This window comes from Channa argus, chromosome 11 (assembly GCF_033026475.1).
Source record: "Channa argus isolate prfri chromosome 11, Channa argus male v1.0, whole genome shotgun sequence".
In the NCBI taxonomy this organism is placed as follows: Eukaryota; Metazoa; Chordata; class Actinopteri; order Anabantiformes; family Channidae; genus Channa; species Channa argus.
The window spans coordinates 7351670-7640027 of NC_090207.1; the positions used below are offsets into that span (position 1 = coordinate 7351670).

Below are 288358 nucleotides of genomic sequence, written 5' to 3' on the forward strand. Positions count from 1 at the left end.
AAGACGCGCACTAAACACAAATGAAAAAGTTTGCCCGTGCCACAAAGAGGCACCGGCAAACAGACTCGGAAAACACACATTTGTCCACACAACGACGCACAAATAGAGACCACAAAGGCAATTCACCGTGTAAGCACACTCTTATCAAAAATGGACAAAGCAAATGAATCACCACACTTGGTGCAAATGTTGCAGGACGACCAGATGACACAGACCTCCTTTGTGTAAATGCCCTGAAAAACTCAATTTTCATCGCTTCTCAACAGCATTAAATCATATCCTCGTATTTACCTCTGCTTAACCCATCTGCCTGATCTATCAAAAGCAGCTGACGCACTGGCAGCTTTTGCTCTTTCCTTAACCATTTCAGTGCATGGTTTTTACACAGGTAAAAGTCCAGGTAATATGAAATACAAACAGACCTTGATACAGGTGTTATTTTTTCAATTTTAAAGATAAATTTAAAATGACATGGGCAAATATACTGTGGCTTAACTTAGTATTTTGTGCCACAACCTTTTGACGAAAGTACAGCCGGGCAACAAAAGTCACACTCAAAGGTTGTCTGTACCAACCAGTTTTTACTCTTTGACTGTCTGGAAAGAAGACAAACATTGTGATTAAATACAGTAGATAACAGACTGAATCATTGGCTAATTGTGGCTGGACAAACCTACCAATTCCTCTGCTCATATTCTTGCATGTTCTTCAAAACCCCCATTGGACAAGGGTGACAATTTGACATGGACTGGTTAGCTGACAGACATGAAGTATTAAACAAGGCTAACTTGAGGTAAAAGATGTTTGCATTATTCATATTTAACAGTTGTTTTTTTTTTTTTTTTTTTTTTGTCTTTCTGAGCTGTGATGGGTTTTTAAAAATCATGTTCTAATAAAGTTTTTTTGCCCCTGATCTGGCTTCTTCATGTGTAAGTTTTTGGCATCCGAAGTCTGACAAGATCCCTAAATTGTGTCAGAAGTGATTTTTCTGATTTACTGTGATACACTGTGATGGGCTATGTGAGATCCACAGAGCTGTTGCAACACCCTGTGTTTGAGAATAAAACTGGAGTATACCCAGCGCGCAGCAAGCTTAAACTGTGACACTGGGCAAACATCTTTTAAATAGTCAACACGCGAATAGCAACAGTCATAATTAGCACTGTAGGCAGTAACTAACTTCACTCAACATCTCCAGTCAAGTTTTAAACGTAGTGTCTTGGTGGCACACAGTGGCTCCAAATGCTCCATAAGATGGTAAAAAAACAAGATGTTTGCGCAAATCAATGTGCGCATTAATTATGGTCAGTTTATGGAATTTCTTTTTGCCATCATCACTTCCAAAGTGAAGGCTCTCTGCTCACTAATGAGAACCCAGCATGAGGAGCATGTATGTTTTGTTTTAATGTGCCTAATCTTATTGGCCTTGATGAAAGTAACTTTTATATTTCTACTCCATGAAATCTTGACATTCGAACATTTTGCTTGTTGCTGCAGGGCTCCCGTAATTTTCAACTTTAAAGCTGGTCCACACGGCCGACTTTCAGCCAGTCGATTTCAGCAAACTTGTTTCTCTTAAAAAGCACTGTGCATCCATTAAAAAGGTACAGTGGTTGTTGAGCTGGTCCAAAGTCTACTTGCTGCTCTAGAAAATGAGCTTTCGGGGCTCTCAGAAACGGCATAATAACAAGCCAGATGGAGAAAATGCCCCTCTCTACACAGCCATCCTTGGTGAAGTATGTGTAAACAGTGGATGAGTCCTGGAAGAGGACATCTGTTTGGTTTGGCTTGTTTCAATGAGCTGAGCAACAGATTTCTACTGTACCTCGTTATTCTGTACTAAATGGCATAAAGCCCATGTGGACTTTTCCCACTTCGGACAGGTGTAATGAATAAAATGAATAATGGCTCTTTTCCATTTAGGTCGAATTGAAAGTCATAGATGCTAACATGTGGTACTAGTGTATTAATATAGTAATAACTTTTCCTGTCAAGTAAAAAAAACAGGTATGTTAATTGCAGGAAAGACAATTGAAAAAGGCTTACAGGGAAAACTGGACCACAAATCCATGTGATACGAAGGAAGGTGGACCTTGGTAGCTGAGCGGCTCTGCCCAATGAGAACCCAGCACCCAACCAATCGCACCTGGTGGGGTGGGATTGGAGCCTAATGCTGGCTCCCAACCCAATGCTCTACCCCTGATCCACCAGGCCCCTTAGTATTATTTTGCCTACTAATAGTTAAAATGTACCTAGAGCAACATCAAGGCCAATATCCATGAACCATGCAGCTACAAATATTAATACACTTGCGCAACATCCAGCAGCCTTCAGTTACATCATAGAACAAAAAAAAGCAAAAGCCAGAATCACATTCACCTCATAGCAGCTTGTATTCCACCACAGATTGTGAGCCACAGGGTGAAAATGAAGAACCGTACCGTTTTGAAGAGGCGGTGAAATAGATTGACAGCACTAGTCAGAAGAAAAACAGATTTTTAATCCTGGCACTGTCTCTTCTCTCTGAAATACCATGAACCTTTATGCTTTCAGTAACCTTTGGTTCACTCACACAGGTGTTCATAGTTAAAGGTAGTTGTAACTCTGCTCAGGCTACAGCTGGGTGGAGCTATTCTGAGCATTTGAAGAGCAGGTCTGCAATTGCATATACTTACTGTAAAAGAACAACAGGAAGCATTCTCTTCTCTCTTTTTCATCCACCATCTTCTACCTCTATCTTGCTATCCCTTCCTCTCCTCTTGCCCTCTCACTGACTCCTCCCTTTCTAATTCCTAAACATGTTTGCAATCTACACAACACATTCCCACATCCCTCCACAGCTCAGCCACTTCCAAGCAGCTTCATTAGCAGAAAACATAATGAGCAGGGTCTTAACAAGCAAAACAAGGGCTTAATGGTTTTGGTTTATTTTTATAATTGAAAAAGTTAATTAAAAAAGTTGAATTACATCAGTTGTTGTTTTTTATTTTGGTAAGATTTAATGTTTATTGTACTGACTGGTTTGGATTTACAGGTAGAGAAACAAACCAATATAAGACAGATTAAAGTATTGTGCAGAGTGGGGCTAGAAATCATTACCGGCTTCAAATAGCAGATGTCATTGTTGAGAGGTGAGGCTAATTTATTGTTTCGAAAGACAAGATTTGTCTCAAGTCAAGTCAATTTTTAGGTCCTAAGAAACAATAACCATTGTTTCCATGTGTTTTGTGGTTGTCTCAACCTGTTTAATCCTTTTCTTTTCGAGTTAGTGATTACTACTGTACATTTGGTATATGACTCAAAAGCCTCAACAATCACCACACGATGTTTCTGTTTGCTGTTTGGAGAAGAGCAGTAACATTTCCAAATGACGAAATTAAGAATTATGTTCCTTCCTTAAACCTAATCATATTGAACCAATTCCTCACAGTGTGAGTGCACTCACACGATCACACTGCTGGTTGTAAACAAGCCCATCTGATCATCTGGCTGAAATGTATTCAAATTGTCCAAACCAATTTAAATGTAAAAATCTAAAGTTGTGAGCCAATACAGTATATGTTATTAAATTTGTGTGTCTCATTTTCCTGCCCACGATTTTATTGCTTGTACTTCGTATACATTTTTTACCAGCCCAATGAAGGGAAGCTTGAATTGCAAGAAAGACCTGGAACAGTTTAAACGAAACTTCACTCTGATGCAAAACTGTCAGTCTAGGAAGATATACTTTACAGGGGACAATAAAAGATTATTTATTAAATAGTTAAATATTTCAAGGGTAGCGTTGTTGTTGATAATATAATGATATTGAATCATGTTTACCCAGAGACTGTGCCCAGGTGGATACTCCTTTAAAAGTAACATCAATACATATAATTTATTATTTTAATGTGAGTTCTAATTCTATCTCCTTTTGGACCAAAGTTGCTTATGGTAACTTTTCTGCTAATACATTGAGGATTTATCTGCCTTTATTATTATAATTTCTTTTCTTTTTTTTTTCTGGATGTTTACAGGACTTAGACAGGCCGTTCTGTCATCTGCCTGCCGTCGCGACGCATTTGCTGCTAACAAGGCCGCTAGCCTGGCTCAGGCTGAGCCAGTAATCCTCCAGTAAGAGCCGTTAAACCGCCACAGCTGCGGCAGGCAAGCTGCCACCTGAAGCCAACTGGACTGTCTCATACTGCACACACACATACACGCTCTGAGATATACATCATATAGAATTACAAACAAAACTTAATTTCACAACCTGATGTCTTTGCATGCACACAAGACATTTCCGTGTGTGTAGATAGCATGTATGCCGAAAGAGAGAGAATTTAAAATAGAGTGTTTTACTTTTTGTTGCAATTTGCATGGAAAAAACACTAATTGTGTGTGTTTATTGTCCAAGAGTTCATGCATGTGTGTGTGTGCACTGTTTTAAGAGACAGAGGGAGCCCACAAGACGAATAAAAGGGTAAATAGGTGAGATTTAGGGAATAAGGCCTTAACAGTTTATTTACCAATTAATGTTACTCACACATACACATGCACACACACACAAACTGAGACACATTTGGAGCAAGACCAGGAGTGCAACAGCTTGCTATGAATATTCAGTGAATAATACTGTTTGTGAGTGCATATTTTGTGTGTGTGTGTGTGTGTGTGTGTGTGTGTGTGTGTGTGTATGTGTGTGTGTGTGTGTGTGTGTGTGTGTGTGTGTTTGTGTGTGTGAGACAGGGAGAGGAAGGGAGAGAAAGAAAGAGATTCATAGGGATGGAGGGATGGTTACTGCTTCATGTAATCCTACTAAAGAGGAAACATGCACTCTTGGGAAAGGATATTTTGTCTGTTGTGTGTGATGATGTGTGTGTTCGTGTGTGTAGGCAGTGAAGTACCTTGGGGACACAAAGGGTACTTGTGTTTCCCAGTTAAGTAGGAAATCAGAACAGCAAAACACAAAAGGTTAGGTTAAACAGTATCCACAATAAACACCTGAACTCAGACCTTTGCTGCTGCTGTAAGCTGTTGTGAACATTTTTGAATTGTGTGTCCTTTTATCGTAATTATGATCTGCGCTGTGTAATTTGCTGCAAGCCAATTTCCTCACTGGGAACAATTAGGTGTTCTGAACCTTGAACACAAACTGGATTGGTCTCCAAACACACAGGAGGTCACAGATGAACAAAAGACTGACTTGGATTTGCAGCTGCATTTCTGTGAATGAAACTGTTCCATTGTAATTTGCAAACAGGGGAAAAAAGCTACTGATCTTGTTGACTTGGCCTAATCTAGTAACTTGTATTTTGTATTACAGTTCGGACTTGAATACCAACCAGAATATGACCCTTGAATTGTTTAAGCCCTTTGCTAAACATGTTGTTTTGTTTCCCATTTTTAAAATTTGTGCTGGGCGCAACTAATATGTTTAAGAAATAGTCACTAGTCACAGACACTTATGCTGTTTATGAACTATATAATTCACATACGGGGGCTGTTTGAACACAAGCGTGCCTTAGGAGACAAGTTATCCATCAGTCTTTGTTAAGAGACTTCAGGTAGCATCAGCATCTTTCATTAAATGTGTGTAGTTTCAAAGCTTGTTTGGAGCAGATAAAAACTGACTGATTAAAGAGCTTATGAAACATGATTGGATTAATTGACAGCAGGCAAATGTGTGATCATGTTGCAAGGAAGCTAGTTAATCAGCTGGTCTGCTATTCAGTCATTTGGAGAGTTCAGGATCTAACTAGCTTGTCAATGAAAATTCCAGTTACTAATCAATCAATTACAGTAATCGATATTTGCTTCTTCCCCACTGAGGTTTACTGAGAGAAGCTGGCGTTAACCGCAGCGATGTATGTTGAAACAAAGCATTCCTCAAAACACATTTATATTGGGGATGCAAGACTTTCAGTCGAATCCTCTTTTTGATACAGTTTGAAGTCCATATTTCCCATTGCAGGATTCAAAATAAGCACTCATGCAGATGAAATTCCAGAAAGAAAGGAGTATCAAGTGCACTTATTCTGGACACGAAGAAGAAAACACAACACGAAACAATCAATCATGGCTTCATCTATTACTTTAATATAATCAATACATCAGACTTCATCACTGACTGTCCTCTTTAGTCATCAGTAACACTGTGGTGCAGAGCATCTGGTCAAGGTGTGTTTTCTGTCACTACTCATTATTTTGAACTCAGCAGAGCATGAGCCACTTGGTATATGGCAACAAGGGCAGGGGAATAGTAAAAGCTACAGTAACGTATTTGGTGACCTTGATAAATAAAATATTCTACTGTACAGTGTGTATTATAATACCACATCCCTAAAACTAATATAATAGTTCACATAATTCATCACACCAGAGGTGCAAACGAGGCAGAGAGCCCACTCCCTGCTTCAGGCATAGAAACATAAGTGTCAAACATTAAAATCCCCAAAAATAACAACAAAAAAGCCCCCCTCCCCTCCATTTCTTGCTCCCCAAGGTTCACCCCAGGCTCCTTGGCTATTTCTGGGCCAATTAAAGCTTTTTCTCTGACCGGTTTTCAGATGGGTGAACGGAGCAGATAGCCTTCAATATAATCCTAGATAGAGGAGGGTAGGGAAAAAGCACAGCAGGAAATCGGGGAAAAGTGGAGACTGGCTGTGTGAGGTCGACTGTATGTGAGAGGAAGGCAGAAACAAAGAAAACAGATAAAAAGAAAGCACTTCCACTGCGTGTACCTCTTCTAAATGTCTTAGTAACAGATATCATAATAAAAGAAACAGTTTAAAAATCCCTAAATCTGTAATGGCAAAGTTATTATCATGAACAGCAGCAACAAAGACATTTGAAGACGAATGGGGGTTTTGGACAAGAATTAGGGAGTTAGTAAAGGGAATCATGCTTCTGAAGCTCTATTAACAAACCTGGTTAGCACATACATATAAACAAAATGAGAACACGCACAGTTTGCAACTTTCCTTTATAGACACTGTGTTCCACACTATTCTCAACGTCGAATTCAGAGCAGCTAAGAGTTGGACTTTCTTCCTTTCAGTCTCCTCCAGCAGAGAACTACAAGATCAAGGTGCATTGCAGCTGTTCTGCTTGCACATGAAGACCCGACACACTTACTAGAACACTTAAGATTAGATAGCTAGCATTTCTGTGGCAACACTGATACTAGAGGTGTCATTACTCAACTACTTGTGAAGCCTTTAATTCGTTTCTGTCAGCAGTACATTTATTAGAATGAGCCAAGATATTAGGGGTCCATAAAGATATCAGTGTTACTGTGGAGAGTGATTAAGTCAGAAAACACTCCTAGGTGATGGTTCTTTAGCTCTCTTTAATATCTGAGATGTAATGCAATCGATCCACATCCCCATTCGGAGTGCTGAAATGAGATCTTCTCACAGTGAGACTACAATGTATTACATAAAGCAGATTAATATGGTTGCCATATTTAGCCTTCCAACGATGAGTTCTCAAACTAATTTACGTCATCAATGCTGCACTAAACATGTTTAGTTACCACGTTAGTGTGTCTGTGTTTTTGTGCACTCTACTCAAGGTGAAGGCAAAGGTGCGTGAGATGATAAGTAGGACAGAAAAGGATGAAATGCATATGCATATGCAGTGTGTGGAAAAAGTCAGCCGTCAACGAATATAAACACATTACTTAAGGCCATTTCATTCAAATATACTGTAAATGTCCTGCAAAACAAGTCAAGTGATGACAAAAAACTGAGAAAAAAAAGACATTTTAGATTAGAAAAGATCCTCACTCGTCCTCTGTCTTGGTTTAGTGCTTGGTATTTCTCGAGCTTTTCGTGTTCTTTCTTCCTGATGTTGCTGTCACTTAGGATTGCTACATCTATCGCTACGGCTTTCTTCTTCTCCTTGTCCACAACTACTGTGTCGGGTTGGTTGGCCATTACCAGTTTGTCGGTCTGTATCTGGAAGTCTCACAGGATCTTAGCGTTATCGTTCTCAACCACCTTTGAAGGTGGGTCACATTTTGACTTTGGGACTTCCAGCCTGTACCCAGCACAGTTGTTTTTGTATCTTGCATCCTGCTGTTATGTGATAGATTGCAAAGGGGCATCTTTGCACAGCCTTTATCTAGAGTCCAGCCTGGTATGTTAGACCTCGACCTCTAGTGACTTTGTACTCACAGCATATGTTGCTATATGTATAGCTACATACGATATATTCAGCTCAGTGTTTATACGTTTTATGTAATATGTGTTTTGGCTTATTGGCATTTTCACATGTGTGAAAAATACTGTTTCTCACTAATGGTTTTTCCACCCCTTCAATGTCTTGTAAATATGCACATAGTGTTCAGTTCAGGATGAGCCTTAATGCGAATACAAACCCTATGATGTAAACCTTCATGCACTCACAGGCAGACTAAAGGATAAACAAGGACACACGCATTTACATGCAACAGATGCTTTTTAATTGTGAAAATGAAAGTTTTTATTGCTAAAGTGCTGCTTCACTGTGGTTAACAGACCGTTGCCTCAAGTTAATTTCATATAATACTCAGAATACAGCAGTAAATGAAAAGAAAAGGCCACAGAAGATGAGCCTAGGCCAGAATGAAATTGAAGTTGCATATGTACCCATGCTGAATTAATAAATTAGTGTGTGTATGTGTGGAATACACACCCAGTTCTGTCTGTCGATATTTGCTCGTGACGTACAGTGTGAGCAAATGTGTGTTTAGTCAGTGGGTCAATATGAGGAGTCAGGTCTTATCCCTGTGTAATCCAGCTACCCTGATAAAGGTGTTTTACTCTCTCTCTCTCTCTCTCTCTCACACACACACACACACACACACACACACACACACACACACACAAACACACACACACACACACACACACACACACACACACACACACACAGTTTATCCCTTGTAATCCAATGACCCTGATAAACAGAAGTGGAAAGTGAAACCTCCAATAGCTTTGTGTGTATTATGAATTCTTGTGTTTAATTTAGTTTCCGCTTACCTTGGGAATGTGAACATGCAATCGAGGACATGGATCGATACAGATGTTGACTAATGGATCAAAGCGTGGGAAAAAATATCAACACGATTCTCCTCGTCAGTCTTAACAATTAACACTTCTGTTCACTACTTGAAAGTCATCAGGGCAGATTCACTTTGTTTTTCCTACATTCATTTTGAAATGTCTTGCTTTTGATTAGATTTTTTAATGTGTGTTAATGGTTGAATGATAGGATAATAGTTTGGACTGTTGTTGGATGTAACATTAGGCCAAAGTTACGTATCCAATATTGGCTGAGAAAACATCAGTTTGTCCAGTGTATTTAATCAACACATGAAGATTTCTTGCACTTGTTGTTGTGTTGTAATTAGGTTGCTTTTGACTTTTTTTCAGATGGTGATGATGATCAGCAATGCATGAAAAACGAGTTCTGATAGAAGTTACTTTGTAAAATCTTGTTTTAGTAGAGATATGCGCTATGATTTCTTTCAATGTCTAGAGGTGCTCTCGTTGCCTCCTGTGCCACAGAATCTTTGAACAGCGCTGGCAGCAGTGCAGAGATTTTCCTTTCTAACCATTAAGAGGATGTCCAACACTGTGCATCAGAAGCAACACAAAAGGATACTCTTCCATATCTATGAGATACCATGGGTTGTGACACAGCATCAATATTTGATGCCCTGGGGCTCATGCTGCAGATGGCTTGATTCCCAAAAGTTGTGCATTACAGCTATAAGTTGAAGATCATTGAAGTCATGCGATTTAATATTTTGTAGCATACAGCTGCAGACTTCACTGATTATTTTTTTAAAAGGACCATGAACTACTTTTTTAGGATAACTTTTGTTAACACAGCTATGCTTCTCTAAAGGGAACTGTAGATTTGCTAGTTCAGCTTCCACTGTGAAGTCAGTGGCAGCTTAGAAAGCTATACTTTCAAAGTTTCTTATTCAACGCTGCCTCCTCTCCTTCCTTGCCTCTCCAGTTTCTGTCGTCTCCCATGCCGTTCACCCATCCATACATCCATCTGCCTGTCTGTTTCCTTCTGTCTCCCTTGTATGGATCCAGCTGTATCAGTCTGTCAGTCATGTGTGAACTCTCATAAGCAACTGATCCAATTTTGACAAAACTCAGGTAGGGTACTGTGCTCTTGTGCAGAAATTCCAGGTGTAAAATACACTCAAAACAGCTGGTGGGGTAGATATGGACACATTTGGCTATATCAAAACTGAATTGTATACACAGATTCTGCTGTAGTCCATACTTAAGAAATTTGTCATATTATCATATCAAATACATTTTTATGTAGCTTACCAAAGTACTTTAAATAAAAATAAAATAATAATAAACAAATAATGGGTAAATTAGGATCCTTATAACAAAATAAAACACGTATGATATAAAACCATAATTAAAAGTATCAGACTCCACTAAGTATTTAAAACAAAGGAAAATTAAACAAATCTTAAGCAATGGTTCAAAATATAACAACCCCAGCATTAGTATGTGGCCCTTTGCACCTCTAAAAGGCACTGACCTGATGATCTAAGGGATTATGCTGGTTTGTTCCACTGCAATAATTCTCTAAGGCTGGGAGGTGTCGGCCTATTTAAAGTCTTAAAAATCAAAAACCTATAATAAATTTGAAAAAGGACTGGAAGCCTGTGAACACAGGCCACAATCAAGGTTATAATGTCAAATGTCGATGTACTTGTCAAGGATGAGCTGCAGCATTTTGAACCATCTGACAAGACAAAAAAATACAAAACGATACTCCTGGGTTTTTACGATAGTATTCAGATATGGAGCCAGGGGGCCGACACCCTGGGCAAAGGAAGTTAGAGTAGCCGAGTCAGTAAACAGCACACACTCCACTTTTCCTTTCATTAAGATGCAAAACATTAGGCGCCAACCATGTTCTCATGTCTCTCAGACAGTTGAACAATGGCTGTGGTGACATATCTCCAATTGCCTTTAAAGTTAATTATATCTGAATGTCTTCTGCGTACCAATGGAAAGAGAAACCATATTTCTTTAAGATGGAGCTCAGTGCAGGCACGCACAATGAAAACAACCTTCAGACATGGTTCAGTGCAAATACCTGTCCAATAAAAGTAAATGAAAAGTTATGCTTCCTCAGCAGTGTGCGTGGTAGCGAGTACATTCATTCATGTTCTTAGAATTTTAAATATGGCAACCATTTTCATATTTTGTCTCCTCTGCCTGTTTGCTTTTGTTGAACATGCTTTCTGCAGTGACCCAAAAGCAAAATGTGCAGAATTTAGCAGCATTGAATTTGTCTCGTCACAAAATTACTTTTAAATAACAATAACTACTGTATGTTTTGGGTGAATATGTATTGGAATCGGAATTTGATACATTTAATTTGGTCGTTAACTGTTCAAAATGCAGTGTGAACACTGAACATATGATGAGATGGATGAAATGTGATGCTGCATGTGGAGGACGATGGTGGACAAAATGCTTTAAGTGACTCTATTGATAACATTTGCTTAGCATCTAGCTTGTATTATGACAGTAGATTCACTTCACACATGAACACACTGCACAAATAAAATGAAGCGAGTGGAGGCGTTTTTCTTTAGCAAGTGAAATAACCAAAATGCCGCCCACTGATTAATTATTTTTCATAGAACTAATCTGAAAAACTGTCTCCAGAACATTTAAACTAATCAGTCTCTCACTCACACTCAGATCCACTGTCACTTATGAGAGCCAGGATATTTTTTTTTTCAAGGAGTTCCATGTAAACTGACGCACTTAGAAAGTCAATGATGTCTTCAAGAGCTGGAGAGGAGAATCATCACAAACACACACGCGCTCACACAGTGCACTCAAAGAACACAAATCAAGCTGTGACAGTGGGAGAGTGAGCGCCCGCTTGTCTCGACAAAGCAGGGAGCCACCTACAGCTGAACAATCCCACAGAAGAAGAGACACTTAGATTGACGGGTGGAATTGGAGAAAAATCAAAATGTTCATGGCGCTCAGCCCGTCTGGCTCATGTTTGTGATTTCAAATATGATTCATCTCTTTCTCTCTCATTTATCCTCCTTTCCTTTACCTTCTCCCTCTGCTTGGTACTTGCTTCGCAGCAACTCCGTCTCGTTTCACGTGTCTCCACTTGATTATTAGGCTGGCTCTCAGTGGCTGTTTGATGAAAGCAAGCCAAGACATGGAGGAGGAGAATTTAGCTGCATTAAGTGATGCTGTATATGTGCTCTTTTTTAGCAACAAAAGGCAAATCATCTGTGTAAAAGAGCGGAATGGTGGCATACAATTTGAACCTAAAGATTCTTCTTTCAATGAACCAAAATAAAAATGTAGTCAGCGCTTGACTCAAAATGACACCTACAGGTAAATAAAAACTCATCTAAAGTATATGAGCTAATTAAACTTTTCTTCACACAGCAGAATATAAATTTGATTATAAAAAACCAGCACATTTGGATAAACCAATTGAACACTGTGTAAATAACTTACCAAGTGTTTTATTTTATGTTGTGTATTCTACGTATTTCTGGTCTCAGGGAGATTTTCATGCAAACATGAAAACCTCCCTGAGGTTGAATTGGAGCATTAGGTATTGGTGATTTGCACAAAACATGAATGAAAAGCTGTGGATGCGAGTGTCAGAAAAAAAAAAACAGACGCAACTACAAACACCCCTGTAACACTGTTCTGAATGGAACTGAAATAACGAAAGTGTTGTGTGTTACCTCCACTCGTCACGACTTTAGGGAGCTGAACAGAAGCTCTTAAAAATTGAAGTGGTTAAAGATAAGCAATGGATGGACGTGAAGTTACAAAGCAGTAGCTAAAGACACACCAAAACCTAATGTGTATCAGTTGAACCTGCTGCCACCAACTGGTTTCCTTCCTCTCTGCTGTCACAATCACACATTGTCGTTTTGCAGGCACGGGAATGTTCCATATCATGCTGAGTTTTCATCAGGATTTGCCATTTCCTGCCTGCCATGCTTCTCATCTACATCTTTTGCCTCTGTTGTCTTCCTAAGCCCTGAGCTCTACATTTGCACACTGACATTCTGAAGGAATGGATGAGGTGGTGACATGAGTGGCCTGTAAAGAAGGTTAAACCCTACTGTAATTAGTATGTGACCCCTCAGTGTAGCATGATATATAATTCTCTGTTTCAACCACCTCATTAGTCATTACTCATGTCTGGGAGCACTCTAGTACTAAATACCTTATAAGAAGATGGCTTTTGAACAGTCTGGGGTCAGACACCACATCGAAGCCACAAAGTCTGAATTCAGAAACAAATAAATACCGACTCCTACTTCAAGCTGCAAGTACGCTGAAAATGTGCAAAAAAACAACGAGAGATTTTGTTGTCTCCACCTTATCATTCATATCTGTTAGTTATGCAGACTTCCTCAGAAGTTCTTTGAAAGCATATTAATCTCACTCAGCACTGGGATAAAAAAAAAACAACTACAACATTATTTTATACTTGTGAAATTATTAAAGACTAAAATATTTCTGATAAGTGTTTGCGGTTTATTTAAGAGGAATGGAAGAAACACATTCACAAAGACAAGAGAATGCAGTGTTTATAATTGTAGAACAATGGACTTTGTTGGACAAAGAATGCTCTTTGAAATAAAGTGTGCGGCAATAACTCCAACAAAATGTTTCTGATATCAGGTTTTTACCCTGAATATCCACCTAAAAGGACTCCACCGTAGCTTCACCTCAGGGACGTTGATTGGCTTCTTTGCAGGAGTCGCGTGCTTCAGGTTCTTCGACAGCATCCCTATAGGATTATGGTCAGGAGTTTGACTTGACATGTCCAAAACAATCACCTTCTGTTTGAATCCGAAACAGATTCATTCACCAAGTTCAAGGAATTAAATGGGGTTTGGTTCAGAAAGAACGAGATAAACATCAGCAACATACAGCAAGAGTAATGATAAAGAAATGAATGTAACAGCAGTGGAATCATTTAGATTCAGAGGGAGTGGACGCATTGACATGATGGGATGATGGGATGATGGGATAAAGTTCTTAACGTATGCTGCAATGCAGTGTTTGGCCATTACCAAACAAAATGCTTCTCATTCATCTCAAAAAGCTCTACTTTGGTCTCATTTGTCCACAGAACATTCTACTAATAACCTTCTGCTATGTCCACATCCTTGGGCAATGTTCTTTTTGGAGAGTAGTAGCTTTCTCCTTGCATTTCCATAATGCACATCATAGTTTCTAATAATGACGGATTGCTACTGCAACACAAATGTTTAAGATCATTGTCCACAGGAAACAATCTTCTTCTTTTCCTTTCGGCTGCTCCCTTTCAGGGGTCGCCACAGCGAATCATGTGCCTCCATCTAACTCTATCCTCTGCATCCTCTTCACTCACACCAACTAACTTCATGTCCTCCCTCACTAAATCCATAAATCTCCTCTTTGGTCTTCCTCTAGACCTCCTGCCTGGCAGCTCCAACCTCAGCATCCTTCTACCGATATATTCACAGTTTCTCCTCTGAACATGTCCAAACCACCTCAATCTGTCCTTTCTGACTTTATCTCCAAAACACCTAACATGAGCTGTCCCTCTGATGTACTCATTCCTGATCCTGTCCATCCTCGTCACTCCCAAAGAGAACCTCAACATCTTAAGCTCTGCTACCTCCAGCTCTGCCTCCTGTCTTTTCTTCAGTGCCACTGTCTCTAAGCCGAACAACATTGCTGGTCTCACCACCGTCTTGAACACCTTTCCTTTCATTCTCGCTGATACTCTTTTATCACACAACACACCTGACACTTTTCTCCACCCGTTCCAACCTGCCTGCACTCGCCTCTTCACCTCTTTTCCACACTCACCGTTGCTCTGAACCGTTGACCCTAAGTACTTAAAGTCCTGCACCTTCTTCACCTCTGCTCCCTGTAACCTCACCATTCCACCTGGGTCCCTCTCATTGACACACATGTATTCTGTCTTGCTGCGGCTAAGCTTCATTCCTCTGTTTTCCAGAACAGACCTCCACCTCTCTAGATTTTCCTCCACCTGCTCCCTGCTCTCACTACAAATAACAATGTCATCTGCAAACATCATAGTCCAGGGAGATTCTTGTCTAACCTCATCTGTCAGTCTGTCCATCACCAGAGCAAACAAGAAGGGGCTCAAAGCCGATCCTTGATGCAGACCCACCTCCACCTTAAACTCCTCTGTCACACCTACAGCACACCTCACCACTGTCTTACAGCTCTCATACATGTCCTGCACCACTCTAACATACTTCTCTGCCACTCCAGACGTCCTCATACAATACCACAGCTCCTCTCTCGGCACCCTGTCATACGCTTTTTCTAAATCTACGAAGACACAATGCAACTCCCTATGACCCTCTCTGTACTTCTCCATCAGCGTCCTCAAAGCAAATACTGCATCTGTTGTACTCTTTCTAGGCATGAAACCATATTGCTGCTCACAAATGTTCACCTCTGCCCTTAGCCGAGCTTCCACTACTCTTTCCCACAACTTCATTGTGTGACTCATCAGCTTTATTCCTCTGTAGTTGCCACAGCTCTGCACATCTCCCTTGTTCTTAAAAATTGGTACCAGTACACTTTTCCTCCAGTCCTCTGGCATCCTCTCACTCTCCAAGATCTTGTTAAACAAACTAGTCAAAAACTCTACTGCCACCTCTCCTAGACACTTCCATACCTCCACAGGTATGTCATCAGGACCAACTGCTTTTCCGCTCTTCATCCTCTTCAATGTCCTCCTCACTTCACTCTTACTAATCTTTGCTACTTCCTGCTCCACACCAGTCACCTCTTCTACTCTTCGTTCCCTTTCATTTTCCTCGTTCATCAACTCTTCAAAGTTCTCCTTCCATCTTCCCATCACACTCCTGGCACCTGTCAATACATTTCCATCCTTATCTTTAATCACCCTAACCTGCTGCACATCCTTTCTATCTCTATCTCTTTGTCTTGCCGACCTGTACAAATCCACCTCTCCCTCTTTAGTGTCCAACCTAGCATACAAGTCCTCATATGCTCTTTGTTTGGCCTTTGCCACCTCTATCTTCACCTTACGCTGTATCTCCCTGTACTCCTGTCTACTCTCTTCAGTCCTCTCAGTGTCCCACTTTTTCTTAGCTAACCTCTTTCTCTGTATACACTCCTGAACTTCCTCGTTCCACCACCAAGTCTCCTTGTCCGCTTTCCTCTTTCCAGATGACACACCGAGTACCCTCCTACCTGTCTCCCTGATCAAATTAGCTGTAGTAGTCCAGTCATCTGGAAGCACCTCCAAACCACCCAGAGTCTGTCTCAGCTCCTCCCTGAAAACTAAACGACATTCTTCCTTTTTCAACTTCCACCACTTCGTCCTCTGCTCTGCCTTAGTCCTCCTTATCTTCCTCACCACCAGCATCATTTTACACACCACCATCCTGTGTTGTCTGGCTACACTCTCCCCTACCAATGCTTTACAGTCACTGATCTCTTTCAGATTACAACGTCTACACAAGATGTAGTCTACCTGAGTGCTTCTCCCTCCGCTCTTGTACGTCACCCTATGTTCCTGCCTCTTCTGAAAGAAAGTGTTTACTACAGCCATTTCCATCCTCTTTGCAAAGTCAACCACCATCTGACCTTCTGCGTTCCTGTCCTGAACACCAAACCTGCCCATAACAGTCTCATCACCTCTGTTCCCTTCACCTACATGCCCATTGAAATCTGCACCAATGACAACTCTCTCACCTCTGGGGATGCTCTGCATCACTTCATCTAACTCACTCCAGAATTTCTCCTTCTCTTCTAACTCACATCCTACCTGTGGGGCATAACCACTCACAACATTGAACATCACCCCTTCAACTTCCAGCTTCAGACTCATCAACCTGTCTGATACTCTTTTCACCTCTAGAACATTCCTCACAAAATCCTCTTTCAATATAACTCCTACTCCATTTCTCTTCCTATCTGACCCATGGTAAAACAACTTAAACCCTGCTCCTAAGCTTCTAGCCTTGCTACCTTTCCACCTGGTCTCCTGGACACACAGTATGTCCACCTTCCTTCTCTGCATCATGTCGATCAACTCCCTAGCCTTCCTTGTCATAGTACCAACATTCAAAGTCCCTACTGTCAGTCCTAGATTCTTAGCTTTCCTCTTCTCTCTCTGCCTACGAACACACCTTCCTCCTCTTCTTCTTCGTCTTCGACCAACAGTAGTCCAATTTCCACCGGTACCCTGTAGGTCAACAGCACCGGTGGCGGTCGTTGTTAACCCGGGCCCCGACCGATCCGGTATGGAAGTCTTTGTCACGATTCGCATGTTTGATTTGGCATGTGTTTTACGTCGGATGCCCTTCCTGCCACAACCCTCTGCATTTATCCAGACTTGGGACTGGCACAAGAAGACACTGGCTTGTGCCCCCTTGCGGTTGCATTGTCCACAGGAAACAATCTAATAATTGAATTTTAGTTTTTTTTTTCTAACTTGGTTAATTGGGTTCCCAACAGTTTAAATCATAATTATGCAGAAACTGAGAAGATTCTCCAGGGTTCACAAACTTTCAAGGTTCACTGTCATGTTGACAACCGGCACCACTTCATTTATCCATTGCAGAAGGCTGCTGTGAAATTAATATTTACAAGCTATCACAATATAATTTTACAGGAGGTCAAAATTGTTCCAAAGGACACAACAAAATTTCTGTCCCTCTGCAGCAATGGAGGAATCTCCAAATGTACGGCATTAATTTGCACATCTGCTCCACTCAATTTGGCCTCCTTACAAAAGGCACAAATCTCAATAGAGATTTCTTTCCATTTAGCTCCTTTGTGTGTCAAACTCAATTGAATGACCGCATAAAACAAAGTGGAATTCATTTGAGTTTCACATTCTCCTCGCTTGAGGGGAATGTGAAAGACTACTTTTAGCGATAGGGAGGAAAACATGAGTGGGTCGTTTCAATCAAACTGTTGCCAGTGAATGTGAAACCACAGCAGATTTGTTGCTAATGACACTTTATTTTTTATCTTAATATCACCTGTCTGTCTCTATCTGGATATTAAGAGATTTTCATTTTGATGCCTATTAGTAACAAATCTACTGTACTTTATTAGTTATTCTATAATATAGAATATCTATCTAGAGATAGATATTCATAAATATTAAATCTTTATTATGTGCAAAATGTGATATGAGCGTAAAGCAATAAATAAAAGACTACGATACCTACAGGGTGATATATGTTGTTCTAGGTGCACATTTACTCGTGGTCGAGGTTTTAATTTGGATGTTATTAGCATGGTAAAATATGCTTTTGGCACAAGTAGTGAGTAGAAAAACACCCTGTTCACCCTGCTACCCCCCAGTCCAACATGTCATCACATCAGGAAAGATCCTCTCCCAACCTGTCAGGAACTGTCCTGCATGGCCTGAATTCCTGCCATAGATTAGACTAAAAGCATGTAGAATAAATACACTCCACCTCTCTCCTCAACCCCCTGTGGTGATCCGGTTTCCTGTGACCTGCCTTAAACAGAGACCTCTTTCCATTCCTTAAATTCACATGTGACATTTCAATTCAGGATCAACCACATCTGTGCTACATTCCTGTCAGCAAGATGTCTGCACAGAAGTAAAACACGTGGAAGCTTTTTATTGATGTGATCAGAGTTTCAGGAGAAAGTCTCTTTGGGAACCAATTTAGATTTAACAAGTCTCCTATGGGTGAGATAGAGGGGTTGAACTTCAGTGAACACATTGTTACCAGCGGATAATTGGGGACATGGAAAATCGGATACAATAGAACACAAAAGACATGTGGGAAGTGGGAAAGTTTCCAGCATCTGAGATTAGATGATAAATGAGAAACAGGACATGAATGTGTGTGTGTGTGTTCGTGCGTGTGTGTAACATGTGCTCTACACTCAACACAATGGGTTCATATAACAACTGGGTGAATAAAACGTTCACGCAAGTAGGAACCGGTGCAATCTCCTAAAGGTGTGTGGTATTTAAAAGGGTGTAACTTTGCAATCCCAAAGCACAGCTGCCTGGTGACGCCATATGCTGATCCTCTAGAGGTTGGCTCGGAGGAAAGAAAAATAAAAGCCAAGTGGTTCCAAAGGTCCTGCAGCAGTTTCCTTTGCCATGTTGTACGGTTTGCTTATTTAAGGTTTTTAATAGTCTCTTTATTCTCTCTGCATTGATAGTATTTCTCTTTTTTGGACCGAAGCCTTTAATCTTTACGTCCCGCTGCCATACACTTGGTTATCAACTGTCAACTTTTCTGGGGTCTCTGCCTCAACAACTGCCCAAAGTTAAAAAAGGCATAATCCAATCACAGGAGATGCAGGAATTACTTAAAGCATTTTGGTAAGACCAAAATCCTCAACAAGACTTCCGAGTGACTTTGACTCAGTGGTTCCATGACCTGGGAAATTTGTTTTCTATCAGTGTGGCCATTGTGTTCATCAAGTCTTATTTGTTGATTCAGGTGTGGAAGGTGAACACCAGCCTGAAGAGTAGTGACATTGAGTATGAAGACAGATGGCTGCTCAGAGACCATTCTTCCTCTGTTTAGGGGAGTCGTGTTTGGGACACTTATCACCAGTTCATGTGCTGAGGTTGTAATGTCTCTATGCTCATCTGAAGTTTTTGAAAAACCAACTTTCATGGATTGTGAACTGACATCCCAAAATCGTCAGCCAGTCTGCAGGGTTTCTGGTTGCCTCCTCCAAACACCTGTTTCAGTGTGCCCTCCAAGTAGCTCAGTAAAATGGCTGGTGGAGCCACAAAACCTGTTCAGGCCTGAGTCAGCACTGCTCTGTCCACCACGCTCATCCAGGTCCCCTTCTCTTGCTCCATCAGAGACGAGATGTTCCTGTCTGTCCAGGAAAAGGTTGGACAGGGATATGCTCAAGACCTCCTGAAGAAGAGTCTTAACTGCAGACATGCTGAACACCATCAATGATGTTGCAGCAAACGAGATCTGTGCGCTCTTCCTGCCTCAGAGATTATTGCTTTTGTTTGAGTGTTGTAAAGTCATTTTACATTACTGATTTAAGCGCAATTTTACATTGACATTACTTGTTTTCAGAGTAATTCTGAAATAAAGACTGGCGACTACATCTGGACGCATCTCATAAAAGAGAACAAATGAAAGCCACGATCGTTTCATTTCATTTTCTTGAATTGTGCTGGTTGAAGTGTTTTACTGTAAAGACCTTCATTGGTGAGGCAAACACTGTTTGCATTTAATATGTAGATATTATATGCAGTATTGTTCTTATCTTTGACCATCAAATTTGATGATACTCAGCTGTGCGAGAACAGCAGTGTTTTGTCAATGATACTATATTTGACAAAAAACATATCATTTTGCATGGCTTTGTGGCCAGCCACCCTTTTTTGGTGTAGACTGATAAAGAGATGCATTAAAGTAGAGACTAAACCATAGTGTAGACTCAAATGGTATGAGAGAGGAGTATGTGAAGCCATTTATGTTCACATGGAGAATCCTCTCAACGGTGAAGATTAAGACCACTTTACACATCCACCAAGAGGGGCCACACCTAACGAACCCCTAGCAGGGTGACTAAGTGTTTCACGGGTGAGCAAAGTTAATCAGTAAACAGTGACTCTGTGCAGTAATAGAGGCCTTAAGCATGGGTCCAAATAGACAGACAGGAAGATTTAGGGGTCAGTAAGCCTGTAGGCAGAAAGCCAAACTAAAGAGACAGAGTGAAAAATATATCAAGCCCATGACACAAACAATGCTCAGTCTTTATCCCCTAGCAATTTGCAGACCTTTTTGTGATTACTGCCCTTCTGTCTTTAGTCCGTGGTTCTGCAGGTGAGTGAGCAGTCAGAGTGAGGTGGAGCCAGGTGGAAGCGGAGGGAAAGCAGAACAAAGGAACTGGGAGGTGTATCACATTGTGCTGTAGCTGCGGAAGTGCTCAGATTGGCCTTGCTTTTTTTTTTTTTTAAATCAGCTTTGTACTAAACATCGGGGACCTTGATTTTTAGCCAAAGTCCAGGGAATTTCCTGCGCATTATATGGAGCTCCTTGAATTTGGAGAGTTCTCCCCTTCCTTTCGTCTTTGCCTTTGTGCGTGCTCTTTACTGTAGAAGGAACAGTGGCTTGGCATTAGAAACCTCTCATAAGAGCCTCTCTCAACAGCTCTGGTGCACAATATGTGGGACATTAAGACAATACAGTGTTTAGGTCAAATTGAACAGAAAAGTTGCAGCGATTGGAAAAAATTTTGTTTGCACAAAGTTTACAACGACTAGTTGAATTTGCACAACATTGCAGATTCCTGGGACGATGGATAAAGGCTCATTACGTTTTTCACATGTTCACTTATTCAATGTCCACAGGAAAAGTCATAAACTAGAAGTTAGTTGGCAGCCATTTAAAGGTGACAACAGGCAGTAGGGCTTTCAGCCATATTCTGTTATCACATGAACAAAAGGGCTCCATTTTTCTAGCTCCATAAATGAAGAAAAACATAAACAAGCTTCAGACACTTCTTCCACGAAATACGGATGATGAAACACACACTGTCTGGATTTCTCAAGCTTGCGTGCAATCTATCCAAACTAACATGTCTGAACTTTTTGCATTGCTTTTAATTGAATATGGAAGTTATTAATAATACTTTCAGATCTGGCCTGACATCCAGTACGCTGACTCCGTCCTGTGGGGAGTTGAAATGTTTAATTTCCTCAGTGTGGAAGGAAGACTTTTACCTAAGGACCACAGGTCAGTCTATAGCAAAATAGGAATAAACAGCCCATCATTAGTCTGTGCAGTATTGATTTACATTTTAAAGTGATTGCACCGAGAGTAAATTAACCGTCAACCCCTCTAAGTACAGAGTGTCCAATCAAGATGTTAACTAAGTAATTTTCCTGTCTGTGATGTGCTTTGTTATGAGACTACTGGGATGAATCACACAACAACAGACAGCCTCTCTGGGGGACTGCATGGCACTTACCATTCATGTTCATCAGATGGTTATTATTTGTGAATTTGGTAAACACTTAAGCTTTCCATTTGTCAACATTGTTATATTCACCCCACACTGCAGCCCCCCCATTCTCTCTACCGATTGACAGGGTGCCAACAAAACATTTTCTCATGTCTGAACGACTGAAGGTGGGAATAAATAAAATACTAGGAACACTAGATTAGCGGCACTTTTTTACACCGAGAAACTGGCCGCTAACCAAGTCTCACTTTTCCCCAAATATTTTTCTTTCTGTTTTGAAGTGTAGCTGACTGGCAGGTTGGAGCGTTCACACTTATAAAGGTTACAGGGAGTTTTAAAACTGCCAAGTTTGTTTGTAAAGTAGACGCCTGTCAAAATAACTGTCTTCTACACGCCCTGCAAACACACACACACACACACACAATTACTCAAACATACACACACCTATTTTTGTTATTCCACTAGTCTGCCTTTTCTTTATTTTTCACCCTGAAGCAGAAATATAAATGCTGCTTCAGGGTTAACACATTATAATCTGTAAGTGGCAGCACAATTGCTGATTTAGCAAAAGTTATTGGCTGTTGATGGTGATGACACATAACAGGTGTAACTATGCACCACAGAAAGAAACAAGAACTGAAAAATGCTTTTGTTTAGTAAAATTAATTAATCAATCATTTTTGACCCACTACTTTTATATTTCTGGTGGTTTTGCATCAGACCTCAGAGTTAAATATTAAAGTAAGTCTGTAAAAAAAACAAAAAACAAAAAAAACCCATTGCAAGTCATGCTTGAAAGTCAATACAGGATGCAGAGTCTCAGAAAATAATCTCGCTGCACATGTTGTAATTCTGCAAGGTGTAATGAAACTATGAAATTTTGCAACGTGTACACGTGGATGCTCCAAGACTGGGTTAACTTTATTAGGATAGGTAAACAATACAAACCAGGAAATGCACCTGTGTTTGAAACACAACGTCCCTCGATTACACACTTAGCGTAAGCGATTTCTAATGGAAATACTTCCCTGAAAAACCAATTGCAGTGTCACTAAAGGTGAGCAAGGAAGAACAAGAAATTTAACCAACCTATTAGAATGTGACATATCCACACTTTACAAGTTGGGCAATATTTGATGCAGAACTGAAGACTGAATAATCTTCATGCGTTGTGCAGAATAGAACAGTAGATCGTCCGTGTTTCACCTAACTTCACCATGAACATTGCTACATATACAGCACTAAGGTGCAAAATGTACACTTCTCTAATTCACCATAGAAAACCTCGCTGAGAATGTAAAGGGTACCCTGTGGAGTTTTATTTTTTAAGTTCTGTTTAAATGTTTTTTTTCCCCAAAATAAAAAAATGTCAGACATAAAACAACAGAAAAGCTCTTTTTGATTTGTTTTTTTAAACCCAGAACACCCATTGTTTCCATCCACATCTGTTTTTCTGCCCTGCATTTAGCTGGTGCATTGCTACATTTCTTGGCACAGTACATCCACCTGGGAATCAGTGGAGCAGTGTCACACCTGCAGGAATGTGTATCCCATCACAAGATAGAAGATGCAGAAAAACAGGGCCTTACTCAACAAAACATTGCTCCGTGGTGCCACTAGAGGTCAAAAGCTCCACAGTGTAACCTTAAAGAGATATTTTAATCTAAACAGTGATTATGACATTAAATATAAGCTGCAGAGATTTCCAGTTGTTTTTTTTTTACATTCATACTTTAAAAACATGTTTAAAATGTTCTTAACAGAAACGTGAATCAAAAGCCAAAGAAAGACAATCCTAAGTAAGTCCAGTAAGTAAAATGCTACCTTAGTACAAAATGCCTTAACCAGCTTAATTTTAATTCAGTGATTATATATCATATATGTCTCCACAATTCACATTCTGAGATGAAATGAATGCCCGTGATTAGTTTTTTGATTTTGCACACATACTTGTGACCAAAATAGATCACACAGTATAAGCAAATGTTGAATTAAAAAAAAAATAAAAAATAAAAAAAAAAATCGGAAATCGGATTTTCCTATATACAAAGCAAAATGAGGTTGTACTGTAGTTATTAAAAGATTACATTTATGAAAACATTCATATGGAAGTAATAAATTTAGGGTGAAGCGAACATTTGTTACCTCAGCTGGCTTGTTTGTAAAATGATGGCCAGTGACATTAAAAACCTTAAAGAGCGTTAAAATCTTGGCTGGATCAACATTACAAAGTCAGATGAGCACAGAAGGTCTGGGCTAAAGTTTAGTGGGTTTTTCTCGTTTCCCTAATGAAACTCTTGACATGTTTGAATCTGTCAGTCACTGTTGCTTAGGTCACTATCTTAAATGTATTTTTAGAATGTTGAAGGAATTTCACAGTTCAAAAATATATATATTCATATACAGTATTTATATACACACACACACAATTATTAAAAGCCACACACACCACATAACAATGATATGAGCCAAAGGTAAGGGGTCAACCCCAGGTATTTGTTGGTGTTTTATGTCAACAGGTTTTCAGCCTGGAATCCACTCAGAACCAATGTGGGGTTAGAGCAGGTGACACAGAGAGATACACTTCTCCACTGGCTAATATTAATTGGACTGTGAAACCAAAGCGCTTAATGCTAAATTTGACTTCTCAATTGTCGATGGCTTCTGAGCATGAGCATATTCACAAGCGCTGCAGTGCACGTCGTATTACATTAATAGCTAAAACCTATTCAACATGTACTTGCACAACATGGTCGATCGGGGGCACCAGCTTGATCCGTTGATTCTAAGTTGCCCTATGGAGCAGTACACTTACTTTTAAAGTCTCATCTGACCACTCACTTGTTATTATATATTTATATATACATAACATTTATTATTTTGAAATACATATTTTACGCCTCGTATAAAGCTCAGGGTACATCTGTAAACTACCCCTTCAATGCACTTTGCACATCTCCCTTTTTCTGTAAATCTCAATAAAGTTAATTTAAAATCTAAGCTGACTTAATTGCCACATTGTTCTCTTCTGCAAGTCCTCTCTTGGGCTCCATGAAGACCCATGTCTAATAGTTTTGTAGTTCGGGAATGTTCTTGTAGAGGTCCAGTGAATCGGGGTTGGAGAAAGCTCCTCTTTGCGCCACCTCCCGCCCTGCAATCACCTGTTTCACCGCCACCTCCACCTTCTTCCCGCTGATGGTGTACTGCAGAGAGATGACGAAAAGGGCTGACAGTCAAGCACTATGATAACCTGATATGATAACTCACATCTAAATTATATTCATACTTCTCTTACCGGAATGTCTCTGGTCTCCAGCAGCAAGGCTGGGACGTGTCGGGCAGACAGAGCTTTTCTAATGGCCCCTCTGATTCTCCCCACCAAGTCTGGACTGAAGGGCTTGCCAGGTGCCATCTTTAAGAACAAAATAACTCTCTCTTCTCCGTCAGAGTTGTACTGGGGAACGCAAAGACTGTCTGACACTTCCTCAAATGCCTCAACTGGAGAAAGGAGGGGAAAGGACAGGGCAGAGCAGAGAACAAGGAGACAAAACAAAAAAGAAGGAGAGGCAAGGAGATATGAGGATGTAAGAGGTGAAGAGAGAAAGAGATAAAAAAAAACAGAGAGAAGAGGAGGAAAAGATGGAGTTTTGGAAGAGTTTGAGTCAAAGAATAAATGTACAACTTCAAAACTGAGCACAGAGACACGGCATTTCTTTCGTTAACAGTGCTGGCAGAACAAAGAACCTCAATTGAACAAATTTAAAAGATGAATAATGGGGAAACAAAATATTTTTTCACCAACATAAAGAGGACCATGATTTAATTTAGGCTCATCTGTCATCATTTCTCTCACAGACCCCCAGCTCCACCTGTAATGTTCAAGGCTCACCAATGTTGTAGATCTCTGAGCTGCCAAATCGAACTCCGTTGGGGTTCAATGTACCATCACTGCAGAGAAAAAAACACAAAAGTTCAACTTTTAAAACTGCAGCGTCTGTCACAGCTGCCACACCTCATCCAATGCTTTGTGTTAGTCTATACACTTGGTTTTGAACATGATTACATTTCTGTACTTTCAATTCACGTCCACATAAATTACTTTGAAAGTAAAGCAGCTGAAGAGTCAGTAAACTATAATTCTGGACAATACAATGAAGTTTTGTGCCAAGTCTTAGGCAAAAAAACCCTCAATTTTATTCTCTTCAAACAGAAAAGATAAATATGATTAGCATTTCAACTTTAATATCTGCAGTATGCATAAATTAAATTTAAGCATGTCCACTTGCATGCTGTGCTAAATAAATTAACCAATTAAAACTAGTGTGATCTGTATTTCAACACTCATTAGCTCCTTGTGTAGTAAAAAAGTTAATGACTGACCTTCTGCCCAGCATGACAACGCCTCCTGTTTTGGGGTTAATTTTACAGTAGTCTCCGTGGGCCCAAACACCTATGGAGGAAAAAATATTCAATGTTTTGCTATGTAATTTTTATTTTGCTTTTTGGTAATAGAAAAACAAAAAATATAAAAGGTTTAAATTGTGAAAACAACTGTTACACATTTAATGTAATTTAATAACAGTAATAATACAATATACGTGGTCCACAGACCACAGGGTCAGTTGAAGTGTCTCTGGGGAAGACAGTGAACCCCTAACAGCCCATTCGCTTCCCCAGCTGTGCAGTGCCGGTCCAAGCCCGGTAGAAATTGGGGAGGGTTGCGTCAGGAAGGAAATCAACATGCGGACTATGATCCGCTGTGGCGACCCTGAACTCATGGGATAAGCCAAAAGGACACACAAAAAAAAAATTCCAATAAACTATAGTAAAAGATTTCACCCGTTTTCTAAATTAATCGTGTTTTCAACAATACCCATAGAGACACCAAAACCACCGAGTTGCCTCTACTCATATTGATGTACGTCTGGTAGCCTGGATACACTTTTTCATCTGTGCTGTAGACCTCTGTTTTCCAAAAATGATAAAATATTTAAATGAAATGTACCACGGTCGGACATAAGCCAGTCAAATGCTTGTGTGGAAATCTCTAATGGAATTACAGGAAGTCACATGTCATCCAGTCTGGTGATGTGTCGGACTGATGTGCTTATAATTGTTTTTGGACAACAATAGAAGTCTACAGAACAGACAAACTGATCTTCTGTAGGTTGCAGACTGACAGACATTGTTGCTTTTAGTGTCTGTATGGGCCCTGTTGTAAAATATTAAAAATAAATAATGACCAGTTAATTTAGTCCTTTAAATACATTGCTGTCAAATGCAAAAAAAAAAAAAAGAGTGTGTTTAAATAAGGTAGGTTTTCACAGGGCTATTTTATGGCACTGCATTATATTAACTAATATATTTAATATAGCAATATATTAAATATTTTCTCTGGTTTCTTTGTGTACATACATACAATCCATTGTATGTATGGATTACTGTATTTATTTATGATGTTTGTCTACATACCGGGATATGTAGAAAAGTATGCTTTGTGGTATTTGCTTCCATTCTCATCATTCCAGAAGTGTGTTGGCTGGCAGGGGATTGGCTTCAAGCAGACAAGCTCACCACTCTCTCCCCATACAGGCTTACCTGCTCACACACACACACACACACACACACACACATAATACAGAAGAACAAAAAATAAAAGTTTGACATGTGCTTTGCCACAACACACATACACTCCTGGGTATACAGCCAATAACACACCTACACAGATACAGTATAAATCATTCTTGATAAATAAAAAAAAAAAAAAAGATCAGGTAATGTATCTCACAGTCTTTACACACACTTTAGTGTGTTTTTACACAGCCCTCACCTCCTCCCTCAGGACAGTGTTATAGGATTAGAGATCGACTAAAATAATCCCAAACTCTTCCTACAATAGTGCCTTTAAATTATCCCTCAATCCACTCTCCTTTGAGGTGGTTCAGACACGTCAGTACAGCCTGCAGCAGGGATCGGGAGCTAGGGAATGAGGGACTGAAATCAATGAAAAAACATAGAGGGCTTTGAAGACTCCCACAAGACAAAACCCACCTTTTATTGTTTGGACTGTTAATGAAAAAAAAAAGTTTCCTTTAACTTTTTACCTATATTTACGCAGGAAAAGTTCACTAATTACTCCCAATTTTTTTCAGCCATGAGTAGCTTCAAATTCATGCCAGCACATGCATGTACATTCACATATGGGGGCAACCAAGTAAAACCAGTCTTTTTCATTTTTCTCCATGAGCAGATGGTAAGTTTGCTCAAGGACATCATTTTCTAAATGTGCATGTGATTACATTTCCTCATTATTCCTCATCAACTTACTTTCTGCAACCATCTCTATGTGACTCCCTTGACCCTGTTCATGATGCACAACCCCCAGTTCCAAAAAACTTGGGACGATGTGTAAAACGTAAATAAAAAACAGAATGCAGTGATTTGCAAATCTCATCAACCCATATTTTATTCACAGTAGAACATAAACAACATACCAGATGTTGAAACTGAGAAAGTTTTCCATTTCATGGAAAATATTAGCTCATTTTTAATTTGATGGCAGCAAAACATCTCAAAAAAGTTGGAAAAGGGGCAACTAAATGATGGAAAAGTAACTGAAGCAAATCAGAAACAAATGGAGGGGCATTTGACAACTAATTACGTTAATTGGCAACAGGTCAGTAACATGACTGGGTATAAAAGGAGTATTTCAGAGAGACAGAGTCTAGAATGTAGAGATGGGCAGAGGTTCACCAATTGGTGAAAAACTAAGTCTAAAAATTGTGGAACAAAAATGGTCCTTAAGGTAAAATTGCAAAGACTTAAAGATCCCACCAACTATAAAAGTATATAAAATCATCAAAATATTCAGTGAATCAGGAGGAATCTCTGTGCACAACGCACATCACTGCATGGGTTCAGAAATCATGGACACCGCGTCCTGCGGACTAAATACGAGAGGGACCATCCAGCTTGTTATTGTTGGACAGCCTTCATCTCTGATGGTATGCGGGTGCATACCAGGAGGATTTAGAGCAACATATGCTCCCATCCAGACAACGTCTCTTTCAGGGAAGACCTTGCAGATTTCAGCAAGACAATGCTAAACCACATACTGCATCCACCACAACAGCATGGCTTCGCAGGAGAATAGTCCAGGTGCTGAACCGATCTGCCTGCAGTCAAGATCTTTGACCAATAGAAAATATTTGGCACATCATAAAACAAAAAATCCAGCAACAAAGGCCCAGGACTGTTGAGCAGCTAGAACCCTGCATCAGACCAGAATGGGACAACAGTCCTCTCCTAAAACTCCAGCAACTGGTCTCCTCCTGGTCTCCTGGTTTCCCAGACATTTAAAGAGGGTTGTTAAAAAAAGAGGGGATGCTACACAATAGTAAACATCACCCTATTCCAACTTTTTTGAGATGTGTTTCTGCCATAAAATTCAAAATGAGCTAATATTTTCCATGAAATGTAAAAATTTCTCAGTTTCAACATCTGATATGTTGTTTATGTTTTATTGTGAAAAAAATATGGGTTGATCAGATTTGCACATTTCTGCATTCAGTTTATATTTATGTTTGGAACAACTTCTTTGGAATTGGGGTTGGCGATTGTACCATAAATCACTTCATAGCTGAGGAATTGTGGTTATGCATGTCTAAGTATTTCACCCACTTTGAACATGCAGACTCACTCATACATGCTCTTACCTTCAAAGCCCCAAGCCTCCACAGCCATTCCAAGGTTTCTTGTTTGGATCTCACCTCGATACACTGGAACCGTTGGGTTCTGACCCATGAAACATGACACAATATCCGTGCCGCCTGGTGAGAGAAGGGAGAGATAAAACAGACAAAGAAGGAGCAATTTAGCAAACCCGTGATGAGAAACTCTTGACATAGGTTTTTTTTTATTAAGTCACTGTTTTGTTTAAATTAAACTATACAATATTTAAATCTTTATTCAGCGATACCTTTTTTATTACACATGAATCAAATACAGACAACTAATGTGAAGGTAGTTGCTCACAGTAATGAAACCACATAAGAATGAGCATCCAGATCTACTTGGCCACTGCAACAAAGAAACTGCTGGCAAATGTCTTCTGAATGACTGACTAATCAAATAATCAACTAACTGTTACAGTGCTAATAACGTGATAACATGTCAGGGCTCTCTGTCTGTCAGCTTGCTCGGGAGTTAATTTGCTCCCCTGTGAACAGAAATAAAAACACAAGCTCAATGCAGTTACGTTATGTTTCAGTTCTAACAATTTGGTTTTCCAGAAAATAGTTTTTTTTGTGTTTGTTTTTTTATTAACATAAATCAGTTCAAATACAAATGTTTGTTGAATTAATATTACAATAGCTGAAATTTGCTGCCTTGTAATGTACAGTAACATACTATGCAAGATAACTACGCACAACATCAGTGTCCATTCTCCTAGATAGTAAACTCTTCACAAACACAAACTAACAGTGCTAGTAGCCTGCTACACCTCTACTGACCTATATAGGAGTTTTGAATATACTTTCTTTCACACTTTCTCTTCTTCTGTTGCACCATCTACTTGTCTCTTTTTACCTTCCAATCATTTACTATTTCTGACATCTTCTATTCATCTCCCTTCCCATTGTTCCAATTCTACCTTCCTGTTTCGTTTCCTCTCTGTATCACAGACTCCATCCATCCATCTTGTTCACTTGCTCTCTAATGCTCCTCCCTTTGCTCTCTTTTATTTTCTCTTCTTTACACTCATTCTCTTGGTCTCTCTTTCTGCCAGGTTCTTTATTGAGCTTTAATTGGCTCCCAGGAGGAAGTGGAAAGTTTGTCTTCTGATTAAACACTCATACTTACAGAGGGAAGACATGCAATTATTTTATTATTACATTCACTTTAATAGCTGGGGTACACACACACACACACACACACACACACACACACACACACACACACACACACACGTGTATTTTAAGCCAAAAGACATGCACTGTTGCTTTCCAGAGCTGCCTTCCATCAGCAGCCATTTAGTGTGTGCACTGTGTGTATACACAGGAGGGTAACTTGTCACACTGATCTGATGTTTCTGACTATTCAGAATAGTGAAGTAAAAGAATTTTTGAACCCCCTAGTCTGCATGTATTTATTTATCTGCAAGTCTGCTTTCATCCGTGTAGGTGTGAGTGCTTTGAACATATTCTAGCACACTTTGGGGTCATGCACAGCCACAATTTGAGACAAAAAGACAACCAGCTGTACTATACATGGATTAACATATTCCAAAATTACTGATAAAATGAATGCAAATGTTAGAAGTCACAAGAAGACTTCAGAAACACAAACTCAACACAGGGTTTTCATCTGTAGACACAGATGTACACACAATTCAATGACACAGAAAATAAAAACAAAAGAGGAAAGAAGGGATGGAGCGAAAAGGGAGTAGAGGAGTGACATATGGGCAGTCAGAATGAGGTATATTAGGATGGATGGATTCCAGCGGTGAAAGTGTTAAAATCCCCATAATGTGGAACAGTGGGGGTCTGAAATCCCTGCTGATGGAATAACACACACTCACACACACACACACAAGTTTGCACTCACAATTACAAAAAGACAAACACACGTGGACACACACAGTTTGAGTGGAATAGGGACCCACCACATGTCACCTTGACCACCACTCAGTCACATATGCTGTGATAAATCCTGAGAACACGCACACACACATGAACACAGTGTTGACCTTGGGGGTCAAGGTTAGGTCGGTTGGCAGCCAACAGGACAGCAGCCTGCTGTTGCCATTGGCGACAAGGAGGAAACTGACTGGGAAAGGACCTTCTGTCCTGAAGAAAACATACAAACGCATCAATTGGGTGGGTTTGATGTTTTTTCAGCAACAGAATACACACTGTATATACTTAACTGTACTGTATATTAAATGTACTTGTAGTATGAGGCTGCCAAGGCACCTGCACACCTGCATTACTGCTGCTTTTTTTCTTACATCAAGGACCATAATGGAAACAAGTCATCCTGCCTTGTCTTTACTGTTTTGTTCAATGTTGGTGTATTTATGTCACAGTCAGTTTGGGGCTGGTTACTCAAACAATCTAATATATTACTCGTTACTCTGTACATAAGTAATATTATTACTTTAATTTTTAAATGGATACAGTGGTGGAAATTGGAAATGGGAAATGTCTTTGTTGTGTGTTGTAGCTTGCTGGCGATGAATAAAATCTAGTTTTCCATGCGTAGCCATTAAAGGGCCACAGCCATCCTCCTTGGCCACATCTCTACAAGCTTTTCATTGCTGTGCTGTTTTCAAAAGGATGTCAAAAGGTTTGAGGTCGTGTTTTTCACAGTGGAAAGAATCTTACCACTACACACACATAATTTAAATTAGAAAATAGAAGTTGTGTTCAGAGGGAGTAACTGTAAAATTATTACTGTATTTATTTATTTGTAACTTTTTAGACTACTCATTATTGAGAAAAGTAATATATTACATTAATGTATTAATTGTAATGCATTTCAGTCCAACACTTGTCGCTGGGACCATTTCTTTGCATGTGTGCACTTGAGGCTATAGGCTAAACCCAATACAGGTGTCATTCACAGTGCTTGGGTGTTCTGATGCTGTCACTGCGCACAAGTGTGATGCTCCAAGCTGCTTTCTAATAGGTGTGTTTATCTGTGCATCTGAAACATGTCAGATACCCTGACTCTGCTAAATGTTACATTTACAGGACTCACAAAGAGAGAGTGAGAGCGATACCATCCTGTGGCCCTGTCCACAATGGGTTGAGCGGCCCATTGTGTTTGTGTGTGAAAGTGTGTGTGGTGGCATTGTGGGTGACGAAGAAAATATACAATTTATTTTCTCGAAACTTTCTATCTGTTATTTCTTTGTTTTTGTTACAGATTCTTTGTTTTGCATTATTATTATTTTTCTGTGTAGCTGTATGTTTTAGATATAATTTTTAGTCCACAATTGACAATTTATATTTATATTGATCTCAAGTATAAATGGCTAAATGTGTCATTCACCTGAGATGGAGCCCAGCAGCACGTTGTTCTTGATGCAGCGGTAGACATAGTCGTAGCTCTGGGGTTTGAGAGGAGATCCAGTAGACAGGATGGTGTGAAGAGACTGGAGGTTGTGCGTTTCCGCTGGAGAAGAAGAGATAAAAGTTATAAATAAACAAAAATTACTCATATATAAATTATATGTCAGTATACGTCTAGTACTCAATGTAAGTGTTGTTAAGCTGATCTAAATTGTGTGTTTATTGTGCATCAAAATAAACTATCATCAACTATTGAAAATAATCAAGCCTATAAATCGCCTTCGACCATTTTTGGTCAGGATCTTACTTTCTAAATAATCCTTGCTAAATTTGTACAGTAGGTAAAACTTAAGCGGTGGTTAATGTTAAGACTCCATTGTCTGTTTCCAGTCAGGTTAAACTCTACAGTACATTTGAAAATTTTGAACTGAATTCTGAACATGATTGCAATTGAAAAGATTGTGATATGATCTTTTAGCCTGATCACCCATCCCTAGCCAGTTATAGTCAACAATAGTTTTGACAAAATTAAGATCCACACGAGCACAAATTCCACCATTATCATGCATTTGTATACAACTGCGGCTCCATGCATTCCTACATGTTGTGTTTGTCCAATTTGCCAGCCTGATGTGAAATGGCATATAAACACACACACACACACGCACACCTTTAGGCATCATTCTCAAGATCCTTCTCAAGATGTGCACACACTCTGTGAGACACACATGCCCAAACCACAAGCCAATAACACACTGCAAACTAATATGCTTCCAGCAACTGACCCACACCACATAAACAGACACACACACACACACACACACAACCACTCAAAACACACACAGTGGGTATTCTCACACCCCCCACCATGCCTCCAGGTGTCCGCTCCAAATGTCAGCCCAGGGAAAAGGGCCTCTCCACTGGGGCAGCCAGTGAAAGAGCTCCCTCTACCCTCCACAGCCCACTGGAGACATGGTTTCATACACACAGACACACAGACACACAGACACACAGACACAGCTGGCTGAGTGATACGGGTGGAGCAGAGAAGAGACACACAGACAGGAACAAGAAGAGTTATTCTTTCCAAGATGTCTTTCTGTTTAGCCACAAAATTGGGAATGTGTTTAGCTAACTTACAAGTGAGAGAGAGAGATAGTCACACACACACACACACACACACACACACACACACACACACACACACACACACACACACACACACACACACGAGCCACAAAATGAAGATTTGTGGTGATTATAACAGCGCACTGGGAACTGAGACACACAGCAGCTGTTTATGCAATGAACATCAGTTATAAGTGGTAATTTAAAATGAGGAGAGGAGAGGAGAGGAGGTTAGGGACAGGAGGTTAGAGGAGAGGAGAAGACAATACGGCAAAGGCCTGCAGAGGAAAGGAGAGGAGAGCAGAGGAGTGTCGAGTAAAAGAGAGGACTGAAGAGCAAAAGAAAGGAAGAGCAAAGAAGAGGTGAGGACAATAAAAGAGAAATTTGAAAGAAATAGAGTGTACGAAAAGGCATGTACAAAACTAACTGAACCTAAATTATTAAGCAAATGTCAGCGTAAATAAACAATTTAACTTGTATTTTCCTTTTCAGTTCGCTACTGAAAATGCGCTGCCATTAGTGCAGACCAGGTAAAAATAAAATGTCTTTAAAATAAGAGCTGCTGGATGGTTTGAATTTGCACCACATTGATAATTGCAGTGTAACAATTTGTGCTTCGTGCTCTGCTCTCTTCCAATAAAGTACATACGTACTTTTACAAAAGCGCACAGCAAAGCAGCAATAATGTTAACATGCATTTCTTAACAGACTTTTCTTTTTTTAAATTGCACAAATAGAAAAGAAAAACAGCATATATGAAGGTTAGCAGAAAGGCTAATAAGCACTGGCAAAACTCTGATTATGTGCAGAGACCTGGCTCTCTCTCTAGAGAGCTGTGACACTAAAAGCAATTAGGTGGACCTATCCTTGCCTCATATGAATTATCATAACAGCACTTTTATCCATTTGATTCAGTGTCAGAATGCAGAACATAGGGCAAACTGTTGATTCACACAGTAAATGGCATTAAGGACATTTAGAGTCAAACAGCATCACTATTATAATCATTATCATGTCCATCTGCTCTTATTGTTCCAGTTTCCATTCTCAGAAAGTAGGTGTGTGTGTGTGTGTGTGTTTGTGTGCGTGCGTGCGTGTGTATATATATGCACTGTATGTATGTGTGTGTGGGTGAAAACATTTCTCTCCCGAGTTTGGCTTGTTATAAGTGTGCGTTGTGTGTCTCTGGATGTCTCTGTGAATGTAGGTGGGTACAGATTTGTGTCTGTGACCACAACTTACAGGGTTTCAGGTTCCTCTCCTGCAGCACTGACAGCCACTTGGCCCCAGTACCAAAGATAGTGATGCTGGAGAAGAGAAAAAGATAGACAAATACAAAAAGTAAGAAGACTGAAATTAGTGTTTTAAAGATATGAAATCCATCTGTGACACATTATTTTCTAACATTTAAAAAAGAAATGTTGAATTTTCCGTAATTCCAAGATACTGCTCATTATTTAGGGAAAAACAGAACTTGCATCAGGGTTTTCAACACTGTCAGCCATTGCGCAAGTCCTCCTACATACATGCATTCTGCATTGTGACAGCAAAACCTTTCAAACAACAGAACCAAATTAGAAAACATTATGAATCATCCTATTTCCAAATTCTTGGGCAATGTGGCCCCAGCATTTTTGAGGCATCTTCCTCGAGAACAAAGTGCAGAACAGATGGATGGATGGGTAGACACACTGACATCTCGATGCTTTACCATTGTCAGCACTGGAAATTCTAGATGGCGTTATTCAAAATCAAACAACTCTGCTCTGCTATATTTATTTAAGTATATTTTGACTATTTGATATGTTTAGGATATTGATGAATGCTATAGCACATTGGAAAAAGGTGGAATGAGGTTTTTAACTTTGTGTGCCTTATGTCTGACACTCACACACATCCCCCCCCTTCTGTGTGTATAAGTTTTGCCTGAAAGGGCTTTATAGTGCAGGGTTTTACAGACAAATTTCCTGGGAAAAATGTCACATGTGACATAAACCACAATCTAATATATTTATATTGTGTGGAATAAATACTAATAAAATAATAGAAAATTGTCTAAAATGTGAATAAAGGGGGCAGGCAAGGCATTTTGCAATATCTTTTGAGTTTTATTACAGAGACGCACTACAATGATAAGTGCAATCAATTACAAGTCGATAAGGCTGATGACACTTGGACGTAGTTTATTGGTGGAGAGAACAGCAACGTGGCTGGATTGGTTGAGGTTTCTCCTTTTAGTGCCCTGAATCTATTATTGTTAAGGCGTAATTCCAAAGTGTCTGTGCTGAATGAAAACATATAAAAAAGGGCAACAGTTCCTGAACAGCCTTTGCCCTTAATCCCATCTGCTCCAGTAGAGCTGCTCTGTATCCTGGTTGTACTGACAAAGTCCCAGGAGAAGAGAGTGTGTCACTGTGTAAATGTAAAGCAAGGTGATGCAGAAAAGCAGCTTCTGTGCTCGGTTAACCATTCACGGATAGATAAGAGAAATTAACAAAATGATTTGAAAAACTCTTTCAGCTAAACAAAAAGGAAAAAAAAAAGAAACATCATAATAGTCAGTCTGGCACGAGAGGGCAAAGTGTGTCCTTTGTAAATATTCCTAAGGAAAATACTTCAAAAGGCAATGTACTGACAGAATATTTGCAAACAATAACCCTGAAAATTAGATGATTTTGGAAGGTGTCTTGCTTCTATTTGAATGTAAGTCACCCTGACAGCTGACAACAGTTGGACAACATGTGGAAGACAAGAAGTGACAAACTGTCACTTCTGTGTTCGCCTGCAGTTTTAATTTTAAAACAAAGGGCCTTTTAAAGTCTGCCTCTGTGCATGGGTGTGTTTGTGTCCTAGTCTGTTTTCTCCCATCTCATCAAGTTATTTTTGGTGACATCAAATCAATCAAATTGCCTCCTATCTCACTGGCAACCATGCTAGTCCAAAATAAATAAATACATAAATAAATAAGAATCTACACAGAAATAGAGAGTCACATCAGGCCCTTGATCGAATTGTAATTGGGAAGAGGATTTACTCTCAGAGATTCAAATTGATCGGTTGGTACAGAGGTTGTTGGTGAGGTGAGGAAAGGGCTAGGAGGTTAGGTTACTGTAGGTGAAAGGGCAAAGGTCCTGAGTCTACTATATGGAAATCTTACATATGGCACTGTAAAAATCACAATCTTATTAATGACAAAATGACTAACCTGTCATTCGTTCTGGTATTCCATATCAATTAGTCATTTAATACATCAGTGAAACATTCAGTCTTTTATATCTACTTCTGAATGTTGCTAGATGTAATTCGCACATATGGCCAAGTCTAATTACATGTCGCCGCAATGCATTTTAATTAAAGGCCTCACGCCCTTATTTTTTTTTCTAATATTAAAAGTCTTGATTTCTAATGCTCAAAGTTTCCTTCACTTCAATCTGTTCCTAAAATACATTACAAATATTTATTATGAATTAAATTAGACTGTACAATACAGAAACCTTATTAATAGGTATTAAAGGATGGATTTCACTCATATTGAACTTAAACCTCCATTTCCCTATATTAAAATATCTCTCTTCTTCTAGCTGAACAATGACTGCAGATGACATCACTTGAAGGATCTTAAGCTTGTCATGTCATCTGTTGCTAACACTCTAGAGTTTGTAAATCATAGTCAACCTGCTTTTCCAGAGTTCCTCTGGATGACATAATCTGAACTCCTAATGATGCAACACTCCTCCTGGTGATGTCACCTGGAAGAGTTCTTCAGAGGAACATTTAAAATCATTAATGTACATGTACACCCTAAACTAAAGCCATAGAAAGCAAGTTGAAAATTGGTGATGTTGCCCTTTAAGAGTGAGTGTGTATATTTTCATGTTTTGGGTAAATAAGGTCTATACCTGTTCCTTACATTCCTTACAGCAACCTGATACCGCAGGCGACACAAATAAACTCGAACACAAAGAGCCCATTTCTCATTTGCAGACAAGCACTCACTCTCCACATCATTTCTGACCCCCATCTGCATCTGGATTTGTTCATTGCTGGGCTACCATGGAAACGGTCACTCAGTTCTGATTGGAGGCAGGTGGCCAGGTGTGGTTGCTAATTGGGTGTTTAGGATGGAGGGTGGAGGAGAAGCTGTGAGTCTGTTTGTGGAGCTGTGTGCCTGCAAGTGTACTGCATCTGTGTGTCTGTTTTGAGTGAGACATGTTGCTGGAAGCTACTAAGTCAATCAGACACACTCCAAGCCAATCAGACACAAGAGCAGCTCAGAGCAGTCATTACTTTAATGTGTCTCTATGCATGTCGTGATGTGGCAATTTAAGCCTCACTTGTTAGTGCATGTTTTCTAAATCTACTGTTCTTCTAAGTAAGAACAGTAACATATAAAATAAAGTACTGCTCTTTACTCTGGTGTCAGAGTCTACAAGAAACAATAAATACAGTTTTACAAGATTGATAATTATTGGTGGTAATTAACTTCAAATATTACAAGTGTAATGGACAATTATTTTGATTAATTAATTAATTTGAAAGGCAATACTGTCGTTTCTAAATTTAAGTTTATTTCCTATAAAGCCTGTTGCCTCCTCTCAGGGACAGGATTCAGATAGTCCAAACGTTCTTCCTGTTTAGTGTGTTACATATTTAGCAAATATTCCACACTAAATTGATAGTTTGTGTTGAACAAATAAGGGTGTTATTTAGTTTGTGAATAAATATTCTTGGAAAAAGATTTGATGAAGCCCAGTTAGATGTGGCATGGAGATGAGGATATTTTAAATGGTTAGGCCCACGTGTCTAAAACTGTAACTGAGCTGGCAAGATGCAGTCTGCTAAAGTGTATCTGTAGTCATCTCCTCCAAAGATGACAACTGAGAATTGTGCTTGGCATTAGCAAAAGGAAAGATTTCCATACAGTAGCTGGTACAAGAGTACAAGAAGAATCTTTTCTGACATATCAGCTCAGCACATAATGGACAGAAGATGGGAAAGAAGACAAGGAGATCCTCAGAGAAAATAGGGTGGCCTCCAAAGTCGCTAACGTCCATGGAAGCCGTCACAAGTATACACGTAACCTTTTTACTTGCTTCACTTAGTAATGCTACTGCTTTTTGTTTCCACTACGGCCCTGGTGGAAAGTCTCAGTAAAGCTTTTCTTACATGGCACAGGCTGCATTTAGAGGTCACAGTCTGTCTACAGACAGCCTGCATGTACTCTCACTGACATCTATTGTCATACACTTTGTGACTGATTTTCTTAGAGGGTTAAATTCTGTTTAGTGAATTCAAGATAAAGGTATATTTATTCATAGTTATGTATTTGTTTGTATTAGTAAAGCATATGAAAATATTGCATTACTATGTCATACTGACAGGTTTGTCTATTATTTTGTTTGTCGCATTTATATTAGTGAGGCTTAGCTAAAATGCAGTATAGCTGAACAACAAGATGAACTGCAACCCTCCAAAAATGATGACAGCTGTCTAAACTGCATTACTTTTAGATATGAATATCTAATAGACTGCAAAATCAGTGTATATATCAATTTGAATTGAATCCCCATCAATGTTTATTCTAACCCAGCTTTAGTGGCTACTCGCCATTCGGTTCTGGACTCTAAGGCAAAATGTGTTTTGTACACAAAGAACTTGCACTGTGACTCACACTTCGATATCCTCCCTTAAGTACATTTTCCATATTTTGTGAAGCACAAATTACTGATGAACTAATACTGATACTGATAAATGCAAAATGGCAATTGTCATTTCCTGAAATGAAACCTTTAAATAAACGTTTTCAAAAAGATTGTGTGAATGTGAGCATGAAAGCCGTCTGTTTCTTTGTTGGCCCTGTGGTAGACTGGCAACCTGTCCAGTTGTGGACTCTCGCCCAATGTCAGCTGGGATCGGCTCCAGCACCACCGTGACCTTTAACAAGATAAGCAGTATAGATAATGAATAGATGGATGGACGGATGAATGGGTATAAGCGATTCAAAATCATAAATGTCACAATAGTTCTATGAGATGAGTCGACAGACTAGCACCAAAGCAGTCATTACAGTTGCACCAAAATAAAACTGAAGACTACAAAGGGAAAACTCTCCAAGACTCTTGACAGATTTTGCCTCTTTTAAAATTTCCAAACTCAATTCACAGGATTAAGGTGTAAAAAAGGTTTGTCAGCCTCTCCCAGTGGGGTTTTCCGCATAGTGCTGTAGCCCAAAAAATGTGTCTGACTTGGCAATATTAGCACTTAATTGGTTCAAAAATGTTTTCATTCTTTAAAATGTTCTATCCCGCTTGCTGTCACGCTGACAATCCTCCACAGAACTCCTTTACGTGGGTAATTATGCTCACTCTATTGTAACCTTGTTCACTCATTTCTCATTTAAGCTCTTTGTGGACAAACAAAAAGCAACCACAAACCAAACAATATGTGAACATTGATATTAACCAACCACAAAGGTTAAGGCATTACTACAGTTCCTACTCTACCAGTTGGGATCACTATTGAAGATTTACACAAACTGTATGCGGTATTTCAAATGACTAGTAAAATTGTGAAAGGAGCTCATTAGCTTTGGCATCTACAAACCGATCCTGTTCAGAGTTTCTGCAGGAGAAGTACTTTTTCTTGGCACTTTCGCTGTATAGTTCCCACTACTGCCCATCTGTGTCAGTTTTTTCTTCCTATTACTCCCTTCTTTGCTGAAGGCAAAATCCCATCTCTGCTACACTGGAAATGTGCCTGTGGCATCACTGCCTTAAACGGTCTAACTTCTGCTGACCACAGTACTTTTTTTTTCCCCCCCTCAAAATTTTGCCACACGTTCACTGAGTGTACTCAGTAATGCACACAGTCTGTTGGCTGTTGCTGCAAGGTTGCTTTAGGAAACATCAGGTGCAGTTTTTTAGTAGGACTTAAGGGGTGATATAATTTTTCATGGAGTTCCTCCACCCATTTATTAAATGATATTATCATTTTAATAATAATAATGGATGGGAGGATGACTTTAATCGAACATTTGTGCAACATCAAATTTGCTGATAGAAGTCTTACAAACCTATTTTTAAGTACATAAAAAATATTTATTTAATAATTTACATAAAAATAAAACCTCTCCAAAATGTTTGCCATCTTTAACAAAACGAATTATACCTCACCTCATCAGTTCTTTCATATGTTGTGAAACCTGCTGTTACATTTTCGGACAAATTCCTGGGAAATGTTTCTTTTTTCTAAAATTGGTATTTAGCTGCAATGCCTAAGTTTCTAACAAAGGGAATTAATATACAGGAGGTGTTCTGCATTTAGGTTTGTTAAAAATAGGTAATAAACTTATATAAGAATATCTATTCATTTTGATACTTCATTACTTTTAACTCGTACAAATTGAAGATCTGCATGGTATTTAAATACATTTTGATTAAAATGATGTTCATGTTACACATTAGTTGAACTGGTACTAGAAATTGTTTAGTTCTGTGCTTCGCACTTGCTGCAAAGGCAGTTTTAGGTGGGTAGAGTAGGTGGGGTACAGCTTAACTATTTATTTGGAGATGTGGAAGAATTTTTTACAGTAATTAGTTTGAAAATATAGCACCTGTGAAATAAAGCATTATTTCTTTTGTTTTTAAAAGAGCTTGTTCCACAAAAAGTTTCTTCTCCCTGCAACATGTCTGTACAATGAATAGGTTAAGTATTTTGTGTTAAAATTGTTTTTGTTTTTACCTAAGTGAATGAATAACTGTATTTAGATGTCATCTTGAATAAGGGCTTTATTTAAAACCAATGAGAACAACAAGCATTTAAACTGGCATGTTATACTGCTACACCACATTCTGAAAGTAATTATCTAAAACAAATTACAGCCCACAAAACTGAAATATTTTAACTGGAAAAGTGTACTGGGGCACAGCACATCCCCAGCTTTTCCTTTGAGAAATGTAAACACTTATACAAAAAGAGATTACTATTAAATTTGAAAACACACGCACGCACACATGCACACACACACACACACTTCTATCACTGACCATTTCATGTTTTTGTTTTCACTCTTCCAGAGGATCAATCAATATTCTGTTTAACATCTACTGCTTATAGTGGTGATGCTGGTGGTGTTGCAAGAATGTATCTGGGCATTTACCAAGACGGGATGTATTATAAATATCCTCTGGGGATGTAGTGTGTGAAAATATTTCTTGTAGTATAAAAAAGAAAAAGATTACAAGCTATGCTCTGTACTGTAGTTATTGTAAGTTGTAGTGGTTTTATAATTGCCGTACCACAGTCCCTTCAAGATAAAATGACATTAAGTGATGTCCACTTTGTCCTACAGTATGTTATAGTGTGAACAATATTTTAGATTGGATGGCAAACTTAAAGTTTTAGCTGCTGTCTTGTAGTTTTTTGACCTTTTCGGGGTTCTTACAAATTTACGATAATCCAAACCACCATCTATCTTGATAACAACGGGCTCGCAGGATGGCTGACCCAGACGACTTAAAACAGCCTGTTCAGCTGAGTAGAACACATCACTGCACATCCACTGCACTGCAGCTGTGAGGCAGCTCATTTGTGGTAATCAATAAGCAAGTCTGAGCTGTCTTCTGTACCTATGAACTCTGCCACTGATTTCTTCTAAAGTTATCCTACGAACCTCACAAATAACATTTTCTGCAAATTCCAACATACTGTATGTACCAAATTCAGTATACAGTTACACTCTGATGTAGCCGCAGCCTGGTGGCTTGTTTAAAACAATACACCAAAACACAGCATTGACACATTATGGCATGTATAAGAAGAAATTATTATCTCTATTTCTTAATATTTTTCTTTCGGCGTCCTATGCAAATAAAATGAGCTAAGGTAAAGTAGTAATAAATATTACTTGTATTATTAGTTGTTGGTGTTCTCTGCTCTCAATGCAATGATTGGTTTGCTTACATATGCACGTTGGTAATTACAACAAATGAACAGTTGTGCGTTTAAAACCAAGATGTCCAAGGAAAATGTTTCACTTTGTTTAGGCTCTTTTTCTGAAATTGTATGTAGGCATCGCCCTTTTTTCCCCTTTTATTGTCTTTATATTTATTGAATTTCTAAGAGCCAATACAACCCCAATTCCAAAAAAGTTGAAATTATGTGTAAAACTGATAATAAAAACAGAATGCAATGATTTCCAAATCTCATCAACCCATATTTTACATAAACAACATATCTGAAACTGAACATTTTTAGCTCATTTTTAATTTGATGGCAGTAAAACATCTTTAAAAGGTTTGAACAGGGGCAATACAAGGCTGGAAAAGTAATTGCTGCAAATCCCAAAAACGGAGGAGCATTTGACAACAAATTAGGTTAATTGGCAACAGGTCAGTAACCTGACTGGGTTTAAAAAGGAGCATTTCAGAGAGGTTCACCAAACTGTCTAAAAATTGTGCAGCATTTTCAGAAAAATACTTTTTTGAAGAGCCCACCATCTACTGTATATAATATCATCAAAAGATTCAGAGAATCAGAAGAAATCTCTGTGCGTAAGAGACAAGGCCAAAGGCCGGAACAGGATGCGTGTGATCTTCGGGCCCTCTGGCAGCACTGCATTAAAAACAGGCATGATTCTCTACTGGACATCACTGCGTGGGCTCAGGAAAACCAGAAATCACTGTCTGTGAACACAGTTTGCTGTACAATCCACAAATGTAAGTTAGAGCTGTATCATACAAAGAAGAAGCCTTATGTGAACACGATCCAGAAACGCCAATGTGTTCTCTGGGCCAAAGCTCATTTATAATGGTCTGACATAAAATGGAAAACTGTTCTATGGTCAGATGAATCAAAATTTGAAATTAGTTTTGCCGTGTCCTGCGGACTAAATAGGAGAGGGAACATCCAGCTTGTTATTAGTGGACAGCCTGCATCTCTGATGGTATGCGGGTGCATTAGTGCCTATTATGTGGGCAGGTTACAGATCTGGAAAGACACCATCAATGCTGAAAAGTACATAGACACACACATCCAGACAACTTCTCTTTCAGGGAAGACCTTGCAGATTTCAGCAAGACAATGCTAAACCACGTACTGCATCCACCACAACAGCATGGCTTCGCATGAGAAGAGGCCAGATGCTGAACCGACCTGCCTGCAGTCCAGACTTTTCACCAATAGAAAACATTTGGTGCATCATAAAACAAAAAAAATCCAGCAACAAAGGCCCAGGACTGTTGAGCAGCTAGAATCCTGCATCAGACCAGAATGGGACAACAGTCCTCTCCTAAAACTCCAGCAACCGGTCTCCTCGTTTCCCAGACAGTAGTTAAAAGAAGATGGGATGCTACACAATGGTAAACATCACCCTGTGCCAACATTTTTGAGATGTGTTGCTGCCATTAAATTCAAAATGAGTTAATATTTACCATGAAATGTACATTTTTCTCAGTTTCAACATCTAATTTGTTGTTTATGTTATATTGTGAATAAAGTATGGGTTGATGAGATTTGCAAATCAAAATTGTATTCTGTTTTTATTATCAGTTTTACACATCATTTCAACTTTTTTGAAATTGGGGACTTTTTACTTGTTATTGCTGTCTTATGTAAGTTGCACCCATTACTGGAAATGACTATTTGACTTTAGTCACTTTAGTCAGTGTCTGTGTGGATTTGTGCACGTGTGTGGCTAACTCACCCCAGCTGGTCTGTCAGGTTCCAGAGTACATTAGGTGTGGGCATTAGAGGTGAACCGTCATATAAAACCACTGAGGCTCCCACCGCCAGTGCAGACACCAGCCAGTTCCACATCATCCAGCCGGTCTACCAACACCACACACAAACACATACGCAGATACAAACACAGTGGTCAGTCTATCTATAAACACATCTTTCAGTGACATAATTATGACAGTGTTTTCAGCTCTACTGGAGGAAATTGTCTGCAGTGCTAACACCTGATATATTCTTTGCAGGGGCATTTATACACACCAACGCACCAAGTAGTGGTAAAATGTTTTGTCAATGAATCGATTAAGTAGCAGAACCTGATTCAACAGGTTTAAGCAACTCTATCTATTGGGGCAGAATGAATCACCTTATAAATCAAGAAGCTGTCATCCAACATAATTGTTTTCAACTGCATCCATGTGTCACAAACCCCACAAAGATTTTAAAGAAAAAAATGCACTCATTATATGTAAACATACAAATACATTGGCTCTAATCAACAGATGTTAAAAGAAAGTGCGATAACCATCAAAAATCAGATCTGAAATCTACTAGGAAATCAATAATATGCACAGCTTTCACATTCAGCACTAATGCAGCTTATCAGACAAGAACAATTTCTGCGTAATGTTACATGTTGTTCTCTGTAACCACATTCATGATTAATAATATCCCTCAATCTTCTAAAATGTACTGGTGCTGATGAGACAACAAGAGAGCGGTGGAAAGCTCTTAGAGCATCTTAAAATATTTTGTTCCACGAGTGTGTCATTTACTGAGAATGGGTTGTGGGCTTACCGTAGTGTAGTAAATGATGACATCACTGGTGGTCATATTACCATGGAGAATGTGCTCTTTCAAGTGCTGGATGAGCGTGCCCTAAAGAAACAAAGAGAGAGTGTGTGAGCGAGAGAGAGAGAGCGAGCGAGAGAGCGAGAGAGAGCAAGAAATGCTGTTAGTACCCTTTTCCTTTTTAATATCCAGTTACTATATTATCTGTATTACTGTATAAATCTGCTAACAAACTTCAATCAAGCTGACATGAAACAAATTGAAATACTATCAGAGACACTTAGTTTATGACAACTAATGATGCAACTGATAATTACGTTTTCTTTCTTATTTTGGTTACTTTCATGATTAATCAAATAGTTGCTTAGATCATTAAAGTCAAGTGTCAAATAAATGCCCATCTCAATTCCCTAAGGCCTAAGGTGACAGTCCAAAACACACCAACATATTAACTTTATAGTTGTGAAAGAGTAAGAAACCCAGAAAGCATTCACATTTAGTAACATACTGAAACCCAAATGGCTAATCAGAATCAACAAATGATCAATATAATTGCTAGTTGTAACTCATTTACTAATTTGACTGATAATTCCAGCTCTAATTATACTTAGAATGCAAAAAGAACATACAATGATCCTTGTTCCTTGCAGTGAAAACGCTTCTGACCAAGGCTGCTACACACAACCACTTCTACAATCCTTTTTACAAAAAGCACAATTTGTGCATTTTCCCACAGTCACCAACCCATAACAGTCGGATAAGTTATTACTGCTGGTGGAAAATATGAACCGATTGTGGGTGTGTGGACTTCGCTGTTGCATACACAGGTGCTTTCTGTATGTATGAGTGCATGCGTGCATATTATAATCTTTGGAAGGCCTCAGCTGCCATACCCGCCCTTTGGTGCATGCCATCTTGCTACTGACAGCATGTTAACAGAGCCGTAACAAAGCAGGAAGCACAACGGTGCTGGGGCTAATTGGTAGAGCCAGAGACAACTGCCAGTGTCAATAAACGAAATGTTTTCACCAACGCATTACTGTCCAATTATATGTGGCATGGGGAGAAGTAGGGGGCAAAAATGTAACAAACAGACAGAAGAAGACAGTAAGAGAAAGTAAGAAGAAGGAGGAGCTGGGGCAGTAAAAAAGGCTAATGAGAGCCTAAAAATGGAGGACTAAGAGGTAAAAATGAGAAAACCAATGTGACGGAAGGACAGGCAGTAAGAAGGCAAAGAATGAAACTGAAAAATAATTTGGAAAAAAAATACGTGTAAAGGAGAGAAAGGGAGAATGACTTTTTGTGAAAACGTGTGAATGGAGCTGGAGCATGTTAACCCATTTTCAGTGTTGAGTGTTTCAGCCTTCAAAGTGCAGTGGCCCTTTTGAAATCACACATCCATCTGACACACTCCCTCACTCAGATGTTGTATGTAGCAGGAAATAAATTTCATGTCTATACTTTCAACAGCAAGTAACCTGTTCACAGATATGCTGATGGAGGTCTGCTGCCATCATGTGGTGGAAAAGAAATTCAATTGACAATGATGCTGCTGCTCTGATGTCATATTGAGAAAGGTTTTCATTTACCAGTCAATAATTACCAGTTAACACAATTGTACTGAACAGACATTGCAGAGACAGACATTGGTTTCACAACTGGTGTTTCCAAAATAAAATGACTTTAAACATTTGATCTTTTGCCAAATTGAGAAAATTAGAAATATTTAAAAATTATTAATATTTAAAAATTGAAGATGAGATGAAAATTCTATCTTCAAATTTGTTATGACAGGTCAAACTCCACTGAAAATCATATGCTGTGACTGAAAGCTCATAAACAGATTCTAAATGGATGTTGTGCCGAGCCAGTTTTCTAAAACTTTAGAATTCAGATTTTAATAATTTTTCTTAATAAAATAATAATAACAATAATATTAATAATTTTCTCCCTTTCTTGTCTTATCTTTCTTATTGCAAACTGGCTTTTTGAGAGCATAGCCTTCTTTTCACTTCCTTCACATGAGTATTAATATAAACTAGAACAACGGCTTTCGGCTTGCCCCTTCAGGGGTCGCCACAGCAAAATGTGTTCCGTACATTTATTTGACATGTGTTTTTACACCAGATGCCACAACCCTCCCCTCCTATCCAGGCTCGGGACTGGCACCAAGGTGGACCTTGTAGCTGGATGGTCCCACACCTGGTGGGGTAGGATTCGAACCCATGGCCTTCTGTTTCCCAACCCAATGATCTACCACTGACCCCTAGTATTAATATAAACTCTGTGCACAAAAAAAGAAAACTTTACATGTTAATACAACTATATAGCTACAACTACTGAGAATAATGCATGATGGTTAATTTAGGGATAATGGAAGCTAATGTGTTCCTTACCCCAGCAGAGTGGACCATACACTTAGGAGCTCCTGTGGTTCCAGAGGAGTACATGATGAACAGAGGATGACTAAATGGAAGCTGCTCAAACTCCAGCTGAGGGAACTGGTCAGCCTCACCGCGGCCAGTTCCCAAGAAATCCTCTATAAACACACTTGGATTTTTCAAAAAAGATAGGGTCAAATTAGAAGTGAAAGAAAACACTGATAAAATATAAATTATATCTGTATACGTTTCTCAGTTTCGACACCTGATTGTAGGTATATCCATAGAAACACACCTGTTGGGGATTTTGGAGAGGTCAATTTCATGTTTGGAGCGCGCATATGGAATCACAACTACTTTCTGCAGGTCAGGCAAACCTAGGGCCCAAACAGAGAGTGAGAAAGGCTCATGCTTGTGTCTTCTTTTCTCACAAAAACCTTACAGTAAGCAAAGAAGTTTCCCAGAGAAATACAACACCACTGTTATTTTGATGAATGCGTCTTGGTTCCTGATGGAATTCACCAAGAGAGCATGAGGCCTAGTCAAATGTATTTATAAAAATCCTGTGAAAGCAAAGAAACAAATCCTACTTGCACCTGTACAATGGTCCTGCATCTGTCCTCCATGAATTCTTCATTTAATTTTTTTAAATCTTGTAAAACAGAGAGGAGTGAAATTCACAAACAGATGTGGTCACCTTTGACAACGTTGGTCAGCTTTTCCATGTGGTCATGCGTTTTGCCGTTGTAAACCACAGCAGCAACAGAAAAGATCAATTTGGGCTGAATTTGAGAAAACCTGTCAAGGACACCCTGAGACAAAGAGAGAGCATCGATTAAAACCAATAAAAATTAAAAGCAAAAAAAAAGAAAAAGAAAAGTCTAGAAAAACTTTCCAGGAAATTTGAGAAAAAGGTGAATTCAACTGAAATTTATTCAATGGTCATTTTTAATTAAAAGACATGGAAAAAATGGGAGATTAATAGATAGGAAATGTACATTAGATTGTAACTGATCATTTTGATATCATGATTGTAGCAGTAGTTCTATAATCTGCCAGAAGGGGCGGTAGCACACCAGAAACAAAAAGGAGAGAACGTTAGTATAATATTTTTAAGGTGAAGAATCCATTTCGACCCCATGTAGGTCAGTAGAATGAGGAAGACATGACCTCTTAACCATTACCACTGTTAACACTACTAATCAAATGCATATTCTACAGTGACAGGTGCAAAGAAAAAGATATGGTTAACCAGCAATTGAACGGGTTTGGTGTATTTAATTTGTATTCCCTGGATTTGGATTTATTGAAGAGTACTAAAATACACTGTTGCTAACGCACTCCCAGATATGACAGATAAAAATACACAAATTAAAAATATGCATAAACAAAAATACAAACCACAAACAATATAGAACAATGCTTACATTTATTCCAAAGTCGACAGACGTAGAGCTCCAAATTGCTCCAATGCTGGCTGCTGCTAACATGGCCTCCACTGCATGAATGCCATTGGGTAGGTAGCCTACAGAAGGAAAGGGGAGAGAGGAGGTCAACATTAATTTTCAGTGAAAATCCATGATTCTATTTAAGGAAAGTTACTATTGACAAAATGTAAAGTTAAACGTAGAGATTTGGATGAGTGTCAGGATGAATTTTGTATGAATTTTCCTATAATAGTTGTGTAATGTTGTACAGATGTACAGAAACTACAGGCAATACCAGAAAAAAATTTAAAAAGTCTGTATTAGTTTTATAGTCACCTGACTGAATAGTGGCGAATAGTGGAACAACTCAAAGAGGAGGAGGAGGAGAGACACATACACAAGATTGTGAGATCTGGATAAAAGTCAGAGCAAAAGAAGATGGAACTATACAACTGAGGGAGGTGCAGTGGAATACAATATTTCATTCTTAACAAGCAGAGCTGAGATCATAACTGCTGTCTTGCTGTGATATATTCCTCGATCAATATCGGAAATGGTGCCCAAGGACACTGCAAGTCTTTTCACTGGACAGACACAGACCATCAGCGAGAAAGAGAGAGAGGGAGGGAGACAAAGGTAAAAAATACCATATATGGATGGACAATATTGACATTTATACCCTTATCTAACAATCATTCATTCCCATATTAATAAAGGTCAACATCAATAACAGCTGTTTACATTTCAAAGCAAGATGAATGACTCCAGTCTCCAGCAGTAAAGGATTTTAATTTCAAGACATCAGTAAAGTTAAACATTTAGTCTATTCAGTCAAAATCGGTTAATAGAATTATATTCCAAAATCAAAATATAAGCTATTTCCATGCGATATGCGGCCATTAAACCTAACCTAACCTAAACTAAAACTACAATCTGTAGCAGGGAGAAAACAAATGGCCTCTGCATACAGTAAATGACAGAAAGGAACTGCCAAGCTCTACACAGGAGCTCTCATGCTACCTTTAAACATACAGCTATTACTTTTCTATCATTTACCTTATCTAACATGATAAAAGTATGATAAAATTATACAGATGGCAGTTCCAGTCAAGTAACCTAACTGCTCAAAGGCAAACGTCCACCCCGTCACTTCCAGTGACTAATCGGGCTTTATTGGTTGCCTCGCTGGCCCCTGCTGCAGCTACGAAGCTGGTCTGGGCCGAATGACATCTCAGCGTGACAGATAACCACCCGGCAACACAGATTCTACAGCCGCTGTCATAATATATTATCTTCTTACACTAGACCAGGACAAATAGCGTCATGGATCACAATCTTTCAGCACCACCCTGCTTGACTGCTCCTGTGGCTACTGTTATGAATCACCATCTTCCTGTGCTGTAACAACAGTGGTTCACCAGTGCCCTCATTGTCTGTTTATGTACGAATACTGCTATAAAACTAGTCAGGTCTACATGCTTTATTATAACCAGTTAATGAAAGTCAACTTGTCCTTCAGGTTGGAAATGGATAAACAAGTGTGACATCATTACACCTTCACCTACTGTTCTAACAATTAGCTACAGTTTCCTCATTGTACTACTTTATTATACAGACACTGAATTCAATGACTTAAAAAGTGCAACAAGAGACAATAAAAATGGATTTGCTGGATTTTTGGGGGATTAAGGTTCTAGCCCTATGGTTGAGATTTTTCAGTATTGTGTACATTTCCAAAGTTTTACCCAAAACCCTGGTTTGTCTCGGTTGAATGGATACTTGTGAAAAAGAATGACCTTTTCCAATTTCAAATAATTCTTGTAGTGGGGTTTGTCATTATAAGAGCACTTTGTAAAAGCACTTTTGATTCATACCAAAGAAAAACATGAGCTAAATGAAAGTTGCTTTCATGATTTGTCCCAGCCAGCACATTACCAACCAGCTAGCAAGGCCATACCAAACAGGTTTTGTGTCACATATTCCACGTTGTGCATGTGTGTCAGTAGTATCCTATTCCACACCCATTCAGAACAAGGAAGTGTGTGCAACAGGATAATGTGCAGCTCTCGATGTTCAAAGGTACGAGCTGCACCTTGTTGACATTTCCCTGATGTCATTTAAACATGTTTTTAGTGACTAATTATTTTAAATAACTATGCTGTTACATTTTTCTCTTAGATTGTTGACTACACATTTGTATTACTAAACAGTCTGCCTTTGGTTTCACAGTGTGTGCGTTTTCCATGACTCACAATTAAAAAAATATGCATTCCCAGGTGGATGTACAGTGGGAGTGAAGGCTACCAGCTTCATAACAGGGTGGAGGGTGATTGGACCAAGGAAATGTGCAATGGAAATGAAAAGTGAACAACAGGGAAAATATGTGTGCCAGTTCGTGTGTGTGTGTGCCAGTTCGTGTGTGTGTGTGTGTGTGTGTGTGTGTATGTGTGTTTGGTTGGCTTCATCAGCTAAGTGCTTATATATATCCTGAACTACAGTCACTGACAAGACATTTTAGTTCCAAACTGTGGACAAGGACATCTCTGTCTCCAACACACACAAGTGAGTACACCAAATTCACATATATGTGTTTAGACATGTGAGAAAAGTAATGGAAAAAGTGGAGATTGTGGAGATTAGCTAATTTCATACATCCTTTCATACATCCTGTCTCTTCTACTCCTTGTTTTTCTTTAGCTCCCTCTGCCGTTCTGTTTCTCCCTCCTCCCTACATCCCTACGGTCTTTCTAATGAGATTCCCACTGAGCTTAAGTCATTTAACTAATGGATTCCCCTACCGCAATATCCATCTTTCTTCTGAACACACACACACCACACAAACACACACAGCAGCTCAATATGTGCTCATGAAGAGTAGCCTTGGATGACAGTGGTGCTGGTGCTTTATCAACAGGCCTGTTTAGGACAACTTCAGAAATCTGAGATGCTAGTTTTACTTCTCCAGTGTAACTGAAGCCTGGAATACTGACACAGCACAAATGTGGCACAGAGCAGTGACTAAAACAGAGATGGGGTTAGACAGGGCACAGTCCTGCTCAGTGGCAGATTATGCAGCAGTATAAGTTCCTAGATGTGAACTAGTGGACCTGAATGAATGTGCTGTACAGTGGGCGTACCAGCAAAACATGCCATTCCTCCCTGTACAAATATGACCATAAAATAAATAGTGACATTCAGAAAGAGCTGTAGCTTATGCCAAGAAAGCCACTCTCCTTGGCGGTACATTCTAAAACACACAGTTATTAGCCTATGTCCAACAAATTTTGCAACAAGCTACAAATAAAAAGAATGTAAAGGAAAAGTGGAAATAATTATGTGAGGAGAGGAGCTTGTTATTCTACTATCACTGAAGAAATGCCGGGCCTCCAACATTGGAATCTACCAATTAATGTGGCCAGTAGTTACGGGTGCAACCGATCACAAAAGTCACAAATCAGATCAAATAATGATTCTTCGATCATCATCATTGGGCAAAACTATTTAATTCTAAAACCTTTTCTTTTATGATTTACAAACTTAAAGACTTATACGAATACAGCATTCAAGATGACCAAGGTTTAAATAAGATATAAAAGTTCCATTTATATTTTGTATGCTTTTCTAAATTAAACAAATGGAAAAATGTAACTTATAACATGAAATATTTTTTGACAAAAATGACGATGTCTGCATGTATGTTTGGGAAGAGGGTAAACCTCTTTGCAGTTACTGTGAAGAACACTGTCTCTGAACTGAAGTGTCAGGAACAGCAATGTAGCATCTTATTGCAATGTAAAGGTGACTATGTTGTTTAGCATTCTTATTATTTTAACTTGATAACAATGCATATATAAAACACTAATATCACCACTGGTTTCCATAGATTGTTCTTTGCTTGAATTGGGCAATTAATTAAACTCACCAACGACTCTGTCTCCTATCTGGACTCCCATCTTCCTCATGGCTGCAGCAAACAACGCCACATCACGCCTTAGCTGTCCAAACGTCACCTTCGCGATCTCCTCATTTGCCTCCGCTGGCAGAAATAGACACACAAGACAAATGCATTACCTGCACACAAAAATGATTATTTAAACTTCAAACTCCCACATACAGTTTGGCTTGGATTGGATATTTAAAGTTTTGTGTACCACTTTGTAAATATTCTATTTCTTTGCGGGTCCCTGTAAATGCCTATGTAGCCCATTAAAAGGAAAGCCTAAGTGAAGCAAATTATAAATAAGAAGATATAAATAGAGACAGATAGAGCAGCAGGACAGAGCCACAGACAAGATCTGTCCTCCTATCTCTCTAAGTAATAGTTTACTGACATCCAGAGAGGCTCCTGAGCATCGTGACCAATGGGCCTTCTCTCAATTACATTACATTTCCTGAGGGAGGGTGCTTTCGTGTGTGTGTGTGTGTGTGTGTGAGTGTGCGCGCGCGAGACTCCACTCTTTCTCATACTAACACACACAGCAATAAAGAAGGGCCTATCCATTAGTATGTGACAGTCCTGTGAGGTAGAGCAGGGAGCAGCAGTTAATCTAATAAGTGACGTAAGTAGGGTTACGCTCACAAGGCATTGATTCTGTACTCAAATGCACCCCCCAGCAGAGTTTTTTCATGTTCTGCTCATTCATTAGTAAACACATTGGCGTACATATGCGTTTATAACATATAATATATAAGTATGTGATGTAATACAATGTGTGTACAATGTGTTAAGATGTGCATAGTTTGCCCAGTGCAAGGAACTAATGCCATGATTGGTGATTTGATCATTTCTGGGGATCAATAAATTCAACACCAAGTGATGTGCAACACCATCACATGCATTGTCGTATATCACATATTGCAGTTATTAATAAGCACCACCCATTTTATATACTTACTTGCAGCATAGAGAGCCACTTTATCTTGGTCTGGATGTTTGAGCAGGTTCTCAGCGTAGTTGAGCCGAGCCCCTTTAAACCACTCAGGAACATCTGAGATCCGTTTAGATACATCCACCACCTTGTATATGCCCAACAAACACACACCAAGAACACACACAAAAAGAGACACAACACTGTCATTGACCAAGACTGGAAATTTTAAAGCTCTAATGTACTTGCTAGAATAACATTTTAATTGGTTTTTGCGTTCATTTTCTTATTTGTGTTATTTTTCGCACTTATCAGACATGTAGGCAGGCATCTACTATGACACTTCTTGTCTGTAACTAATAGATTAATGACTTTATTGCATACAAACATAACAAATTAACATGTTTTGTCAAATGCAGGTCATTCATTGGTTTTTCATGACAAGTCTCTCCTCTCAACCTACTGTTAAATCAGAATCTAAAGACTTTTACACTATTTTAGTCAAATAATTATTTTTTTATTTGCTTATTTATTTGGTTTTGCTTTGTATATTATTGAAGAATGATATTAAATTTGCGGTTGAGATCATAACTAATCCAATTCAAGGAAAGGTTGGACTCACCTCATCATATGGTTTGGAGCTGAGTACTCCACAGAAGCGCCACACTTCTCCCCAGAACTCTGGGTAGTTGTCCACTGACCACTGGTAAAGGTCATTGTAGTTGACTAGAGCACAAAAAAAAAAAAAAAACATCAGCCATGACTACAAGTTCATAATAAAAAAATATGTTTAATATTAAGTTGTTGAATTACCTAAATGCAGGAAAGCATTCAACATTAGTATAGGTATTACTACTAGGGAGTAGTACTAGGTAAACCCATCACTTGAAAAATCATAGGCTGACAGCATCCATGGCTTTAATAAAACATGATGCTTGGACAATATTTGTTTTGCAAATCTGGCACAAAATTCATTTGATAATCTGCACACATCTAATGATTACTGCACAAGGTGAACTTTAGCTCAATTCTGTCTATGTTTAAAAATGGCCCTCTATACTGACTGGATGTATGCCAAGGTGCCAACTGCATTGACATACAGTTGGCAACAGAAGAAAAAGCACATGTCAGAGTGACCCAGTAAGAGCATGCAGATCTCCAATCATAGTTTAAACTAGTGGTTTCCAGTCTTTTTGGCTTATGGCCCTCTGAAATACTTACTGTCAAATCACTTATCAACTTGCTCAAGTCCTGTGTTGTTAGAACATCCACCAAAGACTGATGTTCCCTTTTATTTTAATAGTTCTTACAGGTGGATTGATTTAAATTACAATTTAAAAAAAAAAAAGCATGACTTCCAAAAACTAAAAACATAACTATAATTTTAGAAGATGGAGTTTTCATGTTCACAAATCTGCCATAGCTGCATTCTTCACTCCTGTCTCCATCTCTGCTCCCTTGCATTGCATTACCTCTTCCCCCCTATTCACACAATACCCTGCCGACCATGTTTTTCTGCATTCTTTCACAACTCAGCTGGTTTGACTTGACCTAGTATCAAACAGAAAATTAGAACAGGTCACTGTCTTCTATTGCCTCCAGTCTTCAATTGGGAGCTGGAAGGTCAGTCTTTTTAATACCTCCTTTAAATGGTTCAACACAACCTATCCCTGAAACGTTGCTTTGCAAAGCGGCTTTAGACTATTCAGGAGTAATACAGCGTCTGTTACCAACACATATAGTGGGGGAGGACTGTCTATTTGGGTGTCTTTTCAGCTCAGACATCCAGCTTTGTCTTGTATTCAATCCAGCACGCCTACTCTCTCCCTCCCCTCCACTCACCCAGATTAAGACCGTAGTCCCCGTTGACCTGTATCCTAAACTTGTCCATATGTGTGTTCCTCTTGGAGTCCGGGTACCACAGCACCTTGCTCTCCATATCCATAATTTTCTCGCTCTTCCTTTTTGTGTCTTTAGACATATTTGTAGCGTCCCTTTTGTCGAATACCACACAGCGTTTGACGCGAGTTGTGAGCACCTTGCTAAAGCTAGCTGTGCCTGAGGAGCGAGCTTGTGTTAAATGAAATTGCCGAGCAGCTACTCAACTTGATTGGCCTTGGAATTACGTAAATACGAGACAGCTAGCAACTGTCAAAGAGAAGCGTGGAGCTGCAGGGAAAACTGGTTAAAAAACGCCCAGCGTCATGACGTGGGACGTCGAGCTGCATTCAAGAACGGTCTCTGTTCCATTACTGTTACACCTACCATAAACAACACTACACTGTAGCGTCTTTCGTTTGCGGCATTGCTTAATTTGCTTATGTCATGAATTCTACCATCTGGTCTACTTCAAATGTGATAAATGAAAGTTCCGCTGACTGTTCAAAATATAGATATATAAATATAAAGCATACATAGTGCCTCATGTTTAATAAATACGTCATTAATAAATGTAAAATATAGGTGAGTATCAAAGGTATTCCATGTTTGTATATGTCTGTTTAACTGACGATTTTTTTTATATATTTTAGAATTCTTAGGCCCATATACAAAAGCTGTAATCGCAGAAGTCTTGAACGTCTACCATACGTGAACGCGCACTAGAGACACACAGTCGTGTTTGACGCTCACGCAGAATCTTGCCTGTGAAAATGGAGCCTTTGGATTGGTCCTCATCACACTGGTTCCACATCAGCCGACGCATCGGTCTATTCGGGGGGCGTATCATCGCCACTGGATTGGCGTCTTGTTTGATCAATGGCAAGCTGGCTTTCAGTGCTTCAAAGAGGCACATTGGCCAATTAGGGAGCAGGAATATAGGAGCGTTTTAAGGGTGTGCCCAATCAGTGAGAGGAAACTATGACCCTCCTCACTGTCTGGATGGAGTCAACTCAACTTGGTTATTACCCTGCTGTAAAATTTCTTCAGTTCAGTCATGTCCTGTCAAGTCTACTCAAATTTACATTACTAAATGCCCATAATTGTTTCATCAATGGCAGTTTTACAATAATTACCAATGATCAATTGTTAGAAATTTTTTTCATTATGGTTTTATAAATGCACTCTGTAAATCCTCCACTGTAAATCCAAATGAAATAATCCATCAAACAATAGCCGGAAAGTAATTTAAAACACAAACATAGCCTACAAACTGAGAGAGAATGGAGTCAGAACCTCTAATTCACCTCAGGGAACTGACACTGAATATATCTACAATATTATACAAAATGCAGCAGAAAGTGAGCATGGTTTGGAGACTTTCTTTGTGTGGCACCTGTCTTTGACTGCTGTGTGTGTTTTTTGTTTTTTTTTGTTTTGGTGTGTTCACCTACATATTGGTTAGCTTGGCTTGAGTGGTCCATTTCTTCATAGAGGCTTTTGATTTTTATTTCTGCCCTTTGTTGGGAACTGAGTGGCTCCTTTCTGACTAACTTCTCTTCTTTCAGTCCACCTTGCATAGCTGGACCAGTATGCAATTTTTTTTTTTTTTTACAAAATTAGAGCCAATAATAAAACTCCTTGTACCAGCACTTGAAATGGATGCTGCAGTCTAACTGAGATAACATTCAAATACCTGAAGTTGACCTAAAATGGACCCTTTTTTCCATTCTGCACAAAGTGTCTCTTTTATCTGTTTGTCCTAGCCCTGTCTCTACATCAGCTCATGCAGTCCAGCCAAAATTCACATTTGGTAACATGCAGCACCCATTAATAAGTTTCATCGAGGAATTATTTCCCAATATCTGTTCTTTGGATGTAAAATCCACAAGTGACAACGAATGTTAACTGTCATTTTGCATTTTGCAATGCATTTCATTTACCTGGTAATTTTATCCAAAATGACCTACAATGATCCTAACATGACAGAAAGACAGAAAGTGTTTAGTCAACAGTCAAATACCTGAAGTTGACCTAAAATGGACCCTTTTTTCCATTCTGCACACAGTGTCTCTTTTATCTGTTTGTCCAAGCTGTGCCTCTACATCAGCTCATGCATTCCAGCCAAAATTCACATTTGGTAACATGCAGCACCCATTATTTCGTTTCATCGAGGAATTATTTCCCAATATCTGCTCTTTGGATCCTGTGATGTAAAATCCACAAGGGATAACACATGTTGACTGTCATTTTACATTTTGCAATGCATTTCATTTAGCTGGTAATTTTATCCAAAATGACCTACAATGATCCTAACATGACAGAAAGACAGAAAGTGTTTAGTCAACCAAGTTTTGCAGCATGGTATTCTGTCAGAAATGTTAAATACAGAGTGACTGAGAAACTATTGCTGCTGCTGGAGCTCAATTTTGGATAAGGTTTCAAGTCGTGACCAAACAAATCTTTCTTCCATGTTCTCCATTTAGTCACTTTTTTTTTTCAGACTGATTCATGAACATTGAATTAGACACCTGACTCGATCTATAACAGCAGGAAAGAGGGAGGGGAACCCTCATATTACTGAAATATACAGTTTATTATGTTTTATGAACGCATTCTGATGATGTAAGTACCTACAGTACTTGGCCATGTTTGTAGTTCTATTTCACGGGAGCTGTAGTTTTACAGATGATCAAATCAGCGATCAAATATGTTAAAATCATGATTACTTCAGTATCTAATTATCAAAGGTGTAGTGGTTGGTGATTTATCGTGAAATACAGAAAATATAGAAACATGCTCTGGTTTTTACAAAGGCAGATAGAAAATGCTACATTAGACCGTGAACAAAGCTCCTGAAGCTAATGGGATGAAGGCTAACCCAGACATGATATTATGAAACTGGTCGTGAATTCAGCCACTTATGCTGTAGAGAAGGATAATGGTAAATGGTAAATGGTCTGCACTTATATAGCGCTTTTCTACCTATTGGCACTCAAAGCGCTTTACACTGCTTCTTATTTACCCATTCACACTCACAATCACACACACACTCATACACCGATGGGGGAGCTGCTATGCAGCTGGCCAACACTCACCGGGAGCAACTAAGTTGGGGTTCAGTGTCTTGCTCAAGGACACTTCGACATGTGACCGGAGGAGCCGGGGATTGAACCAACAACTGTGAGATTGGTAGACATGTTGTTGTTGTTTTCATCCTGTTATAGCCTCATGGTTTGAGGCTATCTCTCCTGAACCACGGCACCACGACAGTGGAATTTATATGTCATCATGTACAAATGACATCACATTTTTGACATATTTATCTATTTTTTTGTGAGATGGTGATGGTACGGGATCATCTGAAAAGGCACCGACGCTATGATTACGTCAGATGGAGGCTGCCAGTCCACTGTGTAAAGGATAGTGGTTCCTCTGCAACCTGTGGAGCACTTTGTTATTAATTCATGATTTTATCTTCTCCTTTACAGGCTTCTTAACCTTTCCGAGCTAGTTGTTGAACTCCTAGCTCCTTTATCAGCTTGTGAAGCTCTAAAATTTGTGCATTAATTATTGGAGATGGGAAACCTTCTGGTCTTGTTTAGGAGTCATTTGTTGTCTCTGTTTCCTTGTTTAATCCTTCCAGCTTCCTCTGTATCCTTTCACCACAATGTGCCTTTATAGTAACACAGTCAACCTGAAGTTGAAAGACTGTCTTAGTGTCGGCATCCACAGCATCATTGTCTGTGTAGGGAGCTCTGAAGCAGATGAGTTGTCTTCTTAATGCTTTATGGTCAACAATAAGAGATAACGTTACTTTTTTTACGTACTTTTCTTAAGAAGGGGAATGATGTGACTCCAGTGATTTAATCTCAGCCCTCAGCTTTAGCTTGGGCTCATTGGCCTTCAGTTTTAATCAGGTTGCTATTTCCTCATATGATCTTATTCAGCTTGTCAATTTTTTTTTGTAAATTGTGCCACAGTTTCAGCCACATCGCCTCTTCAGATTTTTAATTATCTGATCCAGTTTTCTATGAGTGTGAACATATCTGTACTTTCAGTCTCAGTTACTTTCATTTGTCCCTCAATTAAGTTTTCTACAGAGCAGACAGTTACACATAGACAGAAAACATGTTTTTTTTGGTACAGTATCACTCCACTTGTAGTTTGTTTGGTGTAATGAGCTATGTAACATTTATAATCATTAAAAACCTAAAGACAGGTGGCAAATATAAGAAAGAACATAATAAACTATACTATAGACTATAAGACTCCATGTTACCTGCACTGCTAGTTTTAACTCTCTTGTGTTTCCCAAGGAATCAAAGTCTGTGCCAGGTGCTACTGATGCCTTAAGGCCGATAGTAGCTTTGTGAACGGATGTTCCAGGCGATTGGTCTATATATTGTTTATGCCCAGCCCTAATGCACTGTATGCCTATTTTAGGATTTGAAGACTTTCCAGCCTAGAGAAATCATTTATGTACTGAAGTTAATACCAGCCATTTCTAAATATGAATAAGAAAAAGATTCAAAATGTAATTCAAATGTTTTGTTTTTAATGTCACAATGACGGGACATCAGCTGCACAGCGTTTTACCGGAGAAGATGTCCTGCTGCCCTGTGCCTACAACCAGAGAGGTTCTGTCCCTGAGACGTTTTTGGGAAATTATACGAATTGTCCCACATACCAGCAACAGAAATTCAGAGGTCGATTCTCTGATGTCTATAAGAAGGGAAACTTCTCCATCATCCCACAGAACATGCAGCAGTCAGTAACTACTGTAAGTGTTTAGTACTACAGCTTAGCCAGATAATAAGAATGAATTTCTCAGGTTTGTATCTTTACAACTTCCTGACTCAGCTAATCATCCACTTATTAAATGTCTTTAATCGTATAGCAAATTATCAGAAATCTGATTGTTGTGTTTCACATGTAGCTCATGCTTCAGTTTAACCTGAGCAGGTGTTTAGGAGCTAAACAGTGTTCACACTACAGACAAAAAGCCTCCGCAAATGTTGAACTTTATGATACTTTGTGTACTTTCTACATTTTTCAAAGTTCTACACTGTATTTGTGTGTAATCTGTAGAACATGCTGACGAGGGGGGATAGAAAGAACAAGGAAAGGAACAAAATCCCATTAAGGAAGCACTCAAAACCTGCAGGTACCCAAACTGGGTCTTTGTCAAATCCACAAAAAGAGCCAATAGAAGCACTTCCATAACAGAGATGAAAGACAATGACAACAATCTGAACAATACCGTCATTCCATACATTGCTGGGGTATCCAAAGAACTCAGAAGAATTTGGGTAACAAACAGTGATTACATTTTTTAAAATGTCCATAGGTATCAATGAAGTGGTATCTCACCTTATTCTGATTGTTTGTGTGTGCACTTTAGATATTAAATATAGTTATTTCTGTTATTTCTTTGATCTTCTTAGTGTACCTCCATAGCATTAGAAATGAAAGTGAATGGTTTATATGTCCAGGAATAATACTAATAATGTCGTTATTATTCAATGGGGGCAGAGTCATAATAAAAAAATATTCGCTTATTTTATATAAGGTAACACATTAGTTGTATAAAAAAACAAATATGCCATTGAAAAAGACCTGACACTGGTATACACAAATTTTCTAACATTGTGATTCCGTCTATGCAAGAGCAGATCTAATAAACTTGACAGATAGCCTGTTTGTCCAGTAGAGGGCGTACAAATACATGACATTGTGTGCAACGAGCCTCTTGTAAATATTAAAATGGTATTATTATTCCTCTGTTTTGCAAAGTAGCATCAGGGTGTTTGCTCAAAACAGATACATTGTCTATAAACTTTGATTAAAAAGGGGCAAACCAATTGTTAAATAGCTCTTTTAAAGTAGCTTAAATTTTAACAAAAGTTTTTGTGGATTTATTTAGGATTAATTTTTAAAACAGCAGCTCATCCGCATTGGAAATGTCAGTGTTGTTAGAGTGTACATTCAAAAACAGGGTCATTCCTATGTGTGAGAGAGTGCACAGGCTCAGCCACATTAGAACAGAAATTATAGTAAATTTATAGTATAAATACATTTCTAATAATCTTAACAGCGATGAAAATTAGGTTTGTTCTGTCTAAATCGCTTTTTATTAATTGTAGAAAACTATACCCTCAGCACATTCCCATCCCCAGCTGTGCAGTGCCGGTCCCAGGCCCGGTAGAAATTGGGGAGAGTTGCGTCAGGAAGGGCATCCGGCGTAAAAAGTGTGCCAAATCAACATGCGGACAAACGATCCTCTGTGGCGACAGTGAAAAAACACTTTCCTACAATTGCAGGAGTTTGGAGATTATCAACACGCCTCGGGAATCCTTAATAGCGTTTTTTCTGCTACGTCACCTGACTATATCGTGTCCCGACGTCATCACCCCTCACGGAAGTCAGCTGCGCTGGTGATGATGGCGGCCTCGTCAGCCTAGCAGCAGGAAGAAGATGTTTGCTTCCAGTGAAAGAATATTATCGCCTTTGTAACAGATTTAACTACTGTATAGTTTTTTGCTTACACTCTTAGTATTTAGACGACCGTATTCTCTCTCCCGGAGACTTACAGCAGGGCGCTCCTGGATACGATGTCACTCTTCCAGTCGGCACTGGATTTCCTCGCCGGGCCCGGCTCGTCCGGAGCTGCCAGCCGGGACCAAAATGACTTCGTCGGACAACTCGTAGAGCTTGGTGACATGAAGCTGAGAATCAAGCGGGTGATCGCAGAAGGTGAGATGTTGTACCAAAACCAGAATTGTTGATTACGGTTTACTGGGTTAGGCATGCTAGTTAGCTGACCTGGCTAACTGGCTAGTTTCAGTGACACAACGCTAACTTACGTCTAACTATTGGTGATCAATACCAGCAGCGTTAGCAAGTGCAGAGCTATGAGTCACCCAGTTGTAAAACACCAGTTGATAATTCAAAATCAGGCTCCATATCGTGATATATTGTGTCTATGCATCAATAGTGATGCATATAGATTGGTAAGTAATGTTACACATTCTTGTTGGGGTGGAAACCACAGTGAGGTTAAGTTATGAATGTACTTATCGCCCAGCTGACGACTCATAGCTATACATAACTAAGACCTTATCATCTTCTTTGGCAGGAAGACGCATGTCACTCGTAATGGAGCAGTAGGCATGGCATAGTTGAATAAACGTACCTGTGATGACAACCGTTGTAACCAAACCTCCGAGTTTACAATTTACAGTTAATTTACAGTTAAAGCTTCTGTGTTTTAATGTTATTGACACTAACAGCTCTAGAAATGCTGGTTGAATGCTAGTGTTTCTTTCCTGTATGTATTCGGCTGAAGCTGGAAAAAGGAACAAACGAACATCAAAGTTAAAAATGTGCTGATGAAACCTGATTTTAAAATTTCTCATTTGGTCGTCTGAAGCTCGGCCTCCAGACAGTTGTTTAAATACATGACATAAAAAAAAATAATTCTTTTTTTTTTTTTAACAACCAGCCCGCATTCAACAATTTAGCAACTTTTGTTTATAATTTTTTTGGTAATAATATATACATGATTGAATCTGTAATAGCAGCATGAATTTGTATGTAGCAATTCTGGCTACAGGACATCGAATCATAGCTCAGGTTTCTTGTCTGTGACGAGACAGTCTTGCTTAACTTTTATATATGCTTGGTTACTGTCATAGTGACTGGTAAAGCAGACAGAAAATGTTTAATGTAGAGCTAAACTGCTGCATGAATCAGGTGTAAAAGCACTTGCTACGATATGAGTAAATTTATGTTTGGAAATAAGATTTTTAAGAATGATGTAACCAGATGGTTACTTTTTTAGAGCACATTTCTCTGCACATTGTATCAACCACATTGGGAGATAAGCCACATAATGTTGATTGAAAAATAAAAAATAAAAGCACACTCTTCTCTGTAAGGAAAATTGGTTATTCATCATGGTAGTAATAAGTCTCAGTTTCACAACCACAAACTCTGTCCTCAGGTTCAATAGGCAGATTGGTATCTTCACATAACAAAGCAGATTCTTAGGCACAGTGACGGGTATCACTAGCCTTTCTTTTGGCTTTTATGTCCCATTCTGAACTGGTGAAACAGTTCTTTATTCGGAGCTTAAGTGGATAAGTTATGCTTCATTTACTTTTTATTGAATTTATTTAATACAGGAACAAACAATGTACCCTGGCCAGATTTAATAATTTGGGGAATGATACAGAGGGATTTTTAGTCCCCTTTTCCATTTTTTTCTCGGAATGTCGTGGTAATTGGAGCAAAGGAAATGGAGCTTTTCAGGTTTTGGTCCCTCCCTTTGCCAGGAGAAAAACAGAGGAAGACATGTGATCTCCACAGGGATTGTTGTACATTATCAAAGCAACCTCAGCAGCATTGCACATAAATGTTGGCATAATGGACAATAAATGTTGTCCAGGTTTAATCGTCGGCTGGGATGCTTTGGATGTATATTTATGCATGGTAAGGTCTAGGCTTAAAAAGACAATAAAATGTTACAATAAAATGTGCTTCAGGTTAAAGACAAAAGTGTGTGTGTGTGTGACCACAGATTGTTTGAATCCTAGACAAGGGAGTAAAAACATCAGAACTAGCAAATAAGAGCCACCAAACACATCCAGGACCAGGCAGTTGCTGAATTAAGTAAAGCTTTAAAGACTAAAAAAGTGACAACTGTTGGCAGTTTATTCACTCATCACTATGGTAACCTTGCCCTTGTCTTCTTTGGATTATGTGTTGAGTACATTTACCTTTGAGCGCATGTAATAGAGGAAAAAGTTAAGCTATTCATCAGTGGAGTCACAAGTCGCTGTGGTTGATGGACAAGAAACTGTAGTGGCCTTTTCTGTGAAAGTCTGATTAATACAATGCAAAGGTGACGAAATATTTATTGGCTGATAAATACAGCAGCACTGGTCAAATAATAAGCAGTTCAGGTTTCAGCCACGCCTTAAGTGAAAAGGTGGATATTTAGTGGTGGCCTGAAAGTTAAAGAAGTATTTGTGTTCACTGTTCTTGAGCAAGTGGCAAAAAACTCCAGCTTCTGCTGTGGCTACCCAGTGGTGACAGATAAGACTATGACTGTACAGCATTTAGGTTTATGTGTTTTTGGATAAGCAGGTTGTTGCTGTTTTTTTTTAGGGGTGTCCTCAGCGGTCATAAGATATAATTAAATGCATTTAGAATGTACTACAGGACTCCACCCTGTTGCTGTCAGTGAACAGTGACACATAAAAAATGTCAGTTTTCTGTACTTAGTAGAACTCTACAACCACATAGCATTTTCTTCTTTGTCAGTTATAATTTTTAACTAACAAATTTTTTATTTACACAAAAGAAAACATTCATTCAACAAAGTAGCTACATTCAGTAATACAACTCATCCAACTCTGTGTAATACTGACACACTGAGTTACATTGAAGGTCTGAGATGAATGATTATGTCTTTTAGGAGCTTAAGAGTGCATTTAACGTACAATCTAAATTACATCCTTGTCTCTTTTTTTTCTCAGGTGGATTTGCTTTTGTGTATGAAGCCCAGGACATGAGCGGTGGTAAAGACTATGCCCTCAAGGTAATATAAAGGTTTACCTCTGGGTAAATTTTACATGTTGCCGCCGCTCTTGTACTTTTGCTGTACAACTCGACTTCTAAAATGTTAACCTACAGTATGTTGCTGTAAATGAGGTACAGTCTGCGTCAGGTGTGAGTTCTACAGCACAATGTTACTGCACATGACTTGGACTTTAACATCCACGTGGACAGGACCCTTCACAGCATAGGACAGAGAGAACGTTGCTATTTTTCTTATTAATACACTGCTATGCTTCCCTCACATTATGAAACCAAACGTTTGGAATGTAGAATTGTGCTACTTGTTTTGCTGTGCATTTATATGCAATATGCGCATCATATTGCCCAGCAATCATTCCTGGAGTGTGTTGTTTTTTTATCGTGACAGCACTGTTTTTATTATGTGGGAACCATTGACTCTATACTTTCTGTTTCTGTCATTGTTGTCTGCATTTGTCAACTAAGTTTAACACTGCTGACGCTGAGATTTGTAATTTTGGTTTTAGCATGGCAACCTTGGACAAATAGATTCAGTGATCTCCTCTATGTCACTTTGTATGTAGCGCACTGTATTTTATAGACTAAAAGTACAGCAATCAAGTGATTACACTTGATCACTGAAAAATGGACAAGTTAGAAAAAGGTGCTACACAATACTGTATATGCTAAGCTAATATTTAACAGGAAAAGTTAACATAATGATTTCTTATCCCGTTTGTCATACAGTCAAATCGTGATTATTATTTTAATTTTCAAAGTAAATGCCACCACATAGACTGTTTATTGATAAAATATGTTTGTTCAGTCGCTTTAGTTATGTCTCATAAAAAGATGTGTCATCTGAAGCCAGTGCTCTTTTTGTTTCAGAGGCTCCTGTCCAATGAAGAAGAGAAGAACAAGGAAATTATACAGGAAGTCTGTTTCATGGTATCCTTAACAATTTCCAGATGACAACGAGAACATGCTTGTTTTTTTTTCTTAGTTATTATTATCAAGTATTTTGGTTTTATCACACATAAGTAATTTATTTTGTAGAGCATAGCACACAAGATGCACTGTACAGCAAAAAAACCTATTTATAGTGTTAAACTTTATAATAGCAGTGATGTTCTACAAACACAGACTGCTATGTATTGTTCTCATTTGGTAATGTTTATTAAAGGGCCATGGTGGGATATAAAATGTCAAGCTATAGTGCTCAGTGCTTTATGGCTGTAAAACATATGCCTTAAAATTGATATGGGGTCCCAGTTCGAAACTGGCCAGCTGCAGAGTTTTCATGTTCTCCCTGTGTTTGCACAGGTACTCCAGTTTCCTCCTATAGATCAAAGAAACGCATGTTAGGTTAATTGCTGACTCTAATTTGCCCATAGGTGTGAATGGTTGTCTGTCTGTGTATGTCTCTCTGTGTTGGAGGCACAGCACTGGCTGTTGGTAAATTACGCACCATATTCCTGGATCCATTGCAACATTCTGCTTTAAGGGGTCAATTATTTGCATAACAGTTGATGATTTCACTGCTGATGAGGCAGAAAAATAAAGTTTAAACTCCCCTTCTATTCTAACAAACCAGTCATAATCTATTCAGGCTTTACCATTTGAGTAGCAAGCTGCAGAACAAAATTGCAGATCTGTAGCCACTATGACCACAAAACCCTTATGTTTGGCTGGTAGTTACAACAAACCACACATGAATGCGACCCACTCTGTCAGCCGAAACGACTGATCTGAGGCCAGGGTTGACACCATAGGCGTGTTAATACTGTATGCTCCTTGACCTGCTGGTTCCATAGAAAAAGCTGTCAGGACATCCCAACATGGTCCAGTTCTGCTCTGCTGCCTCTATCAGCAAGGAAGAATCAGACACCGGACAGGCCGAGTTCCTGATCCTCACTGAGCTTTGTAAAGGTAAACACACGGCACCCTTACAGTTGTGCTTCTATTGTGACATCTCTTTTGCTGTCGTCTTCCTCATTATTGAGTCAGTGCTTACTCATTTATTAAACGTAATGTGTAGTACAATGTCCGTCCCATTTTCCAAGTAACTTTTACTGAAAGGCCTTTGTGAAGAAACAGTTCCTGTTTGTGGTATTTCTACTTCTTGCTGCACTTCCTTTCTGCTCATTTACAACTGACTTGGTTTTCATTGAGTATTTTTCCAGCTTTAAAATGAAAGTTTTCTTTACTTTCCATTAAAATAGTGTATTAATACTATTCAAACAGTAATCTGATTTGTGTGAGGCAGCTAATAATTTCATCATTAAATTAAGTAATTTACTGCATCCTTGGCAGCAGCAGGTGTTTTAGGTGGTTTCGCGAAGATCATTTTTCATTTAACTGTTTTCTTTTGCCTTAGGTCAGCTGGTGGACTTTATAAAGCGGGTAGAGCAGAGGGCGCCTCTGTCATGTGACACAGTGCTGAAAATCTTCTACCAGGCGTGCCGCGCTGTGCAGCACATGCACAAACAGAAACCTCCCATCATACACAGAGACCTCAAGGTTGGTCTGCCAATTATAGCTGCTTGAGGGAATGATTAATCAAAGACCTTGTAAATGATGAAGTGAAAGGAATGAATTAAAGGAAATTACATTTGGTATTATAGGAAGAAGAAAAGGCAAAGTGTATGCACATTAAATAATTATTTTTATATGTAGGGGATAGTGATTGGTATTTGAAAAATGCAATTATTGACATTCTAACTCACTGTTTCCTTGATGTGCTGCAGATTGAGAACCTCTTGATTAGTAACCAGGGCACCATCAAGCTGTGTGACTTTGGCAGCTCCACCACAGTGTCACATTACCCCGACTACAGCTGGTCAGCTCAGAAGAGGTCCATGGTTGAGGATGAGGTACACACGCACTCACTCAAACACCCATCAAGTAAATCTCAACAGGGCTATCCTTAGACAATACATGAATTTGTATTCAAAATGTGTATGTTTAATAAAGACATAAAAGATCATGACTGATCAGCTTAGATATATTGGGTTTGTTGATATCATATCACATTTCATAACCAATTTATGCAGAAAACCAGGAAACTGCAACCACTACTAGACATGTCCCGATACCCCTTTTTAATAGATGCAGTACAAGAACAAGTACTTACATTAGTTTATTTGCCAATACACAGCACCTATACAAGCCCTAAACTGTTGTGGTTCTAGTATGAGTTGCTGGACAGTAGAGTCCTCATCAATCCATTGCATTTTGACAAATCCCGCAAGAACAGAAAGTCTTGTGCGTTCTTTTGCCCAAAAAAATATGGCGGCGACCAGTGTTTAATAAACAGAGCAACTTTTGCTGAAAAGAAAAGGAAAAAAGACAAACAAAGCACAGAATGAATGTGAGAGAAGTGCGGAGGTCCACAGAGGAATATGGGGGTAAAATAACAAAGGTAACATTCTAGTTACTATGTTTAACCCTTGTGTCACAAATATGAAAAGTTTTTACCTTTTATAACTACTTCTTAAGATTTTAGCACAGCAGAGCTTGGATTTGGCTTCACTTTTGTCGTCATCCATTATCAGCTCTAAACCACAGAAATGATTCCACCTCTGACTACCAGCTGAGGCTAACGGTGGCTAACGTTGGCTGCAGTATCGGAGAAGGGACATCCCCAGACGCAACCACTACTTTTTCTCGCTATTGTATGGTGAAACCCCTCAAACGAATTAGGCCACAAATAAGAGAAGACAGAGAGCCCATGTTATATTTGTTCATTTTTATTATGAGAGTCATTTGTTCTACGAGGAAGAAAAAACATTCAGAAGTCACAGTGGGTTAGTGGCATAGTGTTCGACAGGAACCAGAAACCTCAAATTGAGTTAAGCAGCTGGGTGTCCAGGAAGTTCTGATCAATCAGGTTAATTGTATTTATGCTATAACCACACAGACACACGCATACACAGGAGCTATGCCAGAGATGACCTCAGTATGCACCACCCCAGAGATTCTGGTTTCTAAATTAAATTACCCGTGTGTCTATTCAGCACCTGTTTTCAGGCCAGTAGCAAGAGATTCTTGCAGAAATTCTGAATTGGACGCTGTTCATTTAAAATTTGTTTGTTTCTTTGTTAAAGGCTTTCGTTTTTTTTTTTTTCAAGATTTACCGAGTTTTGGTAACTGAGACAATTTAACAGGTCACTCTTGCTGCTGCAGCGCCACACAGTGATATGATTGTTTGGTTAAAATATTTTCTGCTTGTTTTGTTTGGTGTTTGTCCTGTTTGAGTGCAGATCACAAGGAACACCACCCCAGCATACCGAACACCAGAGATGATCGATCTATACTCCAACTTCCCCATTAATGAGAAACAGGACATCTGGGTCAGATTTCTTATTATTCTTTTTTTTTTTTTTTTGTCACTGATGTCATCTACCATGAAGACAACTGAATTAATCCAGATCCAGTCATGTTAGAAACTTCTTATTATTTTTTTATGCTCATAGACAACAATGATGTCTATAAGAGTGTTTCTTTGTGAGATAATAAAGACAACACATTTGTGTAGGGGTGGTAAATTATTTCATTTGGCCTAAAAAAAATAAATTAAAAAGGACCCGAAGCAGAAAAGCAACAACACCTTGGGCTCAATCAATAACAGAAAATAGTTTATCTGGTCTGTGTGAACAATTGGGCAGAACAAGTTGACTTCTGATACCATATACACAGTGATAGTTGCACTCCTGTTGATAAAGAAAGACCGTTTAAGAGCTTCTATTGTCTTATTTGTCTTGTCCACTCTCCCATGCAGGCCCTTGGGTGTATCCTCTACCTGTTGTGTTTCAAGCAGCATCCATTTGAGGATGGTGCCAAACTGCAAATCGTGAATGGGAAATATTCCATTCCTCCAAATGATACCAAGTACACTGTGTATCACGACCTTATACGTATGTACTTTTCCGTCCATGTAGAGCATGTGTCTTCTTGTCACTCCATGCTTCAGCCCTTCCTTCCTCGAATCACTCACTACCTTCTTCTTCTCCTCTCCAGGTTCCATGTTGAAGGTGAACCCAGAGGAGCGTCTGTCTATTACAGAGTTAGTCAACCAGCTCCAGGAGATAGCAGCAGCACGCAACGTCAACCCCAAGTCTCCCATTACAGAGGTAGGAGTTCAGGGCTGTTGACACAGAATGGCTCCAGGTTTAAAGTTTAAAGAAGTAACTTTCAAAACTGCTATCTTGATTTCACAGTTATTTTGGCTGTCATTTAAAACATTTCTGCTTTGTTTATAACCTGTGAGTAAGTGACAACTTTCAGTGTGTTTTGGAGTAAACAAGTTGATCCAGTGGCTGTTGGGGGGGTTATTCTTCCCCTGTGTGTGTAAACGTGCATGCACACTTGTACAAATTGCCGATGTGGTTACACTTTCTAAGCCCCACACACACACGGTGGCAGGCACAAAGGAGTCTCTATTCTCTTTCCCAGGCTCGTCTCTTCCCAGCTGGCATGATCCTAATGAGCCCAAAGAGACAGGCAGACACAGAGGTGCACAATGGATGAACTAAAATTCCAAACAAACATGAAGTGATACCAAAATATTCTTCATAATCAGATTTAAGATTTTGACCAAGCCTTTAGAACAGAAAAGTAAGAAACAACTTAGCAGCTTCTTGTGATTCTTACTAGAAATCCTGATACTCATCACCAAATCCTCAGTCCCAGTTGGGATTTATATAAAGCGGATTTAGATGTCAGATTTTCAAGTTTACAGCAACTGTTCTTTATTTCAGCCCCATTCTTGTCTGTGCTGTGTACAGACAGAATGATTTTTTTTAATGTATCCTGAATTTAATTTCCATTACAGTTAAAAATAATATTTGTATTTTTTCTTTTTGCCCCGAAGCAAATTTTTTAATTAAGTCATACACTGTAGATTGTATCAACAATCCCACTAGCAAAGTTGCGTATTGCTATAACCAACTAGTTTCTTACTAAACCGAGTCCTGATAACCCTGTAAATGTGTTCAGAGTGAAGGCAGATTTGTCGACCGCTAATCCGATGAGAGTTAAGAAGGGGTTTCCCTGCTAACCATAAGGAGATTATAATTCTCCTACTTCTCCCACTTCTACTCCTCCTTGTTCTCCTCCTCTCTCGGCTGCTTCTCAGCACAGACATATGGAGAGGCAGACTGCGAGATGCAGCAGAGCGGGGCAGACCTGTCAAGCTGGGGAATAAAAATGGATGTGAAAATCTGAGGGGGAAATGCAGTAGACCTCCCAGAGAGGAAGAGAGATGCAGAGACTATCTGGCTGCCTTTAAACTTTCACCTCCATCAGGATATTATTTTATCTAGCACCTCTGAGACAAGCGTTTACAATGTGTGCAGTCTTCTCTTTGGAATGGTTTTGAGCTGATTTTGTTTTTAGGGACAGACGGAAAGCGCTATTTCCTAACACTGAAATTGATTGAAGCTATTTTTCTGATTGTCTATTTATGGACCTTGGGCCTTTTATTTCTTTAAATCAAGTCATAATTTTATTATTTGATGGAATGTAATTTGGATGTTTTTGTTTTTAAATTCTTTGTTATAACTTTTTTTAAGGTCAAACCCTTTGGCATTTCTAAGAAATACTACATTTTTTCTCTGTAAACCTACTTGCTGCTGTTGCTACAAATTATTTAAACCCCGAGCAAAATCTCAACTTCAGGTGTCTCTTAAAATTATTTTCACCTTATTTTTTATTTTTATTTTTTTGCCAAACCCGTTACAATGTTGAGTGCGTATTACTATTGGCGTCCAGTGTATGATGGCTATGAATGTCTGCAGCTTCTGGAGCAAAACGGAGGTTTTGGGAACAATGGAGCGCAGCCCATGCAGATCCACAATGTCCACAACAGTGCAGGTAAATGTTTGTTTGCCTCATAGTGTATGTTCCATGTGGGTTTGGAACAGTGTTTGCTTGAGAACACAGGTCTGTCTGTGTTTTTGCAGTGTTCCGTAATTTTAAGTGTTCAGACTTGAAGGTTTGAAACTTAATCGAATGTCAGAATAGCAGTAATGTTTTAAAAGTGACATTTAAAGATTGTGTTAGTTGCTAATTTGCTTAGCTCACCTGTGATTATCTGACTGCTGACAGACACAACACATATACAAAAAAAGCACAACCTTCCTTTGTATCACGGCACCATGGAAGCCCACCCTATAGATTGTCTGAAGCAGAATGCTGCAAAATGTGCTCTAGGTTTAATGGTAGCTTTCTTCACTCTTTAGGATATTTAATAGGCCATTAAAATAGGCTGATCATTTTCCTTTCAATATAGACAAACACATATACATGTGCAGGCTGCGTACTGTGCATTAAGAGGATTTCTGCACGGCCTGTCAACCATCTGTTGGAAGGCTGAATATGGTTGCTCTTTGTCTTGAGGAGTGACTCTAGTTGTCTTAGCAATTCACACTGACCTGGACAAAAAATTATGTAGAGTCAGTTGGAGTCATCTGTCTGTTATTGCATTTCATGCAGCCCTCAACTCAGCTGAAAAGCAATTGAGTATATGCTTTTACAAAGTAAAACAAACAAACCATATTTTAACTAACTGTCATCTATTTCTCCCCCTCTCCCACGATGCCTACAGGCATCTATGATCCTGATCAGTCAGGTAGCGGTCTCCTGGATATCTTACGGGGAGGGACAGAGCGCTTCCTGACCAACATAAAGGACACCTCCTCTAAAGTCATCCAGTCTGTAGCCAGGTAAGATGCTCCTTGTTGTAGTTATTCCTATTGCATTTGAACTTTTTCAGTTTATCTTTGTCATATTTATTCATAGAACTTTAGAGGTTTACGTCTTTCGACGTACATTGATCCCATAATTCAGAATATATTTATTTTTGAAGTATGTAGCCATTGTCCTGTAGTGCAAGGATCCACTAGTTCAATATTTCTGTAAGCCGTTCGTACATCATGGTTTCATTAACTTGAGTTATATGTAGATTATTATACATTTGCATATTGTATGTGTAACCGCTGCCTCTTGGCTGACTGAAATGTGGATCTCCACTCTAAGCTTTTGCAGTTGTCTTTGTAGCTGGGGAAGTTATCACTCTTTGCTGATATATGAATGTGTCAGGGGATGAGTAATCTAGTCTGCTACACTTTAAAACAGCAATTAGGGACACTGCGGAAGTCATTGACAAAGCTTGTAGTTGTTACAGACAGGTGGCCTCGCTATTATGTAAAAAATAAATTAAAATAAAAAAAGATTGAAAATATGCAAAGATTTTCTTTAATAGCCACGCTTTTCGTATCCATTAAAGTTTGATGTTTCATTTGACTATTCTGTCATCATTTTTTTCCCCGTTTGTTTGGTCATTTTGTTTATTTTGTTGTTGTATTTTTTTTTTCTCTGTCCCAAACCCTCATGATCCTACTGTGTCCATCACCTAGCAACCCAAGGTAAATACGGGTTGGTGAATCAACTCATGCATTGCTGTGTGTGTGCGCTCCACACTTTGTGTTTGATTTATACGAGAAAAGCCTACTAAGCATTTTCTGTAATCACAAATCCTAACAACACACGTTTAGTAATTCGTTTGAATGAATTTAGAGCGTGATGTGCATAGATGGGTGGATGAGGACCGTGTTGTAAGAGTGAAGTCAAGTAATTGAAAAATGACATCAGCAGCCAACAGAAAAAAGTAAAAACATATTCACTGTGCATAGTACAGGAATTGATTAGGTCAAATAGTAACACTGTGATTATGAATGAATAAGTGAAATTAGAGCTGGTTTGTTTTACAAAGATGTTATACGTATTAGACAGGTGCTAAAGTAAAATAGAACTACTTTCTGATTTGGCATGCATTTTTACGTCTGATTCCCTTCCTGCCACAACTCTCCCATTTTTATCCGGGCTCAGGATTGGCACCAAGGTGGCCCTCGGTGGCTGGATGGGGCCAGACTTGTTGTGGTGGTATTCAACCCCGTGGCGTTCTGCATCCAAAACCAATGCTGTACCACCTAATTTGAAATGGTGAAAAGAGTAAAACAAAGACTTTTGACTGATGACTTTTCTTTATAAGATCCAGTTCACATTGAGCTACTATGAATGTTCCTTCATCACAAATTAATTAAAGGCATTTTTTAATTAAAGGCAACTTTATATAATAAACTCCTTGACCATTCTTGTTTCTTCTAAAAATAAAACATTTGTAGAAGCTGAATGTGCCTAATTATTATGTTGAATCATGGTTAAATTGGTACCTATTTATTCAATACTTTATTTCCGTTACTATAAGCTGAACATGTGGCTTTTTACTGTCTTCTCATTTCAACATTATCTACTACTTTATACCTGTTGTATCTATATTGTATATCAGTTTTAGCAGTGTATGTCACGTAAATTTAACAGTTTATCAATACTTCTAAGAACCATTTTCTGTCACTTTGAATATACTTGTTTGCTCGCTAACTTCTCATACACAATATTTAGCTATTTCTATTTGTCTGAATTATAATTTCAGTTTTTTCCCTTTATTGGTTGAGCTAGATATTTTACACTTGCACTCAAGCAACTTTAGAATTTATAAAAGTTTGGATTTAGGAATCCTTGGCCTACAATGAATGAATGAATACATGAATGAATGGTAGTAAAATGTTTTTAGTATGGCTCTGTTGCTTAATAAGTCACCATTTCAGCAACATCTGTGTCTTACTAGCATGACCTGTGCATTCTAACGTAATTCACATAAAACTGTCATCAGCATAAATAGATGAATGTCTTTGCTTGGCCTATAGTTTGTCTGTGCTAAATGCTCTGTGTAATACATTTTGGAATTTACTAATATTGTAAATTTGTTTCTGCCTGTATGAGTCCAGATGATATCTGCTATCAATTGTTACCGTTAATGATAATTAATAACAGAGCTTTGGAAAGTAATGTATCTTTTGCATGTATGACAAGAGTATGACCAGATTCCTCAGCAAAGATAAACTTTTAAATTCACTTAGTTTACTGTGTATATTTTGTGGAGATAAACTTAATTAAAAGGGTGAAACTCTGTATTGTGTTGGTTGCACAGTTTTCTAGTCAGGCATCAGGGACCTCTTTGTCATTGTTTTGGGATTTGTGTTTTACCTTCCCTGCTGCGTTGTGTACTTACTAATTTTTATATGTGCACTTGTGATTTCTCTCACAGCTATGCTAAAGGGGACCTAGATATTTCATACATCACCTCCAGAATAGCAGGTAGGATAAAAAAAAATGAAAATAAAAAAACTGCATTAATCTAATTCAAACATGACCTAAGTGAAGTTATTGTTGAATATTTTTAAAAAGACAATCATTTGATGTAATAGTTAAACACTTCTCAGTATTTGTGTTTGTGTGTGTGTTTGTAGTCATGTCATTTCCTGCAGAAGGGGTGGAGTCAGCGATAAAAAACAACATTGAAGATGTCCGTCTGTTTTTGGACTCACGTCATGCTGGCCACTATGCTGTCTACAACCTTTCCAAACGATCATACAGGCCTTCTCGATTCCACAACCGGGTATGTGTGTTTGCATGTGAGCAGCTTTTGGGTGTCAGATAGGGGCATAACAAAACTCCTGATCTCCTGCGGAGATGATTTTAAAACAGTTGCAGTGTCTCTATTGGTATTACGTATTACTGCCACTGTAGCAATGATCAAAGTAGGGTTATATTATTAGGCTAAATGAGATTATTTTTATATTCAAATGTATCTTTCTGTAGGTTTCGGAGTGTAACTGGCAACTGCGCCGTGCCCCCAACCTCCGTAGCCTCTACAGCGTTTGTAAGAACATGCATCAATGGCTCAAACAAGACCAGAGGAACATTTGTATAGTACACTGTCTGGTAAGTAACCTCCTGCTCCCCCTCAATCCATCGTGCATGCTCAGATGTGAAGAGGGGGACAACGGAAATCGAGAATTGGAATGTACTTTTTTTAAATTACCTTTTCTATCTGTAGGATGGCAGGGCAGCATCGGCAGTGGCCGTGTGCTCTTTCCTATGTTTTTGTCGCCTTTTCACCACAGCTGAGGCTGCTGTTTACATGTTCTCAATGAAACGCTGCCCACCTGGCATAGCACCCTCACACAAGAGGTATGAACACACAAAAGTTAGGATACAGCAGTTTTAATTTGTATGTCAAATTTGTCATTTGACCTTTGAGCTGTGCAGTAGACCCTTGATATTTATTAATTTCCTTTTTCGAGCTGTTACTACATCCAACAGTGATACTACAGCAAAGTGTTTACAATTACAAAAAAACATGTATCTATTATGTGATTTCAATCTTGCTTTATATTGTCAGGTATATCGAGTATATGTGTGACATGATGGCAGAGGAGCCCATCATCCCACACAGCAAGCCCCTAATTATTCGTTCCATCGTCATGACACCTGTGCCACTGTTCAACAAGCAGCGTAATGGTTGCAGGCCATTCTGCGAAGTTTATGTTGGGGATGAGAGAGTCCTCACTACATCACAGGAGTATGACAAGATGAAGTAAGCTCTAAGCACAAAAAATGCCTCTCGCCTTTCCCTTACTTTTATTTTTTTTTACCATTCTCACTCACCATTTTGTTTTTTCTAGGGATTTTAAGATGGAAGATGGGAGAGCAGAGATTCCCCTCAATGTAACAGTCCAAGGAGACGTACTAGTGGTGATCTATCATGCAAGATCTACACTGGGAGGACGTCTACAGGCCAAGGTATACACATTCAGGTCAAGTCAAGTGGCTTTTATTCTCATTTCTACTATACACAGTGGTACACAGTGGAAACGAGATAGCGTTCCTCCAGAACCAAGGTGCTACAAAACAACACAAGCTATGTAAAGTGCATCGAGTGAAACCTAGTGCAAACAGTGCAGACGAAAAACAGTACAGACAGTGTAGACGGATAACACAGGACAGGACACAAAAACTGAGACAGTGCCGACCAGTAAACCTATTGTATACTTTGATTTTACAGTACAATACAGTCAAGTGGGCTAAAGGTGCAAAAAGCAGCATATAAACAGTATAGTGCAATTAAATTTCCAGCATGTATACAGTGCAATTGCAGTTGAATGGGCAAAAAACAGCAGGTAAACAGTGTAGTGCGATTAAGTGTAGAATAATAAATAAATAAATAAATAAATGATGGTGGAATGAATTGAGATGAGTGATGAGTGTGTGTTGAGTTCGGGTTGTAGTGTGTGTAAGTTCCATTTCAGTTCTGTGTATTGAGCAGCCTGATGGCTTGCGGGAAAAAACTGTTGCACAGTCTGGATGTGGCGGCCCGAATGCTTCGGAACCTCTTTCCTGATGGCAGGAGTGTGAAGAGTGTGTGTGACGGGTGTGTGGGGTCGTCCACAATGCTCTTAGCTTTGCAGATGTAGCGTGTGTAAATGTGCATTCAAGCCTGAGTGCATCTAGTCCTACAGAAATACCAGATCTCTTTGGACTTATTGCTAATGTGACGGTGCCTTCATCAAAACTGTGTGTAAGTTTGATTCTGTTCTGTTTCAGATGGCATCCATGAAAATGTTTCAGATACAGTTCCACACAGGCTTTGTGCCCAGAAATGCCACCACAGTCAAGTTTGCCAAGTATGTGACCTTGAACTATGAATAGTTTTAAATGAATTTTCTATTTGCTGATGCACAGTTCAGAATTTCTGTGAGCTTCAGCTCTTCTAATCTAAAACACTGACAACCTCCTCTTCTCCCAGAGGCCTTAAATTGTTCCACAATCTTGTCAGTAGTTAGAAGTACTTTAATCTAGTACTTATAGTATGTATAGCACTTTATAGAACGTAATACTTAATTTTAGCACTTAATTTTAGTCAGAACTTTTGTATCGTATTGGTTTCTTTATAACTTTATAACCACCTTTCTGTTCTTCTGTCAGGTATGACTTGGATGCCTGTGACATCCAAGAGAAGTACCCTGACCTGTTCCAGGTAAACTTGAACATTGAGGTGGAACCAAGGGATAGACCCACCGCCAAGACCCCCCCATGGGAGGGCTTCCAAACTAAGGGTCTTAACCCCAAAATTCTTTTCTCCTCTCGTGATGAGCAGCAAGAGATCCTTAGCAAATTTGGTAGGTGGCTTTACTTTAAAAATGCTGTTCTCATCCCTTGTTAAAGCATATTTAGTTTAGTTCATATACATAGGAACTGCATATTAAAATAAATATTAAAAAATATTAACCATTGCATCGCTTGCATCGCTACAGGTAAGCCTGAGTTGCCTCGTCAACCAGGTTCCTCGGCTTTCTATGACTCAGAGTCGTCCCAGCCGGCTCAGGCCTCAGAAAGCCCCAACGTAACTGAACCAGAATCTCCTGTGACCACTGATACTAACTCCAACAACTTCTTCCAGACATTAGACTGGGAAGGTAACTTTTCCAAAGAGAATTTAAAATTCTCAAACAGTCTCTCTAACTTTTTCATTTACCTGCTCAGCCCATCCTCACTGACCAATTGCCTCAAAGTGCCTCAGAATTCCTATTGACAACCTTTTTGTATTTGTAGACGTGGGCAGCCCTCAGGATGCTTCAGACAGTCAGGGAGGGGGATCTATGAATGACCATGAGGACTTGAGTGACCAATCAGAGGGAGAGTCCGTCTCTTATTCTGCCCCCAGTGGAGAGCCACTGTCACGTGACCCCAGTGAACCACTGTTTGATGCTGATTTCCAGGTGAGGAAAATCTCAGATGGCTGATTATTTAATGCTCTGCCATGTACACAGTGTGACTTCTTTATCATGACTTTTACAAACTCAGCTGAAATACTGTATTTATTCATGTTTTCTTCTGGGCTCTGTATCTCTTATCCCCAGACCTATCCTCCTGCAACTCAGGAACCTCCTCCTAATGACACAGCTGATCTTTTGGGGTTGAACTCTGATCCTGAACCTCCATCTATGAACACAACCTCCTCTGCTCATCAAGGAGTCCAGGGAGGACTTAAAGCTGCATCCAGCAATAGCGACCTCCTCAATGACCTGTTTGCACCCCCTGCTGGTCAAACAGGAGAAGTTCAGGATGACTTGTTCTTCAGTGCACCTACCACTGGCACCACCACTGGTACCACACCAGATTCAAAGCGTAAGTTTTAAAGCTTGTTGTGCACTGACTGCATAATCATGCAAATAATTCTGCATAACCCCAATTTTTTTTTTTTTCAACCTATTTCTGTCTGTGCAGCCATGGGTGATTTATTTGATCCCTTTGGGATGGGGTCTGGCTCCGGTGTTGGCTCCAGTGTAGGTTCATCTCGGCAGGCCTCTGGACCAGATCTTTTTGGAGACTTGTTAGGTTCTGATAGTTCAGCGACCAGCGGCTTCAGTTCAGCTCACAGTAATGCCACTCCTGCTTCAAACACCAGCCTCTTCAACCTCAGTAAGAAAAAACATTTTTTCTAACGATATGATTTGCCTAAATTGGGTTTTGCTGTAAGTTAATAATAGTGCTTAATGACACTGTCGGTTTTTGACATAACAGATAAGCTAGTGAATGATGCCCCTAAGATGACCTCATCAGCCAGCCAACCTGATTTGCTTGGTGGGTGGGACAGCTGGGCAACTAGCTCCACTGCTGGCATGAATGCCACCAGCAGCAAACCCAGCTACACTAACACAGGTAAAGGGAGGATCATTATTTAAGGGTTTGTGTCTGACTGATTTTCAGTTTTTCAAATTTCTGAGACCCATGACAACCTTGAACCTTGTAACTCTAAAAAGCCACTTGAATGTCGCTGTGTCTGTAGCTTCTGGTGTTTCATCAATGTCAAAGGCCAAGTCCCAGACCTTTGATCCTTTTGCTGACCTAGGAAACCTTGGCTCCAATTTACCAGGTAAGAGGTGCTACTGTGCTGATGGTGAGCAGTGATGCCTTTTGGAAGAAATAAAACGTGGCTTAGAAATGTCACTTGTAACTAAATAACTAACTGAATAATTATTTAATTTTTTTGCAGGTTCATCCAGCAGTAATTCGTCTGGGCCTTCTTTTAGCACAAAGGCTCTTTCCTCCTCTGCTAAGCCTCAAGCCCAGCCATGGCAGTCTGGAAGACCCACTTCAGCCAAGAGCAAATCTTGGATGCCTGCATCAGGATCTGGGTCCACTCCCAAAGCATCCTCAGCATCTCAACCTGCAGGTGCACAGCCCACTAAACCCAACTACAACCTCAACTTTACAAGTGTCATTGGCGGAAGAGAAGAGAGAGGAGTTCGAGGGCCTGGATTTGGTAAGAGACACTGGAGATATGGAAAAGGATTTGTTACCAATTTGGAGATAACTGTTCATTTGTAGTTTCCACAATAAGCACTCTAAAGTAACTCAGCTCACACAAATATACAAATCCATATCTGAACTTAATTTGGGTGTGTTGTATTGTAACACAGGTCCCAAGCCCAAGGTAAAGGAGGATGATTTTGAGGACCTGCTGTCAACTCAGGGTTTTGCCTCAAGGCTTGATAAGAAGGGACCAAGGACCATAGCTGAAATGAGAAGACAGGAGATCACAAAGGATATTGATCCACTTAAGTTACAGGTAACAAACTATACACATATAGAAAGTGTATGTCTAACAGTAAAAAAAAACATCATTATAATTTCTAAACAAATGAAAGCCTAGGATGGCAGGAGAACTGCCATCTGTCAGAGAAGAGTGAAAGATCTGTTTGTTATTGTCACATTATGAACTTTGTGTTCAGAAAATTAGCTTGTTCACAGGTTTGTCAAGGCATTAGACAATGTTAATACACACAATAGATCAGCATGTCTTGTAGTTTAGTCCTTCTCAATCTAGAAGATGCCATCTTAGATTGGGGTAGTATGGGGAAGACACAATGATTTGGTATCTTCTGACTGAAAACAGTTGATCAGAATTTATTATGAAATTGCATATTGTAACTTCGGGGTGCTAATGAGTGTGTATGCCAGTAAAGGTTTGTGTTCTTGCTGCAGATCTTGGACTGGATCGAGGGGAAGGAGCGAAACATCAGAGCCCTGATGTCAACTCTGCACACTGTGTTGTGGGAAGGTGAAACCCGCTGGAAGCCGGTGGGCATGGCTGACCTGGTGACACCTGAACAGGTGAAGAAGTATTACAGGAAGGCTGTGCTTGTTGTCCATCCAGATAAGGTACGGTATAACATGCTGCTGGTGCATATAATAAGCAAATGCATAACAAGACAAAATGTGATGCTGTTTATCCTGAAAGCCATTTTTAACAAGATTTACAAATATTACAACTCCGCTAACTGATCTTTATGCTGAAATGTATTCTTCCTCTCCCTGCAGGCGACAGGCCAGCCCTATGAACAGTATGCTAAGATGATCTTTATGGAACTGAATGATGCCTGGTCAGAGTTCGAGAACCAGGGATCCAAAGCACTCTTCTGAAAACCTAGTTTGGATCCCAGCTGCACCCGAACAGGCAAGACCATACTGGACTGGCTTTAGCCTAACTAAACAAGGGTTGGAATGATCCAGACGGGACAGGACTGAGCCCACATTGGGCCTTAGGGAGCACAGAGCCTCTGAGAGGTGTCTTCTCTATCATTCCCTTCACTCCCATCTTCCTACTTCTTTTTTCTGTTTCTACAGTCATGGAAAAAATACTTTTTGCCTCATGTCCGGCTGTGGTAAAAAACCTCCTCAAGGTTAATGAGTAGCCAGTTCAAAAAAAAATCATGATCATTCTTAAACTCACTGCCTACCTGTACGACTGCCTGAGTGGTGCTGCAACCATGAAGAGGAAACAACGGGTGACAATCACATGACAAAGTCAAAGTGGGGGGAAGCAAATCAAATGATAAAAGGCCTTGAAATTACCAAGATGATTAACAGGACAATGGTATTTAGATGAAAAGATTCAACAACCCTACACTAATAAAATTGCTGGTAAATTCAGGTTATGGTTGGTAGATTTGTTCATTGAGCCTGACACCTGTCATTTAGCTAACTGGTTAAAAAAAACTCAAAAAGGCTGTACATTCTCAGCATGCCAGCTAACAAGGAAGTTTCTAAAGCTTACACATCTCAAAAAATAGCAAAGAACGTCCATGAATCTTGAGATTTGGAAACAAACTGCTGGTAATGCCTCTAAATACGTTGTAGTGCTGCTGCTGCACCTTTTGCAGTCAACACTTGGTTGGGTTTCTTCTTGAGCCGTTTCCTCTCCAGAAAGACTATTGCCTATTGAACACTACTTGTGCTGCTTCTTCCATCACAATTACTGCTACATGTACTACAGCGTGATGTTAAAACCTGCACCCCGCTCTTCTGACTTCGGACAATGAAGCTGAACTTGTTTTGGAGGCTCATATAATCCTGAATGGGCAGTCTGGTGTTCTTGAAGTGCTCTTTGAATTCCACCCACTTAGGCTACAGTGTGTAGCTAACTGCATGTTCACCCACATCAGACCTCTATGGAACAGGAGGTAAGGTGTGTTTGATGTAAAACCAGGGTAGTCCAAAGGGGCAGCAACTCTTTTATTGAAGTGCTCTTTTTTTTGTAGCAGAAACGAAAAGTGTACCTTCCTGACGATGCTGACGGTATTTGCTCTTACCAGTGCTCATTGATGTTGAGCATCTCTACAACCACTGTCATTATTAACCCTCCTCTTTGTCTCTGTGAGCCCCCCTCCCACCCTACAGCGTATAGTTCAGTGGATATTTTATTTGTTAGTGCACAGGAGGACAGGAAGAAGTAAAGAAATAAAAAGACAATATGATTTAGTTTAGCTGTATAGGTTTTATCCTTGTTGGGTTTTTTTTTTTTTCGGGGGGGGGGTCTGTTTGTTTTAAACATTTTGTCTGCTAATCATCACTTAGATGTAAATATAAAAATATCATTAAGTTGCTTCGTTGAACTTCATGTTAAAACGAGGTGAATGATTGTGTGATGGAGCACATGCAAGTCTGTGTGTGTGTGTGTGTGAGTGAGTGACTGAGAGTGTGGGTTTTCTTTATTAGTTATAGTCACAATGTTTTCTTTATTAGTTTAATATTTTCCGCCTTTCCCACACTTTTAATTTTGTAGCTCTTTTCAAAAATCATTCCAACATTATTTTTTTTCACGTTTTACCTCATGGACCAATCAAATCACGCTTTTCTTATTTATTGTGTTTTTTTGGAGTGTTCCAATGACATATTCCAATGACATGTATGGATACAAGTAAAATATTCAGATAATATATTAGAGGAATGTGTGGAATGCAAGGGGGGCAGATGATCCTTTATTGTTGCTGTTTTCATTCCAAAGCTATTATTAATACGAATGTGCTTTTACAATTATATCCTCTATGTTGTTATGTGGTGTTTATTGTTTGACTTTTCAGTTTTTTTAAAATGCATTTTTGTTTTCTTTTTTTCTCTTCAGCCCTAACTGAAGTTGTTTCTCTTTTTGCTTTCAACATGTTTTTTTTTTTTTTTTTCTACAATTCCAACACCCGGGGCCAGTCAACATAGGGAAGAAAAATCATACAAATGCTTGAAATTAAGTGGAAAATAATCACAGTATGAGGGAGGATTGCAAAACCACATATTAGCAGTGTTAACTGTACCAAATGACATCATACTAATATGAATGTAGATTTCAATGCAAAAACAAATTAAAAAATTCAGTCCGAGGCAAATATGTTTGTTTCATTGTCTTCATTTTGAAGATTCTCTCTCTCATGTGAGCACACTTTTTTTTTAACAGTGGTTTAAAAAGTAGGGGAGTTTTAGCACTGAGTATTTAATGTGTCATTTCACTTTTTTCATCATAATGAAACAGTTTTTGAATAAATCATTATTTAGCAACTAAAAAAAAAAAAAAATTAAGTTGTACCTAAAGAGTATTTAAGCTACTTCACTTACTCCATAGCAGTAGGTTATGAGGTTTTGAGTAACTGTCCAATTCTATGCACTTGTTACTTGAGTAGTAATATAAAAGTTTGCCTGACAATGCTTACACCTGACTCAAGCTTCATTACTATGTGATCTTCTGCATTTTTTTTATCCTCTACATGTTCCCTCAGATAAAATTTAAAACATTATGCAGTTTATTCCTTGGGCAGCCTGTTGGGTCAGTGGTAGAGCACTGGATTAGGATGCAGAAGGCCACAGGCTCTAATCCCACCCCACCAGGTGTGGCCCCACCCAGTCAGCAAAGGTCGTCCGGTGCCAGTCCTGAGGCCGAAGAAAATGGAAGGGTTGCGGCAGGAAGGGCATCCGGCATAAAAACTCATGTCAACTGCTGTGGCGACCCCTGAAGGGACAAGCTGAAAGCTGTAGATTTGACTTTATTCCTTTATTGTCTAGATTAGATTAAACAATTTTGAAGTTCAGTTATTACACATTTGGAATTTGGGGGTTTCATTCCAGGGGGGCAGTGGCTCAGTTGGTAGAGTGGCCGCCTACCGACCCTAGGGTCAGAGATTCGCCCCTCTTCCGAACCACGTCGAAGTGTCCCTGGACAAGATACGTAACCCCCAACAGCCCATGATCATCCCCATCCCCAGCCGTGTAGCGTCATTCCAAAGCCCGGCAGAAAATGGGGAGGGTTCCGTCAGGAAGGCCACCCGGTGTAAAAACTGTCCAAAATATGCAGATACTGAACTTACAGGTTAAGCCGAAAGGACAAAAAAGAAAACAAATTAATATTAGTCATAATAACACGTATAAGATGCCTTCACTTTCACAACCTGAAATAAATAAAAAGATAATTTTTCTCTTTCCAGTGGTTTTGAAAGCAACCAAAATGTTTTATTACTGCCACAACAGAACTGACATGGAAGATGAAGCCAAATATACATATTGAACTTTACATTTAAACTGTGGCATAAGTGATTTTCTGTTTTTATCTGTTGTTTTGAAAGTGTATCAAAAGTAAGACACACATGCCAGAATTACAATGAGTTACAGCTTTATTTCAAAATTGGATTAGGTCACATGGCCAAACAGCCCACTGATGATCCTTATTATCAGATCATCACATGTCCCCGATAGAATGCAGACTTTGAACAAAGACTGTAGCACATCATATGGTCTATAAAATAAGAACTTTAAAAAGGCGAATGTGAAAAAAAAAAGACTTCTCAGTTTAATCCCCTAAAAATCTCCCATCTCTCCAGTGGCCACTTGTGCACTAAAACCTACAAGTCTGTTTTTTGCGGTGTATCTTAGCATCAGACTAATGTGAGCACTGGCACTTAGTGGAGGCAAAGATGAGAACAGGAGGAAAGACACTGTACAAGGACATAAACAGAGGAGAGAATGAAGTATGAAAGATCTGACTCTTAAGAGTATTTTTTTAGATATGAATTTAAAAATATAACAGAAAAACCTTGTAACTCCAGTGTTGTGCTTGAACATACCACCAAGTACAAACTATAGCCACACTTGTTGATGCTACAGAATTCACATACGTATAGTGAATGTACACAGTGTGGAGGAAGATGTAACAAATACCAGGCACTGCTTTTTATCTACTTCTAGGAATCTCCATCTCTCCATATCATCTTCTTCCACCGCTAAAACAAATTTACTGTACATGCTTTCAGGGTTGAAATACAAATTAAAAGGAGCCACTATCTGTTTTCTGTTTAAATTCGGTACACTGACATGACAACAGTCCATCCTGCTGCCATGATGGCAGCAGATATGAAGATTTTTGGCATCTTCATATCTGGTGTAGTGTTTCGACAGGAACCAGGGCAGGAAAGGCACTTCTAAGTGTGGATGTCCCTTCAATTTCCTGGCGAGTCTGTCATAAGCCCTACAAAAAAATCAAAAACAGTCAGCTGGTTGACTCCATGCAAAGTTTTGAGTCCGTCAAATGACCAAAGGGGTATCTGAAAGACACACAGAAGAAGACATATCGGTTAGTGGCATTTGGGTGTAGTGTAAAGTTATTTAAATATTAGGTGTAAGGTCAAAGGGTCAAACAGCGACTAAAAGATTCCCAGTGTATGTAATAAAGTATTTGATATGAGATATGAGAAACTTACAAAAAAAGAAGTTCTTCCTGTGTTGTGTGTCTCTAACCCTCAATGGAGACCTCTGGAACAACGTGTCCATTCAGTGCTGTCTCCAGTGCAGTCTCCTGAAACACGAACAATACGTTAGATCAAATGTGGGCATGGTAAATCAGAACTTTTAAGAATATACAACTTGATTAATTTGACACAAAAATATTTTCAGCATCAAATCGACAAACCCCTCCAGTCATTACTTGGCATCTCTAAGGCACCAGGACAGAAAAGCCAAAAAGGAAATACAAAGTGTGTTTGTAATATACTCCGCTAAACCCTGGCTATGCCTCTAAGCGATCCCTCTTGTCTTAAATTAAATTCCTTTACCGCTGAGCTGAGCTGAGGAGACTCCACAATGAGCTGTGTCTGACATGGCATATCGCACATTTCTGGCTTGAGCTCCTCTGACAGCACATCCAGGCATGTCTGCTCAGTGTCCTGGAAAGGAAAAGAGAGGCAGTAAGGAGACAGAGGGCAGCTGGTCTGCAGAACCACAGTAAAGAAAATGAAAGATCCATGGACTCTTTACGTAAGCAGAAATAACACAGAAAGGCTCATTTAATCTTTTATGTGGTTGTTGAAATGATGTGCTGTAGACCTGTACCATACAAAGATAGCATATACAGTACGAGTGATACGACAGCGACTTACAATGAGCATTTCCTCTGCAGCTGCAGCAAGCTGAGGCTCAGCATGGCTCTTATCCACTGATTCTGTTTGGGTGTCATTTGTGGCCACGGTTTCCTAAATGCAGCAGTGGGAGAAATTGGGAAAGTCGGGCTGAGAACGATGAATGAGATTTGACACAATGACAAAGGAAAAACATGCCACCTGGTGGCCACAGCTCCTGCTGTAACAGCTCATGTTTGCTTTCAGCCGGGAATGGTTTTAATAACAGAAGCACAGAGCTGATTAAATATTAGTTTCTGTGAAAAAGACGTAACTTGTCAGATGTGACCTAGCAATTGTAAAGTAAGAAATTCCTGAATGGGTAGTTCTGATGCTGTAGGTGAACCACAACAGGCTCAACAGTAGCTACATTAGCTGCTGAGATCGATTCTGTGTCAACAAAGTCGTCATCTGGTGTGTCAACAACATCCTGGATGGCATGAGTCTGCAGAGGACATGATAAGATAGTAAAGCTGATTTTAAATCAGGTGAACCACTGAGAGCATAAGAGTAACTAGTGAAGGGACTTTCACAAACGACTTGGTTCTTTTGAACGATGAATGGGTGGAAACGATGCGATGCAAGTCCTACATGAGAGCCGTTCTTTTGGATGCTGTGGCCGAATTTCACTGCCTGCATCCTCCCCACTTATGTAAACAGTGAGAACCAGCCATTTAAAAAGTTGTTAAATTAGTTTGTTCAAAGGCCATACGATTTGTCCACTGCTGTACCTAAACGCACCATTCAGTTGCTTCGGCCTCCCTGGTTCAGCATAGGAGAGTGAGAGTAGCAGTGATCAGTTGACGTAGTGATTGAATGACGAGAGGAGCGAGACGAGTGCATCAGAGAAATAAAACCTTACAGTACTTTCTGATTGTTTCACAGAAGTTACACAAACAAACACAGTCGTACTAAGGAGTTTGTGTGAATGTAACATTTCTCCTGTCTGCTTTGCTCTTTGCTCTGTAGGTGTGTGTGTATAGTCCACGTTCAGAGACACACAGACCTGAAACTGGATGCATGTGATGTGTACAATGCAGAGCAGTGACATTAGGTTTGGCAACATGAGTAATTTAGTGCTTTTAAACAACCATTTGCAGAAATAAATTGTACTGATGGAACGTTTAAGTTTGAATCTGATATAAATCTTAATCTAACATTAATTGTCTTAGTGATTATTTAGATAAACACATCTCGGCCCTCTTATAAAAACAACTAAAAAAGTCCCACCTCTTATAGTACAGGTCTCAATTCTAGATGAACTATTTGACTATAAAAGTACACCCATCAAATTTTCACAGAAACTTCAGGTTGTACCTCTTTGACTTCAGTTAGGAGGGTTTCAGTCTTTTCCACTGGAGTCTCAGCGACAGTGTCTGCTACCTGGTGAGATGGCATTGGCACAATGTAATTTTAATTGGGGAAAATAATTAACCACATTATGTATTTTAATGGGGGAAAATAAATACACAACTCACCGCTGGGATTTCCACAGATTGGGCAGGAACATCCTGGTTTAAAAACAGAAATAAAAGTTCACAATGTGTCTTTATCCTACTCTGTTAAATCAAATTATGAAATGAATTATGTAAATAGCAAAACAGATATAGCCACTTAGAAATGTCAGCTTCTGATCTACTCATGTCAAAGGTTTCCACAGTAACTAAGCTGTTAGTTAGGAAGTTCAATAATGCATTGAAGACAAAAATGGACTGTATCACTTTGTATTTTTGGAAAATGAAAAAACATAGAAATTCCATAACAGGCACCTTTGCAATTGTAACTGGTTCAGTCGAAGCTTCAGATACATCAGCCAACACATCTACTTCAGTTTCATGCTTCTTGTCATCAGCTGGAGCTGCTGCACTGACAACTGCTTCTGTCACAACGTCAGGCTCAGGGATCTCTGTCACCACTGATTCAACAACCCTTTCTGTATCCGCCATGTCTGCAGCAGGTTCTGCTTCAGCAGAAACGTGGTCAGTATTAGGCACTTCTACCACCGGTTCCTCTGTGGCTTCAGTTGTAACCTGCAACACGGAGGTATCTTCAGGGACTGACACTTCCACTTCCACCTCAGGAAATCGGTCTTCCTCTGCTGAGGCCTCTGCTTCCACCCCAGTCTCTGCTTTGCAGACCTGAAGCATCGGCACATGCTAAATCAACATGACATATTAAAATGCCAAATATGCAAAAAATGGTTGAACTGTAGGTCAAACTACAACCCTTCTGTTCACACAGTCATAATGTCAAGACAAGCTGTCATTACAAAAGATCAGTCTTACTGTACCTGTTCAGTCTCTGTGGCTGTGATTGTAGAGTCAACTGTCTGAACCTGAAGGGTGAGAAATACAGAAATGCAGAAATGTTTATGACAGAATGGCTTAACTGCCGCCATTTATGTCACATTAAATATGATTTTCTGTCATTTTATTCGATTATGTTATTTTGGTCTGATATTTTTCTGCAATTGAAAAACAATGTTCTTCTTCAGGGTTTTCCTTAAAAAAAGTATTTCCCTGCATGTTGGGAGTAGGTGTGGTGAGTACTCAAAATCTGATCTGGTATGAAAAAGGAGACTTGAAGCCAAGTCTAGCTGTTATTCATAAGATGTGGAAACTTATGTCGCAAAAACCTTAAATACTTTTCCACTGAAAGTGTTTTGTCTTACCAAGTTACTGCTGCTATAAAATTATAAAACAAATGGAAACTCGGAATCACTCTAGTCTTAAAATATGTTGTCACTTGTAGGTGTGACATATGAGAGCAAAGCCACCACATGCATGCACCAATAAATTCAGTCTAATGAGCTTTATTAGAGGGAAAATGTAAAAGCAACTAATTCAAGGGATAAATGATTACTGTTTGTATATATTTATGAGTCTAATGGAGCAGACAAAGATTCTGTTTCACTTCACGGGTAAAATCTCCAAGATTCAACAGCCAACATTTGCCCATTGCTTCTTCCTGATGCCTGAAACCATATTGTTTTTATCCACACAGAACCCATGTTCTGTGTAGAACTCCATGCATTAAGTTGTCACTGCTATTCAGAATCAAATTGGGCCTCAATTGAAAAATGTCACGTTGATTTATTTCCACTCATTCACACCTGTGTAAAGTGCTTCTGGCCTATACCACTAGGATATTCTGCCTGAGAAAGTTTGTGTGGATATGCAGGTTTGTTTTACCTCAGTCTCAGCAGGAGCCACTAGTGGAGCCTCAGCTGTGGGTTTCATCTATGCAGGAAAGAGTGGGTGAATTTTTATTCAGGCGTTGGCAGAACAATCATAAAAGGTGATTAAAAACATTTGGTTCGTGTTATACTTCTGGCATTATTATCTTTTCTTACTTTTGAAAGGTTTAGCATTGGGAGGGGCACAAACACACGCACATGCATGCACACACACAAACACACACACACACACACACACACACACACACACACACACACACACAAAGCAGTCTGAAAACAATGTGCCTGGAGCAAACAATCTTCTACACAGCCAAACTTTCCCGTGATGCCTTGAGGTATCTAACTGTAAAAACCCTGTTAGGGTCTTAACAGGTTCCAAATGTAGCTAAAATTAGTTTTCAGAGTATGAGTATGCTGTGTGTGAGAGAGCGGCTGTAGCTGGGGAGAAGGGGAGGGCCATTATACATCCTACAGGAAAATTACAACCAATTATATAATGGGAAGCTCTTACGCCCTCTTCTCTCCTCCTTTACCATCTCAGGTTCGGAAAACTGGAGCTGAAACGTCCTTAAGTAAGACATGCCTATCAGAACATGAAGCAATGTGCTGTACTTTACACTTACAGTTTTGACTGTTCAGATAAAAATATTAGTTTTACTGAAGCAATTGATATTGTTTAAATACATATTCCCTAACGTTTTGCATTTAGCAGGTTTGCCATCCATTTGCTGAAACATTTAAAAGCAGCCTAAATAGCCACTGGCAGCGATGACACTCAGTGTGTTCAGTAATGGCATTCACATGGAGCAACTCATAAATATTGTATCATCATAGTCCAACAGTAAATTATTTAGACTGTCGCGTACCAGCTCTTCCTAAAAGTAGGACAAGAGTGTGCAGGATGCTACAGCTAGTCAGAATTGATCCAATCATCCATTAGTCAATCACATTTTTCTACAGTAGTTTGAACAGAGCAACTCTTTCACAGAAGCTTAGATTCTGAAGAGAAGGAATCCAGTCCTTTGGGAAAACCCATGTGGGTGAAGATGCACATATTTAGTGAGTTTACATTGGTTAAAAAAAAATCTAACTATGGCAGTGATGGCATGGAAAGGCGGAAAGGAAGTTCATCCTCTGTCTGACAGTCAAACACACACAAAGAGCTACATAATGCACACTAATGATCTACGCAAAGATCCCACCCAGCCAGTCCTCCTATAAAGACTTGAAACGGAATATTTACCTCACAAAGAAGAACACAGTGTACTTAACTGCAATCAACTCTGCGCCCCAACTAACTTTACGCTCACAAACAGAACAATTCCTGATCAGCTTATATCAGGATTGCTGACACCTAATTCACAGTTCAGTTCCTCCAAGAACAAATCTGTGCTTATTTCCTTATTTTTCCTTAAATAAAAATCCAAAAAATAAGGGGACATTTTTTTTCCTGGTCATGATCGTGCTGACACAAGACAAACCAATAAAAAGTGAAATGTGGGGAGGGCTGCTTATGTGTGTGTACATGTTTGTGGAGGGGGGCCAATCAGTAGAAGGAGGAAGATGGTTTGGGGGTCCTCACGTATTTTGCCACAAGGTGATAATTTTTCCACCCAGGTCTGAAATTTGCACATCTTGTGCGACATTTTATCTTTCTGGCTAATTTCAAATATGATAAAAGAAAAAATGCTCAGCAATTTGCAAGAATGCTTTCATTTGCCTTTTTTTTTGGGCCCATACTGAAAGCATGAAGTGTCTCTTCACTGCCACAGACTTTTAAAGCATTGTGACAGCCACAAATACCAAAGGCTAAACTACATAGATATGCAGACACGCACATCAACTGGCAGACTGGTCCCTCACGTCCCAAAATAGAACTCAATATACCATTTCACCAAGTGATGTCTCCTCCAAGCACACGTACAATGCACAGAACCATTAAATAAAGAAGGACACACAGATTAGCCTGTGCGTGTGCTGATTAGTCAACTTAATCATGTGTGGCCATAGGAGAGGAAAGGGAAAGGATGAGGGACAGAGACATAAAGCAACAATTAGTGGGAGGGACAGAAGAGTCACAAGCTACTGCAAGTTTACACAGGAAAAGGTGGTGAGAGATGGAATGGTGGCAGATTCGGGGGGCTGCAGAGAAAGCAAGCTGGGACATGTACAGTGCCAGCAGGAGCTGCACCCACTGAAAAATTAAACCTATCCAGCCTGGTTTGTAGATTGGGTGATGGATGGTGATGGACACGAGGATACGCACAAATACAAATAAAAGTTTAGCATATACAAACTACTACTGTATGTGTTTGCAGTTGCAGTCACACTAACTAAGTTTCACTTCTTGTGTATTTGTGCATATGAGCTGAAATTGGCACATCTGTAATGAAGGATCAGAGAAAAAGTAAGGGAAGATGAGAAGAAAAAAGAGAAAGGTGGTGTCATGAGAGGGAGGAAAACAAGAGATAAAAGGACAGAGAGGGCGAATATCGACGGTTTAGTTTATCTCCTGCAAGAAAGTCTTTGTTGGTCCTTTATACAGTAGATCAGTGGGTAAATCGTCACAGACTGAGGCCGGGCAACACTGTGCACAGACATGAGCACATATGTGTGCACCATACACTGTATGCGATATAGTTATTGAAAGATAATGAATAGTGCTCGTACACGTGTGTGTTCATTTAAAGGCGCACTGATTCCAGGCAAACAGATGTGGCCATATGTGCAGTGTGCAGCCCGTGTGCGTTTCTCCTCATAGCCTCCAGTCTACTGGCTCAAAGAAAATATTCTCTTCCTAAAGTGTGTACGTGGCTCCATGAAACAACAAAGACCATGTGGCCATATAGATTTAGGCAACGGAGTCAGCCTGAGGAAACATTGCTGATTTATCATTTACAATAAGCGTCTGCTGACGCGAAACGTGGCTGACATGAGATGTGTCAGGACACAGTTTGACAAACTGAAGATGAAGATCAGAGCATATTTTATGCTCCAAAACTTACGTCATTATATACTGACCCAGTCTCTCACGTCTATAGCCTATAATGTCTTTCCACTTTCCACGCCTTGGCTTAATGCAACATGTTTCCCCTCCATCCCTCCACAGGTTCCAACTCTCTTCTCCCACAAAGACCCAAACAGTACGTAATATTTGACCAAATAGCACCTAATGCTGTCTCCAAAAAACCAACCACTCTAAATCAGTGGACCCCTTTCATTTGAAACCTCATTCAACCTTTATTTGGATTTTGCTCCAACGATGGAATTGTTATTGCTCAGATTGTAGAAATACTATACTTACCTCAGTTACTGGAATGATAGCTTCAACCTCCTGTACTACAGCAGCTTCAGCTACAGAAGGTGCCACTGGTGTCATCTCGATGACTGGTGCTTCTTCAGTGACCAGTGCTGGGACTTGAGCCTCAGCTTCTGCCGGAGTCGGTTCCAACAGCACAGGCTCAAGCTCTAGTGCCTTAACTGGAACTGGCTCTGCAACAGATTCTTTCACAACTGGTTTTGATTCTACAGTTGGGGCAGCAATGGGAACAGCCTCTGGGAACTTAGCTGGAGCTGGTGCTGGAGTTTTTAACACTTTCTTTGGGGCTGCTGCAGGAGGAGTACTTACTGCAATCCCAGGGCTCGCTTTGACCGGTGGATGGGTCGCGTGCTGCTCCTCAAGAGCTCTCCTCTGGGCCTGCTGCAAAGGGGGACGGAAAAACATCTGCGTTAATGTTTTTGTTTTAGCGTTAAATAGAAGAGACCACTATTCTCATGTTGTTTCATTCATTTATTCTGAAGGAAAGGGCTTTTTGACATGATGATTATCACAACTAAGTCTGTTGAGGCTGACTTGAGTTGATATTTCCTCTCAAACAACTTAACAGCACATGCACATGTTAACCCATGTGCCCTTCACTCAGCAATCACGTTTGAATGGCAAAAAGACAATTCACACGGTTCCTCTTGATTACACATGGCTCACATAAACCTAAGGGTTACTTACAGTGACTTCAAATATGTGTTGAGTATGTAAAGCATACTTCTAATGGATGAAGATGAAATACAACCAAACAGAGGCAGAGCTTTATTTGTCCAATGCTTAAGTAGCCATCATGTTCAGATACCAGCGCTGTCATTCTGCAGTTCATTCTAGCATATTTCTGTCTGCAGGAATACCACGCATGCCATCCCCGCCAGGTCCAACATGTTTTTTAGCTCTGGACAAAAAAAATCCCTCAGGCTTTAAAGGAGATTTTGGGAGGGCACACCACTGGAGGGAGGGGCTGTAACTGGGAGTGGGCCCAGTAAAGCTAGTTAGATAATGGGAGCTAATTAGCTGAAACAGAACGGTCCTGACAGGTCTGGTGAAGCGGGAATGAAAACCGTGTGAGTCAGCATCACTGGTGGATGCCCCAGAGGCCAGACAGTGGGCCTAATCACATCATAATCGGGTTATAATCAGGTTACAATCACTCCCCCAAAACGCCTTTGTTAGGCTGACAGCCAGTTCGACGTTCACAGTGACAGACTGATGCTGTAAGCTAACACAGCATGTGTGTGATTTCGTACGTCTCCGCCTGTCCAGCTTGCCACTGGCCAAACAACCCCTCCCTTTTCTTTTCCCACCAATAGGTTCCTGCCTAAAAAAAAAACCTACATACATGTAGTAGTATGTAAATTTCAGTTAAACAAAGGTTTAAACTATGTTGTGGCTCTATTAAGGAGGCACAGCCACCACTTGTAAGGTGGCACTCAGAGCACACAGACTGATGTCTTTAAGTGTCCAGTAGCTCCTTTCCTTCCTTTGCTCTGATATCTCTGAGGGAAATGGTGATAACACTGAGCTGTGAGTGACTTCAGGGGCCATTTTTATCCGAGTGTCAGTGACGGACTGAGAGAATCGGGGAGATTGTGCAGACTCCAATCTGGCAAAACTAATGCAAGACATTCCTCCAGTCAACACACTACCAAATACAGCTGTGTGATGCCGGGAGTCACAGACTGAGTGGCCAGCCAGAGGCTTAAGGGGGGGGGGGGGCGGGAGCTAAGGAAGAATGCCAAAAGCACCATACTAAGAAGTTTTACCAAACCTGGAGGACTGGGGTTCAAGTGAGTGAGTAGTGGTGACGCAAGTGGTCGGATTTAGGTTCAAATGAGATAATAGAGCATTGTTTCGATTGGAAAAGAAGAGATAGAGAACAGTGTTCAGTGATGGGAGTAATGGCACCTCAGCGTTACTTTCTCATTCATTATACAAGCCTCCCCTCTGTGCCACACCCACTGCTTCTCTGTGGGCACTAAATGTAAAACAATTTCCCTGTTACCTAAGAGAAGTGGGAAGGGGCCAGGAATCACAGATCATGTCAATTATCATGTCAGTGGTGCTGCTGACTCGGCACAGTGAATAATAATAAAAGTGGGAAAACAGTGGGTGCTGTGTTGCAATTGCATGTGCACAAGTTTTCTTCTGCTTTACTTGCGAGCAGAAAAATGAATTGTAATATACTTTTGAATGAATCCGCACCTGGTGCTCGAAAGGTGCCAAGTAGCGAACAATTTTAATGAGTCTTGTACAACAGAGACGACATCATCTCGGGTGTCGCGCTACTATAAATATCACAACACATTTAAAATGTCGACATTATCACTTTGCGGGATTTGACGTTTCACGCACGAAGCTGCTGTGCAACAAGAAGCATGAATGCGTGCAGTCAGACCCATTAACTGGATTAACAAATTCTAATATCGCAGCCAAATAAAAAACGAACACACAAACAACTCGTTCCTTTCAGCACACACACATTTCGCAGCAAACATCTTCGCATAATTGGACGCAGTATTTGTTTTACCGCGAGTCAAGTGAAGACAAAGGTTTGCGGTGGAAACACGCGCTCAAAACTACAAACATCACAAAGTGTCAAAAAAGGTTATTTCGTCAGCAATAACGACGGGGGAGCGCCACCACACTTCGGATGTGCCCGTGAAAAGAAGAAGTAGAAGAAGAAGAACCTTGCGGGGAAAAGTGCGCCTGTCGCCACTTACCACCCTCCGCATGCGACGCTTGTTCTTCTTTCTCTTGCTGGGCATTTTGGTGCGTACTGCTGAAAGCAATATAGAAATGAAGAGAAATGAAACGAGTAGGCAGAGTGAACAAAGTGGAGGTTTATAACCCCCCACCCCTGTTTCTGTTACCTTGACACCGAACCTATGGTAGGACTGGGATAAAAGATGAGGGGCGTGGAGAGAGAGAGAGAGAGAGAGAGAAAGAGAGAGAGAGAGAGAGAGAGAGACCCATCCAGACCCAACTGGATGGTGGATTATGTTATGTAACCATCCCATCAAAGCAAAGACAAAGAGAGAGAGAGAGAGGGGTCTGAATGCAATACCCCATTTTCTGTACCAATTAGGACTCCATCACATGGCAACAATCCCATAACTGCTATTAAACTGTTTTCTTTTATGTCATTGTGTCTCATTGCTCAGACACAGAGACTCACCTATGTGCATTGTACTGCAGACTCAGCAGGTAATTTAACTTGTACTAGACTGTGAGAGGAAACCCACAGGGGCAGCAGAAGATTATGTAAACTCCAACACAAAAGTCCACAGTGCCCAGAGCCTATTTGCTGTGAACCCCACCACTGTACACACACAACCATAACACTGGCAAGAGGAAAGCACACACAACCACTATACAAAAGAGTGCGTGGCTGTCAACTTTTTGTGGAGTTCGTTAAAATCATGAAACAAGAGAATAGTTTTCATTGTTTGTATGTCTCATCCAGAGAATAAAGAGAGAGAAAGCATGTACATGTGTCTACGCCCACCGCCCCCCTACACTGCACCACTTGTGAGCATCCATTGTCTCCAATTTCTTGTATACAGCTGCACCCCTGCATAATTAGATAAAAGAAGAAATATATGCTTTGTCGTCATTTGTTGTGGAACACATTTTAGTCAAGCCTGTTTTCAAATGGTTTCATTAAGCTAAGGCTCAAACTATTTTGTGGAATAGTAAAAGAATTGAAATATAGAGGAAATTCTGAAGCTGCTGTGCTCAGCTCGGATCAAGCTCTGATTCATTTATTGGCAGATTTTTCTTTACTTCAACTAAGCGAAGAACTTGCTAGTGCGGAGTTAGTCAAGCAGGTTTGCCAGGTCATGCACTTTGGATCACACTGAAGGTGTCACTATTTAAGGAGTCCAAGAAAGATTTAAGCCACATGACAAGCAACTGTGGCTTTACCACTATATATATGTATATATATATAAAGCCAAGTGCTGTCCCTCCAGGCCTAAGTGCAACTGAGCTCATTGTGTTTAAATATGTGTTACACATGTATCAGAGTTAAATACAACCAACACTCACGTTTTATCTTTGGGTTGATGACGGAAGCACAGTCCAGTGGACAAACGTCCCACCGGGAAGCGCTGCAACAGTTTGGCTATCAGCTGCTTAGAGGAGAATGAATGTCTTTAAATAGATGCAGTGTGATGCCTACCTGTGCTAAACTGGCTTCACACACACACACACACATGCACAGAGATCTTTTCAGCACACACTAGAATGTTGCAACAACAGTGTGTGTCTGTCCAAATAATGGACAGACACACACTTCCTAAATTCCTACTTTTAGGTGTGAGGGTTTTGACACTTCCACTTGTAGGCAGACCACACCACAATACTGAAATATTTACTGTATTGATATTGATATTTTTAGAAATAGAATTTCGCTTCAAGCTGCACATTTATCTAACTACACAGTTTTAAAACAGAGCTTTTTGTATTTACAGCACACACTGAAGAAAAGGGGGTCTAATGTGGACTGATGGTCACTTTGATTTGGTTTTCTTGCTAAATAAAAAAAAAGTCAATTTTATTGGTAAATGGTGATTTTCTTTGTGGCCTGTTGTTGGGTATTTTAGGTAATGATAAAAATAGCATTCTGAAGATGCGATGAGATAATTTTTTAGGTTGTAGCCAACTTAGCTGTGTGGTGAACAAGTTTTTCCAGCTATATACATAATAACTTGACCAGCATGACACTACCTTCATCTTAAGAGCAATACAAGCTAACAGCAACTGCCAACCTGAGCAACCTGGCTCAAAAGTTTGCTGCTTCCTAAAAATATTATGACACAATTTGCACTTAAATAATAAATAAATCTTTTAAAGTCCTTTTTTGAAGACAGCGTCTCTCATCTTATGCACAAAAATGTCAAATCACCAGATTCCGTTAACATATTGTAAAAGAAAAAGTTAAAACAACTGCACAGCAAAAGAATATGGCAGCGTACACAAAATGATCAAAAACGAAAACAGATCTTTAGCATACGAGCTAATAATCTGAGATTTCTATTAGGAAGCTGCTAAATGAAGACATTTATTCAAGATGTGCATTAAACAAATGATAGTCACACACACCCAAACACACACACACACTTGAAGCAGTGTATCATAAAGAGCCGCAACACCCATGATGACTAGACAAAGAAAGCAGCACAGGGAAGACTCATGGAGAATGTCATTCCAAAGTTTAATGCCAGGGACTCTCCAGTGTGGATTCATATTACAGAGCAGCAGGGGGGGAAAGTAAGATAAAGAGAATGGAAGGAAAGAGAGAGGTGGGTCATCCTGGTAATAAAAGCAGCTGTGCTCAACCATCACTCAACAAAGGACAGATTTACACACACGCAGATCCTTTCTCTTCCCCTGTTTTTGACCGACATGCCATCATACATGTCCAACCTATTCCTTTTAATATTATCTCCTGTCCTCTGCTTCTGACAGCCTCGGCAGGGTGAGGGGGTCTTCAGCTCAGTCTAGTCCAGGACCCCCTTGTTTAATAATCTCAATGCAGTTAATTAACTTTCAGGCATGATCTGCTTGAATGTTCTCTGTGTGTGTTTATGCTGCTGGCTTGTCTGTCTGCAAGCAGGATTTCTTAAACAGTAATGAGCAGATGTCTTTGTAGTTTAATGGGCAGACTGACCCATTAAACTGTCCACATGTGGGTTGTTAATACAAAGGCACGTAGAGAGGCCAGAAACAAACCCACAATGTTTTAAATCATTGTCCAGTCAAAGATTCTGACCTTGGGATTCACAGCTATATTACAGAGGAGAAAGTAAAAAAAAAAAACCTACACCCTGTTTACCTCAAACAGAATGTGGTTAAAAGGAGCCACATGGAGAAAAAAGCATTTCCAGGTAGAGTTTTAGGGAATTTTGTATTATCAGCCGTTTTATAAAATCCAAAGGGACAGGATAGCAATTTGGCTTCTTAAAAAACACTTTATTACAATAACACATTTAAGAGAATTGTCTCCTTCAGCAAGGTGCACAAAGATAAGCCTTAACTCACAACCAGATCCAACTGTTTTACCCATAAATGTCTAGGGAGTTGAAACTATTGCTTCTTTATGCACTGCACCCATGTAGATATGCACAGGTCTGTGTGTGCTCTGTGGAATTGCTAATATAAAGCAATAGAAATGATGGAGTGTGCCGACATATAAAAGGAAAATGTGTGCGTTACATGCATAAATGGTGGCCTGTGGGTTCAGTACAGGGCCTGGGCTGGGATGCAGATATCTCAAAGCCCATGTACCAGGTGTGTCCTTGGGCGAATAAATCAGCACTACCTCCCCCCCTTTTCAATTTTCTAATGCTAAAAAACCTCAACAGCATGCAATACACAAATGCCACTCTACATGCACTTCACTGCAAACATACATGGAAGAACCAGTGCTGCCAACAAAGTACAAGTACAAACACAAGAGAAGCACATACCTTTGAAGGGGGACAGGGAGGAGAAAGGATGGGCATGTAAAGAGTGGGTAAAAAAATAAGGAAAAGCTTTACAGTGTGTAAATGTAAGAGAGTAGAATTGAACAGAAGTGAGGAGTAGAGTTTACATACCGTCATCTTTGAACTTTGCTGAGGCAAAAAAAAAAAAAGATAGAACAACAGATTTTAATAAACCTCAAGCCCAAGAATTTGTTTCACAGAATTTAACTTTATTTACATTTTTTTGTAATCAAAATGTTCAAATTAACTGATTTAGTGGCAGCAAAATCTGCCATCTTTTTCCTCAGAACTGCACTGAGCTCCTTGGACTTTCCCGTTGCACTATGTGTTGCTCAATCCAATCAGTGCTGTCAAACAAACCCACTGTATGTTGGCACAGAGAAGCCACCAGCTGTAGCTGTAATCATCACTAACAGGAAGTGAAGAGCCTCAAACTGAGAGGACTTATGGTGTAAAATTTGACCCTGTTGCTCCCCCCCAATAAAAAAAAGTAGTTTTCTTATTTCTTTTATTAGTTTGAGACAGGAATTAATTTATTGTATCATTTGTATTTTTTTTATATCCCCACAATGACTCAACAAAAGGTACACACTTGATATTTTTGTCTATATGTTTTCTTTGGTGCGTACTGTGAATGTACTGTGAATGTATTCAGGACAATGGCTAAAAAACAGTCGTAAGTTATTCAGCACATTTTAGAAAAGGGTTTCGCCAACAGGTGAAAGATTAGCAGGTCTTCTTCCTCTGCCTTGAACGTTGAACTTCCTCCAGGTAATTAAGCCTTGATGACTAACTTTTGCAATCAACTTTTCCGATTCATAGGTTTCCAATGGCATCCACTGATTGCATCTTACAAGATCAATACGCAAGTGATTCAAATCTCCATACAAGGTTTGTTGACCTGCGCATGTGCTAAATTACGGAAACCACTAAGCTTTTGCGTTGCAGCAGTAAAATCAACACAATTGGAAATTATATCTCTGCAATGTAAAAAAAGCTGGAGGAGGAATAACAAAAACCTTCAGCACATCTAATGACAATAATATCAGTGGTTAAGATCCCGGACATGAGTGTCTTTACACTCTATTTACATGTTGTAAAACAGCACCACCACATGTTCCACATTCCAACCACTATTCACGCAGCCATTTCTCTCCATGAGCAAAATTGACACAGTGTGTGTCTGCAGCACAAGTTTTCCATTTATGGTGTTACTGAAGCTGCCAAAGCCACACGTTGCCTCTGACTAAACTAATATGTTTGTGTTGTACTCAGTGACTTGCAGAAAACACTCTGAACAGACTCTGGAGGCCTGAAAAAAAAAAAAAAAATCAAATATAGAGAACAGAATCTTTCTGTGTAGGAGTAACAATTCTTACACTGGCAGCATTTGAATGCAAAACAACTGCAATCATAAAGCCATTACTGGTGATTTCTGGTGAAATACTAAACTAGGAAGTCACAGGATAAGGACGTGATCAGATATCAACACTGCATTTTGCAAAACAGAACTTTTATTCCAGTCCTGGTAAAATACATTATAAATTATAAATCATAATCAATTATAAAATACATGTTTTTTAAATGTAATTTTTAATTCATATACAGAACAGAAAGTTCAATTACAATTTGTTGTTTGCTGAAAAATGCATACAATATGCGCATGTACTATGGACATATTAAATTTACATAGAGATATGCTATACAATTATATAAATAGACCAAAAGGTAGATTTGTATATTTAGTTTATATCTTTTAATAGATAGCTATATTATTTATGGGCTCAACATTTGATGACATTATAGTGGTATTGTTGGAGTGGGGGCCTGGTGGCTTAGTGGTAGAGCATTGAGTTGGGATGCAGGGATGCAAATCCCACTCAACCAGGTGTGGTGCCACCCTGGTGCCGGTCTGAGCCTGGACAAAAATGGGAAGGTTGCGACAGGCACCCGGCATAAGAATACATGCCAAATTCAACGTGCGGAACATGTTCCCCTGTGGCGCCCCCTATGGGAAAAGCCGAAAGCCGTTCTATAGATCTATACTGTAGTGAATCTTATATTTAGACCAGCTACTATCTACAGTATACTGAGATTTAAAGCTATGTTTTAAGCTATTTGCTCACTTCTGTGTGTGTTTACACTCATACACAGTTCAGTTACTGTTTTATTAAAGTTTTAAATCAAGTCTTCAGAAATCTTCCATAATTTAGCAGTGGGTTGGTCCAGAGCCAAGATAATAGAAACCACCAAAAGAAAAAAAATATATATTCCAGTTACCTGAGAACACATGAAAAACTTGTAGTCAAAGTTGTTCCTAAATAATTTCAACATTAATGCAACAGTAATTAACATTTTTTTAAAACAAAACACATGTTTTTTACACATAATTTGTGTCTCTGACTCATTTCAGTGCTGGTAAGTTCAGATCTAGCTTTACAACAAAACACACACTTTTCCAAGGCTGAACCGTCCTCCAAATTTGTGTTTTGATATATTTTTAAATTCACCAGCATATGTATAAAAATCTGCAAACAAACAAAACAAAACTCATTTCTGGAAAAGGTCTATATCCTGGGTTTTGAACCCTTGCGCCAAATATCAAGACAACCAGACTCACGAACACTGAGCTATATTTGGGCCATCAGTTTGGATTCAACTGCACAACGTTTTTAATTCATTGTTTTTAGTCAAAGCCATTTCGTCATATTAAGTCACGATTTGAGGTACTTTCATATGTACCAGGAAAAATTGGAAAGTTTAAGGATTCAGAGACATAAGAAGTTTTGACATGTACAGCGACAGTGGGAAACATGGAAGAGTCAAGTAAAAGTGAAGTGAAATTGGTGTATTACACTTTCTTTGTATCCAATCATAGCTAGACTGCATTATTGGGCGGAACAAACGTAATCACAATATCAGAAGACATTGTTTATTGAGAGACAGAAATGCCATTTCATCATTTCCCAAATAAAGGATGTACAAGCCTAAATATTAGTGGTGTCAAGAGGGTAAAAAGATTAATTCATAACTTCTCAAACTTTCTGAGTATTTCCTCTCCTATGTAAAAATATCACACTGTGTAAAAAAAAACTTATGTGGTCTCAGCCCTTTGGACCCCTCTCATAATATACACTCACTGGTCACTTTGTTAGGTACACCTGTACAATCTAATGCAATCTAATTTTACAAGGTTATAATTCCTCAGTTTTTAAGTTGAGTCTGTTGGAAAGGTGGGTAATTCTACTTTCTGTTTCTTATTGAGGTTGAGGTGGTTAGTGGAGTCGTTACAAGCATTATAAGAATTATAATTTTAAATAGGGTGACCAAAACATCTCTTCTTATAATGCACACCAGTATGACTCCACTACTTACTTTGACCTCAATAATAAACGCATAGTAGAATTATCACCTTTCCAACAGTTTTAACTTAAAACTGAGAAATTCTAACCTTGTAAAAGTAGAATTAATGGCAGAACTGCTGTATTGGATTGCATTAGATTGTACAGATGTACCTAATAAAGTGGCCAGTGAGTGTATAATGTACCAGATTGGCTCCCACTCCTCATGATTCAGGGGATATGAGCCAAAACAAAGTGCTTTATAAATGGCCACATGGTGGCACCACTGCAATTTGATCTACACCTGAATTTGATCTTATTTTCATTCAGTGTTGGTTTTCAGATATTTAGTTGATGAAAAAAAGAATTAAAAAAAAGACAACAGACCCAAAACCACCCCCTAACTGGTAACAACACCAGTTAGCTGAATATTGCACACAGATTTCCTCAACAAACATTGCACATAGGGGATAGTGTCTATTTTTGCCTTAGAGAATCTGCTGTACACCAGTGGTGCAGTTTTTGACTTGATGGGTTCTCTAAAGCATTCGTCCTCTCCGTGCCATCATCACATTCATCAGCACTATAAAAAAAAAAAAACGAGCTCACAATAAAAAGAATCGTGAGAGCATAATAAAACGCAGTCATCAGTTCATTCACATCCACCAGGCAGTGCAATAATCAGGTCGGTCCATAACTGCAGCACAGGCACAGTGTAAAGGTCCTGGTTTAAGGCTGTGACTGTGCTTGAGCCTATACCATGTCTGGGTGGGGTGGGGGTGCAATGTTGTGTTCTGTGTAGGGAGGGGGGAGGTCATCGGGCTTAAATTCCAGCTGAAATACACAGAAAGAGACACAAAGTGAACTTCAACTACTGGCAAATACACATCGAGGTAAACCATACTTGCAGTGGATTTGCAGTTTGGGAGACAGGCAGAACTGAAGGCAAAATAGAACTATGACACAATCTGATGGACCCTGGCCTAGCTAGTAAAGGCATCATTTTGTATCTGTGACTGAGTGGTTTGGTTGAAGAATCACCTCATTGTATGGAGGTGGAGGCCCACAGTAGACATCAGTGCTGTATCGTGGGGGTGTGCGGCGCTCCTGGCCGGATTGTGTTACCCGAAGGTGGTCTTCACCATCCTGCTGTGACATGCCTCGTGGGAAAGGGATGACAAATATCGAAGGTGGGCGGCCGTCCTGCTCTCTGCGGTTCCACATCTCCCTTTCCATCTGCTGCTCCCGAAACCGACTGCATGCCCTGCAGATGTGGGTGCAGAACATGATCGAGAGCCCAAAGCCCAGGACGCCCAGGAATATCCTTTGAGAGGAGGATGAGATGGTTGAAGATGGGTTCAAAACAGAGGAAAACAGAGAGATGGTGTGGGAAATGGTTTGAGGGTGAGAGTTAGGGAAGGGTTGTGGAGAAATGAAGAGGCGATGAAGGTGATTACTAAGCTGTTGGGTCTGTTAGAATGCAAAGTGAGGGAGGAATGTACATGGCTTTTCTTACTCTAGAAGAGGAAGGTCAAATTGCATTCTCAGAGCTCTGTGGATTTCCTCTGGAGGCACCAAACTGCATGTGGAGTCAGGAAACGCAGCAGAAACCTGAATGGGAAAAAAAATCACAGCACAGCATATAGATTTTTTCATTAATGCTTTATATGTCTATAAACAAGCCTGGTTCTCTTTGTTTCTCCCAGAAACAGCAAATACACTTTGAAGTCAAGACCCATAAATGTTTTTTTTTTCCAGCCCTGGTGTCCAAGGATATTTTATTTTCTCTCTCTACATGCTGCTAGCAAGATAAAATACCAAGTTATGTAATATACTTATATAAATAAATGATAGTCATTTTAATTAGTTTTTATTTTTTAAAAACTGTTGAATAGATTAATCATTAAGATTTACTTTTACAAAAAAGCATCAAGAAGGTATTGGGAAATGAAAGCATTCCTTTTCTTTTTGCTAAGATTTTGTCAATATTCATCAGCTTATTACTTCCCAGTGAAGGTCATATACTGAGCCTGTAATTGTTAAAATTCTTACTCATAACCCACTCGAAACCTAGATGGGTAATTCGAAAGAGCCATTGCCACAAAGCTTAGAAAAAAGGGAGATGGGTCACAGGACAGCAACATTCTCATATTGATCAGGTTTGTAATCAGCGACAGACACTATACTGCACTTCCACTATGTTGTCAAATGCTATTAGTCGGCAGATTGTAGCATAAAAACATCCTTGAATCACAACCAAGTCTGTTGATGTAATTTGGATCAAATCCTCAGACTGACACATGTTCCAGGAGTGTTTGTTTCTGTGGTCAGAGTTCATAACAAGCTTGATCAGTTATATTTGCAGCCTAGATAAATGTGGATCAAGCCCCAATCATAATGTTAAATCTGTGGAAACAAATCCTTTTGAATTTCTAAGCTACGCAAACAAAACCACAAAATAAACACACAGAGAGGTCAAATTTCACTACACACAACACGCTCACTGACCACATGGAGCAGGGGCCAAGTCTATAAATACCGACTAAACAAAAAAACACGTCTCAATTTAATTCTAGCTACTGATTGAGATTGGATTTGCTCAGTTTTTAGCAACTAAACATTAGGTTATTTTAGACATAAAGCGGAAAAAACAACTTCAGACACTTACCTACAATCCAGAAACAGCTCTCCTGAGGTTTACTGTAGGACTGGGAGGGCAAACTGACTGGAGCAGAGTACAGTTTTAATTGTGGGCATGCTGATAAAAGGGTGGTGATGTGTATGTGAGTGTGTACGTGTAAAGCCCAGAAATTATATATTAGGTGCACTGCCAACAAATTTGGAGACTGAAGTATACTTTGATGTATAAGCAATGTTTAGGCTTGTGCTTAGCTTACAGTATATACAGTATGCGTTTTGTGTTCAGTATGATTTTATGCTTCCATGTACATATGATTGTATGCTTGTGTATTATCAGTTGGACTGTATTTTATTAGTTTGTGCTTAAGGTCATCAGATGATTTTTATTGCAGCATTTGAAGTTTTAAAGTGACAGCTGCCTGTCTCCAGCGGAAACTGTTTTACTTTTAGGTCAAGATAAATAAAATCGGATGTAACTTCAACTTCTTGTGTGGTTGGAGTTGATTCCCACGCTCCAGAGTCAAAGCAACAGGTGACAACAGTAACCTTCCATCTTGTGTGTTCTCCTCAAATTATGTGGAGGTAACAGATATTAAAAGTGGTGGAAGTGCTGAAGCAAAAGCTTTGATTAGTCCACAGTATGAGTTAAACACCAGATTTCCCTTCATATACCTTTATCGCAGTCCTCTTTACCTTTCAAACTTCACACCCAGTCACATAAAACACAGGCTTTCTGTTAAATATTTGCAGTCTTTATATGCAAGCTGAGATCCCCTGATGACACACCTATGACATGTTTCCACAGATTTGACAAATCCCTTTCTGAGCCCCAGAAAAATTATGCAACAGGTCAAGTAGTTCTCTCCTTATCAGTATAGTGACTATTGTGTATAAAAGTTTCCATGCAAACGCAATTACCCCTCATGTACTTTAGCCAGTTGCTCAAGTTGAGTTTTACACTAAAGTGTGTAAAATAAAAAGAACTTTTACAAACCTGGAAATGTAACAGTTACTACTTACACTAAAACAATACGACCTACTGATCAGGGAAGTGAGTAGGGGACAAAGGTTAAGTCTACTTAACACCCAGGACAAAAGTTAAGTGTAACACCTCTTATTAGAAAAAAAATAGAATACATTGTAACAATAGAACTGAAGAGAATAGAAAATAAGGAAATATTCCTTTATTAGTTTATTATTGAATTTCATCAGTGAAAAATACAGCTGCTACGAATCTCAAAAGAGAGACGTCACAGTAGCATGAACATACCACATACATTCCAGTGCATACTGTGTTAAATTGATAAAGGATTTTAATGAAAAGCTCTTACTGTGCATTTTAAAACGATCCCTGCTCACAAAACCCCAACAGTTCAAAATCCATATCTAATTTTACAGCAGTGTGAGGATTTTATTCTAAACATACTCACTTATTATTTACAGTTTAACACCACTTGAAAACTACAAATCAATAACAAGTGACAAGATATTTCTTGAGTTTCAAAATGCATTTAATTTCTGCCACTGAAGACACATTCTACATTATGAATCATTTGCTTGTGTTTTTAATGTCTCCAGGCCGAATATCAAATCTTTTTTTGAACTGTTTTTCATATTAGATGAGGAGTGGTAGTACACAGGTATTTATAGTATGTAGCAGAAATACACCAAATTGGCTGTACATTATTTTATGTCATGTCCTATTTGCACAACACTGAATAATAATCTTGAAGCAATTGATTCACACACACACACACACACACACACACACACACACACACACGCCAAACACCATATACAAACATACACAGACACCTCTCAGCACACATTTCAAGTGCTTACCCCTTGGAAAACTACACTCAAATAAAATCTTTTAAAAAACGTTACCATTTGTTTGTATGATAACTATGAGGAAGAACGCTTTCTTCACAGTATTATGGTGCCATCTCTAATATATTGTGGAGGTTTTAGCAGTTACCTGATCAAACCTCATATTAGGGTTCTTTCCATTTCCTAATGATAAATTTACTGTACGGCAAGAGATATTCCGTGACTAGGAAATGTTTTTGTCTCGACCCCTTAGATTCTGTCATCAAATTTGTGACTTAAAAATGCTTTAGGTCAACACTAGAGGTTTCTGCGTTTGACAACGTAACAACATTAAACTACTTTGACCTCCAGAGCTATAAATCCTCACGCACCACACTGCGGTTGCGTTTGTCCAGCCAGGCCTGCAGCAGAGGAATGTTGGTGTCCATCCAGCGGATGTTGTCCTCAATGGTTTCATAGGACTGCTGGATACACCTCATCTCTGAGCCTGTTTCTTCGGTCAGGGAGCTGAAGAAGCTCCTTACCTGAGCACAAAAAGAGGACAATGCACATATTAGTCTAGACACAAGTTCCAAAAATACATATTCATCCTCCAAACAAGCATGAAAGAAAACAATTGAGCACTACAAATTAAACGATGGTATTGAGGCCGTCAGCAGATTATAACTGATTACAGATTTTACAGAAAGCAACAGAAGCCAATGCCGTGTAGTGGACAGAGCCTTGCTCACTTCATCTAGCATCTCCCTGGTAGAATACTGGTTGGTCACTCCAGTCACCATGTATGATATAGAGTGGGACCCAAGGTCAAACCTGTGGAAAACCAGACAGAATTTAATTACTGTTCAATATAATAGCACAAATATGACGCTCTCATTCCCTGAATAAAAACACTGCACATTAAGTATAAACTATTGTCTATAATTATTTAAACCAGGGGTCACCAACGTGGTGCCTGTGGGCACCAGGTAGCCCGCAAGGACCACATGAGTAGCCCGCGGGCCTGTTCTAAAAATAGCTCACCATAGCGTCACTTACCCATGAGTTGCATTTAATTTTTTTGTTGCTATTCTTTTTTAAATCACATTTGAAAGTTATTGTAAGAAATCATTAACCGTGATTGATTAACCGTCATTGATCCGTGTCTTCACATAGATGAATATCATTAATTTAATTAATTATTAATAATAACATATAATTAACGGTAAATTGAGCAAACTTGTTATTTCAAAAGTGCTTATTAAACTCGTAGCCCTTCGCATTAATCGGTACCCAAGAAGTAGCTCTCAGTTTCAAAAAGGTTGGTGACCCCTGATTTAAACCATTTCATGCTTTAGGCTGATAAGAGTTTATGGATCCAAAGAGAAATGACGCATCCCTTAAAGAAATGAGAGAGAAGGGAACGAGATATGGCCTGACTCACTTCTTGATCAGGGTGTGCCAGTTAGCTCGGAGGAAGTCCCAGCCCAATTTGTAGCCACGGGGGTTCTTGCTGATAGTGACGACCACATCCGGGAGGTCCTGAGTCTTCATCACCTCACCATGGAGGCTCTGCTCCATCATCCTGCAGACAAGACAGATCAAGCTGTATGGAGGGCAATGGAAAATGAATTTACCACTGAGTACAACTTTACATGGTGTACACACCACTTGAGCTTATCCTGCATCGGGCTGATGGCCATAGCAGACTTCAAGCGGCTCCTGAGAGACATTTGCATGGAACTGCGGTACTTCTCAAACAAAAAGTCCCACCCCTCCGGCGTTCGGGCTCCAATCATAAACACAGCCATTGTGACATCGACCGGGGGGCTAAAAATAGAGAAACCATACAGTCTAGAAATCACTATTTAGACATTTGATTTTTACTTACAAGCTCTTGTAAATATAACTCCAGGTAAAAGTTGGTGAATTGCTCGTCAGCATTTCAAGACTATGACACTCAACCTCATCTTGCCATCAGAGTCCTTCCACTCTTTAAAGAGTTGTGTGGCTTTGGTCACACAGGGAGCATAGTTTCTGAAGCAGGCGAACAGCACCAGGTAACTCCTTAGCACACGCTCAGACACTGATCCAGAGTCAGACCACTCCTGCCGATCAATCAGCCCCCGGAACAGGTTGACAATATAATCCTGAAAAACACAGAAAGCCATTGTTTCAAAAAGATTATGAATAATAATTCCAATCACAGAAAAAAATCCCATTGTTTTTAAGTAATTAATTGTTTAATCTTTGTACTGTATAAACAACAACAAATAATATAAAAATTTGAACAGTAATTATATTATAAAATGAATTCAGTCAATTAATCAAATACAAGACGAAATAAAATCTGTACTGATATACTGTAAATTGTCCTTTTCTGTGCACAAATAGAAATTGTGAATATAAACTTTAGTCAAAACATCATCAGTTAGCAAAACAATTGGTAAAGTATTTCAATTAATGAGTAAAGAAAATTTAAAAAAAGAAAGTCATCAAATGAGAGACTGAGAATAATGTTTCAATCAATCTCCACTGTTTGTTCTTGTTTTGCTAAGATTCTGTGTGTGACAGCAACTCTTTTTGAAGAGCTACAGGTTCCAAGGAACATGTTAATGCAGAGACACATTGCTGATTATGCCATCAACTTGGATTTTTATTCATTTTTAGTGAGTGTACATAGGATGCAGTCTGTTTCGTGATAATCAGTGTTCACTAACCTTCATCTGGTTCTCCAGTACAGCCATGTCTCTCTTCTCCATTAGTTTATACAGAGGTACAAGCTCTCCAAGGCCCTGAGTCACGGGCATAATCTCGGTTTCTTTGGACAAATATAGAGACAGCTCCATAGCTGTGTCCAGCCTCACTTTCCCTACGCTGCAAAACACAAGCTTAAAATCAACATCATGTTGCAGCTTCTGGCCATTTTGACCATCATTTTTTTTTTTTTAGGGGCCTCACTGCATTTTAAAATTCACAAGCTTCACTCAGCAAGAAACTCCACTTTTAGCATAAAGTTAGTGTTTGACAGAAAGTACTTTAGGGGAGCTGTCAAGTGTGATTAAACTTACCTTAGATATAATCGGAGGCAACGAAATTTCTAACTTACAGATCAAGTCATAACAGTTTTATTGGGAAAAAGCTATTATAGATGCAAATATCCTTAGTCAATGTTCTCCTCATAAATTAATTTCGGCTAAATGCAGGTTCCTGTCCTTAGAACAGAGCAGCTACTACAAACATTGTAGGTAAATTGTCATGCAACTTAACTGAGGTGTAAAAATTAAATATTTGGCTGCTTCTAAAATACAGTTTCCAAAAGATGAGAAATTAAAATTTTAAATAAATGTTTATAACATATGTTGGATTGAATATTTCCTAAGCTGAGATCAGACAGGATGAAGTAGGATAAGATAGAACTCTTCCATAATACCAAATTGGGAAAAATCTGATCTTACACACGTCCTATCTTAGGACTTAGATGAGAAGTTTCTGTAATACAGCCCCTGGTTGCCTCACTAGATATTGTGTGATGCAGGATGAACAGCAGGTTGAGTTGAAATGATTCGATGTTTACACAGACCTGACCAGCTGGAAGACATTATGGATGAGGCTGGCGCGATCGTTGCTGCTCAGAGCTGTGTGGTTGTGTTGCAGCACTTTGATAATGGAGTTCCACCCCTCGCCTGCGTAGTGGACCATGTAGTAGCCACTCATGTCCACGTTGAACTTCACCCAGTCCACCTCCTTTGGCAAATACAGGACGTCTGCATGAAGAAGGAGCAAGGAAGGTTTTGAACTGAAGAAACCATATATTGAAATTGTGACGTAGATAAAGGATAAATATTTTAAACTAAATATCAGACTCATCACACAGAGTAAAACACTTACCACTCTTTGTCTTAAGCAGGAATCGGTGGATAGTGGTGGAGGTGCTGGTCATGTAGGTCAGTGGAATTTGCCAGAGGAATCTGTTCACACATGATTTGAAAAATAAGCCACGGAATACCTCAAATACCGCAACACTTCTTCAAAATAATCATCCTCAAATGAAGTGTCAGAGAAAGCAGCTGGTTTGCTTTTAAAGAAATAAGAAGTTGCGATAAATGAATGCATTTTTCCACTGAGGGGAAGAAAAAAATTCTGCAATAACTGACACTTTAAATCTGACATTTTACCCTTCAGTGAGGGAGGGGTCATCTGTCTTCAGGTATCGCTCCTGACTGAGTTTGACCTCCCGACCTCTGATCTCCACGGTGACCAGTGGGAATCCCTCCTGCAGGGTCCACGTGTCCATGATGGCCTTGACATCCAGCTCATCACCTGAGTACCATTTCTGTGTAGGCACGCAGACATCACATTTACATACAGAATAGAGGATTTAACGTTATCAACAGTGATAGACTGCGACAGCTATATTGTGCCATGGACATAGAATAAAATATTTGGGAAATGCAGAAATACTGTATTGGGGAATTTCTGCTGGGAAACAATTTAACATGCACAAAATTAACAGTGCTTGCTGAGCTTAATGTAATTCTGATTACTTGAGTCTTTTTGCTCAGACAGAGTGCTTTGTCCAACCACAAACACTTACAGAGGCTGCAGGTGGGAGGTTACGTTTGGAACAGAATTCTCGGTGTTCCATTCGCCCTTCATCCAGATCATCAGAGCTGCAGATCTGAGGGGGAAAAAAACAAACAGAATATATCTTAAATACTCAAAATCACTTTGTCCCAAATTATGTATTTATAATGGCACTACTGATACTCCAAAGTCACACAAGGAGGGAAATGAACTATAGCAAATTTCTCCACACAAAAGCTTTTATGGCAAACTAGAAGACAGGCAGCCACACTAATGAAATGATGACATAAAATAAGAACAGACCAAAGTAGAACACATCAAATATTGACAACAGACAATGGCTAAAAATCAACATCAACATCAATCAAAGTAATCGATTATCCACAGTTCAGCCATTCACATTCAATTTCTGGTCATTCAAGACTGTCTATACAGGTATGTTTTAAGACGTTTTTAAAAAATATCCACTTAAGCAGGAGTCTTTAACTCTTGTTAAAGAGCATTCCACAATCTTGGTGCAACAGTAGCAAAAGCCTGGTCACCCTTGGTTTGAAGCACAGACAACAGATTCTGGTTGGCAGACCTGGGTGCTCTGCAAGGAGCATGGGCATGAAGCAAGTCAGAAAGGTACTCAGGTGCCTGACTGTGAAGGAATCTATATGTATATATAATAACCAGAACCCTAAAGTTAATTCTAAAACTAAAATGGGGGTAATGTAATGTTTGTGGGATTTTTGTCAGCAGCCTGGCAGCAGCGTTCTGCACCAGCTATAGATGCTCTATTTACACATGTGATATGGACATGATTGGACATACACCTTTAAACTTGCTGATGATTTCTCCCAGGTGGTTTTATATAAAGTGCAAACAAAGTAGGTCCTTAACTGACCCCTGAGGCACCCCACAAGATATGGGGGCAAATGTTGACATGGAAAAAACAATATCTACAGAAAAGGATCTACCTGTGAGGAATGAAGGGAACCAGTCAAGGTCACTACCTGAGATGCCTACATGGCTGCTAAGCCAAAGGGCAGTCAAGGCTGCGCTAAGGTCAATCAGGACCAGAATAGACCATTTTACACTGTCAGAAGCCATCAGGATGTCACTGGATACTCTGAGGAGAGCAGTTTCAGTCGAGTATTTCTGACGGTAAGCTGATTGAAATTTATCAAAATTATTATATCGAAAATAATATCTCTTTAAAACAGGGACGAGTTGAGTTGCTCCATCTTTTTCAAAAATGTTTTAAATAAAAGGAAGCTTTGAAATAGGTCTAAAATTGTTTTGAACAGACGGGTCCAGATTAAAGCCTCTGTGACCACAACAGATTTATATTAAACACTAAATAAACTCTAATGTCAATGTGACTAAGAAGGTGTTTCTTCATACACACACACTCACATTACTCAGGCTCTCCCACAGGTGGCTGTTGACAGTGTTTTGGTAGCTGTAGCGTTTGAGGTATCGGATGATGCCGATCTCAAAGGCCTCTGGAGTCAGGAAGTCCCTCAGCATGTTCAAAATACACGCTCCCTGAAAGAAAAAGAAAAAAATTCTTTCTGTTGTGTGATTACTTAAAATTTTAAATTACTTGCACAATGCTCGATTAGTCTACTTTTAACATACTGCTCAGATAATTGCTCAGGGCCGGCATCAAAGTTAGGCAGAAAGAGGCTGACCTTGTCATATGAAACATCGTCAAACATCTCCTGGATCTGGGTGGGGTTTTCCACAGGGGTGGAAACTGGGTGGGAGGAACTGAGGGAGTCTACCTCCATGGCCTCAAAACATTTTCCCAAGAAGAAGTCATCCTGGGAAAAAGAAATCAGAGGGAGAAGATGTGAAAGAGGGAGATATGTTATGCCAAAAATCTTTTCCGAATTTAACAAAGAGACAGACACACGGAAGAGAATATGAAGAAGGAAAATGTAAGCTGTACTGTACGGAAATTACAGAATCACAATACCATTTGTTCACATGCTAAAATACTAAGTAAAGTACTAGTCTGTTCCCTGCAGTCAGTTCTCACCACGTGCAGCTCAGGGTAGGTGATATCAAGGGAAATAAACTCCATGAACTTGGCGAAACCCTCATTGAGCCACAGGTCGTTCCACCACTCCATCGTCACCAGGTTCCCAAACCACTGAACAAGCAGGAGAACACGTAATAATTCACAATTAACAAATGCTCCTGCAGATTTGAACAGGATACTTTTTTTTTAAATGTTATAACAACTTCATAATTTCATAACAGTGGCAACATTGTACAGAATTGAGAAATGTGGCAACACACTGCACTATTAGTTCTCTACTGCTGTAAATAAAACACATGCAGGCAGCCTACCTGGTGTGCAAGCTCATGGGCAATGACCTTGGTGATACCCAGTTTGTCTGAAGCCGAGGACTTCTCAGGGTCAAAAAGGAGGCCTGTCTCTCTGTAGGTGGTCAGCCCCCAGTTCTCCATTGCACCGGACTGGAAGTCAGGGATGGCAGCTAGGTCTTCAAGGAGAAACATAAATACAGCGATACGTGACACGTTTAAATCACCTTCTGTAACAACTATTGTGTATATCACACAAAATGCAGTTAACATGCTATTTATATTTTAAACTGGCTGTTTAAAACGCAGCAAGTTTCCTCTGAGTTTGATTCCAAGGTTACTTAAATAGGTTTACTTTAAATTTGAAGAAACCTTTGGTCACAGATCACAAACATACACATGTAGTGCAACACAAATCTCTTAGTACTTCAGAACAGCTTGAAAGACCCTCCCAATGTACAAAAGGAATACTGCATCTATAGATATTTAGGCAGAATGACATGGTAACAATATTTCTTTCTACTGACCCTGTTTAGGCAGTGGGTAAGGAATATCAAAGTAGTCATCATAGAAGTCCAACAGCTTGACAGCAGCTTCCAGCGCAAAGGCCGTCTGGTCAATCTTTTCAGGCACAGCATAGATGGAAATCTGAAGCAAACCACAATAACAAAAGCTTAATATTACGGAAATTCGTAGTCAGCAATGCCTTTTCTAACAGCTTCTGACAAAGACAACTAAATGATGGCATGGCAGCATCACCTTCACACCGTGCTGGCTGGTCTTGCTCACAGACAGGAAGTCAGATACAATGTAGGCCACCAGGTAAGTGCTCATTTTCAAAGTGGTGTCAAAGTGATCCTCAAGCAAACCGCCTGGCAACTCCACTGTTTTAATCTAAGAAACAAAAGTGCGTGGTGAAAGAAAAAGGGAAAGAAGATGGTAACAATTTATTTTTTATTGTAAATTTCAACCAGTGCTTAATTTTACTAACCCCCCATTTAACACCCAAAGTTTAAAACAGTGCAGTGTGATATTTCTGTATTCGTGTGTACCTTAGGCATGTTGGATATGGCTATGTGGCGCGGCTCTCGAATAATCCGTATGGTGAAGTTAGCTTTAAAGGCGGGTTCATCAAAGCAGGGGAAGGCTCCTCGAGCAAAGGTCGCTTCAAATTGTGTGGACGCCAGGACCCTAATGATGTAAATAAATATTAGTGAGGTACAATCATGTTCAACATAGCATGATGTAGGATGACTCAATAATTCTGGATGCTACTCTATTTGCCATTTTAAACAATGAAGCCACAGCCCACAGCTGTCCCACGTTCGACTCATTTAAATTTTTCCTACTTTGGGAGTTTTGTTTTTTATTGATTCTTTTCAAATTGATTGTTTTCAATATGTGTTTATCTGGAACAGCATCACCAGATTAAATGGATTCTCTAATACCCATTTAATGTATCTATTTGCTACATATGCCCCCTAAAAATTTACTAATGGCTTCATGGTCTTACCGGACCTCCCCACTGCTGGTGCGGTAGCTGCTCTTGTAGAAACCATGGAAGCTGTCAGACAAATTGGCAGCAAACTCCAGCTGAACTTCATACTTCCTCCCTTTGGTCAGCACAGACTCTGACAGCAGCGCAAGCTGATGGAAGCGAGGATACTCATACACCTGAAGAGGCTTCACACCTTCAGGTGCCAGGAGCACGACGTTGGAAACCTGCATATTCTTGGCATGGAGAATGATGGTGCTGGTGTCTTCGTGCACATCCAGCTGAATACGAACAACGCCAGTGAAGTCGAGGGAGGTCAGATTGGGGTGGATGGTCAGGTCATAGTGGAGGGGGGAAATGGTTTTGGGAAGTCGCATGCGGTCCCAGGGGAAGGGCTGCCCATTGGTGGCTCTGTGGAGGTTGTCTTGATTAGGTAACTGTGCTGCTGATGTTAAAGGGAAAGCAGCAGACAGCAGCAGCAGGACAGGAACTAACATGGCGCCAGTGGAAGCAGGAATGTAATACACCTGTAATACAAATACCACACATAGGCACGGTTATGTTGCACGGTTATGTTCAGTGTAGAGGGCATATTCAAAACGTCAAATCTTTGTTAGACATGTATTGCCAGCTTCATATTCACAACAGCAGTGCAGCTAAAACAACAACCGCACAAAATGAGAGGTGAGCTGGGAACTTATACTTTCGATCTCAGTTACATTAGCATTCAGTCATGGCTTTTAAGTCTTATAGAAAACTTGTAAGGCGCCAAAACTCAGACGTTATGTTGCTTTTTATTTCTCAACATCAGCCATTACATTATTTCGTCACATTTTGAACTTACCGTGTTGTCTAGTGCACGAAAGTTGCGTTCAAATTATTCAACAATGAAAGTGAAACAGCAGCAGGAGGAGGAAGTGCATGCTGGGAAAAAACGGAGGAAAACACCATGTGTTTTACTGTGACTCAGACTGAAGATCGCTTCATTTCAGGACGTGTCTGCAGCCAGACAGACAAGGAAGTACAAGTACTTTTATTTTTGAACAAAAAAACAGTGACCAGTAACATTGCCGCATCCATCGCTCCATCATGATTACAAAGAGGTGGCAGCAGCAAAAATGAGCTACTGTATCAAACTAACAACATCCACAGCAAACAGGAAGTGTCGTGCTGTTATGAGCTGCAATTATATATTTAACCACTAGAGGCAGTCATTGCTGTAACTCACAGAAAGAGCTGTTTGGCTCCTTTCTAGTTTTATGGATGCTCTTATGTGATCATGGAAAGTTCCACTTTTTTTTTAAATTGTTGGCTTGTTATATTTAAATGAATACATTATTGTAAGTAACTACTCCTTGGAAACAGTATTTTTCTGAGATACATTTAATATTGTAAAACACCAAGATAACCAAATATCTCATATGATGATTTGGTCTAAAGTTTTTCTTTTACTGCTAATGGAGTGAATGATTTCATCCTTACTACAAAAGCTTTGCTCAACACGTGGCTTTGGGATTTTATTTATTTTTTTAATCAATCTGCTAATCTGATCTGGTCCAGGTAAACAGAGAGGTTTACTGTCTAACTGCATGGATTATTATCTTCGTCCTCAGACATAACAGCAATAATGTGATCAACAGAATAATCAACAGAAATAATGTGATGCTGAAGACAGAGACAAGAGGAGTGGACAGACAGGAGGCCAGTTATGTGAGACCTGATTCTGATACTGTTACTGCCCAGTGACTTTTAAAGCTATTTGCTCCCAAACATCTTGGAAAGTACATATGTAAATCAGAGAAATCAAATTCTCTTTCCACAACCACATATTTTGGACCTTCCTATTTCTAAAACATTTTGTACAGCAATGCTGTGGAAGCTACTTTGGCCATTGCTTTGCAACCTTTAGGGGGTTTTGAGGGCCTGTTGGGGGTTTCAAGGAATGTGCACTTTAGATTTGTACACAGCGTTCATTAGTCAGACATCTGCTATCGAGAAACAATGCATGATTACAGTCAAATCCGACTTCCTGAAATACATCAAATAAATATTTCAAAAAACATGTTTTGTTTTATGGCTCAAAAAAAAGAGTTAAATAAATAATAAATGTAAATCTCTTATAAATGTAATTCAAAATATTTTCAAATAAAATAAGTCCATCTTAATGGCAAAATGTTGCTTTTTAGTTTTCAATTAAGTTTGTTTATATCCAGTAGTGGCACATGAGTGTTTGGTACAACATGTTATTATCCTGCTCTTCACGCTTTCTATAGGTCCTTATTTGCATAAAGCCTCCTTTTTTTAAATCGCTTTCAAATTTATACTGTCACATTAGAAATGACTGGTCTCTTCCTTGTCTATTGAAGTTTAAACAAAATACATGAGGCTTCACCGATATCCAAAAAGACATTAAAATAAATGGGTTTTACAGCCCCTGTTACATAAACAGGGCTAAAGTCTATCCCATCTACAAACATTAATGAGTAAACTTTACAATGAGCGTGTATTTATCTTAAGGGAGGTCACTTTAGCAGCTGTAGTGAGAACAGGACCACAAGGACGGCAAACTATTTTACCAAGTGGCTCATCTGAGGCAAGAGGATGATAAAACAGGTGTTAGTTGGTGTTATATGTGGTGCTGCTGTACTCACTGTTGGTATCCTAATTGGCCACTTTGGTATCACTAAGACCGGCAGCTCGGCTCCATCCTGGGTGACAGATGTGACGAAAGATGTGGACGAAAGCCTCATTGACAAGTTCCTGTCCGAGGTGGACAACATCCAGATTCAAGAAAACCTAAGGTGAGTTAACCAGTAAGAAATCAACACAAAATGCTGTCAAACGTTTAATCACAATATGTCTTCCTATGAGGTCCAATGAGAAAAAATGTGTCAGTGTCAGTGAAGTTTCAGAATGTTTTACAATCTTTCTGTGGTGTCTTCATAGAACAGTACCATAGCTGAACCATAAGGTAATCAAACTTTTCCTTGGCCTCATCCGCAGGGAGTTGACTAAAGTGCCCCATATGGCCACCACAGCTGGAGATGAGCAGACAGTGCAGTTTATGTTGAAAAGATGGCAGGACCCTGAAACTGGTCTCGATAAGGCCTGGAGGGAGGAGTACTTGGTCTACCTATCGTTCCCTGATCCTACGAACCCCAATAAGGTCACTGTAGGTGAGTCCACAGCTTGTTGTATTGGATTAGGAACGAGGAAGGGAAACCATTCTAGGTATTCAGCATGTTAGGCTGCAAAACCTGCAGTAAAACAGGTCAAACGGGCGGTAAGACGTTCGTCCACGTTATTACAGTTCTTCTTTTATGTTTCTTCAAATGCATCAAGTTTAGCGGAGGATGCTTACTTTGTTTGCTTGTCTGTGAAACAACATTGCATTTTATACCAACTTGCTAAAATTTCAGTGAGCCCATCTGACACTGTGTTGCACCAAGTCCGAGAAAAAGAGAAGAATTACACTTCAGACCAAAACGATCCCGAGGTGGTTCAGCCGTATGCTGCATACTCCCCTGCTGGACACCCAAAGGTAAAGAGCTCCAACCCTATGTAGATTACTAAATTAAATTGAATACTATTTTAAGTCTAATTTGGGACATTTACAGAAAGCATATGATCAAGTATAAACTGTAAAAATTCCCCCCACTATGTCTAAAACAGCTGCATTAATAACCAGGTTCCGCTTAACAGAAAGGGGAGCTGTGCACAGCACCACTGAAAGAAAAAAGTAGAATTCACTTTCAAATACGCCACAGAATATCTACAATGACGTATTCTAACGCCAGATTGTAAAAGAGATGAAGCCCTAAATATGGGACTTTAAACCTACATGTCCAGATGTGAACCGCATTTCTTCCCCGGTGTATGAAGTTTTACACCAAATACTGATTTCCACTCTTTTTTTAAGTAAAGTATTATTTTAAAAAGGTAATGAATTTGCATCTAATACGTTACAGTCTTTTTGTATGTATGCACCATATATGCACAGATTTGTGACATAAAGCTGTAGGTTCTGTTTATGGAGCTTTCTGGTTAAAAGAATGAATTTATGAGCAGCAATTTACTGTAACTATAGAAATCATTAAGACACATTTGTGGCACATACCCATCTGTCATAAACATAAACTTTGAGGCTTTAACACACAGAGATCATCAAATGGCACCTTTGGTAAACAGAGTTTATTTTTGGTGCAACATAAAAATCTGAACAGTGAATGGAAGGAAACAATAATTTGGGTTAAAATACAGTATATGTATTTTTTAATACTCACATACTCATTACCTTTTTGGTCAAAGCCAGATAGATACACCTAGTGTGTTTCATAACCATTTGAAGGTCTTAGATAAAATTATCTGCAAGTTATGAAGTAGACAGTTAATAAACCAACAAGTCCATCAAGACTATCTGATATGTGATATTGTTATCTGTGACCATCTCTTTCAAGGAAGGAGGGGAGATGATAAGAGTAGCAGTGAAAGAGGAGGCTGTGGTCACAAGTAAAGATGCACTTTTTTTATCTGCATTATGTGTGTGTGAACTGACAGAAAAGCACATTGGTCTATTCTGAGATGTGTGATGATTTTGGAAGGAAGTGTTAGAGGTCCCTAAAAATCCACTAAAGCGCCTTTTTTATTCTCATTCATAAAGTTTAGTAAAAGTGTTAAAAAGGGCAGCTGTGTTTGAGGCCATTATGTCCTGATTGTATGTGAATATCTGTCTGCTGTTAACATTATGTTGACTTTTCTGATGGTTTTAGGGGAAACTGGTTTACGCCAACCAGGGGAAACCAAGTGACTATCATTTACTGAACCAGACAGTGGATCTCAGGGGAACTATTGCCATTACCAGATATGGTGGAGCAGGAAGAGGAGCTAAAGTGAGTTGCACACTGCATTAATTAGTGACTGACCTCTCCACTATAATAAAACTGCTGTGCCAAAAGCCTCAGTTGTTAGTGTTCTGGCAATTGTTATTACAAGACTTGTATTATTATTGAGACAGCAAATGATCTGAAGGACTAACAACGTAACAGATGTAACAATCTCATGAGTTTACAGTCAAATAAGCATCTAGATCACACAGCTACCAGGGTGGAAATAACTGTAACACTCTAACACAAATTTGACAAATATAATTGTTAACAAATGACCTGTGTGTCTCACCCAGGCTATCAATGCAGCACCCTACGGTGTGATTGGTGTGCTTGTCTACACAGACCCTTTGGACATCAATGATGGTCTCATGTCAGACACCAGTGAGACATATCCTCACTCTTGGTATCTGCCACCCTCAGGTGTGGAGAGAGGTTCCTTTAACGGTCAATATGGAGACATGCTCACGCCCTACCTGGCTGCGAAAGGTAACTTATGTGAAATGAGTACACAAGGTAGCCATACAGTAAGACTTTTTTAATTGCATGTTTAGTACGTTGCTGCACTTTGGCCCCAGTACTGTCACAAAGGGAAGTTTTACAGCTGCTACAAAAATTTACACAAAGAAAAAAGGTAATTATACTAGGATGTTTATCTTTTCTAGAAAATCCTCAGACACAGAAACAATTTTACTAATTTACTAATGTTTCAATGTTTTGCAGAGGGCACCTACAGAATCCCAGTGGAGAACATTACAGGGATTCCTCCCATTCCCATTCAACCAATTGGATTTGAAGATGCTTATATATTAATCTGGTCTGTAATTAGATAAATTTGCTTATGGAATAAACAAAGCCCCAAATAGTCAGTGATGAACTACTTCTGACATTTTTTTCCTTTGGTCATATCAGTGCACTGGGTGGAGAAGCAGCTCCTGCTTCTTGGCAGGGAGCATTCAACTGCACATACAACTTTGGTGGTCCAGGGTTCAAATCTACATCTGCTTTCAATGACAGGTAGTCAACTGCCAGGCAAATTCCTGCATAAGCTACACTGAATTAAATACACAGAATTAAGAGCATTTATTTTATCAAATGAACCGGGTTCACAACAGAGAGAGGAGGAGCACCAATCTCTTCCACATTAGATGATAACATGGATTCAAACTACCGGATAGGTACCAGGAAGTCCCAAAACAACAAGCATACTCTGTGTGGAGGGAGAACGGGACCAGTGAACCATTTGCATTTCAGTCCTACTATCAAAACATTTGCTTTACATTTTATTTACTTTTTGTTAGATGTTAGTAGGCTTGTTTCACACTTCAGAATCACTGCTTTTTTCAGATAAAAAAAAAAAATTAATAAATTATAGAGTGAGTTTCAAAGTAGGGTCTATACTAAGCCATTGTGTATCTCTTCCTGGTTGCTTCATACTTATGTGGAATATCTGTTCCAGTGATGTGAAAATGGACATCTTCAACCAGGAAAAGATTAAGAACTCCTCCAATGTGATGGGAGTTATCCGAGGAAGTGTCGAGCCAGGTGAGACTGATTCCCAAAGTCAAACCAAAGGATCAGCTGATGGGATGTGAATAATCTGTGGCAACGCTGTGTTCATGCTGTGTGTGTGTGCACAGATAGGTATGTGATCTATGGGAACCACAGGGACAGTTGGGTTCACGGTGCCATCGACCCGAGCAGTGGGACAGCCGTCATGTTGGAACTGACCAGGGTGCTGGGACGGATGGTCAAGCAGGGTGAGGAGAGTCATGGCTAACAGACTCTGTGACTATGTAGCTAGTTGGAAAATGTAATAAAATATCTTTTCACTTAAGTTAAAATGTATCTCAAAGTCTTAAGAATGCAAGAATGTAACTTTATGTTGTTATTTGCATATCTGTACAAAGATTAGTTTCCAGAGGGCTGGCATCATGAAGTAAAAAATATTATTTTGGCACTTATAATAATCACTATGATGTGAGTGGATGCCACATGGAAGCATGCAGTTGCTATTTACAATTGCATCATGCTATTTACTGCATAGGCTGGATAAAAGTTATTCTGTTCATCTTTGTGGCAGGCAAATGGAGGCCTCGCAGGTCGATTGTTTTTGGGAGCTGGGGAGCAGAGGAATTTGGCCTAATAGGATCCGCAGAATACACAGAGGTGATTTTATTTAATCCAGACACATTAGATATAACACCAAGCAAATTATTTCAGAATTGTCACTACATTTGCCGCGGATTTAAGTGTCACTTGTTTACTTAAAGTAACAAATGTGACCTTGATCTTGTATTTTTTGCAGCAATACTTTGCCAAGCTCAGCGAACGCACTGTTGCATACATCAATGTGGATATAGCTGTTTTTGGTAAGAAGCTCCACCTGCCAGAGTGAATGTGTATTATATGCTATAATTTCAGTTCTTTAGCTCCACCGAGACAGATGCAGCCTTTATACAAATAATCTCAGAAATTCCTACATGGTTAAAGTCTTGTAGATCTTGGATATTAACAAGCTTAAAAATCATCTTGTATCTTTCAGCCAATGCCACCCTCAGAGCTTCTGGGATGCCATCAGTACAGAACGTCATCTTCACAGCTGCAAAACAGGTGATGTCATGTTCAGGTGTTCTAATGCACCATTTTAAGTTCAACAAAACTGTTACGAGGAACCTTTCACATAAAAGTGTTTATTGTTAAGGTTGCTGCACCTGGACTGGACTCCACATCTGTGTATGACAACTGGATACGATACTCCAACAGGACAAGCCCGAATCATGGAACCATTCCCAGGTAATCAGCGACTGTTACACCTCTCCCAGGTCTCCCACATCATCCAACATCATTACGTCTGAGGAGAAGATTTATCATGAGCTATCAGTTTCTGTCTATTTGCAGAAAGTTGGCTAAATGTATTGCTGCTCTTGACCAAAAAGCTGTGATCAACATTCTGAATTAGATTTTGTTTCTGATTGAACATTTGTAACACACGGGTTAGGTGTTCAACTGTCCTGGAGTGAATGAGACAGCCAATGCAGGCAAAGTCACTAAGAATTGTGAACCCACCTTAACCTTAACTGATAAAATGCTTGTTGGTAGAAAGACTAATCAGAGGATCCTGATTGGACAACAAAGGAAGAATTAAACTGAATGGCTGCAAATGGGTAGATGTACCGTTTACTTTGTGTATCTGTGTGCAGATGAAAACATACCGTACACTCATTCTTAGTTAAAATAGTGAAGATGGCAAAGTTAGTTGATAGGCATTTTTCACAGCAGACATTTTGACATCTCATTATGAGAAAAGCATAGATGAATGAAATTTCAGCAATGATGCCTTAGTTTCATCATGTGTACACAATATCAGCAACTTGAGTTGATTATTCCTGTGGCTTTCCTGCTATGAAATGTCAAAATGTGTGCTGCGGAATAAGTCTATCATGTTACAGGTTAAAGCCAGACACAAAAGGATTTCTGAGATAGGATGTACGACATCTGTCCATTTTTGTTTTTTAGAATATGTCTATAATGATTTGCCTTTATTTAAGCAGTGCTTAAAGTAGCTGGAAAACATCGAAACATCATATTAAAAGAGGCAGGAGGTGGGTTTTAGGAATGCACCAGTCAAGTTGAGTGTGTAACAGTGTGAAAGTGTAGCAGTTTATTATCAGTGCCTCATTGTTGGTTCATTATTAGTTTATATTTCTCTTTATCTCTTGACAGGATGGGATTTCTGACAGGGGCTGGGAGTGATTACGCTGCCTTTGTACATTACCTGGGAATCACTTCCATGGATATTTCCTACACATATGACAGGGTATGAATGACTGTCTCCTTGAACTAACTATGTGACATGCAGGGAGTCATCTGAAAAAAACAAATCTTGCAGTTTTGCATACTATAAAACATACTGCACCCAAATATTCAGGCCACTAAAGACAGGAGCACGGGTTAATCTTAAATTTCTATGTCACCTTACTGCACTGTTTTAAATTAATCATATGAATACATTTCCTCAAACAGAGCAAAACAAATGCTAGGATTTATCCTGCATACCACACAGCGTATGATACCTTTAACTACGCCTCGGAGTTCATTGATCCCGGTGAGCAATGCTGTCTCTCCTGTTATCACACACAGGATCTGATATCAAATCTGACAGTTGAAGACACAGTTGTGGATAACATCTCATTCTGCATCCTCCATCTCTCAGGGTTCTTAAGTCACCAGGCCATTGCCAGGACAGCAGGAAATGTCCTGATCCGACTGGCTGACAGCCTGGTGTTGCCCTTAAACTGCAGTGACTATTCTGAGAGCCTGGATGATTACCTCAACACAGCAGTATCTCTGTATGAACATAAACTGAAGGCTTGGAAAATATCCATGGGTAAGACCATGGTTAAACATGTTGAGATGATAATTGTAGGGACTAAAATTAACAATGTGTCTGGATTTTGCATTAACCAAAATGCTTTTTAGAGCAGAAACCAAAACATACTAAAAGTGATAATAAAGCATCTTTTGGATCCCATCTTTTGACAGCACTAGCAGTCACAGGGGTTAGAGAACTTGAGGTCTTTGCTGAGAGACTACAATGATCTGTGTCCCATTTCAGAACCACTAAAACATGCAGTGGCCAGCTTTCGCAGTGCAGCTGCCCATTTGGACCATGTCATCCGTACTTCAGATTTGGCAAAGGAAACGTAAGTGCACACACATACTTGCATATTATCCCTTTTACCATCCATTTACGAATCGACTTTAGTCAACCCCCCCGTACACATTATGTCTTCTCTTAGGCCCCTGAAGGTCAGAAAGATCAATGACCAGCTCATGCTACTGGACCGAGCATTCTTGGACCCTCTGGCCTTCCCGGATAAATATGCATACAGGTAAACCTTTTTTGGCCCATGTCTGTATCTTACATGCAAAATTCAACCTCGTACCTGTAGTTTGTTGTATATTTGACAGCCAAAGGTAAATGCTTGTCTCTAAGCCCACTGCCTAATTTTTGTGCCTACAGTTTTTTTCCCAAATATTTAAAAACTGTTGAATGGATTACATTCACAGTGCTTAGATGTATCTTTCTTCCCATCTCTCCAAATAAATGGGCTTATTTGGCACTGGAAAACTTAAAAAGAAGGGATGTTCTCAGAAGCAGCTCAGCAGGCTGGAGTATGTGTAAAAAAGGTGGTATTTATGAACAAAATATAAAAAAGCGAAAACAAACTCCCACCTTCTTTCTCCTCCACACAACCACCAAGCATTTTGGTCTTCTTACCCGTACAGGTAACCATAGGGTGAGGTTACTCACAAATAAGAGGCAAAATATAAAGGCTAGATATTTTATCTACAGCAAACATCACAAAGTGACTATGAGTGTGTGTACACGTCTCTAAATACACTCTCTTTATTAGAATATAATTGTCTTCAGCTTCATGCTACGGATCCTTCTTAAACTTGGTAGCACCCAGCCTCACAGTGCTGAGCACACCTGTCTCCACTCTCCTTCATTAAACTGCTGATCCTACTCTACCTTCACTTTGTGGAGAAACAACACCCAAAAAAAATTACCTTTAGCCCTGTATGCAAACATATAAGTTATTATATTATACAAAACTAGTATCTCAACAATTATATTAATATTGTTTGTAATTTTTTTTTTCTTGTCCTTTTGGCTTATCTCGTGAGTTCAGATTCGCCACAGCGGATCATTGTCCGCATGTTAATTTGGCACAGTTTTAACATCAGGCGCCCTTCATGACAGAATCCTCCCCAATTTCTACCAGGCTTGGACTGGCACTGCACAGCTGGGTGATCAAGAGTGTGATCTTGTCACAGTATCTAGCTCACATTGGTGTCACCATGGGGTTGCTTTTGGATGATGACTTTTGAATCAAAATGAGAAAGATTTTTCTTTCTGGCAATTATAATCTTGTTTTATCGTCAGAAATGTATTTTTGTTTTTGTCTCATTTCCTATTATAACATCATTTGTCTCTTCCCCTGACTTTCTTTCACACTCATCTTCTCATTGTTCGTGGGTCACATTGTAGCAAACTGTATCTTTATTAACTACTCGGCTGCCCACAGTTAAATCACTCTTTATTTCCCTGCAGACATGTTATCTGGGCCTCAAGTAGCGCCGGCAAGCCAACCTTTCCAGGTCTGGCAGATGCCTTCGCCAGTGCCGAGTCATCGGGTCATTCCCGCGACTGGGATAAAGTCCACTTTCACCTGTCAGTCCTGAGCCAGGCCATCGAAGGGGCTGCCCAGACACTTTTAGATGTCATATAGATAAAAAGAAGAGGAAGGAAGCAGTGAGAGCGGTACATGCTCACCATGATGCAACTATTTATTGTTAAATTAAATAAGGGATCACCAAAGCTCACAACTAAACAGTGATACGATTGATGTCTTCTATCTTTGTCGCAATTCATTAAAGATGAATCAACAGTGGGTGTTGAAGTTATGACTACAGTTGCAGACTGTAAGACTTTATCTTTTCTTGGTATGTAGGTAAAAAAGACAAAGCTGTCTGTTTTCTTTAGAACATCAATATCCAGCTCTTTGATTGTGGTTATGTTAAACTTCATTGAGATAATATCTTATCAGCAGTATGAACCTCCTCACTAAAACAGATGGGAGTGCGCACATCTCATCAATTTCATTAACATTTTGGGTTTGTATTTTTTTTTTGTACTTGAGAAACAATGACAGAGGCTTCTATTTAAGACATAACTAGATGTTTCTTAGTGTGTGCTAAATAAGCAGTGGTACCGTAAAGCCACTCGTATGAGTGAGGAAAGCACAGTGACTGCAGAGACGCCAAGATCTTTAGTTGAAAGCATTTGCCAACCACTAAATATGCATCAATTGCAAGCAGGGGGTTTGCAAACTGATGCAAGAGAAGATGGATGTCCTGCTGCTCCTTAGGATTTGGAGCTGCAGTACTAGCACATGTCACCAGGGGTCAGAAAGTGTTTTCAAACAAGCCTATAAAGAAAAGCAAAGCAGCACTGGGGATTAGAAAAGCTGCTGTCCTGAAAGTGGAGTGACAACAGAGCCCCACAATCCAGTCAAATCAGCCATCTGTAAAGGTAATTCCACAGATCTATCTTAGGACAATGCCAGCAATAATATTCTTGACCCTGGATAAAAGTAATTTAATTGGTAGGAATGATTTTTAAAAGCTAAGGGGAGAGGTGGGAAGGAAAGAAGCATGAAAACCGGTCCTCTCTGGAACCATGGGTTCTACTCCATAACTTTCTTTGTTACTCAGGCTCTTCTGTAAACACAGCCCTCTTGGGTACTGCTGGATTTATCCAGCCCCTTCCCCTCTAGTTACATTTTAGAGCGTTAGTCACACCCATCTGAGCCCTTGGAGCCACTGTAGAAACCCAACTTAGAAGTAGCACTAGTGTGAAAATAAATAACTGTGTGTTTGTATGGGTTGGTGGATGAGAGAGTTGGGTAGGTTCATTTATTTTTATCTGTTATTATTAACCATTAATGTTAACTAAAATGGAGGCTCCTTAGGATTTGAATTATACATGGAATTAAACATGGAGTGAGCAGCGCTTGTTGAGTTAAAAGTATATTGAACGCAACACAAGACACCAAACAGACGTCTAAAAAAGGCAGACTGCAGGTGTACGTCAGAAAAAACTGCAAGATTTATATTTATCATGTCATTCATTAACACTTAGAGATGGAATAAAACAGCATATGACCTACACATATCTGGCAGCGGTATCATTGTCACCCACAGTGGCTATACAGTATGTATCACTATATATCTATCTATATATAGATATCAGGGTATCAGTTGACAATATAAATCCCCCGCAAACAATATTTGTGTTAGTATTTGCTCTATGTTACATAAGCTGTACAATAATGTCATTAGAAGATAGATTACATATTAGCATCAAGTAATAGTCCAAATTTATGTATTGCAGGACTGACTAACAGTTTATTTTGACAGTTTTGTGGGTGAGATATTCTGTAGTTGCGTGCAGAAATCTTCCTCAGTATTTTTAGCTAGTGTATATTTACAGCGCATGCATTATCTTTTCAGCAACACCCTACTTGAGATTCACAAAAGTTTCTGAACTGCCAGTCTGTTCTTAGCCATTGAGCAGTCTCAGTGGTGCACAAGACCCCACTGGTAGAAGCACCTTATAGCTCAAAAGGCCCAGGCTTCATTTGATTTGTGTCCATAGTACAACAAAGGAAAATATTTGAATCTAATTTCTCACAGTTCTTTTTGTGAATGTTAGTCAGCCTCTGTTTTATCATGTTCTATTTCAGATGGTCTCTTTCCAGTGTGACATTTTGCATCAAATATGTATTTTTGAAATATGATGCACTCTCAACTAGAAAACCTGACAAAAGCAATGAATGTAAGGTGTGTGGGTTATTGGAAAATTATATGTGAACTGATCTTGTTACTGATGTTCTTTCATTCATTTCAGATAAATCCCACGCTACATAATGGAATTTTCCATTTTATAAGATGCTAAACATTAGTCTTGAAGGGAGGCTATTCACTCTGCAACACTGAATAGCATCTTGCTCCAGAGATGCTTTGACAAGTTGGAAATTGCTTCCATTTCAAAGGGCTTCCTCAATGACAAATGACAATGCTGACATAAAAGTGACTGAAATGCAACCTTAATCCTGATCGGAACAGGAAAGATGAAACTCAAATTCAGACTGCTCTAATTTAATGATGGCGTTTTACAAAAGTAGCTATGTAACACACTTTACCAAAATTGCACTTCAACGAACAACACACAATGAAAACTTGGACTTATACAATCAGAAACAACAAATGCAGATGCCAATCGCAGAGTTTATTCTTTTAATTATACATAGACTTTTTCCCCATATTAAATACCCCACCACCCCTCCCTCCCCCCTCCCACTTTCCCCTCACTCTCAGTTCTCTGCTTTCACTGTACCCCCTCCAAAGAGAAAGCTCGTCTGGCAGAAAAACACACTCTACTTTGTGCAGCATATTGCTTATTAAGACATTTGCGAAAACTTAAATTAAAAAATACTACATCTTTGTCTTTTTTTCACTTTCTGCTCCAACATCACAATGTTCTGAACAGAATCTAGGAAAAATATATATATATAAAAAAAAAAAAAAAGAAAGATAACACCAGTGTCCCTCAGCCTGGCTACATACAATGAACTGGATTCCCCTGTTTTTGTTTGACATGGTATGCTCTATGGTCTGTACCATTTTAAGTGAAGGGGTAAGAATTTGTTCTTCAAAAGATGTCCTGAGTTTGGTCAAATCACATTAATATGTGTTAAATGAGAGGGCATCCAATCAACAAGACTGATTCTGTTTTAACCTTCTCTTTCACTGGTGTTTGTGTCTTTGCTCATGATTGTGTGAAGCATCAGGAGGATAATTATTTATCGATCTGCTCCAAAATCAGACATGTGCTTACGGTTTCTAGTTTTTTTTTTGTCAAATCCAAAGTTGGTTGAATGTGGTAGGTGGAGCTGCAGGCAGAGTGAAGGACAGTGTGATACGGCACTAGAGGAAAATTCAGGTGTTTAAGTCACAAGGCATGCATGTTAACACTGAACTCAAATTTGCCAGGAGAAGTGTTGGAGCTGTGACGTGTGTCCTGTGTGTGTCGACTTTGTCTGTTTTGGTGTATGTCGGCGTTCGTGTGCATATCTTGCTTTGTACAGATGAAGGTGTTGGATAAAGCCCTGCTTTTAATTTCATGCATGCTAGACTGCTACTACACAAATATTTAGTTTATATTTAATATCTTCACTTCATGGGAGATACAAGGAATGCCATCTTAGCCTGAATTTTTAATGGACTAATGCATAAAAAAAAAGGGAGACTTTTCCAACGACCACCACTGTATCATGTGTGCAACTGTGTCGTGTGCATGTGGCGTGTCTCATCAAGTTTTGTGTTCATCATTCAAGCAGTCTGTTTGCTTTCCTCCCTCCTCCTTAGGAAGCACAGGAGGGGCTGCGCTGGGTAGGGTCATAGGGTCAAGCTGGGGTCACACGCGGGGGGAGTATTTAGGGTTTCTTGGCACCTCGGTGAAAGATTTCAGCTCATAAGGGATCCCTGTGTCCACTTCGATGGATTTGCGGGAGAATAGCAGCCGGATATCGTTGTGCAAGTAGATCTTCCCAGATTTGGAGCTCTGGAATCTGAGAGGGCAAGAACCAAAAACACTGTTAGCAAAACACAAGGCTTTCAACAACAAAAGTTAAGCTATGAAGGAATTGAGTTAGGAATATTCTCTTGTGTCCCTGTTCCCTTGTCTCATTCTTCTGTGTTCAAAACATTAGCATATGACATAATTTGTCATCCTGTGTGCCCAAATGTAAATCTACTATGTTGCTTTTCTCAGTACACATACCATCTATTGAATGACTGTTAATCTAGAGAAAGGCAACCCTTCTGTTGTTTTTCCTGAGGTTTCTTCCATTATTTTTAAGGTTTGTTTGAGGAGTTTAGGGGCTAACTACATGGGATTTGTACGTTATACAAACCGTAAAGGCCTTGGGCAAATTTGTGATATCTGATATTGGAAATTTGGCAGGGGAAAAAAAAAGACTTGACTGAACTCTTTACAGTCATCAAGCCAGGCTAAACGTACTGACTACTGGCGGTACTTTTGTGTATACTGTACACATACATACACATCACTCTTCTCATCAGAGGTTTGGCACATTTTCCCAAATACTGACTTATTTCCATAACTGTGGAAAATTACTGTCAATGTACATACTGTGTATAGCTTCTTAGAATTTACTTAAAATCTCATCATATATATTTGAAATGGTGTGGAACTACATACTTTGAATAAAATATCCTTTTGTACAGACTTTATGTACTTGTGTTTTGTTTCCTTTATTTCTTAGCCAAGATTATGTTGCTTATGTCATATGTTAATAAAATATGTGGTGTGACAAACAATGCAGATAGCTGAAACCTCAGCTGTACCTAAGATGTATCAGGTAACAGAGAATCTTCTTCCTGTCTAGCACTCCACTCCCTGGAGATGCCTCGCCTTTCCCTTCGACCCCCTCCTCCACAGGCACCAGGAAGATACGGTGGCGCAGAAATGTTATGTGATTGACGGGCATGTCGCCAAAGTTGTAGGTCGCCAAGAACATCTTCACCACAGTTTTGTTGGGATTAAATAAGGTCTGGGGAGATATGTCAGACTAAAGTCAGCACTGCAATTTTACCTGACTGGATTCACCTAATATTTGCACTTTTACAAATTCTAATTACAAATACTTTAACATAAAATGTTAAACATTTTCATTATTTAAATGTTGTGCAACACATTGAGATATAGTGTTGAAAGTTTTTATTTTTACAGGCAAACGTACTCTGCAAAGAGTTAACTCACCACTTGAATGGTCCCTGCTTTGGGTATGCTGTATCCTTTCTTTCCAAGAGGCTCAAGGGATATCACACCCTATAAAGAAGAGAAACAGTCATGTCAGCAAACATCCTCTATTAATCCTATGAAGAAATAAATCCTGTTTTGTTTTTTTTATATACACATTTCAACAGATGTGTACAGCGGAATAACAGTCATTTATTTTTCTGGTTTGATCCATTGCTGAGATAAATCACCCTGAAGTTAGAAAGACTCTAGCACAAACAAAAAATTACACTGGGAGTCGTGTTAGGTGTGATTAATCGTTTAAAGAATTGAATCGAAAAAAAAAAAAGACACTCACCACTATTACACACGATTCAACATGAGGCATGAAGCTAAAATTTAAAAACAACTGCTTTTCTAAACATTCCAGTGCAACAGCAGAAACAACTTTCTGTAAGTCGTACTAAATATATTCACACATGAATGCTGGGACCCTATTGAAAACTTGGCGAACTTTTATATGAGGTTATATGATCATATAAGTGAGAAATGTATAGTATTCCGATGTGTCAGTTTGATTACTAGTGTGTGGCTGAGCACAAAACTACACACACACACACACACACACACACACACACACACACACAGAGACTGACCAGGAAGGGCGAGGGTGCACTGTGCTCTGAGATGTCATAGTATGTAACCTGCACAGGCAGGGTAACGTGCTGTGGGCAATAGGAGCCGCTGGCACCAATCTCAGCTGTGAAGCCTTCGATCTGGCCAGACGGGGAGAATCGCCCCTTCAGTATGGATTCCTGAAACACGCAAGACGAAGACAAGAGCAGATATACTGATTTCAGGAGTTTTTAACATCCATTTAATCTGCTTAAGTTATTAAAACTTCAGAAATGTGGAATACTGCTGCACTTTAGACTCGAATTAAGCCACAGAGTCAGAGAAACTATGTGAATTCTGTAATTCATGTAGTTATTTTTATTAAAACCAAAGCAGCACAGAACACATCACTAAAGTATCATCCTCTTGCTGACAAGGCAAGAGGATTTGAAAGCTTTGTTACTTGCTGCACCTCATTTCATGTGAATCATCTTTGAATTAGCTAGACAATAAAATAAAATGTAAATAATATTTTAGACTTTGCATTTAGACTTTGCAAATTGATTTTAGACTTTGCAAATTACTTTCCATTATTATTTGAATGTAGTTTCATGATATCACCATGCAGATAAATGTACACTTGGTCATTTGGCAAACACTTTTATACAAAGCAACTTACAAGTGAGGGACACAAACAGGAGCAAAAGAATCAGAAAAATTCAGAATCAGAAAATTGGACATCCACAAAAAAGTGGTATAGGCACAACACTGAGCACTGTAACCATCCCAGAAATGTCACAATAACAAGCCTGAATCAAAGATTTACATTTCACAAAAACCTAAAATTGGTCCTTATGAAATACATCTCCAGACCAACACCAATGATGTCAGGATTTACACTGCTCAAGGTTTGGTTGAAAATCCTGTTGAGATGGTTGGAGTGCTTTAACTTTTTCATGATGACTTTTTGTGTTTCTTTTGATCGAGTTTGGTTTAGAAGTTTGGGGGGTCCGTTGTTTAAGCCTCCAGCTTATCGAACTTCCCACAAACCTTTGTTCTGCATCTTTGGGCTTTTTTTGTTTTTTGTTTTTCACTTTTAGGAGTAAATTGATATCCTAATCACATACTGGTATATAGTGAACTTATAGACACAGGCAAAGACAAAGTGGGTCTGGTTAAGGAAGCCAATCTAAAAAAAGATAGCAGAACAGAACATTTATACAGTTAATTAAGATTTGGACAAAGAGAGTGATGAAATCTAAAAATACCTATGCCCAGACAACACTTGATTATCACCACACGATCTATATCAGTGTTATCAATGAGGTGTATTTTCTCTCTCTGTTGGCTTCTACATCTTTTTACCTCTGTCTCTCACAGTTTTTACCTCAAAGTTGCCGAGCAGCGATCTGCTGATGGAAGATGTGGAGCAGCCGGATCGGGTAGAGCGGCCAGCGTCTGCGTGTTTGCTGCTACGCAGCTGCCGACTGAGAACAAGCCTGTGGTTAGTGGTTATGATTACACTACTTTTGTCTTTCCCAATATGTCACATGCCTCTGAATGTATCTGAACCAGGAGTCCAGACGCAAGACCCTTTAATTTGGAATAACATACAACCTACCCTAATTACCCACCTCCTTTCCCTCTGTTTACGTTGCGTCAGTAAATCTGACATTACACTGATCTCATGCACTGAGACTTGCTTAGATTTACCTAATGAATCTGCTGAAGTTCTTCTCTTAATACCTTTTCGTAGTGTTGCCTTTAGTATTTGTATGTATATGTATTATTTACATAACATAAACACGACTCACCTTTTTAATCTCAGTCCACTTTTTAGTCTTCTCCCTGATCTTGTGCAATCTGTGGATGTCTGAACAAATAGTGAACAAAAGGAAAATGATGAAGTTCAAAACTGCTTGAACTGTTGCTCGCTTGAACAAACCAAAACAAAGAGAAACAAATACATTCAAATAAACACTGTGTGGGTTTGTTGTGTCTCTGTGTACCATTGAGAGAATGTCGTATGCGTAACTGTCCATTTCCTCTTACTTACTGAGCATGCACGAATATTCCCCATTTCCAGGCTGCCGTTCATCGTATAGACCACCCAACTGTCAGAAGTCTTGTCACTAGCCAACCCTAAGCTACCTGCCAGCCATTTGCTAACAGCAAACGTTTCACTCATAGTTACGTTATTTATATTAGCTCTACCTGCTCTCTTAGTCAGCTTGTCACCTCATTATCACACTTGATCAGAACCACACATGGCTTTCTTCTGGCTCTTTGCTGTTTCTTCTCCTGCCGTCTTCCAATTTGAGTCCTTCAGTCTTACATCTATCCTCTTCTGCCTGTACTAGTCTGACACATGCACTCAACACCACTGGTAACAATGACCCCACTACTGTATGAAGCTGTTACCAACTAGTGAACTGTATTGTCTCCATTAGCAAACTGCCCATGCCACAAACCCTCACACACAAAGCTCTTTCTGGGCTCCCAATGTTCCAAAGTACCAAATTCAGTTCCAGAAACATTTTAAAGCATGATATATGTATGTGTGTGTGCATGTGTGTATGTGTGTGGTTATGTGTGTACTTGTGTGTGAGAGACACAGCATACTCGTGTTGGGAACAAAGGACCCTCCCTCAATGGGCTTTATTCTGGAGCTACTCAGCCTGTTCCAGCGTAGTGGAACTCTAACACTTTTACTCTTCTCTTACTTTCTCTTTTTTTGTTTTTTAGGCTTCGGCCTCTTTTCCAGGCTCGCCAAGGTTAACAGCTGTCCTGCCACACAGGACTGACTTTCAACAGCTATTCCTTTTTCAGTATCTGAGGTTTTTGATATGGAGGTTCAAGTGTTTTTGGGGTCTGAAACCAATGTACCAACCAATTCAAGCAAATGTCCAAATGCTGTTATTGTGTTCTGCAATACAATCACCTGCAGTTTCTTTCTATTTGGAACTAAACAGGTTTAGAAAATGTCCTACTTAAAAAGGAAACATGTGCTTCTTTGCGTAATATGAGTAATATTTGAATTCTCTTGTGCTTTTTCAGTGCAAACAACTGCATTTCTATTACAGACTGTACTGAGTATAGTTATTCTGTATTCTACATATCACACTAGATGTTAATCTAACTTGTAAGGCAGCCACCTGTGCACTATGGGTGACTTGTTAGGATGCTGCAGTCGTTATGTTCAAAGTGCGCGTGTATGCATGTGAAAGAGCTGACCTTAGGCTGATCCCATGCTGGGGGCAGCAGGTGGTTCCAGTAAGGGGCAGCTTTAGCGTCAGTGCTGCGACAAGAGGCTGGACCAAGTCCTGGAGCCAGTACTGACAGCCTGCTCCTCTTTGATGTGGAGGGTCCCTCATCTTCTGAACACGACTCCCCTGTGTCACCTGGGGACAGCAGCCTTTTTTTGGCTTTATTGGATAGACGATGACCATTGGTGCTAGGGGTTTTCTCCCAGGAAGCCAGGCCATTAGAGGAGGAGGCCGCCTGGGTGGCACTTCGCTCTGGTGGGGAGGATTCCAGTCCAACTTCCCATTCTGTTGCCTCCCCTGGTTCCTGCAACTCTGTGTGGTGTGGAGGTGAGAAAGGTCCTGGTGGGCTTGTCGGGCTGGCAGGGTTCGGTATCTCATACATGGGCATTTCATATAACTGCAGAATGGGCTGCCCACCAGATGAACCATTACTACAGCTTTCATGTCCAGGGCTACTTAATGAATAAGTTGGTGTACGACCCCCATTAGGTGTTTCACTTCTGGCTGAACTTCCAAGGGAGTGGCCCTGGTCAGAGATTGGGGGAGATTTGGGTGACAGTGGAGCAAATACATCAGGAACGGGCCTATCGTGATTGTGCTGTGCTGGACGTCGAGAGGGGTTGTGGCTTGGGGAGAGGGGTGGAGACCTGGGTGACACTCCCCCCTCAGAGTCTCTGTGCTCCATCTGTGTGCAAGAGTATACAGCACCAGGCCCACCCTCCAATGCCTCCCTGTCTGAGGTGTCCCCCAGGTGAGGGCACTTATGAGTCATTTGGGGCTCCTCCAGCCCTCTTTTTACACCTCTGTTAGGCCTCTGCTGGGCATCAGTGTGGGATTCTGTGGAGGTAGAATATTCCCCCAACTGGGAGAAAATTGACAGCTGGTAAATCTTTTGGAGCCGTAACTCCTCCTGGCCAAAGTGTCTGGGTGCCCCTGGTCTGACCACAGGGTCTATGCCCTGTGTTGGAGCTGTAGGTGGAGGCAGGTCCCCCTCCTGGGCTGGAAGCTCTAATGGGGTCTTTTTGTGGGCTAACTCCACGTGAATGTGCCGCATGGTTTCTAAGTTGCAGGATAAGAGTCTTGACTAACTTTTGTGCAACAGGGTCCAGTAGGTCCACACAAGTGCCTGCAGGCAGAGCAAGATGTCCCACAGGATTAGGAAGTCCTATAGTTCCTGCTGTAATGTCAAACGTGAAACAGGAAGCTGCGCTGCACAGCACCTGAGAGGAACAAAATGCAGCATTACTATTTTAATGGAGCAATAATGATGATTGCATGAGTGATGGAAAACAATGAATAGCTTGAAAAACATTAATTGACAAGCAGGTGTTGAGCCTTTCTAAGCTGTTCTAAGCGTGTCTTCTCTAAGAACAATGTTGTCATAATATGTATTGGTATGTGTAATGTGTAGGGTCTTTGGCTTCTAAAGCAGTGACTTGAGCATGCAGGTATTCCTGTCTTGTACAGATATCCACACAGCAAAGTACGAACTGGCGACCAAAGACAAACAACATGTATCACACAAAGCTGTAAATCATATCATATCATATCCCTACTGAAATGCACAATATGATAAAGAAGATCCACAGGATTTTTCAAGGTGGTCTTATTAGTAAAAATACTCTTAAAAGTGCTGTAACTTTGAAGAATTCAGAATGGATGCAGCATAGGTGTCTCAGGTAAACTCTGAATTGCAATTTTAAATGGAAAAAGGGCTGTAAATTCTGGCCCTCATTTCATACAGTGTAGTTGTGTTCCAGGTGAAAACGTTCATAGACGCTGTCGAAAGCAGAAAAACTTTTAACCACCAACAGCCTGTTTCATATACATAAATTGCACACAGGTTTCTATGAAGACCAGCTTGAAAGATCCCGAACTAGTCCTTTAAAGCTGGTTCACCAAATTCATTTGCTGCTTTGTTTACTGTGACAGCGAGGGAATGGTATGCCTCTTGCTGTTGGTTTTGACACACTGCCTTGACACTAAATAAAGGACTATGATTCCATGGCTTTACTACGTTGTGGTGTTGTCGTAACAACATGAAGGTAGTAAACCCTTCTGCCATAACAAATGCAGATACATATTTATAGATAAAGTTTGACTGAGCATAAAATCTTAACACATACTGGTTTTAAAACACTATGGATATACAGCTTTTTAATCTCATTAATGGGACGATATACTATAATTTTTTTTGTCCTTTCAGCTTATCCTGTGAGTTCAGGGTCGCCACAGCAGATCATTTGTCCGCATGTTGATTTGGCAGTTTTTTATGCCTGATGCCCTTCCTGATGCAACCCTCCCCAATTTATACCAGGCTTGGGACTGGCACTGTGCGGCTGGGGATGGGAATGGGCTATTGGGGGTTCAGTGTCTTGCCCAGGGACATGTGGTTGGGGAGAGCGGGGCGTGAACCTCTGACCCTATGATTGGTAGGTGGCCACGCCCCTAATGGAACAATATACAATGATATATAATAAAATGTAGGTAAGGCATGAACCTGATTTGTGTCATGATTAATTGAGAAACACATTGAAGACAATGTACAAAATCAACGTCTCACCTCTGTGGCAGTCCTTGTCTAAACCTCAGCGTGTGGACAAGCTGCATCTGGCACAGCATTTGGAAGTTGCGTCTAAAATGGACTGCTAAAGGAACCTGTCTATCTCCATGGCAGCTGCCACAAAATGCTGACAACATCCCAAGACAGATAATCAGAAAAGAGTAAAGACTCCAGAGGAAGCAGGGGCTATGACCTGTGGAGAAATAACAGGATGGTGGTATTGTAAGTGTATGCTTATTGAACATGGATATACTTTTAGGAACAAGAATAAAAAAGGATTTGTTTTAACCATCAGATGTTATAGGCAACGTGGTCACATTACCTGCATTATGTTTATTTGTCCCTTAAGACAATTAATATATATTATTTTTTTCTATAAGTGACTTGTATTCAATTATCCTTGAGGCTGAAAAACTTACTTTTGAGGGGTGGGATGTCAGTATTGCAGGAGGCCCTTGAGTGGAAATGTCTCTGAACAAGAATTGTAATTAACTCTACTGGGACTCCCTCTGTGATTGGCTGATAGCCAGACACGTCCTCTTTGGTTTTCTAGTCGTGGGGTGTGGCACAGTAGTGGCATCATGACAGGATCATTCCTTCCAGAGTCCCTGAAGAGACAGAAACACATGCCAGTCAGTTGTTTGAAACTAATAATCATTAGGATATGACTATTTATCCTAAAAACACACAAACACGTACAGATTATGACATAATATATACTGATATTTGTACAATGAAAATTACCCTAATCCAAAAAGCCAGAGAAACGCACATGCGTCCAAACACCTGTCAATATTTGAACAGACATACAGCACGCTGCAGACAAAGACATGAAAACATGACAAGTCAGGAAGTCAATATTTAAGCTTACAGGACTTAGAAGGGAAAAAAAAACCCACAAACGGTATATCGATTGAAATATTTAAATTCGCATTATTTACTCAACATGTCAACAGCTGGTGAAATATTACCCTAATTTGCCTTTTCGTTAATGAAATACCCAATTTTGGTCAAATATGCATGGAGCATAAAATTTTTATTTTATTTCTAACGGTAACTTGGCATTAAATGGTGCTAGGCGAAGAGAAGCGGGCTGCTTCCTGACATACTTGGACCAGAACTTGGCAATTTGGGCTGGGGGGGGGGTTGTGGGGCCTTGAGTCATAGTGAGTGGTCGCTATGGTGACCAGTAGCCCAAGGATAACGGCTCTTTTGTGCTTGGCCACAAAGGGATAGGAGGGGGTGGTGGAGGGGGAGGGAAGGGTGGATGGTGCTCAGGGGGGGGGAGCAGGGGGAGACTGGCTAAGATAATCCTCCAAGAAAATAACTACAGAATGGTTGCCCATCATGAAGTGTGTACAACCAGCTATACATTTCAACACACTGTGCTAAAGGGCATGTGCCCTGTTAAACAGGAAGCTAATCTGGCTACCATGGTGATGTCACAAATACAAAAGCAGTATATAGGAAAACAGAGTTGGTTCCGTACATTACGACAACTGGTTACTTCACTTCCCTCTGAATCATCACACTGAAACACTGATGACACATGAAAGGCTTCATTACAGAATTGATGACACAGCCCAGAGGATCAAGCAAGATATTAGACAAAAACAAAAACAAAACAAAATGAACTAGAAAAATAATTTCCAAAAAGAAAATGCACTGTGAATGCTTTGGCACTTAAAGGATTTTCCAAAGAAAAGAGCTGAACTGTTTTTGCTATGATAGCTGAAATAGCTTAAATGAAATGTTGCTTCCTCATATACTAGTTAGGCAAATTTCAAAGCCTTCAAAGGCTATTATGTGACGTCATTACCAACATTATCATGACATCACCGACTGTTTAAAATTATAAAAATCCTAAAACGTATGAAAGATATTTAAAACACAGTATATAAGAAATAATGTCCTTTAAAAGCTGAACATTTTGAAGTTTGAACAGTGTTTCCAGCTGAAAGTATCTCAAAGTAGTTAGGCGCAAAAAAAAAAAAAAAGTACTACTACTACTACTACTACTACTACTACTACTACTACTACTACTTAAAATATCATTATTCTGAATGCTCCAGCATTTGTGGGTATTTTCCACTCAACTGAAACATAGCTGGAAATCTATCCACTGGCGAAACTGTAAGGAAAGTTGAATGAATCTCCAAATCGAAGATCACATTTCCTACTTGGTAAAATTACTCGACAGATGTGTTCACATGAGATTGTGTTGCAAGTTGCATGTGGGCAAACGTCCTTCACTTAACAAATCACAGTCTTCCACTTCAAGAAAAAGGAGGTATGGTCTATCAGAGATGACACATGAGTGCTCCAAACAAAGGGACAATAAAGAGGAAATACAGACAGCCTGATTATATACAATTGCAGTATGACGGTACATCATCAGGTATTTACATTTTCCTAACACTGCCCACAAACAATCACATTCAGATGATGTCTGAAGTAAAGCGTTAGTCACTTTTAAAAATCCACATATCAAATGGTCCAAATGCATTTGCATAACTTCACAATCAGGTAGGTTTATAGATTTTTTAATTAATTTTACACTACAAAGTAAACACAAACAAAACAGTTTCAACATTAAAATTCACATAACAACTGCTACCAAGCCTCAACAAGACTTGTTGTTGGTTTATCAATGTTCCCCAATGTGGGGAACAACTTTCAAACAAACCTGTACCCTCCCAGTCAAACAGGGATATCTGGTTAATTTCATTACCAAGTCAAATGACAATTGTCATGCAGCAAGACTTACATACAGTAGGTGAGTTAAATCAACACAACCCCTAGAATTCGCTCTTGTTTTTTTTCCTCCCCTGGGGACAGGTAGGGTCTCAACAGCAAGTACCCAGAGGCAGACACAGGGAGTGGGGGATGGGTGAAGAATGGAAGAGGAGTCAGCAATGTATATTTATAGTCTTTCCCTGTGTCAGATCTCACTGGGAGCACCTAAAGGCACTGGGCTAGGTCCCACTGGATTTCTGACCTTATTTTGAACTAGTTAGGCAGGAGATTTGCAGAGAGTGCCCAACCCTTTTCAGGCTAGATCCAGAGCCTGAGCCAGCAGAGGAGGGGAACACTCGGGCTTCACCGCAAGAAAGGTTTCAGGTTGCTGGGTGTGTGTGTGCCAGCTCAGACTTGAGAACTCAATAAATGCACTGCTGCATGTTGTAGTGGTTTTAATTTACTCAGTCACCCCTGCTATCATATTTCCCACATTCACCTCAAATCTACATGTCAAATCTGATGTATGTTAGATATGCATGACATGTGTACACTTACTGTACACTGTTCACACAGTCATGGATGTGAAAAAACTGCCCCAGTATTGGAAAATGTAATCCTATCTACATAAATGATTGCATTTTTTCATTGAAATGCTCTTATTAATACTTATCACTATTTATTGAAATTCAGTACACATTTCCTTAACTGACTGCTTCAGACATGAAGCATGAGGACTTTCCACATCATTGGCAGACCAGGTGCAATGTAACATCTGCAACATATCTGGAAGTGAACCAACAAGTAGTGATTCAGAAAGAAACAGACCGAGAGTAGAAATGGTGAAATAACAGACAGAGGAAAGAGAAACACCTGACAAGAATGAAAGAGGCAGAAAGACACAGAAAGATGGATTCTGAGACATGATAACCCATAGCATAAGGTGGTCTGGTGACTCAGTGGTAGAGCATTGGGTTGGGATGCAGAAGGTAGCAGGTTTGAATCCCACCCCACCAGGCGTGGCCCTGCCTAACCTGACAAGCCTGGGTAAAACAAAATGAGAGGGTTGTGACAGGAAGGGCATCCGGCATAAAAATACATGCCAAATCATTGTGTGGAACACGTTCGGCTGCGTTGACCCCTGAAGGAACTATCCAAAAGCCATTGATCTTTGTAGCTCATAGCCCAAAATTGAAAATAATCTACATTGGTGAGAAGCTCAAACATTTAGTTCATAAGCTGTGTCCTAGCCATATTTCTTTATTGGGGACATTTAGCTGCTGAGGTTATGTTATAATAATGCACACAAGTCAGCACATATGCACTGTTGGGTGTCAGCATGAATGTGTGAGCAGCCTTAAAGCCAAGGAAGCCTGTGGTCATGAGGTTAAAAGCCAACAATCTCAGATCAGATGACTTATAGCACATCAGGAGGCCCAGAGGCATTTCATTTCATCAACATGGCAGAGACAAAAAAGGATCTATAAATGTAGCAAAGAACTTACACTGGGTTAGTTCCACTGAGCTTCCTATGGATGTTTAAGTTAAGTGAGTTTGTATCAATATATGAACATAAGTCCACGTTCTTTTGCTTATTTTGCAGATGTTTTTTGGGTTAAGGTCATTTGTCTTTTTGCAATCTTTGAATAACTCCAAATGGATAAAAAAAAAAAAAAAAACAAACACTGAGAAACACACATTTTATAGAATGCATATATTTAGTCTCTATTATATAACTAATTTACATATCTTGTTGTTTTTTTCCATTAAATGTCCTCCTCCTCCTTTGCCATGACTGCTCTCTCACAAGACAGACGCAGAAAGTTTCAGCCAGTGACACAAGCTATCATCTTGAATGGGCCTATTGTAAAGCTTTCATCTGTAGCTGCTCAGCTGCACATCCTTGATTCTTCAGTCCGCTATTTACACTCAGCCTATAACAGAGTGTGATACCATCAGCAGAAAGTAATCAGCCTTCCAAATGCCTTGATTGTCCCATCAACTTTTAGCAGAACCCCACCCAAGCTACTCCCCTGGCCTGTACTGAGCCTGGAGACTGATAAACTCTCACAGTCAGACTCAATGTATACATTCTCAAACACAAGGAGCCACTAAACCCTTGGCAAACAATCACCTGTTGATTAGATTACAGTAACCATCTACAGTTTGGAAAACTGATGTCACTGCACACAAGGGGTTTTAATGACAGCCAACCACACCTGGCTGCAAGTGTGTTTCAGTGTTAGGCAAAAACAGAAGACAGGAAGCGGCAAAGACAGACAGAAAGTGACAGAAGGAGAGAGGCAAGACAATGTTGCATAGTGTTTCACCACACACACACACACACACACACACACACATATAGTCCTCACACAGGGGAGTCATGGCAGTAGAAACTAAGCTGGCTCAGTGACATAGTTGCTGAGAAGGCTGTTTGACATGGGGTCCCGTTCTGTCTGTGCGTCCCTCTGTCTGTATGTCTATCTAAATATCTGTCTGTCTGCCATTCATACAGCCATTTTAGGAAACATTGAGTCACCCAAGTACAGCTGACAATATGACAGCAATCATCAGAAGCAACAAGACTGAACTTGACAGCAATGACAACTTGTGACACTTACCCTTTTAAAAAGATGTAGTTTAGTCTCTCTCCTTCCTTCCTCTATTTCATCTGGTGGCTGGATGGGTGACTCTCTCTTCTTCTCTTCTGTGTGTCTATTTGCACTTGGTCTGGCTGCTCTCTCTCTCTCTGTCTCTGTGTCTCTCTGCTTCCTTCCTCCTGAATAGGTTGTGTTGTGAAAAACAGACCAGTCAAACTGTTCTGCCTCCCACCTTATTTAGTGAGGATTCCCAATAACCTGGATAATATCTTTGTCCGTCTCTCCCTATATTTTGTTTTCTTAGAGCATACCTCTCTATAATCTCATTCAAACACAATACACAAATCAAAAACTCATCTGCAACTCCTGCCTCTCTTCCGTCTCGGTCTTTGCCTGCCTCTCCTTTTATTTTTCAAGCCCCCCTCGTCCTTTTTCTTCCTTTCTCTCATTCACGCCTCTCCAGACAGTCTTGAGTACAAAAGCCTCTTCATACACTAGCATGTCCCCTATCCTCTCCTCTCAAACCTCATCTTCTTTACCTCTCCACTCTTCCTCATACTACTCTCAGGCCCCTCCTTTCAACGCTTTCTTGCTCTTCAACCCTCTCTGTCTCTCTTTTCGTATGTTTGTGTTTTCTTTCTGTCGTTTCCTCTCAGCTGAGCAAGGTGTGCTTTGCTCACTCAGCAGTGAAGGCATACAGGGGAACTGGGGGGTGGGGGGTGGGGTGTTGCCAGCTGATTGGCTAGAGAAAAGGGGGGTCAGCTATGAGTTCCTGATTGGTTAGGGGGAGGGAGAAATAGGAGGAAACCACACCCACCTGCTCCTGCTTGGCCTGTTCTGCAGAAGTAAAGAAGGAGTCCAAAGAGCACTTTCACCAAATAGTGTATGTGCATGTGTACTGCTAAATGTGCGTCCTTGACAGCTTCAAAACATGTTTTGTGTACAGTGTTGAATTCCTAATCTCTTCCCATTGTGTGCCAGCAACATGTGAGTTTGTGAGTCTAAAAGGTTTCAGAACAACAGTAAAACAAAACAAAAAAAACACAAAAATAGAGTTAATACCTCAAATTGGATGCAACATATATGTAGTTCACCCTCCCCCTTATTTTTTTATCTCTCTCACACACACACACACACACACACACACACACACACACACACACACACACACACACACACACACACACACACACACACACACACACACACACACACACACACACTAAAACTTGAAATGTACACAGTGCCAGTAGCCAACACAAGCACAAAAGCAGAAGTCTTATATTGCTGCTGGAGTCCAGATAGAGAATGCAGAGCATGTGAAAAACTTTATCGGCCGAGTACCAGGAGCAGCCTCATCTGTGTGTGTGTGTGTGTGTGTGTGTGTGTGTGTGTGTGTGTGTGTGTGTGTGTGTGTGTGTGTGTTTTGCCATCTGTTAGCTAATAAGGAACAGCACATTGACTTAGGCCAGAACTGCTTCGAACAGAGTGGTGTGGTTAAAGTACACACACTGAAAGCAGGTGGATTCTAACACCTTCCATTCATACAGACACGCAGACACACACACGCACACACACAGTGGTTGGAGACTATGCAAGTTCAAGAAACTGTGCACAAAATATAAAAGCTGTTAGGAACACATATTTAGTAGAAACCTTTTACCAGGCCCTCTGACACATACACACCTACTTGGATATGTTTTATCCGGGAAACAGGGTTGATTTGTTATCTTATCTGATTTGTGCTGGTTGAGACATGGAGAGAGTGTCATCTGTCATACAGATGTTAGGGCTCATAGAGCTCAATGTATCATTTAACTTGAGTTAAAGATAAATAAAGATGTCATTTGTGACTTCAATATAGGCTTCTTTTTCACTCTAGCAGACTAATTGGTTAATAAAAACTTTACTGTGTGTCAATTGATCATTTTGCCTGGTAAACATGCCCTTTAGCCTGCTATTCAGCCAATAGCCTAAAAATACAAGAATTTCAGCTTAGCATCACAAAAGACAAATGTGAATATCAGATCATAACAGAAAGAGCTAATCATTTATCAACAGATTTGCTGATTAATTATTTGCTGATAAACTATGTATCAACTAACTGCTTTAGCTCTACGTGCATCTACTCATAAATGCATACAGTGTGCATGGATCTGTGGAAAGATGTCACACATGATTTGTTTGACTGCATGTGCTGAGGGTGTGTGAACTGTAAAAGTCAGCAGAGACTAGGCTGGAAAAACAAGACACGTCTTCAACTGCGTACCTCCAAATATAGTGATGAAGGGATGGGGGAGAGTGAGGAGGGGGTAGAAGGCGTAGAGAATGGTGATAGTAACAACACTGACAGAGAAAGACACAAACGTGGCTAAGTCATCAAACAGGCTCAGCTGCTGCATTTGACACCCGGGGAAAAAAATAATAATGGGAACTTTAGGCTCATAAACGGCACTTTATTTATAACCTTGTGCTTCAGCATAACCAGGGACACTCACACATCTCTGTCTCTTTAAGAGACCATGTTGCTTTCCATATTTGCCAAAAAGGGTGTGTCCTGTCTATGAAGACCCTCCCCCATTCAAGGGCACTCTGCTTCCAGCAAAGGAGAGAGCAGCATTGAAAACACACTTACTCACATTCCCTCAAACACATGCACTGGTGCAATCCTGACTTACAGCATGGCAGTGATCGTTTTGATATCCACATGACTACAGCAGGGTTGGATTTTTAGTCTACCTTTTAGTTAGTATGTTTGTGTGCATCACACACACCTTATTTTTCTAGGCCTCTCAAAGTGACAGCAGCTTTGTTGTTTTGGTCAGGATGGTTGTGGGGGCATGAGGGTGGGAGTGACCCTTCAGAAAGGATAGAGTCATGCCAGTTCAAAACTTCCAAATAACAGTTAGTCACAGTTTTAAATGCCCAGTTGTGAAAAACAAGGTCCAGTTCACCCTCCTTCTTCTTTTAAGCTGTGAGAGAACAAAAGGGAGGTGGAGGAAGGGTGGGAAAGGAAAACTTGTGTATGCGTGTGTTTAGAGGGGATGTACCACTGCCACACTCTTGTTTTGGCAAGTACGAAATGTATTAGCAAAACACAAATGGAGACAAACAGTGTGTGTTTGTAGAAGTTGCCTGAAGCGAGTAGTGAGGCCAAACTGCGGCCATCAGGAAATCTCTAATATTGCAAAACAACTTACGATTACATAAAAATGACATGCAAAGATGTGGTGACTTGATGATTCCACTCCATTTAAATTATGTGGTGTAGTATGTTTGGCTTTACTAAATGAATCTGAAAGTAACCTCTCACCTCTCAAAAGATATCTTACCTGAAGAGACTATGATTTCTGTATTAGGCTAAGTCTTTTTTATTTTCCTATTTTAATACCCATGGTTATAATGTGTTCCCACATGGTAATACAACATTAGCTGCTTTCTATTTTTAGCATTTCAGCCTCTGTATCTCTGCAGGCCAGCGTCCTGCACAATATGTCCTACTTTCTTTATTCAGACAAGTGGATTTTACAGTAGAACAGAATCTCTAAGAAAGATCAAGTTTACCTGACGGTTTGACTGCTATAACCCCACCCTAACCACCATAGGCAAACTTTATCATTACCAGATAACCAGTTCCTGCAGGTTGTTCCCACCCGGAAGGGCTTCTTTATATTTACATCTTTGGAGCACTGTAAATATCTGGTGAGATGAACTCTTTATCGAAGGGCATGTTTGACCAGCTGCGAGCTCACAAGCTGAAAAGATATATGTCTGTTTAAGTGTAAGCATTTATCTCCACTGCACAGATTAAAATGTGCATGTGTGCATTCTCTTTGTGTGTACTTTTATTATTTCAAGCTACCATATGTATGTAACTTCTTTGAAATATTGTTTCAGTAAAGATATGCTTCATTAGGGTAGCTGATTGATTTCAAGTGTCATGCTACAGGTAGCTACATTCCAAAAACATTGCGTATTATAACTTTAGGCAAACTAGCCAGCAACATGTGAGCCACAATGGTAGAGGTTAAATTTAGGAATTGAGGTCAGGTTTAAATTGGGCAGTTGCAGAAAATAGACATTGCTGCACTAATTTTAAACACTGAACTACTCTATTAAAAGAGTCCCAAGATAACCTGTTTGTTTCTCCATTACAAAAAGTCTGCTCTATTTTTGCTTTAATATCCATCCCTTTATTTAAATTGTTAGTTCTGGAACATAGTTCTACCTCCGAAAAGAAGTTCCTGGTGAGGGGTTTGTATTGTTTGACAGTTGAGGAATCTCTGTGGCAATTATAAGAACAATTTATGAAGCCACTGTACAGCAGCAATGTGAGACAACCACATTCTGCAGACATGGAAAGTTGTAATTAAATTTCCTCAGAAAGATAATAAAAATTCTCTGTGATCCAATTTGCCTTTCAACACCTATAATACATTCAACCATTATTGTCCATCATGTACAGTATATTAAGCTGTTTCACGCATGATTTTGTCTTTTTTAATCATAAATTTAATTCTACAAGTCACAGGACAATATACTTTTCAGTTTCTTTATCAGAAAAGGTTTGGACAAGACATTGAGGATGGGAAAACAATGGAAGAAAAGTACAAAAATCCACCAAAGAACAAAAACTCAAATACTTATTGATATGTATCAGGAGAAAGGAAAAGTAGTTGGGAAGAATGGTAAGAAACACAGAGATAGGGAGAAGTGTGCCAGCCTGAGTCTTGGTGACAGGATGGACCAGCTCAGTGGATGGAATGTTCTAAAGAAATATGTTGCCTATTCATGGAGGACAGGAAATAAAGCTCTCTCCCCCTCACAGTCATCCTTTCTCTACCCTGCATTCGGCTGTCTTTTCTGTCTTTTCTCCTCGCTCACTCTGTCTCTTCACCTCCATTTCTGTGTGTGTGTGTGTGTGTGTGTGTGTGTGTGTGTGTGTGTGTGTGTGTGTGTGTGTGTGTGTGCGCGTGTCTTCCTCTACCTACTTCTGGTCTTTCAGTTAAAATCAAATCCTTTATTCCCATTCAAGCTTGGGGAACTCACACAGTGAGTTAGCGTTGCACCATTCAGCTTGATGATGAGCAAATTTAGTCTAACCTGCCATCTAAGCAGTGAGATAAAAAGAAAATTAAATAAAAAAATATTTGGTATGTAGCATCAATACCTAACCAGGTCATACAGTCACTATTTAACCAGGCAAACTGCCTAATGATTGGTTGCTAGGCAAAGACGAAAAAACCTCATTTATACCCACATTTCTTGTTCATCTGTGCCACAGTTCATCTATAACCCAGGACTAGTAGACATTCTATGTGAGCAGAGGGGATTCAGTTTGATTTCTTGTTGTGTTTGCATGAAAAGTGTATATAATTAGAGAATAATTATAGGAAATTACTAAAGTTAGTCTTGCATATAAAAGTTAGATGCATTTACAAGAGTTAAACAAAAAGACCAAAGAAGCTTGCACAAGTGCATGCATATAAACATATAAATATATAAACATATATACACAGAAAGCACTGACAGAGCTGCTCCATTTCTATCCATTTTGGCTTGGGGGCACTACAGGGTAAAGGGGTAGGTGCCTGGTTAATCCTGATCCTGTCCAATACAAACATACACACAAACAAGCAGCAGTTCATTATGATACCACAAGAGTTGTTACTGTGTTTGAGCCCTAAGGCAGAGCAGTATACACTAGATTTGCAGCTACTAACATGGCTCAGAATCCAAGTGGGCGACTATATGCTCTTTCAATTACTCAGTTCCCACACAACAGACTGAGATTCTGTACTGACACACAGGAAAAGAGTTCAGTTTAAGATTGACATTCCCTGCCTGCTGGTTCTTTCTACTAATCTGAGACTCACCTGGTGGAACAGTTTGTAACCAACACATACAATGTGCAGAGTAAATCTTTTCATTGTGTAAAATGTAACACAATGAAAAGAAACATATTTAGATATAACACACACACACACACAAACTGTACACCTCTTGTACTGCTAAAAAGTACTGCTATGCTTTGTACTGCTATGTACCACAACTCTAAACTCTTCATTATGTACTGTTTCAACTTAACTCATCATAGTCAGGTACACACGTTTCCACTGTAAAACAAAATGCTATCTATTTTTTACAACAAAATTCAGTTTTGATCACCATTTTAAAGTTTTTTTTTAACCCAACATAATATTATTATTTTAGTAAAAAAGTTCTGAATGTGTCTGGCACAATGTTTGAAGGGGGAACATTATTTCATTGTGTATAAAAATCTATTATAGTGACAAATGATGCATGCAAATGAACAGGCTTGTCATACATACTCTGTCTCCACAAGATGGAGGTAGCACAGGGAGATGGAGGGCTTTGATGCTAGGCAAGGGAAACGAGACAAATGACGACATTCTGGAGAGTAATGGACGGTGGGAAAAAGACAAGGACGAGAGGGAGAAGGACAGAAAATGAGCAGGTCTTAACCTCTATGTTGACCTACATACTGCACAGAGTAGAACGCACGGAGAAACACCTGCCTTTCAAAGACATTAAGTCTGGGGCTTGTGGAACCCATTTCAACAGACGAAGTGGCTCATAGGCACACATAAAATGATATGTGTATCTCATCCATTAAGTGTGAAATTTAACCCACTTATGAGGCTCCCAGCACTGGATTGAGTGGTGAAACAACATACTTAATTATGAGCACAAAAGGTCCTGCAACCACTTATTACTAGCAAAATACACAAACCGCACATTCTAAATAGCACATTTTAAACCCGTTTTTATCAAACACATTTTTACAAACAACACCAACGCAAAAAATTCCTTCAATCCATAACCGATGTAGCAAACCAATGTGTTGAACCAATAGTGGTATGTTGTCTTGGTGCAGTCTACACACAGTATAATCTTCCACTTTCCAACTAGATATCTTAGTTTACATATTTATACATTGTGGCACTGCCCCAACTACAGCTGCAAGTAACGATCATTTTGATAATTGGTCTTTCAAATGTCTGAAAGCTTAGAAAAAAGAAAAAAAACACTGCCCATTAGAAGTTCCCAGAGACCTAAATGTCATTTTCAAATGGTTAGTTTTACCCAACAAACAGTCATGAATCCAAAGATATTCAGTTTAAGATTATATTACATGGAGAATAAAAAAGTCTTCTAATTTCAGAAGTTAGAACGTATGAATTCAGTCAGCTATTCAGACAACATTAATTTGATAATCACTTAAATAACTAGTTTACTGTTTCATTTATAAAATGTTACAAAAACTTGAACTCTTTCCCAGCGACTAAGGTTAAGGAACTAGGTAAAAGTCCCTCCGGCATTGTGATTTGCATTTCCATAGCACGGACAATGCACCGAGATGATGAAATAAGTTAGCCCCCCACTGTCCCAACTCCCTCCACTCCTCTCCCGCTCACTCCCTACTATCTTCATTCATATTCAAATGTCCATTACAGCTATAATCTAAAATAGGCAATTACTGCTTTATTGTAGCAAGCAAAACAAAACAACCTATTTTCTGAGCTTGTTTTTAAGAATGCAGCAAGTGTGAAATCTCAGGTACTAGCCAATCATTGACATTTAGCACGGCAGGCCTTGCCACAGAGATTCCTCAACTGTCAAACAATACAAACCCCTCAACAGGAACTTCTTTTCGGGGGTAGAACTATGTTCCAGAAATAATTTTGCAGCCTGCTTCTGGCAGTGGAAACACAGGTAGAGGAAAGTTAACAAGAAAGAAAAAAAGCCACTTTGGTGAAAGGGGGCTTTATTAGAAATTCTTACATTAATGACAAACAATTGATTGACTAAGCTGATTATTTTTTAGGTATGTTACTCATGGTTTCAGCTGATGCATGACTTCAACCTGTATACACAAATGTCTATGTTAAAGATAGCAGAGACATAACTCTCACATACCCACAGTGTACAGAATAAGATATTAAAGTGCTTTGTCTCCAAGCGTGTAATGTGAAACCATGTTAATTTATTCAGCAGGTGGAACTGTCGCCTTGCCATCCTCCTCTCTCTCTCTGGAACTCTGTTTTCAGATGTGTTAAAATAAAGGTTGCTTCTTTAGCCACCAAGCACTAAACAAAGATGGACTATTAGCCAGATTATCTCTCAAAAGGTGTTATGTTGGTTTTCTGCCATTAATAATAAATGAAGTTGGATAAATGAAATGAAGGACGTATGCCAGCTTTTGCATTTAGATTTTTCAATCTTCAGATGGATAAAATTCAGCTGGGGTATCATGTTAAAATGACATTCAAGCATGAAGTGGCACGATTAAAGGTAGTGTTGCATCTATGAACTCAATCATCATTTTGGGTCTTAAATAGAGTATCCACTCGTGTAACTGCATCAGTGCTCCGAGCCTGTTAGAGGACTAACAGTTTACTCTTATTTCAAGACTGTTAAGTGGACTAACTGATGTTCAGTAGTAAGGCTGAAGCTAAGTTTAGTTTACACGTGTGTACAGACTAAAGGTAACAGAATAAGGGTTTCAGGGTGAAAGTGGCACCAGTCAAAGCTGCACAAGTGCTATTTTAGGAGCTCAGGAATACGCTGTTATTAAGTGTGAAATATCTTTTCTCCAGAAAGTTACTCTCCATTATATGTCTGTTATAAGTGTGAGGATATTTGCTTTGATAAAAATCTGTACATTTTTTTAGCCACTGGGCTTCCACAAACAATGGATCAAATAAAATACTGACAAAAATATTCACTTGCGATTAGTACTGCACTTAAGGTGTTATGTGAATAAGAGGACATTCATTTTTAAGAATAACTTTGCAAATAGACACACTGAAATATAGAAAAGGTGGTAGTATTTCTGCATTTTAAGATGTACTCACAGTGAAACCATATTCCCTTCCCTTACCCTTTAAGGATGCCTTCACTGATATTTAACTAATAAAATATCTCTGTACTTCTAGCTAAAAAAGTTCAGATAATGTCATCTTGTTACTCATACTGTGAACTCTTTAATCATGGTCAACCGGCTTTTTCAGAGTGCCTCCAGATGATGTCATCTGAACTTCTAATGATTAAAAACTCCTCAGGGTGAATATAGGAATATAGGGAATATAGGGAAGTCAGAAGGGAAGTTTAAAGGTGTGAATGTACATTTCCACCCTAAACTAAAGCTACACAAAGCAAGTTGAAAATTGGTGAAGTCGCCATTCAAACCTAACCCTTAACAGTTAAGAAGGTCTTTATTTAAGAGAGGTAATTTTGCTCTTATAAGGATACAATATGTGCATGTACACTCAGTCACTCCTGCACACAACAGAGATCAATATAGCCCCGGAGCAGTGTTGAGTACTAGATCTAACCTACATAATCATCTGTAATCTCTTGACATCAAATCCTGCAGACATTGGAGGGCTGACAGCAATCCTTCATCAGCTCAAAGCATTTAATAGCCACCCCCACTTTCTGCACACAGAGTGCTGCCAGGTACAGACACTAAAAAGGAGAATTGCAACCATGAACCATAACCACGCAGTGAGATAGCCTTAAGAGGTATGGAAGGTATTACTAGTTCAGACATTGGTTGAAAGCACAGGGGGACACAGGATCAATGCCCCCCTTAAATTAAAATACATTAACCATGAATGTACACTGTAGCTAAACTGCAGTCAAGACAAGAAGAGTGTATTGAAAGCCAATGTTTGACATAGGCTGTCTCAGCATGGTATATTTATACACAAATCCAATGAAACTGGATTCTTACACAAGTCAGCATCATGTACTCTTCTTCTTATCAGCCTAACATGTGGCTATATATATATATATATATATATATATATACAGACACACCAACATGAGAAATTACATGTATTCTCATAAACACAGTATTGCCTAACTTCATGTATTTGGCTTGGCAGTAAACATACTCGATGAATAATAAAGTTGTCAGGTCAAATATTGGCAGTAATACATGAAGTGAGAAAACAGAACAGTCATCATTTGGGTTTCCTGATGTTGTTGTCTATGCTATAAATGTCCCACTCTAATGCTTAGTGAGCTTTTTATCCCTCTGTCCCTCCCTTTCTTTTGATGTGAAAGGATTTTCTCAGTTTCTTTCTCTCACCTAAACAGACACAGTTAATATCACCCCTTTCATTTTCCCAGCATATTGTAGCATTAAAGAACTTAGATCAAACGACTGACTGTGCTTAGGACAAGCCCAGACCCAGGACTGCTGAACAACATGCACCTCGCCTTTAGGTTTGGCTAAAGTGAAAAGCTGCATGACGTCACACTCAGCTGAGGACAAAGCCAACTGGTTTCTCCTAGACAGAGAGGTGGGTAGGGGTGGTGGTGGTGGATGGCCGTCAGAGCAACACAAGGACAAGCAAGAGAGAGAAAAATGTAGACATGCAGATGGATTTGTTGCAGCAATGTATGTACATGCAGAAATCTTCTTTAGATGTGAGTGAGAGAGGTGGTGGAATCCCAAGTGCATCTGTACTGCAAAGAGTAAGTGTGTGCATACACGTGTGCCTAATGTCTATGTCAATGCCACCATGCTGTGCTTGTCAGGACAATGGGAGCCATGCATTGCAGCTGGAAACTATAACACTGGAATAACTAATTCTAACACCTATTAGATTTATATAGCCTATTGTACAAACAGTTAATTGCCAGCGTCAATGTTCTCTGCACTATGATGCAACTCATAAGTGCATTCCAAGGGAACGACACATCCCCTGCACTCAGTGCTATCCTCTCTCTGGTAAGCTTTACAGTGATCACATCATCACTCCACCCGCATGCTGAGCTACAGGCATAACCTCACAGATATATGCCAGTGCTGGTTGCTCCCTCCTTCTGCCACAGTCCATGTATGCACAATACCAGGAGGACATATTAGTATGAAGTTGAAACCAAATTAAATATTTACACATGCATTTTGATGAGACATGGACCCATGGCAGTGATCACTACCTTGGTTTTTCGTACCACTTTGTCCCTAAGCACTGCAGACTGCACACACACACACACTGATACAAACACATAAATAAAGAAAGAGTGAAGAGGAAAGACAAAGCAAGGGAACGCCCCCTACATCATAAAGCTGCTGTCAGATCATCAGCTGGCTTAGGGTGGATTCCAGTCATTCCTCACTTAGATTTAAAGATTAATTAAAATTTTAAAAGATGTTTGTAAGGTATTAGCGCAAACCTTTAACCGCAACTGCCCAGAAAGGACGAAATAACCTGAACCTTTGTGCGATTTTCACAACCTACAGAGTTACCTTTAAAGTTCACACAGTGCTGCCGATTAACGTTAAGACGCTAGCTAAATCTAAAGGTCCTGACGTTTTCTTACCTGATAAAAAAACAGATGGAGTCAAGAGGTGGAAACACAGCCTGGCAGGCTGAAATCAGGCGTCCTTGTCGTCTGGGAGTTCGGCCTTTTTGTTATCTCTCTGTCGTGTTGACTGCTGCCTGGTCGGATTTCAGGTAGCTAGCTTAACGTTCTGGGACGAAAATCGAAGCAAAAAGCCGATAGCTAGTGGCTTCGGTCGGAAGTCCGATGGCTAAAAGTTTCAGTGTCGTCGTCCCACTATGTCTTGCCACATAGCTTGCTCGTTGGCTGACTACGTCCCTTCCTCCCTGTCTTTTTTTGTGCTCGCAGCTGTTTTCGTTGTTTCAACCTTTGCCTGAAATTCCTTCTCTGTCCCTTTAAACGCCGTTTCCGGGGTTTGCTGGTCTTTATATAGAGGGCGGGGATTTACGGCCAGCTGAGCGCCTGTCATTTAAGCGATTGGACGCTTCTGTTCTGCTTAACCAATAAGCGCCTAGGGATAATTCCCTTATTAAAACATGCAGATTTATTCAAAGATCACAACCGGTCATTGGGCTTTGGATTTCCTAAAGAAACGCCCATACACGTGCTTTTTCTCCCCTCCCATTCTGTACTGCCAAGGATTGCTGTTGTGCAGAAGCTCAGGCTGTCAGTGGATTCTTTAATACTTAACAAAGGACTACAATAAATAAATAAATAAATAAAATCACACACTAATGAACTTATCAGAAACTTTATATAGTTTTACAGCAATTACATCAACGTGTGGTAACGGTTTTTACAGCCGCGAGTAAAGCAATCAAATGTACACATAGTAACTCCCTTCGTTTCGTTTATGCCGAATCCTCCATAGCCTTGTTATCATAGAGCTAAGAATAGATCAGCTACACGTTGTATCCCCATATACACTCGCAGCTGCCCCACGCCCATTTACCCCGAGCACATGAGCCTGATTATACTCAGCTGTGGATAAGAAAAGGCTTGTAGAGATAAAAGATGGGCCTATAGGCCCAGTGAGATGAATATACGTATGTGCCTCTCTGCTGATGCTCCACTTTGGTAAAGAAAACACTGCATATTTTACTCACACTTTTTGCATTTGCTTTTACTTGTTATGCTGCATTATATAGACATATTGAAACAGGTTCTCCGTCTCTCAATATTTATATACACACACACACGTTTACACCTCTTGAAGCTTTACGCATTTCAAAATGTACAATTTTTTTGTGCTATTAAGGATTAGGAAGTAAGTTGAATCTAATGGTGTGTGAGCACTGTATGCAAAAATGCTGATTCTGTTGAGACAAATAATATACAATAAATGTTCTTAAACACTGGTTTAATAATATATCATCTTAAAATAAGAATGCTTTGCATATGCAGGCTTTAAGGCATTTCCCCGTAATTTATCATGTAATGTGACCTGAAAAGGGAAATGAAAGCTTGTTGGTTGGTGCACTGGTTAACTGCAAAAAGACTTAACATAAATGCTGTTCTCATAAATGGTCGTGCTGTTTTGGGTTGTTAAAGTAAATAACAGATTAAAAAAAAACAAAAAAAACAACGCATACTGAGATGAACTTTTTTTTTTTTTTTTTCAGTCACTTACATTCTTTTTGCCACTGACCAAAAATGATACCCATAGTGTCTTAGTGGACAATACTATTTAAGCTTTAGCCATATTATCTAAATGCTGGCTGCAACAGACTTTATTCATGCCGACTCTTATTTGTGTGATCACTGCCCCCTGCTGTTTACTTCCCAGAACAGTCACAAGAGCTGAACCAGTAACTTGCTGATCAGAATCTGGGAGTGGCAGATTAGCGGCAGCACCATTCGATTCATAGATAAAGATGCACTCATCAAAGTTCACTTCATAAATTTAACATATAATGTGAATATCTTTACTGCAACATTTCCATAAATTAATATCACATACAGTTTCTCAGCTACACATTAAGCATTTCAACGAAATACAACTCCTTTTACTTCTTAGAAAGATGGTATAACACTTTGTTCACCTTTTGCAAGCTACAATACATCCTTTTACCCGTGTATTCTCACACAGCATCATGAATTTACGTGTCATCAGAATTTCTCTGCCTTTCGCTTGTTTTTACTTTCTTTGACCTGTCTGTGCTCTGCTCCTTCTTCCTCTTTTGTCTGTTCTTCTGCCCTTCCTCTTGTCTGAACTGGTGCCTGTTGGAGAAAAAAAGTCACATTTGCATGCAGGGACAAATGAGAATAATCTACAGATCTGAAAATTAATGATTTTATTTCTAGACAGGACATGAGCCAAAAACTGGGCAAACTGGGGCTCACATAATGATTAAATGCAATTATACTTTAAGGGGTGTGAATGGTTTTACAATTCCCTCTGCCTTCACTATATTAAAACATCTTTTTGAAGTCTTCTAGAGAATGTTACTTGGAGGAGGTCAACTAAGGCTGCAACCTATGTATTATGAGCAACAACTAGAGATTATCTAAATTGAAGAAATGTTTCTTGGCTTTTAAACTCTGGTAGCTTTGACTTGTCTGAGGGATAACAGAAGGTCATCTTAAGTAGATAAAATACCGGTTGCAGTGTGTGCAGTCACATTTGTGTACCATCTACTTTAACCATTTTGTTCGTACATAAGGATGTTACTCAGCTGACAACCAGGAGGAAAGAATGTATCCTGTAGCTAATTTATATCCATATTTAATGTGGTATTGAATGTGTATTCAAACACATTCATGTTATAAAAGTAGGGAAAACATGTGGTGTTTTCTTCAGGAATGCAACTGAACATGGCACTTAAAATATTATAAATTATATTATATTTAATATATAAAATATCTTAAACGGGCCTTATGTAAAATGTACAGATTTATACGACAGGTTTCCACCCACACACACACACACACACACACACACACACACACACACACACACACACACACACACACACACACACACACACACACACACACACACACACACACACACACACACACACACACACACACACACACACACACACACACACACACACACACACACACACACACACACACACACACACACAGAAGATGCTAAACCAAAATAGTAGCACGGACACATTTACCAGACACAGCAATCCGAATCAGTCCTTCTGTTCAGGCACACAAACTTTAATTGCTGTGTGTTTAAAAAAACTGTAATATAGATGGACAAGTAACATGGTTTATAATAATTCTATATCAGTGCCTGGTGTAGTGTTGAGTGTTGTGATCCCACCTAGACTGCCAGCGTCGGCCACTGTTCCAAACTCTTCCAAAGGAGGGAAGCCAATTGGCGTCTGTCTGCGAGCTGTGATCAAAGTTAGCCCCCACTCTGTTCGGAGGAAGCTTCCTCAGCTTCTTTTGCTCTTCTGACAAAAAGATGAGGTCCTTTTAATTATACTTAAATCTTTATAAGAGTTTTTCCCCTAAGCCTGTTTAAATATAATCTTTTTATCACACACAAGAAATCTGTGCGATGCCTACTCTGTTTGAGGAACCCCTGAAGTGAGGGGCCTATTTCTGGATGTGCTGCAGCTGCGGAGGTCCCTTCCAGTGGATCGTGCTGGAGCCAAGGAGGGACGGCACCTATAGTACAATCCAAAGAGATTACACATTTATTCTTCACACCCAAGATGTTACCTAAGGTCATTAATGTTTGAGACACTGAAAACATGACAAAAACTAATAAATTTTTTATCAACTCAAAGGAAGCCAGTGTTTGTTTCTTAACATTAAAACTTTACTATTATATAAATTTAAATGTCATAGTACCTGTATGAACATTTCCACCGTTTGATGAATCCTGCAGAAGAGATTGAATAAGGTGACTGTTTGTAAAAAAAAAAAAAGAAAAAAAAAAATAGATAAAAAAAATTTTTCTTAATGAAAGCCATCTGTCTACCTGATAACCTATGAAAGTCAAGGCATGTCCTGTTGAAGCCCACGGTACTTCAGCCACTGAGTCAACAAAGCTGCTCCCCACATGTTGGTCGTCTGATCCATGCGATGTAAATTGAGAGCTGTTCCCAAGACCATAAGATAAGCCCCAGCCAAACAAAAAAGGTCATTCCAACTGCAGCTGATTATAGTGCAAAAATAAATAAATAAATGGCTCGGGTTAAAATAGTGTTACCTGACAATATCTTGCGCAGACATGTCGATGCCGTTGGGTCCAGTAAACAACTCTGGCTCTGCATCACGCTGATATTGATTCAGGAAAAGCCAACAGGGGTTCACAGAGGAAAACTGACCACTGATCATGCTTCATCACAGCCTTGCTCATCACTATCCTCACAAATGATCCAAACGTTAACCTAAACCTATAGTGTTTTACTATGCATATGTGGATTTAAGTCAAGATCATTCCAAATTATTTAGAGTAACCTCATAAAAGGAAATTACTTTGTCCTTAAAATAACTACTTTCCCCAGGCACTGTATTGTTTAGAGTTAAACAGGATTTCCAATGGTTACAATCGCAGGTAAAAAAATAAAAATAAAAAATAAAAAATAAAAAAGCAAGTCAAGGCCACAGCGATGGATACTGCCACTGCATCTTTGGAAAACAAACCTCTGAAAGAGACTGAAGGACCTCCTGACGATGTTTCTCCTGTCCCCGGATATGATCGGCTTGCTAGACACATGACAAGAAAAACATGAAGGGGGGTTAAAAAAAAAAACTTTTAGCTGAAGCATTACTGGAAAATCGTTGTTTATAAAAAAACAAAACAAACAAAAGAAAACACACAATACCTGTTTAATTATCTCATCCTCTTTCTCTACAAATGACTCCAACGCATTTGCCACCTCAGCTTTAAACCTAAACAAAAACAAATCAATGATTAATGCAGAGAACCATATTTTACTAAAACATTCTCTTGGCTCACTTGACGTACCGTTCAATTTCGTCCTCTTTGATGATGATTTTGTCTCTAAGCTTTGGATCAGCCTTGTTGTCCCACCAGAACTTGTGTGTTTTCTTCCTGTGTTCTGGGCTAAAACCAAATACATTTGAAATGTTCAACCAGTAAACAGAACACTAAATTTTATCAAAAATGTTTTACAAACGTATAACTCTGGAACATGTGCTGGATCTACATTTGTCATGTAGATGCAGCTTACAGTCCCTGGGCTGATAAATTCTTTGATTCTTTAAAGCCTGCGCTAATAATTTCCACGGTGCATTTGTCAAAGCAACTGAATATCTGAAAATGAAGTTAATCGATGCCTACAAAAGCAGGAGAACACAACTAAATTAAGGTACATTTCATTAAATAAAACTCACGTGGCCATATGCTCCAACAAGCCTCCATGCAGGACAGTCATGTTTTCGTCCGTGATATGTCTTTGAATTTCAAGCTCACAGCAGTAGCACCAGAATGTCTGCTTGTGCTGGATGCAATCAAACTTTTCTACTTGGGGTTTTTTAAGTGTTCGCCGAGCTTCCTTCACCTGGGAGATGATGGATGAAAAAAAGTCAATTTTAACAAACACTGGACATTATCCATTATCTGGTAGTGGACATTATCCCATTGAGTATTTAATAATAAAAAAAACTACTTTTTGCGGAGATAGCTGAAACGAAATGTCGCTTCCTAATATACTGGGTAGGAAAACTTCAGAGCCATTTAGCCTTAAAAACTCTAAAGGCTGTTGTGTGACGACACCAAATCAATAATTCTTAAACGTATACAAATCTTAAAAGGCATAAAAGACAAGCAATACTGTCCTTTATAAGAGGAACGTTTTGAAGTTCGAGCAGTGTTTCTAGCTGAAAATGTGCCCCGGTAGTTAGGCGCCAAATAAATCCTAAATTCTGGTGGGACATTAACTTGTAATGAACTCACCTTTTCTAAGGATTTAAGAAGGACCACTCTCAGTCTGCTTTGGTGCGTTTTACCAAAGATGTGTTTCTTCCCGGTGAATGTCGTTTGCCTACATATGGCGCAGTAATACGCTCCCATTTATACGGCGTGTAACAACTAAAGCGGAGTTGAAAGAAGAACAAGACTAAAACCAAACGTCTCTCTTACGTGACTTTATTTTTTGTATTTTCCATTGTCTTTACTAATCCATATACTCAGCTAAAACCAAGGTTAACATTTCCTAGCATGACTATCACCTACCGGAAACAATTCCATCTCATTTCATCTCCCCCTGGAAACATAGGGTAATGTGGAACTGTTCTACTACCTCGTCGTTGTCGCCCATACTCTGGGGCGTTTGTCTTGATATTTTCCTATTAGCGCCCTCTTCTGTGCATTTGGCAGCTCTTACATGGGCCAATTTCTGTTCATCAGTGGTAATGTTACATACATCCTGTCGGATAGTTCTGTTCTCGCATAGTCTACAGTAATGTCGGCTACTTCCTTTTGTGGTTGAATATGATTTATTTTCTTCTCATGTTTTTTTTTGATAATTATAAAATTAAATCTTTTATTCATTCTCTGTTTCAAGACACAGCTGTCAGATGGATGCTTTCCCACTAATTTCAATGTAATGTTTATTGTGGTACGTCTAAGTAGGCTAATTATTCTCTCCTGCCTTTTATGCATTTCAAATATGTTTTGCTTTTACCGCCGGCTGTTTACAGTCCATGACCGTTTGGCTCTTGCCTCATTCAGTGATATTTCCACAGTTTACTACGTTTTTTTCCTGTAGAGAAATTCCAATTTGTCCGTTTTTATGGAGTGTGCATAAAGTTCAGCACTATGTCGGTTCAAGTTTGTCATAAGCCTGCTGTAATACATTTTGGTACTGGAATCTGTTCATTGATCATAGGCATATTATATCAGTATATTGTAAGGAAAAATATTTTATACCATTTGTCTTCAATAGTTACATCAGTGTATCAATTGGAAATACTGTTTTTTAGATTTTACATCAGGTCTTTTAGAATTAGTTTAATATTCCAAAGAGGTGTTTTGAGATCTTTACGTTAATAACAAAGCAATTTCTGTCCATTAACAAATTAAAGTAAAACTAAGGGAAATTGTGGCCAAGTTAATAATCACAAGAAAGTTTTAGTGTTGTGAAATGTCTTCATAGCAGCTCCCATACTATTGTGTGTGTGAATGGGTGAATAAGAAGCAGTGTAAAGTGCTTTAAGTGCAGACAATTTAATATAGTATTCTTTTCTAATCTGTAAGAACTATTTAGGATTCTTCCAAGTTTTTTTATTGTTGATTCTTTGCTGGTGAGCACCTGATATTTGTAATTGACTTGTCAAATTGATTACACATTAACAGCAGTGCAGTAGACATGCAGTGGGCATGTGGTGCTAAACATTCAATACTGTTTTGAATTTAGTCATAGTTAATTGTATCAGGAATGCATCATATTAGGCCCAGCTTCATTCTGCAGCATGATAAAAACACTAAACAAGTAGCCAGAATCAGCTATAATTATTTTCAAATACAAAAGGAACAAAGAATTCTGCACCCAGGTGGTGTAGCTCCCACAAAGCCCGTTTGGAAAGTCACTGGATTGTGAATATTGAAAAAAACAAACAAATTATTTGGAGGGGACCCTAAAACAAGATATTCTTTACAGATTTACACAACTCCTGTGATGCTTAAACACAATTCCCACAAGTAAAACACTGTTGTTGAACTAAACCACAGTTGCACGCCTTCAATGTCACCACCACTAAACTTCCAATTGGTATTTTAACATTTTTTTTTTCATGGATTATCACACAGCAGGAATTTTCTGGATGGTAAATGTTATTTAGAAAAAAAGTTTTATTTTTTTCTTTAGTCTTTATTTCTAACAGTCAGTAGCAGCAGCAGCAAGTTGTAAAAATATGAGCAAAAGCGGGAAAAAAGACTCGACAGAAGGCTACAAGGAATAAAGGGTTGGTCACGTGACACAGAAACGAACTCAGCCGAAGCTTGTGGTCAGCTGTGAGGTCAGTGCTCCATCACGTGATCGTCGAAAGCGGCCGAAGGGGTTTGGTCAGCCACGGTCCCTGTAAGGTCAGTGTTAAATCCCAAAACCCGGAGTTAGGTAAAGCTAGCTTGATCGGGCTGGACATCGGGCGTTAGGCCTGAGTGAAAGTTGGCTCAGATATCAGAAATCCGAAATACATTAAAGTGGAACACGTGTTTGTGGAGAAAGCGGATTTTACTCCCCCCGGAATCTGCCCCCGAGCCTTGGGATGTAACGTTAGCCGTTTACGGAGCGGAGGTCAGTCGAGGTGAACACCTGGCTCGGGAAATCTGGATTAAAAACTAGTCCTCCGCGTGTCAAGCAACGATGACTTCTGTCCAGGGTTTGAGAAAGTTTATCAACGAGCGACTTACGACTGCTGCCGAAGAAATTGTTGGTATTTTGGAACAAACTCTATCGGTGTATGAGGAGGAGATCAGCCGCCAGCGCAGACTGCTCGATGTTATTTTGAAGCCTGAAATAAAGCTGCACAGAACAGGTGTGCGTGGATGTTATATTTATATATTTTACTATCTAAACATTTTCTGAGTCTGTGTGGTTTTAAATAAATAAAGATTAGATTAAGCTTTTAGGCCAGCTATCGATTATCTTAATTGTTTGCCTGTTTACTATAACCACTATTTAAAACAGATGTCCTTGAGTTACTAAAAGGTTACAGTTTGATCTAACTGAAAATTATAATTAGTGGTAGTAGATATTTTATTGATGACGTATTTGAAAGATTAACCATTAAAAAAATCTTCACATTGTAATGGCTCCTTATTTTTTTTGCTTTTTGAGAAATATTTTGTTACATGTGACAAATGTTTCCTTATTTGTCCTTGCCCATAGATCTCCCACCGCCGTCTGACCATAAGGAAGAAGAGGAGTTTCACCTTGAGCAGCAACTTTGCAACCAGGAGAGTCACACAAGTCTGGCCCAAAAGGACCCAGAAGCTCCACAGATTAAAGAAGAACAAAACACACTCCCCACCAGCCCAGAGCGAGAGCAGTTTGTACTTAAGCAGGAGGACAACTTCAAGCGGACTCTTACATGTGAGGAAAGCAGCCACAGTCAGTCTCGGCCTTTGGATTCTGAACAACCTCATGGCGTAGCAGAGAAAGAGCCTCTAGGCACCGTTTCTTATACTTGGATAAAAGTTGAGTCTGACCTGGAAGACGAAGCAAACAATGACAGACATGGAGGTACAACATCAGCTAGAAGAACTGATCCAAAAGCATACTGTGAACCGTACAAGTGCCTCTATTGCAGCAAAGAATATAATTTCCTTACAAAGTTAAAAGCTCACATGAAACTAAAACACCGGTGTGATCGGCCGTTCAAATGTGATTCCTGTGGGAAAATGTTCAAGGTTAGAACTGCTTTGAAATTCCACATCAGGACCCACACTGGCGAGAAGCCTTTCAAATGCAGACTTTGCGGGACTGGGTTCAGCAGGAACTTTGGCCTTAAAATGCACTTAAGAATTCACACAGGTGAGAGACCGTACACCTGCGATGACTGCGGGAAGACGTTTTCTGACCGCTCATGTCTGAGGAGACATGTCAGAGTGCACACTCACGAGAAGCCATATAAGTGTTCCTGGTGTGGCAAAGGACTCGCTGACAAGGTGACTTTGAAAAGGCACACCACATCCCACACAGGAGAGAAGCCGTGTAAGTGCGACCTTTGCGGGAAAGGGTTTCCTGACCCACAGTGTCTGAAAATGCACAAAAAGACCCACATATGGCAGAAACAAATTGTGTCTTTGGAAAAAAGTTAATTGATAGTTTTCTGGTCTATTGGTTGCTTTGCTGCCAGGCTATTCAAGAAGCCTGAGTCCACAAAGCCTTTCTCTGGAATGCTGCAAATAAGTATATGTTATAAAGCATATAAACTAAAATATTGGAAAATAAAGTTACATACTGTCAAATTAAAATGACCAATACTAAATACTAAACCACATTTTTTACAGATTACCTTGCTGGGCTTTGTATATTAAACTGTTTTTAGTCCTTTATGTTTGGGTGGGTTGGTTTGAAAATTACACAATTACACCCATAAATGGTCTAGTGGTCTTAAGGTCAGTTTATCTGTGCCAGACACAGGAATTTGTTTAACTCCGTAAAGGATTTTGATTTTATTTTTAATTACGTTTTATGATTATCAGAGCTGAGATGTGTTGAAGATGAATGTTAATTTTGGTTTGTGGAGATCCAATTAATAATGGCAAAAGGGGTTTTTCTGCTTTATACATTTCAATAAAGTGCCTTGGTTATCATCGTAGACATTACTTTATACTGGGTAGCTGCTAGATCAGCTTGGCCTGTCTGTCTGCCTGTCTAATTATCTAATTATCGGGCCCCAAACAAAACTGAGGACTTGTGATTTTTTTTTTCAGAATCAGCCATGACCTTATGATGATTCCTTTTTCAACCATAGATTGGTGTAAACAGTGTAAAAAAGGTGCACATAATGGTCTTGTAATGATCTTAGATTTTGTTGATCGCTGCATGAATAACCATTTTAAAAAAAATGACTTTGAGGAATAAAAGTTGTAATATTACAGAGTTATAATTTGAGGAGGAAAACAATATTACATAGTTATAATTTTAAGAGAAATAATGTTTTTTTTGAGTAAAAAAGCTTTTATTATTCTAACATTTTATATACTTTCCAATATGCCTTTTTTCTGGAAAAGTTACTTTATTTTGGTAATATTGTGTTGTTAATATTGTATCATAAATGTAGGGCTTTATTTTTAGATTATCATCCTTTGTTTTGTTTTGTTTTTCCAAAATTGTTTTTTTTTGTCTTCACTATTGCCCATATTTAAAAAGTAAATTATATATCAATATCTAATTGGGAAAATGAAATCTCTTCAGCAAAAACAGTAAAAACAATCAGTTTTATAAATCACTGTGTACTCTGGAGCCTGCACACTCCAGGACAGTAGGGGGCAGTAATATGCTGTTAATATGTCGGTAATAACTTATCATCTCATGCGGAAGTAAACAGAAAACTGTTGCTGCGTAAGCTTTAAGCTTTGATGAAGTTTTAGCGAGAAAGACTATCCCCGTCTCCATCTTTTTATTTAAAGATGTGTTCAGTCCTAAGTATGCGACAGTTTGTCTGTGATCGACTTACTGCTGCAGCCCAGGAAATACTTGGAGCCTTCGAAAAGAGACTTGAGGACTACGAGAAAGAGCTCACGCGTCAGCGGAGACTGCTGGAGTCAATTCTGTCGCCTGAGACAAAGTTACAGCAGACAGGTTGGTAAAGTCACAAAGCTTCTTCCTGATCAAGGCAGTGTTGTGTTAAACGTTGCAGGTGAAGGTTTTGGGTCATTCGCATTAGATTTTAGCTGTGGTGAGCCTCAGTTTCCTACCATACCAGTTTGACAGCTGTGACGAACACTTGGCCTGGACAGGACATTGACGAGCTTACAGGAATTAAATGAGTGTAAAACCTATAAATATACATATTATACCCACAATGTCATTCAGTAAAGTCAACGACTCTGCTAAAATTTCCCCTACCTTTTTAGAGCATCTTCCATTTATGCTTCTTTATAACTTCACCTCAAACCCAATGTTGGTTGTAAACATCTATTTTAGTGGAAAGAAAGAAACACTTTGCAAAGAGAGAAAATAAGATTGTCAGACATGTTTTTATATAGTAGTTATGCTTTAAAAATATCTGGAAAATTATTTTCCACAATAAAAAAAAAAATGCAAAACTGAGAGTTTGCAATCAACAGGCTTTCTTTAGTATGTTTATTGCACATACCTGTAAGAAAATTATCTCAAAGCACAAGTTTTATTAAAAGACCACCTGATCTAAACACCATTTATGCATTGAGGTCTACAATACCTCTTAATTGCTAAACTACCTCAGCTGAGGAAGTACAAAATGAGGAAGAACAAGCCCAATCATGACGTGATCGACAGGTTCAGTCAACCTGCGAGCCCGTACAGAAAACTGCAATGCTTTTTGTCTCCATCATGCTGGCATCTGTTTATCACAACAAACCACCAGGTGGATTTATTGTTTACCGCAACCCCATATTTATCTTTTAATCTCTGATAGGTGTAGTTATATCCCTGAAACACTAGGTATAATAATTTTGGCTATTGTTAAATCTTGGATTTTCAATCTTTGGGGAATGGCTTTGTTTTGCTTTTGTACTGTTGTTTATAGATATTTTTAGAATCACAAATGTTACATTTGTGGAATATATATATACACACACACACACACACACACATACATATATACATACATATATATATATATATATATATATATATATATATATATATATATATATGTATATATGTATATATATGTATATGTATATGTATATATGTATATGTATATATATAAATATGGCATGTTCCATCTTTGTTTCATTCTTTTGTCCTGTCATTTAGATCTCCCACAAACTTCTCTCCACAAAGAGGGGGGGCTTGTCTCGAACCAGCAGCAGCAATCTAACCAGGACTCAAGGTCATCTTTGCTCCAGGCAGATTTTTCACAGGTTAAGCAGGAAGATGAGGAAATGTCAGTTAGTCAGAGACAGCAACAGGTTGCACAGTGCCAGGTTGCTGATGCCTCTAAGTCGACTTCAGCTTGTGAAAGAACTATTCAGTATGATCAGTGTCAGCCTTTGGATTCTGACAAAACCCAGAGTGCCACAAATAAAGATAATGAGTCAAGGCTTATTAACAATGATAGATTATCTGGGTCTGAAAACCAGCAGCTTCTCTCCCACAGCTTACTTATAGCTGAGAACCAGGATGCCGTAACTTCTAACGATGGAAAGCCAACGCCAAATAGACAAAATGACTTGATATCAGCTACAACAACGGAGCAAGCATCAGAAAATAATGACAGTGTGAACACATCACCCAGTAGTGCAGTACTGACACCAGCAGCAAAACCTAACCATGAGACCAGTCCAAACAAGGAACCAGATGATGCTAAAACTCCAGCCGCAAATAGTGATAGTGATAGTGAAACACCAATATTTCAATTAAATGAGGAGGATTCTACAGCAACTAAAAGATATGAAACATCAGATGAAAATGTTGAGCCAACACCAAATAAGACATCAGGCAGAAGTCGTGAGCTAACACCTAATGAGAAAACTGAAGGTGAGAATACACAAAAAACACCCCCAGCCGGATATGTCAAGCCAACACCAAATGAGACCTCTAACAAGCAAACCACAACATTACCAACAAATACTGAAACGATACCAAAACAAAACTGTGATGATGGAAAGACAACTTCATCTAGAGACATTCAGCAGACACAGAATGAGAAACCCCATGATCAGAACCAAACATTAAAAGAACATTGTGGGATAATACCAAATAAAAATAGCCAAGATCTCTCCTCTGAAAGTGTTGAGCCAACAGCAAATGAGACATCACACAATAAGAACACAGTATCAACCAGAAATGTAGAGTTAGCACCAAATGAGGAATGTAACAAGATCACAACATCAGCTACAGACACCGAGCAGAGACCACAGGATAAACCCAGTGATAAGACACCAACACCAAAAAGAAACAGTCTGCCAAAAGTAGATAAGACCAACCAAGATGAGCGACCAACTCCAACTAGATTTTTCGAGCCAATTCAAAATGAGAACTGTAACAAGGAGACCGCAACATTAACCAAAAGTATGCAGATTAAAGCAAAAAAGAAGGATGAGCAAACAGCTAAAAGGTCTGACAAAACACCAAATAAACCTGATGATAAAAACATAATATCATCCACATTTACAGAGGCAACACAACACAGAGATCCCAGTGGAAAAGAACAAAAGAAACAAAAGAAATCCAAAAATGGTAAAGCAACATCTACTTCAAGTCCTGAACTAAGTAAGAAACGTAACAATGAGACAACAGCAACTGATAGAAGCAAAAAGCCAACGCCAGACAACAGTAAGAACACATCGCCAATTGAAAGTACGAAGTGGTTACCTAAAGAGAAATGCAGTGACGTGAAAACATCAGCCAAATCTACCAAACCAACACCAGCAACTACCAAACCGAAACAGAACATGAAACATAAAAATGGAGACACAGTGTCTACAAGAAATAAGAGACAAAAAGATGAAGAAACATCTAGTGAAAGTACAAGTCCAACACCACAGAAGAGACGTAGGGGCAAGAGCTCAATATCAACGACAAGTGCAGAGGTAACCCAAAGTGAGAAGTGTAACAACGGGAGGACAACATCAGATAAACATGGGAATACATCAAGTGGTTCCACTTTGCGTGATGTAAACCCTTTCAAGTGTGAACGGTGTGAAAAGGTTATGACTAATTTCAAAAACTACAAATTTCATATGAAATCGCACACTGTTGAAAAGACTTTCAAATGCGACACTTGTGGGAAAATGTTCAGGGAGAGTTGGGATTTGAATAAACATATGGTAGTTCACTCTGTTGACAAGCCTTTCAAATGCGACGTTTGTGGAAAGGGCTTCAACCGTCGGTATAATCTCGACCTGCACCATCGTGTTCACACTGGGGAAAAGCCGTACAAATGCACCTACTGTGACAGAAGCTTCAGCTCATGTGTGAATATGAAGAAGCATATGAGAATTCACACGGGCGAGAAGCCTTACACATGCGGCGAGTGTGGGAAGGAGTTTGCGGATTCGTCCTCATTCAAAAACCATCAGCGAGTTCACACTGGGGAGAAGCCCTTTAAGTGCTCCTATTGCAAGAGCACATTTGCCACAGGGACAACTTTGAAAAGACACACCAGAATACACACGGGTGAAAAGCCATATAAGTGCAACGTGTGTGACAAAGTGTTTGGTCACAAAACCGACCTAAAAGGACACATGCGGATACATACTGGGGAGAAGCCGTACAAATGTAAAACCTGTGGAGAAAGGTTCACTAACTGGTCCAAACTTAACAAACATAAGAGTGTCCACACAAGTGATGCAGAGAGCTCCACTTCTTAAAAGCATTTACATTTCATATGTCTATCTCTCACATATATATATATATATATATATATATATATATATATATATATATATATATATATACACGTGTATATATATATATATATATATATATATATATATATATATATATATATATATATATATATATATATATATACACGTGTATATATATACGTATATACGTATATATATACGTATATACGTATATATATATATATATATATATATATATATATATATATATATATATATATATATATGTGTGTATATGTGTATATATATATATGTGTATATATATATATATATATATATATATATATATATATATATATATATATATATATATACGTATATATATATATATACGTATATATATATATATATACGTATATATATATATATATACGTATATATATATATATACGTATATATATATATATACGTATATATATATATATATACGTATATATATATATATATACGTATATATATATATACGTATATATATATATATACGTATATATATATATATATACGTATATATATATATACGTATATATATATATATATACGTATATATATATATATATATATACGTATATATATATATATATATATATATATATATATACGTATATATATATATATATATACGTATATATATATATATATATATATATATATATATATATATATATACGTATATATATATATATAGAGAGAGAGAGAGAGATTTTAAAGCTGTTGCAAAATTAGGCGTTTTGGGCCACAACAATCACACATCCTCCAAAACAATCACAAGTCAGCAAAATCTTGGAGATAACAGTTAATGCAGCAGAGCCAGAAACAACATCCTTCTTTTATGTTGAAATCATACATTTCCTTTATTTAATGATGTCTCTTAAAAGTTACATTCCTGCATATGTGACAAGATTTTTGGGTGGAACATAATCGCTGGATGATTGTGTTCTGATGCAATATATGTTTTTCAAATAGACGAAGCACTGCATATTGTAATGAAGAGCAAGTTGCAAAGAGGTGCTTTGCAAGCTCAGCCCTGTGACCACAGACCAACGTTTGATTCTAGAATCCTGTGCTTGTGGTTTTGTTTTTACTTAGATTGTGGATTCTGTTAAGTGAGTATAATTCGTTCTTTGTGAAGGCAGACCACAGTCTTTTTCTAACTATAACCACGTGCTCTGAGTGCCTAAAGACAATGTTTACATAAACTTTATGTTGTATCACAAGATCAGATATTTTTGTAAAAAATGTTATGTATGAATGTACTTGGAGGTTTGCTGTTTACGTTACATTTCAACATATGCTCTTTATGTTAAAACAATGTGAATGCTTTTACCTCCCCATAAAAGGTATTTTCATTTGCAGTTCACTTGTATTTTACAACAGTTTGGTCAATTGATTTGGGGTCTCTTAATAATGCGCCTCGAGCTGGGACCCTTCAGCAGAGATGGGTAGTGGCCCACAGACACTATACAAGATCACATCTTTCTAAATCCACCCAAGCAGATAAAAACAAACAAAATCAGGTTTGCAGTTTTCTGTCCTATCTAAGCTGACTAAGGTGACATCACACGAGGCAGAAATGCTGCTCCGTTCCCCTCTAAACTGATTGTAAATAAAATAATTACAATCACTTGTTTATGCTGCACGGACTAGTTTCAATGTATCAGATACAGGTGAAAACATGAACAACAGTCCAGGAAATTTCTCATTACAAAATGGTTTACTGTCAAAGACAGATTTTCTGCAGTGCTGCAGCAAAAGATGATCCGTTTTTTTTGTTTGTTTGTTCTAGTTTGGTTTCTTTTAAATGAATGATTGATTGGGTGGTGCTTTTGCTAATGTTTGTCTGAGCACAGTATTATCCTTGGCTTTGGGTCTTGTGATGGTAACTTAAAATGAATGTATATCACCATGGAGGATTAAATAAAAAAAAATCTGAGTTGTTAGTAAATGTATTTTATTTTTTTGGGTTTTTACCCGAAGTGTCATAAAAGGTAATCAGGACCTTGGATCTATTTTTCTAAAGGACTTTATCTTTCTATTCAAGGAATTTGTGAAAAGCGTGTACAGTTTTACAGACAATCCCAGTTTTGTGCCTTGTGAAGTTTTATGAACATGTTTAAATACATAGTAGCCACTTTAAATGTTGATTGAGTTTATTTTAGTCAGCGTTTATTCTATTGATTTTATTGTATAAACTGTACTAGGTGTAGAATGAAGAAAAATGCTGTCTTCCTTTGATTGTAAGGCTTATTTAGTGCAGCCTGTAAGTTGATGTGCACATACTTGTGATACATTTGTTTTTAATGTTTTGCTTCGTGAATTTATAATAAATTTGTTATTCTTTTTTTTTGGTGTGTTATTTAACGATGCTTGCAGAAATTTATAGTGAGACACATAAGTGAGAAAACTGTGGATGGAGTTGACTATTATGTATGAGGTTATTCGCCAACATGTAACATAAATGGTCAAGTAGTTTATAAACATTTATAGTAATATAATGACAATTATATCAGTTCAGAAGTTTGCATCCCCCTGATAAATGACTTAAAATTTCATTTATCCTAGCTGAGTGTGCATTAAATATTATGATGATGATGATAGTATTTTTACCATGTCAGTGTTCACCAGAGGGAAATCCTTAATCCAAAATTGTATTTGCTATTTTTAAAAAATTCTAGCAACATTGAACTTCTGAATAACTGCTGTGATAATATTGTTCTTTGTATTATTTCCCTTTTCCATTTTTATAATTGCAAGTAGGTGATTACATGCAAATTAGGCACTAAATGCTTCTTATTATGCTGCTGGGAGATACACTTGTTTAATATTTTAATTTGTATTTATAGGTAATTAATTTGTTGGATGTGCTCAACTCTTTAAGATAAACCCTCATTTACAAAACTGTTAAATAATCTTCCCCCCTTAAAATAACTTAAGCTGATAATGTCTCATTCATCAGCCGGGGGTCAATTTTAATCTATTGTAGCCATCTAGTGGTATTTTATGTAAGTGCACAATCAGATTGTTATATTAGTATAGGCTGCATATGCTTTTATTCACACAATTATATAATTAATTTTTTTTACTTTTGGTTTTTCCTATATGTCTGCAGTCATCTAAATTCAAATGCAAGCGTTCTGACAATGATCTCAATCTGTAACTTTAAGCTGTTAATGTTAGGAGGAAAATTTTACTAGATATTAATAGATTTTACTAGATTTAATAAATGATTAAATCAGAAGGAAATTACAGAACCTGTCTCTACTGTATGACCACATTGTAGCAGGTCTAACAAAGTACAAATAGTCAGTCTGTGGCTCATGGTTTGCAGGGCTGCAGTGGCTCCAGTGTCATCTAGATCCATCTAGATCTAATCCTCTAGATTGTGTTTGCACAGCTGGTTGCACACCCTTCGCTCCCCTGGCACCAACATGAGCCACCGTTTCAGTTTCAACCCGACAAGTATTTGTTATCATCTTGAAAGACTTGAGTCCCTTTAGTAAAGTTTCATTATGGGATTCATACCAATGCATTCTGGGCCAAGAGAGAAAAAAGGCACTGGAACACTCCAATTTATTTTTCTCTGCACTGTAACTTGTACAGTTTATCTTGAAATCAATAAAATGACCTTAATGGACAAAGGACATAGAGCATGTAGCATCCTAAAGGACTCTGTCCAACTGTAAACCCCCTTATACAAGATACAACTACATCAAGTCCCACACTGCGAGAAACAGCAACAATTCCCCAAAGTAGACAGGTTCCTGAGCTACTTCACATAACATTTAATATAATCTAATATTATTGTAAAATTGACCACGTGGCTGTACAGCATGTGTGTATTTTGCCTTTATTCAAGTTATAACGTTTAATGCACTCAGGCTTGCAGATGCATGTTTTATATCCATTTTCCATCCATGTTTGTTTTTTAATTTAATTTGCTTGTATTGTTATGGTTGAAAAAGTTGGGATTAAATTAAAGCACAGCTCGGCGCTCCACCCACACATGACAAACGCCTGTCTGTGAAGTTGAAATGGAACGCACCCCTTCACACCTGCGTGCCGCGCGCTAATTGAATTCCCCGTGCGTCCATGTTGCTGTTACGATGCACGTTTGCAAACTTTATTGAGCAACAACTCAGCGTGTCAACGTGTGAAAAAAAGCCTGAGTTTATTGGTTATGGAGGGATTTGTGGAGAAACGGGGCACGTGCACCACGTTCCGGAAGCCACACGGGTGCCATGGACCTGCTGCAGCTTTGGACAACTTTCCCTTCCTGTGGAGATGCTAAAGATCAGCGGTTATTCTTCTCCGAGGTAAGAATTTGCTGCTTGTGTGTTAATTATGCATATTGGATGTGTATATAGCTTATGTCTTTGCTGTGTTTGGTTTTTCTGAGCTGGAGGCTCCGTGCAGCTTTTTGTGGTCTGTTGATGTTTGTCAGTAGCCTTAACGTGATAACATTTTTCGTGGTTGACGTTTTGTCACGTGCATGTGATGCTGTCATGCTGTCATGCTGTTTTTTAGGCACTATACATTTTGAATGAGTTTGTTTTTGTAACATATTTTCTCAGGTTTGGCTTTGGCTTTTGGCTTTGTGTTGTAATTTTGGAAAGTTCTACTGATGCTCACCTGATGGCTAGAAGACATTCAATCACAGGTTAATACCTCAAAAAATAAAAACCCATTATATGTCATTTTAAATTGTGGTTCTGCTGCCGCAAACTCCCGTGTAACACTGTAAAAAGAACAACATAGACAAGTTTTTTTTTTTTTTTTTTGGAGCCAGGGTTTTGATTTTGGTCAAAGTGCCTACCACATTACATGGCAAGCTTTTTTTTTCTTTTCTATATTTAAATATTATTCCATATTTGTTCACTTTTTTTGTTGCTGTGACTGGCAAAGCTTAATACCAAGTTATGGAATAATGTTCCTATTTCTGTCCCACTAACCACCATCCCAGATGGAGAACAAAGTAGGAACCTCATCAGCCATTTAAAAATATGCCATATTTTATCTGCTGGCTATTCTTAACTTGTTGAGTCTTGACAGCAGCTCAGTGGCAGAACTTTTCTGGCACAGTGGATGCAAACAACTTTATCTGTTACTTGGAAATGGTCACTCACATACACACTGTCTTTGCTCATAAAGCCCATCCCAAACCCACGTTTTAAGGAACTGAAATAACTTTTCTTTCAATCTTTTGATTTTAACTTTTTCTTTATCTTTTTTTTTTTTTTTTTTCCATTTTCCTTTCCCTGTAAATGGCTGACTGTGGCCTTTCTGTGCGGAGTTTGCATGTTCTCCTCGTGCTATTGTGGGTTTCCTCCCGCTGTCCAAAGACATGCATGTTAGGTTAATTGGTGACTCTAAATGCCCGTAGGTGTGAATGTGAAAATGCGCTAAATTGCCTAGTTTTTAGTCAGCAATTACAGTAACCATAATACATTACAGAAAAGGTGACTTGTTAGCCTCATTAATATCTTTCTCTCTATTGTCTTTCTTATTAATTACAACATCCTCTCACTGCGTATATTGTCTGTGTGGCACTTTGTTTTTAGAAAATGTTTTTATGTAGGTACAACAGTGGAAATGAGTTTGGACAGTGGTCAGTACCGGAAGTTCTTTCACAATGGTGTAGAGCTCCTTAGACATTGTCTGGCTTTACCTTCTGTCAGTTAGTATCGCCCTCATTCTTCGAGGGTGATACACTCAACGTTTAAGTTTCACAGAACAAATCTGTTCCAATGAGAGGTTTTTTTTTTATTATGTTCTTTCCAACAAGGCTAGTGGATCAAAAATGGACACATAAAAAGATAAAAACGATCCTGTATATTTAACCAAATTGCATAAAAAGCTTAAATGGATTTGCGATGAAACCCCAAGCTCAAAAACCCATGTCTGAGAAATCCATCATGGTTTTCACGAGCTTTTCTTGGCGATTAGCATTGGCTTGAGCGTTGGTGTACACTGCAAATCGAAACCATATTCATTCTGGACCGACATGCTTGTGTGCTCACAGAAAGTGTTTCGGTTGCTAACCCCATTATTTCTAAACGTTTCATCTCACCACAGTGGCCGAATCAAAGGCCTTAGAAGAGGGAACAAATTAACAGGAAGGTATTTAGCTTTTGTAAGAGACCTAATTTTGTAAACTGCTGTATTCATAAAGCCACAGTGCACAATTATATTTTTATAGCTATATAAACTATAATGTTACCTTGTAATTTCATGGTTACAAACGTAGCAATTTTGCGACCCCAGTTTTGCTTTGGCTTTGTTTGTTTGTGTTTTTGTGTAAGAGTTTTTTTTTTTTTTTTTTTTTTAAATGACCTCCAACTTTCATGGGATTTTTATAAGTGTGTGACTCTAGAGTGACAGGTTTGGAGTGGATGTTGGCTGAAGGTTGGACTCGTATGAACCTCAAACCTTTGGTTTTACAGTGTTGTTTTACTCACACTGTCATAGCAAATGACACTTATATTTGGTTAAACGTTTGCACTGACTTCATCAAGTCAGCGATTCTGTAACATCTGTGGTTTCTGCTTTTGATATACTTTTCCCAGCTTTTACTGTAGCCTACTTCAGCTGTTGTTTGTCTTGTTTGTCAGGTGAATTGGATGTTAATTAGGGTAAAAGTCTAGTGATTGACTTGGCCAGTGTAAAACCTACCACTTTCCTTTCAGATAATGTCCTTTGTTGCGTCGATAGCATGTTTTTAATCATGTTGTTTTTCAATCATTTCTTTCCAAATAGTTGTAAGACAAATTGAAAATGGCTTGTTTTCAATATACCCACGATTCTTGTTGCAGCTTCACAAAATGATGTATTTAAATTGTTTTGTCCACTGCCTACCAGAAACTCAAAAGAAACTTAAAGCTGCAGTATAAAGCTATTTTTTTTTTTTGTCTGACATAGCAGTTGTTTTCTAGGTTCAGGTTTATTTTCTATACAGTATATAAGAGGAAATATGAAGGCCACATAATGTTGGTTTTATCAACATCAAAGGCAGTGTACATCTATGTTACTCTGGGAAACGCTTACAGACTTTTGAGCGATGTTTATAGCTTTAGTAGTCAAGCTGATACTTCACAATTGGTATTCCCATGACCCCAGTATAAATGTATGAAAATAAAATGAAATCTATTGGAAGAAATCAGTCTTATGCAAACTGTTGAGAGAGAGAGAGAGAGAGAGAGAAGCAGAGGGAGATGAGATTGTTTCCTGGTGACTTGGAAAATGTATATATTCAATTAAGAAAGTGACTGCAATTCTGATCACAGCTGGGCAGTTACTTCACCATTACGGGGTCAAGAAGGGGCTGACACATTAGAGCTGTGTAATGGTGGCATTAGTTCTATAGAATGAGGCTTCACCAGTTCCCTGTTGGCCAGGAAGACAGCTGCTGCTTGGGCTTCTATGTTACTGCCACAAATGATGACCTCCAGTGCAACTCAATTTTTTTTTTATTGTTTAAATGTATGTTTGTATTTATTTTTAAACAGAAATAGTAGTGGAACCCCAAAGAACCTTAAAATTTGGGTAGGCGGTGTAGCTATGGGAACAGCAGTAGAGAATAAGAATTTATCGTCCAGCTGTTAAACTGAAGTAGGGTGATACAGCAGCAGAATTATTTATTTATTTTTCCGATAATCTCAGTTTGAGAGAAATGTTAATACTTTTGGGTCAAGTGCTGAAATTCTCTGATTCCTGAATATGAAAATTTGTTGGTTGACTTCATCTACTAGTGTGATATGAATATCTATGACGTTAAATCGAAATGTACCACCCATCTCTTACTGGTCTACATGTACTTCCTACATTCAATTTCCAGTCTACATACACTAACAATAACAATCAACAACGTCTAACTATAATTTCAATCAACCAGCTACAGTCCAGTAACCTAACTGATTATACTGTGAACAAAAAGGACAAGATAGGAAACATGAGGCAGGGAACAAAAATAACAAGGGTTTATTGTTTATTTAGCTACAGATTATGGGTTATATTGTCCAGTCAGTCCAGTGAGCAAATACTAAAATCTCTAGCTGGTGCTCATGGCCACCAGGGGGCGCTAGTTAACTGGTTGATTGGGCTAAAACAACTTCACCCTGGAGCTAAACCTCAAGTTTCCCTCTACTGCAGAATGAAAGGTACATTAATATGTCGGCAGGACAGAATTTAAATCCAGACATGGATGAAATCCATGTTATTGAAACTTGTTATTGTAGTCTCACTATGTGGAGGTAGTCAAAGCTTCAGGTGCATCATTTTTAAACACCTGTATAATGCCTCACTAAACTCAAAAAACCCACATTCAGGTTAGGAGGTGGTGGTGGTGGGTGTTGTTGTTTTTGTTAGAGACTTTATCATTCCTCTGCTTGGACTGTCACCAGCACAGAGTGTTAAAGCAGCTGTGGGAGAGCAAAGGTGAAGCATAGAGGTCGTAAATCTTCCTCAGCTCACAATAGTGTTGGCTCACTGATCAAGTGACACGACTTCAAAGAGAACCCGTGTCTTCAAATTATTTTTTGGCTTCACTGATGCAGGTGTGTGTGTGTGTGTGTGTGTGTGTGTGTGTATATATACACTTTTTTCGATTAAACTGTGGGGCATGTCCTTTTAAAATTAAGAGTCCATTATCCCAGTTTTTTTAATGACAGTACTTAGGCATATAGATAATTTGGCACAAGGTCACCAACAATGTAAAGTCAATGGGTTAAACAGGCACAATGCTGCCTGAATCTTACAGTTCTCAGACAGAAACCAAGTTTAGACTCCCATTACACAACAGAAAAGTAATATCTATAAAATATGTAATAACATGTGGGCATTGAGTACATTTTTAAACCATTTTGTTTCCAACCCAGTCACACCCATTGGAGAAAAAGATCTCTAAAAAAGGCTGCAGCATGATGTCTGTGAATGTCTGCTGGAAAGATGTTTTTACCTGTAAAATATGCAGGTTTTTGTCTGGTTCTAGTATCTAAGTTCAGTCATTCTATTTAAAAGGTGAACATGTCACTTGAGAATTAAAAAGCTTGGTGACTTTTTTTTTTTGAAACATTAGAAATATGGAGTTTTCCATTTTTAAAATACACAGTATTGCGGTTTTGTGGACGGGGCTGTGCTCTGTTTTGCATTATTTTAAGAAACGAATAAACCATTGATATTACAAAAAAGAGGCCCAAAGCCTCATGTGGCAATAAATGCAGCTGATGATTTTATTTTTCCTTCTTCCGTTGTGTCGTCCGTTCCGATGTGCCTGTTGTTTTAAAGGCACGTCACTTTAACAAGTGCAGTCTCACATTAACTTGTTGTGAAAGTTCAAACTGATCATGTGTTGAGGGGCCTGCAGGGTGTTGGAGCATTCCAGTAACCGCATTGTTCCTCCAATATCTTCCTGATTTTCCTCTTTTCCTAAAGGAACTGTCTTTTTGCTAAACTTGATCTCTTTTCTTTACCATTAATCTTTCACCCAACCCTATCCTGTCTCACCAATCTTATTCTTTTTCTTTCCTTCTTCTTTGCCTCTGCCCATCTCTTGTAGTTGGTTGTCTTTCCGTGTCAGAGACTAAGCAAACAGAGTCGTGTGTAAGCAGTCTAATAACTCTGCATTCCTCTGAGACCTGGAGCTCTCAGTTGAGTACAGCTGTGTCTTCATTTGTCGGCCATGTTCGCTATCCACCAGTTGTCTCCAGGAGGCTCCTGGGCTTTTTTCTGTGCCCTGTTTTGACCGTGTGTGAAATGCAGTGAAAAAGGCAAGTGTCAGTTCAAAACTAAATGATATCTACATTAATTTTATACAGGAAGCTAAGAAAATCAACACACCTTCATGTATGTGAACATTAATCTGATGCATCTTTCATATTTTGCTTGTAAAAAAAATAACCTGCAGTCAAAGGTACTGATTAGAGGTTTTAGATGCAAACAGAATTATTGCTGAACTGTAGGGCTATGTTTGCAGCGCAAATGGCATCAGAGGGAGAAATAACAAGGACCATTTTTAGAAGCATACAAATTAAGGAGGAAAGTGAGCAGACCTACAGTATTCTGGCTGATCGGCAGGAGGCCAACATGTGTTTTCTTCAGCTTGGCTAAAGGATGTTTAGCCCCCCCTTCTTCCCACCCCCCTCCCTTACTAGCTGTCCACTTTACCCCTTAAGTCCTTCATGTTGCAGGTGTAAAGTATTGGGCACACACACATCTTTATTCACACTTCACTCTCTGCTCACCCCTCTCCTCCTTTTCTATCTCACCATCTTCCAGTCACACCCCCCCCCTCCCATCTGTTTCTTGGTGTATCTGGCCAACATGAGCTGTGGAAGGACAACAGACTTGTAGTGGGAGAAGTGTGTGGGTGAGTGTGTGTTTGCAGCGTGGGGGCGATCTGTCCACATTTGCATGTGCATGCATATGCACAGATGACAAAGGCAACTGCACATCTTTGTCTGCATTAACTAGTCACATCTGAAAGTATTTTCATGAGAGAGTTTGGTTCTCTACTGACACCCACAAAACCACTGACACTTGAGTTGCTAAGCTGTCCTACATGGACTATGGAAATCTCTATGTATTAAGTTGTCTCAATATCATGAACACAAGGAAAAGCTGGCAAAGAAGCCTGGTAGTTGGAGAGTATGTTCTGATTTGAGCCCCTTAAAAGCAAGTTTATCCATCTGTCTTAGTCTTGACAACAGCAGAGATTCAGACTGGAAATAAGTACAGGTTGACGTGTCAGAGGACTGACAACTTCTATAGACACAAAACATTATTGAAAGATTATTGTTGAAATTTGCAGATTAATTTTTGTTGATTGTGTCATGGACTTCATTTTTTTCTCCCCCTAAATTATGCTTGGCTTTACTGGCTCATTGTCAGTGTTTGGGCATATCTTTTACATTTGAAACCTCAGGTACCATCATTCCCACACTAAATTATCAAGATGTGGAGGTAGATTATCTAACAAGCTGTTACAAGTTTAAACAGCTGAGACCATGATTTGGGTTAGAATTGGGTCAGCCCCAAACTTACCTTCTGGTAAGAGCGAGCTGTGGGATGTTATTACCAGAGTGCAATAAACAATCTTTTTCTTCATTTATTTGTTCAACGGCTCTCCTTTGCATAGCAACCTTCCGCAGCGATGTGCTGCTAATGAATGGTGGATTTGTGGTTCAGACCAGCCATATGCCAGAGTCTGAATGCTGAGTGCCTGCCAGTGACCGTTGGTTACACTAAAGGTAACATGACAACGTGGTGGCATAATTTCTTAAGAAGTAACATGTGTCAAGCAAAAACATAGACTGGAGTGTAAACAGATGAATGTTATATTGGTTTATTTTGGAGGCAGACTGGTGGTTTTGTACTTTCAGCACACCTACAAAACGGCACACGCCACCAACCACATCGCTTCCATATCTGGCCCTGCTTTGCCTGAGGTTTCCACTTGAAGTACCTTTTTGCTCACACCTTGCAACCCGCAAAACACTAACTGACTTGGGGAAGTGACAAATTGAGGGGTTTTGGCAGTCTGCTGGCGGTAAAACAGGCCTGTTTACATGGGAGGATCCCACAGAACCACAGACATGTCTCTGACAGCCAATAAGGAAGCAATGAAGGGAGAGCTGCAGGAAAGTAAAAAAAAAAGGTAAAATAAATAGGAGGATAGGGGAAGTTTATTTCTGTATTGTTGTATTTGTATTCTGTATTTCTCCGAAGATATTAGTTCATAGGAATTGTGGGCAGGTCAAAGCCAGAAGCACACCCTTAAATGTGCACATGCCTTTCACAAAAAACGCTTTGTGTAGGGTTCTAGCGCACATTCATTCTCATTTTTAGCTTTGCTAGTTATGTTCCTGTTGTTTGACAAAAATGTCTGGAAAAACTGATGGACGGTTTGCTGCAAGTCTAATATGGCAAACATAGCTGCTAAACCTCGGCGAAGTGAACAATAGCATGATGTTACCTGCACACTCTGTTATTGTGAGCTGATGATAGAACCAAGCTCAAAGCACCACTGCACCTACTGTATCCTCACAGAGCCGTTCTTATGGCTGTAGACTGTTAGACTTGTTAATTTGGCCGACTGACTGAATCCATCTCGGATACTGTTGGCACCACAGGCATGCCAAATCCTAAAATCAAATGCAACTGTTCCTCTTCTGTCAGGCCTCAACGTTTTAACTTGAAACCCATAAATTACTGCCATTGTCTTCAGGCAGTGTACGGTGCTGACTGTGGAGCAGGGCTCGGGTTTCCTGTCCAAGACAAAACTTTAAGACACTCTGACAGAAATGTATGAGAGAGGAGAAACCCTATCCTGCACATGTCATGGTAATTCAGGAATATTATATGATTTAGAGGGTGGAGAGCACAGGGCTATGGAAACACAGAACTCAGTGGCAGGGTACACAAAGGACGTCTGTTCTTTCACAATGGAAACCTTGTTGGCATTTTCGTAGTGCCTCGGAGAAAAGGAAAGAATAAACAACAGTTTGCTGTCCCCCTTCGTCTCTGATGTGATTGTATCTCTGACTCTGACAGCCATTCCCACATAGAAACAGGGTGGATTTAAATGAATTTGAGGTAAATCTCAGCATGATGCTTTGTTGAATTTATTCAGTCAACAAAATTGTGAGACTCGCTGCCAAGTGTTGACTGAAGCTGCATTGCAGCTATAAAAGACAACAGTGTGGTTCAAGCCTAAATCTGTTAATGTGACAGAGCCACTGCTCTGCTCTGTCTGCACTTCTTCATCCCCTTTTTGCTGTTTGAGTCAGTGAGGAGCATAATAGACCCTTTGTTTCTCTTCAGAGTTACAGCCAAGTTAAGGAGCTGGACTGTCCATTGTGGCCACACAATGAATTGGAAACTTTCATATTAACAACTGCTCAGTTTATTTGGTTAAAGATTTACTGATCAATGTTTTAATATTTCCCTTATGAGTTTCTTATTGTAAGACAGTAAAGTTTGAATCTAGCAACAGTTTCTAGCAATTGAAGCAGTTTTGAGTGGTAAACATTCACTGCTCCATATTATTACATTCATTCAGTTTCATTTGAGAAAAGCCCCCTAGGAAATGAATTGGATGAGATGGGAAGTAGGAAAGCTGCTCATGACATACTCCAGCCGAATTTTTCTACGGATCAGGTCTGTTTCAGGAATTGATACTGATACTGTATCCACTGGTTCTCCAGCCCATTTATCATCATCTAAACAGTTCAAAAGAAGACAAGGCTAACACACTCACAGTGAAGCGTTTAAACAGCTGAACAAGCCAAATGTGTGTTCGTGACGAACACAAATCCATCTGAAGACAAAGAAGGTTTTTCTTTGAAGAAGTGTCGCTATAAAAACAACTAGTAAGCCTAGGAGGATTTATGACCTCTGCCTTTGCACATTTAATAATTACTCCGTGAGAGGTTACTCATTTTGTTGTCAGCCATTTTTCAAACCCTGCTCCCAGTTTGACCAGCAGTATGAGGGGAAAACTGGGTGTTGTGAATACCCGTTTCTGTTACATGTAGCAGCAGTCTTGCAGCGGCTGAGGCCATAATCTTCAGCTCATTTATGGTCCACATAATCAAACTTGAGCTCTGGTCCTGGATAAAAGGATAAAATTCTCTTTTCCATTGTGCATTTCAGAAGGCTTGTAGAATTACTTCCTACACAAGGGAAAAAAAGGATAAGTTTTTCTAATAATGTTCATAATGCCCTTTAGTAATGTGAGCTATATCTGGAAGAATAAACCTGAGTAGTTTATTTTAGCATTTATGTGCTAATCCAGTCCAGGACCAGTGATTTTACTCAATTCCTTGCAAATTATATACAGTAGGTGTATTATAGTTTCTTATTGATCAAAACCATATTTTAAATATATTAATTGTATTTACTAAGTAACGCAGCAACACTCATTGCCATAAAACAATATTTAGCATCAAAGAAGATGATTTTGTAATCCCAGCAGCCATTTACATATATTGTGCTATTTCACAGCTGTATCTTCTATATGTCACAAACCAAGTCCAAAAGCTGTCATGTATATCAACATGAATCACATTTCTCTCGAAGCACTCGTGCTTGTTTCCTGATTGCTGATCGTTTTCTAGGATGGAGTCATTTATGTTAGGGGTGGGGGCAGACTGTTATTCAAAGGACTGGCTAGGGTTTAATCATTTTGCTTCCATCTTGATAGGCCCACGATTCAACAATTTGCCCTGCAATTAGCCTGGTTTAGAATAAAATCTCCTCCTCAACCTCCTATGTGCACTTTGTCCAATTTATCAGTCTGGTCTGTGCACCAATGGCAGAGACTTGTTCGAGTTCCTGTGATTACCTTTGGCGTCATCTGAGCTGCTATCTCCTCTCCTGTGTAGTGAGGCCAAAAATGATCAGGCATGGAAGGCGGACTAATGGGCCAAATTGTGAATGCTCCAGATGGCTGCAGAAGAAATTGGTCTAGGCTGACAGTTTATCCAGGCATCTGACAATTACAGCCTACTACTGAAATAAAAGGCAACATTTAGATAGTTCATTTAGAGCTTAACAATAGCCAGGAAATGTCAAAACACATTCCCACACGTAAATGGAACCATATTGAAACCATCTTACCTGGGTCTGTTTCAAAACCTGCTATTCAGAATCTATAAAAAAAAAAAAAAGCATAGCATTCACAGTCAGGGCCTTTTTATTATTATTTTTTAAAAATGGGCAAGGGGGTGGGGTTGGGGGGGGAATTCCATTATTAAATGCTTCACATATGTGGGATTTGTATCCTCTTGTGGGTGGATACTGCTTGTAAACCTAATCTTATCTCACATTGCATTTTGTCGTTCTCCTGCAACTCTAGGAATTCTCTGAAGCCATGCTGCCATCGTCTTGTTCTGCATCCCCTCTTTTGTTTACATCCACGTACTTTACAAATGTAATGAGATGCTCCTATAACTTTTCTTTGGGCTCATCTAGCTCTAAAACAACAAATCGTTTTCTTCATTTTCTGCATAAATTGGTCATGAATGTGATCTGGTCTACACGAAAGTCGCAAATATCGTCAAACACTATAAGCCAACTAAAGCCAAACAGTCATGATCTTTTATGTTTTATTGAACTCGCCCACTAAAAATACAAGATTGTGGAAAATGTAATGGCAACACAGGCCTCTGATGTCACTAAAGGTCTTACAAACCTGGAGTCCAGGTTCATGCACATAATCCAATCTTTGGGGCTCACAGGATAAACTCCGGGTAATCACCAAACCATCTCTCTCACATATTTACGTTCTGACATACACTGCCTTGGGGTAATGTCCGGAGAAGACCATGATTCCAGTGCAGGCTATATTGTCTGTAAATGGAGACAGTTTGGTACTGTGGCAACTCTCCGTAGAAGTAGGCTCCCAGCCAAAAAAACTCCAAAGGTACAATGCAGAATGCTCAATGAGTTAAAAAAGGAAGCTGAAGCTCAGAAACAAAACTGGGCGATCCAGCAGAACAGTGAACGTAAACACTGAGATAAATCTATTACAGAATGGCTTTAAAGACTTTTTTGGGGATTTTGGAGTGGACTAATCAAAGCACAGACCTCAACCCAATAGAGATGCTGTAGAAAGACATCAACGCCCATTTAAACCAGACACACTGAGAATATTGGCTGAGCTAAAGCAGTTCTTTAAGGAAGAATGGTCTAAAAATTCTTCCTAAACAGTGTAAAGATCTAATCCACATACACATTACTGTGCTTGTTGAGTTTAGTGCTGCCAGAGGTGGTTCAACCAGTTATTAAAACGCTGCTTCTATTACTTTTCCTACCATCACTTCATATGCTTAAGTAAATGAAAAATCACAAATGTTTGTTTTATTAGCTTAGAAATGTTGTTTATCTATATATGGTGGAGATCAGAGCACATTTCAGGACCAATTCATGCAGAAAACTAGGCAACTGCAAACAGTGTCATTATTTTTCTTCCGACTGTAGGCTACAAAAGGATATGGTCAAAGGCTTTAGTCTCTGAAACACAAAGCTTAGCAGGCAGCTTTTATGTCCCTCGTTAGTTTTGTCCACTGGCAAATGATAAAAAGATTGTGAGAATTCATTTTGAGTGTATTCAATTCATAGAAAACAAAACAGAGTGAATGTATACCAGATGGTTTGGTGAATAATACAGAATCGATTCCCAAACATCTGCTACAAATAAGCCAGGGAGACAGTGAAAAAGTGATGCGTGAAAGTGAAATATTAACAGGACTACAGATTGATCAAAGCCTTGCTTTTCTTCAGCCACATATTGATATAATAATGTATTCAATTGTTTTGTGAATAGGACATAAAAACAACACAAAACACATTACTTCTAATGATCATAAAATGCCATATTTCAATATAATGCAGGAAGTGGTTGTCTGGGACAAGGGCTGGTGTTGAAAAAACAAACAAACAAACAAACACACACACACACACACACACACACACACACATATATATATATATATATATATATATATATATATATATATATATATATATATATATATATATATATATATATATATATATATATATATATATATATATATATATATATATATATATATATATATATATATATATATATATATATATATATATATATATATATATATATATAAAAAAAAAAGAGATGCATTACACAATTTATGGGTTATGGTAATTTGTTCCTGCAGACATATCGGAGCATGTGTTCAGATTATTCAGAATGAACACCTTTTTGGGATATAATGGTGGGACCCGCTAGAAGACTTTTTTTCCAACTAGGAAGCTGAATGAGTCACCACTGAAAAATGCATTTTTGCTGATCAATCAAAATGAGAATGCAGTTGTGAAACAGAATAATCCTTGGAACCAAACATATATAATGAAATTTGTGGACCATTTGAATCTAAGTACATGCATATCCATAGCAAAATGTTGTTTTGTTTTTTTCCACCCTCCTCCTCACCTTGCATGAACAATACAACTGCATGAGAGAATCTCCTCCCAAAGTGATCCCTCTATCTACCCCGAGAGCTCTTCAAATCCCGGTGAGCCCAAAGATAGCATGGCAGATTTACTGCACCCCAGATGGGCCTGATTTACAACCATTGTTTAATCTCCAAATTCCAGCCACATGAAGGTCTTTATATTTGGATTCGTAATTTATAGAGCTCCGAAAATGCAGAGTTAACATTTTCTCTCTCCATCGAGAAAGAGCCAGCACTGTGACACAGGCAGATATGCAGATGCTTGGTTTTATATTGATCTTATAAACAGATGTCTTGAAGGTTGTCTCCTAAACAGGCTACAATAGTTTTGTAAAATGCAGAACAGGATCTAAATGACACTAAATCTAATATGAAAAGTTTTTACTTGGTTGTTGGCTATTAAAAGAACAAAATATAACTGCAATGCACAGTATAATTTTAAACTGTCACTTCATCTTCAAAGGTTGCTTCTATCCTGAGTTGAGTTTTTAAGTTAAATTCTATTTTAGGAAGTTTAGGATTCCGATGGGAGCCCAAGCCAATACTTTCACTCCAAAGGCTGATTTTAGAGCTGGTAGGAGGCAGGGCTGTCTTACAAGTAATTATACATCATAATAGGTCTCCCATTTTCTTATTCCCACCCCTTGGTGTCACTGGCAAGTTCTCATTACCAGATCGGATGAGCCGAGAGCCCCAGGCACTGGTTTTTCCCAGCAAGCCGGGGTTCCTGTGTTGTGGTGGGAGGGTCGGCAGAGGCGACACGGGCAAATGTTGCTGTTTATTTCCATGCTGTCATGTGTGTGAATCTGATTACAGGTCACTAAGTCAATATTTAGCTTCTGCGGACGGCATCATTGTCGGCCAGTTTATTTTTTCTTGGCCCTGCTACATCTGCTGTCAATGTAATGCGCGGCAGCCGACGTGTGCCGCTACCAGGGAGGAAGACAAACAGTGAGTCTGCAGTCCTGGTGGAGTGAGTCAGGCAAAAGGGTGGCGAGCATGAAACCATGATTTGCAGCTAGATGTCAGACGGGTTATAGGATGGTGTTATTTGGAGTAGTTTGAGGCAAGCCTTAATGGATTTGATGCGGGGTCAGGCAAGTTCATGGCGAAATACTAACAAACTTTTTACATCTCTAAAAGTAAAAACTAACAGATTTCATTTTTAAATTGTCACACACACAGGGACAGTGTACACAGGACTTTTCTTCTAGATCTTTTATACAGTTCAGAAACTGCAGGGACAATGATACATATTTGTATATATTTATTTATTTTTTTACAATTTGATTTCCCCCATCTGTGAGCCTTGCAGGGTGGCTGCCACTTTATTGTGAGCCTAGAGGAGGACTAGGTCAAGCCTTCTTTTCATTTGCCCCTTAGGCAAGAAGGATTTGATATTTATAACAAATAGAGAGCAGTCTATTTTTTCCAGTCGTGATTTCATTACCTCTGGTTATTCCAGTGAAGCGGACCACACACAGTCCCAGATCTGAAACACCTCCTCTGCTTGTTTACCTTACCTACTATTTGAATTAGAGAGTTTACAGAATTGTGGACTGTGTGGCAAAGATGTGCAAGTCAAGACTTCACTAGACTTGGGATAGTTTCTATGCTGGCTGTTACTATGATTACCACCTCAATTCAAGTATGTGTGAACTGTTTTAACTGTTGTAGATTCTTTATATGCATTTATTATAGTAAATGTAAATCATCTCACAGTTTTTAAGGTCTGATTGTGAGTTTCGCTGCTTGTGTTAGACAAAATGGCTACACACAACCTTGGAGACTTGTCATGTGCAAGGGACCTAGTGCTTTTGAGGAAGGATACACACATTATACATACTGTGGAGAAAATGAACAACTCCCCCAAACTGCCAGCAACCCTCCACCCCTTAAAATTCACTTTCGTCTGCAAAACATCTGGAATTCATTGAGAGGAGGAGGTTAAGGGGAAATGAACTCCGACAAGAGTCTGTAGATTTGGATACAGCTCCCTGCTTTAGGTTCCCTCAGATGGTTAAGATATAGGACTGCAGACAAAAACCTACTGGTCTGTCACAGGCTTTTACCTGTTCCACCCTCAAAACAACATATTACTTGTTTCAAAAGAGTATAGCGGGCTTGGTGTCTCAGTCGTAGAGCATTGGGTTGGGATGCAGAAGGCCACGGGTACGAATCCCACCCCACCCAGCCACCAAGGGCTACCATGGTGCCGGTCCCGAGCCCGGACAAAAAAGTGAGGGTTGCAGCAGGAAGGGCATCCGGCGTAAAAAATCGTGCGGAACATGTTCCGTTGTGGCGACCCCTGAAGAGACAAGCTAAAAGCTGTTTATCTACTTGTTTTTCACAAGAGTGGGACTGCGTTGAGAATAAATGTGCTTGTATGCTACCAAACTATCAACAAAATGCACAGACTTCCTTTTTGTTCTACCCCTAGAGTATAGAAGTAGTCTAATACATAATCTTACTGTTTCAAATGAAATCCCCTTTTTGCATGCAATAACTTCATAAAAAAAAAACTGTCAACAGCAGAGAGACCTGTTGCATTTCCTCGTTTAAAAGGTGATTCATTATGTTAGTCAGTGACCAAAAACAGAAACTGGAAAACTGGCGGCTGACACTACTGCAAATGGTAATGCTCACCGTAACAGGACAGCAACGAGAAATCTGTCTGGAAAAACAGCATTAGTTAGAATCAACAATATAATGTGGATAATAAAAAACAGCTAAGACAAATTACATGAGTTTGTGTGTGTGATAACAGAACACATTCATGCATCATTATTATAATTTAGTGTATTACAGTAATTTGAAAAATGTGAATCAACTTTTTGGTTAAATGCAGGCTGTTAAGTACAACTAATAACACACTCATACAAGTGTACTACAGTTTTAACAGTGAAATGTGTTTTAATGAGATGAAAATGAAATCACTCAACTGCTTCTATAAACAAAAGCCCAAACTCCCTAACTGGAGACTAATTCCCGCCACCAGTTGCTTTATACTGTGTTGTCACTCTGGTTCTCCAGTTTTCACAAAGAAGTCTTTTAGTGGTGGTCAAATGAAACACTTGGCTGTCTGGGATATGAGTGACCTTATACATGTGCCAAACGTTTGTGCTCTCCATTACCGTATGCAGCACTGTTTCTTTTGTTTTTCCAAAGAAACGTGCCAGCTTCAGCTGCAGCAAAATGACATTGTTAATAAGGTCTGATCTACTAGTGAACATCAGACTCCCAGTATTAGAGTAAATATCACCTTTTAAGCATCACTGATCAAGTTTTTCCTTTTTGTGATTTACTACTTGAATATTATGAGTTTAAAAATCCTTGTTAAAAGAAATATGCATGCAGCAGTGCCTGCAGCAAATAGTTTCTCAGTAATACATGGGTACAGGCTCCTTGGCGGCCTCTTTATGAACAGAATTACATCTGTTTTCTGTTGGTCTGAGACATTAATTCTATCCTTCTGGATTTGGATACACGGTGTGGTGGCGTAATTGATATAAAGACAAAACATTGCACACAATGCCCACCTATTCTTGAAGATTTGAGTTGTCTTTCTGTGTGGTTCTCATCTCATGGTTGAATATTAAAATCAAACATCAACAACTTGAGATTGGCCATCACGAGACAATGTAACTTTTTGAGAAGAACAGCTGTTGTGGCCACACTACAATGTTAAAGCATAATATTACAATTATTTATTTTTTCCCCCTTTCATTTCCTGGTTGCCTTGAGTTAGTTGCTTTAAACCAGCAATAATTGAAATTTTGGCAACTTGGGGAAACGTCAGATGCTCAGCCAGAATCTCTGACCTCTCTGCTTACACCGTATGAGTTAGTTGGACTAGTAGAATTTGTGCAATGACAATTCCAAGAAAGTTGGTTTAGAGATTTATTCAAGATGGCTGCCTTAGTGTTGGAAAAACACCAATAACGGGCAACTTTCTTCTCACGCTGCACATCCATGGCACAGGACGCTACTAGTGGACGCTACAGGAGCGACTTTATATTGCGCTAGGGTTAGGAAAAACAACTTCAGCGTATTATGTAAGAGACAACATCAGTTAGGGTTGGACACAAAAACTTCAGGTTAAGATCAAGTTACAAGATAAACTACATTAAAATCACCATACAAACCTGTCAACATCACACATGTACTTGCTTACTATAGTAACCACTTGCTTCACATTGTTATAGTCATCATTAAACCGCACAAGGTCTCACACTGGAGTCAAACCTTGGTCTGCTGTGGAAAAGTCCTGTGTCTTGATGATGATCTCACACATGAAATAACAACTGCTTAGGCCAAAATTAGGCTTGATTTCTAAAATCAGTCGGGCCAAACCAAACTTTGTCTCCCTGGCCAAATGTGAGCAGTGAGATTGAACCAAAACATTACAGCTATATGCCAGAAGATGCAACAGTGAGCTGAAAGCTGAGTTACAATTATCTGTGCTTTGATCACAATGAGAGATCCCCTTCAGAAACGATGACAATCCGTTGTCAGTGTTATAACACAGATTGTAGAAATTTTAAAGACTTCATCACTGGGTTCATTGTCTCAGAATAAGTGGAATGAGATCTTGAGCAGAAAACAACAAACTGTAGAGGCAGCACATTACATTGACTTATCAATGGTTTTATTGCAAAATGACAACAAGACGGTAAGTTGTTTTTTCTTTTTTTTTTTTTGTGATAGGCTTCGGAGTCGCTTTAAAGTTTTAAAAAATCCAAACACAAACATCCAAAAACCCAACATTTTAAAAGTGAGCTGATTGAAATGGCACAATGAGATATAATTTTAGCTTTTATTGCTGTATGTTACACCACATGTATTAACCATAAGCCCTGACCCGCCTGATCTGTTTTACCTTACAGTTTTTGAGGGACTTCATAAAATTACTTTCCTTTGGCAGGCAAAACGCAATGGAATGGACAAAAAAAGGCTTTGGTTTTAACTGTTCCCAGCTGGTCTTTTCTTTTTACTTTAGTCCTCTTTCTGCAGGTCAGATGCAGTAATAAGGGTGCTGGCATGCCATCCTGGGTCCCAAAACTTTATCATACACAAAACTACAGATCACTTTGCCAGCACAGGCCATGAAGTGCAGAATTCAATAACTTAAAGGTGTCAGTTCATATGCATGCAATTCACCCTTTCTCTGATTGAAAGCTACACTCTAATATAGGAAGAAAACATGCAGAGTAGGCAAAACTCTGCACTGATTTAAGATTTGTTCCTGCTCAGCAGTGGTGAGCTGCTCAAGACAGGCTACCCTCATTTAAAAGGGTCTTTCAGAGGAGATTAAAAAGGTCATTTTCAAAATAAATCAAACTGTGCAGTGCTGCCACTCATTTAATTTATTACATAAAACAAGTGAAGGTTTAACGACTGAAAGGAATGCTTCCTCAGCACAGTTTAACAGGGTTGGGAGAGCCCAGGTGAGACCCTCCAGGCCAAAATTCACACAAACTTTCATCTATGATGCTAAGATATAAATGCCTTGCCAGACATTCCTCTTCTCCTTTCATTTCATCGCTCATGTGCCATTTCCTCTTGTCCCTTTCATTAGTAGACAGCAAATGGGATCTAGAAAGGAATGGAGCGAATTAGTGACAGGTTTTGGGACATACTCCATTTCAAGACTCTAACTTCTGCTCCCAAAATGACAGAAACATGCTTTGCAGGCTGAAGAAGCATCTTTCCTTGTGTTGTTTAATTAGTTTTCAGTTTTGTTCCAGCCAGGTTGTAACTCTTCAACAATTTTCTGTGTTTGCTTCTGTTCCTTAAAGCAGCTGTTGTAAGGAGTTGTGGAGCGTGTTGAGCGCTCGTCAGTGTTCAGTAGCTCTCCGGATTATCATCTAAGCCCTCGAACAAAGCCAATAGCTGTGTAAACAAACTTGCCTTTTTCACACTTGTTCTGTCTATTTGCTCAACTTTTTGGCCACTATACTAAAAATAAACATTTCAGCAACCGCAGTCACTCTGTTAAGGATTTGGGATTTATCTGTCCATAAACTTTTGGCCTTACTCGAACATAGTAAACAAGCAGCAATTTTAGTCTGGTAGTCAGCCAAGGCAAATGGTTATATTATGATAACAGGCCTATTTCCTGCAGTTAAGATTTTTGTTTAACATTAGGCCCCATTCTCAGCCTGCAACTGGCAAGGAGCGGTGGCCCAGTTTCGACACTCTTAACCTCTGCCTCAGCCATCCGACCAGATGTGGGTTCCCTTAAGCAAATTATTAGCGGTTCCTAGTACACACAGGTTCCCTACTAAGTGTTTCCAGCTCAGATTTGGCAGGACACAGAGGAGACATTCCAATGGAGCAACATCATATTTTCCCTTCAGCACAGCCATAGCAACTAATTATTTATTGTACAAAGAAATCTATTTCTAAACCAAACTTATACATTATGTTATTTTCTGCATTGACATTTTAAGTGTGTTTTTTGTTTTTGTTTTTACACAAAAACTGTTTGAGAGGATAAATAGTTAGAAGTCTTGAGATGTGTGGGGAAAAGACAAACGACAAGTTGGGCTTCCCTGTGATTACTAATGATTGCGTTTGCTTGGTGAAATAAAACTATCTACAAGAAGCATCTGATTTTGGAGGCTCCAACCAGCTCCAAACCCCTTAAAATGCCTATGTACACAAAGTTTAAACTGGTCAAAAAGTTGCCTGTGAGCTGAAAATTTTGTAAATTAGAACAATATATTTAAGTTTTAGACTTTTCCTTTTGTAGGCCCATGTGCGTGTCCCCTTAACCTGTCTAGAAAAGTTGTGTCCTCCATTTAGTATTACTTAAACAATGCTATTTGATGGCGTGCAAATAACGAAACCTTTTTATTATAAACTCACATACAGAGGCAGCAGCCTCACTGGTTAAATATGTACTAATGACAGATCCTTTAGACCTTTGAAAAAGCCTGCGCTTTTAACATAACGTTAACCAAACCACTGTAAATGAGGCCATGAGACAAACTATTCTGTAAGCATATCGTAGCTGGAGCATGTAAAAATTGCATCACTTCAACTAATGATTATTTACACTGTTAATTAAGGTCTAGGTTATTGTACATGTCAGCAAATGGCCAAATTGTCCTGTGTTTTTCATATCACATAAAGGTTTGGTAATCGTTTTCACTCCTGCTGTTGGCTTATTGTTAACTTCTTCAGATGACAGGAATACTGATCTTATTTAATGACTGATGAGCATAAATAATGATGGCAAAGACCATTGCCAGATTATTGACACTTCCTATCAGTCAAAAAGCTAAACGTGAAGTGGTAGTTGATCCTTTGCTGTGTGCTTTGCCTCCTTAAAGTCAACTCAGGAATAGTTTTAAAAGAATAGAGTGAATGTTTCACAGTGTCCTTCCCAATTTTCAGGCTTGGATACCAATGATAAACTGTGGATAGATTTCAAGAAGGCTGTAAATGGCAGACAACCAAGCAATTTGGAATAAACCTTGAGCCATTATGCCATGAAGAATGGGATAAGATTACACCTGAAATGATACGAATGCTGCTCAGAGGGCACCCAAAGAGGTTGGAGGAAGTTATAAAACCAAACGAAAGAGGTAAAAAGTATGGGGGAAAAAAAAAATATTACATTTAATGACCTATAAAGAGGAATGGAAACATTATTTTGCCACGTTTCCTTTTAGAATTCTGACAAAGAACACCTATACTTGCTGAATATGCAATAAATATTATGTTGATGGGGGGGAAAAAAATGTGGAAAATTCAAGAAATCAAAACGGCAAAAAGAATAACAGCAAGAGGAGGCAAAGTGTTGCAGTCAACTGCATTTTAAAGAGCACTTACTCTATAACTGACAAGTAATCTTCAACAGTCCTAAGGTACTGGAGGACATGAACCATGAATGTCTAAATCTGTCTAAGCCCACACCTTTTAAAAATGCGAGTGCTGGCAGGGAGGGCAGCCGACAAATGCACAGCTAAGGAAATATTTACAGTACGATAAAACCCGAGCATGGTGGTGGTGTCTCTCTTGCCTGAATTGATGTCAGTCGAAGGTGGTTGGTCTCCAGAATGAACATAAACAATCAGTTGGAGCAGGAGCCCGCCCGCCGCTAATGCCAAACTCTTCAACACGAAAACGCACATCATTCACCTTTGTGAATACACTAAACATGCAAGTCATCACAACTGAGGACATGAGCAGGCAGAGATTAAGGAAGTTATGTTTTAAAGTTTCAATCTGTTTCAGAAAAAGGACAAATGAGCCGATGCGATTAAAACGTTCTTTGCCGCCTTCACTTGCTTCAGTCTGTTTACTTTATATCTGGGAACAGTACAGAAATGTATTTAGTTTGCTTGCCATATAACGTGTATTATCCCTCAGATTGGAAGTTTTAGGGGTAGCTACTGGTGTAAAAATGTATATTATATAAACATGTCAAGTACTGTTAATGATATAACCCTTTTATTCCTCTTCTTAGAAAAGGATTTCATATGCTAGTTTTGTATAGTTGAGAAATTTTTTGTTTAGTAGCTTTCTAGATGCGTTTCCAGTGAAGCAAGGGTGTATTTTGTACTGTAGTTGTAGGATAAAGTTACCAGCCAAGTTTAATCCAAGCTGATATTGTACAAATTTGCATACCTTCTACAAAATAAACAATTTTTCTGGCCTCAACAATTATGCGAGACTTGGGGTGTGGGACCTTGCAATAAACAGTTGTTGGTGATAATTATCCAGTTACTGTAGGTGCTATGAATCACAGCAAAATAAATACAAGGAACAAGATGAGTTACTTGCTGTATCATGCCATTGAGTGGTGAATTATCATAATCTGATCACAGTCACAGTTGAGCAGCATTTTTACCTGTGAGCTGTGTGGAAAAAGGGCAGCATCTTGCAGCTGTAGTAAATGTGACACGTGCAAGACAGGCAGTGTGTGATGTAATTTAAAAACACCTATTTATAGGGAGGAGTGTCATGACATGGGACATTAAAATGACACATACCACTTCATTCCCTACGTCAGTTTCCTTAATTAGCGTTATTTGTGTGCTTTAAACCATGCACCAACATAGTGACCCATATAATTCCATTTAATTTCAGGACATGAAATGCAACATGCCTTTTATGCCAACTTGTGCTGACAAAACATATGGACTCTTAATACAATGGCAAACGGAAATTAGTTAATATTGTGTCTATGTTGTAGGCTATATAGTCTGGCGAAACTGAATCCAAATGTTAGGTATTAGAAAGTTAATTACAATTCAGTGACATTTAATTTGGTGACCACTGTGTAAATTATGTGGGACTCAAATGAAATAGGTAGTTAATCAGTCATCCATGAACCGCAGTGTCAGTGGTGCTGCTTCTAGTACTTTCTGTCCACATAAATGTCCTCAGACAAGAAAACCCCAAGCGCCTTAAATGTAGCAGCCAGCCCACAACAATTTTTCAATGTGGATTATGGATTAATACATTTTATTGAAAAAACAAAAACAAATAACATCACATTTGATGGTGTGGCCTAGCTTTGCTCGCTGACTATTCAATTAAAAAAAGAATGTATTCCCTTTGTGCAACTCCAGTTTTCTTTTATCATTTCTCAGCTAATAAAAATGGTTAAAGATGGCCAAATGGAACGCAGCTATTACTACTGCCAGTCAAACCTCAAACAAAATGCATCATGTAATAATTTGATGAACATTAGTTTCCCCAATGTGCAACCGATCCAAAGTTTTTGTGTCATATGCAGATATGCAGGTTCTTGTCAATATTGTGCTACTGCTATCTTTTAGGCAGTAAGATTTAAAAACTGGAGCCTCCTTTCTCTAATTGCACTCTTAGCAATGACTTCCTGTGGGGACTCCACTTGGGACGCTTGGTCTTGACTCTTCAGATGACCCCAAACCAGAAACCTCAGCGCTCATACTTTTGGCTCATGAAATATGTTCTGGACTCAAACCACTCCCCAGTGGATTATTACTACAGCAGTGTGTCTGTGCTGCCAGCATTTGCTTTCAGACCTCGTCTCCTACAGAGAGAAGAAGCTGGGGTTAATAGAATATAATCACAGCAGAAGAGGATTTGTTCAGCTTGTTCTGATTAGACTCCACGTCAGACCAAATGTTTTCTCGATTTTCATGTTTTTTTTTTAAATTACTCAATCAAGCTACATGCTTATGTTTAAGTAAAAGTGCTTCAAACCAAGGAAATGCTCGTTTTTGTAGGTTTGTAGCCCATGTTTTCAGGCTGCAGGAAGACTCCCTGTGCAGTCCATCATTTGCCTTCTGCTTCCCTGTCCTCGTTTGCTCTGGGAACGCAGTGAAGCCCCAAAGCTCAAAGATAGCTTTTCAAAGTCAGGTTGTATTTACATTTGAAATTGTTTAGACCGCAGCTTGTCTCTGAGGCCGCCAGGAGTGTACACTGTTTAATCTAGACACCAGATAAATCAGACACTGGACATCCACGCAGAGCTATTACATCTGAAAGAAAAGTTAAATGATTAATAGACCAAATAAGTGCCAAGACAAGCCAACTTAATAAAAAGAGTTTTGCTGTTTATGAAGTTGGCATAATGTCAGTGGTTTTTATGGAACTCAGAACCACATAAAACTTTATTATTAGTCAGATGCATAGGAGTTAGGTGCAGGTAAAATGATCTAAATTGATTTTAATGAAAAAATGTTTCCATACTTGCACCAAGAGATGTGAAATAGGTGTGTGTAGTTCTGGCTTTAATAGTCCTGTTTTTCCCTGAGTCACTATGCTTTCATCATTCTGACAATACTAGTCTAGTTTTCTTTATTTATTAAATGCCATCCTACATCCCTCTGTCATTTGCAGTCAAAAAGAAAGCTCAAGTGAATATCATTATAAAGATTTTCCTTTTAATAAAGGGAAGGCTCTACAGCAGTGACCATTTGGACCAACAGATGGGACCACCTCTTAGTGTTCAGGATAAGCTGGACCACAAATGGCCGCAACACAAGTGCTCTTCAGCACTGCCGCAATTCCTACAACAGAACAACAGAGCTTTATTTTGACCGTTGCAGGGTGGATTTGATAAACAAGGTTTCTAAATCTAGTGTGGTGTTTGGTTTCTGCAGAGATAAGTGGTCTTCTGTGATGGTTAGAGGTCCGTTTGTGAAGTAGCTTCCAAGTCCAATGCCTGCATAAAGTATACTTATGATGCTATGCTTGTCTGTATCAATGCTGTGTGAGAACTTACAGAACGTTAAAGTGTTCACGGTGTTACTTTACATCTTTCGAAGACTGACAAATGCATGGACTTTTCCTTATTTCTTTAGTTTGTTTCTGCCACAAGTAGCTGGGCACCTTAAATGTCATGTAGGCTTCTTATGGAACAGCTATTGCGTTTCTGCAGACTGAAGCAAAGCATTTAAAACACAGAATCATTAAGCAAGACTTGACAAGGGGAAAGATGCATGTGATGAATGCAAACAACAGAACACAGTTTTACTGACAAAGAAAACATTCATTTTAAACAAAAAATATTAACCAGGCAGACATGAGCTGAAACAAGAGCAAACCATTAGCTGTAAGGAGCAATGCCCTAAATTTAATCTGTGACTAAAATTATTGCTTGACTTTTCCCATTTCCCGATGTTTCATCAGTGTCATCATCATCAAAGAACACAGTTAAAGTCCCATATTTTCCATGACCACATCATCTCCAAGGATTTATATATTTATAAATAAATGATTTTTCATGTGCTCCCATGACCTCTGAGGATAGGAATCACATTAGCTGTTGTATTAAATTTATTTATTTATTTATTTATTTATTTATTTAAATGATTTAATACAGAATACAGGCTGAAGTTTATTCTCTGTACATGTCAAAGTATTGAAATCATAAAAGACTTCTTAATTACCTAACCTCTTTTTCCTGGCCTGATTATTATTGTTTGTTTTTTGTTATTTTTCCCCCCCTCTCTTCTGATGTTATGATGTTGGAGATACTGAAAAACCCAGGACCACCCGAGTGTTAACTCCCACTCACAGGTGGGAATCTAGTATTTCAGCTTAAGTCAAAAGTGATTATTGTGTCTCGAAACAACCCTGTCTACACACTAGCATGTCAAATAAAGCTCTGAAGAGGGTGAAAATAGCCAGTGATGTAGCAGTGCAACGGATCCTGAGGCCACAGCCGCCTGGTTGCCCGCCTGCCTCTTGATGTTTAACAAGCCGGTCATTTAAACATCGCTAATAAAAACCTCTCCTGCTGGGGGGATTGGCTCTTCATAAACCCTCACTTCACAACGTGGAGTGTACGTTTCTCTCTGCTGCCCTCCTCTGCCCCTCTCTGTCCCCCCGACCAGTGAAAATTCAAACAGGCACTTGCAGGCGTCATGTTTTTAACTATAATTGAAGTGATAAAAGTGAAACAGCCACCACATTATAGCTGCTGTAACTCATGTCTGGCCTTGGGTAACATATAAGAGGATTTACCTGCTGCTACACAAGAGAACTACAGTCTGTTGTACAATGGTAAAGGGGCGGGAAAAGCATTTATTATTCAATTTTTTTTCATCTTGAATGAAAGCTTACAGGATGAGATCTTTTAATATTTGCTTCAAAGTAACAGTTGTAGAAATGTGCTTTATTCGTGTGTGTTTGATAAGACGATTGACAATGTTTTATTTACGCTCACCTGGCAGTTTATTAGCAGCACAAAGCTAAAACTAATGTACTGTAGTTTGATCCAACAGTCAAGCAATAAATCCTCCCTTCATAAAGCTGATAATGTTTTGATCAAACTGTTTAGTGAGGCGTGGATTGAGCTGTGCTGTATGTTCATTTTGCATCATGTAGTTTGTGCTGCTGATAAACTGTTCTGCATTAAACAGAAACATGTTTCTGACTTTTTAAAAGCAGTGTAAATAGAATAAAGGCTTTCTTTTAAGGTTTGTGGTAGTTATTGACATTTTATGACCATTGGAAAACTGTAACCCAGTAACATAAATCCACAATATCCATATTATAAGTAAACAGAAATCAATATAATAAGGATAATAAAGAAATTCTAATTTTGCTTTGAATATTAAGTTGCTTAGAAGGTTTGTTAATTTATAAAAAATTGGTAACAAAATCTTATTTTATAATTGAGTATTATGAATAGCATTTCTTGCCTCTCAGTGTGGTGTAGGTAACTGAATGTACAGTAACTGTTGTGACAGGCTGAGTGCATACTGTACCTCTCAAGATAGTGCCCTCATTTCCCAGCCGTTAACATGAACATGATGCAATTTCACATTCACTGTAAGCACAACAGTATATGAAAAGGTAGAGCCAAGTAGTTTCTGAAAATGACTCATTTCAGATGCCTATGGATGGCAAACAGAAAATGGACACTGACAGTTTTGTTCAGACAGTACTTGCAGTCATGGAGTCTGTTAGTACAAACGATGGACAAAAAAAGTTTACGCTGTGTTCAAAAACCATTTTGAATGATTTCCAACATTCAAAATGAAACAAATGTAAAGGACATAACACTGACAGGTTCTAAAGTTTTTGCCACCTCATTCATTTTAAATAGTGTGGCCAAAACATAAGAACCGCATGTTCTGTCAATGCATTTCAGTACTCCACTTACCACTTTGACCTCAATAATAAACAGTAGAGTAGACTTATCACCTTTCTGACAGTTTCAACTTAAAATGCTAAGAAATTTTAACATTGTGAAAGTAGAAATAATGGTGCAGCTGCTGTATTGGATTGCATTAGATGGTGCAGGTGGTCCTAATAAAGTGGCCAGTGAGTGTAGTCGTCTGCTTTATATACAACTTGACCTTTGTAGGTGACTTAGGCCTATTTGTTTAGACGGGTTTGGAGGCTGAAAAGCCCATGAAACCTGACAGTATTTGTGTCACTGTGTGTCTCTACTAGCGTTGAGGCCAAACTTGTGCCTTGCTGTTACTTGATGGTGTAAGAACTTTGTCTACGTAAGACCAGAGGGCAGAGATAGGGGGGCAGTCTTTGCAGTAGAGGCTTGTACATAAACCCTGGACCCTCAGATTAAATGCTTGATGCTCTACCGACTAAGCTTTCCAAATAATATTGCCTTAATCAAGGGCAGACAGAATGATAAATTGTTCTTCCGAATAGCAATTTATTGACACATCAAATGCTTTGCATTAAAACAGGCTGTGCTGAAGTAATTGTTTTGGTGTGTTGGCATTGGTTAGAAATTAAACTAATATCCAAACAAAACACTTAGAAAGTCTAAAAGGGACTTATAATGCAGCTATTATTTCAGGGAACAACTTTACACAATGTTCAGTAATCACAAGCTGGTTAATCTTCATAGACATTCTTAACATCACATTAAGGACCAACTGAATAAATTCAAAATATTATTTCTTTTTATCCCAAATTTCTGTTTTTCTTAGATTGAGGCCTCAGGAGCCCGGCTTAGTTGCTTTGTAGTAGGACATTTGATATATTGGTTCCCTTCAGTTCACATGCCAAAGTTCTTGAGTCATTTGAAACTTTGGACAAATGCTTGATTCCAGTTTTGTGCTGCACTCCATAATCAGCTGATGCGAACGGACATGGTAAAGTTTTATTCAAGTACATCTACAGTCTACAAAATGGGAGTAAGACGGTCCATATTTTCATGTAGAAATATGTAATAAATTGTTTGCAGTTTAAGGGGCGAGTTGATGTCATTTGGTTCTCATGAGCTTAAAAACATGAGATAAAACCATCAGATTTTTCTTTGGTTATGTGAATCTGGCAACAGAAAATCATTTTATTTGTTTATTTTTAAAAAAACATGCGGGTATTTCAAAATGGATATCGTATTGCAGTTCAGTCTGAGGCCCCCATCTGCTTCTGGACCCCTACCATCATATAGCCAGCCTGCAGCTGCATCCTCTCTCAGTAAGACACACACACACACACACACACACACACTCTCCCCCTTTTCTTTCTCTCTCCGACCAGCTGTCACCACCAGAAGCAATGGTATCCCATTTCCCTTCAGGTATTTGGCTCCTACTTGGAGAATATGAATGTTAATAGATAACGTTTGCAACAAATTCTTCAACCACCACAATCCCGTGAAGACATACCAGCACAAGGTACAGATAAAGTGAACTTTAAGATGGCAAATCACATTGAAATCCTCTTAAATGATAAGGTTGCCAGTCTATATTTTCTCATTGTCCACAAATCTTATTAAAAGTTCAAGAGGTAGTGCATCCAACTGTTTAGCTGATGTTTTTAGAACATAAATCAAATGATGATGCTTCACTCAATCGTAATGAAAACTATAACCTGACTGGGCAGATTTCTTTGGGTTTTCTACTTTAAAACTGTTAAAATGCTTGACCAAACATTTAACTCTTTAACTCTAATATCATGTGGTTTGACAGTGGTATGCAAAACTCCAAAACCCCATTTTACACAATGCACCAAAAAGCCGACAAAGTTAGCGAGTAACTGCAATAGCTAAATTGATATTTATAGACATGAACACATGATTATACACATGAACCTCGGGCAATGTTGGGAGAATGCTGGATACTATATTCTTAAACTTTAAAAATGGAGTATTGTGTGACTTTGGGAAAATTTGGGACTCAGTACCTGTTAGTAACCCTGTATCTCCTCTGATCAATATGTGATTGTGAAACCTAAGCTTTGGAGCCTGCCAGCAGCTTGCACTGCATCCTCAGTCTCTCTCTGTGTGTCTGATGGATGCATGCATGCAGGCAGTGGATCTCTCATGAAGGCAGCTCCATGCGGGCGTGCAGCTGCTGGTGCACTGAGCTTACAGGTTGAAAGAGTCATAGGTCGCAGGACAAGAAGCAATAGCCTAAGTACTTTTCAAAGCGAAGGCTTTGTTTGTGGTTCATTAAAATTGCGTGAAGGGGAAAGAAAAAAAAAATAAAAAGGCAAAAGCTTCATGCAGATGCTTTGATTTGAATCTGTCAAATTCGGCTGAGGTTGAAAAAAATCCAAGCAGGCTTTACCACTGTCCTTCTGTCTCCAACTACTGAAACCACTTAAACACATTCTCATATTTCTTACTCTAAAGCCATTTAATCCACTTGCATTTGCTATAATTTTCCTCATTCTACCAAAATTCCTCATTCTAATAACATGATAAATGACTGGGGTTATTAGTTTTGCTAAACATTAATTTTGCTAAACTATTTAGATAGATGACATCCAGTCCTTGTTCTGTTTTAGTATCATATATGAAGCTACTGTAAAGGTTCGGAAATCTCAAAAAGTCAATCACATCATACTTTCAGTAGTTAGTTATTTTACTATATCATTCCAATATAGACAGGAGGAATGTCCACAGCATGCAAAACCTTGGAATATGACTTTAGTTTACGGTAAAGGTTAATGTGTCAGAAAAACACACAAGATTGAACTGCTTGCTACTGTAAGTCGCGAAGGTTCACTCCTTCTGCCAGGAAACCACTTAAGCCTAAAGGCAGATGTGGCCTGCTGGGAAGCCTGGACTGGTCAGAGCTTCTGCTGTTCCTTTTGGCTTACAAAGACCAAGAAGTGGGCCAGTGGAATTCAAGATATACTTAATCTAGTTTTCCTCTCTGGTGTCCCACACCCTTTTTGGTGTAGGTACAGTACTTTCAGTACTTACAGTGTGCACTTTCAGGAGTGCTGGAGGTGTATGAGCTGTATAAGAGTGCTACAGTTGGCATATTGGTGCCACAATGTCTGCATGTTAATACATTATATGCTTTTGCTTTGTTTGTCTTGTAATTTCCCACAAATCCAACGCAAATAGCGTTTTCATAGCTGCTCAGATTGCAATCACAGCATGGCTAATGTCATGAGGGTATTACCGCGAATCACCCATGTTTCAAAGGCAACACGCCAGACTGCAAGAACCCATATATGTTGTGTTGTTATGAAAGAGACACATTGCATGAATGTAATCTGTCAGTTTCATGTGTTTTAGGTGGCACTTTTTGCTTTTGTGTGCATTAGTGCATCTGTGGGAGTTTTACTGGTCAACCACCAGTTTTGGCTACTTGACAACACGCTTGTTGTTATGTTTTTATCTTGGGGGGGGGAGGGGGAATTCTCCTTTTTATAAAATCAGTCCAAAAAAAACCCAACCAATGCTAGTAACAAAATATCTTTTACACATTAGTTTATTTTTCAAACATTACAAGCTTGGAGTTAATCTCAGATGTGTAGAGAAAAACATTGAAAACACGCTGTGAGTCTAAATGTTCTTTTAGCTTTTTGTGTAAGAGGTCAGTGGTTCATTCAGCCAGTCGTCATGAGGGTTCTTATTGCTGGGAGCGTTTAACAGCCTTTTAAGTAACAATTTTTTTCTCTTTTTTAAGATTTGATGTAACTGCAGGAGAAACCGATGCAACAAAAGAGTTTTGGTGTTGAACCTTTTGTTGGTCCCTGCTGTAACCTAAGTTCTCCCCACACAGGCCCCTCAACTAATATGATCCAAGCATGAGAGAGAAAGCAGACACGATTCTGCCTGTTAAAGCTGAGCTGAGGAACTTTTACTGTAACTTTAGACACAATAGTTTTCACACTTTTTAAAAATGAACTCTAATTACTGGAATATCTTGCCACAAAAACTACATGCTCAAGTTTATAGCCAAAAATGTGTTTTCAATTGACCTGGTGTGAAATGATTAAAAAAAATAAATATATATAATGGGACAAGCTCCCTACACTTGATGATACTAAAGTAATTTTTATTTTTGCATGGTTTAGGTATGGATCTTTTTTTCACTACTACAGTTAAATCGACACATTGATCTTAGAAAAACTTTTGGATTGACTGAAATCTGTACTGTGCCTATCAGAACATCAAAACCAGGCCCTGGAGTCGATGCCAGAAGTTCCCTCACAAATGAGTCCCATATGGTTTCAACCAAAACAACTCCCTGGCCTTGTCTGAATTTACACACAACTGCTGTATCTTTGTGGACTACACAGTAGTTTGACTACATGCTTGTTTAAATGTGTTTGTCTTAGAGTTAACACTCCTTAACAAAGTCATCTTTCACTAAATATCGTTATATGCTAAATGCTTTCCTCAGTATGTTGTATTCTCTGATTCTGGCAGTGTTACAATAAAAAGCTTGTCTGCCTTAATTCTTCTCACCAAAGTTCCTGATTGTTCAGTGTTATCACATGAATAGAAAAATGGCCAGCAACATTCATATCGCTGCTGTTTAAATAATGGCCAAATCAATCATGAACCAAAGACCGTTCTTCTCTTTTAAGCAACGTTTTCCATGTTTCTCAAAAAATTATAATTGACTCCGTTGTGTTAACTTTCTCAGGCTCATGTTTTATGCATCATTGCTTGCTGCCTGTCTGCTTTTGCCATTGATACTGAGCACGGCCTGCTGTGTTCTGCCTGGAATGGCAACAAGGCTTAAGTTTCCTTCCAGCACATCCCCAGGTCATTACCCAAGGGGCTTTGCAGCTCATTCCAAGGGCTTAAGACCTTGGAGGACCTGCATCGATCTTTGTAGGCCATGTTGGAATTTTTTCTGGTAATTTAAATTTCACCTATCTGTGTATTCTTTTTATGATAGGTGTATGCATGTAATACTTAAAGAAGGAAAATACTTTAATGTACCATAGAAACACCCCATTACATCTACAGTTTATGCATTCAAAAATCTAAGTAAATCTGTTTATCTTCGGTAAAACATGGAAGCTTGTGGAAGATGCATATATTTGGATTAGTTTATATTAACATGAAAGCAGCATTTTATGTTGTAGCTGGTGAGGTGGAGATAAATTTCTTTTTTTTTTTTTTTTTTTGATACTATAGATATTAGTAAGTTTAACTTTCAGATAAACGCAAAGAAGCTGTCGAACCATAAAATGGCTGCAAATATTAATAATAATATGACCACAAAGTACAAATACTTTAATTATGCTCCAGTACAATACTTCTTTATGTTCCACCCGTGGTACATGTTGCCAAAGAGCACACATATATATTGAGCATATACAAATGCCCAGTGTCTATGGACATGCCAGCCTTGGTAAAATTAGAACGTCATATTGAGTGTTGACAGAAATGCTGAGAGCAGAGCAGCACTGCAGGAATTTTGAAGATGACATAGCCTATCCGTCATGAGGTGCAGCTGCTCCTGTCAGATAGGGGAGAGGGATTGGTAGGAGAAGTGGAGGATGTGTAAATCAGGTCTTGCTTGTCCCCAAACTTGGACCAGAGACTTGATGGAAAAGTCAGGCCCCTTAAAAGGACTCCTTTACGCTCCCAGTTCTTTACTAAGGAGAGTTTGTCCTCTCCATGCCCCAAACATGTATGCTTAGAAAAACAAACATGAAATTGGAATGAATTTGGGTTGAGAAGTGCAGTATAATCAAGAGTAAATGACATTGCGAGGCAAAATGGATAATGTTTTCTTAGATTTTTATATGTTAGCGTGCAGATGTTTAACATCTGTAGCTGAACAAATTTAAATTGCTCAATTGTTTGATTTCCGAGGTGCCTGCATGCGAGAAACATTTCAGAAAGTGTACACGGCAGATTCTAAATGCCAAATATTCCTTTGGACTATTTTTACTTTGACTTGAAAATGCAAATGCGCACACACACACGCACCAAAACATTTCCTTAACACACACCATGTGGAGACCATGTTATCTCAAGTTCAAAGCATAGCCCGGGTGTCTGTCTTCCTCTGTTAGGAGGCTTACTCAACCTTAGAAAATGCTTTTATGATAAGACATGAGTGTGCCGAATGGTTTGATATCAAAGATTCAAGGACCAGATGTGCTGACCCCTTCTGTATGAGAGACATCTGTACCGTTTAGCCAAAGTATAGTGCTTGGCTTGTAGAACATCTAACGTGGACCAATCTTCAAAACCATATTTACAGACAAACATGTTTAATATGAATTTTGAAGGAGCTGTTTTGCCCTTTTGCAAGCTGGTGAACCATTAATTCACAGAATCAAAGTCAAACACAGAGAACTCTGTCTAAATATGGCTCTGTCTGCTGTCCACGAGGACGCATTTGTCACAACTTCAGCAGGTGAGAACGACACAAACAAGAGTAGTGGCTCAATAGTTATGGATAAAAATCACTGGCTGTGATTTTCTGTCAGCTAGGAAAGCATTTTAACTCATTTAACTGATTCTAAGATTGTGTCTTGATTTTATCCTCTTTGATACTGTTGTACTGTAGATACTGTTCTACTTGGACTAGTACATGCCTAAAGGTCCAGTGTCCCCACTAAATCTGTTTATTGTACTTCATAATTTGACAAATGTATCTAAATGGAGGTGCACACATGAGATGCATTATGCATTAACTCTGTTAAAACCAGTTAAAATTGCATTGTGACTAGGCACAACACTTAATAACTGAAGGTGTAGTATCTCCTAACTTTTAAGGAAGAATAGACTAACCCTACTGTGACAGCTATGACACACAAAGCTGATGGACGGTTGGCCCATCGATGGGTTTTTCACTAATCGGACCCATGTCTGCAGCCTTTCAATCACTGTTTTGTTTATGGCTTGCAAATCTGCAGTGCTCAGTCTTCCTTTTTCCTTTTCTCTAACACAGGTGCTAAACATGCTTGCCTGGTGGCTATTGGCAGTAACCTGTGTGTGTGTGTGTGTGTGTGTGTGTGTGTGAGACACGTACAGCTTGTTAGCCCAGACCAAAGGGATTGATGCCTCTGATTCTTTGTCAGCTTAATGTGTGTCTGTCCTAAATCTGTCTTATTTGTAAGCAATTTTCTACATTGTTCGAAGCTGCATTAATCAAAACATTATTGGATTGAGGAATGTGAAAATCTAACTTTTTATCCAACTCTGGAGTAGCATCAGATCTGTGGAGCTTTTTAGAATCGGCTTGTTGTCTGGTTTTGGTGCCCGAATCTTTGTTTTAAAACTGTCATCATCAAACTTGCTCCAGCAACAGCAGGTAGCTGTTTTCAGGGGTTTTCAGTGGCAAACCCACTGTTTAATACTGACTAGCTGATGAACATAGTGGAGTATTGAGCAGCTGAAGAGCTCTTTATAGTTTGGAGAAACTAAAATAGAGTTAAAAGGAGATTGAATAATGTACTTGTTTTTACAAGCTGCCAAAAATTAATACTGAAGTAAAAACCAGATTTGTGACGTAATCAACTAATACAGCTTGAAATTTAAACTTGAATTGTCATCAAAGACACCAAGTCACAAAACCCATAAATGACACACGAGGCTTTATTCGTAGTTTCTATAATTGTGAACCTTCACTAATTTAACAGAGGTGGTACTTCAAGCATCAAAATCCTGTTCATGGTGTCTTTCTTGTTATCCTTCAACCACAGTGACGGGGCCAGATTTGCTTGTAACACTGGAAACAACTTTATTAGGGGAAGCTGAGTAAGCAACTGCCCTTTGTGCCTGACATATTCTACATCAAAAGTAACCTCGGGCATTTAATAAGAGACAACTGTCAACCATTTCTTTAGTTGTGAAAACTTCTTCTGCTGTCATCTACATGTGGACGGTAAGGCTTGTAACTGAGAGTCAGAGACCCACTTCTTTTTTTTTTAAATACTTGAGTTGTGCCTTTGAAACCCCAAGCTTATCATTAGTGCTCTTGACTCTTCTCAGCAATATGTCTGGGGGAGGTAGATAAAAGAAATCAGCAAGGGGAGAGAGAGAGAGAGAGAGGTCTTCCAGTTGACATTATCCAGCCATCTGCGCTAGGGGACTTTCTGATACTTCAGTGTTGACTGATAAAACTGGCTCTGCTGTTCCCCTTTATCTTCATTTGGGGTGGACAGATTGAGACATACTTTATGTCTGGACGGGAAAGGCTAGAAGAAGGAGCAGATTGTTTGTATGCTGTTGCAGATGGATCAGAGGTCTGCAGTTTGCTGGATGGATGAGTGTGTTCACTGTGCACTTGCACCATCTACGTAGGCCCAGACTCCCAGACTCCATACATGGAGACAGCCAGGGTGCACGCCTGGGTCCAGGAAATGATTGCGATTATGCTAAAAGTCCCCTTTGCCTCAGTGTCCCTTGTGGTGATGGATATGGTATGTAATAGGGTAGAGATGTGGCCCCACTGTTGTTCTGCTCCAAAACACCAGCCGCTACTGTCCCATGAGTCTGTAGCTTAAAATCTGTGATTTTGGATTTTTGATATTGGAGTTTTCTTTTTGTGTGTCACAAAGACTTGTATAAACGAGTGAACATCCTCCTACAAATATTTCAAGTTGTCTTAGTGAGAAGGCACCTGGCTGTCATAAAAAGGACCTCCAGCAAATCACATGCATCCACAGTAAAATTCCTCCGAGCTCAGAGGACGACTAGAGGCTAAAGGTTTGATGTAACACACAAGGTTGTTAACCTTCGGTTCCCACCGGGGGACACACCTGACCTTTCACACACAGGGACATAGAGAGAAACCATAAACATAAATGCACGACTGGACTGGAAACATGTTTGCAGCAACAAACCCAAGCAGCCAAATGGGTTAATGTGTAAGTGAATTTATGTTGATTGTAACATTAGGTCGGGTATTTGTTTGAGTAACTAAGAGACTTAAATTACCTAAATTAGTCATTGTTTTATTCAGTAAAACAAGTCTTGTACCCACTAATGATCTGTCATCCTCACCCTCTTTTTCTGTTTCACTAAAGAGTCTAGAGGAGCTTTTTAGTGTCTCCCATTTTCTAAGGAAGACTAAACACATTCCACTGGACCAAATTACTCTTAATGTGGTATTTGGTGTTTGTACTTTTTTTATTAGTTTCAAATGGGGATTTTAAAAGTTTCTTGACTTTTTTTTGGTGCATTTTACCTGACGGACATGGGAAACGGTTCAAGATTTGTACGTTAGAGTTTTAAGGTGTCCCTAATCAAACAAGCCAGAATTACGCTGAGACTAAATAATCAAATCATTAGCTACATATGAAGTAACTAGCAAAACACGCAAAGAAGGTATGCATTAACTGCACCGGGAGCATCGCAATACACACAGATTTAGGTTTGCTTCATAGTAGCCATCCAACAAATCTGTGTCCACACTCTGGGTGCCTGCATGTTTTTACTCTACGATTACAACACAATTGGGAATACAGACACATTAGCAGCAGTGCGAAGACTGTTTGTCTAAATACCATGAAAAACTTAAAGAAATATGATGTTTGTGTCATAAAATCTAAAATAAAACTGCAAAATGTGTTGGTGCTTTAGCAATTTATTTGAAATATGCCTAAAAGTAATTAAAATCTGATGTGTAGTTCTTGTGTCATCCTGGCAACAAAAAAATTACAGTTTTCTTAGCATAAATCATTTTGGATGCCTGGTTCAATAAATATTTGTAGTAGCTAAGCTGTAAGCATCACTTTGCCAAGCTTCTCATTTCTGCAGATGAATGTCAAATTGACCATGGATTCTGTGTACTTGTCTATACAACATAAACACACGAAACCACTGTAGCAACAATTCTAATGAGAATCTTGGAGCGATCCAATATGGGATATGAAGTCATTCATGTTCTTGGCCTGCAGATACTTTATGGAAAATGCATACGGAACCACAAGCTATGTTTATATTAACATTACACAATTGTACGCATTTATTTTTTTTTTAACCAGGACACTTCCTTAAGAAAATGCATCCTTTCAACAGTTTTTGGAGATATTGCTAAAGATGTAAAAATCTAAACCATTACGTTTGAGACACTGACAAATGACCTCTTGCATTCTCAAGTCCTCAGAAGCTGCCAAAACACCTGCAAACTTAGAGGATATACTCAAAGAAGTGTGCATATGATCAGAACGGCACGTCCAATTTTGATTCTACTCGTAAAAGTCAGTGCTTGCTCTTTGTCAAAGATTCACCCACATTCATAATGGCGCTTAACAATTTAGTCTATGCTCTTCCACACCCTTTGTCTTTAGTATACTTCCATACAGAGTGGGACTCATCCTCCCTGTGTGCAGCCATGTTAGGCCCAGAGTGCTGAATATTAAGGCAACTGTCTGGTTTACTTTTGTCAGCTGCTCCAGTAGTTGAAGTTGAACATCCCACGCATCACATGGATTGAGGGCTTATGAGGAGAATAAGAGGAGCCTTCTTATCTTGTGTTTAAACTCCTTTTGCTGACACACTCTTGCCCACAAACATAATGTATCTTCAACTGAAGGAGTTCACACACTAGATAGAAGCCACAAACTGTTCCAGTGGCATCATAACCTCAGCCTGCACAAAGCATGGGGGGAAAAAATCAGGCTGACTTCTTTTGCTTCTTCCTGACCCTGCGGAATTGGCTCAGGGCCTTGATGGATTACCTGTGACTGACCCGGGGTGTTGTGATGAATCTGTCCAAAGATATGTGAGGGCCCCTCTAGAGTTATTGCCTGGCTGTTGTCGGCTGAAGGCAGACAGTGATGGGGTACGTTGCAGCAACACATCAGACAGCTTTTGTTCAAAATATGCAAGTTACGATTCTTACTCAAGACAAAATGTTGGAAAGTCTGTGCTCCTGTAGTGAAAGATAAAACTGAGTGAGTCCAGAGAGAATGTCATTGTAATGTACAGGTCTTGAATCTGGCTTATCTTATACAACTTTGTTTGCCAAACAGTTACAGTGAACTTGATTTAATGAGATGATTTTAGACAGTGGAAATTCCAGACTATGACACGCACATGACTGAACCAAATGCATCTGTTCGCCAAAGACATTACATTTTGTGGAAAGAATTTACATGATGTCCTCTTTTTTTTTTTTTAAATGAAAAGCAACAGTTGAGGTGTTGCTTCCTTTTTTTTTTTTTTCAAAGCTACAGACTACTACTGTTCGTCTGTCTCTTACAAGTCAGGAGCTGGTAAATGTACATATACTTTCCTCTGCAATCAGATAAGATGAAATACACCTCTGGCCTTCTCTATACTGCTCCCATGCTTTAGCTGCTTACCGATCCTGCTTAAAATGATACTAATTCATTATCTTCTCACAGCCATGTATGTCACACAGCTGGGAGGCATCATGTTGACCTTGAGAAATTATTTGAAAAAATGCTTTTGTGCTGACCAAATGTAATTTGGCACATAAAAAAAACAAAACCACCATCAACATCAGTGCTCTGCTTTGCCTGTCTCAGTCACATTTAGACTGCAGATGTGTCTGATGTTTTTGCAGTTTTATTGCTGAAACGTACCCCCAGGGTTTGTGAACACAGTCTTTTATTGGAGATTTTGGCTGAGATGAAGGTTTCGTCTTTGGGTTGAGTGAATTAGACCCTCAGTTCAGCTCTTGTCATCCCAAACACTCATCTTGATGAGCTATGTACATTGAAATGCAATTTAGCCTGACACCAAGGTGACTGGTGATCCTGATGTAGTTGTGTTGTTCAGGAGGTTTTATTTATTTTTTAGCTACAAGATGGCATCTTTCTTCAAAGTACACAACATTGGTCACATTATCCTTATCCCCAGTAACCCCACCGGAGTTGAGAGTTCACAGCGGATTGATGCATCTCTGATGCTATGTCAGACTATGCTTTTTATTTGCTCACCAGGCAACCGAGCTGCCTTATCAGCATAGCAGCACCAGCTGGGAATTCACTTCTGCCCTTTGTTGCAGACAGTGGGATGTAGAAATGTCCTGCTTTTTAAAACACATTTGCTGTTTCATAAATGTATTACTAGATTGATGATAATTTCAGTAGCTCCATGGCTCACACATTTTGACAAAGAAAAAAAAAAAACGGCCTCAGAAAGAGTTGGCTTTTCTGTGTGAAGTCTTGGTTCATATTCCCAGACAATGGCCTAACAACCGAGCCAGTAATTTTCAACAAACCATAAAGTACTAATACAGTCTTAGTTTTACTGGACATTGCTCATTCTTATGATCTGCTTCAATATTTGTGAATCTAAAACTGTGAATACACATTCAGTTTTTAAATGTTGGAAACCAGCTAATTAAACACAGCGACTTATAACAATATAAAATAGCATGCAGTCAATTTATTTTTTGGAACTCCAGCCTCTATACTAAGACAGATTTAGATGAAGGGAAGTTTCAAGGTAAAAATATGAATCAATACAATATAACTTTTATTATTATTTGTAGTTATTATGCTGAATGTCTGATATTACGAACATGAGACTGCTTTAGCTGGGCTTTTTTACTGTGGAAATCTTTCTGAGGTTTTTAATTCTTTGTAGGCTATTCAGTTTCAACAGTTTTCCCCTTGCAATACATGACAATCAAAATACTTTAACTGTTTAGTTACAAACAAACAAATTTCTTTCTTGCACAGGATCATTTTACACCCCTTTAAGTCAACAAATCTAGAAAATCTTTAAGCTTCAGTGGAGCGAGAAGTGAAAAATCCATTATAATATTACTCTAAATGTGAGATAAGCTGCTTTTCATTATTGTATCAACAGATTATATTGACCAGCATTGTTTAAACTGGCCTTTCTAAAATACCACACTAATTTTTCAGTGAGTATTAAATTTGAAAGCAGTCCAGTACCAGCAGGGCTGTGGTGAGTTCATTTCCTCCCTGTGCAGAATTAAGGAGGGTGTGGATACCTTGGAAAGCGGGGGTGCAGAGGCACAGTACACTTGAAGGAGTAAAGAATGACACGCAATTAATCAGTAGGAGCAGACGACCGTATCACTTTAGTGTGAAAGCTGGAATAGAGGCTTGTCTGTACTAAACAGCTGCAGGAGGAAACAAGCCATTTGACTTTCTTACATGAGGACCAAGGGAGGAAGAGAGAGTGAAGGTGTGTGTGTGTGTGTGTGTGTGTGTGTGTGTGTGTGTGTGTGTGTGTGTGTGTGTGTGTGTGTGTGTGTGTGTGTGTGTGTGTGTGTGTGTGTGTGTGTGTGTGTGTGTGTGTGTGTGTGTGTGTGTGTGTGTGTGTGTGTGTGTGTGTGTGTGTGTGTGTGTGTGTGTGTGTGTGTGTGTGTGTGTGTGTGTGTGTGAGAGGGGGAGAGAGAGAGAGGGAAAGAGAGGGAGACCACTGACTGCTGGGATGGGGGGGAAGGGAAAGCAGAGATGAGAAAGGACAAGGGGAAAAAAAGGTTTTAACAGCCTACCCACATCTGTTTATTTAGAAAAGAAACCGTTGTGTCATTCAGTTATTCTAACAACCTACACCAGGGCCAATGTTAGTCCCACAATGATGGCTTTTTAAATACACAGTTTACACTCCTATGAAGTGGCCTCATAACTGTGTTGGAGCCTCAGGAACGTGCCAAATGGGGGAACATGCTAGGGTTTCACATTCCCTCCCGCACTACTTGACGTCTCTATAGCAGACTGTGATGCCAGAGGTTGGCCTGGGAGATCTGGTGGGGACCATTTGTCTTGGTCTTGTGTGCTTTTTCTGGGTCTAATCTCCTAAATTGGTACTTTAGGTTTGAAGTCCTGCCAAAAAAGCTGCAGGGGAATCTGTAACATGAGTTTGATGTCCACGCAAGATGGTGAGGTGGTATTGTGTTGTGTGCTCTGTTTAAAATATCTTATACGAAGCAGTTTTATACTGTGCAAAGGCTGGTTAGCATAAGAGCACAGAGACTAATATAGTGTACTATCTAGTATGCTGAAATACAAAAATAGGATCAAGCAGACAGATTGCCAGGCAAGAATATTGATTTTGGACAATTTGCTAATACCCCAGTCAAACTTTCACTTTCTTCAAGATGAGATTTTCACTAGATCGAACTATCACAGGCCCTGTCACTACTCTCTGTTGCTCTTTTAAGACAGAGACCCCTTCGTATTGCCTTTAGTTCGACTTTTTCTTTTTTCTTTTTAAGTACAGCTGTGTCAGTTTGGTTAGGGTTGGGCGCAAAAACACAGGACTTCACACAGGAGACCAGAGTTCAAGTCCAGTGAGAAACAACTCTTGTTGTTGCTGTTGTTGCATTAATCACTTGACTCACATGAGAGTTTAAGGAAGTACTGATTTTTAAGGCAACAACTTAATAAGTAAACTCAATATATTGATTTAGTGCATGACCCTAACCTAACCTACCCCTGATGTTTTTGGACTCAAATCTTTCTCTAGATAAACTTCCGAAGGTCTAAATACTACATACTAAATACTACTACTATATGCTGGTCAAATATACATTGGAGTTGCTGGACGTTGCCAAGCTGTATTACAAATTATTTGGTTGTTTTTGGCTGTGCAAACACCTACTGTGTCATATTTTACAGTGGGACAGTTTCGATGCCTAACGCGAAAACCAGGGTGATACACAGCACAACAATTTTTTTTTTTTTAAACCTTAACAGTGGATGGACAGAGTTACAAAGGAACTTTTGCTGACATATTGACATGACGTGATTCAGAGTCAACTAATTTTACTAACTCTAGTCCTGGCATCATAGAGGATCAACAATGACTCCCTGATGACAGGTTCATACATTTATGCATAACAGCGTGGTGGCCAAATGCTGTAATAATCTCACTTTTAACAGGCAGTGTAAAACGGGCTTGTAATGAAGCTGAGCCTTTCATCAACAGCAGATCAGGAATTTTTAGCACTTGTGGTCAAAGTGATTATGTGTATGTGTGCTTTGTTGTGTTGTTTTATTGTTGCATTCTTTCTTGCTATACTCCATGCTTGAGGGATTAAGGTCACATGTCTGTGCTGGGAGTTGGATCTTTACTGGTTGGTCCATATGTGCTGGTGTTTTTCTGCAATGATATGAAAGGCCTTCAGGGCTGTACAAACAGCCACTCATACAGGCTGATGGCTGAGCAGCATGTGTTGAAACAGCTGCTTGTGTGCCCTCAAGGTGTAGATCTGGAGCCACTAAAAGTAGGGACTGTTATAAGGCAGAACATGCACAAAATGGAACTTAATTAGAAATTACAACTGACTGTACATGTACAGTTTGCACTCTTATTTGATGCAGACAGTAAAGAGAACACAGGAAGTTAGTGGGGAGGAAAAGTCTGAGGTCAGACACAAACTGGAGATCACTCCAAATGTCTCCTTAAAAATGTATTTTAATTTTTAATAATGACTCCTGGCTTTTTTCCTCATACATATCTGACTATCCACTGTGTGTTCTGACACCCGTCCAACATGACCAGCATTTAAGTTTGATTCAAGATGAATGGTGTAATTAAGTTACATTCAATTCAACTTTATTTATATAGCGCCAATTCACAACAAAGTCATCTCAAGGCACTTTACAGAATAAAGTCAAGACTATAAAGATGTATAGAGAGAACCTAACAATTCCCCCTGGGGAACAGTGGAGAGGAAAAACTCCCTTTAACGAAAGAAACCTCCAGCAGAACTAGGCTCAGGGTTGGCAGCCATCTGCCTTGTCCGGTTGGGGTGAGTGGAAAGTAAGCAGAGAAAAGAAAAGGGCAACAAAAGCAACAAGAAGACATCTGGCAGGTTGGTCGGACCAGTAGCTGCACACTAGAAAACACACAGCTTCTCAAAGCCAGGGACACCTGCAGAAAGGGACAGAGAGAGGGAGACAGAGAAGGAGAAAGACATCTACGGGAGAAAACACACAAAGTTAATGTCATAAACGGTGCACTGTGTTAAAAAAGTCAGGGACATCAGTGCTTATTCGATATGATGCATGAATTTATCTTACTAATTAAAGAACCGTCCACCCATAATACTGCATTTAACATTTTGCCCATTGAGCAGAATTTAGGAGAAGGAATCCGCCCCCTCCCAACAGAAAAAGAAGTCGTCCCACAAATTTGGATCTGTATTGCTTATTTCATTTTAGGAAAGTTTCCATGAAAATTGTAATGTATCAGTGTTTTTCATTTTTAGGCCTTTATGCATTTTTGCAGCCAAAGCACTCAAGACTTAGTTTTTTTTTAATGGCATTCTGCCATTGTCTGCAAAGTAGTAATGGTTGTAATCACTTGTGTGTTGCTGTACAGTTCCAAAGCGAACAAATCAACACAAATCCCCAGAAGAGAACAAAAGACGGGTAAATTAATAGGCAGACACATGGAAGGAAATGAGTCCTTAATCTTGTTTGGTTCTGTTCCAAATAACTTATCACTTGCTATTATCGCTTCTCTAAAATCCCAAAGAGGAAGCAATTTGAAAGGATAGTTCCTGCCAACTCATTTCCTGTATTCTGACATTTCCTTTTGCCGACACCACTGTGCAGCCCCACTACTCCTGACCTGCTCTGCTGGGGTGACTGATGAAATCTTCACAACACAACTCTCTATAGCGCCTCAACAACACCAGTTCTGCCAGCGGTAATTATTTAAAAAATAAAGAATCTGGCAGCAAAAATATCTCATAATATTTAAAACATATCATCACAAATGTCTTTTAATGTGATTTATTGGAGTGTTTTTTTTCAGCACCTCTCAGCCCAAGTAGAATCGGTTTATTTTTCAAACTCTTATCGGTGTCAAGAAAGTTCTCTTCACAAAGTCTTAAAGACAGATGTGTTTGGTTATATATGCCACAGATAGAAAAAAAAATCCTTCCTACTGTCATTCACCTAACAAAACTTTATTTATGCTTTTTTTTTGTCCTCCCACTTTCATCAGTGAATATGCCCAAACATTCACATGTACTGCAACAGATTGCAGTACATGTGAATACAAGTGACAGGGTGCTGCATTTACAGACACATTTTTTTTAAGGTTCGTCATTGAGTTTCATCCAATAATAAAGGAAATGTAATGTACGGAAATGTAAAAATTTGTTAAAAATACAAACTGACTTCATTGTAATTTAGATATTACCTGTTGGCAATGCTGAAGTCCTACTTTATATACAATAGAATTATGATTTTTATTTCAGTCAAACATAGCTGTCAGTGTTTGCAACATCAGCTGGAGATGGTTTTAATATAATTATGTTTCTCCCTTAATTGGACTGCTGCAGCAAGAACTGGGGCCCTCATTTAAACAGGGCCCAGCTCTCGGTGCAGCACATCTGGTTCAAGTGTGCAGCTGTTGGCTAAGACAAATGTGTTGGATGATTCAATCAGCTTTTTTTTTTCTCCTCCTGTAAGTGTTGTGGATGAAAGATTTTGCATGCGGGTAATGGGTTTCTAAAGAGACCATTTCTCTTGGAAGACTTGATTTGATCTGTATTCAAAAATGTTTATCATTTTAGAATATATTTCCACAAATACAATAAACTGACTTTGCTTGAATGGTGTTGCCTCTGCATCATGTTAGAGTTGCTCTAAAACACTTGTGTTTACGATGATTTGTGCTTGAGGGATAGGTAGGACAGGGACTCCTCAGGTATTGGGTTCCCTGTATCCATCATTTTCGACAAGTTGGGACCTTGGAGTAGCGCCAGCAGTGTCTGTGCTAGCCAGCCGTAACTGACATTGAGTGCATTGTTTGCAGTGGGAAGCTCACGGCTGTAGCCTAAAGGTACATTCCTGAGATCAGAATTCTGTTTGAAACACAAACAGCCTTTGTGCCCTTGCTGCTCTTATTCCCTGACTCCTTCATCCACATCAAGTCTTAAGAACTAAACTGCCTCCCCCCTGCTCATGTGTCAACATGTGCGCTATCATTTTACACTCACAGACACGTTGTAATTTTGATGATGACATCCCAGCAGATATATGGAACATATTAAGACGACTGTCTTAAGTTTGAACTATGAAAACATAATACGAAGTGATTTGTATTTTGTGATGATTGCAATAGCAAAAGTCAAAATATAATAATATATAGACAGCTTAAAACACATTGATTTTTATACTATAATATTTGAAGCCATTTCTGTTGTAGCAGATTAATGTTGGCAGGAGCAGCATTGGTTTGAATCAGCAAATGTCTGCAACCCTTACAATAAATGAAAATATGATTATTTCTATTACTGACATTTTTAGGAGAAAAGGGGCTTTCTTCCTTGACTTAGTATTTTAATATAGTACACTTAATACACTTTTTGGGTGACATTCATTGTCCCTGCTGTCAGTGAGAGAAACCACTCTGAATGTAATTGCATTGTTAATACCGTAGACAAACAATTATCAGACATACCTGATTACAAGACACTGGCTGAGGTGAATAAAAGGAAAAAGAAGTCCTAGGCTTTTTTTTTCTGTCCTTTACTCTCATGCAGGCACCAAATGTATGTGATATTTGGCTGCTAACTTCAATTCTTCTGGATGTTTTCAAATGCCAGTTTTTGGCACAGGTGAAGCTGATGTGAGGCAGTGCAGCTGTTGGTTTTTGTCACTGTTAGTTCCTTGATGTCGGATTGGTGTGTCACGGCACTTTAAGCATAGACGGTTGTGGGTTTAAAACCTGCAGGCCGGATGCTGCCTTAATGTGCAGGAATGGCTGTTTGTCTCTGTGTCCCGTGATAGACTGGTAACTTGTCTAAATGCACCCTGCTTCCTGGCTAATCTCAGTTGGGATCCAGCCCCCTCTGAACCTTGCAGATAAGCTAAGGGATAGACATCAAAGACTGAGCAAGACAGGTTTTAATGATTAGTTTGACTACACAGTTCAAGTTTAAAGTAAAATCAAATGTTAAGGCTGCAACATTTGACATGATATGAGAATGATTTAGTGCAATAGTTTGAAACTAGTTAATCTGAATGATTAATTGTTTTAAATTATGTTCACTGAGAACCTTGTTATAGCAGAATAATTTGTACTCAGCTGCTCTGCGGAATAATATGTGGATGATTGAATTATCAGTTAGGTTGCTGTACAGATCATTAGCACTGCAGGCAGGACGTTGTGTGTATTTTATAATTATTTGTATTATTGTACAGCCTTATGCCATTATTAATCATCAGGATATCGTTTAAAAAAAGTTGTTCCTATAAGTTTTGTGTTGACCTGTTGCTTCAATCCCATACTGTGATTACATGTTGCCACGTTCAAATAAACTGTGAATTAAGGGCATCGCATGTCAGACTTTTAGTAGATGTACAGATTTAATTGTTATCATATAATGCAGAACACTGTTAAATAAACATTTTAAGATGTACATTACATAGTCATAAAAGCCATTTATTAGATAATAGATTTTTTAATAAACTATTGTTTTCAATCTTTCGTGTATTAATCTCATTATCATAATATGGAAAATTTTGAATTAAAACGCGCATTATTTTCTTTGTAACTCCTATGATCTGAACCCTTTTAGCATGTTAATAAAATATAGACTTTAAGAGGATACGACGGGGTTAAAGTAAATGTCTCAATCTCTAAACAGGGAGAGCGGCTCTCTCCAGTAAATTTCCCCTCAAACGCATTTATCCCTCTTCACCTTGTATTTCTCAAGACCATCTTCCTCCCACCCTGAACTCCCGCCCCATCACTACGTAGAAACCCGCAACAAGTGGCCAACCAATGAGAGGCACCTCGTTAATGTGTGAAAGGGGGGGAAGAAACACAGAAAGACAAATGCTCAAAGAGGAGAGAGTAGATGACCACCGTGCGACCCACAAGGGTTGTTTTTCCGCCCATGCGTTATTTGTTTCCACTCCCGCGTGCACACGGACTGCTGAGTGATCCAGCGCAGTCCGCCAAGGGACTCCGAGGACTTGTCCGGCGTCGCTTTTTTTTTTTTTTTTTTTTGGTGGAGATCCGCTAGGAGAGAGATCGCAACAGGGAGTCGCTGAGCTGGAGGCAGTTTGCTGCGTGAACTCAGAGTCTCCCGCGATGGAATGAGGCGCTGTGGAAACTCTCCTGAACTTGTGGAGAACTTTTCTTTCGGCGTCTCCTGTACTCGTGTGAGCTTCTGTGTGAGTTTGCAGCTCAGCCATGTACGGGTAACGGGGGGGCTCGCTCAAGAATCAACCGGAGCAGCGCTGACGGGTTTATGGAGCTCACAGTCCTCTGAACGTACCACATCAGGGCCTGTCACCAGCTGCCTCGGCACAAGCAACAGTCTCCAATGAGAACGTCGTCCGTGGAGAAGTAGCGTAGACGTTTCCCATATGACACTGCTGTGAGTTTTACCCGTCCTTGCAGCCGGAACGATGGCGAGCCCTGGCGCTTTGGCACAGAGCGTCAGTAGAACAGTTTGGCCTCTCGGTTGTGTGCTTTTGCTTTTTGGGTACCTCTCCGTGGCCTCGCCGTCCCACGGTCGGCGGCTGATTTGCTGGCAAGCCATCATGAACTGCCAAGCCGAGCCCGAGTGCAATTACGCGTACGATCACTACTCGCGCGCCTGTGGCCCCGTGCTGAGCGGGGAGAGGAAGAAGTGTCCCAGCCACTGCATCGCCTCGCTTGTTCAGCTCAATCAGACCAAGAACGGACCGGCTCTGGAAGACTGCAACTGCGCACACGATGCGATGTGCACGAGCACCAAACGGGCCATCGAACCGTGTCTGCCCAGGACTACCAGCACGGGCTGCACAGAAGCACGGCGCCAGTGCGAGAGGGACCAGCAGTGCAGCTCGACAATGCACGACTATTTGAACCACTGTGGGAAACTTTTCAGCGGGGCGATCTGCACTAACGCCTGCAGAAATGTGATCGCGAATATGCGTAAGATCCCCAAGGGTCAGCAGCTGGACACTTGCATGTGTGACGGGACGGAGAGGGCCATCTGCGAGTTCGTCAAGAACAGCATGAAAATGCTGTGCTTCGACTCGCCAGCGAGGGATCCGGGCAGCGGCGACGACGACCGAGATCCAGACTACGAGGTTGATTCCTCTGAAACGGACTATCCAGAAGAGCTGGAGAGCGGAGCCCCTCTCCCTGCGACTCACTGTGGTTTGACCCTGCTGGCATCCATTTTGGTTCTATTGGCCCTCGTTTAATCTCTGGGTTCGTAATCTGCCCCCACTATTGTCCGGATAAAAGGCAACGTAAACTTTTGTCACTCATTGACACGCTACTATTGTGAAAGGTCTCGGGCTAAAGGAAAGGGTGCTTTGGCACAAGCCTTGTTTGATTAAGGGTTTTAGACGCTGAAGAATATCAAATCAGGATATTTTCTATGCAAATGAGGCCAGAAGTGTCTAAGCTCCAGCTCCAGGTCTTATCAAACCACCCCACTTCACGGCTTTCCAGAGGCTCTGTTTGTGTGATAAGATCAACAGGATTGCCCCTTTTCTCCCAGTCACAGACTCTGGTGGTAAACTTGTCATGATAGAGACACAGTTGGTTTGTTTTGGTAACGTTTAATCTGTACATGCTGTGCACTGCCAATCTTTCTTTGAAGATATGAACTATTTTTATATGACACACTGTTGCCACTTGGCACCAGGCTACGTGATTGACAAGTATTTAATGCTGGAATGGACAACCTTGTAAATAGATTAGGAGTTAAAGTGAAACGGTAATTTATTACATGCCACACCTAGTTACATCCAAATGTTCATCATGTGAATAAAAGACTGAGAATTCCAGCTTTAAAGGGAAATTAGTTTGTATTTCTTCAGATATAATGTACATTGTATATATGTTTATAGCCTATATAGATATTTTCAGAGAATCCTCTATGGTTTAGGCTAGGAAATGATTTATTCACTGTGTATAGCCCAGAGAAAGAACTGTCTAAATCTACTGTACCATTGCCTTAATGATATACTTTTATAAAAGGCTTTAATGAAAATTGAAGATATCATTCTTGACTGAGTTATTTATTGAATTTGCCACATTACTTCCTTGATAGAGTTGTGCCTTAATTCAGATATGAAAGTATTTTACTTTTTTCCCAGTTTAAAACTACCATAACACAATTTGTTGTTCAGGTAATAATGTTTATTTCTAAATATTACGCTGTTTGCCTGTCCAAATGTCAGATCGGTTATCACTTGGCAGGACACATGCACTTCAGTTATAGATCCCAAAACTGTGTAAATAAATGATGCATGTGTGACATGATGGTCATCTACAGAATGTCTTTTAAAAATCAATTTAAACTGTGCCTGGTCAGCTATACATGAAATGGGCCACTTTAGGATGAAAGCAACTGGTTTGGATCCATATTAGACTGACTTCCTCAGTTTGCTTTTGCAGCACTGATAAGTTCATATATCCCTGTTGCCTTAGAGATACAACTGAGACAATATTGCCATATTGGAATGTGTGAGAAATGTAGGTATTTTCATCAGCCGTTGGTTTGTAACATTATCAACACATCAACTTTTACTCTTCTGTTTCTCTGACTACAGTGTGACTGACTCCAGTGGCTCATTTTAAGTACACGGCAACTTCCAGTGTTGATAGACCAAAGACCTGCTATGTCTTGATTTAGCTGGCAGTTGTCAGAAGCAACTGTCAATATAAATCAACAAAACCCTCCCCTCCTCCATGTCCCCACCCCCTCCGCTCTGTCTTTTCCTGTTAAAAACAATGCATTGTTTATTTTTTAATCATATGCTTTACACAAGTAATGAGTGTGAGGCAGTAGATGGGAAAATGTTTCTCATTTAAGAACACTGAATCATTTGTGTTGCTCGAGTGTTTACACACACTAGTGATGTATTCTCTGACAGAACTAGACACATTGGCTTTCATTTAGTTGTTGGTCCTTGCATTTATTTAGGGACCTGACATTTGTTGTGTGAATAATAATATATTTAAATGTCACAGGTTTAAATGATGGATTATTCTTTCAATTAGCTGAAATTAAATGCAGCATGGAAGTTGTATTTATTTAGCTTTTTATCTAACATTTGAAGTAACAATTAAGTGCATATTCTTAGTTTTCTCTTTTTATCATTAGCACTTTGATAAGAGACTGCAGATCATGCTAACCCTCTCTTTGGTCAGCTTCGGGGGCTTTAAATCAATTATTTGCTGCCAAATGTTTTATTAGAGGGGGGAACAAGGGCCCTCCAGCTGAATGGATGGAGAAGAAGTCGAGTGGCATCTTTGTCATGGAAATGTTAAGCACATAATAGTTGGGTAGCACAATAGTCAGGCACTTCATTCTTTCAGGCTGGCTTGACACCTCTGGAGAGCCGAGCGGCAGGGAAGCATGTGGGAACGATCTGCTGCCGCTCAGGTCTTAACCCTTCTCTGCAAAAAAAGAAGAAGAAAGGTCGGCCAAGGGAAGTTTTGTCAGGAATCCAAACTTTACACTTATCTTTTCCACAGGCATCTGTTTGTTTTGGTTTTGCTTCAAAACTTATAAAAAAGAAACGACTTTGATATAAAGACGTGTTGTCATGTTTTTACATCTAAACCAATAAAAAGTAAACTATACTAAACTATATGGTGTATAAATGCTAATTTAAAAAGTTCCCCAAACCCTCTTTATACAGTGTCTCCTAAATGAAATGCCTTGGAAGATTCTTGTAGTGTCGGCATGCAGCCTGCCGTGCACGAAGCTTTCCAGAAGCAGAATAGCTCGGTAGCCCAGCCTCTCCTCCTCCTCCTGCCCCCCCCTCCTCCTTGTCTTTCTTCCACCTCTTGCATTTGTTCAGCCAGTTTCAACACTTAGAAAAAGCGCAGCGTGCGTTGATTAGGCCATAATAATGCACTGTGTGTGAATGGATGAATAAGGTGCAAAAAATCCCACAAAACTGGCCTGCCTGTCATAAAATGGAACCGGCAGAATATGAGCGTTTGAATACGTTTGATGGTGCTGAGCAGGGCGGGTTCTAGAAATGTTTGCGCGTGTGTTTAAATGCTGCATATAATATTTTAGTTTCATATAATAAATGATGCAGCTTTAGAAATGTGACGTTCTCACAGAAATAAACGTGTGTGTGTTTGTGTGTCGTGTGGGCTGGTTCTGGGTTGAATTTACTAACTGGGGCTGTTTGTGTTCCAGCTCTTTGAGCGTGTGTAACGTATCTCTGCCATCGACTTTGCTTCAGTGAGCTCAGTTCACTTCCAAGCTGTGCTTCTTTGGCCTCATGAACAAAACGGCCCACACTTCACCCCATGCAGATCACTTCACCCCTTCACCCCATGCATATCACAGCACAGTGTTTACAAAGGTGCAGCCCTCTCTTCGCCACTGAAGCTGGAGGCTCTGAAACCTAGTGGCTGCTTGTAAAATCTGTAATATTCTCCTTCTGTTAATGTAAGGTGCCAAATTTAAGCTGCTACATCTAGTTGCATACCCTCTTTATCACTCTTCCAACATGGAATATTTGACCTTAGCCCTACTTTTTCTAGCTGTGTTTTCAGTTAGGTCTTGGCATCAGTTGGAGGTTTTTTTTCATAGAGAGGTAACTGGAAAACGTATATGGAACCCATTTAGCTGGAACTTGTTTTGCCTAAAAAAAAAAAATCCCAATCAAAACAAAAGATCTAAAATGGTCGACTGTTCTTGGTCCCTGATACATTATTGTGACTTCAGTCTTTATCAACAAGAGGAATTAAGATATATTTTCAAAGTCTGACTGTTCCAACAGTTAATGTTGTGAAATGACAGTCACAAGAACATGCAAAATAACATACAAATAAGCTTCTTGTGTCTGACTTTCACTGTGATAAAACCAAATTGTGTCCCTAAAATCTGACCTTCCTAACATTCGACCTTTTCTGGCCGAACCCCTGATGTGCGCTGACCATTTTTCTCACGGGCATTTGTTTTGGCCTCGGCTCCATGCGCCGCTTTGTAGAAAGTGATGTAGAAACGCTTGGACAGTTGGAATGACTGAGACGGAGGAGGAGGCACTGAGATGGAAAGTCCATTTGAAAGGATTTGGAAATAATCCCCTAACGTTACCACAGGGTATTCGATTGAATGGGCTCCACCTTGACTTCCTTCTGTGCTCCCGCTGTAGCTTTGGTGCACAAGGAGTTAGAAAAGCAGTGCTTTTAGTAGATGGAGTTTCATTTGGAGTGTGTTTGGCTTTTTTCGTTTTTTTCAGTGCTCCAGGTGAGGATATCCTCCTCACCCTCGCTTGCGCGCTCTGAATTCATGCTATTTCAAGGAGGTGCTGGTTAAATGGTGAAGCAAAGATCAATGATTTTGCATCTCTCTCATTAGCTGCTCGGCCAATGCCAGGAGACTTTCGAAAAAACTCTTGTTGTTTTTCTCCCTTCTATTTCAGCTGCCACTTTGATTCCATCATGCAAGACCTCTGCTGAGTTCACAGCCCTTTGAAATGAGGAAAAAGGCCTGTAATCCAGTTACTCAAGCTGCAGCCCGACTCCTCGGGTCCTGAGAGAAAACCTGCACCACTAATCCCACTGTAACCAAGAGAACGCTTTGCTACCTGACTGTTTGTGGCAGCCATTTGATATGTTCGCTGTTTAAAATGTTGCTGTTTGAGTATTGCACAAAAGGGGTCACAAAGTGTTGAACACTGGTTTTGTTAGTTGTACTGCAGTGCTTTATAGCTGGAGTAATGTTTGGAAAATCAAAAAGACGATGGAAAAACGATCTAAACCCATAATAGTTTATCTGGAGAAGCATAAAAAAAAGGCACTAGTTTGCTTATAAATAAGTTTAAATAAAGGTTTCTAAAATAAAGAGCTTTTCTTTTCCATGAACATTTTATTAATCTATACTTACATTATTATAGATGGGTACTATAATGCAGTAAATAGACTTTCATTCTTTTTTCAAGTTATTGTTCCAACCTAAAAGTGTGTGTGTGTTTGTGTCTTTGTGGTTTGGCTCGAACCATGCAGAGCAGTGCTTGTTCTGTTTGACGTCCTTAAATGTCTGAGGAGAAACATTTGATTGTGATCAAGCTCTCGTTATTCCTGCAGGGAATCTGGCTTGATTTGGCAGTAATTGAAAGCAGTGGCGTACCGAAGCTTGGTTTCATGGTCAGAATAATAAACGTGTAGTAATAGATCAGGTTTTGGTTTGGTTAGATTTAGGCACCAAGACAACTTGATTAACTTAGGGTTAAGGCTAAGAGAAATACTTAATTGAGGCTAAGGGAAAGTCATAGTCACATAAAAGCACATAGAGTAAATGTTACCTGTCACGGCGAAAAAACACATTGACTGTACTGTCTTGAAAAATGTCAAACACCTGTGCACTCATCCAACCACTCGGTCTAACTCCTCCTCGCTTTATATGCCATGGAAACTGTATTTCCTGTTACCTTAAAACTTTATTCTATTGGTAGAAGTTGTGAAACTATATTTTCAGCAAAATCCCCTCAGTGACATTTGTTTACTTTAATGTGACAAAGATTTCTAATGGCTGCAGTATTTCTGTCTTAGGTAAAGGAGGAAGTAAGGTGATATAATTAAAAAGTGTCAAAGTCTGTGTAGTGAGGCGGTCTGGGTGGATGGATTTGTCAACACAATGTAAGATTTCTGGAGTGGTTGACCCGAGAGCATCCATGTTTACTGAAGGTATCTCCAAGTGTTGATGGACAGAAAGAGCAGACATCCGAGGTTCAGACACGCCATGAGCCAAATATCTCTGTGGTAACTTTTCTGACTCCGCCTGCTTTTCATGGTTTGCATTCATACTGAAATTGAGGTCAAGTGAACTTTTGCCCTACTATTCTATGGGAAGGTTTCTGGAAACCTGCATTAGCCTTTGACAGGTGAACACCCCAGTATATCTACCCACTATCTGCCACTGTCCCTGGAGCGGGTCAAGGACAGCAGGGCTAGGTACAAAGAAAGCCCCCTCGGTGCTTTCCTCCCAGCCTCATCGTGGAAGTGAAAAAATGATTGAGTAATGGTTTTTCTTCTGCGACTGAAGCCTCCCACCTATTCTACACCTCATGTCTTTTCACAATGTCAGACTTGAGTCAAGCTCAGGGGTCTTGTTTCTCTGCCGATTATCCCAGATCTGTTCCCTTGGATTCACTAGAGGGCGGATAGGAACACAGGTGGTTTATTGGCTTGTTCTGATGGCAGGGATTTAATACAATATACAACTTTTGAGGTACTGATACTTAGTCTATGTATTATAAAACCGTGTGAGAGTAAGAAGTATGTGATACGCACTCCCTCGCCACTTTATTAGGTACACCTGTACAATCTAAAGCAATCCAAAACAGTGGCTCTGCCATAAATTTTATTTTTACAGTGTTGACATATCTCAGTTTTTAACTTTAAACTGTCAGAAAGGTGATAATTCTACTCTGTTTATTATTAAGGTCACAGTGGTTAGTGGAGTCATGCATTATAAGAAGAGGTGGTTCAAATGAAATATATATTTTGTCAATATCATACATGCTTAACTGAGAAAGTGTGCATTTTGCAATATGTAAGTAATAGGCATTGATCAGCTCGATTAACTCCCCCACATACATGCTTTGACTGCTAAGTAAATTCTACTTTACAAGCCTTTAATTGAGGTGTAAAGAGTTTATTATGCCCTGGCTGCAGTGGCCGTTCTTCCAGCTGTTTTGCGTGCTCCCAGAGACTTTCTCATCATGTTCACACATCCTTGCAAAAGCTGAAGTGTTTGCCTTTTACTTTGACCACAACACAAACAGCTTCAGCCACAAATAAACAAGACACAAGACAGGGGCCACGAGTGCAGCAGGACACAGTCCAACAGGCACTGGGACAACAAGTCTGAGCTGCCTCCATTTTTATGCTCGTGTTTACATGTGTGAAGGCGCATATATACAAATGCTTTTTATTTTGCAACTGAAAGTGAGTGTCTTTTTTTTTCTTAAGTGTTCAGAGCTTTTCTGCTTTTTTCTTAGATAAAGATGAACCGAAAGTTGTTTGCATCTTATCTCCTTTTCTTAGCATGAATTTTTTTAAACCTACCTCCACCTCCCAAACCCTCCTCTGGCTGTGTGAATTTGAGAGACCTCCACAATTCATGGAATAAGAGGAGAGAGGCAGAGGAAAGGGGGAGGGGCATGGACAAGAGACACAGAAAGAGACAGGGAGAGGAAAACACAAAACTTGCTGACATGGGGCATAACTTAATTTCCACGGTAGGGGGACAGCTGTGCAGTGTAATCTGCCATGGCAGCCCATTCAGACTTCAATGGCAGGCTTGACCCACCAAGAAAAACTCAAACTCCTTCTCAGTAAAGGAGGTGGTGACTGGGACACCATTTATGGGCTTGTCTTAAAGAAACATACTCTTTTTCGCTTGTTATTGATAACACCCCTAGCCTACACACACCCACACACAGTTTTTCAGGAGGCCATTTTTAGTCTTATTGTAGTCTTCCTCATGCAAAGTCTCCCAGTTATTACCATTTTTGGAAGAAAATGTTCTGTGTATTTTGTGTCTTTTACAGTTTGGCTTTACATATTTATCATAGCATCTTGGTGCAAACTGCTAGGCAGCATTTAAGTTTAACAAAACCTTCACTTCTTCAGGTTTTTGCTTTTATTTTTTAAAAACTACCATATGTAGTTGTTAAGGAGCAATGCTGGCATGGGCAGTTTATTTACAGGATTCTCTTATAAAAGCAGCTTGTAGTGCAACAAAGTTTGATGTCATGCTGCAGCAAATTGCATTGTTCAACCAAATATGTGCAAATGAAAATCTCTGGAAGGTAACCCTGAAGCACAAACTGGGTCATGTTATCAAAACCACAACAGGAAGTGCAACAATGTCAGCCCCCCTCCAGCAACGTACAAACTATGCAGAGTCGTGATCACCTTCTTCTGTCTCAGTCTCAACGTACAAACTATGTTTTGCTGCCTGCTTATTCCTTCAAACACACATCTTAGTGGGTGCCACGTGGTGTTTTTCCTGTTAACAAAAGTTAGCTGAGAAACACTGAATGCAAACCTGTCATCCTCCTTACCAGCTTTCTGAGCACATTTCTGTTTTTCTTATTTAACAAATTACTGCTACCACTTGTTGATTAGTGGATTAGCATGGAACAACAAAGAAGAGCATGTGCTGTGTCACAAACAATGCTCAGTGAGCTCAACCCAGCAGGGAATTTTTTTGAAGTAGACTTCATGGAATGTATTTGTTCATGCAATTGGCCAACCAAATATGTTTAACTTTCTGCAGTAATTAAATGTTTTTAATATTGACACACACCTGCAGATCTGTCATTACAGATGCTCATGCTCTTAATTCAAGTGCATTATAAACTTTAGTAAAGTAGAAGTTGTCTACCAACAAAAATAAGCTAAAATCACAAACTATATACGAGAAATGTGCTTTAAACCTGAAATGAATGAATGGTGGGTGAGTTTGAGTAAGTTAATAGTCTGGCAGGGGAAGTCAATACGTTCTGGGGTCTTACCCCATTAAGCTGACCCCCAGGGCCACGTATTCATTCCTCACACGTTATTTCCTCTTTTATGCCTTCTCTCTTTTCACAGCGAAGGGCAGGCAGCAGTGCAGATTCATGTAGAACAGCCCTCTGTACAGACTGTAGGTCATAAATATGTACGGTTGGTGTGTGAGTTGATGTGGCTTTGTGAACCTAAACACGAGTCCGAGCCTTCAAAGTACTCAATTAAAATGCAGGCGTGAGACAGAGGAAGGTGTGAAAAGTGGCGATCACGACACTGTTGCTCCCAGTTTTATCTGTCAGCAGACACAAACACTGAGTGTGATGCTGTGGTTTTTGAACTACTATCTCATACAGCTTAACGTACTCAAAGGTTCAATATTCATATTGAACAAAAATTAAACCCCTACATGCTACAACTTTCTTTAACAGTCTTAGCTAATGAGGTTAGACTTCATGGCTACAGTTCTTCATTATTGGTCTGTATATGCAGGTTTTTCAGTAATAAGGCAACAGATAAGTAAATGATCCACATAAGCTCAGTGTGTCATTCAAAACACTGTTTTAGATCTGTCTTTCCTTCTGTTGTGCTCCCTGCAGTGGCATTTGTAAACATCTTTAAGTAAAATCCCAAGAGCAAATACATCTGAAAAGCTTCAGCGGGCTGCACTTCACCCCTCGCTGAGAGAGGGTCAGAGCAGAGGACATCTGTTTGAAGTCCAACAAGTTGTAGTAAAAGAAGTCCTGAGTTCAACTTGGAACAGGAAGCAATTACTTTATTTAAAGCCACATAGCCAATGTAAACAGAAGTGGATTTTATTTAATATTTTTTACTTGTTTGTTTTTTGTGTTTATTTTAAACCATGTATCTCCTATTGCATCACAATCTGAAATGTAAGACCAGACAATGAGGAATTCACCACTGATTTTTGCACAGTACAAAAGTTTGTAATTGCAACATTTTTTTTTTTTAAGCAGAATGAAAATTACCTTATATGTTTTTGACATAACCTGTTGCTGAATGCAAAGAAACTTTGGACTCTGCAACCACTAAAGTGTTAGTAGGTTTGCAGTGATTTTGGACACTTGGACAAGACTTTGGTCAATATCAGCCTATGCTGTTTAAGTGGAACAGAGCAAATGGGGAGCTCATTTTGGATTTTCTGATCTATGGACTTTACATACTTTGTATTCTACTTTTGGACACCATATATGTGGTGATTTATATTAATAATTTGTGTTGTGGTTGTTAAGTTTGCCCCTCTCCCTCACTTGCTGGATTTGAAATGCAATGACAGTGACTGTTGTGAGTGGCTGTTATTGCAGCTCTCCCTCACTCCACCTGCTCATAATGCATTGCCCCGTTAATAATATATATTTCACCTCTGTTTGTGCCTGGCTGCTTCCTCTGTGTCAGAGCTGTTGGTCATAAACATTGTAAAAAGATAGTTGGACACACTCATAGTGCTTTCACCTAGTATGATGGCGGTGGGCGTATAGATGCTCTGCGTTTCATGAAAATATCGTGTTGTAGATAATGGATAAAACAAAAATAAAACTTGAGCTTATTGATTAAAAACCCATATTTATTTATTTGTATACATATATGTAGTGCACTGTATTTATTTATATTTATTCACCTCAACATCATGTCTCTTATTTTCAGAATAATATTGACTGAAAGGTTAATTATTTTCAATTTTTAAAGTAATTACAGTTGTCAGATAAATGTATTGGGTCCTTCCTTTTTAAAAAGTGCAATCCTTAGTACTGGAAACTGAGCTTGCTTTTTTCCTGTGGCACACAAACAAAATCAAGCTTTCTCATAGTAATTGAAACGATTAAGTCTATTAAGTGTTCCCTAAATTGAGTCATAAAAGGCAAAGAACAGGGAAAATCTGTAATCCAATGAGCTAAACGCACAAAGAATAATGCCATTTGTAAAGGGGCACACAGTGGTCCAGTTTACCAAACCAACTGAGAGCACCACTGGTGATTCAGGGTCATTAATAAAGCCCTCTTTGTGCTGCAGTTCATGATGGAGCACGAAGGTTTTCACACGTCTCTGCATTGTTTTTGGATGACAGATTACATCCCTGCAATGCTGCAGGCAAATTCAGTTGCAACTATTTGGAGCTGGGAAGTTTGTTAGCTGCTTTGGTAACAAAGGTAACAATACAAGGAAATGATATTATAACATGAAAGGCATCAAATTCTTTGGGTTGCAGACGTGGAGAGTAATATAAACCTGAAGCTATGCTCTAATTTCCCACCACTCTGTTGTGCTGTGTCAACATGCAGGCTTGACATTTAAAGTATGCAAACCAAATTAGATAATTGGTGAAAATTGTGAACAGGAGGAATATAATGACTATTATAGCAAAATATCCCACACAGTACCAGAAATGTTCCTGCATCAATATTGGGTCATTTTAACCTGCTCACATTAAGCCGCTCTCTGGTAGAGACAGAAAGCTGAGCCAAACTCTTCCTGAACTTCTCCTATGTCATTTTAAAGACATGAGGGAGTAAGTAATGTCTGGTGCAGGAAACAGAGAAGGTGTGTGTGTGTCGGTGTGGGTGTGTGGGTGTGAGAAAGAGAGTAGGTGCTAGGGGGGAAGGGTACTGAAGGAGCAGCAACATGAGTGAAAGTGAACAGGCCAAACTTCTGGCATGGAAGTGGGAATGTTTGTGTCAGCAAAACGGAGACGACAACGCAGGAAAAATGGGGGATGTGAGTGAAACCAAGGTGAATGTCTGCTAACACATGCTGCACTATGGTATTAAGCTTCACTGGTCACCACCACCAAATCGCGCTTTATTAGTTGTAGTTAGACATATTTTTTAACAAATACACTTTCTCCTGCTGGCGGATAGTCAATTCCACTGTAATTAAGCTGGAGGCCAAACTGTGGCTCCCGTAAACTCAAGTAAGTCGCTGTGGCTGAGAAAGAAATGCCCTCAAATGTTCTGTGGCTTATTGTAAAACGCAGTAAATTGATGAGCTTCATTTTTAGTACAACACTGTCAACAAAAACAAGACTTATGTAAATGATGTGCTTTTACTTTTAGAGCCTTTGGAGTTTTAGAGCAATATTGCAATTGCAATTTCACATACATTTTCATTTCTCAGTTCCAGCATTACACAGAACTCTATTCAGAAATCTAAAATACTAATATGTTGGCCGTGCATATACAAGTACTTGCACAGCAAGTCAAAAACTTTGCCCGGGCAAACGTATTCAACCATCCGGTTATGTCTTTACTTTTACAATTTTCTTCTAGCAGCTCTCCATTTCTCTCCCTCCCAGTCTCCCCCCACTACTCCCCACTCTCTCCTCCGTGTCCTGCACACAAAACTGGAAATAACAACCAACAACAACATATAAACATGCCAAGGTTCCAGCTGAGTACTGTAGTATAGTGTAGCTCCTCTCTCACACTGAAAGTGTGTTCTCCAGGACACAGATGCTAAGTTTCACAATAAAATGCACAAAAATAGTGTCTTGAAATGACTTTGGCCACAGATGCCTGTCAGTTGACACATGGCTAAACTGACCCAAGTAGTGTTTGGAGGTTCGTGTACTCATTCATTTATCAAACACAGCGCATCTTTTTTTTATATTTTTTATTTTTTTTATTTATATGCTAGAGGACATTTGTGTTGTTACCTTGCATGGTCACTTCAGCACAACTTTGGTCTCTTGCCCATTGACATCAGGATTTCTTCTGCCGAGGCTATTTTCACTTCAGTTGGCAAAGCCACACTTAAACACATATGTGTCGATGCCCAAGTAAAGGACTTGCAGGTGATTCCTTTTAGCTTTTAGGCCAGAGATATATTAGCTCTTAACTACACATTCACATGCACATCATGGTGACCTCACATGCTCTTTGTTGATTTGGATCAGTGACTGGGCACATCTTCAGAAATGTCGCTACACTTTTCATGCAATCCCACGCTAACTGCAGTATCGAACGATCTTGGCAGCAGCTTTTAGATCAATGTTTTGGACAAACAGTGGAGCTTCACTTGCTATGTACGTCGTTAGTTCGATCATGATCTCAACATTAACCTCTTTGGCTTTGCAAAGAAGAAAATGTGTTTCTGAGTCAGGAATGATTATGTTGGAGTCTCCCCTATAGTGAGTAACATTTCAAATCCTCCAGACATGGCTATATGTGAGAAGTTGTGTGGCTGTAATCCACACGAATGCATTGTTAAAAAAACAAGTGTCTCAGACAGAGCCACGCTGTTTCCCTGTGCCTCTAGTCTATATGCAGAGCCGTCTGTCTCTTTTCTGTCTTGGCTGCATATTAAATGCACAGATGTGAGAATGGTATTTAGCTTCTCAGAAATGGGTGACCGTGTTTCCCAAAATGTTAAACCACTCTTTCAAAACACATAATCTAACAATAGACATAAACATGTTTTTAGCTAATCAGGTTGGCATAAAGTGATTAAGTGTCATCTGTGTTGTCATGTACTCGTGTTTGAAAAATAGCCTGTTTTAGTTAAGATGTCCCTGAAGTGCTCCAGAAAACCATTTTTATTTATTTTTTTCTGTCCTTTCCTCTCATACTCACAAGAAATACATGCTGTTTCTGCGGTTCTCACAGCGCAAGCTGAAGTGTTTTCTGCATTGGTCTGTTCTTCGAGAGTCTGTGGTCATTTCCATCAAACATAACTGTTGCAACACTTTGTGGTCGGCTCCAGAAATTAATTTAGCTGGTGTGGTCCAAGATGGCAACACAGCAGAGAATTATGTACTTCTGTCTTTGACTTTGAGCCATGTAATTATTTACTGAGACAGTCGAACATAAAAGTCTGAATCTGGATTTGTAGAGAGAACATAAATATTTAGATTAGTATCTGACCTACAGCTGCACCTCAGACAGCAGGCAGCAGGGTAACATTCATGCTGTGAAGCTACTTTTTCACTTTTGAATGATCAGTATAAAGCAAGGACAGTATTGTGGTACATGTTGTTTATGACAGGGTCTACAGTGGGATTTATGAACCAGCCAGTCAGCTCCAGATTTGCAAAACCAAACACTTGAAATAATGTTGTTTTTTTGTTTTTTTTAGTGTCTGGTTTGAAGATCTACGACTCCCCTCCCTTCAAATTATTAGCTGTGAAGTTTGAGCAAAACACAAGTTGACTAAGTTGTTGTTTGTATGTCTTTCTTTCTGTGCGTTCTTCACTTATTTGTTTGGCACCTCCCACTGGCAGCTGAGCTGAATAAATTAATCATTCCCAGCCTGAATATACCCACAGTGTTTTGTTTTTTTTTCCCTCCCTGCTTTTTAGTTAAAACTTAAAAAGGTTGCCATTCGATATCTCTTCTCGTTGGACTATTTTTGCCTGGGGTGACATGTTTTCATGGCTTAGAGGAGAAGCGAATCATTCCTCCGTGCCCGTTTCATTTTACAGCCGCCCCTGAATGGCATATCGGCTTCCAGTGGGTCGTTGGCCTTTGTTTGGAGAAAAGGAAACAACAGCTGTTGCTTTCACAGGATTTTCTAGACCGAGGTCCTCAGAAAGAAAAAAGAAAATCAGTGTTTTTTTTTTTTTTTTTTCGATTAAAAAAAGAAAAGTCCTCATGTCAAGGAAACGGCTCCAAATTGACACCACCAGTAGACCTTTCTGTTCACTTTTTGACACCTACACACTTTCCTTTTCTCTCTGGCTGTGTCACCCAAAGTTTGTTTTTTCTCTTTGTGTAGGACATGAGCATTGGACAGGGAGAAAAAAAAAAGATAGAAACTCAAAGGTTCAGATTCTTCTTTCACCTGTCTCATTATTAGTGGCGATGAAGGACACAGTCAGAATTCCCTCCAATTATTCTGTCTGTGAGCTGCCCGTGTCCCTCCGTCCACCTGTTGACTGAGCTGCTAAATGAGTTCGGGGTAGGAATGTTAATCAAAGAATCTGACATGTTGCTGGAGATTTGGCCTTCAGCGTTCTGTTGGGCCCCTCGAACAGGTGGCTTTGTCTCTGTGAAGCAGATCTAATATCAGGACTGTCAGAACACCAGAAAACTTGGTTTTGAAAGTTTTCTTTCTTGTGATTGAATATATAAATATAAAAAGTGTGTCTTTATCTATCACATAGTTATGGATGCATAAGCAACATTCATCTTTAAAGAAAGTTATTTATTACTGAAAACTTTTTTAACACAAGCAAAGAGCACAGTTGACACTGATGTATTTACTAACCATGCAGACATGCAAATTTCTCTTTTAAATTTACAATAAAATATAATCAGTTGTAAAATATGTAGAACACAGTGTCAGATCTGACACCATTTCTAGAAAAGTTGGGAATTTTCTAAGATGCTAATTTTCTACGTTTGTCAATTTGCTTAAAGCTTTATCTGGCAAAAATAAGTAGAGAAATTTTTCAGTGTTTTTATTTGACCAATCTCATAGTTTTTTGTAAATATTAGCAAATTTAGAGTTTGGTCTCGACAAAACTTGAGACAGAGGGAAGCCCATGTTACTGCCATATAGCCCCATGTACTCAGGAGCACTGTGAAAAACCGTTGTCACTTAGCACCGTCTGCCACTGCATCCAGAAATGCAACCTGAAACTCTGTTACGCACAGAGGAAGGCAAACATCAGTTCCGTGCAGAAACGCTGCAGTGTTCTCTGGGCTGGAGCTCGTGGGAATGAGAAAGTTGAGCAGCTGCAGTCTTTGATCCAGGAGGACTACAAAAAATTTGTTACCTTAGATACCACTGGAAACACTTAATAAGTATAATTAAAAAGAAAGTTGACGTAACGGCGGTAAACGTGCCTCTGTTTTTGTTTTTGAATGTGTTCTCGGCATTAAACTGTTGCTTATATTTAAGAAATACATTTGGGTAGTTCAGTGAAAAAACTGAATCTTTTCGTTTTACTTTTGTCAGGTAAAGGTTCGAGCAAATCAATAATCACAGATTTGAGCTTCCAACTCTTCTGTAAATAGGGAGATTGTATGTCAGACTTGAAATTATGTTGTCTTATTCTTTTCCACAATAGCTGAGGCATATCTATGGCTCTGTAAAACCACAACTGAGGGTATTTCTAGGAGGAATGAAAGATGTGTCTACAAGTTTGTCATCCACACTGTAATTTTGGTCTTTAACTTAAGCTTTGTCTGGTGTATGGTTTTAACACCTCTGAGATCTTTTGTTTTTTTTACGTGTAATGTGCATCCAAGACAGAGTTGGCACCGTCAGTCTGTCATTCCTTTTCATTTCCATAAAAAGCTGAATCTGTCAGACAACAAAACATTTTCCGTTGACGGCTTACAAAGAGAAGATGGCTCCCAACCTCATTAAATGTTCTTATTTAATCATCAATTTTTACTTAATTTACTGTAATGTGTGTGTCCAGGAAATATAATCATCTGCTTCATTTGTTTGTTGAACTATTAAGTTGTAGTAGAGCAGATTTTAACACCGTATCTAAAAACCTGAATAACAAGTATAAATTTTTTTTTTCTGTGCCAGGTAATAAGACATTATTGTGGCATGAGGTGATGAAAGCTGCAGCTGCAGGATGGGACTGTATGATGAGGTTAGTTGGACAAATTCATCTTGTAAGTGAAGGAGCCTCGGGGCTAAAAAGATCATCATCAAACAAAACCCATACTAATGGCAGAGCATAGCAGCTGAGGTGTGTGTGTGTGTGTGTGTGTGTGTGTGTGTGTGCGCGCGCATGTACTCTAGCCTCATTTTGAGGGGGAAACCACAATGTTTAATCTTGACATTAGTACTACTTAATAGGTGCGAAGCCAAGCTTTGTATTTGGTGGTGGTTAACCAAGCAAGGAAAAGATCTTAATGAGACACCTGATACCTGTGTGCACCCATTGGCTGAGCTTCGCCTGAGGTACAAAGCATGATTTCACTGCATTTTATTGCTGTGTCTGATAATATTTGCAGAGAATTCCGCCTTGAAATGTGAGTGGCAATTTTCCTGGAATAAAGCCCCACATTGATTGAGGCCAAATTTATTTTTAAGTGATTTTTCAAGTTAAATTGGCAACATCTTTTTTAAAATTTCAATTTCAGTCTCTTCTGTTCTACTTTTGCTTTGCTATTTTTTTGTCTTTTGCACAGTCACAGTTCCCTTTTCATTAAAGAAAAGTGTAACAATTACAAGATTAAACTATTTCGTTTATTTTTGAACTCATTTCGAGCAGCAGATTGAAAGATTCTTTGGCTCCAGATTGTCAGATGTGAGGATTTGCAGCCTACTTTTCTTTAACTACTGTTATTAAATTGATTACCTTTTTATATTTTGGGGCTGTTGGGCGAATCAACCAAGCAATTTGAAGACACTAATTTGTTAAGTGGAAAATTGTGACGTGATTAGGTGGTTATTCGAGAAACAAACTGGAAGATAAATGAATGAGTAAAATATCAAGCGCAGCTGCGCGTTGATCTTCTAGTTGCCTGCTGCTTATAGTGGAATAAAGTACAGGAGTTGTTCATACATCTTGGAAAGTGACTGGATCCAGACTATTTAGCAGCAGATGATGCTAAACCTGAGCTAATGAGGACAATATTTCTCTCTAATCTAGTGTGTCTTCAGTTTAATAGTTCTGAGACATTCCTGGGGCATTTCTGAATTCTCTGTTGCTCTGTGTGTAAATGGGCCAGCTGGCTGTTCTCAGCTGTTGTGCTCGGTTCCTCTGTCTGTCGTTTGCTGTAAAGCGGGGGACATGCTGCGTTTGCTGAGAGATGAGGTGCGCAGCCACCATTTGGCGACAGGAAAACTCTCGTCAGTGTTGATCTTTGTCCGTCAGGTCTCAGTTTGTTTTATGAGAAGGAGAAATAAGTGGAAGAGCTGCCGTCATTGTAGACCTCCTGCTTTGTAAACCCCGTTTTAACTACCACTGACTGTGTTTACAAAAAGTGACATTACCAAGCTCATTTGCCAAGTTTGTCACGTTGTCATCACAGCTTCCCTTAGACCACTTCAAAACCAAACTCTGCATAGACGTGTGTTATGATAAGCTGGGTCACTGTTATGCGGAAAGAAACTTTAGTGTTGTCTGGGTGTCTTGATACTATTAGTAATTATAATGCACACACGTATTTTATGCTGAGTGAATGTGTTTTTTGAAAACATTTACATTTAGTCACTTGGCAGACGCGTTTATCCAAAGCGACTTACAAGTGAGGTACAAGGCAAAAATCTAAGTCGAGGAGAAAACATCAAAGCAAGGTTCTATCAGAAAAGTGCATTTCCTGAGAGATTTCTTCCATAGCACTCCGCGACTTAGATTTTTGCCTTCTACCTCACTTGTAAGTCTCTTTGTATTAAAGCATGCGTCTGCGGCTAAATGTGAATTAATTGATTAGTCAATTTCTTTCTTAAAATGACTGTTAATTTATTTTTAATGACCATGACATTTAGTGACCCCACCCCCAGACCTTTTATCTAGTGCCAGTAAATAAGCCTGTGCTTATTAGCACTTTGAATGGCACCACTGTAGATCAAAGCCTCACATGTGTTTTAAATTGCTTGTTTTATCCAACCAATATTTCAAAACCCAAAGATATTCAATTTACTGTTATGTAAAAGAGAGGGGCTACAAATCCTCACATTACAGAAGCTTGCACTGGTGAATGTTTCTGTGACATGTTAACTTGATAAATTACTGAAATAATTAGCTGATTATGAAAGTTCCCAACATTCATTTCCAGCTAGATGAAACTCCGTCTTCAACCTCCTATGTGTTGGGAACTGAAGCCCACATTAAAGCGCTCTGGCTTTAGTAACACCAAGCCTGCCTTCCCTACCTGTTTAGCACCTCCAAGAGCTCCCAGGATTTAATGCTGGGAGCAAACAAAAACTCAAGAAGAAGCTACATTAAACGCTTTGCTCGCATAATCCCAGCCTTGGCCCTTTGTTTCTTTATTTATCTTTTCACTCATGCAGTAATTGTTTTGTGTGTTTTGGTTTTGCGTCCATTCAGAAAGTGGTTATAATTTGCAACACATGTGTTTTAGTAATGCCTTATTCTGAAGCCAGGGCATGTAAAATATTATCTATCTAATCATTATGTAATTAGCAGCTTCTGTGTGCTTTCTACCACGCACAGTTAATCGACAAAGGAAAGGGTGTTAGTGGCATTAAGTCTCATTAAACAAAGTGACCACAATATGAAACCACCTGATCTTCTTTCAAATCCCTGCTTTACTGAGCGCTGCCAAGGTAAACTACCTCTCTTCATGCACCTTGGCCGTGAGCAGCACTGAAAAGATGTAGCAGGCCTCCAGATCTCTGTAAAGCTCACAGTTTGGGAAGCACTTTACAACTGGAAAATGTACTGTAAACAATACATAATTTAAAAGCTTCGCTTCAGGTCCCCTTGGTGGTTTGACTGCTCACAAAGGCTGTAGACAATTTCTAACCAAGTACCATTAACCATTAAGATACCTACAGTTTATCAACGAAACAAATGTTTCCTCACAGCATGTGTTAGTTAATGAGACCTTTTCGCATTGCTTTTCCAAGGTAGAAATATGGTCCCGTTTTGCAGTGTGCATCTCGAGATTTGGCAGAAGTACCTGGTTAAGTGTGGACTAGGTAGAGGCTGCCAAAATGTAGCTGAACATCATCTTAAATGGCCTTCATCCAAATCCCTGCGTGGTGTATAATTCTTTTATATTTCTCGAGTCTCCCTCTCTGTCCTCCAACTTGTGTCTTTTTGTATAAACTTGTCACATTCAGGAAATAAAATCTGTTACTATAGCAACAGATTTGATTGAGTTTGAGTCATGTAAATGGGCAAGAATTGCAAAAACACCTCATGATTTTAGTTTGTCCTCACCTCTGTGAAAAACTTTAACTTGGTTGCTTAAGGGCAAAAATTGGACTTTGGCTGTTTTAGCTTGTAATGTAGATGGCTGGTGCCTTCAACTGTTGGTCAGAAACACAGCTAGGTCACATTTTTTCTTAGAATTGTGTCACTACATAAGTAGAGCAGAAACATGCTTTCTTGTGCTTGGGTTGGATTTCATTTTTGGTCTCAGAACTTTGCCTGTCTTTATATTTGTTTTTATAAATGGACCTTGCTGTGGTCAGGTCTTCCCACATAAGTAACACTGGTCACAGAAATGATAAACCGCTGATTAACCACAGCTTCAAATCCACTTAAAGTTCAAGTTATGAAGCAGAAACATTTATGTGGAAGTAGAAGACACGAAGTGTGAGGTGAAACTGCACAGAGAACGGAGCAGATTTAGGTGAAGACATGAGACAAGTCTGCATATGAAGCCTGACTCTCATAGTTCAGTCCCTGGATGACCAATCCCATCGTGCAGAACCGCACCACAGGAAATAGCTGGGGCCGTTAGTCTAACTGCCGTTATGACTCTATATTATGTTCCATCTCTGTGTGGGCCCGAGGCCTCGCCACTGACAGAGACGGGAAACATCGAAGCGATTGTGCACCACAGAGTCATTAGGGGAGAAAAAAAAAACATGCTGGCACAGAGCGATGCTTAGGGCTATACACAGATTCGCAGCACACCAGGCCAAAAAAGATTTACACACCCACTGACGAGAGAGACTGTAACGTGTTGTAGCCAAGGCAAACCCACACCCTTGTTTGTAGAGATTTTTTTCTCTCGCTGACCACAGGTTTTCCAGCAGTGGCTTTGGATGGGTCCACGTGTGTGTGTGTGTGTGTGTGTGTGTGTGTGTGTGTGTGTGTGTGTGTGTGTTTCTGTGATTTGCAACATGAATCAAATCACAATTTTAATTATAAATGTATGTTTAGGTGTTTTTGGGTGCATTGATGTTTTACTGTGGCACTAGGAAAACAAACTAAATATACTATTACCAATTAGTGGTGCATTTTAAAACCTTACCTGTAGTGTCATACTATGGTACAAACATCTACCTATTCTCAAATCCCTAAATGCAGCAATTGCTCATATTGCTACATTAAACATTGTTAATGTAATGGCTTCTTTTGCATGAGGCAATTTTGAATGTAAGTTTGAACATTTTAAAATACTTATTTTTTTTTTCCCTATTCTCCTCTTACCAGAAGTAATTTTCTTATATTTGTACTTTGAGGAACTTGTGTAATTTGAACTACAGTGATCAGCATGTAGTTGCAGCAGCAAACACAGCATTTGGATGTGGAACAGAGGCAAAAAAGAATTTGAACAGATGTGCTTAATGGTACATTTTTCTGTAGAGCTCTGTAAAAAGAGCAAGTATTTATCTGGAAAGACATAATTTGACATTATTTTTCCAAATAAAGACATGAGGTAGTGTCTGAAGTGTTTTGGCTCAATCTGAAATTTTAATTCAGACCACAACGGAGATCGTGTGACAAATCGTTTTGTGCAGCCCAAAGGCATCATTTTAAAACTACAACGGGAAAAGTTAAACCTGTGGGTCTGAGCCTGATCATGGCCCCTGCTTGTTGGGAATATCATGTTTTTGTGCTTTGTAGTGTTTTTGCAGATGGCCAGCTGCTAGTGGTTTGGCCAGCCATGGGAAATCTCCCTCCCATTAGCTTGTCTCCTGCCCTTAGTCATCTCTCTTATCTTCTGGCTTAGCCCACTGAGAGAACAGTCCTCTGCCAAATGGCCAGAAATATTTCCCCATGAATGGAACTATAGATAAAATCTTCCCCCAAGATACCCTAGAGCATTGTCTCCTCCCTGGGTTCTACCCTGAACTATCAGAGCTGGGTTCAGAACTTCCAGCTACTCAACTATTTTAATGAATACACAATTAGAGCAGCCTTGGGTCAACTCAGGCCTAAGGGTCCAGATGCCATCCATGTAAGGCATGTACTTGTTTAGATAGTTAACATCAATTCAGTCTTCTGTCACAATTAGCTGCAGGAAACAGTTTCAGAGCACATAAAATCTGGAGAGAACTCAAAGTCTAAAAGGCAGGTGTTAGATTAGTCAGACTGGCTGCATAGGAACATAAGCTTGTTACAAGCAGAATATACAGAACCTGTACTGCTGCACAGTAAGTTAAGTAGTTAACATAAAACAGAATAAAGTTTTGACCTAGTAAAATTATGGAACAATATTATTTAAGTTTGACTGTGTCTTGCACATACAAACAGGCACATTTAATTAATTATTTAATTGTCTTGGACTTTTATTTTTATCTATTTCACTTAATCTCAGAGGGAAACTACTCCATTACAGTTATTTAACAACTAGTCACTTTACGAATTGAGATTTTAGAGCTAATAAAAACATGATGGTTGTTTTCAAGATTAAACTACCCAAAAATGTATCCCCTTATTTTACTGTTTACAGCTCATTTTTGCCAGGTCTCTCTTCGAAGAATATTATAATATATAAAGTATGAGATAACTACTAAAGATTGTGTAATTTTCATGTTCAGAAATAAAAACTTGATTTATAAAACTGTTTTGATATAAAGACACAGATGGCTTCTAGTCATATCTCCAGTAACAAAACCTTATCTTAAATTAGCTGCCTTTTCATTGGCAAACCCATGATTAATGTGACCTCAGGCGGTTAGAAGTCATCTCTGTTTTATGTCAGCTCATTTTTCTGCTTGTTTGCTCACTCATGCAGCCTCCTACTGCACCACCCTCACACAGCAGCAGACATTCTTTGCCAGAAGTGGAAGAAGATAACACTAGCCAAAGATGGAAAGATAAGAAGAGATTGTCGTGACATGCATGTTGTGATTTGAGTGAAAATTAGAGGCAAAAAACGACCGAAGGAATTCCTAGGCTGTGCATTTACAAAGCTAATTTTGGAACTTCCCCCGTGGTGTTTGAGGGAGAACCTTTTTTATGCATTTAGAAATGTGGTGCTCTTTGTCCAGCATGGAAGTCACATACACATACACTATAAAGGGAGGAAAACGGAGCATGTCGAGACACCAAAATGTGTTTTATCAAAAGAAAAAAAAAGTCACAGAGGTGGAGACAGTTGTTGTGGTCCATTTCAAACGTGTTTTGCCTCAGGGGCTGTTTGCCAGCTGCTCTTCATAAGCAGTCTTCTGACCAAAGACGCAGGTTAATAAAAAAAAAAAAAAAAAAAAGTCCAAACTTCTTCAGCTTTTCAGTCTGGGCCTCCAAACCCTCGACTTCATTATTTTAATATCCGCTGCCTCAACTCCTATGAGTAAGTTTTCAATTTCCTACTCTGAACATTCCTGTGCACTCTGCAGACTGCAGGGGACATGGTATGTTGCTGAGGTTATCAGTATGGGATAACTTTCATAACCTAAAAAAACAATTGTGGTTATGTATTTATAACAGTTGGTAATTTAAAAAACGAAAACAAATGTTGGGATACATAAAAGGAAAGGAGAACAGAATTTCATACATAAACAAAACCTGCACCGACGGGTGTAAAGTGCAATGCAAAACCTATGGCAACGAGCATTTGACTTCAAGCATTTAAGTCATTGGACTTGATTCATACAATTTGGCTTTAAAAACATTGAAGAAATGTAAAAATTTACAGATTACATGTAGATATGGACTTGATGAGAAACTTATTTAATATAATTTTCAAAATGAATATGTCTGATATATTCATTATTGACTGTATGTGTTTGTTTTTTTTTGCCCTGTAGTATTCAGTGCCTTTTAGGATTTCATTTTTGTGAGTGCTGTGGCCTAAAATGCCTAATTTTGCGACAGCTTTACTTAAAAAAAAAAAAACAAGGAATGTAGGAGTTTTTAGGTTGCACAGAATTCACGGGGGTCTGGTGAAATTAATTGTTGGTATCATCGTTATCGCAAAAGTCCTGAAGGGGCCGAATAACCATTTAGCATGGGTATCTACGAGGATGTGTGAGTACATTTTGAGAGATTTATTGCTATAACAATGACTAACTTCTGCTGTTTGAATTGATGCAATGAGAGTTAACTGAAATATTTAGTTGATAATAGGTGATAATTCTCTATAAATTAACACTACAAATGATCCTTCTCACAATGTTACATTGCTTTGGCATCGATGGGTCATCTGTAAGGGCCCATCGTGTGTTTGTCTCTTCTCATTGTTGCCAAGGCCACACCACGGTTGAGAGAATGGAAAAGTTGTTTTAAGGACACATATAAGAGCCATTGTACTATATGTGCTTTCCTTGCAGTGACGTCACGTAGATTCCTCTGGCGGTGTATCATTTACTAGTGTCAGCTCTTTTATTTCAGAAGATGCAGCCCACCTGATATCACAAGTGACAACCTGTTGATGTGTTTTTGCTGCACAGCGAGGGAGTTGCTAGGCACTTCTTTTAGTCAGCAATTAATTTCAGCGCTGGCCAAGGGTGGGTGTGACGGTCCAAATGGCTCGGAGGCTTTGACAGCAAGCCAAGGTAGTGTGTGTGTGTGTGTGAGAGAGAGAGAGAGAGAGAGAGAGAGAGAGAGAGAGAGAATGGAAAAAATAAAATAAAAAAACACAGAAGGAACGCGAGCAAGAGAGGTTCCTTCAGCTGACTTTATTTTTATGACCGGCAAACCACAGTAAACAAACAAAAAAGCACATAAATTGTTCGTGGACTTCCCTCTAAAGCCTAAACCCTAGAAGCAGTTCGGCAGCAAGGAATAAGTCTGTTGCTTGACAAACGACTGTTTTTAGTTTAATCTTTTTTTTTTTTTTTTTTTTTTTTTTAATTAAACCAGTGGAGTTTTGTAGATTATGCAATGGGAGATTTTATAAACTCTGACTTTATATGGTGACAAGCTTTCTCTGTAAGTGAGTTGTTTTAAGAGCTTTAAAGTCACACAAACTGAATTTAAACAAATTATACATAACCCTGAGTTCATCTCCTGCATGTGCCTTGACTATATCCAGACTCCCTGACGTAGTCATTACACAACCTACTACTTAACTGTGAAATATGTTACCGTGTGCCTTTCCACATGATGACTAAATGTCATCTTTACAACCTTGAATTAATGGGTCTGCAGCTGTGTCACCTTTTTAACATTACAATATACAAATTTGTGTAGACAGTAATAAGACAAAATGTTGGATTTTCTCATTTGTCCTCCAGCTAAGATGGAAAGAAGATGTCCTGACACTCCCACCAAGCTCTTGCAACACCAGCACAGACACCCATACACACGTACAGTAGGAATTTAAACTAAGACCTGTCATGTGTTTGTTAGTCAGACAGTCTGGGTTCTTCTTCGTTGATGTTCAGAACGAAAATGAAAAAGTAAAATTTAGCCCTGAGAGAATGCAATTATTTTAAAGCTGTGTTTATACGTGGATAATAAAATATCAAATCACTGTTTTCCTTTTATGGCACAAAAACCCATTTCATTCACTACCTACTCAAATCCTACTTCTAAAAACACTCTGTTGGCCTACATCGCCTGCCTGTTACCGACCTGTCAGGGCTTAACTGTTGAACACATCCTTATAAACACTCAAAGTTGTTTAATTAAGTTGTGGACAGTCTAAATCTGCATGGACATGTGGTTTGAAATGTGTGTTGGAAAAGGAGTTGTTGTTTCCTCCCTGACCTCTCTTCTCCTTGTGCCATTAGCAAACACACTGGGGTGATGTTTTCAGAAAAAGTCACTGTTTCTTCCACCACTTTTTCCCATCGTTGTCAGGTAACACTGACTCTGTAGCTCTGCCATACAGCAGACCGGACCTGCCATTTTAAACACTGAGTGACTGGTGCACTGAGCACTTGGATATAGTTCCAACGCATGGGGCTTTTCTTTGTGCATGTTATATGTTTTTAATGGTACACACATGCTCCAAACCGTAAACAAAAAATTTTCACTTTTGTTACTTGAACTGTCCCACCCCTAGTTTACTGCAACTCCTTCAGGACCCTCACTGAATCTATAACATTTTGCACTAAAAGTCTTTAGCAAAAGAAGTGATTTCTCACTATGTGAGGCAATTTCTTTCCTCAGCTTTTACACCCTTACTGTACTAGAAAGGAAAGGCTATATGCAGTGAGCACAGAGAATTCATCAGAAACCTTAAAGATAGCTGGAAACCGTACAAACTTATGCTTATAACATAGTTACTTTTAAGCGGCAGCAGTCAATAAATTATAAAAATACTTACCAAGGCCAACTCTCAATAACATTCGTTTAATAAACTCTTGTGTAATTTAAAATGCCATAATATTCAATTTCACATCAAGAAACCCATTTAAACACAGTAGATGAAACGCATTTAGACATTCTTTTCCTTGTTTTCAAGTTTTAGCCTGTTCCATTTTGTTGATTACCCTGTATGGGCAGCAACATTTACTAATGGGAGCCAACAACATCTGGACTCACTAAAGCACCATTAGCAGCCTGCTTATAATTGGCCTTGACCCCTTATTGTGACAGGTCATTGCTCAGAAAAGGTTGGGTAGTTCAGGAACAGGAGAATTAACTTCCTGTTATTCGATGGTAATGACCATATTATGTGCAAAGTTAACAAAGGGTCGCTAGAAAAAGCAACAGCAGCGGCTTTCTTGTTGAGTAACGCTGCTCAAATTGAAAAGACTGAAACAGAAGCTCAAGTTTAGTCAAACTAAAGTCAGTGTAGTGTATGTGTAAGGAAATAGTTTGACACAGGGTGTGATGTGTAGAAATGCAGTTTTCTTTTTTTTTTTTTTTTGTATAAATGTCCATACTTCCCTTATAATACACCAAATAATAGTACAAACCTCCATTATGCATTAATGTGTGATAATGCATGATCCTTTTACCATCATTAAATTACAGGTTTTAGTTAAAAAACAAACTTTGACCATAATCTCTAACATGTAAGCTTCCTCACTGTGATTACTGGTGCTGTACAGACATGGAAAGGATTTAGGTTCCCTGCTCGGCTTCTAAATAACTCCACATGTTACTGGTGTGGACATCCAACTGATTTCTAAGACTGTTTTAGTGCAAAGTTAGCATCACCTCTGAGCGGGGACCATGGGCAAGCCCCCTCCCAGGCCTTAAGGAGAAGCATCTGTCCTTCATTGCTTTTTGTCAAAAGCTCTGACAACTGGGTGGCTTACATTTAAAATGATGGGTGACGTAAACAATTCAGTTTTCATAGGTCAGATAATTCCAAAGAATCACAAAGGCCACAGGTTTTAATAATACTTGAAGAGTTAAAACAAGCAGCACAGAGAGGCTTCTTTTGGCAAGTTTTTGTCAGGTCTAAAACACTTGGACCTCTCTTTCTTGAGAATTTTTCTTGAGAACTCTTCAGTGAATGAGACAGTGAAAGGGACTGCTGGCACTGAGATGGGATTGGTGAATGAGCAGGGTAAGAAAGAGTACAACAGGTAACAAGGACCTACTGCTGAGAGACAGATGGCTGAGCTGCACAAAAAGAGGCCCTTGCACTAACGGGAAGCTCTGCCTCCGTGTGTGTCCGTTGATGTGTGCGTGTAAGGCCCTCTCTTATTTGCTGTATATCAATTTGTCCAGTGAGCAATCGGAGAATGTGTCCTGAATGAATGTTTCACAGAGCAGCTACTGACATTTCTACGGGGGTTATTCACTCTCTGCTCTCTAATGAGCAATGTGAATGGAAAGAAAACACACAACTATGGCTGCAAGATTTCCCACAATGCCTAAACAGTAGAAATGGGATTTTACATTTTTAATATATCTATCTCTCTATAGATATCTATCTATATATCTATATCTATTATATTTCAATTGGCAAACTGTCACTGTTCTAGTTTCCAGGCATATTGTCCTCCAATTGAACACTGAGGATTTTAGCAGGTGTTTCACTGGTCTATTCCACCATCAACAGCAAATGCTGATGCTTCATCTGTAAAGAGCTGTAATCTCTTCAGAAACTTCAGGTGTGATTTTGGACCCAGTACTTATACAGAAATACAGAGGGAAATTGTGCTGTGAGATAAGAATATGAGAGACATTATTAAATGAAGATGAACAGAGGAAATTAAATGATGGTGTAGTGTAGTAATGTCGTTTAATTTCATTGGGGGGATGATGGATCCACCTACCATTAGTCTGCCTTGTTATCTTCATTTAGTCATTTTCTATGTCCCCAGAATTAAGAAACGTACTCACACGTACACAACGTATTAATTTATATGGGTATACATGACATAACTTTCATCTATTTCTTTAGCTGCTCATGTTTCAGTTCAACTGCATATTGAGTGTGTTGCTGTTTTAATTGGTGTGTGTGTGTGTGTGTGTGTGTGTGTGTGTGGCGTCAAAGACCCCATCAGCTTGCAGTACAGTTGGGCTGTAACATTGTCCACCTTCTTCACATAAGGTGAGAAGCAGAGATTTGTTTTTGTTTGGCCTTTTCTTGCCGTATGCCTCAATATCACTGCAAAATAGTGTCCAAAAACCCAATTTTGTTGAGGTTTTTTTTTTTTTTTTGGAGGACAAACCCAAGGCTCAATGCAGATGTTGTAAATCATGAAAAAATACCCTCGATTCAAACTTCGTCAAAGTGGCACTGGAAAAACCGAATGTTTGCATATCATGCCATCTGACTTATCTGTGAGAAAAGTAAACTTGGTTTGCTCAGAGAAAGCAAAGTACATTACAAACAGCTGTATTTAAACTGTTGCAGAGCAAAACTAACATCTACAGTATGTAAGAAACTGGCCATGATTGTGTTTAAGTGCTCTGCTCTTGATATTGTAAATTCTCAACATTTTTGTACGGTCATGGATACGATCAACAATATGGAGCAGCTGAAAACAGCCAACAAAATAACACACATTAAGTGTTTTATTTTTAATTCATTATTTATTTATTTCATTTGTAGGGTGATTATTGCAAGAGAGCGTGAATACCAGTCAAGCATGGATGAATCACAGAGGATCTCAGATTGCAGGGCTCCAGCCACTGTAATTGATAGTCAAACCACCATCCCCCCTCTGGGAGTAACTTTACAGCAAAGAGTCAAACCACATCCAGTTTGAATCTGTGCCAGGGAATTATTCATTGCTTCAGCTATCTGGGCCAATGCAGACTATGTATTACAGTCTCTCTCTCCTTCTCTGTCACACACACACGCACACACACGCGCACACACACACACACACACACTCACTCTGGTGCCCCATGAGGGGCAGACTGAACTATTTTCTGGAAGCAAACTTGTTGGCTGCGGTGAGTCTCCACACTAAATAGCGAGGCTAACCAGTGTTTGCTTTGTGGAAATCCCTTTAGCGTTTGCAGAGTGAGATGGGGTGGATGGCTCGCATAAGCCACTTGCCCTCCTCCCTGCATTCATGTGTTGCATGTCATGTGGCTGTGTGTTTTTAGTCAAATATGTAGAAACTGTGTTGATACAAACAAATACAATTACTCGACAGAATTGAACAAATTAGCCAACTGGCTGGGGAAAATGGGCTGAGTAATGTAAGAAATAATCTCAATACAAATGTGATCTTATTTTTGAGCTGCCTATTAAAGCGATTGTGATGGTTTTAGCTCATGTCTAGTGTAAGTAAGTTGTCACCAGATGTGCTGCTTGCACAGTGCTAAATTTAAAAGCATGCACCCCCCCAGTGAGCATGCATGTGTATGTTTTCCCCTCTGGCTGTGGAGTTTTGTTTTCCTAAAAGCCACACTTTTGGAGAAACCGTTGCCATGGTTAGCTAAGAGTAGTTAATAGTTGAGGCAATTACGTAAAGCAATGCATCACCAACTCGCATCACCCAACCCAAATTGATAACTACATGATTACATCCATCATTTGACATGAACACACTTTGAAGATTAGGGCGGTGTTGTAGAAGGCGGGGATGTGAGCTCATATGATGGGGATGAGAAGTAAGTCAGACCAAAACAGTTGGGAACCACTGACCTAGAAAGTTTTTTCCTTCCCCCTCTGATCCAGGGATGATGGGGTTCTCCCCTGTGAGGATTCGACCTGGCAACCTGCAGGCCTGAAGTGTATGATCAGCCAGAGTTGGGGCCCAGGCCTCATATCATCTGGTTTCTATTCTGTCTGCCCTGTCTAATGAAATCTGACCTGCTTTAGAGGAGAGCAGAATTATAGGCCTATCAATAAATACCATATTTCTCTCTTTGATCTTGCATACGTGATGGTAGATGTCATGTGTTAGAGTTATTATCCAGTTCCTTCGCACTAATCTACTGTGCTTGATGTTCCTGACTTTTAAAAACTGTTGTGGCTTTATCAATCCTGACAGCAGCCAGACTGACCGCTTTTTTCATTTTGCCCGAATGTCAGAACTACTTTCAATCTCCCTTCGACTTTATATAACCCCCGCAGAGGGGGACTATCCTAGCAAGAAGAGGGTTCATTACAGGGGAAAGATTGACTTTCAGTGTTTTCGTGACTATGGTGGATAATTTTACCAGCTGGTGAATGGTGTGCTCCTGAGTCATTTGGAGGTGCCTATAAAGCCTGTACGTAATCTTCCTGCCTCCCAGGCTTTAATTGTGCCTCTCACGGAATGAGCTGCTTTTGTTAGAAGAAGAGATGGCCTAAGGACCCCAACGAACCCCAACGAAGAATAAAAAGACAGGGCAATAGGATAATGTGTGAATTCATTAGACTTATTGTCGTGAGTGTGTCATAGCTATTTTAGATGTACTTGCTTTTGTATATTTGGATTTGGGTTAGTGGAAACTAACAAGCAACAAATATCCAGAATTTACAAATTCTCACCATGTAAAAAGGTGTGAAAGGCATCATGGACGGTCTCCTACACACACACACCAGGCCAGCAGGCTTTGGGAACTGGGCTGACTTGATGAATGAGAAGTTTCAGATAGATACAAAAGTTGTTTGACGAACCAATTTGCCTTACACCCCATTCATTAGGACCTAATGGGTCTTTCTTATCAGCCCATAAATAATGTTGGGTAGGTGGCCTCATTATGGTCTGATAAAGAGGTGACATCTAGTGGCTGTAGTGTCACAGAAGCAGGAGTGACCTTTGGTGAAATATTTTTATATCAGTGAAAGTCTAGAGAGGGGATGGGTTGGAAAGGTGGGCGTCAAAGCAGTGGACCAGTGGGAGATAGCAGTTTGTGTCCCAGTTCAAACGTAAATTAAATGTTTGTACTGTATTTTTTTAACCCAAATTACATTTTTTTTACTTGACTGGTGCCTGGCATTTTTGTGCCTAAACCCAACCATGTAGATTTTGTGCATAAACTGAAGAATATTGTTGCTGCATGTTCATTTTGTAACCTTGACTACAATGGTCGACAATGGCTCTTGTAAAACATTTTTAACAGCCCAGAGACAGTATTAGAACTATTGCTTTGCTTGTTCAATTTTTTTTTTTTGCTTTTTATTGTAACACAGGAGATAAAAAAAAAAAAAAAAAAAAAGAAAAAAAAAGAAAACTCCTATATATATGGAAGCCAAACATAAAAGAACAGCATACAAAAGTAAAAAAAAAACAAAACAAAAAAAGAAGTCCTTATCAGCACTGCATACACCCTATAAGAGCTGTAATGAGGCTTGGAGGAGGAGGGTGTCCTGGCTCTTATCTGCACATGCTCAGTGTCAATAAAGATCTCAAGTTAAGAGGCTGCCCTCTCTGACAGGTAAGATCTGAGGGTTATCCATGTGGAAACAGCTGTCTGTGATAACAGCACTCGTGCCATCCTGACTGAGTGAAAAATACCAAGACCATTAAGAAGCCTCACATGAGCAGGAGAGGAGGGGGGGAGGGGGGGATTGACTGTGCTATCATCTTCCTACAAAATGTGGTGAAGTTGGTCCAACATCTGCGATTACAAGAAGATCACTGACACGAGACAGAAACTTAAGAATAGGGTACAAAAAGTCCTAATTATACTTGTTTTTTACACTAACATATGCAATATTGTATTTGTGTATTTATTATATGGGGACTCATGCATGAACCATGTCTACACAATGGACGGCACACTTCTCTTAGAGCCGCCTTTTTATACTGCAAAGCATCCGTTGACATAGTCATTGTGTCATTGCAGCGGTGCGTAGGAGGAGGTGTGAAGATGTTGTCGGTGATATTCATTACAAGCTGGCGCATCAGCCCATCAAAGCACTCCTTTGTACAGGGGATCAAGTCGGAGGCAGGTTAAGGCTTTCCACAGAGATGCCTGTGGTTTGCTCTTCCTCTTGGTTTCCTCCTTTCTTCTGCTGCTGTGTTCTTGAGCATCTCATCAGGAGGGCTGCACATTCTGGGCTCTAACCTCTGTTGAATTTAACCTTTTTGTTACACAAGTCCAGGGATAACCTTTAGCAAATACATTCAAATGAAATGACTGATTTGTTTTGCACAAATTAGGCTTCTTATTAATCAAGTTTCTAAACAGGGAATTTGAATTATTTTGTGTGTGTGTGTGTCTCTTGAATAGGTTTTTAGGTCTAGTTGGAGGTAAATGAAGCACAAACGTGTCACTTGTAACCATGAACATTTGCAACATTTTTCAGTTTTTTACATTTACGTTAGGTTAAAACAATGAAAAGAAAAGAAAACAATGAAAGTAAAAATTTTGTCCTATAAACACAACTCTGCATTTCCCGTCTTTGCCTTAAGGATGTGCCTTACAAACAGCATTTAAAACCACATAAAAGGAAAAAAAGGGGGAAATGGAAGAAGAGATCCAGAGAAAGATGGCATTCAGTTAGATGCTGAAGGTTTTCTGTCTGAATGGCTCAGAGCCTGCAGGGTCTTTCCTGCCTATTGCGGGTTGTGACCCTGCAGGATGGAGCAGCTGCTTCAGACTGATCTGTCTGTTGACAGAAACTGCTGAGCCATCAAAGCTACTCAAGACCTTTTGACAGATTCAGATCAATCAGCCAACACATCTACAGCCTCAAGGCCCATCTACAATGAGATCATCCCACCATCCCCATCTAATTTGAGTTTTCTAAAAAAAAAAAAAAATGAAGGCATTGTCTTTTATACAAAGATGAATTGGTTTGAAAAGTCAAAACTCAGCATTGTTTTTGACTGATGGATTTTTATGCAATTTGGCTTAATTACTCTGGTCCATACTATTCTGTTTATGCTTGATTGTCCACCCATGTAGCAAATCTCTCTTTAAATCTGAGACCACCTCAAGTTGCCTTAGGTAACGCTAGAATGTGCTTTGTAGCTTAAAGTTTGGCGTTTGTAAACGAGAATTTTCTTTTCCTGCATAAATATGAACTAAACATTGTCAAATTTAAAGCCCTAATACTTAACGACCACCCAATTGTATGCGATTCATGCGAATTCATTGTAGTTGAAGAGTTGTTGGTGGTTAGGCTGTAAAGGAGTTACAAAATAAGTTCTAAGGACTTTGGACTTCACCAGCCAATTGTCAGGCAGAGTGTGAACAAATGGAGATCATTCAACACCACTGCTTCCTTTGTCAAAAGCGAGTGACCAACGAAAATGACACCAAGAGCAAAGCGTGTACAGTGCTGGAGGTCAGAAGGTTAACAGCTAGGAAACTAAAGGTATCATTTGCGGCGGCTACTCTCAATGTTCATGAGTCTACCATAAGGAAAACATTGCACAACAACGATGCATGTTGGAGTTGCAACAAGGAAGCCACTACCCTACAAAACAAACATTGCTGCCCATCTACAATTTGCTTAGGACCATTTTGAGAAACCAGAGAGCTAATATAATGTTCTGTGGACAGATGAGACCAGAGTAGAACTTTCTGGCTTGAATGAGTAGCATTACGTTTGATGAGGACCATATAACATGTACAGGAGGCAAAGGTTCACATTGTTGTGCCCACAAATGTTAGAGAGAATAACTTTTCACAATAAATAAATGAATAACTTTTAAAAAAGTTTTTAAAATCATTTGCTTAATTCAGCTCATTTTATCTAGTTTCAGTTTGAAAATGTGTTTACACTTCGGATCATGTTTATGCAGAAAGAAAAAATTCTCTCTATGTATCCATTTATCTAGTCAACTTGGAAAAAAAAAAACCAGGCTTGGGATCGACACCGGGGTGGCACTTGGTGGCTGGGCAGGGCCCCACCAGGTGGGGTGGGATTCGATGCTTATAAGAGGAAATATACCATATATGAAAGGCAGCTGATGATACTTCCCAAAAACTGACAGGATGGTTAATTCGACAGCTCCTGCTTACCTCAACTCAGTCATTCAAGTCTACAATCCTTCCCGCCCGATGCGATCTGCCAACAAACGGCGTCTGGTGGTCCCAGCACCGCACAGAAGACACCAAGCAAAACTGTTTAGCGTAATGATCCCGCGATGGTGGAACGAGCTACCAAACTCTGCACGCTCAGCTGAATCTCTCCCAATATTCAAAAAACTGCTGAAAACAGGACTCTTCCGCGTCTTCCTATGCACTTATATCTCATTATTAAAAAAAAATTTAAAAAAATCCTTTCTGCTCTTTCTCGCACTTGCATCTCGTGAACTGTGAACACTTTTCTGATAGGACTTTGGTTTGATGTTTTCTCCTTGACTTAGATTTTTGCTGCCTTGTACCTCACTTGTAAGTCACTTTGGATAAAAGCGTCTGCTAAATGTAAAATATAAATGTAAAAAAAATTACTGTGTTTCTGACATACAGTAATAAACAATAGAAACGACAATTAGTTGGAGGTTACCTTTGGCTGACTGTGGGAACCTCCTCTTCGTCCCACCTCAATTATTGGTCCTTTTCACACCTCAGGGCCGGAGCACCCAGCAACAGCCTTCAACTTGAAACTCTGGTCGAACAAGGTAAAAAAAAAAAAAAAAAAAAAAAAAAAAAAAAAGAACGGGCGTCTCTTTAAGACATAACGTTTCACACTCTCCACCCTTTGTGTCATTCATAGTATTAGTGGGTGTTGTAAACTGTAAGGTTGCATTGACAAGTTATTGCAAGCCAAGCAAACTGTGGCTAAAAAAATCCTTCTCATTTAATAGTAGTAGTTAATAACACTGAAAAATTAGTTTGGTTAAATTAAGAAATGTAATGTTACTCAATCGTGGACCCCGAAATAAGCAGCAATTAAAATGTGAATGATAATCACAGAATAGACAGGGGAATATGAGAAACTATAGTACACGCTATGCAGGCACTTATTTTCCTTTAAGATGTCCCTCCCTCTCTTTACTCATCCATCTCTATCGTTCTCCCTTGTCCGCCCTCAGTTTTCTCTGTACTTTTCAGGGAAAGTCTGAAAGGCTGTGGACAGATTTGTCTCTCCTTAAAGGCTGCTGACACCTGTCCATTTAAAACTTTTACTGGCCCATTTGTCCAGGGTACAAGCATGTAGAGAGGCAGGGATGTCATGAAGAGCTTTTTACATAACAGGACAGACTCACCTCACTCTGCTGCCCTAAATTGAGTATTAGTTACATGATTGCTAATTTCTCAGAAGGCATGAGGCTCTATATTCCAGCAAGGGGTGCTCGATATTAGCAGCACTCCGGTGTAATAAAACGTACAAAACTGTCAATGAGTATGACGTCGGTGCGCCAACATAACAGTGTCCCACCAAAAATCAAAATACAAATTGCATGCTTCACAAAGGCTTTAGACTGCATGAGTTTGTACCTAATAATGGGGCCTGGGAGTGAAAATGTTATGGGCCAGTACGTTTTGTCATAAACAGAAATTGCATTCGAATGACATGGTGGATATTACTATAAATATATAGTAATATATTTATAGTAAATATACAAGTGATTCAGCGATGATCCGGGACCAAAAAGACAAATGAATGCATTAACGCAGCACCTACACAAAGGCATTAGAGGTTTATGGGGATTAAAAAGCAAAACAAAGCTGGAATATCAAACGTGTAAATACCACAACATGACTTGACTAGCTAAACATGAGGGCAGGAGGCGGTTTTGCCAAAGGATATTGGAAACGAGCATTCCAAAGTGTGTCAATTTGTCCTGTCGTGTTATTTTCATTCTGTGTTTAGGCTCAACACTAACAAGTCTACACTCAATATGTTTTTGTATGGGCTGTCAATAAAACCAGGTGTGTGCATCTGTTAAACCCATAAAGCCTTTATTTAGCTGAGACATCACATCATTCTGTGCGTAGCTTGATGTACTAGTGTAGGTGGATGACTTCAAGTAAGTGGTGCATGCGTTTTGATTTGGAATATAAATGGAGCATTTTGTGTGAGTATGGGGACCCCTGTGGCTCTTTAATACTTAGTCCACCCCCCACCCCTCCTTTTTTTTTTCTTTTTGTAATCTAATCAAAGTTCCCAACTCACCAGGGTTCAGGGGGAAGGGGGGGTTTCTTGTGTTAGACAGCTTACTGCAATTAAAATTTATTTAAGGCTTACAACGAATCCTTTCACTCTTGAATAAATCAGAATGAATTCCTCTGACTCTGACAAGGTTTTCCCTCCCTATAATTATCCTGTGCTCAACAAGCACTGAGAGAGAGGCTCTTCTTTAACCCCCGGCAATACCCCGGAGCTTTACACTTGTAATTAAATCATAAAATAACAACAACTGCAAATTCAGTGTTTTCAAAAGGAGCTCCATAAGAGATGACTTTGCTGATGTCATTTTAAAAAGCTTTTATGATCATGAAATCATGTTGTGATTGCAGAGGCGTTGGACTTTTGAGTACTGGCATCCTGAGGATGGTCACTGTGTAATGTGACATTAGGTTGCCAGGCTCAGGCTGTCGCTCCGTCCCACTGAGTCTGGTTTGAATTTTACATGTTACAAAAATGTAAAGCTTTTACATAAAGGTTCATAGTAATGTCACATCTGCTTTGTTATTGTTGGAGTTTCAATTGCAAATTTATTCACACAACACTAGAAAGAAACTTAATTCATATTTCCTATCTGGCTCAGTGGGCAAGGGCACTGAGAATAGAAATGTCTAAGTCTAAAATCCTGCCCTAATATGCTGAGCATCATTTCAAACCTGAGATGCAACTATCCTCCTCTCATTGTTGGTTTTAACTTGGAGTTCAGACCAGATTTGATGCTTAGCTTTCTGTCAGAATAGGCTCTCCTGCTGCCCACTGTCACCTTTCTGTCATCAAGCTCCACATTTAGTTTCTTGGTTCAAAGTCTGATTTTTACTACTTTATTTTCAGTATTTCTTTAGACTTCTGTGGGCTTATCTGACACCGTCTAACTCTTGTCCATTTGAACATGTTTTTATGATTTCTTTCTGGTTACTGTGCCCTTGTGACTGCATGTTGAATTAAATGCCTAATTTAACATGGGTCTTTTGTTGCCAACTCTTTGTTGGGAAGCGCTTTCTAATCATCCAGCAGGGGCCGTGGTGTTGTTGACGGCTGGGGGGCCCACGGAGTCTGCTCTTATTATGTCTTTGTGACAGCATGTCCTTGGGCAAGGCAGCGGAGCTGTCAGGTCTCTCTGTCACACTTCTCTGCAGGCAGGACATGGCCAGCCCACAGCACAGCTAGGGGTCCTAAAGACCCCGGGCATCCGCTCATCTCTAAGGATGCCTAACTTGGTTGTTTAGCAACTGACCCAGGCGTACAGCATTTGTTCGATTGTGTTTGGCTGCAGTGTGATGGAGCAGTGGATGTGGGGGTTACAGCAAAACTAACCAAACAACATGATGAGCACTTTTGTTGCCTCACTGAAGAGGAGGAGCTGCGAGGAGACCCCACTATGGGTCCAAGTCATGGGAAGAGCAAGTGTGTGCACACATATACAAGCACGATGTACAATAGATAGTAAATCTAATAAACAGTAAATTTAATAACTCTAGTCAATCTAATTACACACCAGTGTTGAATTACTCAAACGATTTTCGATGCTTGGAGCAGTGAGATTTGTTTTGTTGTTTTTGTATTATATTTGATAAATTACTGATCATTTACTTGATCAGTTGTTTGGTCTATTGTCAGAATATGGCAAAAAAAGAACTTGGCATCCTAAATTGATTGTTTTGCACATCCATTAATTACTATATTGCTGTTAGTGTATGACAGTTGTTATGGTAAAGAAAGTTATGTGACTAAAGCAAAATTCCCTATAACAGCAGATGAGGTTGTCCTATAGTTACCTGATACTGGTTGGGCCCAGGGATTTGGAACCTCATTTACACTCCAGTTCATGAGTAACTTTTATACAAGTAATAAAAGTTGGGAAGGGGCTGTCCTACTCACAACATCATTTGGGGCAGTGTCTTAGAATAAATTCTAGTTGCTTTAAATCGACAAAGCTTTAGTCTTAGGATCGGGGTTCCGTCTGACCAGTGAGTCAATCGGCAACAAGGAAGCACGTATGCCGCAGACCTGTGCAGGGCCCCCACACAGGCAAGAATGATGTAATTGCAGGGTGAGCAACGTTTTGCGACACCGTCCATGTCGAGCGTAAATAAAGTTTAAGGCAGTTATTCTCAATTCTTCTCCTCAAGGATCCCTGTCCTGCTTGTTGCCCAGTTATCCTAGTGGAATGAAAAATGGTATATTCCAACTTCTGATTGACTGAACACACCTGATCCAGCTAATCAGCAGTGGGTGTTTTAGCAAGTTCAGGTTTCACAGCATTCCTGGATATAGTAGTAAAAAGCCACAGACTGCTGGCGACCGACTGAACTGACTTCCTTTTTCTTTCATCTCCTTTCTAATCTTCTGTTTGCACAGCTCTCTGTCTTGTCAGCATAGTTTGTTAAGGTTTTATGCCCGTCAATACAGCTGAATTACTCCATCTCAACCCGCATCTGAAAAGATCATTGGTGATAGATTTGCAGGCACAACATTTCCTCAGCTACAATCCCAGGCTTTGTCTGGAAAATGATTACAGCTAACGAAGTGTTTCCCCTAAAACGACAGCAAAGAAAACATCCTTGTGCTACTGAAAGTCTGCAAATTCACTTGAGGGATATCGGAGGTGTTCAAGGTCATCTAGGGTGACTGCAGCAAGGACAGAAATGTTTTTTTCCACATTCCCCTTAATTCTTTAGTATAAAGCAATAGTTTTACATTTCTTGCTCAGAGTTGCATGGAAAGAATAATATCTGTTATCTTAGCATAAAAACTGTAAATAGGGTACAGTATTAGCTAGAATGGCTCTGTCTGACGTGGAAAAAGGCTGATAAATCTGACAAAATTAGCTTGTTGCAGATACTGTCTATGTATTTGGCAATAGGTGAAAAGAAATGTCAGTAAAAGAAACACAATCCTTCAGAAACCGTGATTGCCATATACATACAGGTATATACATACACATAACATATGAAAAAAGTTATAGTGAAATAAATAAATTGGTGCAAAATTTGCACCTCCCTTGCTGAATTAAGGTATAATACCATAATTTCTGATGATGGGTATTTGTACTAGCGAAAGATGCATTCAATTCTATGTTTTAAAAAAAACGTTGTTTTAATCCTATTAGTGTATGTTTATAGTGTTAATGTTTTGTGAAACATCTTTGTAACTTTTTATTAGAAAAAAAGATGAAAGCTTATGTAATTATTTGGGTAAATAAACTAAAGGTGTGTGTGATTATACCTGTTAGTTTAAAGAATGACAAAAGAGAGAAATATAAAAACGGTGTAATAGTTGAGTGACGTAACTGGCACATGGAGATTCAGGTTTCTCTGTGCTGACCAGCCCTGTTCAGCACAGAGAAAGAGAATGTTGTCTCGCTTTAACCTCGGCCGGCTGACTCACGCTGGAACGCGTTGCCAACGGACAGAGTTTGACAGTTTAATATTTATGCTGTCAATTCCAAAGACTAACCTCAGTAATTAGGGGAGGTGATCCTGGACAGATGTGGACGGAGGGACAAACGGGCCTTTTGTTTGGCTCTTGCTAATGCAGTCACATCTCCCATGGAGGCATAAAAAAAAAACCAGGCCCAGAGCCAGCCTGATAGGTTAGCCGTTGAATGTGCTGAATGAAGTCACATTTCTTCATAGCATGATGTCACAAGTGGGTGGGACGTCACGTCAAGTAGCATTACACCAAGATGTCCTGTTGAATTAGCAGCATTTTATTCATTTGCAAGCTGAAGTTTACTCAAACTAAACTGAATTATTTTAGCATAGCAACTCAATATTTTGCCAACAGTGGAAATGTAAACACAAGCGTTGGCTGTGATTACAGGGAGCGAGTCTGTAAGCAAAGACTTACAGGTGCGATTCTGTCAACAGCCGTGTTACCTGACTGCAGACAGGCCACTGAACAGCTAGAGCAGCTTCACTGTCTAACACTTTGGTGTTTTTGTAATTATGTAATATCTTGACACCCTGGTATTTGACTGAAATTCCCTCCACAAGCCACTCATGTTTCCCAGAGAAACACCTGTAGAAATACCTGTCAGTGCTTGAATAGTGAACACATCATATGCACTCAAACAAACCCACCCGACATGTTTTTGTCCACTAAAATGTTTGATGTTGCAGTAAAACATCCCGTTTTCTTTTCTGCTGAGTTATGTCTTAACACACTGTGGGACGACGGCCCCAACCACCTCCATGCAATTCGCTTGTTGTTGCTGAATAAAAAAGAACGAAAATCATACACTCATTATGTTCAAAACATCGAATCGCATTTTAGTTGCACAGGAACATCAATTTTAAAAGAGAGGGTAGAATCATTTCTTTTCCAGTTTCCACCCAAAGATCATTCAGCTGCCAAGTCATACGTGACAAGGGAAAAAAGCTTCTCACATTTGAGACGCTGAAAAGACTGTTACTGTGCAAGATCCATTGCAAAACAGTTTAAATTGATTTAAAATAAATTATTATTTTGAGTCTAGAAAAAAACGTTCAGATCCCTCAATGCTGTAGCAATAGGCTGCATGCTTAATACAGTACATACTAGCAGCTACTGTCGGTAGCCTACACTAAGCACTTTCTAGCATTTGGACTAAGCTGTGGTCACTGGTCAGCCTAACAGCTCCTGCTCTGTTCCTTCTCTGTAGAACATGTCTGACCACTGACTGTAACTCTGTTTTCCATCTTAACAGATCACCCACCACAAACGCCACAAATGGCTGCTTGCCTATACTAACACACCGGGTACTTCATTCACGTATCCGCCATCAATCATACTTGGTCGATGATTGAAATGAGGAAACGACAAAGAAAAATAGTAATGTAAAGTGCCCACAAATGTAAATACTGGCACGGGACCCCCGAACCTTTAAAAACATGGTATTGGAGAATGTGTTAAGCTACAATATCAGCAGTTCACACATTATTTATTTAACCATAACACTTTTTTAGTAGTAGCTGTTTTGACAAATTCATCAACTCCATTGCTGAAATTAACCAAAAACGTAAACCACAGACCAGCCTTGTCCTCTTGCAACATTACAAACACTGGCATTTACTTTCCCCTCCTGGGCAGAGAGAGTAGAGGAGTTCAGGTAGTGGCCATAAGCACTCACGCAAACACAACCAGGAGCCGTTTTGTTGCGCTCTTTAATTTGACCTCAAGCCATTTATAGGCTGTAAAGGACTCGCTGTAGCAGCTTAAGTGCATCAGAGCCAGAGGTCTCAGCAGATGTCAAAGCGAATGGTCAGTACAGACAGAGGACAGGTCATCGTGCAGGTGTTGATGTTTTCAGACGAAGGCTCTGAAAATGCTTGAGTTTTTGTCACGCCTAAATAAATTAAAGAAAAAATGTGGGGCAACAGTGGTGGTAGAGCACCAATTCAATCCATTGTGAAATATGAGATCGGAGATTTTTTTAATGGAAATGAATAATAATGCTAGTAAAACTGTGAAACCTCCACAAAGACTAACAATTATTCTCTCGTCAATTTGATTTATTTGATTAATTGTTTAAGTTTGTAAAGTCTCTGAGATTTGTTACTTGGGACATTTGCATTTAGTCATTCAGCAGGGAGTTTTATGCAAAAGCAACGTAAAGTGAGGTAGAAGGAAAGCAGAAATCTAAATCAAGGAGAAAACATCAAAGCAAAGTCCTATCAGAAGAAGTATTTCATGAGATGCAAGTTCAAGAAAGAGCAAATGGAAGTTTTTTTATGTTTTATAGATTTAAGTGCATAAGAAGATGTGGATGAGTTTTGTTTTCAGCAGTTTTTTGAATATTGGGAGTGAGTTTGCTGAGCGTGCAGAGTTTGGCTGCTCGTTCCACCATCGTGGGATCATTGCGGTGAAGAGTTTTGCTTGGTGTCTTCTGTGCGGTGCAGGGACCACCAGACGCCGTTCATTGGCAGAGCGCAGCGGACAGGAGGTATTGTAGACCTGAATGATGTAGTTGAGGTAAGCAGGAGCTGGTGAGGTGATCACCATGTAGGCGAGAGACAGAGCTTTGAACCTGATGCGAGCAGCTACAGGAAGTCAGTGTAGTGATCTGAAGAGTGGTGTGACACGAGTCCTTTTTGGCTGATTAAAAATGAGCCGTCGTCAACAACGACCCCCAGACTTCTGGCTGACTTGGTGGAGACGATCACTACAGATCCAGTGTTTATGCTGCTGTTGTGATGTGTCGAAGGTCTGGCTGGGAAGACAAGAACTTTGGTCTTGGAGAGGTTGAGCTGAAGATGTGTGTCTATCTCTCTCATCCAAGCAGAGATGTTGGAGAGACGGTGGAGTCATCGGGTGGAGAGGAAGAGAAGAGCTTTGTGTCATGTAATAGTTATAGGACACAACAGGAACTCATACATGCTAGAAACATGCAGACAACAGGGGCTGGGGGTGTGTAGGGTGTGTGTGTCTGCATTCATTCCCCACATGCATGGTCAATCCCGATGGCTGGGGCCCTTCATGCTAGGTAGAGTTTTGTTGTGCGGGACCCAGGGTTCCAGGCCTTCTTACTGAGCAATATGCTGTGCTTTGTGCGATGAGGGCCCACCTCCTCACGGCCTTGTGTTTTATCTCTGCTTTAACAAAGAAAGAGGCCTTCTAAACAGCCACCTTCACACCTCCCTCAGCAGCTCTACTGAATGAGCTCACGCACTTCTCCATTCATACATAGAAGTAAAGTGGACACACACACACACACACAGACAGTGGGGTTAATGTTGAATGTACAGTCTTTTCTCCTCAATGTGAAGAGGAGAAAAACATAATCTGTGACTTTATTGAGCTCTTCATATGAAAAAGCACAGGCTCCTGTTCAGTTATTGGCCTTGAAATGTTTATAGGTTTTTCCGTAAAGGCGATTGAGGAATGAAATGTTGGACAATAGGCCTGAGAAAACTCGAGCAGCTTGAAACCTTTATGAAAGTGCCAAATATGAATCACTGCACTGCAGATGCCAGACTGGCTTTTCCTGTGTTGCTAAGAGAGCCCCTTGGACTGGAACAGGCCGGGCGGCCAGAGGGGGGTTAAGTGTTTCGGATGGCTGTACAGTGCTGCGTGGTAAATATGACTTGATGCTCCTATTCCTGCCCCGCAGCATGGGTGGTCTGCGCTTGATTTTATACTGCCACCTATTAGCACCATGAGCCAGTGATTTATGCAGCTGTCAACTTCATCAGCTCTGTGAGCCACTAGTGAATTGTGGGTATGCTGCCAAAGCCTTCCCTCTCTGCATCTCCTTCTTTAGCACCCTTGAGAGCAGAAAGAAGGGGAAAAATGTTGTCAAAGATAAAAATACAATTTAGATAAATAACAACCATGCACACCACTGAGGGCCTCCTCTGTGGAGGACTTCCAGTCTTAACATCTGGCCTGCTGCATATAAGGAAGAGACGGTGTTTGAGTTAAAGCAAGGTGAGAAAGGAGGATTTCAAACTTAAAAAAAAAATCAACCAGCAGTTGAGCTGCAATGGGATCAGTCAGCGGCTGCAAAGAATGAACAGGAAAATACCCTGTAGTGGAAAAGGAAAAATGGCTGCATTTGTAGGTGTAAGTCTTCTAAAAATACATGACATACTGTACTTGCGAACAGACTGTGTTTAAGGAAAAATCTGTTCAAAATTAGTCACTTGTGTGTGCAGTGACTTATTTGACATTGGGTCACACAGTACAAAGTAATGGAAATAGTGGGTAACAGCTCTTATTTGCTTCTTAATGAAAAAAAGGTGTTATTCCCTGTAGGCAAAGCAGACTAATGGGCTATTGCCTGCTTATAATGATGCTTTTATATTCATGCTGGACTGCTGGATGAAAGGAAGGTGAATTGTGCTTATGAGGGGCGTACAGTATGTGATTCTTTCCTATAATGAGCATATTGGCAACCAAAGCACTTTGGCTGCTCCTGTGACGGTCAGGGGGCTGATTTGTGGAAAAGACGTTGCTTTTTCAAAGTGCCAGAGGCTGTTGGTTTTACTTTGGTTGCAAGCAAACAATGTTGAACTTGTTAAATGTTAAAGTATAGTCTTTAGTCAGCGTCTCAATCACCTAATATTAAAATAAACTGACAGCAGCACCTTTTAAAACCTGAGTTACTTACAGCTCAATGAAACAAGTCCCACGTGAGCAGATTGTTTCAATAGTTAAAAGTTATAAATTAGCATTTGAAATGATAAAACAAAAGTGGAATCAATTGTCGGCAAACTCCAATTGTTACAGCTAAAAGTAGAGAAACTGCTTAAATATTTATAGTTGAAAGGAATAAGAGGTGAAATAATAAAGGATAAATTAGGCCAAGTTCTTTCATCTGCTTGACCAAACTGACCTCGTCATTGATAATTCCACTGTATCTAAAACCGTACAAACATTCCCTGCCATATAATTTATACTATGGCAGATGGTGTCCATAAAAAGGGGCTGCTCTAAATGCATGTTTGGGTACATCACACAAAGAAAAACAGACTGGAAAACACTTCACTAAGGCAATTTATTATTCATTTAGCATGTTATCGGCTCAGACCAGATTCTTGCCACAAAACTGCAGCTGATGGATTCCTGCCACATGTGAATCTTCCCTAGTCTGTGATTCTCTCTTTGTGTACTACATTACTGTACTGCTGCTCAGTTTGCCTGCAGATGTCTTCTGTTATCCTCTAGACCTACATCACAGATATTCACAGTGAAGCGTTGGTGTTGGCTGCATGCAGGGTGTGACTAGTGGCAAAAGCCTCTCTTTGGTGTAAAGTGGTTTACTTAATTTATGCTGGTTCAGAAGCAGAGATCATACTTTTGAGATGAGAAACAAAAAGCCCGTGAAGGTCACACGCTAGATTTCCAGATGACAGAAAGTGTGATCAAACGGTTTCCAATTAGAACCATATAATTTGGTAACATTATGATATTAAAGATGGCAGCTTGGTTTTCCCAAGCAAAACTAACTTCACGAGCGGCTGACCATAATTTGGGGTTGTGTTGCATTTATGCAGAAGGGTAATGGTGCACGAGGAGGTTGTGTACGTGTGGTAGGGTGGTAGGAGTTGCTGCAGAGACGGAGAAGGAAAGGGGGTTGGTAAGCATTCAAATATGCATTTCTCTGGTCCAGAAGCAACATGGCTAGAGGATGAAAGAGCTGAGAGGAGGTAGGAACATGAATGTGTTACAAGGGGAGTCTTTTTGGCTGTCACTGAAAGAAAATAGGAGAGGGAAAGAACCTTTTCCATACAAACTGAATATACAGAAGCAGCTTTGGCGGCTGTCAGTTGTCATAGTGACAGAGGCTAATAAACACAAACAAGGACAGCAACTATTGACAGATACCTGTATGTGACGTTTAAAGGGATAGTTCAACATCTTGGAGGTAAACCTTCATCTGCTTTTTTACATTTATCATTAAAGAAAATTGATGACAGTAAAGCCAGAAAAGGAGGAGGAGCAGCCTCCCTGTCTTTGTCATAAAGTAACAAAATCTGCACTGCGTGTCAATTAGCGGGTCAAACCTGTCATTAAAGCTACTGCATGCACCTTTATAAAGATATTTTTAGCAGGAATGTGATACAAAACCTATTGTGGAGAGATGCTGTTTGACACTCACTGTGAAGTCACAGAATATTAACAATTTTTCCTTGATCAGTAATTTATATAGTTGTAATACTTTGTGCAAAGCGTGGCAGGGCCTGGCTGATGGTAGAAAAGCTAATGCAGCAGAGATATATATTTTAGCTGTAGGGACAGAAAAATCGGTTTTAAAAAAACGGTTACATTTAAGGTAACTTAAACTCCACTAAACTGGCAGATAGCTTTTTTTTTTTTTTTTTTTTTAATTGTCAGTCCCTCCAGAATTTTGAAACTGCTTCCCCCCATCCCCCGAAAAAGTGAGGCATGTTGCAATATTTTTGTTTTAAATTGCAAGGTCATGCATAAGTCACAGAAGGCACAAGGGGTCAGTGTAATTATTGTTGAGTTCGCGACATTGCAAATTCCTGAAGGGACTATGTAGATTTTTATTCTTTATGCTCTATATTTACTGCAGAGTATCATTCTTCTCATTTAACCTATTATTTTTACCCGTTGCTTCTTGTCGCTTTCTTTCTGCTTTCCACTCACCACAACTGGTTGAGGCATAAGGTTACTAGGAGAAAATGACTTTTGAGGGATGTAGTACAATGTAGCATAAAGTACCGTACGTCTGGTTTGGAAATAAGGTTTTAAAAACCACGGACTAACTGGGTTTTTCCGTCATAAAGAGAGAGCTCACTTGTAAAGTCTCCATACCATGACTTTACCCAACATCGTCTAAATAAAGAGCTGCAGCGGTGAGGCTTTTTTTTTTTAAAACCTGTGAATCGATACCTTGCACTACATGTGTGGCAAGAGAAAGAAAAGTTTGCTCAGTTCATTGAAGCGTTGTGACCCTTCATGGCCAGGTTGCCAGTGAAGCAGAGAGGAAGGATCCAATGAGGCAAGAGGGAGCGAGGATTCACAGGAAGGCTGAGAGTCAACAGTCGAGCTAAATCCCCAGTGACTTCTGGCCGTCTTGTTCTGTCTGTTGACACTCTCCTACCCCATTGACTTTTTCATTAACCCCTTATCAAAATGTTTTTCTCTGCCATACTCCACTGACAGTAGCCCCACTCCCTCCCTCCCACAAGACACTGGTTCAGCTGTTCCACCTTGTGGCTGGATTTGACATGGGGGGTGTCCTCACACCAATACAATGATAATTTGATACCTGATTTCTTTAAGTGTTACTCTCCTATTTCCTATTTCTCTACTCTCGCTTTACTATTTATAACTCCAATAATGACTAAGTGTGATTTTGGTTAATTTTAGCAGAGGACAATTGTTTAGTTTTTGTGCATTTGCAGTAACAATTCCAGAAGTCCCTAAGTAAAACTTTACATTCAATGCAGTTTAGAGACATGTTTTAACTAGTTCATACTCAGTAAACATACTATTTAGACCTACACACACTGTGAGATTATTAAATTTGCTACTGAAAAGTCTATATTGGCCAAAATACTGGTTGCTTCTGATTACTGGCAACATCTGTTTTCATTAGCCTGTCTTTTCAGTCACTTCTGCTGCTGTGACACCAGCTTTCACTTTGACTTTAGTGCTAATGTTGTTGCTTAAAGTTTGTATAATTTAAATAGGTTTTTTTCTTAGTTTAACAGGGTCAGGAGCACAGCGTTAATTTCCAAATGTAAAACCATAAGTAAGTTAAGTACTTCATAAGCAAGCAAAGAGTGATTAAATGAATGGAATAGTTAAAGCTCTTACTAAACTGTTTGTGGTGTGTTTTTGTTCCTCAAAAGGTCTATTCAGTGCTGGGCCACCTCTTCCAGCTGTTAGTGAGACACAGTACTCTCACTACTCTGTCACTAGGTGGACAAGGGGAGCATACAGACATGGCACCCACTAGTGGTTGGAAATGTACTGTGACTTAGAGGGGGACTTTAGGACAATGTTTACAGACTGTACAGTATATGTCACCTCAATTTGATGATATATTTTCTCATTATACAAGCAGACTGAATTCAAAATGAATGCAGAGGCTGAGTTTTACTGCAAGATTTATCCAGCTAGTTACATGTACCTGGAAACAACAACTACAAAAGCTAAAGTTATTAGTTTTTAAAATTCTTCAGAATAAAGCAAGTCAGTCACAAGTATCAACTTTTCACTCGTGCTTTGGTTTAATGGAGCAGACAGCAATGGTAAATGGTCTCAAGAGTTCAGTAAGCATGTAATAATGAGATGTACCAAGTGTTTACCCTCCAGAACACCACTGATTTCTCTCCTAAGTGATGGTGCACTAGTGGAGGATGGTGATAAGGATCCACATTTACCACACCGGTACTCATCTCTTCAATTCTGCCTCTTGTGGAAAATTGGATGTTTTGAAGTCTTGAACTTCAACTTTTCCCTAAATATGCAGAATATCCTGAACTTGTGAACTGAGTCGTGACTTTTAAAAACTACATTTGATAAGTAATGGACACTCAGTAGCACCTAAAAACATGTCTTAAAGAAACCTCTAGAACCCACACCTGAAACTGTATTACAGACTTTGTCGGCTACAAGATGTTTGCCAATACTTCACTTTATTGATGTACTGATTTTCTATTTTCAAATTGTGATACAGGTGACCTACAGAGAGAGTTGTTTGCAGCAGCATAACTGAGATGACACACCTCTGAAGTAAAGACTTGGTGCTGATATTCCCCATGGGAAGAGAAAGGTGAGCCCCATCTTGTATCTTATAAAAAGCAGCACGCACACACACCCCCACATCAATAATAGATGTTTAAGTATCAAAACTGTAACTTGTACAATTCCCTGAGGAAATGACTGATACAAAGGACGTGATTTTAAAAAAAAAACATTTTCCCCTCAGCTCGTTATAAATGGTAAAATGTTTTTAGAGGGGTTTAATGGTACAGTTTATTCAGTGCTACAGAGATATTCTGTCAAGAAATTTGGAGCCCTAATTAGATTAGAGCCTCACTAGTTGTAATGTGGACAATTCTACTTCATTGTGGATTAGAGCACCAATAACACATTTATAACCAAAACATTGACAGTAAAGATGCAATGGAAGACACCAAGGGAAAGAAGACAATTCCTGAATCTGGAAAATGGGATTTCTTGATCATGAAGCAAAGACTGGGCAATAATGTGGAAGCAGTTTTATCCCTCACCGAGAACTTATTTTAACCATGTGGCCCTTTGTCACCAGACTCGAGTTACTGTTGGAAGCAGGGTGAGCTGATAGCAGCAAATTTAAGCTCAGAATTCTTCTTCAGCATTGCGACTCCTGGAATCCTTGAGCTGCTTCAGACGTTCAATGCACTCCTTCACACTGCGCTCACCGTGGACTTTATTATCGCGGGTGCGTACATTCACAGTGTTGCTTGTTTTTTCCTTCTCTCCTATCACTGCTCCAAGCAGGGGAACATTCAAAACAGAACAAAAAAAAAAAAACACATTAATTTCAAAAGACAATCTGTATCTAGATGAACAGTAAGGATGGGATAAAGTGGAAGAAGAGGACAAAGAGTGTTGCCACTGACCCAGGATGAAGTTGTACTGAGCCAACTGTGCATTTCTGATCTTTTTGTTCAGGGTGCAGCCTGGGTCAAGATCCACATCAGTCATGATGCCGCTGTTGTGGAATTCCTGCTTGACCTGTCAAAGAACCTACAGTTAAGTCCATGTCCAGATGTTTGCTATTTTTATTATTGTACATTACTGTATGGAATAAGGTAGAAGTTGACTCCTTTTTACCCCGAAAACAAAGACTGAGCATTGCACAACACCAATACTCTAACAATCTAGCAAATAATGAAAAAAATAAAATAGAAATGTAGTTATTAATTCAACCAGTGAATTAGCTTATTTAATGTCAGTCCTCTCAGTATGTTTGAGTGGTGGCATAACTGACTTGACAATAAGATCAGTTGAAATGTTTGTATACCAAGTATCCTTAGCACAAAGTCAAATTAAATATAATATGTAAATTGCAGGAGACATCAAATGTTGATTTAAACAGGCTGCTGTAATTAAAAAAAGTGTATTAATAAACCTAGTGACTTTAGCAATTTTCCAACAGCTACCTAAATTAAATCCTGCAGGTCCTGATTCTAAACTAAAAGTTTATGCTTTTATTTATAGCCTGCAAATACATTTTTAATAAAACTGGTAGATTCAGTGTTTACACTGAACAGTCAGTCATGGAGGGGAAGTTCAGAGAAAAGACTACATCTTGAATGAATAGAACATGTAAGATCCTAATGTGTTATACAGCTCCTAACCTGTATCCACTCTGCACATTTTAGTAACATTACTGCTCATTGCACTGTCAAATTTTTTAAATAGACATGTTGGATAGTTCAGGGTGTTTCGTAGGGAAAGGAACAAAGAAGGTAAAAGGGCATTTGCAGTAGTAATTATTGTAGACTGGGGCCATTTACCGTTTGGACTTGACTGATGGTTTCAGTTCTGTGGACATATGCCACTGGGACTCAAGATTTCAAAATACAGTGAGATGTATTGCAAGACAGACTTAAATTACTTATAGGCCATATAACTCAGCTCTATCTCCCATCTTCCAAAAAAGTATTTATTGCAGATTTACACTGATGGTACTGCCCTATCTTGACATCACAGTGACTTTTTCTAAAGACTGAAAAGACATATGTTGGGAGATAAACTACAGTCCACTGCAACTTTTTTTGGGGGGGGGGAGTAGCCTTGTTTGAAAATTGCTCAAAATAATTATTGCCCAAACAATCTGTCACTTTTGGTTTACAGGTTTCAAAGTTTCTGGATCCCACCAACTGCTTAAGCGGGTACTATGTTAATATAACAACTTGCAACCTGAGCTAACACCAGCATGAAGTGGCAAGTCAGTTTTGAATGCACACAGAAGACAGTTTTTTTTTTTAAGATGCAGAATTGTGAATGTCAGAAGCAGTGGAAGGATTTTACCTGTGTGACAAATAAAGCACCTAATGACTTAAAAGTACCGCTTGCGCTGTAGGTCAGTGTTTACCTCCTGAGCATACTCCTCACAGGTTGGTCCCACAGGTACAACCATCACTTGACGAGGAGACAGCCACAGAGGCCTACAACAGGACGTATTTGCATTTAGTTAATAAGTAGGCAGACAGTCTTTGCTAATATTTACAGTTCCACACCGTTGCTGTACCATGAATCTGAAAATCAAACTACTGAAACAACAAAAATATTAAAATCTGGTCTATTAACTTTTGTTTACAAACCATTTGCCTCCATAGTTTTCAGTCAGAATTGCAATCATCCTCTCTACTGATCCCAGGATGGCTCTGTGGATGATTACTGGTCTCTTCTGGTCATCACCATCATGACTACATAAATATTTGAATGTGTGGGGGAAAAAAACAAGGAGAACAGAAGTTGTCACATGGAGTAACTGGTGTGTTCTCAAACAGGCTGCACCATTAAGGTTTTAGATAAATAGTAGCTTAAAGCAAACATTTTCAACTCTGAGGAGGCTACTGAGACCTATATACTTCTTCAGATTTAGATGTGAAGCAGCTGCACCGATCAGCCATAACATTATGAATGTCAGCAGGGTGCATTATCCTGCTGAAAGAGGCCACCGCCATGAAGGAATACAGTTTCCATGAGTGGCTGTCTCTGCCAGCTTGCCTTCTTCCCATAATGCATCCTGGCCAACGTGGTAGAAAACGTGATTAATTAAACCGGGCCACCTTCTTTTACTGCTCCCTGGTCCAGTTCTGATGCTCACGTGCACTTTTCAGTTTATGGCTACAGCCCTAAATGCAACAAACTTTTCTTTGGGAGCCAGTATTAGCAATTTGAGTTATGGTCGCTCTCTAATGAATCACACTACACAGCCTTCACTCCCCCATGTACATTGGTGAGGTCTTGACTGGCCACAACCCTGTAGCTGGTTAACCTCTCTTCCACTTTAGTAGATCCTGACAACTGCAGGTGCTCTGACCCAGCCAGCCTAAAATATCCCACCCTTCCAGGTGCCTTTGTAATGAGATAATCAATGTTTTTCACTTTACCCGTCACTGGTTGCAGTGGTATGGCCGCTTAATCAAAAATGTCCTACTATACATTTATTATACACAAGCATTTCTTGTAAATTTAAACAAAAGCAATAGTTACCCAACAAAGCTGAGATTAAAGCGGATCGGGAGCTGGAAATCAAGCTGAATTGTGGCACACTGATGGTACCGACCAATGGCATCCTTGATCTGAATGTCAATCTGCATAGAAAGGACAGGTAATGAGCTTCCTGCCATTTCAAAACATCATCACTGCAGTGCACCACTCACCTTTGGTCCATAGAAAGCTCCGTCACCTGGGTTGAGAACCCATTTTTCCCCAAAGTCATTCAAGCTGTTCTCCAGTTGCTGTGGGGGGAAAAAAAAACAAACAAAACAATTAGTGCTTTGTTAAAATATCAATGACTGACCAACATTGAAGTAAACAGTAATGTTAAGCAAAGTTAGAAATTCAGACTTGACATTTTCTTCATCTGGAACTAATCACTGAACTGAGAAAAGTTAACATCCCAATATTTTAGAGGTTCTTGTGGAAGGTAATGAGGCGAGGGGAAAAAGAGCAGCAAGATGTTTTCCAGTCACTATACCAAGTCATTTTTGTGTATATAATTTTCCACCTTTGTGCATGCATTCATTAATTATAAAAAGACAGTCTTGACTGTAGGAATTTTTTTCCTTACAAGGTAATCATTTTTTGTGTTTTCCCTCTTAAAAAAATAATTCTAATCCGAGAACTGTGCCTGTTAATTTCAGAGGGGGGCATCATCATTATCACTCTATTGTGCAGTGTTTAAAATCTCTGTCAGCTGAAGGACTGAAGAGACCAAAGTAATATTTAAATTTTTATTGTAGCCACTTAATTGTAGGTTAATGAAATGCCAAGATAAAAAAAATGTTGCAATATAAGGCATTTACAATGGGTAAAGTTGAGTACTAAGGACAGAGCACTGACGCAGCTCACAAAATAACTAAATGTAAAAAAAAAAAGAACCAATATAGACTGTAGTGCTAAATATGTACAGTTTTCTGCATTTTACACTGCTCCCATTTTACTGAAGAATTAATGTGATGGCCAGTACTGGTGATTTGTTGGCACCAAAGACCAAACAGAAATTACTACAGTGTGTTGTGGGGGAGAAGGGACATGGTGGAGACTGTAAAAAGCATCATCATGTTTTGCAGGGAATTTTTTCAGCATTGTAAAAAGACTCTTGACAATGCAAATCATAAAGACATGTTTTTCACATGATATGTACCATAGATATAATAAAAACAATTTGATCAAGAGGGAAAATGGTGCTGTGTCTGTCAACAGACTTCATCCATTCAGAATCGGCCACTAAAGGCTTGCCAAACTAATGTGTGCTCTCGTGCTACTGATAAAGGTGCCAAGCTGGATTGTTTTATCTATCATTTAACACAGATTCTAAAGATTCATCTGTCAGGTTTAAAGTTGTCTCAGGAAGGAGAGTGTCACAAGAAACCCCCCAAAAAGAGCTACACAATACTCAATGTAGCTTAGTTTAACTTACACATTCTTAAAGCATCTTTATTCTCCAGGGAGACTCTTCTGTTACTGTGGTTTCTTATAGTTGTTTGAAAATGTGATTAAGAGGCATTTTATTTACCTTCTCAGCTTGGTCCCAGACATCTGGATCCCCCAAGAACTTCTCTGGTCTTGTGGAGAGGTTGAGTTTAAAAGTGAAGCCAAACACGTTATACACAGTACGCAGGAAGTCTAGGCAGCCCTTGATCTCCTGCTCAATCTGGGGGTCAAACACGAAATGGAATAGAATGTGTGCCATCCGTCTGGACATGGATGCAAGTTTAATAAGTGACATACGCTTTTGTTGTTAGAATTATTATTTATTAAATACCCTAAGATGTAATGTAGATAATTTAAATACTGGAGCCTTTATTCATAATTGTGTAATTAGTTGCTATGAAGTCCCTTTTGGGCAATAATGCACTGCCGACAAATGCAAGAAATCTGGATGTTTGAACCTTTACAAAGGTAAGACTCATTCATAATTTTAAGTTGTTTTCAAACCCGTTTATCTGCTCTTTTTGGAATCTGTTGTTTTTGGTCTGTATTTCCGTTAGTTAAGTTTCCTAACTAAATAATTTTGGTTTCAGTACAGACTAAAGGAGATGGAATTGCTCTTATGCACATGAAGTTGTTAATCATCAACTTGATAGGGACTACACTTCAATCACTAATAAAAAAAGCCAAATTCAGCAGCATTCTGTCTGCAACTTACTATTTCACTAGATATAAAGTAGGCTAATTGAGAAATCTCTACTTCAAAAATCCTGTTTGTGTGTATCAAAATTGACAGTGCATCTCTTTGATCAAAGAACTTAACATGCAAGTTGCTACATCAGGCTGTAGACTTGTCTTATTACCAGAAATTATTTCCCCCAGAAATCCACTTGTCTAAATTGCACAATGTATTACTGTAGTGTACCCCCACGTTAGTGTTGTCTCAGTGATTTAAAATATCTACTGTATTTTATTTTTTAAACATTACTATAAAAATGTGACAGTGCTGTGAATAAAATCCTGTCTTGAAGTGTAATGCACATATTTGGACTCATGAAGACTTGGGAGTTGTGCACACTGGCTCCTCTGTGACCTGCAGTTGCCCATAAACCTTTCTCTTCCCTTCTCAGACTTTATCTGTTTTACACGGCTCCCACTGGTGTTATTAAATTTTCCTTCATATTTGCAGCTGTGCTCCATCATTTGTGAACAGGCTGATGGTTAGTGTAGAGTTTTCCTTTAAGCCAAGTCTCCTGGTTCTGTCAAATAACCTTATATTTTGTTTTTATTTCAGACAAAAATTACTTTAAAACTTGTCTAAAACTTACCTGCTCCATGGAGCAGAAGATATGAGCATCGTCCTGCTGGAAGCGACGGACACGAGTGAGGCCAGTCAGGGCTCCTGATAGCTCATTTCTGTGCAGGACGCCAAAGTCGGCCATGCGAATGGGCAACTCTCTCCAGGAGCGAGGCCGGTGATCAAACATCAGACTAATTCGAAACAGTGACAAATGTGCAAAATTAGCGCCAACTTTAACTTACAACTATCACATTAAAGGAAAACTTTCACAGGTTCAATATCACTGTGAAACACTGAGCTCAAAATTTAAGTGCAAATCAAAATTCTGACAAAATGTGGCTGCAAGCTAAATTTCCATTTCATTCTAATCTCCAGAGAGGAAGCCTGTGTAGATAGTAAAAGGGAGATAACAGATTTGAATACAAAGAGCTGCAGTCTGGCGCTTTACTGCAATGCAGCATTCAGCAGTAAATTGAACTGGGTCACTCACCATCCGAAACATAGCAAGAGTATCGGTCAATTACAAACTGAGTTTGAAAAGAATGACAAACTACTGCTCCAGTGAAATATGAAGCTGTTTCACAAACAGAGTGAACTACTGATAACAAAACCCCTGTGCAAAGTCTTACAAAGCCATTAAAGTGTGGAAAACATTGCTTTGTTGTCATAATTGGCCATGGTACCGTTAGGCTTTTTGGCTATATATTAAACGAAATGTTGTTCCAAAGTTATAACCGCATAAGTCATGCTGGAGAAGAACAAACAGTCCCGCTTCCAACATACACTGCTGTCTCTGAGTACAGGAATAAAATTACATAAAATATACATTTAACAGTATGTAACAGAGGTTGGTGTGTTATTATTTTGTCTTGCTGAAATTAAAATCAGTCATTCAAAACACCACTGAATTTCAGGAGGCCTCACCAGTGTCCAGGGCAGTTCATGGGTTTCAAGGCAAAGGTCTCCTTCTCAACCTCAAAAGAGAACATGTTCTCACTGTAGTGCTGCCAATGGCCTGATGTTTGCCATAGTTTGCTGTTGTAGATGTTTGGCGTCACCACCTCCTGGAAACCCCTCTTCCTGTACTCACTCTGCAAAAGACAGCATTTTTTTCTTTTGAGAAAAGGTCAGTCTTTAGAGGCTGCTGACATACCACAAGAATCTTCACAAATACTTTACAACACAACGACAAAGCCTATTTAGAACAAGGTATGTCAACACCCGAGGACCAATACATAACACATATCCTGCAAAACATACAGAAATCCATAAGCTTTGACATTTTGACAAAGCAAACTTGCTGAAATGATATTTGTACTAGTGCAAGGTCACATCACTGTTTGATTAGAATCTCGTTTTAAATTTAAAGCCAAAAAACCATAGCAAGAATAAAATGGCAATTTATCATAAGTCCAAGACTATGAATATGTTACAGGCAGAACGGTTTAATTTGTCAAATCTATTTTACTAAATTAAAGCAACGAAATTACTTCTTATGTGCACTACATTGTGACTGTATTGACTGAAAACGAACAAAGTGAATGTTATAACATCATACTAATATGTCTGGCTCTTCATAATAAAACAGGTCCAATGGTGCTTTTTGTCAATCTGATTGGTTTTACATGCATGCATTTACTTTAAATATGAATTCCAAAATAGCTTACTATGGGTTGTGTACAAGTACGTTTTTTTGTTCAAAGGTAAACTACTCAATGAGCAGTAGTTTTGTATTACCTCACTAACAAATGAGATATGTCAACATCTATTAACAGCCTTGTTGTTGTAGAAAGAGAGGTTATGGATATGCATTTTGTTAATGTGCCTGGACATGTTTATATTTTGTTTTTATACTATAAGCACAGGCCTTGATTTCTAAGACTTGATTAATTAGTCCTTTGTTATTTAGTTTCAAGGCTATGACAAAGTTCAGTGTACTGCATAAAATACTGACAGGGGTGTAAAATTCGGGCAATATATCGGTGGCAATAAAAATCTATTATCAGTTAGGATGAGGATATGTAGAAATCATTCCCGTCCCTCAACTCTCTGCAAATGTCAAGTTTTTGCCCCAGTACAGTATATCCTCTTCCTTTTCTTGTATCTTAAAGTTTAGAGTGATATCACAGCAATTATTCACTATAGGTCTGGCAGCTCTGACTTACTCTAATGAACTCAACCAGGGAGCTATAGATGAAGGCCCCCTTCGGAAGGAAAAAGCAGCTCCCTGGACTCAATTCATGGAAAAAGAACAGGTCCTGCTCCTAAAAGAAAGAAAAAAAAGGTTTGTTAGTGTGATGGAAAATTAAAAAAACTACTATTCAAGCCAAACTGGTTTCGATTTGAAATACTGCAACAACTCATTACATATGGGGTTTGTCTGATGTACTGTCTCCTGCTTAACTTGTTTTTCTACACCTGGACAAAGATGACAACAACAATAGCAAGAGAAAAACATGGAATGTCATTTCTCTGTCATCAATGAATTAGACATTAGACAACTGAACTGGGTCCTAATGTGCAATTCTCATTTTTTCCTGCATTGATATGCAAATGAACAATAAACTGTAAACAAAACTACTTTATTATTATTATTATTATTATTATTATTATTATTATTATTATTATAATAATAGAGAGTTAAACTGAAACTTTATATTAGTTCACTTGGTAAGAGATTCTTCTGAAGTATTTGGCTTTCCTTGTCATTGGATAATGGTTCTTTACCAGAAATAATGGTTAATGTTAATGGTTCTTTACCAGACCACAGTTTTAGGAACTTAAAACCAGCATACTGTAAATAACCAACCTTCATAAAACTAAAACCTATAGGAGACCATGATATAATTACTACTGACGACAACTTTTTTGCTAACCAGCACCCTGTTCGTATTTAAATTCATACCCGTCCCAGTTTGCGGTGATCTCTGTTCTTGGCATCTTCCTGAAACTTTTCCCACTCCTTGAGCATTTTGGGGTCAGGGAAGGAGATTCCATAGATCCTCTGGAGGGTTTCCATGTCCGCCTTTCCCTCCCAGTATGTAGATGAATTCTAGCACAACACAAAAGGAGTAACTTAGCTTTTATCATTCTTTTAGGTGCATCAAATCTCTTGAGGAAAAAGCGCTAAACAAAAAAACCCAAACTAGTCTAAAAATAGAGACAGTTGCACTTACTGCCAAGCATTCAGGACACAGACTGCAGTACTTAGTTAGCCAACGAAAAAAGTCCACATATACAACTTGTATACAAAGCACAACTGAAAACAAAAGTTTTTACCTTGTGGATCTTTAGTGATTTGATTTTTCCAGTGTGCCTCACATGGGGCCCTCGACATAAGTCAATTAAAGGGCCACACCTGAAATGCAGAGAACCGTTTAATTTTGAAAACAGAAACTTGTTTGGATTTGTTTTTAGGATAATAATTGCATTTGATATATTTTAGTCTGCAAATTTCACAAGACTAAAACCAAGGGTGAGTTATCCCAGCTTTCACATTTTTCCACCTGACCTACCTTTTAAGGAATAAGAATCTCCTACAGCAGGTGCCTCTGTGGTTTATAACAAGTGTTACTCAAAACAGGAGTAATGTATTTTTTTGGCACCATTTTTAAATGTGACAGTGATGATTCTGGCAGCAGGATGGTGTATGTGGAATTATTCAAAACAACAGGGTCATCCAGTGGAATAATGTTGCTCAACTGTGCGTTTTCAACAGTTTTTGGACGGTAATAATAATTTATCTCAGGATTTGGATACACAGACAATTAATTTATAGTTGGTTTGGGTATTGTCACAGGGATTTGTTGACTTTGAAACAGAGAAGGTCAGTACAAATAGGCTTTAAATTTAAAAACCATTTCCATGCACTGGACTCACCTGTACACTGTGGTAGTGGGAGTAGTGACTTTCTCATTCAGAATTCGGCACTTAAACTTGTTGTACTGTAAAGGACACAAGGTGGTTTTATTGCCCTGCAATGTTCCTTAATGTTGTTCCCCTTTTTGTGAGGTGATCTGTCTGGTAAACCCTTCATATACCTTGAACATTTCCAGCAGAGTTTCCTTCTTTATCTCCAGCCTCTCAAACAGCTGCTTCTCCTTGATGATTTTCTTGCACGAGTTCTCCAAACATGGAAAGTCATTGCTTGATACACCCCTGTCCAAATAAATCAAGAGAAACAAAACACAATCAGTATTACCAACAATAACTTTCTCACCATGTAGCCTGCATGAATATGCAAAATGTCTCAAATGCTAAATTTAGCATTCCCCAATTTCCAGAGGGCACTGTGGATGTGACCAGACCTTTCGTCCACCAATGTAATTATTTGACTTCCAGAAACGGATAACCTCTGCCAAGCATGAGCAAATACTACAAGGTCCTTGGCTTTAGGGCTTCAGTAATGTCAAAATACCCTTGGAAAAAACAGTCTCCAAGAATGTCATTAGCATAAATTGACTTCATTAAGGAGGATGTGGAATTAATTAGACAGCACTCCTCACACTTTCCTGAAGCAGGAAAAATGCACCTGCTTCAGGGAAAGGTCAATTGAAAAAGTTGTTGACATGGAAGACGTGTTGACATTTTTGAGGGCATCTTAACACATTTTCAAAACTTTGGCAAAAAATATCTTTAGTTCTTCATTTCAAGTAAATATAAACTGATTATCTAAAACAGAATGAACACCCCTGCACAATATGTTGTGATTTACAAGCCTGTAAAAAAAAAAATATGCCAGCCCATGGTCCTTTTATCTGTCACTTGTTCCAATACATACTACATATGTGATATGTCCCACCTTGGACAACTGTTAAGAAGTCACCATTGTTGACCAGAAGCACCTCACGAGTCTAGAGCCATCAGGGGTACTCCCCATCCTCTCCACCACTATGCTGCCCCTTGTTATCCTGCCATAACAATTCGCATTTCCCATTTTTGTTGCCTTTCCACGTCACCAGAATTTGTGATTTCTTTGTGTAACCAATGTTCCCAAAATTATTCAAAATATGAATTTACTTTGTAACGCTACAATGTAAGGAGAATTACATGAGGATAATAATATTGCTCTGCAGATGGCTGGAAGATGCAGACACTATTGCTCATGTCCAGGATAGTTTTATTTATTATCACAGTTGTCTCCATGCTTTTCCAGTAATATTAAAAAGTTCACTAATAATAGATATGTTCACAGCTGCCAAGAGGGAAACTAGAATGTGGGGCTGCTCATACTGCAAGACAGTTCACCAGAATGGATTTGATACCAGAAATGTAACTGATAGTCTGCCAGGAAGATTAATTGTTCAGGTAATTAATCAGGGTCCAGGCCCCAGCATGTTAAACAACAACTAATTGGACCATAATTGAAACAGGGCAAAATCCTTATCTGCCCAACTAAGATATACCACACCTATTCCAGAAAGTAATCAGTTATTTGCTTATCTGTATACTTGTTTGACTCACTGTTGTACTTTTTGGGTCCCAGTCATGTTGGGAGATCTAAAAACACTCCATTTAAAATCCACCCCCTAAAGAAATGCAGCTAGACAGCATTATGATCCACCTGTTTTGCATTCTTTATCCAAACTGACAGCACCTGTATAAGTACACACCAAAATAATACCAACTTAAATAATCATCTATTCTGACAAATACGAACACAAAACATGCAAGACTCACTCATTGTTTTCCAGAAACATGTCATAGTAGAAGCCGTTTTCTATGGGGGGACCGTAGCAGAGGCAGCCACCGTACACCTTTTCCATTGCTTCTCCCAGGATATGGGCACTTGAGTGCCAGTAAACCTAAACATATTGAAAATTACACTGCGTCATTTCAATCAATCAATCACTGTTTAGTCATTCCCTTTGTGTCTTTATCAAGAATGTGAACTATGAAAGTGTTGGTAAATCGGTGTCCTTATCAGGGTAATCGGTATATCCGGAAAACAGTGAACAGTGTGAAAACAGTTTGTTTAAACCTTTGAGAACGTGTACGCCACAATGTAAATCACTTCTTCTGAAAGCTGACCAAAAATATATATTATACAATTCACAATAAAAGTCTACTGACAAGTATTGTACCATGGAAAGTGAGTTGATAGATTCTGGAAATTTCACTTAAAATACTAAACAATATTATTTAAAATAATCTTTAGGCAGAATATTCAGGATGTTGTAAAAATAATAACATTGATTTATTTTATTGATTTATTTTATTTTTAGAACAAGATTCTTCAAGAGAGACCACTGTTAAAACTTAAGACAGTGCATGATTGTAGTGTTTTATATCCTCATGTATCCTTTTAATGTCTCTGGCACGAACACTTAGTGGACCACAGAGTTTTCTTACTGACTGTAAAACTATTGTTCATTATTTGAACTATACCAGGCTGGGTTGACCTGTCCTCACTTTATATCACCTTTACATCCTTATTAATAAATGTACTCAATTTCTTTTGAAACAACATTAGTACCAACTAAATGTGCATTAAATATTATGTTGATCAAAAATTTTAATATTTGTTTTACTCCTTTTACTATTTGAAATGCACACTTTTGTTAAGTTATACATTATATGCATCTTCATAGTAAAGTTTAAACATTGGCAGGTGAGTAGAATTTTAGTGCTCATAAAACACCAAACTGTACACCTAGAAGATAAAGCTTAACATGGATTTACAATATTATTTTTCCCCTCTGTAAATGCAAATCTAAATTGATTTATATATACACGGATATACCATGAGGAAGACAAGGGCTGAGGTGTACTTACAGCTTGAGCTTCCTCATTATCAAATTTAAGCAGCTGAAGTCTGCAGTCATCTTCCAGGGGTCTGTCCAGGTCCCACAAAATGTTGTTCACTTTGGCAATCACTGTGTTGTCGGCGAGTCCTTGACTGAACGAAGAAACAAAAACAAAACAAACAAACAAGTATAAAATGGCGGATCTACAAAAATCATTGATTATAATTTCAGATTACCCCTTTTACGCCCACTTTAACTAGAAAAGAGGGTTATTCACTGAATAACACACCAAGTAAATGCACAATAATAGTGAGTTAAACTGAACCTTTTAGGTTAAATTACACCTGTAAATTCTAATCTATATTAAAGCTCTGCATAAATTTTGATTAAACAATTTATCACTATTAACTGGAAACATAAAATTCAACTTCTGTACACATTAAATTGGCAATAAGTAAAATATTGATATAGATCTAAGCCCAAAACAGGATCTTGGTTTTCTAAGTTTGCTATAATGAACTGATCATTTGTCACCAATATCAACAGGTATAGTTTGCCAAGTCTAGACCCTGCTTGCAGGGTATTTATTCTTTGACCTTCCAATGCAAAACTTACACTACTTGTAATAGCCAACTTTAGGTGGATTGTTCAAGATTGATAGGCGTCAATTACATTACCAATTTTTATAATGGGGGTGTTCTGAAGCGTTTTAGAACTTTAAACAGGCTGTTTAAATAAACCTCATAGCTAATCTTTAAAATGTAATTCATTTCCTTGTGCTACACGCAAGGTATTGCATTTATTTAAACACCTTTACAACTTTTAGGACATTAATCCCATCATCACACTGACCTGATTCCAGAAGCCACCTGGTAAGGTGTGGTCTTCCACGACTCTGCCTCAACCACTTTTCCATCTGGAAGGGTCACCTTGATGGAACGACTTTCCTTTGCAGCCCTCTCTGCAATTAGAGCATCATGCTCAGCTTTTAGCTTTTCATACAACTTGAGACGCTCTTCTATATACCCAGGTTGTGGTGAAAGCTGGACCGAAACAAAAAAAAAAAAAAAAAAATGTGAGTAAACATGGGGTAGTTGATAAAAGTCACTGTGTATACATTTCATCTGATTTTAATCTATACAAACTACTCAGGTTCCAACAGTGGCAAGGTATGAATTGACTTTATGACAGTCAAGATAAAGAATACAGAAAAAAGTTGCATTGTGTATGTAATTATTTAATATAGGTGCCAACTATCTTCTAAATTCTGTAACAAACAAAAGCAAAATCCAGTTGAAACACAAAGACAGAATGACAGTAAACTGACAGTGAGAGAATGAAACCAAACCATAAACTAAAATAATTGGAATACATGTGTTAGTTTGAAACAATATTTTAGCTTTTAAAGTCAAATGTGACAGTGTTTATACCATTTTGTCAAGACACCGTTTCTGGTTATTGTGAGAGAATGCCTTTTCATGCACAGTCAGTTCAACAGGTTTATGCATTGGATTTATTAAGTTTAAACAGCTTGAGTGTGGCTTGGCATTACAGCAGTCACACAGGCATACACAGAAATAAGACTTTATGGAATTGAAACCTGAGTCATTGAATGACATACTGGACTTACAGGATTTAGGATCTTGTAAAACAAGAAATTAAAGTAGCATCTAATAATAACATATAGATACTTCCTGACATTTTAACTCACCTCAGCTCTGCCTCCAGATTCTCCAGCAGCACCTTTCCCCTTCTTTTTTCCTCCATCTTTACCACTTTCAGTTCCCCCCTACCCCAAAATCAAAAAGTTTCAGTTCAGTTTCTTCAAAATACCAAATGGAAGGTACGTTTAGCATTAAGCTGATTCAGACAAATGTACATAGCACAAACCATTTCTACATAGATGGAACACACTTAACTTTTGCTTAGCATCAAATGTGTACAGCTAATATGGAGCATGCTAACACAACTCTATACACAAATATAATTTCCAAGATGCTTTCTTTTTGGTAGCTATATAGGCTTAACGTATGACTGAAGACTCTTCACAAGAAGTATTCAGGTAAATCCATCAGAAAAAGATCCAATGACAATTTATAATTTTTGCAGCGCTCTCCAAGTTATAACAGCCAAATTGATTTGGTTATTAAAGATTTTCGGGCGTGTAAACCAATTTTGAAAGGGAGCTTTATATGAAACTAAATCCACCCGCTCCATTGGGAATTTGCCGATTTGAAAAGGAAGCATACGGGAATCATGCAGTGCCCTAAGCACTGGTTTAGATCAGGTGCGAGCCTTCCAGCATGCGGTCAAATGAAATGCTCTGAATTGTGAATTGAATTTGGAGAATGGTTAAGCCCCTGTCCCCAGCCATACCGGGCTATAGCTAACGTTTATGTGTAAGCTAGCTTACCCACACCTCAAACTCACTGAACTCGCTTCTACAATGTGCTGCAGTTTACCGACTAAATATGTTGAAATAAAAATAAAATTAATTAGACGGCTTGTGTTACCTTGAGAGTAACATTTTTGGTAAAGCCACGTTAATAGTTAGCTACCCCTAACGTTCAGTGCCGCATTGCCCAGTGGCTGACGTAAAAGGACAGCAAATATCTGACTGCTAGCTAGCTAATATAAGTTAAATGTAGCCGATAACAACACTAAAACATCACCTTTTTACCCTCGTTGACTTGCAATTCGCTCATTTTCTCCACGACAGTCTGTGCAGCCATAACAGGTGAAAAAGCTACCTCACTTATAGAGACAACTTTGGCAAACGCCGGGACATTTGCCGGATATTGCGATTCTGATGCAACTTTACCGTAACAGCTAGTAGGTGGTGTTTTGTGTGGCAGAGGATAACATCATTTGTTCTCACTGTTAAATTATATCCTGACGTCTTAAAAAATACTTTGATGAACATACATCATAAATCAAATCTCTCATTAGAAATATTATTAGACATCTGCAAGAGTGTGGCAAGAAATAAACATTCACCCTAATGTGGCTTTTTAAAGACGCTATATACTGTGTTTTACGGTAATGTTATATTATAGCTCCGTGTTCCTGCGTGGCATGTGATTCACACAGCAAACATCGAAAATGTAAGAAAGTAACGATCCATGCCCATCATTCATTAAAACCCCGATAGCGGTGAAATGGAAACAGTTTTGAATGTTCAATGTTAAAAAAATTCCCTCAAAGCATTTTTAAAAAGACACCAGTTACCTAAATTGCAGAAAATTAATGCATTGTCAGTAAAGTAATGAACTTGCTTTGTGGGTTTCTGGATGGCTAGGGAAATAATAAAACAAGCAGGTATATTGAAGATCAATTAGCAACCGTAGGCTTGACCGTGATAACAGCAGCATGAGTAGTTATTTTTGATCTGTCTTCGTCTTAGAGCTGCAACTATTTTCTTTTTGTTCTTTGGTAGATGGTGTTTATATGACAAACCATAATGATTGGATTTAAAAGAAAAAGCTTCACAGTTTTATAACTGTGAAGCTGTTATAAGTAAAGTGCCCTAGAAAGCATTTAATAATGCTATCAGAAGCATTGAAGCTTTAGCATTTTAGAAGGAGAAGTTTAAAAGCTTTAATTGCTACACCATCTCCCAATAAAAGGACAAAATAAGCAAAACTGTTTTAACAAGTGGCATTGGATTTGTTTTTTTGTTTCAAGCTTTCTCCACACTGACAGGCTAAAATGTTCTGGAATAGGCTATCAAATACATAATCTATCTTTCTTAATTCAGCATTTTGGTTTATACATATAGGCTACACTAGACCACATAGTATAGGTCTAAAAAAATGTGAATCAGTGACTGGATAATATTTAGGACTTCAGTGCAGAGTCCTCATCCACAATACTCATCATCAACAACTGAGCAAAAAGGACTAGGAGTCTCTTATCCTGCTGATTTAAATTGGCAGAGCCATGTTTGTGTAGATTAAGCATCTTCATCAACCAGAAAAGTGTCTTAAATTAATGAAATCACCTCCTCCTGTATTTGGAATACACTTGGTGGCATAGGCCACAGCAATTTATATACAAGAATTTCTGAGATGATTTTTTAAATGTTAGATTTTTTATTCCTTTTCTTAAGATGCTCAGAAAACAAGGTAGTTAGCCCATGTTGCTGTGCAAAATCACTAGAGTGTTATAAATACTTGCCCAATAGGGACATGAGATAGATTGGGTATAGGCATGTGTTAAATCTGTGTTGATCGAGAGTGAAATTCTTTCTCCTATTTAGTCTGAAGTGTAATTTCTTTCTGCTCAGCATCAGGTGATTTTCATGCACCACCCAACTTCCCTTGAGGCCCAACACTGTTGTCAGCAAGTTTTATATTTATGTTCTGACAGAGCTACTTTGAAATTTAAGCTCATTTGTGAAGTGCAAAGAGAAGAAAAGGGTAACGATGCACACAGTCTAAAAATCCATAAGAAAACTGAATTGGTTTCAGCGTTCAGTTGCCAGTAGCAACCACGACAGGCACAGTTTCATCACTGTTGCAGTTTAACCCCTGAGATTAAAAGACATCCGTCATTTTGTCTATAATCTGTGAAGCAAATATTTGCAGGTGTCTTCTCTTTGCTCCAAAAATGCCTGTGTTTGAACACTATCCTTTGGTACTTTTAGGACTATAGAACTGTTTTTATTTTGGTGTTCACTGTAGGTTTATTGCTCACAAAAGGTAACTAGAACATTGTTCCCGTTGTAGTATGTGAGGGGCACAAAGCCTTGCCAATACTAGCGCTGAGGCCACAGTGTTGCTAGTGCGACACCCAGTCATTTCATTACTATTTGAACCACAACTGTCCTCTTCAG

General features: G+C 39.2%; 11 protein-coding genes across 24 annotated transcripts; 4 read left to right on the top strand and 7 right to left on the bottom strand.

Annotated features, from left to right (window-relative positions):
• Positions 1-22916: 22916 nt before the first annotated feature.
• aacs (acetoacetyl-CoA synthetase) lies at positions 22917-56614 on the bottom strand. 6 transcript variants are annotated; one of them, XM_067520060.1, is made up of 19 exons: positions 56267-56612; positions 55047-55150; positions 54452-54572; positions 53479-53592; positions 49557-49654; positions 48827-48941; positions 48425-48506; positions 48145-48298; positions 45755-45835; positions 44925-45049; positions 35465-35529; positions 33075-33197; positions 29732-29845; positions 27489-27614; positions 26608-26784; positions 26397-26466; positions 25906-25964; positions 25312-25514; positions 22917-25219 (listed from the first exon to the last, which is right to left on the bottom strand). In XM_067520060.1, the coding sequence occupies exons 1-19, from the start codon at positions 56403-56405 to the stop codon at positions 25082-25084; spliced, it is 2208 nt and encodes a 735-aa protein (XP_067376161.1). In that variant the 5' UTR covers positions 56406-56612; the 3' UTR covers positions 22917-25081. The 6 variants fall into 6 exon arrangements, 5 of the variants coding, with proteins under 5 accessions (XP_067376161.1, XP_067376162.1, XP_067376164.1 ...); XM_067520061.1 differs by lacking the exon at positions 26608-26784 and having other exon boundaries at positions 56267-56610; XR_010915475.1 differs by lacking the exon at positions 22917-25219 and having other exon boundaries at positions 25434-25514; positions 26628-26784; positions 56267-56614.
• A 6090-nt stretch (positions 56615-62704) lies between these two features.
• gak (cyclin G associated kinase) lies at positions 62705-84315 on the top strand. Of its 2 annotated transcripts, XM_067520058.1 has the most exons (30): positions 62705-63058; positions 65845-65906; positions 66773-66832; positions 67699-67813; positions 68262-68404; positions 68632-68757; positions 70147-70236; positions 70665-70800; positions 70904-71016; positions 72682-72757; positions 73491-73608; positions 74774-74887; positions 76053-76102; positions 76255-76403; positions 76607-76729; positions 76845-76978; positions 77190-77384; positions 77473-77590; positions 78392-78471; positions 78773-78966; positions 79102-79263; positions 79400-79566; positions 79708-79975; positions 80075-80269; positions 80372-80509; positions 80637-80723; positions 80844-81113; positions 81271-81419; positions 81836-82012; positions 82172-84315. In XM_067520058.1, exons 1-30 carry the CDS (start codon positions 62917-62919, stop codon positions 82271-82273), a joined length of 4053 nt encoding a protein of 1350 aa, XP_067376159.1. In that variant the 5' UTR covers positions 62705-62916; the 3' UTR covers positions 82274-84315. The 2 variants fall into 2 exon arrangements, with proteins under 2 accessions (XP_067376159.1, XP_067376160.1); XM_067520059.1 differs by lacking the exon at positions 74774-74887 and having other exon boundaries at positions 62706-63058.
• A 1452-nt stretch (positions 84316-85767) lies between these two features.
• LOC137136564 (calphotin-like) lies at positions 85768-96965 on the bottom strand. Of its 4 annotated transcripts, none has more exons than XM_067522044.1 (11): positions 96803-96963; positions 94062-94457; positions 90753-90800; positions 89852-89896; positions 89331-89699; positions 89040-89072; positions 88879-88944; positions 87544-87636; positions 87220-87330; positions 86869-86963; positions 85768-86712 (listed from the first exon to the last, which is right to left on the bottom strand). In XM_067522044.1, the coding sequence occupies exons 1-10, from the start codon at positions 96845-96847 to the stop codon at positions 86901-86903; spliced, it is 1269 nt and encodes a 422-aa protein (XP_067378145.1). In that variant the 5' UTR covers positions 96848-96963; the 3' UTR covers positions 85768-86712; positions 86869-86900. The 4 variants fall into 4 exon arrangements, with proteins under 4 accessions (XP_067378145.1, XP_067378144.1, XP_067378143.1 ...); XM_067522043.1 differs by having other exon boundaries at positions 85768-86636; positions 89331-89717; XM_067522042.1 differs by having other exon boundaries at positions 89331-89717.
• Positions 96966-102182: 5217 nt separating this feature from the next.
• si:dkey-283b1.6 (uncharacterized) lies at positions 102183-106799 on the bottom strand. Its single transcript, XM_067522523.1, has 4 exons — positions 106580-106799; positions 105428-105522; positions 104953-105235; positions 102183-104745 (listed from the first exon to the last, which is right to left on the bottom strand). The coding sequence occupies exons 2-4, from the start codon at positions 105451-105453 to the stop codon at positions 104665-104667; spliced, it is 390 nt and encodes a 129-aa protein (XP_067378624.1). The 5' UTR covers positions 105454-105522; positions 106580-106799; the 3' UTR covers positions 102183-104664.
• Positions 106800-107720: 921 nt separating this feature from the next.
• erap1b (endoplasmic reticulum aminopeptidase 1b) lies at positions 107721-117904 on the bottom strand. Its single transcript, XM_067520017.1, has 19 exons — positions 117606-117904; positions 116780-117288; positions 116319-116457; positions 116026-116160; positions 115794-115914; positions 115291-115445; positions 114977-115090; positions 114627-114758; positions 114349-114480; positions 112958-113041; positions 112539-112696; positions 112252-112331; positions 111944-112127; positions 111081-111237; positions 110326-110510; positions 110029-110190; positions 109805-109945; positions 109113-109194; positions 107721-108905 (listed from the first exon to the last, which is right to left on the bottom strand). The coding sequence occupies exons 2-19, from the start codon at positions 117256-117258 to the stop codon at positions 108735-108737; spliced, it is 2811 nt and encodes a 936-aa protein (XP_067376118.1). The 5' UTR covers positions 117259-117288; positions 117606-117904; the 3' UTR covers positions 107721-108734.
• Positions 117905-119254: 1350 nt separating this feature from the next.
• Positions 119255-129902, top strand: naaladl1 (N-acetylated alpha-linked acidic dipeptidase like 1). Its single transcript, XM_067520018.1, has 19 exons — positions 119255-119562; positions 119765-119937; positions 120181-120302; positions 121531-121650; positions 121941-122133; positions 122368-122461; positions 122557-122661; positions 123104-123189; positions 123285-123404; positions 123728-123813; positions 123953-124016; positions 124190-124257; positions 124349-124440; positions 125371-125464; positions 125671-125752; positions 125861-126034; positions 126263-126350; positions 126447-126539; positions 127766-129902. Exons 1-19 carry the CDS (start codon positions 119363-119365, stop codon positions 127941-127943), a joined length of 2232 nt encoding a protein of 743 aa, XP_067376119.1. The 5' UTR covers positions 119255-119362; the 3' UTR covers positions 127944-129902.
• A 649-nt stretch (positions 129903-130551) lies between these two features.
• LOC137135653 (atos homolog protein B) lies at positions 130552-156548 on the bottom strand. Of its 4 annotated transcripts, none has more exons than XM_067520022.1 (11): positions 156181-156548; positions 140228-140299; positions 139903-140091; positions 139484-139676; positions 136889-138140; positions 135469-135527; positions 135042-135141; positions 133696-133854; positions 133061-133129; positions 132646-132851; positions 130552-131846 (listed from the first exon to the last, which is right to left on the bottom strand). In XM_067520022.1, exons 5-11 carry the CDS (start codon positions 137972-137974, stop codon positions 131693-131695), a joined length of 1833 nt encoding a protein of 610 aa, XP_067376123.1. In that variant the 5' UTR covers positions 137975-138140; positions 139484-139676; positions 139903-140091; positions 140228-140299; positions 156181-156548; the 3' UTR covers positions 130552-131692. The 4 variants fall into 4 exon arrangements, with proteins under 4 accessions (XP_067376123.1, XP_067376122.1, XP_067376121.1 ...); XM_067520021.1 differs by lacking the exon at positions 140228-140299 and adding an exon at positions 144841-144998; XM_067520020.1 differs by lacking the exon at positions 140228-140299.
• A 328-nt stretch (positions 156549-156876) lies between these two features.
• cenatac (centrosomal AT-AC splicing factor) lies at positions 156877-162346 on the bottom strand. Its single transcript, XM_067520024.1, has 11 exons — positions 162035-162346; positions 161473-161639; positions 161084-161182; positions 160941-161007; positions 160759-160821; positions 160322-160389; positions 160091-160208; positions 159961-159991; positions 159673-159774; positions 159425-159557; positions 156877-158361 (listed from the first exon to the last, which is right to left on the bottom strand). The coding sequence occupies exons 1-11, from the start codon at positions 162149-162151 to the stop codon at positions 158241-158243; spliced, it is 1086 nt and encodes a 361-aa protein (XP_067376125.1). The 5' UTR covers positions 162152-162346; the 3' UTR covers positions 156877-158240.
• Positions 162347-164279: 1933 nt separating this feature from the next.
• LOC137136643 (zinc finger protein 235-like) lies at positions 164280-171143 on the top strand. Of its 2 annotated transcripts, XM_067522231.1 has the most exons (3): positions 164280-164616; positions 164970-165671; positions 170634-171143. In XM_067522231.1, exons 1-3 carry the CDS (start codon positions 164445-164447, stop codon positions 171107-171109), a joined length of 1350 nt encoding a protein of 449 aa, XP_067378332.1. In that variant the 5' UTR covers positions 164280-164444; the 3' UTR covers positions 171110-171143. The 2 variants fall into 2 exon arrangements, with proteins under 2 accessions (XP_067378332.1, XP_067378331.1); XM_067522230.1 differs by lacking the exons at positions 164280-164616; positions 164970-165671 and adding an exon at positions 167117-167390 and having other exon boundaries at positions 168552-171143.
• A 50383-nt stretch (positions 171144-221526) lies between these two features.
• Positions 221527-223702, top strand: gas1a (growth arrest-specific 1a). The gene has a single exon (XM_067521860.1). The coding sequence runs from the start codon at positions 222115-222117 to the stop codon at positions 222898-222900; it is 786 nt and encodes a 261-aa protein (XP_067377961.1). The 5' UTR covers positions 221527-222114; the 3' UTR covers positions 222901-223702.
• A 46739-nt stretch (positions 223703-270441) lies between these two features.
• tars1 (threonyl-tRNA synthetase 1) lies at positions 270442-286346 on the bottom strand. Its single transcript, XM_067521842.1, has 19 exons — positions 286197-286346; positions 285236-285313; positions 284377-284567; positions 283553-283676; positions 282458-282582; positions 280819-280936; positions 280658-280722; positions 280058-280136; positions 279684-279830; positions 278944-279042; positions 277703-277869; positions 276807-276969; positions 275564-275701; positions 274206-274283; positions 274036-274136; positions 273138-273242; positions 272909-272981; positions 271428-271542; positions 270442-271292 (listed from the first exon to the last, which is right to left on the bottom strand). Exons 1-19 carry the CDS (start codon positions 286254-286256, stop codon positions 271144-271146), a joined length of 2175 nt encoding a protein of 724 aa, XP_067377943.1. The 5' UTR covers positions 286257-286346; the 3' UTR covers positions 270442-271143.
• Between the last annotated feature and the right edge of the window lie 2012 nt (positions 286347-288358).

Excerpts from the sequence above, each read along its gene's own strand:
- aacs (XM_067520060.1), bottom strand. The coding sequence starts at position 56,405 with ATGTCTAAAGACACAAAAAGGAAGAGCGAGAAAATTATGGATATGGAG. Across the intron at positions 35,530-44,924 it reads AACCTGACAGACCAGCTGGG|CATCACTATCTTTGGTACTG; the intron begins GTGAGTTAGCCA and ends TCTCTTCTCCAG. Across the intron at positions 26,467-26,607 it reads GTCTGTGGACCACGTATATT|GTGTTTGGGCCCACGGAGAC; the intron begins GTATTATTACTG and ends TTTCCTCCATAG.
- gak (XM_067520058.1), top strand. The coding sequence starts at position 62,917 with ATGTCACTCTTCCAGTCGGCACTGGATTTCCTCGCCGGGCCCGGCTCG. Across the intron at positions 73,609-74,773 it reads GTCATCCAGTCTGTAGCCAG|GATTGGCACCAAGGTGGCCC; the intron begins GTAAGATGCTCC and ends ATCCGGGCTCAG. Across the intron at positions 79,976-80,074 it reads TACCACACCAGATTCAAAGC|CCATGGGTGATTTATTTGAT; the intron begins GTAAGTTTTAAA and ends CTGTCTGTGCAG.
- LOC137136564 (XM_067522043.1), bottom strand. The coding sequence starts at position 96,847 with ATGCCCAGCAAGAGAAAGAAGAACAAGCGTCGCATGCGGAGGGTG. Across the intron at positions 87,331-87,543 it reads CTGCAGAGGAAATGCTCATT|GACACTGAGCAGACATGCCT; the intron begins GTAAGTCGCTGT and ends TTTCCTTTCCAG. Across the intron at positions 86,964-87,219 it reads CTCCTCAGCTCAGCTCAGCG|GAGACTGCACTGGAGACAGC; the intron begins GTAAAGGAATTT and ends TTCGTGTTTCAG.
- si:dkey-283b1.6 (XM_067522523.1), bottom strand. The coding sequence starts at position 105,453 with ATGCAATTTGACCTTCCTCTTCTAGA. Across the intron at positions 105,236-105,427 it reads TTTGACCTTCCTCTTCTAGA|GATATTCCTGGGCGTCCTGG; the intron begins GTAAGAAAAGCC and ends CTCCTCTCAAAG. Across the intron at positions 104,746-104,952 it reads CTCCACCTCCATACAATGAG|CTGGAATTTAAGCCCGATGA; the intron begins GTGATTCTTCAA and ends TGTGTATTTCAG.
- erap1b (XM_067520017.1), bottom strand. The coding sequence starts at position 117,258 with ATGTTAGTTCCTGTCCTGCTGCTGCTGTCTGCTGCTTTCCCTTTAACA. Across the intron at positions 110,191-110,325 it reads GACTCTGATGGCAAGATGAG|CCCCCCGGTCGATGTCACAA; the intron begins GTTGAGTGTCAT and ends CTCTATTTTTAG. Across the intron at positions 109,195-109,804 it reads TGGCACACCCTGATCAAGAA|GTTTGACCTTGGGTCCCACT; the intron begins GTGAGTCAGGCC and ends GGTTTTCCACAG.
- naaladl1 (XM_067520018.1), top strand. The coding sequence starts at position 119,363 with ATGATAAAACAGGTGTTAGTTGGTGTTATATGTGGTGCTGCTGTACTC. Across the intron at positions 119,563-119,764 it reads CAGATTCAAGAAAACCTAAG|GGAGTTGACTAAAGTGCCCC; the intron begins GTGAGTTAACCA and ends CCTCATCCGCAG. Across the intron at positions 123,814-123,952 it reads GATCCGCAGAATACACAGAG|CAATACTTTGCCAAGCTCAG; the intron begins GTGATTTTATTT and ends TATTTTTTGCAG.
- LOC137135653 (XM_067520020.1), bottom strand. The coding sequence starts at position 137,974 with ATGCGGCACATTCACGTGGAGTTAGCCCACAAAAAGACCCCATTAGAG. Across the intron at positions 135,142-135,468 it reads AGTGGACTGAGATTAAAAAG|TCGGCAGCTGCGTAGCAGCA; the intron begins GTGAGTCGTGTT and ends GCTTGTTCTCAG. Across the intron at positions 133,855-135,041 it reads CGCTGCTCGGCAACTTTGAG|GAATCCATACTGAAGGGGCG; the intron begins GTAAAAACTGTG and ends TGCGTGTTTCAG.
- cenatac (XM_067520024.1), bottom strand. The coding sequence starts at position 162,151 with ATGGGAGCGTATTACTGCGCCATATGTAGGCAAACGACATTCACCGGG. Across the intron at positions 159,558-159,672 it reads TCAGGGGTTCCTCAAACAGA|AAGAGCAAAAGAAGCTGAGG; the intron begins GTAGGCATCGCA and ends TCTTTTTGTCAG. Across the intron at positions 158,362-159,424 it reads GGCCGACGCTGGCAGTCTAG|GCACCAGTTCAGACAAGAGG; the intron begins GTGGGATCACAA and ends TTTCTCCAACAG.
- LOC137136643 (XM_067522230.1), top strand. The coding sequence starts at position 167,219 with ATGTGTTCAGTCCTAAGTATGCGACAGTTTGTCTGTGATCGACTTACT. Across the intron at positions 167,391-168,551 it reads GACAAAGTTACAGCAGACAG|ATCTCCCACAAACTTCTCTC; the intron begins GTTGGTAAAGTC and ends CCTGTCATTTAG.
- gas1a (XM_067521860.1), top strand. The coding sequence starts at position 222,115 with ATGGCGAGCCCTGGCGCTTTGGCACAGAGCGTCAGTAGAACAGTTTGG.
- tars1 (XM_067521842.1), bottom strand. The coding sequence starts at position 286,256 with ATGGCTGCACAGACTGTCGTGGAGAAAATGAGCGAATTGCAAGTCAAC. Across the intron at positions 280,137-280,657 it reads CCCACTACCACAGTGTACAG|GTGTGGCCCTTTAATTGACT; the intron begins GTGAGTCCAGTG and ends TCTGCATTTCAG. Across the intron at positions 276,970-277,702 it reads ATGAACTGCCCTGGACACTG|TCTGATGTTTGATCACCGGC; the intron begins GTGAGGCCTCCT and ends GTTTCGAATTAG.